General features: G+C 43.3%; 17 protein-coding genes across 33 annotated transcripts in view; 3 read left to right on the top strand and 14 right to left on the bottom strand.

The window, feature by feature from the left end:
• Positions 1 to 1,094, bottom strand: part of LOC102797528 (putative methyltransferase-like protein 24) — a 6,627-nt gene extending 5,533 nt beyond the window's left edge. Inside the window, exon 1 of the mRNA XM_006787735.3 lies at positions 641 to 1,094. Within this exon, the coding sequence (XP_006787798.1) occupies positions 641 to 964 (324 nt within the window). The 5' untranslated portion in view covers positions 965 to 1,094. The remainder of the gene's footprint in view (positions 1 to 640) is intronic.
• Positions 1,095 to 3,176: 2,082 nt separating this feature from the next.
• On the bottom strand, positions 3,177 to 22,812 carry ahdc1 (AT-hook DNA binding motif containing 1). 4 transcript variants are annotated; one of them, XM_006787736.3, is made up of 7 exons: positions 22,257 to 22,812; positions 20,567 to 20,651; positions 10,610 to 10,804; positions 8,991 to 10,308; positions 7,138 to 8,855; positions 4,912 to 6,658; positions 3,177 to 4,014 (listed from the first exon to the last, which is right to left on the bottom strand). In XM_006787736.3, exons 4-6 carry the CDS (start codon positions 10,185 to 10,187, stop codon positions 4,918 to 4,920), a joined length of 4,656 nt encoding a protein of 1,551 aa, XP_006787799.2. In that variant the 5' UTR covers positions 10,188 to 10,308; positions 10,610 to 10,804; positions 20,567 to 20,651; positions 22,257 to 22,812; the 3' UTR covers positions 3,177 to 4,014; positions 4,912 to 4,917. The 4 variants fall into 4 exon arrangements, with proteins under 4 accessions (XP_006787799.2, XP_006787801.2, XP_006787800.2 ...); XM_006787738.3 differs by having other exon boundaries at positions 10,691 to 10,804; XM_006787737.3 differs by lacking the exon at positions 20,567 to 20,651.
• A 1,279-nt stretch (positions 22,813 to 24,091) lies between these two features.
• On the bottom strand, positions 24,092 to 41,240 carry yrk (Yes-related kinase). Of its 4 annotated transcripts, XM_087834753.1 has the most exons (14): positions 40,692 to 41,240; positions 34,273 to 34,316; positions 32,756 to 32,995; positions 32,477 to 32,579; positions 30,891 to 30,989; positions 30,647 to 30,750; positions 30,379 to 30,528; positions 29,311 to 29,475; positions 28,600 to 28,755; positions 27,762 to 27,941; positions 26,846 to 26,922; positions 26,600 to 26,753; positions 26,308 to 26,439; positions 24,092 to 25,362 (listed from the first exon to the last, which is right to left on the bottom strand). In XM_087834753.1, exons 3-14 carry the CDS (start codon positions 32,970 to 32,972, stop codon positions 25,154 to 25,156), a joined length of 1,746 nt encoding a protein of 581 aa, XP_087690879.1. In that variant the 5' UTR covers positions 32,973 to 32,995; positions 34,273 to 34,316; positions 40,692 to 41,240; the 3' UTR covers positions 24,092 to 25,153. The 4 variants fall into 4 exon arrangements, with proteins under 4 accessions (XP_087690879.1, XP_006787803.1, XP_006787802.1 ...); XM_006787740.3 differs by lacking the exon at positions 29,311 to 29,475 and having other exon boundaries at positions 40,692 to 41,239; XM_006787739.3 differs by lacking the exon at positions 28,600 to 28,755 and having other exon boundaries at positions 40,692 to 41,234.
• Positions 41,241 to 41,629: 389 nt separating this feature from the next.
• Positions 41,630 to 51,086, bottom strand: sesn2 (sestrin 2). 3 transcript variants are annotated; one of them, XM_006787742.3, is made up of 11 exons: positions 50,251 to 51,086; positions 49,302 to 49,367; positions 48,501 to 48,689; positions 45,084 to 45,266; positions 44,037 to 44,258; positions 43,722 to 43,860; positions 43,528 to 43,643; positions 43,313 to 43,396; positions 42,717 to 42,823; positions 42,480 to 42,624; positions 41,630 to 42,237 (listed from the first exon to the last, which is right to left on the bottom strand). In XM_006787742.3, exons 1-11 carry the CDS (start codon positions 50,584 to 50,586, stop codon positions 42,151 to 42,153), a joined length of 1,674 nt encoding a protein of 557 aa, XP_006787805.2. In that variant the 5' UTR covers positions 50,587 to 51,086; the 3' UTR covers positions 41,630 to 42,150. The 3 variants fall into 3 exon arrangements, with proteins under 3 accessions (XP_006787805.2, XP_035762407.2, XP_035762408.2); XM_035906514.2 differs by having other exon boundaries at positions 43,528 to 43,860; XM_035906515.2 differs by lacking the exon at positions 50,251 to 51,086 and adding an exon at positions 49,761 to 49,877 and having other exon boundaries at positions 43,528 to 43,860.
• Positions 51,087 to 52,849: 1,763 nt separating this feature from the next.
• matn1 (matrilin 1) lies at positions 52,850 to 57,151 on the bottom strand. Its single transcript, XM_035906517.2, has 9 exons — positions 56,964 to 57,151; positions 55,387 to 55,571; positions 55,131 to 55,295; positions 54,811 to 55,033; positions 53,869 to 54,000; positions 53,589 to 53,761; positions 53,271 to 53,502; positions 53,029 to 53,181; positions 52,850 to 52,947 (listed from the first exon to the last, which is right to left on the bottom strand). Exons 1-9 carry the CDS (start codon positions 57,049 to 57,051, stop codon positions 52,850 to 52,852), a joined length of 1,449 nt encoding a protein of 482 aa, XP_035762410.2. The 5' UTR covers positions 57,052 to 57,151.
• An 8,080-nt stretch (positions 57,152 to 65,231) lies between these two features.
• On the bottom strand, positions 65,232 to 78,782 carry nobox (NOBOX oogenesis homeobox). Its single transcript, XM_006788087.3, has 9 exons — positions 78,719 to 78,782; positions 74,050 to 74,777; positions 70,842 to 71,004; positions 70,632 to 70,738; positions 70,302 to 70,435; positions 68,938 to 69,074; positions 67,607 to 67,868; positions 66,820 to 67,124; positions 65,232 to 66,263 (listed from the first exon to the last, which is right to left on the bottom strand). Exons 1-9 carry the CDS (start codon positions 78,750 to 78,752, stop codon positions 65,809 to 65,811), a joined length of 2,325 nt encoding a protein of 774 aa, XP_006788150.3. The 5' UTR covers positions 78,753 to 78,782; the 3' UTR covers positions 65,232 to 65,808.
• A 5,091-nt stretch (positions 78,783 to 83,873) lies between these two features.
• On the bottom strand, positions 83,874 to 125,170 carry sdc3 (syndecan 3). Its single transcript, XM_006787745.2, has 5 exons — positions 124,606 to 125,170; positions 94,715 to 94,808; positions 90,872 to 91,641; positions 89,793 to 89,979; positions 83,874 to 87,060 (listed from the first exon to the last, which is right to left on the bottom strand). The coding sequence occupies exons 1-5, from the start codon at positions 124,657 to 124,659 to the stop codon at positions 86,894 to 86,896; spliced, it is 1,272 nt and encodes a 423-aa protein (XP_006787808.2). The 5' UTR covers positions 124,660 to 125,170; the 3' UTR covers positions 83,874 to 86,893.
• Positions 125,171 to 127,284: 2,114 nt separating this feature from the next.
• Positions 127,285 to 156,481, bottom strand: pum1 (pumilio RNA-binding family member 1). Of its 4 annotated transcripts, none has more exons than XM_035906433.2 (23): positions 156,377 to 156,481; positions 151,665 to 151,837; positions 146,436 to 146,558; positions 145,684 to 145,752; positions 144,430 to 144,535; positions 142,120 to 142,313; positions 141,741 to 141,913; positions 141,382 to 141,646; positions 141,203 to 141,296; positions 140,681 to 140,779; positions 140,389 to 140,531; positions 140,006 to 140,144; positions 139,783 to 139,917; positions 139,089 to 139,388; positions 136,490 to 136,732; positions 135,467 to 135,761; positions 133,672 to 133,801; positions 133,340 to 133,474; positions 132,538 to 132,675; positions 131,758 to 131,883; positions 131,433 to 131,554; positions 130,781 to 130,973; positions 127,285 to 129,134 (listed from the first exon to the last, which is right to left on the bottom strand). In XM_035906433.2, exons 2-23 carry the CDS (start codon positions 151,824 to 151,826, stop codon positions 129,003 to 129,005), a joined length of 3,516 nt encoding a protein of 1,171 aa, XP_035762326.1. In that variant the 5' UTR covers positions 151,827 to 151,837; positions 156,377 to 156,481; the 3' UTR covers positions 127,285 to 129,002. The 4 variants fall into 4 exon arrangements, with proteins under 4 accessions (XP_035762326.1, XP_006787810.1, XP_035762327.1 ...); XM_006787747.3 differs by having other exon boundaries at positions 135,467 to 135,737; XM_035906434.2 differs by having other exon boundaries at positions 144,430 to 144,532.
• Positions 156,482 to 160,311: 3,830 nt separating this feature from the next.
• Positions 160,312 to 169,039, bottom strand: nkain1 (sodium/potassium transporting ATPase interacting 1). Its single transcript, XM_006787749.3, has 8 exons — positions 168,789 to 169,039; positions 168,067 to 168,461; positions 167,100 to 167,237; positions 166,912 to 166,992; positions 166,169 to 166,366; positions 165,912 to 165,972; positions 162,432 to 162,513; positions 160,312 to 160,764 (listed from the first exon to the last, which is right to left on the bottom strand). Exons 2-8 carry the CDS (start codon positions 168,118 to 168,120, stop codon positions 160,755 to 160,757), a joined length of 624 nt encoding a protein of 207 aa, XP_006787812.1. The 5' UTR covers positions 168,121 to 168,461; positions 168,789 to 169,039; the 3' UTR covers positions 160,312 to 160,754.
• Positions 169,040 to 174,304: 5,265 nt separating this feature from the next.
• On the bottom strand, positions 174,305 to 179,582 carry snrnp40 (small nuclear ribonucleoprotein 40 (U5)). The gene is made up of 10 exons (XM_087835192.1): positions 179,339 to 179,582; positions 177,437 to 177,566; positions 177,242 to 177,335; positions 176,954 to 177,119; positions 176,709 to 176,831; positions 175,737 to 175,857; positions 175,569 to 175,651; positions 175,383 to 175,444; positions 174,900 to 175,003; positions 174,305 to 174,667 (listed from the first exon to the last, which is right to left on the bottom strand). The coding sequence occupies exons 1-10, from the start codon at positions 179,447 to 179,449 to the stop codon at positions 174,618 to 174,620; spliced, it is 1,044 nt and encodes a 347-aa protein (XP_087691318.1). The 5' UTR covers positions 179,450 to 179,582; the 3' UTR covers positions 174,305 to 174,617.
• Positions 179,583 to 179,588: 6 nt separating this feature from the next.
• On the top strand, positions 179,589 to 185,000 carry zcchc17 (zinc finger, CCHC domain containing 17). Its single transcript, XM_087835193.1, has 7 exons — positions 179,589 to 179,718; positions 180,876 to 181,073; positions 183,146 to 183,246; positions 183,472 to 183,563; positions 183,660 to 183,760; positions 183,877 to 184,013; positions 184,285 to 185,000. Exons 2-7 carry the CDS (start codon positions 180,935 to 180,937, stop codon positions 184,456 to 184,458), a joined length of 744 nt encoding a protein of 247 aa, XP_087691319.1. The 5' UTR covers positions 179,589 to 179,718; positions 180,876 to 180,934; the 3' UTR covers positions 184,459 to 185,000.
• A 2,343-nt stretch (positions 185,001 to 187,343) lies between these two features.
• On the bottom strand, positions 187,344 to 190,313 carry fabp3 (fatty acid binding protein 3, muscle and heart). The gene is made up of 4 exons (XM_087834767.1): positions 190,122 to 190,313; positions 188,559 to 188,731; positions 187,795 to 187,896; positions 187,344 to 187,703 (listed from the first exon to the last, which is right to left on the bottom strand). Exons 1-4 carry the CDS (start codon positions 190,192 to 190,194, stop codon positions 187,650 to 187,652), a joined length of 402 nt encoding a protein of 133 aa, XP_087690893.1. The 5' UTR covers positions 190,195 to 190,313; the 3' UTR covers positions 187,344 to 187,649.
• A 10,576-nt stretch (positions 190,314 to 200,889) lies between these two features.
• dclk3 (doublecortin-like kinase 3) lies at positions 200,890 to 208,747 on the top strand. Of its 2 annotated transcripts, none has more exons than XM_006787754.3 (7): positions 200,890 to 201,163; positions 202,310 to 202,521; positions 202,999 to 203,130; positions 204,677 to 205,840; positions 206,916 to 207,048; positions 207,133 to 207,300; positions 207,422 to 208,747. In XM_006787754.3, exons 1-7 carry the CDS (start codon positions 201,097 to 201,099, stop codon positions 208,132 to 208,134), a joined length of 2,589 nt encoding a protein of 862 aa, XP_006787817.2. In that variant the 5' UTR covers positions 200,890 to 201,096; the 3' UTR covers positions 208,135 to 208,747. The 2 variants fall into 2 exon arrangements, with proteins under 2 accessions (XP_006787817.2, XP_006787816.2); XM_006787753.3 differs by having other exon boundaries at positions 204,644 to 205,840.
• Positions 208,748 to 209,569: 822 nt separating this feature from the next.
• On the top strand, positions 209,570 to 217,321 carry zftraf1 (zinc finger TRAF-type and ring finger containing 1). The gene is given in 8 exon segments (XM_006787755.3): positions 209,570 to 210,706; positions 211,747 to 211,841; positions 212,519 to 212,662; positions 213,637 to 213,848; positions 214,011 to 214,189; positions 215,222 to 215,255; positions 215,258 to 215,386; positions 215,389 to 217,321. Coding segments are annotated over 8 exon segments (1,125 nt in total). The 5' UTR covers positions 209,570 to 210,418; the 3' UTR covers positions 215,433 to 217,321.
• Positions 217,322 to 218,478: 1,157 nt separating this feature from the next.
• arpp21 (cAMP regulated phosphoprotein 21) lies at positions 218,479 to 227,921 on the bottom strand. 3 transcript variants are annotated; one of them, XM_087835084.1, is made up of 20 exons: positions 227,703 to 227,919; positions 224,062 to 224,227; positions 223,741 to 223,906; positions 223,607 to 223,645; positions 223,421 to 223,486; positions 223,222 to 223,336; positions 222,897 to 223,035; positions 222,563 to 222,700; positions 222,378 to 222,477; positions 222,176 to 222,271; positions 222,048 to 222,085; positions 221,891 to 221,941; positions 221,456 to 221,646; positions 220,855 to 220,986; positions 220,631 to 220,749; positions 220,418 to 220,492; positions 220,176 to 220,337; positions 219,963 to 220,056; positions 219,104 to 219,210; positions 218,479 to 218,969 (listed from the first exon to the last, which is right to left on the bottom strand). In XM_087835084.1, exons 3-20 carry the CDS (start codon positions 223,900 to 223,902, stop codon positions 218,811 to 218,813), a joined length of 1,983 nt encoding a protein of 660 aa, XP_087691210.1. In that variant the 5' UTR covers positions 223,903 to 223,906; positions 224,062 to 224,227; positions 227,703 to 227,919; the 3' UTR covers positions 218,479 to 218,810. The 3 variants fall into 3 exon arrangements, with proteins under 3 accessions (XP_087691210.1, XP_087691209.1, XP_087691208.1); XM_087835083.1 differs by having other exon boundaries at positions 222,176 to 222,274; positions 227,703 to 227,918; XM_087835082.1 differs by having other exon boundaries at positions 222,048 to 222,271; positions 227,703 to 227,921.
• A 20,250-nt stretch (positions 227,922 to 248,171) lies between these two features.
• Positions 248,172 to 263,655, bottom strand: pdcd6ip (programmed cell death 6 interacting protein). 2 transcript variants are annotated; one of them, XM_006787757.3, is made up of 18 exons: positions 263,340 to 263,655; positions 260,996 to 261,050; positions 260,839 to 260,908; positions 259,559 to 259,686; positions 258,455 to 258,608; positions 257,455 to 257,555; positions 255,325 to 255,456; positions 255,006 to 255,228; positions 254,746 to 254,869; positions 252,899 to 253,076; positions 251,707 to 251,818; positions 251,332 to 251,501; positions 250,732 to 250,980; positions 250,407 to 250,541; positions 250,182 to 250,276; positions 249,942 to 250,077; positions 249,662 to 249,852; positions 248,172 to 249,192 (listed from the first exon to the last, which is right to left on the bottom strand). In XM_006787757.3, the coding sequence occupies exons 1-18, from the start codon at positions 263,543 to 263,545 to the stop codon at positions 249,006 to 249,008; spliced, it is 2,646 nt and encodes an 881-aa protein (XP_006787820.1). In that variant the 5' UTR covers positions 263,546 to 263,655; the 3' UTR covers positions 248,172 to 249,005. The 2 variants fall into 2 exon arrangements, with proteins under 2 accessions (XP_006787820.1, XP_006787821.1); XM_006787758.3 differs by having other exon boundaries at positions 255,325 to 255,441.
• Positions 263,656 to 266,113: 2,458 nt separating this feature from the next.
• Positions 266,114 to 282,361, bottom strand: ubp1 (upstream binding protein 1). 2 transcript variants are annotated; one of them, XM_006787760.3, is made up of 16 exons: positions 282,080 to 282,361; positions 277,602 to 277,753; positions 276,008 to 276,084; positions 275,814 to 275,919; positions 275,596 to 275,702; positions 275,294 to 275,446; positions 275,095 to 275,205; positions 271,952 to 272,059; positions 271,628 to 271,734; positions 271,469 to 271,523; positions 269,893 to 269,986; positions 269,688 to 269,778; positions 269,403 to 269,521; positions 269,162 to 269,304; positions 268,455 to 268,506; positions 266,114 to 268,361 (listed from the first exon to the last, which is right to left on the bottom strand). In XM_006787760.3, the coding sequence occupies exons 1-16, from the start codon at positions 282,148 to 282,150 to the stop codon at positions 268,324 to 268,326; spliced, it is 1,584 nt and encodes a 527-aa protein (XP_006787823.1). In that variant the 5' UTR covers positions 282,151 to 282,361; the 3' UTR covers positions 266,114 to 268,323. The 2 variants fall into 2 exon arrangements, with proteins under 2 accessions (XP_006787823.1, XP_006787822.1); XM_006787759.3 differs by lacking the exon at positions 282,080 to 282,361 and adding an exon at positions 280,759 to 282,046.
• Between the last annotated feature and the right edge of the window lie 1,460 nt (positions 282,362 to 283,821).

Raw genomic sequence — 283,821 nt, 5'->3', positions numbered from 1 at the left:
CTCCACCCCACCTAACTCAGAATGAACCTTTTGGTCACCATGGCAACCTCTGTGGGGAGTGTGTGTGTGTGTGTGTGTGTGTGGGGGGGGGGGGGGGGTAGGTGATGATTCACTAGAATGAGTCAGAGTTTAGCCTTGGGCAGATAAAGAGACAGTGAGAGAAGAGCAGAGTGAAAGCGAGAGGGCGAGAGGAGTGAGAGGTGAAGAGGGGACAGATGCACCTACACACAAACACAGATGGAGGCTGTAGCACTCTGCAGCTGAAGGGCAAAGACAGAAAGACGGGAACAGCTGTCATCTCTCTCTGATGTGGGGTCAGCGCTGAGCTGTGCCCCCTGCCCTCACCTGTCCCATCATGCCTGTAATCATGCAGGGAGTCGTGCACAAACTGGCCCAGCATAATAAATGAACTGGATGAGGACACCACAGCAGCAGGAGCAGGGTGGCAGTCCTGTTGAATCCCAGTGATCCCAGTATCTGTCTCCCACTTAGTTCATTTTTTAAATTATTTATAAACTTCATTCATAAATTTAATATATTGAAAGTTAAAATTAAAAATCCAAGTCATCCCAAAACATTTACACGTGTACTATAATAAAACATTCCACGCATAAACTTATTTCCGTACTTCTTTACGAACCTGGCGCGAGTGCATCTCGTTCTCGTCCTCGTACGCTCGTTCCCCCTCCCCCCTCCTCTGCCCGTCGTCCACCTCTGCCTCCTCCTCAGCCACACCGGGCGTCCCCCGATGCCGTGAGCTCCGCTTCGGTTCAATGCTGATAACGGAAAAGGCGACCCCTCCGTCCCGCTCCTCTAACCCCATCCACACCCGCGCGACTCCAGGTAAAAGTGACCCGACGACGAGAAGCTGGAGCGCGAGGAGAAACGGTGGGATTAAGAGTAGTAGTACTCCCGAGCGGAGGGAGACACCGCAGCGGCCCCTCCACGGCGCACAGGTCCGCATACCTCCACTTCCGCGACGGCTCCGGCGATCATCTCCGGCGCTGTGCCCTGTGATTTAACTTTTTTTTTTTTTTTTTTTTACCCTTTTTTTCGGTTTTCCTGGAGGGCAGAGGAAAGTCCCAGCTGAGAACTCCCCTCCTCCACTTTCCTCCGCGACCTCCTCCTTCTCGTTATCCCCAGGGAAAAGTTGCTGATGACGAAGCGCATTCCTCGGTCAGCGGTGGCCTTATTGACACAGTGACCCCCGCTTTATTTAACCTATAACTAACTAGGTTATAATTAACAGGCATGTAGGATTAAAGAAAAACACCATTTCGTTTTTATATTGGGCAAACAGGCCATCTCTACCGTAAAAATAAATGCTTTATTTATCAAAAAGATGACCAACTACTGATATTCTTCCACCACACTAGTGTGAGTCATATAAATGTATTATTAGGGTATTAAAAAATATTGAATGTGAATAAATAAAACTCCAGGCTGTCATATTTAAGATGCACAGTCACTGCCTGTGCTCTGTACTTTTATTGAAGTTTGGAAAGTTTATACTAGAACTCTAAATGCTCATTTTGCTCCACATTAATGTCCTAGGCTACTTGGCATCAGAAATCTTCATATTCTATACATCTATTTATCACAAACCATACTTATTGGTGTGTTAACCCAGTTTTAAGTAATTTTAGGTTCTTGTATGCTGGAGTATAAATACAAAATGAATGGCATCTGAGTAAAATGATGCAATTATATAAATGTGTTTCCATGATATAGTTTAGGAGGTTTTCATTAATAAACCCCTAAACCCCACAAATATGCTAGATAATACAAATGGATGGCTTCTAGTGTTACCTCTCCTTAACTTGAGAAATTATTGTACTGATAATGACAGATTATTGTTATTAGATTTGCTTCTGATGTGGGATGAAATTGGCTGCGATTTTCCCTAAATTAAACACACACAAAAACGAAGCAGTTGCATGTAAATGAAATTGCAGTGTTTTATAGAAATGCCACACAAAAGAAAAGTCTGAAAGAGAGCTGTCGCTCTGCACCATCCCCCTCTCGGTCTGTCATGTAATGTTGTTGACAGTTCGTGCACCCATCCACCATACAGTGGAATGTCACAGCAAACACATTTCCTCCGGCCATGTCTGAATCTATTTAGTCAGTCTGTTGACAAACTGTACACAATATGCAGCCAGTAAACTTAGCCCATCTGCTTTCTTTCTCTCTAATTCTCTGTCTGGCATGCACATGCATATACACAAGCTGCAGATGTACAGTATTTGCCGTATAGTAGCAAGTTTCCCTGCGAGGGCATGAAATAGGCATGGGTTCCTTTCCTGTCAGCTCTCTCCCGTACCAGCACTCTTTGGTTGCTTGCTTTAAAACATTTCCTTATTTGGATGAATTGTGAAACTACAGTTTTGCGCATTTTTTTGTTTTGTTTTAATGGCTTTAAGAACCAATTCAACACCTTTTTCTGATTTCCTCAGTCTGGTTTCTTTCTTTTCCCTCCAACGTATCCTCCCCTGCTCTCTCCCCACCATCTATTCCTCTCCTCCCCTCCCTTTCACTCCCTGTCGAATTGTGTCCTTGAGTGAACTCGCTCGCTCGCACACTCGCTCACAGTCCCAGACAGCCTGGGCAAAGCCCAATACTCAGGGAGGCTCTAAAACACAGCCACACACAAACACACTCACACCTCCCCCCTTAATCCAGCAAAGAAGCTCAATGCTATAGACGAGATTACCAATGGCAAGAACAGAATGTGTATTTAAATATTTTGCACCTCAGATACATACATGATATGTAACAGACAGATATACAATTTATTTATTTTTTTTCATCACAAAAACCACCAAACAACACAAGACCACAGAAAAAAGAAGGGAGAGAGTGAAAGAAAGAATTAGGCCCCGCCAAGACTTTGGTGTCTGGGAAGCTTCACTCCTTTTGACCCCACAGGCACACACACGCACACGCCCATACACGCACATGTAGGCACACGTACACACAAAAACATGCATGTCACACGAACGCAGCCGCTCCGTCTCAAACTCACACACAGAAAACAAGAGTCTCTTTGGGGCCGTTGTGTAATTTCAATGTCTCTTTCCCTTGTAGTTAAAACAGCAAAACACAGGATGTTAAGTCTCCATGCTGCAGTATCCCCAACCCCCCACCCCTCCCTCCCACCCACCCCACAGAGCAGAGAAACCATGGCAGAACGCAGAGGAGGGCAAGTTGATGATGGGCCTTCACAGCGAAACAGAGGCCCCCTGGCTTGGAGCTGGAGTCATATGTACAGATGCTGGTATTTCAAGAGCAGAAACTGATTGAGTCCACTTTTTCTCTTATGGGACACAACACAAGGAGTGCACAGAGAGGGACATTTGCTAGGCTTATGGCATTTCAGAAGTTCGGGCTCAGATGCAGTTCGAGTTTGGGCACAAGACAGAAATGCAGAGCTGAGAGCAGAACACAGTTGCTGGTTTAGCAGAGGAGGAGAGAAAACAGGGGAAAAAACACAGAGAGAAAGAGCGAGTAGTGTGATCCTAGTTTGCCCACATTGCAGATACAGAGAAAAAATAAAATAAATAACGCAAAGATTTGGTGAGTTAGACTTCTAAGGGAAACAGAGTCCTCCATGTATCACAGCAGGACTCCAAGGGATGAGGAGATAGGTTTGTCTTTGTCCGTCAGCGTCTGGTATTCATCTGTCAGCTCCTCCTGGCCGTTCCCTCATTCCAGCGTGTGAGTGCGCACACGTACGACTTCATGTGGTCATGTTTAGGTAGTGAACAAATCCGCGCATGCGTGTCTCGTGTTTGCACGCGCGTGTGCGTTTGTGTATGTGCATGCTCGAGTACGTGAGTTGATCTTGATTGTCAGTGCTGGAGAATTAAAGCTTTAACTGTCCAAAAGCTGGCAGCTAAATTCTCACCCTTCATTTCGCAGTCCCTCACAAAGAAGTCCCCTTAAAAAAAGGAAAAGTAAGAAAAGAAAAAGAAAAAATGTTTGCAAATCTGTAAAAGCTTGAATTGAATGCACCTGAAAGGAAAACGGAGAGAGGGAGAGACAACAAGAGATCAGAAGAGACAATAAAAGTAATGTGAGACACACTTTCTATTAAAAAAACAAACATTTTTGGGATATTTTAGTCAGAGCGATGTGTCCATTTTGATGAAAATTGCACTTTTGCATTTCAGCCTAAAGATAAATATATGGGGTTTAACAAGCTAGAGAGGTTTTGAAATACAAACTGCAGCAAAACACATTCAAATTCACCTGTAACCTTCATTAAATTGGCAAAAAGAATGTGCAAATGTGGTCCTAGAGAGTGTGCAGAGCAGGGCTCAAACATGCAACTTTGAACCCATGTCTTTAGCATTGTTTGGTTTTACAGGGTGGGTGGAGACCATCCTACACCCTTTTTAAAGTATTTTGTATCTTAGATCTAAAAAAAAAAGAAAAACAATTTTATTATTGATGTCCTTTCCCCCCATTAGCTCAAAAACAGATTAAAGGTAGCGTCTTTTACTGTAAAAGTTTCTTGGCAGAAAATTGCTCATGCACACAGATATAAGCTTCGCACGACAAGGCTTAAATTGTTTTTGATGGGTTATTACTAAAAGGTGACCTGTTCCATTTATCATTGGACAAAAATACTGTTGTTAGTGTTGCTCTGCAAATAAGTGCTATCAGCACACATCGTCTTTTAGGCTGCCTTTACTGTTGGTGTCCTAGATACACTGAAGATATGAATTGGCCTTTTATGATCATGTTTATGGGGTAAGTCTAATAATAACAAAACAGTAATAAAAAATGATTTTGCTTCTACATCCAGTTGAATATTATGTAATATTCATTGCTTAACAGTTTATGGATCTATTTATGCATTTCCACCCTTTTCCATACCTACGTTGTCCTCGACAGTCAAACACTCACCTGCCGTTACAGGCTTGTGACGCTGAAGCTGTCATCACCGGCTGGGTCCAGGAGCTGGCACAGCACCCCGCCACCCTGAGCCGCCTGGGAGGGGTAGCGGTGTCCCATGCCTTGGTAGGATTGCTGGGGCACAGAGTAGCCACTAGTGTCCTCCTGATGGGGCGAAGAGTCCAGGGGAGGTTTGGGGTACGGGGAGTGAGGCAAGGGCCCCTGCCGATGGCCCGTGCTCATGGCGTGGGAGGTCATATCCCGCTTGTGTGGGGTAATGGCGGCGGGAGGGCTGCGCTCCTCATAAAGCATAGGTGTTGCATGGCAATGGAGGCCAGGGCTGGGGTTGGAGTGTGTATGCGAAGGGAGGTGGGTGTTGAGGTTGGTGTGTGCATTGAGGTGGGGTTGATTGTTGGAGTGCGAGAGAGGGCTGCTCTGTAGGTGCGATGTTGGATGCGTGTTTGTGTGTGAGCTCAGGTGGGGCTGTGTGCTGGGATGATGTGCGTCGTGCGGAGTTGGAGTCAGATGTGTGTGCGTGTTTGCATTTGGGCTAGAGAGCGAATTAGCCGGTGTACTCCCATGCGGACTTGCGTGCGGGTTGCTGTGTGCGTGCACAGCTGTATTTGAGTGAGCGTGTGGGCTTGGGCTGCCGCTGTGCGATGTCTGTCCGTACCAGTAGGGGGAGCTGCAGTAGCTCGGCGAGTCGTACTGCGAAAACTGGGGGTCTTTCGGAGGGGGGCGGTGCGAGGGACTGAGTGCAGTGCCGCAGTGGGGTGTTAGCCGTGGTGAGGGGGAGCAAGAGGGAGAGAAGGTCCTGGAGGGGACAAGGTGGTAGGACTGGTGTGGAGGAGGGGTGGGCTTGGGTGGATAAGGGGGAGAGGAAACACTGGGTGAGAGGGAAGAGGAGGATTCTCCAGGGTATAAGGCCGGATATCGCTCCTCAGAGGATGGTGTGGAGGGGTGGGCAGAATAGGGGGAGGGGTACTCACAGGGGTCCTGGAGGTAGCTGGAAGGTGGTGCAGGATTAGGAGTGGCCAAGGGAGAAAGGCTGCTACTGTCTCCACTGTAATAATCCAGCCCTTCCTGAAACAGCCCGGACCCCTCTGGACCTACAGCAGACACCGCTGGTCCCACTGCTGGTCCCACCGCTGACGTAGACGCAGCCTTGCCCCTCCCTTTGGATCCCGCTGGCCTCTCCCTCTGACAGGGAGACAGACCTCCTCTGCCTCCTCTTGACCCCCTGCCCCGTCCTCCGACCCCTCCGCGCTTAGGTCCAGGAGCAGGTGTTGGTGAGGGACTGGATGGGGAATCAGAGTGCAAAGCAGAAACTCCTTCTTTCTCTAAATGTGGCTCAGTCCGTTTCCTGCGACCACGGCCGGGTTTGTTGGTCCCCCCGCCCTGGAAGAGGACGTTCTGGCTCCAGTTATAAGAAGGTCCCGAGGCACTCTCATGCCAGTCCATCATCAGCTTCTCCAGGCTGGACAGACTTGACTGGCCCCCTTCTCCACTAACAGAAACAACCTCATTCTGTTTGTACGTGCCACATGTGGAACTAGGGCCACTATTAGTGGCTGCGGAGCCAAGATGTGAAGAGTCAGAAGAAGATTCTGACAAACTTTCAGGGAAAGGTTGTCGCTTGGCCTTCTGGGGGGTGTAGTTGGAGATATCCAAGATGTCTTTGGACTCATTGGATCCATATTCACTATAGCCATGGTACTGAGGTCCAAAGCTGTCTGTTGACCAGCCACTGTAACCTTGTCTGAAAAAAATAAATAATAAGAATACCAACATATATTATACAATAAATAAAAACACTTACGCAGTATTTGTGCAAAAGAGTTTTCACTGCTCTTTGTTGCAGTTTCACAAATTAGTAACAGGAGAAATCTCAGTGGCAGGCTATGACAATGCACTTGTAAGCTGGGTAAGGATGAGGAATATTTAGCCAAAATTTTAATTTTCACAAGGCGGGCATGGTGATATTGATATTGCATGCTGGAGTGAATCATTCATACTGAGAAATATAATCATCAGACGTGATCGGGTTTTTCAGATATGTAAAAGCCTGATTTGCACTTTTTTTTTTTGTTTATTGTCAAAGAAAATATTTAATTACCTACATTTACATTTAAGTTTCATTAAGACCAAGTCAAATGTTTGTGTGATAATTTAAGATTTACTTCTATTAGTTAATGTAGGATTTCTTTTAATGACACCTGAGTGGTAGAAGTGATTTACCTGAAGTTCCACTGATTGGCGTTGTATTGTTTGTAACCCTCTAGGGAGGAGGAGCTGAAGGGGCTACTTTTGGCCACAGACATGTATCCTCCTCCAGGTGACGTTGGCCCTGTTGAGTCCCCCCGCATTGCAGAGGAATGACTTGCACTTGGATATCCACCGTAGCCCCGCTTGGCTGTGGCTTGATAGCTAGAATAACCCATTGGACCGACAGGGTTGGCCTTGCCAATGTTGTTACCAGACCAGCTGCAGTCTGAGGATCTCTGTGGCACCACAGGAGAGGAGCAGGAGTAGCCAGAAGAGTAGTGGCCATAAGAGGCGGGATGGGGGGAGCTAGGAGAGTGTGAGAGAGATGGAGGAGTGGATTTAGGATAGGTAGAAGTGGTGGGGGATGTTTGGGCCAGGCTGACATAGCTATATGGAGGCCTGCTTGAGGAGCCAGGTGTCTGGCCTGAACCCTCCGCCCCAGAACTTGCACCCTTAGTGCTCCACTTAGAGAATGCGGTAGACCAGCTGTGACTGGTAGCTGGGCTGGATGGCTCGTATCCAGGGGTAGATGAAGCTTTGCGGGGGTCAGACTGTGCAGAGGAGATGTCCAGCAGGTCCGAGGAATCATCAGAGTCGAGCAGTGATCGGAAATAACCAGCGAAGAGGCCTTGTGAGTCCTCCCCAGCTGGCCCAACCCCTCTGCTCCCACCTGGGCTGCTGTAGGCACCTCCCCGTCCAAGCTCACAGGAGGAGAAGCCCCCCCTTGGAGTTCCACAGAGCTGATACCCACCCAAGCCTTTCTGTTTATCCATAGGTCCCTCTTCACCCCAGCCACCTGCCCCATTGGGCCAGTCTTGCCCCATGGACACCCCACTCCCTTTGAATGCACCATTTTTTTTCATACGTCTCCTCCTGACTATTTTCTCACCCCCAGGCACTGTTCCTACTACACCGCCTCCTCTGCCCACCCCACCTCCACCCACACCCTTCCCTCTTTTCCTAGGTAATCCATGCTCAGACAGGGGGCTCAGTTTCCGCTTTTTTCCGATAGATTCAAAGAAGTCACTGAAGGTGCTCTTATTACACTCTCTGCCTCCGATCCCCCCTGCTGCTCCTCCTCCCCGTCCAACACCTCCTCCTCTGCCACCCCGTGGGCGTCTAAACCCAGTGAGCCGGTGGAGCAGGGTGGATATTCCGGGGTTTTCTGAGGGGGTATGAAAACTTTCTGGCTCACTAGGTGTCCAGCAACGAGGGGGGGAGCAGCGGCCAGTGGCAGGAGGCTGGCGGTTTAAAAAGGCCAGTTTGGAGAGAACATCCCCATATTCGGTTTTCACATCATTCGTGTCATTAACATAGGATGGATAAGGATAAGGGAGTTTAGTCCGTCGCCGCCTCCGGGGCTTCTTAGGCTGGTCTCCATTACCACCAGGGTTCCCAGCATTTGGAGGCTCCCCCTGTATTCCTGGCAGGGGCTGTTTAGGCGGTCGTCCCCGCCTGCGTTTGAGGATAACAGGGAGCTCTCCGGGAGGGAACATCACCATCACACTCTTTCCGTTGTTTTTCATTCGGAGGAGTGCAGTTGGCTCTCGGGCTGCCTCTGAGCCCTCCACGTTGCCATCAGTACTCTTTTCCATCCCCGTGATCGTTTCCAGATTAGAAATTTTGTAGCTCTTCTGTCGCCGGCTAAGGCTGACTGGAATGCGTGCCACTTTGACAACAATCCTCCTCACCTGTAAAGCAGACACAAAGGTAAAACAGCTGCGACAGCAAATTGACTCAATGTTCATTAGTGAATAATATGACGTTATATGTAATATCAAAAAGAAGTGGTGATGCAGCGATATGTGACTAAAATATAAACTTACACCAACAAAACGCCCGCGTCTGCCATTACTGGGAGGACATACCCTCAACTCCGCAACGGGTTCCTCCTTCATCGTTAGCAGAGATCCAGGGATTGTGGGCGTGTTCCCAAATGAGAGATCGTGGATAGCCTGGGCTGCCTGACGCTGTTTCATTACGCTTTTAGGGCCTGCTTTATGAACAGGTTTCGTTGAGGGCCTGGACCTGGATTTAGGTCCAGGTCTATAGCCAAGTCTGGGCCCAGGTTTAGGTATAGCTTTAGGAACAGGTTTAGGTACAGTTAGAGCAAGAGCAGTGTCTGTGTGACTGGTAACTGCAGGGAGAACAGCCTCCACAGATGAATGCTCTTCTTTATCACCAACTGCCACCTCCTCCTCTTTTACCCTCCAGATCTTTTCCTCTAATACTTCCTCATCCTCCTCTCCTCCCTTTTCCCTCCCTGCTCTTTTTTCTCCATCCTCAATGCTTCTGCGGAGGCGTGAGGATTTGCGCAGGTGACAGGGAAAGCGGGGACGTCCAGAGCTACGGAGTGCATACTTTTTTTCTGTCTCTATGGGAAGTGGGGAGGAGTCAGTGTTTGAGTTTGGACCAGCAGGGACTGGACAAAATGTTGAGGGCACGTCTGTCTCTGCAGTTCGGACCGGGGCTGCCAGCTGATTGGTGGAGGCAGGATGATTGCCTAGTGCCAAAGACAAGGGCTGCGGTGAGTGTATGGCCTCTGGTGTAAGAGATTTGGAGAGTTCTGGCCCTACAGAAGCTGCGTGTGAGTTCACATCCGTGAGTCCACAGTTCTCCATATTTGCATGAGAAAATGCCTGTGCATGCACATCTGGGTCTATGTGTGTTTGCATGTTGCGAAACGTCTCTGCAAACGTATGTGTCTCAGCAGTCGTGTGAGTCTCTGTCTGCCGCCGCCGGCAACTGCTGTGCCCCAGCCTCCTCTGAAGATGGAGGCCGTTGGCCAGGGCAGACGGAGAGGAGGAGGGAATGTGGTCGGATGTTACCAGCGCCAGTCCATCATGAGAAGGATCCTGGAACCCCCCCTGGAGCGTGAGCTCCCTGGTCCAGAACTCCGCTCCTTCGAGCGCTTCGAGCTCCTCGAGCCCCGGCACACACCCCTTTTCTTCAGCCCGAGCCTCACCACAGCCCACTGGAGCCCCAGTTTGGCCTGAATGCAGGTGATCTGATAAGCTACTCATTCAGGACACAGTTTTGCTGGCACTGAGGCAGGGAAAAGATGGATGTTTTCAGATTTATGTAAATGGGTATTTCTTCTTTGTAGCTGTCGTCCTCTAACAGCTGGCAAGAAGACTCAAAAACCTAAAGACAGATACGAAAACAATATTACCAACTGAAAAGTAAGCCCATAAATATGTTAAAACCTCCTCCTTGAATTTAAGACATTTAATCCAAACCCCATGAGTCTCCCCACCCCCCAAAAATGGCTTTTGCTAAGCATAAATTATGGAACACGTAGAAAAATTTGCAGAGATGTAATTGCGATTGTGAAATAGAATCGTCAACATTTTTGGCAATGGGCCATAAACCTAATCCATGATGCACTCTCCTCTATTAACTGTGCCACCCACACAGCAGCATTACAACATTAGATTACATTTACCATTCATATCCTGTTCAATTTGTTGCTTTTACCAAACGATCATGGCACTGATTCTGATTTTGATTCTGAGTTGAGCCTCACTCTGTCTGCCTGACTGGCTCTGTTCTGCAGGGGATCATTGGGTCATCAATACTGCAGTGGAGAGCTCACATACTTCTCCCTCTCCCCTCTGCTCCTGTCTTTTGCCCATGGTTGCTGGAGTGAGAGAAAGAAAGATAGAGATACAGACAGGGGGAAGGGACAAAGAGTTGAAGAAGGTGGAGGAAAATGCGGAGTGGGGGGAAATGAAAGGAGAAAAAAGAAAGGAGGAGGGTGGAGCAGAAAGAACAAGAGAAAAAGAGATTAGTACATGATGTCACAGCATGCATCAGGCCAGACTAGAATCAGTATTTTGGTGCGGGCTGCACTATCTCATGCAATTATTTTGGAGGATGACTTGCAGTATAAATTTTTAAAGTCTAATTGTAGTTAGTGTTTCATTCTGATGTGTTCCAGCAGAGTGTGGGTACAAGTGTATGCTGGTATAAATACTCAGAGGATCATCAATACGCGACAGTAATGTTTTTGCCGCATGTGCGATATTTGAGTGAGAGGATGTATATGTTGTTGAAAAATGCAAAGAAATTCAACTGTTGAATCCTGTCGCACAGCAGACATGGGTGCGCGCGCCCACACACATACACACACACACTGTCACTGCTCATGCCACGTTTCACCAAAACTATTCCAAATGCATTACAAAGCTCTAGACTCTGAGGGTGCAACAAGAATGAGAATGTGTGAATAATCACATCCACCAGGGGGAAGCAGAGAGGTGGTGAATGGAGAGGTGTTAAGAGGATGGAGAGATGAAGGTGACAGAAAGACAGGAGCGATGGAGGGATTATAGAAACCCAAAGCATGGGGAGAAGTGCAGGCAGAAGTGCTGTGAAATCTCAGCCCCGTGTGGTGTGAGACTCACATGTGACTGCATCCAATCACAAGTAAACGCAACATTTGCAAACTTAATTTATACACACGCACACGGCTGACTCCCAACACTGTACCGCACGGTCTACATTCAACACAATTATGTCCATCGTCAGATCTCCCTGCCTCCTTCTCCAACATATGGCTCTGATTAGGAGGGAGGGTGAAGGACAGGGAGAGAGAGAGAAAGGCGGGGATGGAGAAAGGGGGAGTGTGAGACATGGGAGAATGGGAGAGTGAATGGGTGAGAACATATGAAAAGAGTGAGAGAAAAAAGAAGAAGAACAGGAAGGTGAAAGATATGATTGAGTTGGTAGCGGGGCAGAGACAGGCAGACAGATTTTTGGCAAAATGAGGGAGCAAAAGTTGGTGAAGAGGAGGCGAGAGTAAGACAAAAGAGTAGAGGGAGTAGAGGAGAAGAAGTGGGAGTTTCGCTGTAGCAGAGTTTTGCGGCTGCACACATGGAGCAGAGCAAACCTCGGTGCTCTGCTGCTCTGAGGAATGACACAACTGGGACAGACGAACATGGAGATGAACACAAACACGCTAAACATACTTTCTTTAACCCCCCTCTCACCCACACAGCCCCCCCATTCCCAGCGCTACCTCAGACTCCCCCACCCCCCTCCACCTCTCCCACTTTCATTCTCACTTTCTCTCTCGTCTAATTAACAGCGCTCATTAATTAAGGCTTCATCTGACCAGTTTGTGAGAGAACGAGAAGAGCACATGCTTTAATTAAGCATTGCGTCACATGCGCTCGCTGCGCACACGCACACACATGCGTGCACGCGCTGTCACTCAGAGGCGCACACGCACCAGCGACACATGCCAGCACACAAACGCGCATGCAAAACATGCCCCCACAGCTCCATCCTCCCACACACTCGCACATCGATTTACACATAAAGACAGACATATCACGCACACATGTGAACCCATGCACGATCACACGCCAAACAAAGACAAACATGCAAATATCCCTCTACTGTGCTCTGCGGGGGGTTTTCTGACAGGGTTTTAGATGCCAGCCAATCAAATGCTCCCACTGTGATTCATTGTTTTAAGCAAACACTCCTGGCATCCATCAGCCGCCATTCCAATGTAATCACCGTCATACGTAGCGAATGCGTTTTGGTGCATTTTTTGCTGTGAATGGCTCTGGGGCTTTGGAACACAGAGTTGCGTAGTATTGTCTCTGTGAAAACAGCCGAGGGTGCGCGCTGCTCCCACATGATGATCTGTTGAATCTGTTTCACAAAGAGCAGCTCTCGTATGAATGATACTGTTTGAACAGTTTTCATCTTGCACATTTTCTTTTTTTTTCTCAGAAAACTTTTAGGTCTAATTGTGCACACGCGGGGGAAAAGAAACAGAGGGAGTGACAGAGAGAGAGAGAGACTCGAACCTCTCAATTTCCAGTTTGGGCCACTGGCCTGTTGGTGCGTAGTCTAAGAGGTGCAATGACTCTGTACATGGTAGCTGTAAAGCATATCTATTCTGTTCCCATCTATCTCACTGCCACAAAGGCTTGCAGACTCACAGGCCTGCCAGCAGAAACCCTCAATGAGGAACTAGACCCAGTGTGTATGGTTGTGTTTGTGCGCGCACGCACCAGTGTGCTCGTGTATAAGTGTGTCTTCCTGGGTGTGTTTGTAAAAGCACTCACTGAGCTCTAACGGGTGTGCAGTTGTTGCTAAGAGACAGGCAGCAGCACCGAAACAGCATGGGGGGGTGTAAGGGAGGGGGGGGACATAGAGAAGAGAGTGAGTGAGAGAGAGCGAGAGAGAGAGAGAGAGAGGTGGTGAGGGGAGGAGGGGGCTCCACCGAGAGGTTTAGACAGATAAGAAGAAGAAGGGGGGATGAAACAGAGGGAGCAAGATGGAAAAAGTGTATGTGAGGCCAGCAGAAGCATGAGAGGTGGGGAGGGGGAAGTGGGTCAAGGGGTCCGCAGAGGCTGAGTGACACCGCGCAGCGGCTCGACTACACCGTCGGGCTCTCGTCGCTCCATCACCTCAACCCTGACGCAACCCCAACCTTCGGCTCCAACAAACATACACGCAACAATAAAATCCTTCCACGGAAATCATCGGTGAACGGAAACATGAGAAAAACACAGCAACACTGTGTGTACTTTCTAAAAATGTAGCAGACACGCGTGCAGGCAGCGGTTTTGGGGTATTTACCCCTTTTCCATAGGTGAATGCAAAGCTGATATCGCTCAAATTTGGCTATTCGATCATAATTTTAAGTCTTTATAGATGCGAGGCTTTATTGTTTGCTTGTTTGTGATTGGTTTGATATCCAGAATATAACGTTCGGTTATCCAACATTTCTCAATGAGACACTGTGACCAAGCAACTTGTTGAGTTGTTGACTGGCGCTGTCGCTCCAGCTTCACACATTACACATTACGTAGTGTCAGTACCATATAGTAGCATTACATGATGTTGCACTTTAACACTTTGGCCCATAAATGCAACATTTGACGATCTACCCTGTATGATGAGTTTTGACATCATATCAATGAAGACGAGGTTAGTAAGAAAAGCGAAGTCCACCCTCATTAACTTCAGATCCAGTCATTTTGTTGTGTAAGCAGGCCTGAAATATGACAGAAACTGCTCAGTTCAGAAAAGACCTTCAAGGGTTAGTCCTAGTAGGTTTTCAAGGGTTAAGGAAAGACAATACAGGTAAATCGATATGCCACACTTGATTACTTACATGAAGGTGTTTTTGTACATACTGGAAGTTCTGCTGAGGTTTCAGGTTTACGTATGCAAATAAGGCATTATCTATCTAAATATGAACTAATCTGCCTACTTTTCCAGAAGGGAAAACTGAACTCCAGATAAAGCCAGGATCACGATTCTTGTTACATTATAATATTTATCTGCAGAGTCAAAGGGAATGTTGTTTGGCACTTTATAAATTGGACAATGCTGTTCATAACCAGAAAAGGAAAACATTTTTATGATTAAATCATACTATAAATCAACCTCTGAACAATATAGGGACAAATCTCTCTACAGAATATAGACGGGAATAAAACTGAAGAGTCTGGTGTATGTAAAGTGGAGAGCTCCGGCTCAGAGTGTGAGAGACTCTAAAGCTACGAATTGTAAAAATGTCAACACATTTTTATTGGAAAGTAGTATTTACAGGCAAAAAGTTGGAACATTAGTAGTAAGTCACCGTGAAACTCTTATCAGTCGATTCCTTGTAGCGAGACAATACAAGTTTTATGTTAACTTATGTTAATGAGGTATTATCCTGTTAAATATGCGCTAATTTGCATAAATGCCCAGTAGAGAAAGTCTGGAAGAGTAAAAGTACTAAATGTGAGCAGTTTCTTTCCATTAGTCTGAAGGAAGACTTAACTTTGTTCATTCTGAGCTGCATTACAATACACAAGAATATCCTCATTTAAGCTAAACCTAAACAGAACTTAGACATCAGCTTTAAAATAGCTGTCTGACATTTGGATAATAGGTATTTTTTCCCTTCCAAAAAAAGTTTTCAGTATTGAATCTTTATTAGTTTAGCCAATTTCTCAAAAGTTTTAATTTAACTCAATAAACAAAGAGTAAAACTCAAGTTATAAGGTCCTGTCTCGACTGCAGTGCACTGCAGCCCAACAGGCAAAAACAGTGAGCAGCTAAGCTTTAACCATATGCAAACTCTTCTGATCAGCAGATCTGGGTTGTCTGAGAGCTCGAGGTGCTGGTAAGTGTGCCAAAGCGGTGTTACGTACAGACCGCCGACATGCCCGCACACAAATTACCATCAACATCCCCTCAGAACAACACCGAACCCTGGTGAGCTGCAGCTCCATCCACACACGTCAGTCAAACACAGACAGTCCAAGGAACACCCTTTACATACAGACCCCCCCCCCCAAACACGCATACACCCACCCACCCACACTCTCTTTCACTCTGACCTCTCCTCTCTTTCTCACCCACTCACATCCCACCCGTCCTGCTGCCCCGCCCCCCCCTCTGCAACCACCTTCCCAGCTGCAGGAAATTCCTAATGATCTCCATCATCAGTGCGCGCGCTGTATCTCCTGCCAAGAGTAGGCGTGTGCGCGCACGCACGAACACATGCACGTACACACGCACGTACACACACCAAGGATGCACACAAAGCATATCAATGAGCAGAGACCAACACATAAACCATATGTGCAGACAAACAAAAAGAGGCAGACAGACAGAAACGCATCTAACGTAAACAGACTTCACACAGAGCAGATACAGTGGCAGCTCAGCCAAGGATGCACACAGGGGATTGGAGAAGTAGCTCCAAACACTAGACAACACAAAACCAGGACCCTCCACCACCACCACCACTACCACCAACAACACCCCCCATTTGACTGTCTCACTGTCTGCCTGTCTCTCTCCTGTTGTTTCTGCAGGAACCTACATGCTGTAGTTATTTTAAGACGAGCAGGACCGTATTACCCCTTCCTTCCTTAGCCCCTCCTCACTCCTCTTTCTCACTGTTCCTTCTCTCATCTCCCCAGTACCCCCCACTCTCGCACCACCACCACCACCCACCTCCTGCCCCTAGTTTCTCTCCCACAGCTCCCACTCCCCAACACCCCCTTCCTCATCTTCAACTCAGCCTGACACTCTCTCCTCTCTCTCTCACTCTCCTGCAGGCAGTTTACTGGCGCTGCTGATGGCCGCCCCTCATTCGGGTCATGTGACCAACTGCGCCAGCTGGGAACAGCGAGGAGTGTGCACATGTGCGCACGCATTGAAACACATGAACAAGGACACACATACACAGGGATATGTCTGGAAAAACACACACACACACAAACACATGCAAATACAGGAAGATGAAACCAACCACTTAGGTGCAAATACAGAAACACTCCCACTTACAGTTCACACAGGTGCGCACACACGCAGACACACACGCTGAAGCATGCTACACACTGACACTGATGAAAACCCACACTTAACAGCCACACATACCGGCACACGTGAAAACAGTCACGCACATCCAGCGCACACATCGAGGACACACAAACCAGATGCTTGGACCCCGACACACACTCAGACCTTGAGGCCAGTGTTTTGGAGAGGGGCCTCCGTGCTGCGGCCCTGACTTCCTGACTCCTCCTCCTCCTCCCTCCATACTCCTGTTCCACAGTTGCTGTGGGAGACGCTGCTGCAGCGCCCGTTGCCAAGGAGAAGGCTGCTGGCTGTTTGAACAACAATGGCCGCCTTGTGAACATTCCAACTGTAGGTACTGACAGCTCATCAGCCACAGCCTCAACATACACATTTCTCAGAAAGCGCGCACGCACACACACACACACACACGTGTACGGCTGACACTACACACCAGCGCTACACCACTGTACCTCTCTGTGCTGTGGTTCTTGGCCTCAAGCCTGTGCGAGGTAACACTTTCAGACACAAACACAATGAGGCATGCACACGAAACACACATACACACATCTGTGCACGCTCTAAGAAATTATGACTTCTGCTGAGAGGATAAGAAACCCTTCCGTCCCTCTCTGTCTACCTGCATCTCTTTACCATCGCTCTCTCTCTCTCTCTCACACACACACACACACACACACACACACACACACAATTGGTGCGCAGTGCATTCATCCATCTTCCCCCTTCTCCCCGACTAGTCTCTGTCTTTCTCTCTTATCTCTTTCTCTCTCCTCCCCCCTCCACAGCCTCCTGCTTTCAGTCTCTCACTTGCTCCTCACTTGCTCATCCCCTGCCTCTCTCTCTCTCTCTCTCTCGCTGTCTCCCTTTCCGTCTCAGGAAGTGTGTGTTCTCACTCTCACGCACGCACACACTATCATCCTGGCACGCACATATGTGGAGGACACACATTCACACATAGACACACACACACACACATATATAGAGAGAGAGCCGCTCACAATCTCTTTCTCTCTTGGAAGGTAGCGAATCTTTTCGTCCCTTGGGGGCATACACTTCCTCAGAGAAGGAGGGAAAAGGGAAAGAAGAAAGAGAACTAGAAACAAGGGTGGAACGGGCAAGAGAGAGGAAGATGAGGAGGAGGAGGGAGGAAGACAGACAAGAAGGGTAGAGAAGAAAGGAAGGGAAGAGGGTGAGAACTATACTCACAGTGGGGATTTATAGACAGACCCCTTAGTGCTCTGATTATCTGTTCATATTGATGGGACGACATTGAAGCCACGCTGGTGGAACGTTGAGACGGCGCTGAAGCCAAATTGGGTAGTGGGGGGGTGAGGAGGGGGGTGGGTGGGGGGTGCGTGTTGAGGAGAATCACTAACAAGTCTCTGCTTATCCTCTGACTCACTGTTTTTAAACACACATACCCAGACACATGTATACTCACACACAGCTGTAAAAAAAAAAGAGAGAAACTCTAAGAAACACAAAGCTGCACATGTGCAGATAGGTGTGTGTGTGTGTCTGCGATGATGATGATGCGATCGTGTTGTGAGCCCAGACACGGAGAGATGCTTCTTGTGCGTGCGTGTACGTCTGTGTCTGCGTGTTTTCCCCATCTCTCGCTCCTCTTTAATAATTGAGCTGATTCTGTCCAGCTTGTTAGGGAGGTACACAGCAGCTTCACACTCTGTCTTTCTTTCCTTCTCATCCCTTCTGCGCCGGTCAATCCTTCCCTCCCCATACTTCCATCTTTGCAGCTCTCCCTTCATTTATCACCCTTTCTCCTTCCTGACCCCTCTGTCCTCTCTCTGTCTCATGTGCTCTCCCTCCCTCCGTCCCTTCCCCCAGCTCTCTTCCCTCACAAATCCCTCCTGTTCTTTGACCTCTCTCTCGCCTTCTCCCTCAGCAGCCCCCCCCCCCCCCCCCCACCCAAGCCTCCCCCTCCACCCCACTGCCCTCCATCATCCCTCTCCTCTTGCCTATCCCCACACCCCGCCGCACCTCGCTCCATCCTCCGGAGGTGAGAGGTCGGTGCTTCCTCTCCACTGTCAGACTCAAACCGGCTGCAACCAGACCCGTTGGAGGGGGGGTACGGGAGGTAGGGGTAAGGGGGATGAAGAGAATGAGGACTTGGGATGAGGAAGGACATATAGGAAAGGAAAGGCTGAAGGAGTGAAAAAGACAAGTGAAAGGAGGAAAAAAGAAAGGTGTGTTGGGGGAGGAGGGTGGCACTGACTGGAGGACAGGTGTATGGAGAGCAGTGGGGTTAAAGGAAGGAAGGAGGCGAGAGAAAAAGAGAAGGGTAGATGTCTCCTCTTGAGTCACCGCTTTTGGCGCGGAGGAGCTGTTTTATGAATGTATCGTGTGGGAGGTGACAGAATGGAGCATACAAACACTGCTTACACTAATGCTAAATGGTTGCTGTGTGTGTGGGTGCATCCGTGCGTGCGTGTGTGTGTGTGTGTGTGTGTGAGTGTGTGTGTGTGTGTGGGAGTTGAACCACATTTACCTGCCTGTGGCAAAAGCTATTTCACTTCAGGTAACCATTAGATTAAAAAGAGTCATAAAAGACAGGACCCTTCACCCCAAGGACAAAGTAGTGACTAATTATTATTTTTTGCCAATAGTGGCTTGTTGCAGAGAAAAAGTTTTTAAATATGCCGAAAAATGTCCTTTCACTCTACATTTCATTTAGAGGTCTTTTAGTACATGATGTCAGTTTTTTTCCTCCTTTTTTTCCACCAATGATTTAGAAACAACAGCACAATAAGCATTCATTTTGTTTGTATGGCGATACTCAACAACAAATCAGACCCACCACAGGGTGCCAGCTGGCTAACTCCTTTAATAAAACTGACTGAAGAGGTTCAGGTTGTGTTTGAGTGGTTTACATGTAACCGTTTGGAGCTAAAGCGCAGTGGAACAACTGGATGCAGTATGATATGTTACATAGGTCTTAAAAAAAGGTTGGGTCTTTTTAATGTTTATTTGTTTTATATTAGAAATATTATTGTTTGTTTATTAACTGGCCTCTGGCCTCCTGTCATTGCATAAAGATGGCCTCTGGGCAAAACGAGGTGAAAATCCCAGATTTAGAGAGAACCGCTAACAACTCTGTACGCTATCCAACCAAATTCTGTTGCTTTGAGGACAGTGAATGGCTTATTTGTGGTGTGTTGGTTAATCTGTGCTCTGCAATCAGTTACTTCTGTATTTTGGGAGGCATTTCAAGTACAAAGTATTATTAATTGCTGGACTCATTTAAGATAATGGTTTAAATTCCCTTTTCCCTGAGTGCTGCTGTGAAGGGTTCAGAGTTGAGAGCCACATTGATCTTCAACTGTTGTTTCAAAAAGAAAAAAAACCCTTCACTTTGTTGTATTCAGCCAGTTTTGCACACAGCTAGAAGACAGATGCTTTGCAGAACTAAGGAGAGTCCCTTTTTTTTTGGAGAATAAGCATTTGAACAGATCCAATCTCCTATAGGATATCCTTTCAGATTTAAACTCCACTGTTTGCATGTAAAAATGCACCAATTATGAAGCTATGAGCCAGTGCAGATTTTTATAAAAATTTGCCAGAATGGCGGCATTTTTCTGTTTTTTTTCTCTTTTGTTTTTTGTAGTTATTTATTACACCTTAACAACAAAGAAACGGAAATCTCCAGTATGACAAAAATAACTAAACTGTTTCAAAGTCTTTCGAATCATCCTCACAATATCTTTGAAGGTTTAGCCAGCACAAAATTGGTAAACATTATTTTATGTTAGATATTTGGCCAATATAAAGGTGCATCCCGATTTGTGTGTGCGGCTCAACTTAAGCAGATGATTTGTCACAAGACCACAGAGAGTTTTACTCAATGATCCTGGCTCTGACGTGAAAACCCCTGTGTGCAGAGTTGATGCATCAAAACCTCCATTCAACAGGTTGCACCATCCTGCTTAGCTCAAAACTTCCCAAGACACTGAGAAATCAGTGGAAGTCAGTGGCTATACTGTACCATTCCATGCCCTGTGTGTGTGTGTTTATGTGCGTGTGTGTGTGCGTGCGCTTATACGTGAATATGTGCGTCCATTCTGTCTTCTCCATCTCCATGACGACCTCCATATCAAGGGGACGTCTGACTATGGCAACCTCACATGCTGATAGGCAGAGAGAGAGGAAACAGGTGATTGGTTGAGCTGTCGGCTGTCATATCAGCAGGGTGTATCTTTGCTACACGCACACAGACACACACATTCAAAACACGCACACACACACACTGACTTGTCTGTGCCATCAACCTATACGCCTACAAACTGCAGCAAGGCACAAACAAAAGATACCTCCAAAGCACACACACACTCAGATTTGAGACGAGATGTGGTGTGTTAGGTGCGCTGACCCTGCCAATGAGGACAGGAGGAACATCAACGGAGCTACAAGGCCGTTGCTATGACAACTAGCCCCGCTCACACAGGTAGGAAGCACAATGGGCCTAAGCTGTTATATGTTCACATTCCCTCTGTTTGTCACTCACTCTCTCAAACACACACACACACACACACACACTACCATGCACTCAAGACAAGTCTGACAGACAGCGGCTGAATGCCAAGGTAAGGCCATTTCCTTTTCATTCCAGCATTCAGAGGGTTGAAATTATTCATTATGTCCAAGTGGACCTGCCAAAAAGAGAACTCACTCTTCAACCAGCCACTGAGAGAGTGAGACTGTGAGTGAGAAACAGACAGACAGACAGACAGACAGAGCATCACTCTGCATACTAACAGCACCTGCACTAGGGCAGCCTGTGCACGTCTCTGAGGGGCCCTTAAATAACGAACTGTCACTGCCCAGACACTGACATTGACTTCTCTCATCCCCTCTTCTTCTCCTTTCTTGCACTTCCTCTGCACCCTCTCTCTCTCCTTTTTTTCTTTGCACCCCCTCCCTCCTTTTCTACTAAACCACAGACAAGAGCTGATAATCACCACCATGAGTATGCCTTGTCTCCAACACACTGCCTCTGTTGCCACTGCAGGATGTGCTGCTGCTGCGTCCTGCCTTATTGCCGTGACAGATCTGGGGGGCTGCCGAGAAGGAAACCAGAGGGCTGGATGGATGCTCTGCTTCAGAAAAACATCTGTCCGCCAGCAGGAGTTGTGCTCACAGCTACATCTGTACTACGTGCACACTGATATGTAAATATATAGATATTAGAAAAGTCCAATCAAGCTGACCCACAGGTAAAAATCTGTGCAGACATTAAATGAACAGAAGAGAACATGTGTGTGTGTGTGGGTCTGTGTTTGTGTGTCAGCAGTGTGACAGTACCCGGGGTGCTACTGTACACTGCTGCCCTACCTTCACTGTACATATATATTCAGTGATAATGAGGCTAAGAGGTGAGAATCTTGTAAATAGTGAGGAAAAACAGGTGAGGGTACACTGGGTTCACGCACGAAACTACACTGCGCGCACGGCACGCGCGTGTGTATGTGTGTGTGAGCGCACGCGTGTGTGTCTGAACATCATCATTTAAGGTCTAACCACACACACGCTGCATGCCCACAGTAAAGCCCAGATGACCCAGCAGCACGAGCGGCACGCATGCAGAGCTCCGTCCAGGTGACTGCGCCGATGAGGTTAGTGTAAGAAAAACATTTTTTTTAAAACTCAGAAAGAAAGCCAGAGGTGCGCAGCACAGCTGGCTGAGTGGACGGCGAGCAAAATTTGAATGTTTTGTACATAAGTCGCGCACTCACCAAGGGACACAGAGTCTGGGGGCTCGCGCTGCCCGCTGGAGCTGTCGCGGTGTCAACGCTGGCTAGGGGCTCGCGCAGCTGTCGGCGGCGGCGCTCACTCCTCTTCCCGCCCGGGTCACGGAGCCGTTGCCTTGACGGCTGCAGCCGTCAGCGAGCAGCATTCCCCCTTCATCTCAGCTCCCCGTGTCGGAAGGAGATAGTCCTCCCACATCAATGTAAACGCTGTATTCTCCCGCCGCGCGCCACCGTCTCGAGCGGCTCAACAGAAAAACCGCTCCTCTGGCTCACATCAATATCTGCACCACAAAAGACGGAAAAGCAAAAAAACAGAAAGGGGAGAAAATGTAAAAAATAAGGAGCAGGGGTGCTGCTTCACCGTCCTCTCTCTAATTCAGGTGCTGACACAGCCGCTTGCGAACACTGTGTTTCGGTTTGGGGTGACAGGCGCGGGACTCCCCACTATGCGGGAGGCGAAAATCGACCGTGCGCCCGTGCGTCTCTGCCTCTGCAATTCCAGCTCTCTGTCTCTCGTGCGCTCCGGTCTCGGCTGTGCCTCTCCAACGTGCCTGACTGTCAAAGCCATCCGGGCACCCGTAGCTGCCTTTACTTTACACCTCTGGAACTATGGGAACAGTAGTCTTCTGAAGAAAGAAAGCGAGTCACGGTGACGTTAAAGAAAGCGCAAACAGCAGCTATATATACATTACATTAATATGTTTTAGACTCCAGAAAGATGTCGGGTGGGGGGGCCGGGGGGGTTGGTAACACATTAAAATAAATGACCAAAAATGGATGATTAAAGAAAAATAAAGACCCGATGGCCCGATGGGTCTGTGTGGTAGATAATGCTTCAAGTAATATGAAGTAAAGTAAAGCATCATACTCAGGTGATGCATAAACGTTAGGCACTGGTAAAGGAATCCCAAAGTAAAGAGTAAATAACTAATATTATAATAATCAGTAATGGATTAGTGTGAAATTAAATTGATTTACTGAAACAAATGAAGAAATTAATAAAGATTTACTGATCATAGTGTCTTCCAGATCCACTATACGTTCCTGGATCAAGAGTTATCCATTGAATGACTCATAGCAGGTATCAGGTTTCTTTTTTCATTCCTTCATCACTTTTCTAGAAACTATTCAAACATTTTTGTGTCTCTTGTTGGAAATTGTTAACAATCTTTGGTAAATTTAGGGAAATTGCTGATGAAACAATTACACAGCCGGTGAGGCTGACTGATGGTTGGTATTTTCATTGTCATAGTGATAACATATCACAATGAACACGCTGCAAAAGACTGCCATGCATTTACTCTACATTCATATTAACCTTGCTCAATAAAATGTGCACATTACAAATATTTTGTTTAATACCCATTAAGTCTATAACTATAACTATTTGTTCTAGTCCTGTATTCACATATCAAACAATGGTTTTGCAGATCACATGGATATATTTATTTACACAGTTATGTTTGTGTCTTTCACCTGTGATTGTAGACCTTTACAAAGCAGTTATAAATAAATAAATAATATAAACTGGTAGCCCATTTAGTAAAAACGAAATCTCTCGGCGTGTGTTTAAAATCATAATAAAGTGAAAGGAAAATGTCTCAGTGTAGTGTTTGTTTTTAATTTGAATCTAGAAGTTACCAAATTAATAAAGTTAAATAGTTAAAAGAACTAAATTTGCCTTTCAACTCAATCAGAAGTTTGACAGTAACTCGAAATTTGCTTTTAATCATGTCATTTTATATATGCATATAAAAAAAAGACATAGTGTGACGACATGACGGTGTAAGTGTCCAAGCACACACATAATCAGAGACATGTTCGAAAAAAAGATATCTGATCTTTATTACAACGACATGACAGGGGAATCTCATCATGAAGCTTACATTCATTTCAGACACCATCCTTCCACAGTCCTCTGATATATTTTTTCCCCTGTTATGGATACCATATTGCCCTGCCCTCCCAAAAGGATGAAAATTGTATACATGTTAACTAGATATAGAAATCTTTGTGATGCACAGATATATCCAAGTTAAATTAAAACAAACAAAAGAGACAATCCATACAAAATTGCCATACAAAATATCAGACAAATAAAGCGCATTCCTGACCATCCCTCAAAGTTTCATAGCACAGTTTTAAAGGTACTTATTTGAAAACAGTCATTTGACCAGTTTAAAGGCACACATTGGCGATAGGGTGGAAAGCAGGAAACAGGCATGACTCTGATATCAGTTCAGCAGCTCTTTTTATCAGAAAGAGATAAAAACTGATCTCTGTTCAGTTAACACAGAACCTAGTACACAATGTACATAATCTATTCAGTGACCACATAGGGGCACGAGGTTCATTTTCGACTGCTTTTGGAGACTGTTTAAAGCAATGCGTGATAATCACCTGTTGCACCTGCGGTTCTTTCTCTTACAACATATTTATCTCAGGCGAAAAGTACAATCTAGCTCCTCTCAAAAAGAGAAATCAAAGGACCTGAACGTATATGGCAGCTGAACAGATCATGTATCCACTCGACTCCCCCACCCCACCAACCCCAACACAGCCATCTACATCTTCTTTCAGTTCCTTGTTGTCATGGTTACACAGTGAAGCAACATTACTGCAAGGCCTGACCAGAAGAGCTCCAACTCTTCAACACGCCTAACTGATCTGTCCTGAACAGACTGCAGTGAACAAAGACAGAAGAGGGGAAACTGTCTTTAAACAGTTACAACAAAGTAATAATAATATGAATCTTTTATATGTGTGTGCGCGTGTGTGTCCTGTATGGTACATGCACGTCAAATACCCTGAGAGCATGAGTATGAGTACTACAGCGTGCCCGTCAGTGTATTGCTGTCACGCCTGCCCTACACGTGTGCCGGTCACAGGTTTTCTCCGGGCTGATACTGTGGCTCTGTGGCGGTGAAGTAATCCTCCAGGAAGGACTGGAGGTACTCAAAGGTATGCCTCTCATCAGGCTCCCGCCTCCAGCACTGCAGCATCAGTTCATGGAGCGAGGTGGGGCAGCCCGGAGCACAAGGCATCCGGTAGCCCCGCTCCACCTGCTCCAGCACTTCGCGGTTGTTCATTCCTAAAAAGAGACATAGGCAGAGAGCGGGAATGTTGGCGTTTGAGAGGGAGACAAAAGTGCCATTTAAAAATGGATTTTGAAGAAAATAAAGATCTGACCACTTTCAGTACTGTAATTTATAAATGGTGCATAAACATCTGGAATTCTTTACATAGTAGATGTGAATGGTCTTAAAGTGAAACAGGTCTGTCCATCGGGAGGGGGGGGGGGGGTTTCTGTATACAGCTCTTTAAAAACTGACAATTAAAAATTCAGAAATTAAAATCAAGTATTGTACTTTAATACCATTTGTTTTCGAATCATAAACTCTGTGTATTCTAAACCCCAGTATTTCAGGTCTTTTATAGCCCTCTGAATTTGAACCATGGCACGTGCCAAAACAATCTTTGTGGTCCTTCAGCAACTTCAGCTTTTTCATCAACGCAAAATTCAGTTTAAAGGCACACTGATGGGCATCCAGTGAGCATTACGAACCTGTTATTTCAATCAGGAATGGTTTTAAATCTTTACGAGTGGAGTCACAGAACTTTATGATCCCCTCACATTAGTGCTCTTCAATTAGTCTCAAATTATTCTTTTTGACAGCCCTCTATAAGAGGTTTGTAATCACAGCGAGACGGGCAATAATTTTCTGGTTTCTCTCTTTTTTTTTCTTTCTTTTTTTTTTTTTTAATATAAATGTTTTGTCCGTTTGGTTTTTCCATGTGGTACATACAGTACCAGGGAAGCACATGAGCTGCATGTTAGTTTACACAAGAGGTTAGCAGGTTCTTTAGAGATATTCTCCATTCATCCGCTGCGATTAGGTTTCTTTGAGACTGCTTTTCCAGATGGTTGATAGTGTATAAAAAATTTTAAGAATGTAGATAAAAATAACCCCTGGGAATTTCACTGTGGATAAGGAAAAACCTGTTGCTGCATGTGAATTAAGAAACAGAGCAGTACCTGGATATGGCACACGTCCCTTAGTGATGAGTTCGGTTAGTAGGATGCCAAAGCTCCAGACATCTGACTTGATAGTAAAGCGTCCATATAGCGCAGCTTCTGGAGCCGTCCACTTGATGGGGAACTTCGCCCCTGAAACCATGGCAACACAGTGGAGATGCATAATCATATAATTAGGATAGGTTGTGTATAAAAATATAGACATGGAGGCAGAAGGAAACTGTTAATCACAGCATTGTGCGAGTGTGGCTCTTTTTCTTAGGCGCACACAGTTAATGTGACATCGTGCTACCTTGTCTGGCTGTGTACTCGTTGTCCTCGATGAGTCTAGCCAGGCCGAAGTCGGCGATCTTGCACACCAGGTTGTCTCCAACAAGGATGTTGGCTGCTCGCAGGTCACGATGGATGTAGTTCATCCTTTCGATGTACGCCATTCCAGCTGCAATCTGCACACCCACACAGACGACAGGTGCTCAGACCTGTGGTAGATTATAAGCTGTTTTCTTTCTTTTTTCCAGTGTCCCTGACTATAACTCACCTGTGCAGCCATGTCGACCAGCTGAGGCAGCTTCAGACTCTGCCCCTCTCCATCTTTCAAGAAGTCCAGCAAACTTCCTAAATTAAAAAAGTTACAGGTGACGTACAGGTGGGATCATGACAGACTCTTATACCTACTATGTGCATATTTCCTTTGCATAATGTTTTTAATGTCTTTTCAGCTTTTAGTTAATTCTGAAGCAATATTTAACCTGCCACCTCCACAAGAAAGTCTCAGAACACACCCAGAAAAATAAAGAGAATCTGGTTTTGGTAGGGATTCGGCGTTTTGTTTAGCAGGGAATCAAGGGGGCGGGGGGGGGGGGGGGGGGGGGGGGGCAGGGCTTAACTCTGACCTTCCACTTCACACAGTGCCACCTTAAGTCACCATCCCTTCTGCCAATCCATTATTGTGTGGCGTGAAAGCCTTCGCTGGTGACTGCTTAGGTTTTTTTTCTTGGTAGTTTGTTTGATGCTAAGCAAGCAGGATATCTGAAAAATGTCCTTTTGAAAGATGGATGAAAGTTAGAGTGGCAGCCAATTAAAAATAATTATTAGTGCAGGTCTGGAAGTGTGGTCTACTTATTTATTTATTTATTTACTAGAAAGATTTCATTACTAGATAGGGAGTTTCTGAGAACCAGTTTTAATTTCCCAAGAACTACTGCACTTAATTAAAGAAATCTACCCATTGTTATTTGTTTATACGTTTATCCTGGTAATATTTGTATATTATTTTGCTCTGTAGGTGTATTATGATGACAAATTCAGAGGTTTGTCACCTCATTTAGGGAAGTAAAAGCCAGTCCAATTTATGGGGCGTTCAAATGTTCATTGAGGTTTCTACCTGCTGTAAGGGCAGCATTTCATATCTACAGTGTGTCAACCACACGTGGCGGTTTTACTTTTCCTGATACCTTGGCTCATAAACTCAGTGATAATGTAAATGGGCTCCTCAGACACAACGGCGTAGAGCTGCACCAGCTTGTCATGACGGAGTCTCTTCATGATCTGAGCCTCCTCCAAAAAGGCCTCGGGGGACATGGTTCCTGGCTTCAGAGTCTTCACCGCTACCTTGGTGGTGCCGTTCCACATGCCTGGCATACAGAAAAGCGTGTGTTAGCGCACACCCCAGAACCTGGACGAATGCACCTGTCTTTATGTCAGTGTGACACGGGGATGGGTGCATATACTGTACATCCACTGTACCCAACAAATATGACAACACAAACACCAACACATACAGATGTAGATATCTGCCTGATATAAATATCTGTATGTGTGACAACAGGTACACAACATGCAGGCTATTTTTTGTTGTTGTTTTATTGCATGCATATGACTGTTATTTCACAGAGCATGCATGATGTGTGAGAGAGATGAAGAGGGAGGGAAGGGGGAGGTTCTGGTCTTACGTCAAAACCAGCAGCACTTGAGCTACATGGACAGACACAGAGCTCGGCCGGGCCTCAGGGAGAAACTCTGCACGGCTCAGAAAGCCAAAACGCTGGGATTTGACAGAAATTGTCCGTAAGTGTAAATGCAAAAACATCTTTTTGGCAATGCCAGGTAATTCAACTGGAATACACATACTATCTCACATACACTGGCATAAATGGCCATCAACAGGGCAGACAATGAGTGCTACCAACAATGTTTGCCACAGGACAGCAGCAGACACTACAAAGGACAATGACAGACAGCTTTCCCTCTGTGCCTCTAGAGGGTGTCAGAGGTTGGCGGCGTCGGTCTCACCCATCCACACGTCCCCAAAGCAGCCCTGCCCCAGCTTCTGTTGCAGGGCCAGCGTGTCCCTCGGTACCTCCCAGGCGTCCCGCCCAAGACCCATGGTGAGCGGGGTGGAGTTGGGACAGGCCTTTGTCAGGTAATAACACAGCCCGTCATTAGAGCCTAAGGAAGGAAGGAAGAGGAGGAGGTAGGTGGCAAGAGGGTGGAGATGGGGGGGTGGGGTTAAGAATGGATGAAGAAAAAGGGGGTGAAGTGGTGGGTGGAAAGATGGAAGGAAGAAGGGTGAGGGTGGGGGAGGTGACAAAGAGGTGAAGTGAGATGATGAAACATGCACATGCAGTCACAGGGGACGAGGGGAACAACTTTACACACCTGGATGTAAAACACACTTTTTGAAAATTTTTATTAAGTATTTGCCTCAGAAAATGTAAAAACAGGTGCAGACTACATCTGACAATGATGTGTGCGTTCCTACGTCTGTGTGGTCTGATCCTCAGGTGTATTTGTTGAAGATACAGGAAGAGAGCAAGAAACGCAGATCACAGGGCTTTACCGTGTTTGTTCCTCACACCAGAAATGTTTACTGATGTTCTTCGAACTCAAACGCTTACGTGTTATATGTGACTGCTGCAGTTTTAATGTGTTTTCATTCTGGTGTGCGTCTGTTGTTATCTCGCCTCGTCTCCCCCACACGCATCCCCTCCCCTTTGGCCCTACCCATCCAGACTTCTCCGAACTGGCCGTTGCCCAGTTTCTTAATCAGCTGGAGAGATTCGCGGGGAATCTCCCACATATCCTTGGTCTTCACTGATAAGTCGGCCAGCTTAGGCATGCCCCGCTTACAGCTGCCAATCAAACGGCAGCACAGTCCCGCTGCTCTCTCTGAGAGCGAGAGGGAGAGACAAACAGGCAGGCAAAAAAAAAGGAAACAGGAGGAAAAGAAAACAGCAGGTGCAGAGATAAAGGAAGAACAAGACAGGTTGCTTATGCGCTTATGCAATTGACAAGTTAACCGAAAACTAAAGGCGCAAGGAGAAATTCAGCACAACAGACATAAACAGACACTCTGAACAGCAGCAGCATGTGTAGATACAAAAAGGCAAAACAGGGACACTTGAGTTATGCTGATAAAACTGTCAGGTGGCTTCTGATTATCACAAACTGCAAAAAAAAATTTCAGTAGCAGCCACTAGGGGGCAGATTTATACTGACAGAGGAAGTACAGGGTGTGAGCCCTTCTTGTTACACAAACTCTAAATAAAGGTTAAAAAGTCTGCAGTGATCAGTGGTTAAAGCACTCAGATACATTTAACAAAGTAAATATGATTAACCATGTCTCACAAACACATCATTACAAGTTTCCTAACTGTGAGGCATATCAAAATGTATTTTAAACATACTACGTCATTTTTATATGTTTTTTAAGTTGAGGTTTACCTCAGTTTGATAACTTGATAAGGAAGTTGGTAAAACAATCATATTAAAAGCTTAATATCCATCATTAATTTTTATTCAAAACACAAATCTGCAGAGTGAAGCAACGCAAGATGACACTTAAACACAGCGGGAAAATGGAGGCACCACAGTGCTGCATGTGTGCAGTACTTTGGTTACTGCACCTACTTTCTGTGCCACTCAAATACTCTAATTATGAGCAACATGAACAGAATCAGATTGTAAATGTTGCTGATGCAGGTTTAAAGCCGAAGAGGCAGAAGCAAAAGAATGCTTTCACACTCCGAAGGAAAGGCAGAAAGGAGTGCACATTTCCTGCATTTCTGTTACCTTGGTAGTGCACGACCAACTGCTGCACGGTATCAAACTGTGATCTGGTGGTGATGTAGTAGCCGCCATTGTCTAGCTTACGAATCTTGTAATGCTTCACGTGGTCTCCCTTGTTATCGTCCCAGTCACGGATGGAAAGAGAGTAAGCACCTGCAGAGAGGCGGGAGAAGGGAGAGGATTCAGATCTGTGTGTGTGTGTGTGTTTGTGTGTGTGTGTGTGTGTGTGTTTGTGTGTGTGTGTGTGTGTGTGTGTGTGTAGCCATCTCACCCTTGGTGGTCTCGCTCTCTCGTATGAGGAAAGTTCCCCTTGGGTTGCCGTGACCCAGCAGCTGTCTCTCCGCATCCTTCCTTCCCATCTTCCCAAAATACCACCTGTCACCACGACAACATCACACAGGTCACCGACAGAAAATGGCAAACCCTCGCTTGACCTCTGCCTTCAGACTACATGTCAATCACACAGCATAATCGCTCGCTTCAAACAGAGCATGTGCTACTGCTTGTGAACTCACTCCTCGGCTTGTATGGAGTCCACTGGAGCTACGTAGTTGGAGGGGATGTAACCCGAGTTGCCGGTGTCCAGAGAGCGAGCTTCCCACCAGTCGCCCTCTCTACAAAAGACACACACGCACATGTAAAATTCATTGTTTGCAAAACACCAGTGCTCAAAAGTTTTCGGTTGCTGAGCAATGTCACTGTTTTTGAAAGAAAGATCTGTAGCTTTTATGCAAAATAACATGAAAATAAACAGAAATAAATGGCAGTTAATAAGAAAGCCACTACAGAAACCTTCATTCTAATTATGTTGTGCTGGTGAAAGAACCTATATAACCATGGTAGCTAAGTGTCTAAAACAGCGACCTTTGTGGGTTCAATTCAGTTGCCATATGTATATATAACCCTTAAAAAAAAACTCTCTCAGAGGGCAATGCTGAGAAACAAAGGTGATTCCAAGCAGGAAACACCAAGAATTCAAGTTTTTTATACCCCAGTGTGTACGACTGCCTCTACAGAACACCACAATATGGCTCTTACAGGTACTGTGTAATAATATTGCCAGCCAAGATCATACGAGGCATCGTTTTCTCAAACTAGAGACCCTGACGTACTTTACTTCTTGTTCAGTTATGCGCTGCAGTCTCACATTTCTTTCATTTGTTAACACTCTGGTCAAAGGTAGTTTGCCCTGTTCTTTGAAGGAAGCAGTGTGTTACACATCATTGATTTTTTTTTTCTCTTAGATCAACAATACAGAAATTTGTCAGAAAGAAACTTCCCTTTGTGATACTAATCAAACACACGACCGCGGAAGCGGATTAGCATTTCTAGTTATTTTGGGCTGTGCTAAAAGTACCAAAACAGGCTTTTTAACTCAAGCACAAACACTTGAACACAGAAGTGGTGGTGAAGTAGGTTCAAAAGCAGAAATTAATTTATGAATAGTGACTCTATTAATCATTTATTGTCATTTAAAACATTTTTCATCAATGTTACTTTTGAAAAAAAATGTACGATTCTAAATTACCCCAAACTTTTGAGTTGTAGTGAATGCCTGCTGGGAGCAGCTGTGGTTATGTTTGATGAAGTGAAAAATGCAAATAACCTCTTGAGGGAAGATAAATTAGCCTTTTTTTAGCAAACCAAATGATCTTCATGTAACTAAAAGCAAAACTAAAAGCATAGATCGGAAAGAAGATTAGCAGCTTAGGTGTGAACTTAGGTAAAAGAAAAGTCTGAATGTAAATCATTATATAAATGGGATTCGGGACTTCTGAGCAGGGCAAAGTGTTTTGTTTTTTTTCAAGAACAAAAGCTTGTCAGCATTGCCAGCAGCAGCTGAGACCTCTGGCAGTTCACGGTGTTAATGGGTGGTATTTAATTACAGCCTGTGGTATTTAATGTATGCAAACAAAATTAATTACCTCTCAGAAGTCCTTAGTGATTTAATTTAACGCCTTTAACACAGATCACATTAACATTGTTTCATGAGCTCCTGACACAGATTGTCGTGTTTCTTAATGATGGAGATATATTTATGTGGGTTTTTTTCCGCTTTGTTTTTCATTAAAGCAATGTGTAAAAAAAAATGTATACTCACGTGTTGTTAATAATTTGGAATTTTTCTCCTTTTTGGAAAGTGAGGTCGTCCTCAGTGCGGGCGTCATAGTCGTACAGCGCTATAAAGAGAGTTACTCCACCACCTGCACATGTGTTCAAACAAGAAAGAGAATGATTGGCCGGTATCGCCAAGGTCTTTTGAATATGTCAGTGCAGACATGGACTGAAAAACAGCAGGAGGGCTAATACGATGTTAATTGTTTAGAGGGACTGTAAATTCATCTTTCTCACAAACAAACACACACAGGCTCAGCTCTACCTGTTATGGCTCCTGACCGCTGGTTGATTTTGGTGTTGGGGAATGCGCTGTTGGACAAGAAGCCCTTGTTGAAGTCCGGGATGGTCTGAGTCGGGTCAGGACAGTATCGGCCCTGATTCAAGGCCACGGAGCTCCCACCTACGTTGCTAGGAGACAGATCTGCTATGTCTGCTGCTCCTTTGGCAGACTTCTTCTGCTTGCAACAGGCACACCCCATGATAACCAGCACGGAGACGGCGTCTGTGAAAGCAACGCAGCGTTACAGTAACAAGACAACTTTTTTTCCCTTTTTTTTGAATGTGAGAAGTCAAAATCTTCTTTTTTCATTTTTTTTTCATTATTTTTCATTTCTTTAAAAAAAATCTTGCATTCTTGTGAATATGTGCAAGAAAAAAGGTTTGCTAAGGCTAGACCAGAGATTTTTGCGTTTTGAGGACAGATGCCCTGGGAAGTGGGCATTGCAGACTCTCGCTGCCTTTAGGAGGACTGGGACCTTAACTGTGGTTTTCATGGCCAAAGTGTTTGATCCCCTCAGAATATTAAACATTTTGCTTTTTTTGTTGTTGGTAAAGTTTGCTAAAGCTTGGCTGTTAAAGGATACTGATTTTTATGGAATAAAAAAAAATTCAGATACAGCAGATTATAAAGTCACCTGAATGAGTGCCGAAACATTTTTATCCCACTGAAAATGCCACATCTAGATGAACAGAATCAACTTTCTTGGATTTGCTTTACATAGATGACTGGGCGTGTATCAAGACAGCTTATACTGTTTAAGCAAGCACACCCAAGAGGTGCGATCCTAAATTTCCCAAACAGTGCCCATAAAAAAGCAAAAACTCTACCCGATTTAAAATGTGGCTCATCTCCCCTTCAGAGTCGTCTACTCATGCACCTCTACATGCTCTTATACTCAAAATGCTTGTCCTGACCTCGTTACAATGACGCTATATTAAAAAGGGAAAAACCTGGTGTTATATTTACTGCCTTTGCACTACTTAACACTTTACACTATTTAACTTCATAGCACCATCTTGCTTACGCTGATGCATGCACTGCAGGCAGCGCTAATAACGATGATAACTTTGAAGCTAGCAACGCCATATTGATATATGACGCGTACCACAAGCATCTACTTTCTTGTTGCATTACACGACTGTCAGTGCATGTCGGGTAGATACGCGCGTCTGTGACGATTTTGCACACAAATCCTGTTTATACTTTCAGCAATCTCTAATACCAGCGATACGTTGAAAAGCCTTCAAAGAGACAGACCACATTTAAGTCTGCCTACATAATTTCCACAATCTTTTTATACAAGCTAAGACTTCAAAAAAGTAGAAAGTGAAACCAACACAAATCAGCATACAGGGGGTTAAAAAAAAATATGGAGAACTGTAAAGAGAGAAGTAAAAAAATTTAAATATAAAACTTAACTTCCCTGAACAAGGAAGAGGAGGAAGAAAGCGAAAAAGGGGTGGAGGTAGGGCGGGAAGGAGAAGTTAACTTATTCTCACCTGATGTCTTCCTCTGTCAGATCATCTGTCAATCACCATCGCCGCTGGAAAAAAAAAAGAGGGAAAAGGTGAGTGACAAGGGCTGGAATGAGAGAGTGGGGCAAAGGGAGGATGAGTGGCAGAGAAGCGGAAAAGGAAAAGGTGGAGGAGAATGTGAGCGAAAGCCTCAAGAGCGGTAAAGCATGAATAAAGAGATGTGTGAAGGCAGAAGTGAGGAGGCAGAGAGGTTAGAGAAAGAAGAGTCAGAGACAGCTCGAGATAAGGATAGACAGTGAGAGATGTGAGGTTAGCCACTTCCCTTTTTGCTTGTTTCGAGAGAGGGTATTCAGCCATTCTCTCTGGTCAACCGCTGTGAGTGTGAGTGTATGCATGCGCATTAACACGCCTGCTTTCTCTGTTCGAGCATGTGATGAAATAAGCCCATAAATGTCAGGATTACAGCAGAGTAACTGACACAAAGTGACCGTCTGTAACAGTGCGAAATGCCTTTGTGTTGATTAGCACGAATGTACGCAACCTTGACTTCCAGTTTCCAGCTAACTGTCAGGCATTGCCAAAGCAAAAACATCATAGAAAGGAATGTAAACGTGAAAAATTTGGTTTTTTCCAAGATCATTTCTTCAGGAAAACCTAAATGCACCACTCAACAGTTTATTAGTTTTGCTTAGCTTGGTTCAAAAGTTGGGAAATATGCTTATTCCCTTTTTAGAGAGTAAGCAGAGATTATCGAGAGGTCGTTATTTTTTCCAAATATGAAACCTCTGCCGAATTGAAGCGGTAGCGGAGGTCAATGAACAAAGAACACATTAAATGCCACAAAATAACTAAAAGAAGACAGAAAAACTGTCCCAGATTCAGTTTCCTTTTGGGGTGGCGGCTCAGGACGTAGGACAAGTCACCTCCTAATCAGAGAGGGTTGGTGGTTCCATCCTTGGCTGTTCTAGTCTGCTGGTACTCAACTTTGAGTTTCTCACGATTTCTTGTTCTCAATAAAAGCGCACTAATAAGAGAGTTTTATCTTTGTAATGTCCTATAATGCAAAGTCCCTTCAGATGGCAATTTTCTGTTTGATTTACCCTTCTTGGTTATTATGCGGTGGTCAAAAGATTAAACAGTGGTGCCCAAAGTTGCCTTCAAAAGACTATGAAGACTATAGCTTTCTCTGAGAGCGGTTGTAGACCTCTTCATTAGTTTCAGCTAGGTGTAGCTATCAGACTGATAACTGCGTACACAATGGCCACGGGATCCAAACTGGCAACCTTTGAAGAAAAAAGCTCCAGGCTCCAGCCACCCCACCTACTGAGGAATGTGGGGGAAGTCACACAAAGGGAGAACAATACAAGTTATAGCAGCATCAGCAGAAAAAAAAGGTGATTTACTTTCATTACAGAAAACACACCAGAGGTCCAAGTGAGCAGCGTCAAGTTTGTCCCAGCAAACCTCTCGATCTTTAAAGCAGCAAAAGCTGTTCTAACCTACATCGAGACGACCGCGCTCAAAGCGAAAGCGCGCAAAGCCTCTATGTGTGCACAATCCTGCACGAACACACAAACACTTATTCACTATCAGGCTGGCCATCATGAGAGCTGCAGGAAGTTAGCCCTGTTTGAGTTTCCTGTCCACCCCTGTGATCGCTCCCCCCTTTTCCTGGAAACTGAGGACAGAGTCCACACACACACACACACAAACACCCACCCACCCCCAGTGCACACACCCACACTTTCCTCTGTGTTGCTGCTGTTGTCTACTCCATGGCCACACCCCTCCGACAGCAGTCGTTCATTCTTATTCCCTTCATCCTCCCGTCAGCTTCTCCTTTCTTTGTGACAGTCCACAGAAAGTAGAAGTGGCAGAGGATGCAAAAGGACCCTTCTCCCTTTCATCTTTATCTCCATTTCGCCCTCTCCCTCACCTCATCTTCTTCTGCATGTCTAAGACTGACAGATGACCACAGGTTGAACTGATACAGTAACAGATAGGTTTTCACATACTGGAAGTGTTTGCAGGGCGGCTGCAAAACCCATTGTTCTCAACTAGATAATCACTCTCTCATCCGCCATTTTCTCTGCACGTAGAATAACATCTGATAATTAACAGGACTGTACATCTTTACACCTTAATTTAAAAAACAAAAACAAAAAAAGAATACATGCACACACTTGTGGAGGTCACACAGCACAAAGCACAGCCCAAAGTGAGGTGCAAGGCACACAAGTGTGCACCTACATACAAGTAAGTGACACAGTCAAATACAGATTTAAATGCAAACCCATATGCGAGTGTATTTCCTCCTCGTTGTTGTTTTTTTTGTTTTTGCCTTGTGATAACATTCAGGGTTTTGGTTTCAGTCTACCATTAGGTAGATGACGGTACTAGAGCAGACTATGAGTGTGGGTGTTTGGTGGTATTGGCAATGAGTGGTGAGGTGGGGGTTGCAGAGTCAAACTGATACCCTGCATATATGTTGTGACTTGTGTAAAAAGAAGCAGAAAGTGCGCTAAACACCAGCATGCGTAACGATCCAGCAAACAATCCAGTTCCTCTTTGACACCATAATGAAAATGAGACGGCGGACGCAAGAAACAGCTGTAAAATGAACGGCTTGCAGTTTTTACCAGATGTGTGTCAAGATTATTATCAGTATGTCAGTCATATGTGCAGACACAAAACATTTCACCTTATGCTTAACAAAATGACACACTCTGATATCACATAGCACATCACATTTGACCATCATATAAGTGCACTTACTCTTTGCATCTTCTTTTTAAAAAACGCAGGTGTCAAAACTAAACATCTGACTGGGTGCTGCATGTCAAAGTGGATTTTTTTAATAGCAGCTGACAAACATACAGAAGACACTATAATAAAACTCTGTGAAAGAGAAGCTGCTTCCTCTGGTGGGGAGAAGCGCGGTGTTGGTTTGTGATACGTTTGTCTACAATAGCGGGGCCTTTTACACCATGTGCTAATTGCTGATATCTGTTTCAGATATCGCTGAAAAGGATTTTAATATCGCTGATATTAAAATCCTCGAGTTCTTTTCACTCACTTCATGTGCTACTTCGCCCAAACACCCGCATTTCCCCTCTCGATCATTGGAACGGTACAGTTTCGTTACACACGGTTTTCACTTGATGTCATTGCCGGACACACTTTCATTAAAAAAAAAAAAAGGTTAAAAAAAAAGGTTGACAATAAAAAATTTTTTAAAAACAACAAGAAGAGGAATCCCTGATGACTTTTTAATGCCAGCTCTAACTGCAGTGAGCACTGCTGATTAAATTTCATTCATCTCCATTGTCTCAGACAGGAGACATAAATCTTGGAAACAGACCTGATCAAAACAGATCAAAACCTGCGTACCTGCATTTCTGGGTCTTGCTTTTGTTGTTTTAGCTTAAACTAACCTTCAGGTAAACAGAGTGGGAGAAACCAGACTGTAAAAATACTCCTGCATTCGACATTTTACGATGTAAAAGACGTCAATGGCATCTTTTTAGAAATTCTTGCAAATGTATTCAAATTACAGCTTTCAGTCCTCAGGGTAAGTCTCTCCAGGCTCTTCCTGGGAGACCTCTGCAAGCAGAGTGAGCTGCATCCACAAACCAGCATCTACACCTTTCTCTGCAGCTGTTCAGCGGGTTTAGATCTGAGCTTAGCTCGACCAACCAAGGACAGAGACAGATGCCTGTATTCGCATTCTTTATTGCCACTACTGAGCAGGTATACTCAGCTCTCAACATAATATGGTGTAATAAATCTTCTGAGTTTCTTATTTTATTTTAAGAGGCCTTGTTTAAATCAAATAAAATGCTCTTACTTGTCCATTATATTCCATTCAGCTTCGTGCTAGTCAAAATCTGTGTGGCTCCACAGACCTGCATGCTACACAAACATACATCATGATGCCACAAACTAAAGAAAAAGGGGTATTTCCACTATTTTGTAAGACATACAGATCGTCGCCTTGCTGAAAGGTGTGGCCCAGTCTCATGGTGTTTCTCCACTGACCTCTATGCATTTGGCTACGTTCACTCTTCCCTCAATTCTGTTTCCCTGTTCCTGCCTCTGAAAATAAACCACCGCACTTCACCGATGGGATGAGATCAGCCACGCTATGAGCAATGCATGGTATTTGCCAGAGATGGTGGTTGGAGTTCTTTCCCAAAAGTTACTTTTGCTTTTTTTTTCTCTCTCTGTCTTTTTTTTCTCAGACTACTGAATTTTCTTTGTCTACGTGACAGGCGAGTAAAAGCAAAGATGCGTAGGCATCTAAAAATACATGCAGCAAAATAAATACCAAATGTGACAGACTGAGCACTCTGTAAACTTTATGTGCAAAATGCCTCTTCTTCGAGATTAAGTTACAAATGTTAATCTGAGAATCAGTGGATATAATGTAGTCGAAGTGCAAGCACCTGGAAAAACTAAGTCACACTTCATTGAGTACGGTCACCTTTACTTTTGATAAATGGAGATCTGCTGTGTGTTCACTCGGAACAATTAAAGGAAGCAAATAAAACCACATTCATTGCATTCTTACAGAATCACAATAACATCACCCTCCACCACCATCGTCACTCTCACAAACATCTAAAATCTGAAGGACACACCCTTTCCTGAACAGTGGACTGTAGATAAGCTGCTCCCAGCGGGAAAACTCACTGTAGCAACACACACACACACATACATACACACAGTGTTTCGTATTCTTACACCAATTCTGCACCAATCTTAGACTGCCTCCACCCTTCTTCTCCCTTCTCCCTCATCTCTCCTTGCACTTCACCTTTCTCTCTCCCCCCCCCCGACTCTCTCACCCATGGGCAGGAAACTCCACAGGATGCAGAGTGTGAGTGGGGCAGGAATGATAGGACAATGGGAAACAAGCTGTCACTGAACCCTCACACATACACACACAATAGCACACACACACTCTTAAACACAGGGAGACATAGCTGGAAGGCAGCAGTGGAAAAGTAAGGTGCCTTGGTTATCGGGATGTCCTGTTTCCACATGATGTCATCATATCCTCCAGATACAGAGGCCCCGAGCTGGCTCGGCTGGAGGCATATATGAGCATTTGCGTGTACTGAGGCTGAACACTTTCAGCCTGCTTCTTAAGAAATAGAGCATCACTGTCTGGTCCTTTGGGTTCATCATGAAGACTCTCCCTCGGATGACGGCATGGATGAAAACGTACAGAAACTTGTCAACTCGACCACACCGCCGCAGGGGTGACTATCAGGCTGCAGGCCTCATCTTGTATGAGTATTCACCTGTCGCGGCCCTTCTCCGGTCCTTAAGAAAGCTGTGCGATGTGACTATGTCTTTTTCTAACCTTCTCACTAAAAACCATATCCACGCCCCTTTCCTTCCTGCCTTGCTCCACGGCTAAAGACAGGAACTGACCTGGTAAAGAAACAGGAAGTGATGAAGTCCAGCCTTGGACAGCCTAATCCTGTTTCTCCCTGTCCAGCCCCTAAAAATTTTCTGGCCAACTCCCTTGCTGATATTTCAACGTTTTAATTTATAATCTGTTACCTATCTGTAGCTTCCTGATCAGTGATTGGGGGTGAAAAAAAAGGCATATACCTCCAACAATGAGGCTATGATAAAGCCACAGAAACCTTTTATACCTTTTCCTCAAGGTGGTTTCCTGTAGGCATGTGGCCAATTAGTCACATTTAGTGAAGGAATGTTTAACAGTCTCTTCTGGGTTTAGGCCTAAATGATGAACCCTATCCAGGCACGTTTTACCATAAATCCAGAGCCTGTATGATTTATTAAGCCGTTATTAAAGAAAAAGAAGAAGCTAAAAGGGCAATAACTAAGGTCTTATGCTGGAAATGATCCCATTTGAGAAGACCAACTTCTCTGGTAAATTCCGCTGTTGCAAAAAAAGAAAGAAAAATTGCACTATTAGCAAGTCTGATTTCTAAATATCACCCTCTGTGACATCTGTCTATCATGAAGAGTGGAAGTAGGCTACTGGTAAACCCACACTTGATTAACTTCTCATAGCAAGCAGACAAACTTCCTTTTATTTCAAACAGATACCGACGTTTCTCAAGTTTCACCAGAAGCTCAAAATCAACGACAGCGCCCTGTGGCATTAGAAAAGTGGAAAATATTCTACTTATTTAGGCATTCAGCTCGCATCCTTTTAAGTCGTTACAGCTGAACTTTGTCTCGAGTCAAGCGAATTTACTCACAAATAGAGCTGAAGTTTAAATAGGACGCACAGCCCACCTGTTGAATGACCCCACAGTTTGGTGGTAAAGCACCTGTTTGATTTATTTATTTTCTTTTTTTTTTTTTTTGTTCGCTTTTTGTTTTTTTTAGGCTCAAACACAGTAAGCCAGATGTGTTACACCGCTCTGATATTTACTTTGGAACAGAGAGCAGAAACTTACCTGACAAAAAGAAATCACTCCGGACAATCCTCGAGTCGGGATGCTCGGGGACGGAGGTGGGTGAAGCGAGAGCGCTGTCCGTGGGAGACTCGAAGGGGACACACAGGAGTGAAAGAGCCGCGCGCTGCTGCTGCTGCTGCCTGAGAGCGAGAGGATAAGGCAAGCGCGCGCCTCGGCCGGAAGGCTCGGGGAATGAACTTCACGCGCACAGCGAGGTCCACCCCACATAGGAAGAGAGCGCGTGCAGCGGACAGTTCAACAGTGTCGTTACGCTTAACAGAAACGACACATAGGAGCGTGTTCTCGGTAACTATGGCGTCAGACTGAGCTTACGGTCACGAGCTCAGCTTGGTTAAAACGTTAAAGGAATGCGCGCGCAATTGAGCTCACGATAAAGCAAACCGATAAGAAAGTTTTAAGTTTTTTGTTTTGTAATCTCGAAAGAATGCGATAAAAAAAAAAAAAAGCGATTATAAAACGCTCCGGTTCTTCAACAGTGTATCCTACACACAGCTGGGGGAGTGTTTGCAGTCACTTCGTGCGGACGATGCGCAGATGAGGTGGTGAGCTACACGTTTAGCAAACTCGTGTGAACGACAGGAAGACTGAATAAGATGTGTGACATCCGCGTGCAAGAAGGCAGAAGTGCAGCAGATGCTTTCGGGAGTGCGGCGGCTCACTGTGCCGGCACCTTTCTGTCTGTGATCTGCACATTTCAACAGAAATCGGACAGATGTTATTGGCACATCGTTATAATTAGAGTTGCACAAGAAAAACTTACCTTCAAAAAGTTTTTTTTAAGCCTTTGTCGCCATCTTGCGGTTTGTTAATGTAACTTAATTAGCCCAAACTTCCCATATTTCCCCAGTATAAGATTGAAAGACTCAGAAAAGCAAAACAAAAAAAACAACACTGTTGACTTTGATAACAAAGTAACTTTTATTGTATATAAAAATACAAGCTGTTTGTCTCATCTCAGCCTCAGTGTGCAGCAGACAGAGAGGACTGAGTCATCAGTAGTACTGGTGTGATCAATGGCGTTTGTCTGACAAGCAAACATTCAGCAAGGAAAACAATCTGAATCACCACACTGATTTTGATATGCCAGACCCAATTGCACTACCGCACCTGGCGTCTGTGTGACAGGAACGTTTGCAAGACAGCACCACTTGAGGTTCAAGTGTGAAATTAAAACCTAATGATAGACTTCAGTGCAAAAAAGAAGAAGAAAAGGAACAAAATAAAGACAAAAAATGGTAACGCAATTTAAATACATGACATTCCAGGCGCAAAGCAGCATCAAAACATTAACACTGAAACATACGATATGAATGAGCAAACATTCACTGTAGTGTGTGTGTGTGTGTGTGTGTGTGTGTGTGTATACAAGGATTGGACTGTGGTGTAAATCACAGCTGGCTCAGCATCTGCAAAAATGTGTGCAAGTGAAGCGAGGCTGTCATCTCATGTAGTGTGTAATAGCTCGTAGGATGTAAAGAAGTGCCGCCTGTAGCCGGGCTTCCATCACTATTAGGTTGGCATGAACCTGCACCCAAAAAATAGAAGAAAAAAAAGAAATGAAAAGAAACATGTCATTTCCTTCAGTTCACAAGGTGACACGCTGTAACACTTCCTTCTCTGATGACATTTAAAAAAGGAAGGACGTGCTAAAATGCCAAATGATACATTAGTTGATTCTGAGGGTACCAAAGAGAGATGACGTGTTAAAATGTCAAATGATACGTGACTGAGGAGGCCAGGTTAAGTGCCTGTTTGAACTAGTCATACCTTTTCAGAGTGTCTGAAGTGTCTCCAGAAGGAGTGGTAAATGCGTGCTGTGGTCTGCTCGGGGTGACAGGCCATGGTTTTTACAAACACCTTCAGAGAGCGTTCCAGCAACACGTTCACACTGCCGTAGTCGTAATCATCGTATCTGGACATGCGGAGTGACATAAATGTTAATGCTACAGTAAAGAAATGTTAACGGTGGCTGAACCTTTGCATGGGTGGCACCTTTACACCCACCGTATTCCATAAAGACAGTGGATGTAGTTCCACAGAGCTTTTCTTAGAGTGTGAGTATCCACGCCTTCATGCATGGCCATCCTGTGGTAGGTCAAGTTGCACACAATCTGCAAATTCACATTAGTGTTTGCTCAGTTCACTCATTTGATAACTTTATAGAAGATCACCTCCTGTAGGCCATTATACAGAATACAGATTTAAACACTTCCGAAAGTGGCTTCACTTTTCAGACCTCCATCCTTTATATACAGTCTAACCAAACCGGGTGATGCTTGTAAAATTCGCAAAAGAAAAATGAGCTGGGATTGGTGTCGGTCATTTATTTACCGAATGATCTGGAATAAGTGCAAATAAAATGATTTCTGTGTATTTGCAGTCTACTCTAAGCCAGGAAAACCCTTTTCTACAATACACATGTATTCACCACCCACTTCTTTTTCCTGACACTAAGCAGTTTTATTTCAAGTGTATAAACAAATAAGGAGGTCAACAATATCTCCTCCCATTCTTAGTCTCAGCTAGGTGAAGTAGTGTAACATGCACTTCAACAGATAGACCTTTCATATCACCCACACATCAACCTTTGGTGATGGTACCTGAAATTTTTCATCCAATAGCTGGCCCATGTCTGGCAGGAGCCTGTTAAGCAGAGAGAATCCATGGTCCTCCCATGAATAGTCCTACACATGAGACACAAACATTAACAACGTTACCGTCTACAACACAAGGCACACAAAATCAAGGGGTGTTGCTCACTATAATAAGTTTGACATAGATTTTAAAAAAGGAAAAATATGCCTTAACAAACTACCTGTGCTCGCATGGTGGGTGGTGCCTGCTCTCCTCTGGGAGCAAAGTCCTCATATCTGAATTCTGGTTCCTCCACAAGACGCAACACCAGGTCAGGTGGAGCGCCCCTCACCACCGCTAAACCAACAACAGAGAGGAAGTGGTGAGTCAACAGGTGACTGAGAGTGATGCAAGGGTAAACAGTCAGATCTGTACCCGTAGGTATGCTTTCGCTCCTCTCCCTTTCAAAGCGAGTAACCATCTCCTCCTGTGTGCACTCCTCTTCCTGCTGCTGCTGCTGCAGCTCCACCATCCTCTTCATCAGCACCTCCACCTCCACGGCTCCATCAGCCAGCTGGAGAAGATCAGATAAATGAAGTCGGCGCTTTGTTGTTTCAGTGTGTGTTCACAGTTTTCTTTCCTAAGTGAGTGGGTATCTTTTGGCCGTTACTAAACTTTAAATCAACTACCTCCACCCTCCTGTCATTTTAAGCCTGTTAGGCCTGAGATCAGAACATCTGTTTGACCCACCTCGTGCCTGCCGTCCTCGTGAGCGGGGCTGTGTGCGGGGCTGTGAGGACTGTGAGAAAGTGATGGAGGCTGAAAGCTGTAGCCCCCAATGTGGTCAGGTTCTGGGTTTAAACCACAGCCCCAAACGAACGAGCACAACGAGTGAGCGTGCGCCATGAGCACCACGGCGTGTATCAGTTCAGCCAGTGACCAGCGAGGCTCTGCTCCGGGGCACACCAGTTCCTGCGGGACAGATAGGCAGATGTTGGGCTCATGCAGTTTCAGATTGTGCGTTTGCTGGAAATTAATGCCAGGCTGTTGACCAGTTTGCTGGGGGTGTTACCGGTTTGGCATTTGTTGGTGGTTTGATTTGCCTGTCTGCACTAAAGAGAAGCAGCATTATCTAATTTAGCAATTTCCCTTAACTGCAATTTTATACAGTAGAAAATTCTACTGGAAGCACTTTGATACACTTAAACTTTAAGAAGATATCAGTGTTATGTTTGATCCTGTTAGATTTTAGATGGTTCTCAAGTTAATCTTTTAAAAGCAGTTGCAGATAGATTTTTGTGCATGCCAACAATGTGGTACCTTGTAGAGAGAAACAACACATAAAGAAGGCTTCATTTAGGGTTTGCTCAAACTAGTCACTCAGTGCTTGTCTGACTCAGGTGATCAGCGTGCACAGTTAAGCACACGGTTCAGTTGACCTCCGTTGAGATACACATCTGGGGTGACTGTGCCAAAGAAGGGAAACCCCCCCAAAAAAGATATCACACTAATATTGTCATTGTCAATTCTTTTGACTATGATAATGAAAATCAGATATTTCACTCTCACAGTCCTAGGTATCAGATTTAAAGAGGCGGAACTACACCTGTCTGTGCTGATGCAAAATGATAGTGTCTGAAAAATCAATCTGCTACTCTTTATATGGAAGACAATTAGGTGTTTACCACACAGGGAATAGCGGCTGAGTCATTGAAGGAGTGAGTTTGGATTCACGTCAGAAATTAGAGTTGGAGTAAGACACAGGGAGTGAGTGGGCGAGCGGGAGATGTGTCTGACCTGGATGTGCTGCTGCGTAATGAGCCAGGGTCTGTGTGCCAGCAGCTTGTTGAGTGTTTGCAGGCTGCGGAGTTTGGCGGGAGCGTGCTCCAGGCCGCTTAGCCAGCTCTCCTCCCCTCCGGCCTCCAAGTAGCCTGCACTGTGCTGCTGCACCAGGTATGAGCAGTGGTGCCGAGCTGCAGCCTGCCAGACGCAAAGAACGGTCCAAGTTAACAGCAGGGAAGAGAAACTCTAACCCTGACCACTGAAAACAACGCTTCACACATTACACATCTCTGTTCACATATCTGTGTGTAACAAATGCATAATGCAGAGGAAGTGTCAGAGGTTAAAACAACACAGCTGAACTTGCACAGGTGAGTGCAGTGAGTGGTATTTCTAAAGTGTTACGGGCTGCTAACGTGAAGCAATATTGAAGACGCATAGATCGCATTAGCAGAAAGGCACTAACAGTCTTTGGATGTCCTACTGTTTCGCTATGAAACAATTTCTGAATGTCCCTGAAGGCTTCATTGCCATTACTGTTCAGTGACCATTACCAAAATGTGTGTCATTTGCCAACTGAATGCAGATGTTTAAGCATTAAGAATGTGACCTTCTAAATACTCTATTATACAAATATATGACCACATCTCAAATCTGAGTTCAGTCAGTATAGCAAAAAACTGTATAAACATTTTTCAAATTGAAAAAACACAAGTCCAAGGCACAGCATCATAATATTACAGTATTAACATCTAACTGAAGCTACATTACCAGGTTATACTACAAAATGTCTTAACATTAATTCAAAATTCTATAAACAAGCATCTCCTCTAGCACCAAGCTAAGGCCAGGGGAGCAATCTACCATGACCAGCTGGGACAAAAGTTGGTGAGATTGCATCAGGAGTGAAAAGAGGAGAGTGGGAAATGAAGTCCAGAGCAGCCTGAGCCTACAGCTGCATTAATAAGGAATCTTCGGGGTCATGTAATCCAGCCATAACTATTCATAGTTTTTAGTCAACAACTAGCCAACTCGCTACCCTTGCCATCACAACCAATAAGAGACACTTAGTAGTACTGCAGGACAAAAGTGTTGTTTTTTTCTTCACCTGTCTCAAGCTAAGACCACTTTGATCATCCATCCATGGTGGAAAAACTAAGATATAAAGAGAATTGTGAATTTTGGGGACTTGTGATGCATATTCTGCCTCTGCAGCTTTTTCAAAAAGTCCCTGAAAGTGGTGACGTCTCTCCCAGGGCTCCAGTTTTGTGACATCTACCTATATCTTGTAAAGAATCCCTCAGCTTATACTGCTACCAGGATGAAAGCTTTCAAAGTACGGACTGGAGGACAATGGACCAGAGTTCTGTTTTGCCCTCCAGGTGGCTGTGTCCCAGTAGCTCTGACATCAGGTGAAAACTACAAATAAGTTTTATCAAAAAGAAAGTTTCAGACTAATCTTAAAAGAAGAGAGGGGGTCTGTCTCCAGGATCCAAACTGGGAGCTGGTGTTAGGGATGAGCCCCATATCTTTATTCCAACTTTAGAATTTCTAAAAGTAGAACTAGGAGTCACAAGTAAGCCCGTAGTCTGACAGAACAGTGCTCTGTTGAGATAGCATGACACCAGAAGGGCTTCAAATATGAGGGAGTTTGATTAATCCAGATTTTATGGTGAGGAGAAGAATTTTCAATTCAGTTCTGGCGTTAACATGGAGCCAGTTAGAAGCTAATATGAGAAAAACATATTCACAACATTCTGATCATAGGCAAGACAAGCATCCAAAATACGTAAATACATAACAATGAAAAATGCTGGAAAATACTGGCAACAGCCGGTGCTACCCCTCAGCGTCCTAGCAGACACACCTATGGTATCAATTTCAAATTCCTATGTCGCCTTATTCTCAAGTCGTTTAGTCATTTACAAGATTTTCAGAAAACCTGACCTCTCACCTTAAGGTCAAAGTCACTGAGAGTCAAACTCTTCAGAGATTGTTAGTAGAAGCACGTACGGTATCAACTTCAAAATCCTTGGCGTCTTCCTTCTCAAGTTTTCACATTCACGAGACTTTCAGAAAACCTGAGCTCCGACCTTGACCTCGAGGTGGAGGTCACAGATTCAAACTCTTCAGAGATGTTTAGACACACCTATGGTATCAATTTGAAACTCCTTCGTCACTTCATTCTTAACGTTTACAATCTTGGGTGTCCACATAGCTGCCTGTTCAGTGGGGTGACGACATTACCCCCATCAGCCTTTTATGACTGAGGGGTAAAAAGCAAAAAAGCAGGAATTATGTGATAATCCACTGTAATCTGGTATTTTGACTTAGTTAACGTTCTCATTTGTTTTTGTTTCGCTTTTCTCTACACATTACTACGTGCCACGACAAGAAGCCATGAAGCAGAAATTCTGGAAAGTCAAACATGTGGTGGTTTAGAACTGTTTAGAACGCCTGCAGCATTTAATAACAATGTCAGTATTTAGCACCAGTTTATTGCTCTAGCAGGAGGAAGCAATACAGTTTTTATTGCTGTGTTTATATTTCATTCGATCCCTACTGAAAACGGACCATTAACATCAGTGCTTGCTATTGTAATGCTCTAAGTCAGACTTCTAAGGTCCCGGCGAGAAGACAGAGGACAACAAAGGACCTGAGCCTTCTACCTGCACACACAGGCATTGCCGTCAGACAACACATAAGTGTGTTTCCATAGCATTTGCACTCATCAATGCTCAGAACTCGTACCAAACATCACACATCAAGTCCACCAATATTACCCACTGCTCTGTCTAACTAGTACATCAGGCCAATTAAAGGTTCTGGTGTTTAAAAACTATATATATAACTTTATTACAGCAATACTTAAGACCAGTGACGACAGAAGAATAGACACAAGTACCCCCTTAAATTTAAGCACAAACCCCCAAACTCACCCACAGTCTGTTACTTGAACAGTTGGGATGTTACTCAAATAATATCTACTCTAAGATTTTGTTTGAACAGTAGAAAAGATTAAATGGAGACCAAAGAACTATAATCATTTTGTATCAATAATCGTCTTTGACAAAACGATTTAACCTCAAGTGTCAGAACTACTCCGACGGGAAAAAAAATCTAAAACAACAATCTCGTCTGTTTGAGAGTGAGAATTTACTTTGATGTTCACAATTGTTATTTCTTTATTTGGTTCACCATGCACATGGCTGCAGTACACACTACATATGATTTCTTTTTAAGGAACTACATATACTATTTCACATTTCTCCTACAAAAGACCTTAAAGGAGGCTGAATAGTGTTTTACAAACAGTTCAAATTATGACAAAACCCCATTCGAAGCAATTTGTCAGCTTTCTGCTGAAAGGTAATTAAAGTTGGAGGATACATCAGGATCAGGATGTCACCGGCTAAAAAACATTTTTCTTACCATGACAGCAATATAGTGTCTCCACTGACGGGGCAAGGGGCCGTCCATCTCCAACAAAGCATGCTGGGTCTTTAGGAAGCAGCAGAGGTAGGCTGGGTGCATTGCCATGACCATGGAGATGTGATCCACACGCCCCAGCGAAAGAAAAGACTCAATCAGGACATCCTGGTTTGGCCCTTCTTTTAAAATCTAAAGAGGAAAGAAAACAAAACATAACTGAATCCTGAGTAAACTTAATTAAGGTTTCTTCTTCTTTATGAAAAAGAAAAGAAAAAGAAATCTGAATGAGTCACATTATGAGCTAAGACATTATTAGCCACTAGCTTTGGCAACTCAGCTCGGGTGTTGCATCTGTTGAATGCAACAGGCAGTGTAGTATTGCAGCAGAATAAATAGCATCATTTTAATGAGCATGTCTGTTAAGTCATTACATATGTCCGTTTCTAAAACGGAAAATAATTTAAAAATAAACTTACATAAAAAACCCTGTGGGAAAAAAATGTAGGCCAATGGAGATTCAAATATATTTAAGTTTAGAACATTTCAATTATATTTATATGAAAAGATTAAGTTCAAAGTAACAGCTGTTAGTTCATTATGTTAGCAGCCTGAAACAAGCCCTGTAAAATCACAGGATTAGACATGAAGGCCAGCTGTGTGCCACTCTGACATCAACCTGAGGGGGGAAAAGCAATCTGGCATCTGGACAGGGTGCAAGTCTGACACACAAACAATGGGAATACCAAAAACATACTTTAGTATTCCGGAAACACATTATTTTTTATTAAGTTGCATACACACCTCTTTTGCAGGGATAAAGGCACTTGGACCTGAGGCCAGAGCCCGAGGTACCTGGACTCCTTGCTCCTGGCAACAAAAGAAGACAAAAACAACACGTAATTATCATTCAGTTTGTACTTGATTATTGCTCTGGTTTATCAAAATTTCAGTCAAGATTCCAATCAACCCTAAAGGATTCATCTTGTCTACGGAAATCAACCTCAAACGCAGTTCGTTTCTGTGACTGACACGCGAAAAAATACATTTTCAGACTTTTTCCATGCACAGAAAAAGTTTACCATTTTAAATATTTACATTTATCCAAATCGCTGATATGCTTATATGAAATATGTTCAGCTTAACAACGCCTCAGCCTCATTTAGCTTGCCTAGACCTTCTTTGAACCGTAACAGGACACCCGTTTCGTAACTAGCACGCTTCAAACTTCCACGTTTAACCAAAACACGCGTTAAAACTCACTGACATCGGAAGCTCGGACGCTAAACGTTGCCCTGTTTGTTATTTTCAACACAAACACAAATGAAAGGCGTCTAAAGCAGCCTGCCTTTTTAATTTCTAGAAGCTACACTGGGCCGTGAAAGCAGTCGGGGGTGTGTCTGCTGGTGGTGTGTTTTTCAGGCACCGGGAGGGGGCGTGTCCGGCCCGGTTGTTTGTGCACACCGCTGCAGAGTCTTGCATCACCTACAGTCTGATGAAACCAGCAGCAGTCCGGTAGCAATAAAAATCACCATCAGCTGATGAGAGAGGTAAACCTACCCTTACCTAACCTTATAACGTCATCATGCAAAGCAAAAGCAGTCCTCCTGAAAGTACCTAAAAGTCCTTTAATGGTACAAACGGTGCCTGAGCGCTATTGGAGTAAGATTTTTTCCCCCTATCTGTCAGTTAATGCGGCCTGCAAACCTCACAGAAGAAGGGGAAGCCTGTCGGTGAATTGTGCATGCATTACCTGTGCGGTCCGCAGGAGCTCGACGGCTCTCTCCCGTACTTCCTGCAGCGGACACGACCTGGACAGCCGGAGCAGATGCAGAAGAGTTTGTTTACGCAGTCGCTCCGAGCCGTGCCGGTCCAGGTCTAAACACTGGAGAACCCCCTGGCTTAACTCCTCCAGAGCCGCTCTCCGCTCCCCGTCATCCCTGCTGCACAGTCGCGCTAAGCTCTTCGAAATCGGTCCAGCATCGGATTCAGACTCGGACCGGTGGCCACACGAACGCCGAGCGGCGGGCACTCCTCCCGGCTTGCTGTCTCCATTAGCCTGGCAGGTAGCCGCGGGATTACTGGCCATGTCCTGGAGCACCTTGGTAGAGCTGAGCTGCCTGTCGTTACCGAGCAGCAGTTAGCCTAAAGTATTAACTTAACGCTAACCCTTAACGTTAGCTGAAAACATTTATTCTTCTTCACTGACACAACCTCGAGGTATCTGCCGCCGGTCTTCTTATTTTTTACTGCGCAATCGTCTGCTTCGCAAATCATTAACACCGACGAACCACCTTCAGAGAGCGCCACCTTTTTTTCCCACCCGGCTTCCTGACCGTGAACGCCGGCTGCCGGCGGTTAGCTCGCTACGCTAGCTCACTGCTGTTAGCAGATGCTGCTCTTTCAGCCGCAGCTATGACGATTTCCGGTAATGAAAACAACGCGAGCCGCTGATTTATATTTGGACTGGGCATCGTGGACACAATGCCGAGTTAAACTTAAAACTATCTTGCGTAAGGCACCGGGAATAATGTAGAGTTTTCACACGCTCCTTCCGCTCAGATCTTGGCGAGCTTCCCCGGTGCAACGTCATCGTGACGTATGCGCAACTTTCCTGTGATAAACAGCAGGCGGCTGTTGTCTCTTTAAATGTTACCAACAGTAACAGTGTATCCATAAGTGTCCGTTTTCTCTTTTCTCTACAAAGTGAGCATGTGTTCGTTTCAGGCGGGTTTTTTTTTTTTTTAAATTTTATTCCTAATGCCTTTGCTCGTACTGATAAACAGGTTGTAGTCAAGATGATACATGAAGGGATATAAATAAAATAAAGAAATAACCTGTTTCGAAAGTATTCTTATAACTCTGCTTTATTGTACCCACTCTGTGTTCTACACTGTAATCACTCCAGTCTTTTTTTGGACACATAGTATATCTGTAGAACTATTATATTATACTTTTCTGCAATTTCTGCTGCCTTCTTGGCTAGTTCTCTTTTGAAAAAGACATTATTGATCCCAATTAGTCTTTTTACCTGGATAGTATTTTGTGTTTAGTAATTATGCAAGCTGTAAACTTACACATTTCCCATCAATTACCAAAGCCTTGAGCAAGGTCATAAAATTACTGATATTACAAAAATGAAAAAGCTTAAGTTTAATATTTAATGTGAAACAGACACCAGTCAGTGTTAATATGCATGATGATGATATAATTACTTTTATCATTTAGTCAAAATCACTGAAATTAGATAGTAGATTAACTGATGTCATTCTGTTACCTTCACAACTGCAGCAATCCTTTAATTATACAAGAACCCAGCACTTTACCGCAAACAGCTCGGACTTTGTATTGGACATTGCCACCTGGGAAGTACCTAAAATGTCTGTGTGCTGAATCAGGTCGCTGAGCTAATGTGTGGCAGACCTGCTGGAAATATCAACCCAGTCATTCTGGTCCTCTGGAAACCATGTTGTGGAACCTCTGGGTTTTTCCACATGTGCATGTGTAATTCTAGAGTGGGATATAATGGTTTCACAATTTTCTGTTTACTTCCTGAATCACCTTTATTTAGGAAAATAAAAAGAAATCAATGATGTGTCCTTAGTATCAGACATATCTTATATTAATTTACCTGTATATATCATATACAATGCAAGATAACTTTTGTGAGGATGATAGGAGAAAAAAAATGAAGAAGATGAAGGAATAGGGAAATATGACAGTGACATATAAACAGACAAACAAGTGAAGGTGATGTGCTGCTTCGTTTGACATGACAAGACACACACTCTCTGGGGTTTCAGGAACGTCAACACTGTGGCAGCAACAAAGAAAAACCCTTCAGCGTTCCATCACCGTTTCCCTATGAGGGAAGACTTTTATTAGCAAACACACAGGCTGGCTTTGGAGGATGACCTTCAGGGCACATACACACACAAACACACACACAAACACACACACAGAGGCATGTTCATGTGGTAACCAACGTTTGTGTCCCAAGGGTAGAAGAGACAAGAGCAGAAGTGTAGAAAAACAAGAGGTGGTTTGGAGGGGTAGGAGAGAGCCAAGGTCTGGATTATCACACGCACACACATTGATATGGAGAGGGGTGTGTCTTCAATATTTTACAGGAAGTAAATTTTGTGTGTGTGTGTTTGTATTTGTACATGGGTGCATGTGAGTAATGGGATACGAGTCCTTAGACGATTTTGTTCTCCAGCAAAGCGATCCTCTTCGACATGCTCTCTAGTAAGATTCTGTCAAGGAGAGAAACTGTGAAGGCAGTCAATAAATCACACAGTGCGAAAACAACTTTAACACACTCCCTCCCAAAATAATATCCTCAGACAGTGTCACCTGTCATAAAGGATATGTTTTTTTGTTAGTGCCTGTAGGGCAGCTTCAACTTTCTTTTGGAACTTTACAAGGGAGTCGCATTCACAAGGGTCATCTGTGGAGCCGAGAACACACACAGGTTAAAGATTTGTGTGATTTGTGAAGTATAACAACACATTTGTTTTAAACTTCTCACCATCACAGACGTTAATCTGTAGCTTCTTGGCAATCTGGCTCATGGCCTTGAAATCGGCGGTGTAGAAGTAGTGCTCTCCGGTTGGCTCAGAGGCAATCTCTTTCAGCTCGTCCTCAACTGCATTGCCCACTCCGACAGCATACATCTTAAAGCCTGCAATGAACGCGCTCGTTCCTTCATCTGATTCACATAAGTATATATTTTTAGTCTGCTTTAGACGTAACCTTCCCACTCCCTCTAACCGTTTTCCTTGGCCTTCTTGGCAGCCTCTCCAATGTAGTCCTGACTACGCCCATCGGTGAAGACGATGCCCACCTTTGTGACTCCAGGCCGGGCACCCTGACCAAAGCTGAAACTGTTTTCTACCAGATAACGGAGAGCCTGGCCTGTCATGGTTCCCCTCTCCAGGTAGTCCATCTTTTTCACAGCTTCTTTGAGGTCCTTCTTGTTGTTGTAGCGGCCCAAGGGAAACTCCTGCGGTGGAGCAGAATTAGGATGATGATGAGGGTGGAAGTGAAAATGCTTACTCTAATATAAAAAAAGAAAAAACTGACTCATACCGGTTTGACTGTGCTGGAGTACTGCACCAGTCCCACATGAGCCTTGGTTTCACTGACGTCCAGTTTGTCGATGATCTGGTTGATCCATTTCTTGACCAGCTCAAAGTTCTCGGGACGCACGCTCTTAGAGCCATCGATCAGAAACACAACGTCTGTTGCGGAGTTGCTGCAAGCTGGTGAAAAACAAAACATACACACACGGACACACACGGGGCATGTTAATGTCAGAGGATATTTATCATAATTGGACACATACCTTCAGAGACAAACACCCACTCACCACTGCAGCTACGACCATTGTCCATGAGGGTAAAACCTTCTCTGCAGGCACACTTGTATGATCCTGGGGTGCTGATGCATACCTGCTCACAGTCATGATCCCCAGTGGCACACAGGTCAGACACTAGGTCTTCTTACATGCACAACACACACACACACACATAAGAGGGGGCAGGCAGGTAGGGTTAGAGGGAGAAATAAAACTATGTCAGTTTGAAAATGGGAAATTCTAGCATTGATTTTTTTAATGATCCACTGTGACCTGCAGTTGACCTGAACAGGTTTGAATATATGTAGATGATGCAAAAATCCAGTGGAGCCTTAAAGCAAAAGGAGGAAAAGATCGGAGCAGCCTTAAGCTAATAAAATCCAGTTTTCTGGAGGATTTTTCAACGTGATGCACAGGCTCCCCCTCAACACTATGATAATGCTGCTCTCATCATCTGCACGTGCAGCGATGCTGGCTGCCGCAAAGCGAGAAGCAAACAGCAGTCGAAGCTGCCGCAGACTGGGAGCGCCGAAGGGCATCACTAATTAGAGGCTTAATGATTGGCACTAATGGATTGGTAATTACAGATAGATCAGTCTCGCCTCTCGGTTATGTGAGAGTTGACTGAAGAACAGGACTAAATCTCATTCCAAAAGGTTGTTTCTACCCTAATGCCCTCGTGCTGTGGGGAATTTTAAATGAGTTTGAAGGACTGAATGAATACATTGTAATCTTGTCGAGGACGAGCAGAGGACAAAAGGGAGAGAAGAATAAATTGGAATGAAAAGGATGACAGTCCAGACACCTTACCCTCAGTACAGGGGAGCAGCAGACAGCTCTCTCCACAGGAATGAAGGTGTGCATATAATGAATCCCTCTTTCTTGCTGCTGTATCTATACCTCCTACAGTACATCTCTAATCCTTCTCTCATCTCTTTCTTCTCCCCCTCTTACCACAAAAGGCCTCCTGGAACTTCTTGGTGAGCTTCTCGATAACGCTGTAGCTCTCCACATAGTCCACATGGTCATCCAGAGGATCGCTGGCCATCTGCCTCAGAGTGTTCATGTCCACGCGTCCCACACCGATGGCAAAGATCTCAATGCCGGCGTCTCGTGCACGTTGAGCTATATCCTTTACATTGTCCTGGGGACGCCCGTCTGTCACAATAATGGCAACCTGTGACAGTGAGGGTTCAAAATAGATTATAAAGCTACCATTGCGGTTATGGAAGAGGTGAATTTCACGTGCAAATGCATCTAAACGTGTGGCAGACCTTGCCGACGTCAGAAGATTTTGCACGAGCGCCCTCGGCCTCACTGAAGGCAACATTCATTGCAAACTGGATGGCCAGGCCAGTCATGGTTCCGGTGGACAGCGGCTCAATTTTGGTCACAGCCTTGATCAGCCCGGCTTTGGTGCGGTGGGTCTTCAGAGACACCTACAGTTCCACAACAGCGCAGTGAGTGAGATCGAAATGAGAGAAAACAAATCAGAAATGTCGGAAATCGTTTTTTGAACTTTATCCAAACCTCATTCTTAACGCGGCTGGCATAGTTGACAACTCCCACACGAGTGGCGCTGGGTCCAACATTCAGCCCCTCGATGACTTTTGCCAGGAAGACTTTAACTTGCTCAAACTCTGAGGGGCGAACACTGCGACTGCTGTCGATGATGAACACGAGGTCGGTGGGACGGGCTTTGCACAAACCTGCCGCTACATGTGAAGAGAAAAGCAACTCAGATGTCACCGTAATCTCATATTCATTTTATAAAGTTATAAATTATTCCTCATTCCATAATTCCACATGATGATGGATGGAGATCATGAAAGTCAGAGGAGATGTGGGTGGAGCATGGAGAGAAGGGCTGTTGAGAGGAAAAGGGGAGGGCAGAGGTGATGGAGAGTGGTGAGATGTATATGAGAGGAAGGGCTGGAAACAGGACGCACAGAGGCAGCAAGGGTGGAGAGAGGGAAAGGTGAAAGTACTGCGATGGAGAGAAGACACAAAAAGAGCCACTGACCCGCTTTGAGTATTTTCAGAAACCTTGTTGGGTATCTCTTGCATGAATATATCAATAATTATTCCATAATTAGATTCCACCAAGAAAAGGCGTGAGATGTTGTTACATTTTCACAAAAAAAACGTGGACTTTGACAGATTTTTTTTAGAAAAGGTGTGATGAAATTAAGCTTTGCTACAGTGATACAGCTGGTGGCCCGTAGCATTTTCAGTGTAAACGCGGGCATTTTGGCATCATTAAGCAAACTGCAGCCAGCGTCTACTGCATATCACTGATCTCCCTCCTCGCCCTTCACCTCTCTCCCTCCCTCCTCCCCCTTCTCCTTCTGTACACCTCCTCTCAATCTTTGACATGCAAGAAACAGCAACGGCCACACTCCATCCTAAACAAAACAATCATCCAAAATGTGCTTATGCAATTTAACAACTCGAAAGAACATCATAACCCCTTTTTTTTTAGGTGGCAGAGAACATCATCCACTAATCAGGAGGTAGAGCAGGTCATCTTCTACTTGTGAGGTTGGTCTTTTGATCTTAGGCTGCTCCAGTCTGCATGCCAAATGTCCTTGGGCACAATACCAACCCCAAGTTGCTCTGATGTATCCATCAGAGTGTGAATGTGTGTGAATGTTGAATTGGAAGCATGCAAAAAAAGAAGTGCTATAAGAACCAGTCCATTTACCTTTTCTCCCAGTCCCTTACTTATCATTCTTAAATGGCTATGATATATACAGAAAGTTAGTGTCCACAAAGAAAATATGAATCTTTTTCCCTTTTTCCCCCAAAAATATATGATGGTACAGCATCTCATCCAGCCTATTCATACACAACACACAAAAAGATTCTTGCCACTCAAAGATAAAAAGTTATGTCCTTCACCTAAAAGGCAAACTGATGATCAGAGCAATATTTCTCACCTGTTGAGACCAGACTAATGCTCGCTTTTTAAAAGCTGTGTGAGGTTTTTCTGCTCTATGAGTTCACTTTTATGATGATAAAAGGCAAACGGGTGTTAGAAGCAAAGCATCACACAATCAACAGGAGTTAAGACTCAGGCTTTAGGGGTTAAAGGTCATTATTCTTACCCATGGCGGCGGCTGTGCGAAGGTCTAAGTTAGCTTGGGCTCCTATTAGGCCAAGCAACAGCAGGAACAACGGCTGGATGGGCGTCATGGTGACAAAGGCGGGGGGTCCGAGCGCGGCCGCAGACGGTCCTAGAGTTGGGAAGCAGAAAAGAAAGCGAAGCGCAGCTCCAAGCGATGGGCACGGCCACAAAGTGAGACCAAGCGACTCTGAGCTGCAGGTTATCAATGCACGAGCTTCACACACTCAGCCCACAGACAACCCCCCTCTAAAGCTGCAGTGTGTGCACGGATGAGTGTGCGTCTGTGGGAAAGAGAAGGAAATACCTGCTCTGGGAGGACCTAAAACGGTGGGCAGGGAAAGACAAACACACCTTGATATGGTTAGGATGGACAGGTAAGTGTGTATGTGAAGGTGGTAAATTTTTGTTGTGTGTGCGCACCGGTCCCCCAGTGGGTTACAGTATGTACGTGTCTGGCTGGGGGTACAGGAGCGGCTGGGGTTTGGTGCAGAGCTCGCGCCAGTGCTGCTGCCCCAGGTTGGATTTGGCCAAAGCTCAAATAAACACCGACATGAATTCCCCTTTTCTATCCGTGTTCCCTCGTATAGCAAACACACATTTATGGTGCGGAAGTGAAGCAGAGCCGCCATACACAGCCTACAGTGTTCCTGCTGCTCTACACGTTGAGCTGCGTGTGTGTGCGCATTTGTCTATAAATTTTAAATTGTAGGTATACAATCCATTTCCTGGTTTCTGAGTTTCAGTATTCAGTGTCATTCTCAATCTCCTTGCTTCACATTTTAAAAAAACCTTCTGAAGCTTTTTTACCTTAAAATCAGTTTTATAATAAGACAGATCAAACACAAACACACAATGAAAGTAAAGGTAAATCAGATTTCCTTTTTTCATCATCTTCTCCTGAACTTCTCTGGTATATACTCTCCACTGTATGACAGGCAGCAGGGCCCCATTGGAGTAAACACAGAAGCAAAACACACTTTCATCAATAAGTTCACGTACACATCTTTAATCTTGCTATAGAGTCCACACAAACACACTCAACAGAGACCCCTCTTTTCCCCACACACAAGCAGACATTCCTCTGAACCCCCACCCACCCCCTTCCTCCTCCACACAAACTCACTGAACAAGCCGCAATTGAGGAGGCAGTCTGTGAGGGGAAGAGGAGTCGGGGCTCTGGCTGTACAGTAACCAGTTAGTCAGATTTCCAAGTGAACATGCTGCAAAACCAACTGAACAGGGTGTGTGTGTGTGTGTAATGGTGGTGAAACGTTAGAGATTAAAAAGAGATGTTATTCCTGGACAGTGTGTCATCTCTGGAAATGGTCAGTTTGGCTCATAAGAGAAGATACATCACACATGCACAGCATTATGTACTAACACACACACACACACACACACACACACACACACACAGGTTATGTAACACTGTCTACCGGCAGGCTGGGCAAACATAAGCAGGTAGCTGAAAGAACCGGAGCTGCATTTGAGAACTACTCTGCTCAAAAACATTACAGGAATATTTGTTCATCGCAGTAAAACACAAAGTCAGCGAAACTTCAGGGATATCAGTCTGTTCATTTAAGGAAGTGAAAACCACTGTGAATCTATTTCGCTTGTTTTGGTGCAAATTAAAGTGCTAACAGGGGTAAGAATAAGACAGATAGAGGAGAAGAAATGGACAGGGAGGGTAGAAGGATATAAACCCAGCAGTAGCACCAGTGTCTGCTCCTTTGAGCAATAAACTGGAGGAGCACTGAAAGAAACAGAGTCCATGAAGGTGTCACAAGGGCACAACGATTATGTTGCTCGCATCCCAGCACTGTGCAATTGAACTGGCAGGTCCACCACTGGCACCCTGTTCTCTTCACAGGTTTACACTGAGCACCTGTGACAGGTGTGAACAAATCTGCAACATCATGACCAGTTTGGGAGTGGCTCAGTGATCATCTGAGGAGACATATCCCACAGACGTTCTACAGAGAGGCCAGTCAAAGTTAACCTGACTAGGTTAGCTTAGGTTTGGTCAGAGACATGGACGGGTACCCTGCTGGAGGTCATTTTGTAGGGCTCAGGCAGTGCTTCTCCTCCTGTTCCTCCGCAAACAAAGGAGCAGATAGTAGTCCTGCTGCTGGGTTGATGTCCTTCAACAGCGCTGTTCAGTTCTCTTTGTGTAACCCTTATCATCCTGTGTTGACGCACGGCTTTAGTCACACAGATATCGAGCAGAACAGCTCAAATACGGAAAATTGATTTAAAAGACTGCAGAGCAGATCTTACTTAATGACAGTAGACTAGGACTGTGAATACCAGTTAACTAGGTTACTTTTTCCCTGATCTTTGGCTAATCATTAGTTTAGAAAAATTTTAAGTGCTACCTTTAAAAAGGTGGTTTTGCTTGACTGAGAAAAAAGTCGTTCAACAACAATTTAGGATAAATATTTTAATCCAATTTTATATCCAGGGCAAATTTGTTGTGGTCTCCTGTGCCTTTAGGTGTTGGCCTGATTTCTGTCTGTTCTCCGCCCTTTGGTCTAGCTTCTCTTTATCGTGTGGGTGTGTGATTGTTTCACTAACTGTGCTTCCTCCTCCTGGCTCTTCTCTGCACTTGTCATCAGATTGTTAACATACTGTGGTAGAAGTAATATAGTGTGGTAGAGGTGCTTCGGTGTTACCAATCCTTGCATCTATACTCACCTGCCTTCTCCTTCTTTATCCTAGAAAACTTACCTGCCTGTGTCATTCGCTGCTGGCCTACTGGAGGAAAACACCCCAGCAAAAGATTGAGACTGAGCTGAGTTACAGTAGGGCAAAAAAAGTATTTAGTCAGCCACCGATTGTGCAAGTTCCCCCACTTAAAATGATGACAGAGGTCAGTAATTTGCACCAGAGGTACACTTCAACTGTGAGAGACAGAATGTGAAAAAAAAAAAAAATCCATGAATTCACATGGTAGGATTTGTAAAGAATTTATTTGTAAATCAGGGTGGAAAATAAGTATTTGGTCAATAACAAAAATACAACTCAATACTTTGTAACATAACCTTTGTTGGCAATAACAGAGGTCAAATGTTTACTATAGGTCTTTACCAGGTTTGCACACACAGTAGCTGGTATTTTGGCCCATTCCTCCATGCAGATCTTCTCAAGAGCAGTGATGTTTTGGGGCTGTCGCCGAGCAACACGGACTTTCAACTCCCGCCACAGATTTTCTATGGGGTTGAGGTCTGGAGACTGGCTAGGCCACTCCAGGACTTTCAAATGCTTCTTACGGAGCCACTCCTTTGTTGCCCGGGCGGTGTGTTTTGGATCATTGTCATGTTGGAAGACCCAGCCCCGTTTCATCTTCAAAGTTCTCACTGATGGAAGGAGGTTTTGGCTCAAAATCTCACGATACTTGGCCCCATTCATTCTGTCCTTAACACGGATCAGTCGTCCTGTCCCCTTGGCAGAAAAACAGCCCCATAGCATGATGTTTCCACCCCCATGCTTCACAGTAGGTATGGTGTTCTTGGGATGCAACTCAGTATTCTTCTTCCTCCAAACACGACGAGTTGAGTTTATACCAAAAAGTTCTACTTTGGTTTCATCTGACCACATGACATTCTCCCAATCCTCTGCTGTATCATCCATGTGCTCTCTGGCAAACTTCAGACGGGCCTGGACATGCACTGGCTTCAGCAGCGGAACACGTCTGGCACTGCGGGATTTGATTCCCTGCCGTTGTAGTGTGTTACTGATGGTGACCTTTGTTACTTTGGTCCCAGCTCTCTGCAGGTCATTCACCAGGTCCCCCCGTGTGGTTCTGGGATCTTTGCTCACCGTTCTCATGATCATTTTGACCCCACGGGATGAGATCTTGCGTGGAGCCCCAGATCGAGGGAGATTATCAGTGGTCTTGTATGTCTTCCATTTTCTGATGATTGCTCCCACAGTTGATTTTTTCACACCAAGCTGCTTGCCTATTGTAGATTCACTCTTCCCAGTCTGGTGCAGGTCTACAATTCTTTTCCTGGTGTCCTTCGAAAGCTCTTTGGTCTTGGCCATGGCGGAGTTTGGAGTCTGACTGGTTGAGGCTGTGGACAGGTGTCTTTTATACAGATGATGAGGTCAAACAGGTGCCATTCATACAGGTAACGAGTGGGGGACAGAAAAGCTTCTTACAGAAGACGTTACAGGTCTGTGAGAGCCAGGGATTTTCCTTGTTTGAGGTGACCAAATACTTATTTTCCACCCTGATTTACGAATAAATTCTTTACAAATCCTACCATGTGAATTCATGGATTTTTTTTTCACATTCTGTCTCTCACAGTTGAAGTGTACCTCTGATGCAAATTACTGACCTCTGTCATCATTTTAAGTGGGGGAACTTGCACAATCGGTGGCTGACTAAATACTTTTTTGCCCCACTGTATCAGTTGTTGTTGTTTTTAATCACACACCTTTTTTGGTTTAGAGCTGAGCACTCTACCTGTGGGTCCTTCTTATTAAGCAACAACACAGTTAATCTGGTTTATCAAGTGAATCAGAGTGTTTTGAGGTCAGGAGTCTTAATTGAGTGTACAGATGTACTCCCTGAGGTGTGAATCAGGGAGTGAACGGCAAAATTTTTTAACACATCCGGTGTATAGAGGCCTTTAGATCTTATTGAATTAGAGAGAATGGAGGGGTTTGAAGCATGTGTAGTAGTTGCTATGCATTTAAACACTGTACTTTCCACTTTAGTACAATTACAGAAGATCCAGTCAGCAGTGAGCATCTATGCCAGATACCTGCAATTAGGCCATTAACCATCATTAGAACTGGAAATTATGGTACAGCTCCACCAGCACATTTAATTTCATTGGCTGCTGGATTGTTCAGTGTTATTTAATGACCTGTGTACAAAACACAAGGACTGCCTGATTATTTAGTAGGTTTATCATCTAAAATGCAGAGGGTGGGGAAAATCTGTCACCATCATACTGTGAACACTGAAACCTGAAGTTACACTGGTCATAATGGATTGACAAACCAGCTCGTTGCCCTGTTACAGTCAGTATTGCCAGGACTCAATACTACACCTACACCTCAGCCTTAGCTCTCAACCAACCCTAAAGTCATTAATTATGGTAAAAATGCCATCAAAGGGGGACACAAGCAAACCAATACTGGGAAAGTGTGTGTGTGTGACATGTGACCTTGAGCTTCATTTGGGTGAAGACCCATTGGTCAATCATTGTTGGTAAGTTTGATTCTGACCAATACTGCAGGAAAAACTGCAGAAAGACAGATGGATGTCTGATGCCTCACCATGGCATGAGCTCATCAGTCCTTCAGCCGAATGAGCCCTGGAGTCCTGGAGTTATTGCCTGGTATTTATGGTAAACAGCCTGGTTTTGTTGGCATTACAGAGGCATTCGGGTTCAGTGTCTTGCACAAGGACATTTCGGGATGTGGACAGGAAAAGCCGGGATCAACCACTCACCTTCCGATTAGTAGAAGTTCCCCTTTACCACCCAAGTCAAAGCTGCTCTATGAGATTATGAAACCTTTGGAAAAATAGTCTTTTTAAGCACTAATCCATTAAAAAAAATAAAAATAAAATAAGGATCAGTATTCATTCATTGGACACCCACAATCAGCTCAAACTACACAGTTATATAAGGTTTTCCTTTTTCCAACCCATCCGTTTACCTTCTTGTAGCAAAATAGAAATCTAATATTAAGACACGATGTATTTGCTTTTTTTCCAAAAAGGGAAACGTTCCTGTAAGTTTATTTTTTCTCTGCCAACCATTTCAAGGTCCTCGGTTTAGAAAACTATCATCACAATAGTACTGCCAGACCCGGGGAGTGCATGGAAAGAAGTGTAAAACAAACACATTCCTCCGTCTCAGCCTCACTGCGTGCCATTAAGCGTTTTCATAAGGCAGCATACAAATAATGCCACTTTTAGTGGAAATATTTACCATCAACAAGGTTAGCTGAGATATTTTATCGCTGTCAAATCTGGACCTTCCACTGTTTGTCCTAGTTTTTAAAGCCACGCTTGAACACACAAATCTATTTATTTTATCCAATAGGGTGTTGTTTTCCTGAGCAACTCTCCCTCGTGTCCCATCTTCTTCCAATCCCAACAAAGTCTGTTTGTCATATCTTCTAAAAACAAACGAAAAAATCAACAGTTTAATGCTATTTGAACCAGGCGACTGGAGGAACTCCAAACTGTGTCTCGGTTTTGTTCTACAACCAACATCATTACTTTCAATCTGTTATATCAATAAACTTTATCCACCAATATCAATAAACTCCATTACTTGATCTGACCAAGCAGTGTGGGGTTTTCTTTTACTTTTTAACCGTCAGTCGGTGCGTGTGCACGCATACTGTCACGGCTTTTGGAAAGAGTGGGAGGATTTAATGTTTGACCACATCCATAAATATTGAAACAAGTTGCCTTTCTTCAAATCTCAGAATACTGAGTAAATATTGACACGGTGGGATCGGGCTGGAGAGAAGCATCCCAAACCTGTGCTCACACACGTATGCACATATCTGCACACGCACACACACACACACAGTCGTGCCTCTCCAGCTGTGCTCTGAGCGCTCTCTGTTCACACGAGGGAAGTCCTGGAAAAAATAACTACAGAGTAACCCGACATGAAGCGCTCCTCAGTCACATGTGTAAGCTCAGTGATACATGAAGGACTCTGAAATTATGTAAATAGCACGAGTACTACACAAAAAAAGAGCCAATCAGTATCAGACTTCAGCCAGAGTAAAAAAATTTCTTCCGTGAGTTTGAAGAGAGCCCTCACTTCTTCACAAAATAAAGTTCTGTGCGTGCCTTCTTATGCAAGAAATTTCTGCACTGCAAATGAAGTTTTTGTGTATGTGCGCGAGTGCGTGTGTGTTTATGCTGCTCGTCTCCTGCCAACAGTAACAGCTCAGTAGCCAGTGAGCAGGAAGAGAGAGGTTCATTAAAAACCAAATACAGAGCTTACATAACCAACAGTTCTGTTCATCCCAGAACCCCCTCCCCGTGCTACAAACACACTTCTCCTTCATCCCCATCTTCTTTCCCTCCCACGCCTACTGGCAGAGCCCACCCATCATCCTCTTCTCCTCCCATAGCAACAGCTCATCTCAGCTCTCCTCCCTTGTTCCCAGACCAGCAGATTGCCTCAGTCCCTCCATCTCCCCCGTCCTTTATCTGCTCCCTCAGTCCCTGCCACCTCCTCTTTGCTCTCATCATATCTCCTTCTCTTACTCCCACACCATTCCAAGCTGTACTTCAAACTTTACAAACAGCAGGAGTACGAACCAGGAATATTAACTAGAGTTAAAACAGGAAACCTTTGATTTTACAGAGAACAAGAAAATGTCACATTGCTCCCAAACGTCTTTTTTAGTCTTAGGAAAAAGCCTTCAGCTCTTTCAGAGGTGTGATTTCATATAGGGATTTGGTTTCCACAAGCCTCGGTTACTCACTTGCATACTAAAGATAAACGGTGTGCGAGTGCAGTAAGTGTGAGAACACAGCAGATGGCAACACAGATTAAGGCTTTGGGCTGTATTAGTAATTGTCTGGAGTAACTCTGCTCTAAAATCCACTGTCGTGATCTTCCTCCATCAGATTACAGACTGTCAGTCAAATCCACTCTCCTCCCCAGCAGAGGAACATTTGAAAAACTGCATCTTTAATGCTACAGATACTGGCACATGGTTGTCTCACACTAAAAACCACCAACATAGGATTAAATCAAGCATGAATCAAACCGGACAAAAACCCCTCATTTAAATTAGAGGATCCCAAAACAAGGGATGTGAACTACCTGGACCACACAAACAGAATCTGCTTTCACCACCAGTCCTCTTCTGATATGAAACTTTAGATCAAAATCTCAGTTTCGACACAGTGGATAAAATCCAGCGTGCAAAGCAGGATTGATCTAAAATTAGAAGCATCACTGGGAACAGTTTAGAAGTGCACGGGGAGAAAACCTTAAAGGGGAGATCCACCAGTCTTTAAAAAAAATAAATAAAATATGACCATGACCTTCATCTTGATGGCCAGAGTTGTGGACCATTATGATCACACCTCATATTATCAGTTTATAAATCAGCTTCTACTTATGGGTGACCACAGCAGGACTGACAAATGTTAACAAATTCTTTATCCAGTTTAACCGAATCACAGAGACATTGGAACCAGAAACATTTTAAAGCCCTAACATTCAAAAACAAAAAAGCAACAGGACTACATATATATTTATAACGTCTTTATAACTCTAAGGATATTATAGTATATTTGTGTCTTTATTGAACAGCGTGGTGGGGGGGTTGTTCCTCTGAAATGTAGCAGGTTACATTTGTGCAACATTTCTATCACCATATTTTAGCAGAACATGTGACTGAAGCCAGACTTGAATGTCCCTGATTAATTCTTTAGCCAATTTAAAAAATACAGACTCAGTGATGTTATTTTTCAGTGTAGTGTTTCTTCACATCTCGTTCTGATTTCTAAACTGGTACCAAGATATCTTTTCTGAGGTACCTGAAATAAGCTACAATTTGAGCAAAAACAAACTGTCCTAAGACAAAAACAAAATATGCTTCAATTGTTGTTTTATGTTATAAAAGCAAGTTAAAGGCAGAAATAAAGGATTAACAGCGCAATGAGCATTTATTGCAGCCAGCAAACTAAAGCCTTGTGGCTTTCACATTTCAGCTGAGAACATCCTAATAGTAAGAAAAACAGGAAATTTAGAAATTCACACATATTATATTTACATAGACAGTTGAAACACGCTTGCACACACGCTCACACACACTTAAAGTCAAAAATGTATGGGAGAAAAGTCGCAGTGGAAGTGGCTGTGGATCTCTCTAGGACTGTCATACTCAAGTTTGACACAAGAGGGCACTGCAGGGCTTTCTGGAGAGGCCGTGTTGACCTGCGAGGGCATTAGCAATGACTCCCTGGCTGGAGTATCCTCCACCCTGAGGCAAGAGTGCCGCAGCGTTGACACAGGTGGCAGGACGGTGGTGGTGCTGGTGGTGCTGCTTGTGAAAGTCTGGTTGAGTGAAGGATTCTGGGAATTTGCATGCAACGACTCCTGGTCCTCCCCAGGGAAGAACGAAGGAAGAGGGAGGGTGGTGGAAGAGGTAGGCTGGTGCTCTCGACCGGGTCCCAAGCTGCCAGGGTAAGCAGGAGGGCACTGAGTACGCTGGTGCATGGCTGGCTGACTGTACATGTTGCCCCATGGGTAAGACTGGTACGCTGTAATCCCAGCTGGATGGAAAACACACACAGATCCAAACAGACTGAAAATTCAGCTTCAGTGGCAGTAATTGAAACCTCAAACACTTCACCCGTCATAAGACTAAGAATGCCAAGAGTATCTGCATACCATTTAATTCTAATGTTTTTCCTGTGCCCTCAACATGACTCCCTTTTGTCTTATTAATCAATGCTGACCTATACATTTCCTTATTAAATCACCATGTAATTTAAACATCCAACTACAAAGCTTCTGATCTTTCTAATTTGCACCACTGACTGAATGGTGACTAAAGCTGATGATATGACAGTGATGAGAGCAATGTATAATACAAGATTAAAAATAATTATTGAAAATCTGAATCCTTGTTCAATGATGGTGCAAACATCTGTTTACATAGAAAGCACCAAGTCAAACTTTCTTTTGACTTCTGGGTTAGTTTACACTGATGTAGGGTGTATAGTTTTTACTTTCCATTTGATCCTATAGGATCTTTTGTCAGAGTAAAATTTCATATTTTTTCCAATACATAAATTAATGCAATCTCATTTTACCCCAGTGACTCACCGTGGTGACCAGATGACTGCAGTAGGATTTGACCTGCACTCTGGGACTGAAAGTAGGCATGACCCGTGGTGGAATAGGTCACCACTCCTGTCGAGTTTCCTCCAGGGCCAAAAGTCAGGTAGGAAGTAGGATTAGACTCTGGAGGGTTAGGGGTGAGGTAGGGGGATGGTGTGAGGTAGGTCATGCGGGGCAGAGATGCTTGAGGTTGGAGCTGAGGCTGGCTGGTGGGGTAGGAGGTCTGGAGCTGGTAAGACAGAGTGTTGCTCTGCTGGCTAGATGTCAGGTAGTCCAAGTCAAAGAGCAAACTGAGGACAACACAAACAAGAATTTAGTGACAAACATGAACATCTTTGATTATTAGTCCTCTGTAGGTTGTGGTTGCACTTATGATTACTTCTAGTGATATCGAGCCAGACAGACACAATCAGAGTTTTATTCTCAGGTGTCACATTATTTATGAGGTTTCTGCCACTATCTCTATGCAGTGCATCTGCGTTACTGAACATGCACAGATACTGCCAACCGTATCTACAAAGTAGAAGTTTTAGTGCTGTCACACATCTATAGTCATACAACCATAATTGTATAAGAACAAAGTGACTAAGTGCAATCTCGCACAGCATATTTTAGCTAAAACTGACTCCCTGCTACTACAGACGCTGTGTGAGCCATCACTGCATCAGTATTTCACAGATTCCCTCTCTGCCCTGCTGTCAGCTCTTATACTCATCCATATTTGAAGCATCCTCTAGTATTCATGTCACAGTTTGCTGTGAGTGGAGCTGACCTGGTGTCAGTCGGCAGAGACTGGGTCTCACGGTGGGCCAAGGTAGAGCCACCCTCCAGAGCATCCAGGAAGAGGGGTGGGGTGTGGGCTGGTGTGTTGAGGAGAGGGGGAGTGGGGTTTGCAGAGTTAAAGGTCGAGGTGAAAAGAGGAAGGCTGGCTCGCCGCAGAGGGGGAGGGCTCTGCATGGGACGGGGGGGATACTCCACCAAACCCTCCTGAGATGAAAGCTGTTGCTGGCCTGTATCCCTCACTCTGCTTTCACCTAACAGATAAAAACCAAGCAATTACAAAGTAAGATTAGACAGAGATACTGTAGTTTGGTTTCTGTGTAATTTTACTATCTCACCCTGCAGTGTGAAGGTTCGCTGAGCTGAACAAAGATGTCATTCTTCTATAAACACTTCCTCATATGTAGGAAAATCCGTTAAAAAGCTATGTTTGTAATGCCATAAAAGCCACAAATTTTATCGAGGTCAAATTTGCTGCTACTTTACATAACCGACCCTACAACTGAAAGAGTTTTGGTGGACAAGCTTTGTCCGCCTCTCTTCCAGTAAAAATAACTAATGTTAACAGAGGGTCCTAAGCAAATGTAACAAAATTTTTCAGCCATGGTGGAGGTGGGGTGACTGCATCGCTGCTTGATCATCCAGACATCAAAGAATTTAAGCTGGTCCGGTTTGAGATCATTTCCTTTGGGATTAATAAAGTATTCTGATTGTAATCATTCATCAGCACCTCACAAACGAATGATAATTCAGGTTGAAGGGAAACTTAGTCCCAAATCCAAGTTTATAAATTTTCCTCTGACCTTTAGACTTATGTATCCATCTAGATTGTTTTGTTGTGATGTTTCCCTTTTCATCAATGGAACGAGATGGTCTTCACATTGCAAAAAAAAACTTAACAGCTTTGTCTGTTTAATCAAACAAAACTAAAGTAAAAATTCAAAAACCTTGTTATGAGCAGTTTTATGTAGGACCTATTTTCTTTCCAATGCTACTTTCAGCTGTTCACTTATACACAAGGGCTCGCCACAGTGGGAAGGTCTGCATGTTTGATTTCTTTTTAATGATTATGTATATTTATTTTTGCACTGGATGTCGCTTATTAGGCAAATGTGTAATGTGCAAAACAAAAGGGCACAGAGCTTGCTAACATCACAGCTCAGCTGAAGGGTGATGCGATCTTTAACACCTTTGTATGCAATTTGGGTTGAGTTGTTTATTTTAATAAGATGAACAGAATTCCTCACAGACAGACTGAATGCTCATCAAGCTAATGCATTAAAAGCAGAGTGTCGTAAAATGTGCATGTGTGGATTTTCACACCTGGGCTGCTGAGGCTGGACAACAGGCTGCTGTGGGAGGGTGGGCTCTGAGTGGTTATGGTGGGGAATGAAGGTGGCACAGGGGCAAGCTGGGGTAGCTTGGGAGCATAATAACGAGACAAAGAAGCGGCTCCCTTACTAAAACAAAGACAAAGAACAAAAATGCACTTAAGCATGAATCAAATCAAAGTACAGAGATAAAAAAAAATCTAGAGAGGTGTGTGTGTAGGTGTGTGTGTGTGTGTGTGTGGGGGGGGGGGGGGTCAACTGGACTTCTTTAGGTTTGTGAAGATTTCTTGATGCATGCTCAATCATCCAGGTAAGTAAATCTCCAAAAGTTGATTCTGTTCATCTGGACGTAGCGTTTTGTGAAGATAATTCACCTCTTATCCAAGAGGCTTCTTCAGTTCTAAAAACAAAAGACGGAGAGTCCCAGGTATTTAACGCCTAGTGAGGGGCTTTGGAAGTGGTCCTGAGGGTCATTGACCCATTATTAACCCAGAGCTTCTTCACATGAGCCAAGGTGTGAGAAGAAAAAAAAAAAAAAAAAAGACTGTATTACTATCACCGGGGGGTTAAGGGTAAAGTCACTGTGAGGGCTTGCCCAACCTCATCATGTGACCTTAATAGCTCAGTTAAGGCAGGGTTTGAATCAGCACTAAAGTACCAGACTACACTGAGTAAAGACACTGCAATAACACTTTCAGTACCTACTTGGCTCCGGTTCGAAGTGATCTAGCCTATCCAAAAATGTGATTTCAACAGACGTAACTCAGTCATGAGAGCGACTTAATCACAAAAAACAAAACTACCATTTCTAAGAGCCGACAACGAGGGAAATTCCCCGCCCCCCCCCCTTAAAAAAAAAAAAAAAGCCACACAGAGCAGCAGGTACACCATTGCCTCGACGTTCTCCATTGTTGTGTCGCATACAAATGACATCAACGATGGTCGTTCACAGTGGATGTGGATTCAATTCTGGTTTATTTATATAGTGCCAAATCACAGCAGTTGCCTCGAGGCACTTTGCATTGTAAGGTAAAGGTCCTAAAATAATGCAGAGAAAGCAATCAGATGACACCCTAGGAGTGAGAAACAGCAAGAAGGAAAAAAAACTCCCTTTTAACCGAAGAAACCTTCGCAAGAACAAATGACCTCCTTTACTTCTCTCTCAAACCATCTTGTCTTCTTAGTCCAAATTGTGAGCACTGGCATCCTCAAAAGAGTGCCCTTTATTCTTTAAGTGTACAGCCTTCAAACCTAAAGAAGTCCATCTACCTTATTTTCTTCAGTCTCTCTAGACTACCATGACCTGGATGACTGCAAACCCACACAGACACACAGAAATAAAAGAAACAGAAATACCTGTTGTGAGCCAGTGTGGGCATGGGATTGATTTGGTGATGTGGACTGTATTCGGCTCTACTCTGTCCATGTTCCACCTTTGCTGTAACAGCACGTACTTTCCTCCACTTTGCCCTCCGGTTCTGAAACCAGACCTGGGACCCAGAAACATTCAGGGGGAAACAAATAAAAGACTGAGGCGGCCAACAAAATGTAGAAACTGCTTTACAGAGGATGAGATGGGATTTTCAGGAACACAAAGAAAAAAATGCCAGTAGCACATCTTCATAAGGAAAACATCACAAGTCTTCAGTAAAATTTCACAGAAGATGAACAGAGTAAGAGTCTAACCATAATTCTCTGAGGTGTGACGCCGACTGAAGCAGCAATCACTTTCCTTTTTTCCGCATCCGGATAGTGATCCTCTTGGAAAAGGGCCTCTAGATGCTCTAACTGATCTGTACGCAAGAGTACGTTAGTGTACACACACACACACAAATTACAGGGCAATAATTTGCACAGCAGTCAAATGTGAGCACACACAGAGACGTTTCCCCTCACCTGTGCTGTAGAGCGTCCGTGTTTTCTTCTTCGGTGCAGGTGGCAGCAGGCAGCTGTCCACAGACTCTATCCCTGGCAGCAGTGGGAAGCTGAGGGCTCGACCTCGGCCCCTGGTGCTGTAGCGGATGGAGCGTCGGGTGGAGTATACCTGCGTTATCTCCATCTGCCATGAAGAAACACTACCTCAGCACAGATGTTTTCAGTCAAATTCTGTAAAATGTCCCAATGTTTTTTTTCCCCTTTAAAACAAGGATTTTAAATAGTCAGGTATCAATTATCACATTTTAAAAGCTTTTAAGGGGGGGCGGGGGCTTTGAGTGCAGTGCAGAGTTGAGTGTTTCAGCCCACACAAAGCAATGCAGCAATCATTTCCCAAAAATAAAAGTTCATTTAGGACTTCCAGGACCAAGTAATTAATTTCCATTGTTCTTTCCCATATGTGATATTAACACGTCTGTTCCAGGGCTGCAGCCAGCAGGTAATGATTATTCTCATTTTCTGTTAATTGCTTGGTTCATTAAATCTAGTGAATATAAAAATGCCCACCGCAGTTATCCAGGACCTGATGTAATGTCTTCAAACTGCTTACTTTTTCTGATGACAGACAATAACCAAACATATCAAAACTGCCCAGAGACAAGAACAAGTAAAGTAGTCTTAAAGATTGATCAGTTATGAAAATAAACAGTTCTTCTCCTGCCAAACTGGTAAGTGGCTGTTCCAGCTCTACCAAACTCACATTTCAGTTGTCAGTCTCTGTAAAAATTTGTCTTCAGGTTAGCGTAGTTCAAAAACAAACAATCATTTCTGATTTGATCTGGTCTGAAACGTCTTGCTGTTGTAGAACCCGTGACATTATCTAAGATCTACGTCTGAGTGGTAAACATCAAAGTACCGATTACTAGCACAGTGCATGCTGTGGGTCCAAGAGTGTCATCCTAGCAAATAACAGTAAAGAACAACTAATTTACTGTTATCACCTTACATAGCTGTAAGTGAGATGAGATCTTTCTCCACACGCTGAATGAGCTTGTTAATGGCTTCAAAGAATCTGTCACCTACGGATATCACACTACATTACACACTGAGCCAAACATTCAAATCCAGGATGCCATTTTCACAGCTGCATCATTAATAATTCAGAGGACTGTAGGTGTGCATATTTCATACACATTAGACTGTAATTACACACTGAATGAGCCATTATTAGAAACCTGTTGAGATTTACTAGAAAATGCAAAACTGTTGGGTTAAAGGTTAAACTTCATGATCAGCAGCCAAGTATAATGTGTTTATTTTTGTCTTTTCACACACTGTAACCCTGAAATTCTCTCGACACAAATGTCCAAATCATTCAGATAAACTGTCTTTGCGCTGCTTAATACAGAATCATTTCCACCTGAACCCATATGAGGATGCTACGTGTAATTATCGAGAGTATTCACAACAAGTGAGTGGGCGTCATGTATCCTGCATCCTCCATGTTTTACTCAGACAGCATCTGGCAAGTTTGTTGGGAGAAATTTCTCCAAGCAGAACACCCCAGTGCACTTCAGACACAGCAACACCCTCGCAAAAAACTACCACATCAAAATACTCTGACACATGCTAAAGAACGCATAGTTCACCATGCAATGCAGTGAGGAGTGCTCGGACCTTTACATAGGAGAGCAGAGATCTTCGATCAAGGATACAGACAGAGGCCATCTATAGGCACTGTGAACAACCACCACTGAGTGGAGGTAGTGACGCTAACTATCAGCCACCTATAATGCAGTCCTGAAATCCTCTTCCCAACCCCCACAGCTTGACCCATGTGACCTTAATAGCTCACAACAATATGGCAGGGCAATGTCTCACAGAGGAGTCACATCTTGACTCATATGACCCTTAAAGACTGACTATGCTTCAGCAAGAAATCTATGCTGTAGCTATTAGTGTGTACCTGAATAAATAGAATAAGTGTTTTTAAACTGTACTGCCACTGTTGTGTATTTTTGACTCGCTAAATAAGCTATACACAGAGCACTGGTCAGGTTCCATCCATGAATGTGTTTTTATCGCTAATAACCAAAACAAATCCAGTTTTTCCTCACTGTTTCTGGAACGCACCAACTTCCAACGTGTCTGCAAATGTTTATATAAATATAAACATATACATATAGGTCTTAACCTCAAACCCCTCTGAAAACCTATGGGGAAACCTCTTGTGCATCACCCTAGCAATGTGACTACATGTTAGCTCAACGTAGCCCGCGATAGTTGTGATTGGCCATTTCAGCACCATCGATTGCAGTTTTGTGCTTCTTTTTTTCTTCCCCACCTTTTTCACTGCAGTTTTAAAATTCATCAGTGAAAGTAACGATCATCTCTTCAATATAAGGAACGTAGTATCAATATAAGTACTCACAAATGTCAGCAAATTTCTGGAGGGAGACTGTGTAAACTATTGGAATGGATGTAAGGGAATGTATAAACAAGTGAAAAATCTTGAGGGGCAGATTTCAATCCCTAGTCCCAAAATTTTATTTTTTTTCTATTGGCTGGCACTACATATAAAAGACCAGGACATTAGCACATTGTAATTAACACAATGCACCATAAATGCCAGCAATGACATTGACCATTTACATAGGTTACATTGCAGGCACTACAAAGATTCCCAGCAGAAGTCTAAATCGGACAGAACAGGCTTGTCCACATCTTTTAGGACCACATTTAAAGTGACAACCCCATCAGAGGTTAAATACCTGGGCCTTAAGACATTTAAGAAGTAAAGAAGCTTCTTGGGTGAGTGGAGACACACCTTTATAAACCCCAAAAAAATGTAAGTCCAGTTACCTTCAGTTCAAGTAATTAGGGCTATTTTGACGTGGGTAGGCGAGAACCTTTCAAGGACACTCAGAGAGCATCCTTGACAAAACCCAGCAAAATATTAGTGGTGAGAATGCATCCAAAGTTCTTACATGTGAAAATGAACCACTCGAGGGAATGTACTGACATTATTTCCTAACATTGTTGGGGTTCATGTGTGAAACTGGCTTAAGTTTGAGAAATACAGCAGCATACAAACAGAGTTTGGTGTGAATGTGTCACTCAGGTTCAGCGTGCAATGAATCTTGAGCACTCAAGAAGAAATGAAAGGGAAAATACATTTCAAGTAGTTCACAAATCATCAGGTATGAGCACATGAATGGTCTCCTCTCACCTCAAGTGGTTGTGGGCCCTGCTGGGGGACACTGTGAGGCAGAAGGGGGCTATGAGGTCTTTTGTTACTCTGTGGCTGAGGACATGTGGGCTGGATGGAGACAGGAGGCTGCGAGGAGTACAGCAGGGGGATGGGAACTGGGGGACAACACAGCCCTGTCCCCCCAAACCCCAAGTAGAGTGGGTCAGAGAGGTCACAGCTGTTCGTCAGAGCCGAGGTCTCCTCTGAGCTCATCGCTGGCACCTCCTGTGTCGCACTTTTCTTCTCCTCCTCAGACCTCTCACCAACATCCTTTACTCCTCTCTTACTTCTCACCTGCTCACTTTGCTTCCTCCCTCGCTTCTTCTTACTCTTCTTCTGCTCATCTTTTTGTGCCAAGCGCTTTGTCACTGTACTCTCTTGTTCATCAGCAATTGTTTCCTTGGCCTTCTCAATCTTGTCGTCTTCCATCTGCACCTCCTGTGCCGCCCCCGCTTTCAGCCCACTCTCAGGCTTCACCTGCTCCTCCTCTTCTTCCTCTGTCACAACTTTCTCTTCTTTTCCCCCCTCCCCCTCCTTCTCTTCTCGCCATGTCTCCTCTACTGCCTCTTCATCCTCCCACTGACTAAACACTTCCTCCTCCATTTCCCTCCTCTTCCTCCTCCTCCTCCTTCTCCTCCTGCTCATGTTCCCTCGGTTGCTGTTTTTTGACAAATCCTCCAGTTCCTCACACAGAAGGCTTGGACAGTCTGCAACACAGTAAAGCAAGAATTTGTTTTTTAACTTAAAAACTTAGACTAAAAATCACTCATCTGGTTTTACTTCAGCATCCTACCTTCTAGTAATATAGTACTCTGGACATTAATGAGTTCATAATTATCATCAACATATTACATCTTGACTTCTACAAGAATACAATAATAACAGAAATACATTTTTGGATCAGGCCAGTCTGAAAAATGATTACAAGCTCAAGAACTTCAAAGCCAGAAATCATTTTGTGGCAGTTAGGAGAAGTCTTTGATCTTCAAGTTCCAGCCTACTGCACTATGTTTTCATTATGGATCATTTTACCCAGTTTATTTGGTCAGATATTGCAAAAATATGCCCAAATATGCATGTGTATCCTAACAAGCTCCTGAAAACTGAAGGTTTCTCACCTCAAGTCATTATAAGCTGGAGCTAAGTATTATAAAGCGAGTTCAACATACCCAGGTTGTCTTTGTGTTATCTGGATTCCCTTATCCGAACATATTTAGTCAGGAACACATCAAGCTTTTATCAACTCACTAAGTTAACCTAGATTTTAACCTGCACATTCACATTAAATTGGGTGGCATCTGTGTCATTATCAACAGAAAACAGATGTTAGTAACAGAGCAGTTGATTGTTCAAAAGATGAATCTATAATATTAGAAAACCATGAATTGGTTGAACACATAATACAGACTGAGAGAAACACAGCTGCTGCAGACAAAGCAGCGGTGGTGAAGGAAAAGCACTGCACAGTAGATAAATACTGAAAGCACTGAGTGAATGCATGGACACTCAGTGCTTTGTAAGACAGGAAAAGAGAGGGTAATAAAGTTTAGCCTATTTAAAGCCAGGAGAGAAAGACAGCAAAAATGCCCACTGTTTATCAGAATCTCATGGATTATAATGAGTAAATGACTAAATTAATGTTTAGAAAGCAATGTTAGTTCTCATTCTTTCAGCTGCAGCTTCGCTGTTGGTTGATGATCTGAGAGCAAGTGAAGAGTAAATGCAACAAACAGAATTCAAAGACAGGCTTAGTCTATGTGCAAATTAAATACAAACCAGCCAACAGTGGAAGGGAAAAAATGAGGGAAAAAAAATGTTTATCTAAAAATATCTCTCTCTTATTGATCATCTGGGAAGTGTGAAGACACTAGACTCTCCTACTATCCACACAGGAAGTCAGAGGAATCTTCCAGAAATGGTGTCATCATTTCCCCGAGAACTGACAGGTCAGTAGACGCTGATTTCAGACCTAATGATCTCTAATCTAGGGAACAAGTTATCATGGTGAAGCACCCTGGTAAGAAGTGAACCATCTTAATAGCACAGAAAAACCCTGATAACCAAACAAGATGAAATCCCACTCCGTCATCAGGCCTCTGCAGTGTTGGGAAAAGTGAACTAACACCTTTTTTTGTGTGTTAACTAGTAAAACTACAAATGCTTCCTTCACCAAAAGGAAAGTTGTTGTTCAATGTCATTCTTTTTATTTCCCAACCGGTTCCCAGGTTGAGCACTCTGCAGACAAAGTTAGAGCAGGAAGGCTGAGACGGTTTGGACATCTGTAGGGGAAGTAGTGGATATACTGGACAAAGGATGTTGAAGATGGGAGGGAAAAAAGGAAGACCTTAAAGAGAAAGGTGAGATGCAACCTTTCTGCATATGCGGGTGATTCCTGCCATTTATTAGCTCAAAAAAGGTGAGGAGGGATTCTTTAGCAGTTACCTGGCCGTCCTGCGTGGTAGTGAACCTGCAAATTCCTGTATCGATACCATACCAAGTAAACACAGGGCCAGTATTACTGATACCAAAACCAATAGTGATACTTTTAACTTATAAAGGCAGCTTATGTGGGGGAGATCAGCGTTTCATGACTTATCAGATGAATCATCACCAATCTGCAAAATCTGAACACATTTTAATAGGGTTAACATATCGATCCTATTGTGCTAGTATCAATCCGATACCAATACCAGTGATGGTATCAGTACTATGGATAATTGAGTCGTTAGTGGCTCACAGCCTAGCTCCACTGCTTGGCATCTGACCAGACAGGTGACGCATTCCCTATATTTTATTTATTGTTGTTGGCTTTTGAGTTTACGCTTTTAATATAAACTTAACTGAGTGGCACTTTTGCTGGGTTGACTTAATTTCTTATGACACTGTGCAATAATTTCATTACATGTCCACTGTCAAGTGGGTCATTGGTTAACTACAGCAATTTTAAAACCTAGCAAACTATATTTCTGCCTTTGGTAATAGGGAATAGGAATCGAGAACCAGTTCTTGTGTGGAATCGGTTCCCAGTAGTCCAATTCCTTGTTGTTAGTCAGCCTGCCTAGCATCCTGCTTCTGTTTCAGTTGCACTTGTGGTCTCGTGTTAAAACAGTGGCAGTCTGCAGCGTGGATATGGATGTTACTCTTATTTCACAAAAGGACGAGCACGGGATGATAAAGTGGAAACTACATCCAGCTCAGAAACCACTACATTATGCTGCTAACACTACTTTGACTCTTCACACACACAGCATGCTAAAACCAAGCTAGCCAAGAACTCAGAGCGAAAGCTGAGTGAATGAGGGGCCCCAGCCCAGCAGCCAGACCCTGAACTTTAACAGGTAACAAACATAAGCAGTTGGGTTGCAGCCTCCATTTCTACCCCTTAATGTTTCTAAAGTAGAATCGCTTTTAAGTGTTTTCGTGCTGGTTTTCATCTTTACTTTGTGTTCACAACTAAATACTAAGAGAAAGATCATTTGTGTCACCCTCGTTAGGATAGGGATTTGTGCTGTGTGTAAGACTAACCTCAGGTTTATATTGTTAAATGGTAGTTTTGAGACAATACGTTTCAGCTATTTTATAGAGTAACATGAAAGTAGTGCAATGAGCAGTGTAACAAATTACTTAATTACTCCAAAGAGAAAGTAACACACACTGATCACAAAAAAAGAGGGAAAATACCTCCAACATACACAAACATTTGACCACACAACATGCAATTAATTTGCATGAATGTAATGTCTTCGGGAGTTTTTCCTTCCCACTGTCGCCAAAGTGCTTGCTCATAGAGGTCATATAATTGTTGGATTTTTGTGTGTAGGTATTATTGTAGGGTCTACCTTACAATATCAAGTGCCTTGAGGCGACTGTTATTGTGATTTGGCGCTGTATAAAGAGAACTGGATTGAATGTGATATACTGCTTAGTCATGGTGGTGATAAGGAATCAAATCAATCACCTATTGATCAATATTGGAATCACTAAACTCATCAATTTCCATCTTTATTTGGGTAATTTTGATTCAGTCCAGCTTCTTTTCTTTTCTCTTTTTAAGTTATTCAAACTGAAGCAACCCATATTAATGAAAAGCACATCAGGTGTGTATGCATTCATGGTGTACTCTCACGCCGCTCAGCTACATTGGTGCATTTTCCTCTCACAGCCACTCACAGAGCTGGAGTCAGATAAGGTACCAGTATTTGGAGAAATAACCCGATGATGTTTGAAGATTTCTTTCACATCTCCGGGGTCACGTGGTGACCCGCAGGTCAAATAAAACGCGCCTCGGTCTCGGGAGGAGCAGCAGCCTGCGGTGGCTTAATTAGTGTCCCAGCCGTGCGCCGCCTCGTGCCACCACCTCACCTGACCGTTAATTAACTCTGAGCGGCTAGGTGCTGCTAAACTAGCCAAGCTGTCCCCATCTCCAAACACCGGGTCGTGAATGTTAATAACCGTGTTTTAAGTCGTCTCCGCGGAGCAGAGCTGCACTGGGAGCTTCACTCACAGGGGGAAAAAAAATAAAAGCTTTAAATAAGACGTCTTTCAAAAGTTTGTTAAAAAATGGCGTTAAAAGTTTGTCCGCGTGCATCAATTGAAAAGGCTAAAACAAGCCAATAAAACAATTAAAGGGCAGCCTGAGTATCCTTACCCAAGTCTTCACCTGCGTCACCGTCTTCGTCCATGAACGCCACCGTCAAAACCAATAAACTTGTGCTAATAATCAATTAAGTCGCGCAGACAACGAAGCGAATGTCTTCATGACCGCAGGTTAATGGGCTTGATTGATTGATTACCTCTCTCTGCTGTGTGACGGAGAATTATCACGTGAAGGGTGAAACAGAAGCAGCCAATCACAGAACAGAACAGATGCACCATAACTCTGCTTTTACAAAGAAAAAAGGTGTCTCAAAACCAGGTAACAACTTCCTGTTCAAACAAGAAGCCTGAGTTTTATCCTTATCTAGTCTCGCTCATCGCAAACAGCTAAAAAAAAAATGCTTAAATAAAAATGGCCTCTGAGGGCTCAGGTCTGAGAAGGTTAAGATATTGCCACCTATCAATTTTATCCCATTTATTCATTTCTTTCTGGGACAAGTTTTATGTTTATACTTTTTTATTTTACAGTACAGGGAATTTACTTGTGAATCATTCAAGCATAAAAAAGGCATCTAACTCAAGGCATGTGCCATTGAACTTAGTGAATAACCAATTTAGGCACTTTGTTACAGCAGCCTGTCGCTAAAACAAATCGTTTGGTCCCATTTCTTTATTTTAATATATGAAAAATGTCAAAGATAACACGGTTTGACAGGTAAAACATTCTGTTTCTGCATCATCAAGATGATCCCGAAGAGCTGCTCATGGAAAACCTGGCATATGTCAGCATCGGGTGCAGCGTATACTTAAAGAAATTTAAGAAAACTGGAAAAGTGGAGGACAAAAGAAGAAGTGACATATCTAAAGCAACTATACAAAAAATGAACAGTATCTGAAAGTCAAGTTCTCAAGAAATCAGAAATCAGGACCTTCTTGCTGGCGCAACAGCGCTAACCAGCTCCGTTGTGCTACTCTAACGATGAATGTTGAATCAGGCGAGTGGTGTAGGAGCTCTTTTCAAAAATAATGTAATTATGAACACAGAAAAGTGCTGTCAGAATTTGATCCACCGTGCAATACCATCTGAAAAGCATCTGAACGGCAGCAGCTTCATTTTTCAGCGTGACAATGATGCCAAACACACTGTCAATGCTGTAAAACCAAACCTGGATAGAAAAACACACAATGCAACACTATCAGGAATTCAGGTTGTGTTGAAGAATGATAGCGGTCTGAGCAAATACCGACTTTCAAGCTCATTAGTATTGTACAAACTCTGTTTTCCCCTTATATACTGTATTGCATCTAAATAAATCACTGCACCTTAAGCAGCTTGAGGTTACTGCACAGCTAACAGCTGTACAATGTTTTTCCCATTTTCTTTTTTATGAACCTAATTCCTCAGATCACAAACTATGCCTTTATTGTTGGTTTCTAACTTGCTCCTATGTGTTTAAATGACTTTTTTATATTTAAAACAAAACTGTTTGTTAGAAAAAAAGAATGAGAACATTTAAAATGACCCTCAATATGAAATAGGTAATTATTATTATTATATGTATAGTATGTTGATAAAAGTGGATTCTGGGATTACTTGAAGCATTTTTGCTGTAGTAGGTGAGATGGGACGTCTAAAACAAAATCATTCTGTGAATCATGTAGCTTATTTAAACTAGATCATAAAGACAAAATGAATGTTTTAATATAATCACCAAGGCGCTGTAGTTTAGATGCAGATTTGTTACATCTCTTAACATACTAAACTCTAAATGCAGGAAAACTAAAGCCGTGGCTCTGCGGGGGAACTACATGTAGTTTTTAGTTTGAGATCCCGTGAAATAAAGACACGTTTCGCTGCTACACATTGTCGGCATTTGCAAATGTATCTGAAAGATGTTTTATTTTCTTTCAGCTTAAATTAATAATCATGTAATCCGTGAAATCTACGCTGGGACTCCTCATGGTTAACCCAACCCTACAGACTGTCAGCTGAGGATAAACAGCGCTGATCCCTTGAGCTTCTTATTCCACAAAGGTCTAAAAAAAATAAGCCGTTGTAAAATCAGACACAAACGCACCACAGCCTGCTATCTGTATTTTTGTAGTGTGCAAAATTACAGCTGAAAATAACCAGGTTAAAACTGGGTAGTAAATCAGGTTGTCTCTGCCACGGTTGTTCCTCTGTTACCCAGCAGATGGGGTACTGGTTGGACCTCAGGCCTGCTTCATTCTACCCCAACTCTACTGTGCAGCTTTGGCTCGGCTGTTCCACCCCTCCCACAGGAGGCTCACACACAAGGAGCACTCAGCCTCTGTGCAGAGGCATATTTCCTCATCAGCAGCCCGCTCTCCAAGGCCAGGACAGCTTGTTAGCTTTGCTGGATGATGGCCAGCTGCAAACCCACTACTCGGGTGACCTTGGTCTCATCTGGTCTCATGCTTGAAGAGCAGGAATAATCTCCTTTCCTGTGTGTCTGTGTTTGTACTCACAAATCCCCACAGACAGTTTATCTAACTTTCAGTGAGGAGGGAAGAGGGAAAAAAAGATATTTTTATGTGTTGACTTAAGAAAAATAACATTTCTGTCTGTTTCTCCCTCGAGGGCCACAGAGTTAAACAAGTGTAAATGAGGTGCTAAGAAGCTGTGATCACGCAAATACAAATACAGCATCTCTCTTAGATGAAGCACAGAAGAGAGGAGAGCTGCCACTAGTGTCAGCGGGTCGAACAGAATGGCACGCAGGCCGAGCTAATGCTGGTTGGTGTGTGAGAACATGGAGGCAGACTTTGTGTCTGCACGCAAGCGCCTTTAAATGCATGTTACTGAAATGTATTCATCTCCTGTTTCAAGTGCTTCGCTGCTGAGTCATGAGTGGACCCAAGAATAAAGCCTGGACCTCAAGTTTGAACAATCTTCCGCCGCCAAGGGAGCTGAGTCACATTTAAGACATATTAAAGGAAAAGTTCACCCACATTACAACACTGCATGTGATCACAATAAACTCATTTAAGCTTCCCGGTTTGAGGGGATTATTTGGGATTTTTATGCATCTCCTGCAGCAAAACGGATACAAATGGAACTTCATGTGCCCTGCCCACAATGTAGAAAAGAATTACATCTAAATAATTCAACGGTAGCCTGTCTTTCGAGCAACATTGTCTTGGTGGGTAATCCACAGACTACAGTGACAGTGTTCACTGTAACCAGAAGAAAAGGCAGTTTATAACCGCTGTGAGCGCTACAAGCTGCAGACTGCATTAAGATGGAAGTGAAGGGTTGAGAAATCTATAAACCTAGACAAAAAGAAAGAAAAAAAATGGTCTGCATAGCAACATCAGGTTTTTGTAGTCTGAGTGAAGTCCTGTTTATCCTTGAAGAAATTTTACAAACTGCAGCTTTGATTAGGAGGAGGAGAGGGCACTAATAATGAGGTCAAAACACTTAAACATTACTCTGGTAGAATCAAAATTAGCTGCGCTGAAGAGTTAAAGGTTATAATTACATCTTCTGAAAGACTTTTCCAAGTAGCAGGTACATTTGATGGCACCCCTTCATCCAGCCTGTCCTAGCCTACAATGAGCGAGAGGCGTGGCACACCCATCAACAAACCTGCGGCCACTTTTACAGGTGGTGAAAGAAAACTGGACAAACGGAGGGAAGCCATACAGTCACAAACTGCCCCAAAGTGTCACAAACGCCTCACTGGAAGAGCCGATTCAACCCTGAACCTTTTTACTGTGATGTGCATTTAAAATACTTCATTAACTGAAAGCAGACTTGCTGACTGTAGAATGTGCAGTGTTTGCTTATGAGGGAAGATGCATTATTACATATAAAACCAAGCCTGGATTACCTTGACCCCGAGGGACTCGGAAATTCCCTGGTTCATTGAATGTTAATTAGTTTGGGTGATTTGATTAATGGTGCATTTGTTAGCAAATTAGCACAGCTAAAGTACAATACCTAAGAAAGTGGGGGGTGGTATTTTTTTGTGAGTGTTTCGGGCCTTTTAAGCAGGGAAGTATGCATCAAACTAATATCTGGGGGGTAGGTAATAATTTGCAGAATATACGACGGTGATGGTGTCTGGTGAAATAATGAGACAGTGCTGTGTGCTTTGGTATGTATGTATTAAAGAAATATTGGTTTCTTGCAATACAGTCAAGAAGTTTGGTCTAAAGATAAGAAAGCTCACCTACCTGGACCTTTAAAACTAACAAACCTGACCAAGAAGAGTACCCCTGAAACTACTACTGGTTGTTTTTACACTCTGTAACTTGTATGTTTAATACATATACACAATGTAATAGTTTGTGAACTTTACAGGTGCTGGTGTGCAAACATTAAGGCTAGCTGTTTCACCATTTCCAGTCACATGTTAAGCTAAGCAGTGGCCTATAGTTTCCTATTTACTGTATGAGAGCGATCTCAATCTTCTCCACTAACTGACGTGGTTTCTTCCTAATCTTAAATTGACCCTCATGCATATTTTAATAAGATCTGAAGGCAGGGGGTCAAGGACGTAAACAACATGAAAGCACGAATCCATCCTGCCTTGTATTAGTGGTTCAGGTTGTTGTTGGTGTAATGGGGTGGGGGATGTTTTCTTGGAACATTTTGGACCTCTTCAGTACTAAATGAGCATTGGATAACCTATAACCTACATTTATCTACAGTAAAGAGCAACAATACAGCAACACCATGTTCTTTATAACGTTATAACCACGGTGTACCATCTGCTTCCAGCAGGATAACACACCATGTCACAAATCTTAGATTATCTCAAATTGGTTTCATGACTTTGTAGAATCTATGTCACAAAGACTTCAAGCATCTCTGAAGGCAGAAGGAGGTCCAACCTGGTACTAGCAAGATGTACCTCATGAATCAATCAGTGAGTGTATACATGTAGTAGTTTTGTCCCATCTGCATTTTTTACTATTACAGCATAGTTTTATCCATTTATAGCAAGCAATTATTAATAGCAATTATTTTTGTGTCTCTTGACTATGGGTCATTGACCTTAATTAAACCTCAGGTTGAGAACCACTGCTGTTGTGAGATTATAGATCATTAGCCACCAAAAAGACAGCAAAGGAATAATTGTACAATTTTAATGTCACACAGTTATGTAGTTCCTTTGTTTGTGTCATTAGTCACAAATTCTTGAGAGGAAAAGAGAGTTTTTTTAATCTATTTCAGTCTAAAAGAAGACAGGAGAGGACAGATTTACCCAATCAGGTTTTTTATTTGGAACAGAGTGGCAGATTAGTGACAGGGCGGTGGCGTGGAGGATCCGCCTCCTTTCGCTCACTCAGCCAATGACAGAAACTCAGCCTTAAAAAATGCAAATGTATAAAAACAGGAATGGGAACAGCAAACATAGAGTAGTGTAGCCTCCACTGGGCTTCACACACACTCACACGCACACACACACACACACACTCAAACATGCACACTAACACTCACACACACACATACAAATTTACCCTCTTTCTCTCAGACACGCACACACGTCTTATTTGGCTACGCAGGCTTAAATGGCTACAAACGCACACGTTTACACTTTGACAGTCACTTTTAGAAAAGACAGTACGTGTTTATATCATTCCTGCCTGTGAGAAAGTGGCGTGTTGTCTGTCCATCTGTCCTGCGGCAGACAGACAGGTAGACAAGTCAGACAGACAGTGAAAAGACACGGTCAGTGTGTGTGATAGCCACTGAGGGACGAGCCGCCCCACATTCAGCAGTGAACAGACTAAACACACCCTCACGCACGCAGAAACACACGCGCACGCACACACACACACGCGTCGACAGGCTAGTCAGTGTACACAAGAGTCTGCTGTGAAATATCAAGGTGAAGCACTCATGCGTACGCAAACACACAGGTAGCAGGTTTAGATGAGGTGCAGACACAGGCGCGCACGGGTATTCTTGGACTGGCGACGGGAAGGAGGGAGGGAGGGAGGGATGGAAGGAGAGGGCCCAGGTAACTACACACACAGGAGTGGAAGAGTTGTGTTACCTGCATGTGGAAGAGCGTGAGAACTGCTGGAGTAGGTAAACAAACACTCGACCACAGTACATTCCAGCTTTAACTCGCCCCTCTCTTCTTTTAAAGACGCACACTTGGACAGAAAAAAATGCACACACACACTCACACACACACACAGACAGAGCCATCCGCACACACCCAGACGAGTATAGTTTTGACTCCCATGCATTTTTGTTCTACAGTACTGAGTATAATAGAAGCTACTAGCCCAGTCGCACTGGTGTGTTTATTGTTACAATCTCTTAGATAGAAGCACAGCCCGCCTGTCTCCTCACGTTGTCCCCTCCCCTCCCCCAAAATGCTCCCACGGCAGGTTAACGTTGACCTCATAAACACTAATTCATTTTCCTCTCATAACCAAAGCTCTAACGGCAAATGTTATGACTGAATTAGTGCACGTGGGAGCAACTTTTTTTTTAAAAAAAATTTAATTAAAGCCCCTCACACTTCCAAGAGGCCCCTCCCATCCCCAAACAGAGACACAATGATGGAAGAAAGAAAAAAAAAATCATAAGGTGAGGCATGCAAAAGGGTGTGTGCGTTTATGGCTGTGTGTGTGTGAGTGTGTGAGAGGGGTGGGTTGGGGTGGAGGGCGTTTATCGGACGATGGCCGGACGTGGAGTTGTGCTTTTACACAAACAGACCAAACTCTAAACCAACCGGCAACTGATCGATAACAAACCAATAACATTGAAACCACCTGATCTTGCTGGAAATCACAAGTGATGACTATCACTATGACGACGATGATGATGGCGATGGCGACGACGGTGACGAGGGGTTCGATATGCGCTCGTGTGATATGATTTACAGTCTACTTAACGTCGGCGCGGTGTGTTTCAGTGCGCTGCGAGTTTTATTTCAGCTGTTGTGTGTTTGGTGTGTGTGTGCGCGTGCGTGTGTGACAAGAGCACAGCTCATCTAAAGGAATGACGTGATGTGATGGATAAAAACTCTTCATGGTCATGCAGATGGTTAGTGACGCCAGAAAGGATACGCTGATATTTACATATAAATTTTTTCTTTTTTTAAACTGCTAAATACACATCCTCCTGTTTATTATTATTATTACGGCATTATTATCATCATCATCATCATTATTATTATTGTTCACCATCCAGCCCAAGAACATTGATATATTATTGATTATTATTACTATCCATAACTAGTCTTTATACAGCTTAGAGGAGCAGAGGGAGGGGGGCCTGCAGGTGTCTCCACAGCGGCTCCTTGACGTTGTGAAACACGCCGAGCGCTGAGCACCGTTTTCTGGTTGGCCGAGCACAGAGCGAGAGGTCAGCGCCACCTTCGAGCAGATACGAGTGTGTGAGTGCGCGCGTATGTGTGTGTGTTAGCGTGTGTTTACGCGTGGCTTTGTGGACGTGCGTTTGTGTGTCTTTGAGCACCAGAATGATGGAAGGCACACAAAAGAGACCTTTCCTCTCACCTTTGACCCCGGGCTCTGTGCGGCCAACCAGACGCTCTGTATGGTTTGTTTTGCTTTTGTTTGTTTTTTTTAAGTGTATGTGTAGAGTGGGGGTGGTGGTGGTGAGAGGCAGAGTAGAGCCCGGTCTAATAGTTAGTCTGTCCATAGGCTCACTCCACCCGTCTCCACCCCTCTCCTCTCCCCTTTCAGGCCTTTTTTTTTTCAGATTTGCTCCGTTAAAAACAGAAGAGGATTTCTCTCTCTCTCTCTCTCTCTCGCTCTTTTTTGTGTGTGTGTGCTGGAAAACACAGGTTGCAAGAGCATGTGTTTTGTTTTGTTTGTTTTCTTACAAAATAATCATATCATTACATACAGAACAAGAGAATCTGTAGAATATTAATAACAACATTTACTTTAAAAACATCTCGCGTGTACGTGTTATTTTTTTTTCTGAATATATTTGGATTTTTTTTCCTTTTTTTTTTGTCCTCTTTTTTTCTCGTTTTCTTTGAAAAGAAGGTTCCAAGTCCGCAGAGAGAAAGGCGCTCTCAAGTATGGGGACGAGAGGAGAGAGGGATGAGGAGACCCGAGCAGATAAGGAGGGTGGGGGGAGAAGAAGAGGAGTAGGAAGGATGGAGGAGGAGGAGAAGGAAGGGCAGGACTTATAGAGTATCTTTCGCTCTTCTCTTGCTCGCTCTTTCTCCCTTCCCGGTGTGCGGCGTGTCTCTCTGGCGTGTCAGTGTTATGCATAAAACTCCTCCTGCTTGTCCGGTTTCTGGTAGGTGACGGTGGCCTGTTTGGGTTCCTCCAGCGTGTAGCTGCCCTCGTCCTTCTTCTTCATCCTGTACACCAGCAGCATCACCAGGAAGGCAGCGAACAGGGCGCCCACCACGCCTCCCACTATCACCGCTGCAGCGAGATGGAAACAAGAGTTAGTCGTGTCAAATTTGCAGCAGATTAGAAGCTACAAACACTCAAACACACGCAGAGACAAACACTAAAATGCCATTAGAGCCGCTGGCACGTCTGCGGCCGACTATGAAACAACACGGAGCTGCTTTAGAAACACTTCTAGCAAATCTACCACAGCATCACTACCACCTTCCTGCTAAGTGAAGACGGATGAGCCCCAATGTGCCAAAATACATTCTGTGCTGCCAACCGCTTTGTGTTAAAACTGCAGCCCTGCAGTGCCACATAGCAGTTTAACCCTGTGGGGGCTGCCGGGGCCAATCAGCAGCAGCTGCTTTGTTTCCCACCGTCCTTTGCTTCCTCTGCTTATCTTGTCGAAATGGTTAAAAACGCCCTCATTACAGTGACTGGCATCCACGCCAAAAGCTGGAAACAAGCGCTTTGTTTCCATTCTTTGCGTCGGGAGAGTTTACTTTGTTTATCTCCGTTTCTGCTGAAGGGATTTAATTAATGCAGTTTTTCCACCGCGTACTTTCACCGCAATACGTATTCCCCTCGTCTGCCTCGTCGCACCGTTTTACGTAATTAAATCTTCTGTAGGATTTCAGTCGGTTTTATCTTCTTCTGCCCAATCATGCAGTGCGTAACTACAGTCTGTGTGTTTCACCGTGTCTCTTTATCTCACCGTCTCTGATTTTGTTTATACTCAGACTTAAGGAATGTTCACTGCGCCATTTCAAGTTGCTGTCAAGATGAACCACTTGTCCGCGAATTCATAATATCAAGTCATCATTAAGACGAATGACTAAATCAAGGATTTTAGTCATACTGGTGGGGCTGGGCCATGGATGGCATTGTCATTCAGCCCATCTGTCCACCGCTTTTATCCAAAATTAAATTGGACAGAATGGCCTGAAATTTGGCGAGGATACTGATGTTCCCCTCAGGATGAATTGTATCAACTTTACTGAGCTCGCTGCATTTCTGAAAGCAAAGAAATTATAATTTTATTCCAAAACATTTTGTTTGAGTTTTGTTTGAGTTTAGTTCTGAATAACAAGTGGTACCCAGCTGATGTGCAAGACAGCAATAATATATTTAGCATGTTCGCAGTAAAGAGGACCTATTATGTTCTTATCCTTCTCCTTTTTTCTTCCATATACAGTCATGCAAAAAATAATGCTTTCATACCGCTCGAAGCTGAAAATACCTCATGATTCACTAGATTGTAGATTCACCTTTAGCAGGAATGAGTGGAAGTAATTGTTTCCTGTATTATTGTATAAGTCTCTCTCATCATTGTGGAGGAATTTTGGTCCACTCTACTTTACAGTGTTGTTTTAGTGCATTGAGGTTTGCAGGTTTATGCCTGTCATTTTCATGCTGGCCATTGAAGCACCTTGATTATTTTCTTTTTGAGCCATTCTGTTGTAGGCTTGCTTTGTGCTTGGGTTCATTGTCCTGTTAAATTGAACTTTAGCTGTTAGACAAATGTTCTCACATTTGATTCTAGAATAATCTGTCATACAGACAAATTCATGCTTTCCAGAGGTCTTGTGTAACCTTTCCAAACAAGCCATACTTTTTCAGTCTTTATTTAATTGTACTGTGATGAACTTTAACATTTAACACACTAACTTAAGCATGTAGAGTCTGAGATGTAGCTCGTAGGTTGTTTTTTGTTTTTTTTTGCAGTTTCTCTGAGCATTGCACGGCAGTATGCTTGCATACCTGAATGCTCCAGATCAGGAAAATGCCCAAACTTATGCTCTCACTTGCTGATGATCAATTTATGCATTATGCATTTGATTAGGAGCAGCTGGCTGCTATTGACCTTCTTAACTCTTATTAAAGCAGTGAGAGTGTTCTTAGTTTTTTACATGACTGTATATGTTGTTAGAATAGTGGATGCTCGTATTACTTATAGCCAGAGTTTAATAATAATAAAGTCAGTGTGCATACCGATAATCAATTTGAGTGAAAAGCTCAGACTTCAGCCAGGCTTTTTGTACTGCTATCTCTTTATAACATCAAACCAAACCAAACCTCTGTTTACAAGTGGCAGCCAATCAGAAGAAAGCTGGCTTAAAGGGAGAGGAAGCTAAAACACCCTTTTTTACAGATTTTGGTGCTAAAAGGGCTCTGTCAATGAAAAGCTGCACTACACTAATACACGTCTACTGTCTAGTCTAAAATATGTTGCCTCCTGCTCTTTACCGATGAACAGGAAATCAGCGAAAACCACAGCCAGAAGTCCACCAATCAGAACGGCTGAAGGAGAAACAGAGAGCCAGTCAGGTCAGGCAAATTGGCTGCTCCTTTCTTTTCAACAACAGCTCTTTGGGATGAGGAATAGGGGGCACTTGAAAAGGAACTGGATTTAGCCAAAGGGGAAAAGGATGAGAAAAAATAGGGGGGGAAAGGAGGGGTTGGATAACCCGAGAAGAGGATCTCTTGTTCTCAATGGGTCAAACGGGGCTAAGCAGGACATTCTCTTATGGTGATGAATCTGCACTACGTGAATGCGAGGTGATGCCAGATTGTCAGAGCAGCTTCCTGAAAGCAGGGAAAGAACACAGGAGGCAACTGGGAAATGTGTTCTGCCAGCATTAGACGCACAGGACCAGGAAGACATGCTCAGAGACAGACAGGTGGATGAAAAGGGCTCGAATTCAGACACGACACACATGGAAGCCATTTGCATGATCTTTAGTGATGGATAATCGTACCTATCAAGACCTCTTTTCTCTCCAGGATGTTCTTCTGCGGTAGCTGGGCCGCGGAGCTGCCTCCGTCCACAGAGTTGCCGATAAGATCAGGTCCTCCTGCCATTTCGCTGCCAAGATTATTGCGGCGTCCATCCATGATTTCATAATCTCCACTTGGTCCTGCAGCACCCACTTCGTTGGTACCCTCCTGAGATGGGGAACGGAAAGTGAGACCAATGAGGAAACTTACATTTGATGTAATCCCATTTCCTCCACAGAGCCGCTGCACTGAAACGCATCCAAACCAACACAGAACTTTCCATGGCACATGTTCGCCTTTAAAACAATGAGCCTCTGTATATTAGCATGGGAGAGAGCTGCAGATTGTCCAACCCATCCAGTATACGCACAAAATCTGGCAGCTTAATTATATGTGGAAAACCAGAAAAATCTAAATGGATCATGGTTTAATGCAGAGTTTCTTTGATTAACCAAAAGCACATGTGTCAGAGAAATGCCTCTGGTCTCGAATAATGAAGAGGCAGTCAGAAGAAGAGCCGTTACGGTTTACTGGACCATAAACTGTATTTAAAAGATGGAAGAGCAGTAACCGCATGATGCCACATGATGTTTTGAAGCCTCAAGTTGAGCATTTTGGTCTTTACCGTCTTGATTTTAGGAAACTGAATGTGACAGTCTGAATGAGGGAGATGACACCTCTTCCTTTCTGACTCTAAAACTGAACCATATTTTAGAAAATTGGAATTACATTTAACAAGATATTCAACCAGCAATTGAGGCGATAAACTCATCAGTAAAGTGTTTATTGAGCTCACAGATCAAGTAAGCATCTCCCTGATGTTGTTGATGCTGTTCTTGTTTTTTGAGTCTGAGATGAGGACACTAAGACTACTGTTTGTTAGATTTGGCAGCTTGAGCCCAGAAGTGATCGGCCTAACTTTGCATAAAGAGTGGAAACAGCAGGAACCAGCGAGGGTAACTCTATACAGGTGTAAATAAATATCACGAGTCCCAAAGTTCACAAATAAACATTTTTCATCTCGTTTGCCTAATACTGCCTGACATGAGCTGAGTCCTACCTGTGTTGTTGTGGGCTGCTGTGGGCGGGTCGTTCTCTCTGTTGGCACCGCCTGAGTCGTTGTCGTCATGGGAACCCTGGGCCTGAAGGGGGTCCTGGTCTTGACAGTGGTAGCAGTGGTTGTTGCAGCTGTGGTGGGCTCAGGGGTTGACTCTGGTGTGATGGACATGTCTTCTTCTGTAGTGGTTTCGTCAGTGAATCCTGGGTAAAGCAAGCTGGGCTCTGGCGAAAGGTAGATGTCTTCCTCTTCTTCTGTGGCGCTCAGGTCATCTGAACCAGCAGAGGGCGCTGCACTTTCAGCAGGACTGGCTGCAGGATTGGTGGTGACCATAGGAGCGGCAGCAGGGGACCGGGGCGCGGCAGTGGTCTTGGCGGCGGCCCGGATTCTCTCCAGCTCTCTCTCACGTTCCCTCTCTCTCTCCCTCTCCCTCTCTCGCTCTCTCTCCCTCTCTCTCTCCCTCTCCTTCTCTCGCTCCATCTCTCGGACACGCTCCCTTTCCCTCTCCCTTTCTCTCTCCCTCTCCTTTTCCAGCTCCAGCTCCCGCTCCAGCTCCCTCTCCCTCTCCAGGTCCCTATCCAAGAACACGCCGCTCTCTCCCTCAGCCTCAGTGAGAAGAGGGGTGGTCGTTGGGTCCTCTGGGTTGGGGCTAGGCTCTGCTGCAGGCGGTGCAGAGGGAGCGAGGTCGGTTGCTTGGGTGGTGGAGAGAAGTAGGGGTTCCTCTGTGGTGAACGTGACAGCTACTGATGTTGGCCTCATGCCGATCTCAGGAACTGAAGAGGAGAGAATTAGAACAAAAAAGGAAATAAGACAAGAAGAAGAGTCAAATTTGACACAGTCACTACATCACACAGTTTTGTAAGCCACCACCCACCCACCCACACACACAGATAACAGTAGATCAGAAACTGAGACTATTGCTGGCTCATTCACTTCACACTCAGTAGTTTACTCTCTAGTGACACTTCTGACACTTAATCTGATTAGTCTTACTCAGCCAGCAGATTGCATCGTCCCTAACAGGTGTCCCCGGTGTATATCCCTAATACCTAAAGTTCCCCTGATGGCTTACTTGATGGGCTGCAGTAGAAAATAAGAAGAGATGTGCAATAGAAGAAAGAGAGGCGCATACAAGGTCTGATACAGCTGTGCTGTTCTTCATGCAGCATCATTAATCCTGTCATGCCTAAGAATGGCGAAGCATGTCATCACATCTGAAAATCACTGAAAATCAATGCTTAAATGCTGTATGCCTCATCACTGCAGGATCCACTATGATCACAGAAGTTGCACCGAGCAGAATGATGTCTTTAACTATCTGTTATATCTGAAGCTGCAGCCGCACAGGTTTAATGCTGCTCGAAGGCAAGAGGTGTCGGGATCGATCCAAATATCCATAGTATCAATATCAAATATGCATCAGTACTGGACTGGATTGATACTTTGTTTCTATCGTCTAAGTTTAGTATGTAGCTCAAAGAACTTTATGTTTAATAAACTATCTTCTTGGAAGAGAACGGAAGATAAACCGAAATGCTTTAGAGGCGGGCACAATTAAACTCCTGATGTCCAAAAAAGTTTTAAAATCACAGTGGTTTACTCATCTTTAAAACCTGTTCAAAATTTGAAAATTGCTGCTAATTCATCTCATAAATCAGTCAACACTCCTCTCTCCTACTTGAGCTGCCTTTATAGGTGAAAAGTATTGCTATCGGCAATACCGGCCCTGTATTTAATTGGTATCGGATCGATACCAAGGTTTGCAGTATGTGCAGCAGTACCGAGGACCGTCACCAAAACAGACAGCGTTCACATTGTTGTATTTTTATAGCTTTTAATAAGAGAATGTGGCAAAATTTGCCTTCAGAGTTTTCTGAAAGGCATCCTAGCAGGTGGGTAACATAGCAAAAAGGGCTTACTTTAACCTAAACTATCATTTTGACCAAATCTAAACATGAGTTCTTTTGCCTAAATTAAACCAAACTGCAAGCGAAAACTGAAAATAAATAAATGAATAACCCAGCTAAGTCTGCACTGGCAACTCACATGGGAGATGAGCCCCAGTCTCCTGGATGAATCACACACACTAATCAACCTACAGCCATCCCCATAATTTACAGTCAACAGCAACCGTGATCCTAGAGCAACATTTATTATGACGTTGCAGGAACAAGTCAACATGGTGACATCGTGTCTAAACTTGTAAGGCTTCCACATGAAGCTGGAACTAAGCTCCTCAACCAAAGGCTTCCCATAATGCAGCACGTTAATATGTTTTATTAAGATACACCTTCCCTGGTAAACTGCCCACCTTTCAAACTCCAAGGCCAACCATTTGAGGTTTGAGGAAATCCAAGCTTGGGCAACCATCATGACATCATCCCCAGCTCTTAAGCAGCAATTAATTTGTCCTTGACTACACATGCAGCTATCTGCTTTATTCATCGATAATCCCTTCGGTTTTAAACACTAAGGAAAGATTTTCTGCAGAACTACAAAAAGCATCGTTCAGCTTTTTTTTTCACAGCCAGCAAACAAACAAACTAACAAACTGGGATTTATGAGTACAAGTGTCTCCGCCTCCATCTTTCCTTTAAATGTCAGCAACACAAAGCACACACAGAGAGTGCTTAACTATGTTTGGTTGCTTTTTTTAAATTGCCTATAAAATAGTGAATGTAATGACGACTTAGCACCCCAATTAAATCGCCATTTTCTGCTCATTTAGCTGTCTGACAGCAGAAACTTAACAATGTGTACATGAGAACGACTGCTGCAAATTATGAGTTCAGCTGTTTTAAAAACCTGGAGAAGAGAAGAGAAGAGAAGAGAAGAGAAGAGAAGAGAAGAGAAGAGAAGAGAAGAGAAGAGAAGAGAAGAGTGATTCATTTTCTTTTTAAATCTCATAATGCTATTACTCCACCCCACCTTTCATTCTGTTATAGCAGTGAAGCTCTTTGGGTTGAAAGAGAAACAAATTGAATTTACAGGCACAAAAACACGAAGGTGGAGAGGATATCGAAATATGGACTCCAACAATGCAGCTTCTGTTAAACACATCAGACACCACAACAAGAAAGAAAGAAAGAAAGAAAGAAACTGGATGGCTCTGAAGCAGCTGTGACACAAAATGAACATCTGCCTGTTAAAAACGAGGCCTTTCTTTGGGCTCTGTAGTGTGGTTTGAGCTTAAGCAATTTGCCAGGCTGCTGTTTCAGCCACAGGGGGTGCCTCTGCTACACTCTCCTGCTTTGAATTGTAATTTATTTTGAGCGTGCTTGCCGCTAGCGCAGCGCCCGAACTGAGGGCAGCCCTCAATGAGTCATGCTTAATAAGGAGCCCCGTGCTCAAGCTTCGACAGCAAGATCAGAAAATCAACCTGAATTACAGCAATGTGATTTACATTAAGTAGGTAATTCCTACAGTCCGGCTCGAACACGGGCCGCACGCTCGCACATAGGTGCCCGCGACCGCTGGTGTGCGTGTGATCGTCTAATCTGCATGGACTGTAATCTGATTAGAGTAAATAAGATCTCGGGGAACTGAGCTTCAGTTACTTCTTGTTTGTAAGGGGTGTGTCTGAGGAATTTTCTTAATAAATCTGTTCCCGAACTTCTCAGTCGAGCCACACGGCATGTTTATGGGGTGTGACTTTGGGTGTGTGTGTGCGTGCATGGCCTCCACGCATGTGTGTCTGGTGAATAGAGGAGGGACTGTGGGGGTCTTCGGGGTCAGCAGATTGAAACCCGACAGCTGTTGAGTCTGAAAGAACCAGGGCATGAGTGTGTAACCTCACACACACACATATATATATATATATATATATATATATATATATACACTTACAGCCAGAGCCAGAGCCCGAGTAGAGATCCTCATCGTCGTAAAATTCATCTCTCGCCGACCCTTCGTCATCGATAGGCAGCGACCACTTCTGTCCCTGTTAGACAGAGAGATTACAGATGAGTGAGAAGTTTGTCATTTCATTTGAAAGAGAAACCACTTTTGCAGATTACACACACACACACACACACACACACACACACACACACACACACACACAGAGTTGTCTGGTGCAGCTGCATTATGTTGGACAGGGGAACATCTGTCTGTCTGTGGCTCTATGGAGGAGCATAGTTAATGAGTTGATCTAAAGCTGGGATTTTGGCAGTGGAACATCAAAGCTTTTAAGGAGAGAAGAAGGGGGTGGGCGGGTGGTGGTGGTGGGGGTTTCCATTTTGTCTCTGCTTATGTGTCAATTGCAAGTGATGCTCGGCCCGTAAAGCAGCAAAGCAAAGGAAAGCAATTAACTTCTGAACTTCGTTCCATTACGGATTAATAGGGTAATATTTTTCAATATGAAGTGTTCGGTATTTGAAATGATAGGAAGTACTCATTTTCACACTCACAAAGCAAACGTGATATCTTTAAATTGCTTGTTTTGTCTGAGCGGCAGTCCAAATACGACAGTTTGAAAATTACTCAGAACGGAGGCCAGCAGCAGCAGGCACATTTCAAGCAACCAGAGCAGGAAAATGACACCAATGCTTCCTGCCTGCTGTGACACAGAGCGCAGCTATAGAGCCTCGAGTTGGCAGAAGCATCTGACCGATTAAAAATCACGAAAGTTTCTAAAGTTTATTCCTACAGACTCGTGAATGTCTGCACCAAATTTTAATGGAAATCAATCAGACACTGTTGAGATACGTCAGCAGTCTAAAACCCAAAAATCTATTCAGTCTACAAAAATGTAAAACGGGAGACGTTTAGTTTGATGAATGGCCCGAGAGGATCACAACTGTCCGCAGATCACTTATCGCCATCTCAAAATAATTATGTGGCTCGGAGGTGAAAAATATCACCACCTCTTCTGAGTTTTAGCACCCTGAAGGCCCCAATCTCTCTCCCCCCTCTCACACACCCTATCTGAAATATGCTCATAACTGTTTTGCGGATCATTTCACAGCATCCTCCCTTCTCATCACTCCAGCTTAATCCAAGCCTCCTCCACGTCAGCCCGCGAGGAGGAAGCACAAGCACGCCGACCCCCACCGGGGTCAGGTAGGGGAGATTAGTGAGGGATCATTCAGGGGTTGAATCTCTGAAGTGAACGACCTCAGCCTCCGTTCACTTTGAGGCTGATCCCTCCTCCTCTTCTCTCTCTTCCTTCATCCCTTTCTCTCGACCTGAATCCCACATCCGTGCGATGTTTAAACGCACACTTTAGCACTCAGAGATTTTTCCCATCACGCAGGGTCAACTAATGCTGCTATCGAGTGCATGCACTTAAGAGATGCCGCACGCGCTGCAGTGCAAAGATAGATTCAACCTACAGAGGTGTTTATGCACGGTCAGGAACGTCCAGTCAAATATTTACAGACCGCCTTTCTGTACTGACTTTTATTCATATGCTGTTTTTTTCAATGATTAAATAGATGGATCGTTCACATCGAAGCCGAGTCCCTTTCATTTTGACAAAAACTGTTTTTATCCTAAATATCTTAAAGTGTTTACTTAAAACCATCTTCCAACGATTTAAACACGTACTGCATTGTGTATGTTTGTGAAAAGATGTAATTCTCTGTTACGGAGATTCTGCTACTTGGGGGCAGCTGAACAAGAGGCCAATGCAACCGAGATTTTATCTGCTTCTCAAGTCGATGTGTTCACACTGCTGGCAAACATTTGCTTATTTGCATATCAAGCAGGCGTAAAGGACCATTAGCGTGAGGAGTTGTGCTTCTGGCCATGATGAAGTCCAATAAAGACTCCACTTACAGCTTTGTAAATTGAATTATTTGGATCTTTAACTGCCAAATGCTCCAATCAGTCACTACCACAGTTTTACAGCATTTTGGATTTTTAGTAGAGCCTGAACAATAAACCATTTAAGAACCGATAGTGATATTAGATGATTTTAGAATCTAATATTTTAGACACATGAAACATAAACAGATCCTCCCAACATTTGCTATGTGCTGATCGGCAAATAGCTGATATCGGCTGATGATATCAGCCCGCCAATATATTAGTCGGGCTCTAATTTTTAAGATTCATCTGAGTGAATGAATGAAACTGATGAGAGCAGCTATGTGAGTGAATTAAAACAGCAAAATTGTTGGCCATAAACGCAAAATGACATCCTGTTCTCACTCCCAGCTGGTGGCAGCAGAGCCTGGTTCTGCCAGAGGTTTCTTCCTGTTAAAAGGGAGTTTTTCCTTCCCACTGTCACCAAGTACTAGCTCATAGTTGGCCATATGAATGTTGTGGTTTTCACCCCATCATTGTAGCATCTTTAACTTAGAACAAAAAGCCCCTTGAGGTGACTGCTGTTATGATTTGGTGATTTGCTTGTGATAAACATTTCTCAAGTGATTCTTCGGCAATAATTTTCAACTTGCAGAGAAGAGTTCAACATCTGAAGATTCCCTTCTGAGATGGGTTTCATATCGTCAAAAAGGGTATTTAACCCCCCTAAAAAATGTTTTTCCTAAACATAACCAAACAGTTTTTTTGTGCATAAACCAAACGGTGACCAAAGACTGAAGTCCAAAATGAAAGTAAAGTATCTCGGGAAATAAGGCAAATAAGGAAGCAGCCCCCTTGTGTTAAAATATGATGAAAAGATGCTTTCTGGGGGATCAATATTGGACAAGTTGGGAGTGAGAAAGTGTTGAATGAATGTAAAAATGGCAATATTTGCCATGCCTTAAAGTCTTTACACTACAACCTTTACACTAGTTTTTTATTATAGCACACAAACACAAATCAGGCCCAATTTTGAGGTCTGGCATCTTTCCCAAAGACCTGGATGCGCTGAGGGTCAACCCACCAAATTTCAGATAAGTGGATGATCTGCTCTCAGCGCCAAACCAGAGCAGACCAGAAACGCTGATGTATACTGATGTTATACTGTAGAGTCAATCAGTGCATTGCCGACATAAAAAAGATCATAAATGTGCTTAAGAGGATGTTTTCTTAAATACTTCAGAACTGTTGCTACGCTTATTGGAGTAACAGAGCGTAAAGCTTTTTAACGCTTCCTCCAACGTGTATACGTCGTGTATATTTTGAGCCCAGACCGAGCTCAGTAGCAAACAGTAAGTAGTGCAATAATCCAATGACTAAAAAGGGTTTAGTTTTTGCTCCAGGTATTGGAAAACAGTCTTCTGCTGAAAATCTGACCAAAGCAAACTTATCTCTTCAGCAATCTTAAGCCTATCCCCAGGGCCTGCAGAGCTGTTTTTCTTTCCCTTTTTTTCCAGCCAGTGTGATGCTAATTGTGCACACACAGAGGAGCACAGGCTCCTCCCCGGCTCCAGACAGAGGAAACCTGATGCCTTTAAAAGCCAATAAAAGCATAATGGAATCTAGAGACCCGAGTATCTCAGTCCATCACATCACAGCATGAGGTGGAGCTGAAACGCTATATGTACCTCCTGAAAATAAAATTGACTTAAAGCTGTTTGGAGGCCGGACACACTGAGGAGATTGGTCTGAGAAGTGTGTGTGTGTGTGTGTGTGTGTGTGAAGGCCTGGAGATGTCAAACCCGGACAGTACTGAAAATACCAAAAAAAGACACACCAGTGTGAGCAGGGTGCAAATGTCTTTCTCGTATCTGTGTGTGTGCTATATTCCAAGGATCACTTTTACAATGAAGGCCGTTGCTATGGGCAACCTTTGCCTTTCACAGAAATTCCCATCTCCCAGTGAGAAGCTACCAGACACACACACACACGTATGAGAGCTCTAACTACATAAGCAAAGGTGTTATGTAACGTCAAAAAAACAACCTTATAAAAAAGAAGCTCCACCATCAGTCTCCTCCTCAGGCTCTCCCCCTCTATCGGTTCCCCCCTTTCTGCCTCCCTTCACCTCCCCTTGAATCCACAAACTCCGTGCCAGTGTCTCCCTGTCCTCGCCCCACTTTCCTTTCATCTTAAACTCCATTCCTTATCTCGAGGCTAGCCCCCTAAATTCAGCATGACTGCCAAATAACAAACACACACACAGATACTTAAATAAACACACCCCGCCCCTGAGGGCGGCACCAGAGCCCACCCCAGGGGCCCCATTTACAGGTCCACACATACACACACACGCGCGCAATCAACAACCTCCAGGACTCTAGAGTACAGCTGTGGAGCCCCTGTTTGTTTAGTTGTGTATCATCTACATTTATCCCAACATTTAGGAGCAATATAAAATCCACCTCGGTGCCTCGACATGCTTAAATTGTGAGTCAATATGTGCGAATTCACAGCGTGGCGGGCAGCCGTGCGTCACTGCATGTAATTACACTGAGTGTGCGTCTGGACCAGTGTAATCACAGGTTTTGTCTGTGGTGTGGTGCGCACGTACATGCAGACATAAATGCTCCTCGGACCTCTAGTGTGGGTGTGTGTGTCTTTACAGGATTTTTTTTTTTTTTTTTTTTTGGAAGAGGGGGGCAGCTCTGCATTTCGCCTGTGTTTCGGGGGAGCTATAAACAGCTGTACTTTCAGCCTGCACCACATAGCTAACCAACCACAGCGAGACGCAACGAGCTCCCCATCCACCGCACGCATAACCTAAGGCCAAAATCATCTGTGTGCCCTTAATTTCCCTCCACCGCTGCATTTTGTTCCCAGTCGTTATAAAAGGAAACTGTAAGATGACAGCTATATATTCAGCTGGATCTGCGGGGTGAATGCAATCCTGGTTTTTGGCAATGCATGAAGCAATGCCATTATGAGGCATGCGGTGCCAGATGGAGTCATTTTTAAAACAATCTCGTCAGGAATATATCATTTTATACATTATACATACATTATATGTATAATGTATGTATACATTATACATACATATATATATATATATATATATATATATATATATATATATATATATATATATATATATATATATATATATATATATATATATATATATATATATGTAATGTATATGCACTCGTGTAAAAAAGAACAGGAGAAAAAATGACATTAAGGGGCTGTAAAGTCATGTTTTCACAAGGCCAACCCTACTGCGTCCTTTGAGGGGTGTTGCAACATTTGCAGTTAGTCAGGCAGAAACATGATCTGAAGTCGGCATCAGGTTTAGCACCATAAATGTGATCCTATAGCTTGTCTATGCATGTGTGCAGAGCTACAGAGTCTGGATTTTATGCCTAAGCCAACAATACTGTGGTTTCACAAATATTAATACAGAAAATCCACAGGAGCCAATCTGCTCCACTTTTTTTAAATTTAGGTATGGAGTAAAGTATTAAAGCAGCAGCCAGTAGGTACCAGAATTAGATCAGGAGAAAAAGACCAGGTGTGTGTGTGTGCGTGTTTTCACTGTAGGAACAATGGGTCTATAGCTCTCAGCTAATTCTAAGATTCAGGAAGTCAGATAACAATGGGAGGCTGAGGTGGTCCTGCACATAAATCAATTAACACACACAAACATCCAGTAGATTTTCTGCCAGATGTGCACGACCCAAAGATGATTTTGTGGTTGTTGTTTTTTTTTCCCCCCCGACTGGTCGAGATCACTTCAGCTCGGAGATCCCCTTCAGGCTAGCTCTGCAGATAGAAAGCTTCATTGTGATTGACTTCAAATGCATTCCTCAGTAACCCGAGAGGCTGCTGCTGCTGCACAATGCCTCGCACAAACACGCGCACATCCACACGAGCATTTTAAGCTACTGATACAACACACCAGCCCTGCTCTGCTTTGGAGAAATAATCATTAATTGTGCCTTTTAATATGTGAGATTTTATCGGAGCGAATGTTCCCGACTGCCGCAGCATCTCTGAGCTCTCAAACTGTGAAAAATAATTTGAATACTCCCTCTGCTTTCTGGCACCAACTCAGTCCCACAGACTCGATCTGTCCCTCTATTTACTGCATCCATGGTGCGGAAGAAGAAGAGGGCTGAAATACAATGGATGCTACAAGCTGGTCAGATTTGGTCCTCCCCCCTCCACACACTGTTCATTTAGGATTAAGCGAACCTTCCAAAGGGAAGCCATCCATCGAAATTGTGTTCAGGATTCAAATACTGTGCTAATGTGACAGACAGCACAGGAAGCTTTAGATGGTAGCCGTCTGGTTGGCTTGACCTTTGCTAAAGTTTGAGTCACTGAACTGAAGCTCTCATCTGCATTTGTTTGTCTGCATTTCAGCTGAAATATCTGACTAATAATGTGTCCAGTGGAAGTGTGCACCACAGTTTGTGCTTTAGTTTCATTGAGTGAAACTACAGTTTCTTAATAGTCTGCTACTTAGTATTTGAAGGTATCCATGTATGTTCATTACATTCATAGAGTTTAGGGATACATCTGGCTTCCTAGCATTAGCTGATAGCTGATGACACAAATGACTTTCCACCGTCATGCCCAAATACAGCCACTTGTGGCTAAGAAAAAAGAAGAGAAGCAAAAACACTAATGTTAATGTTAGTAAAAGTTTTTGCCCAGAAATGTCAATAGATTCTGTTTTTCTACCCCTCCCAATTCAAGTCCATAATCTTAGCTACAGTGTAGGACAAACATGTTTTAGTTAGCCAAAATAGATCAAAACATTCAATTTAGACTGTAACCCAAAATGTAAGCGGTCAGCCGATGTGTTTCTATGACTGTTTGGATTGGCTCTATATCTGCCTTATCTGAGTTTTTCCCTATTTGGTGGAAAGTGCAGTAAGAAAAGTTATTTTCTCTGAAAGAGGTTGTAAAACTTTGTAAAAAGAGTCAGGTGAGCAAGTCAGCCTCTGTTAGCTGTTGCTAGCCTCTGTTAGCTCCTGTTAGCTTCTGTTAGCCTCTTTTAGCTCGTGTTTACCTCTGTTAACTACTGTTAGCCTTTGTTAGCTACTGTTCAGCGGCATTACACTTCAGTTCAGGAGATGAGTTTGAAGGTGAGGAGGAAGCGCAAGTTATTTTATTAAGATTATATATTATACATTATATATATACATATTTCAGATTATAGTCATTTTTTATATTAAATAACCACAAATTACTTACTGTACCTTTAAAGGTTTAAAATTAATTCACAAACTACTAGGTGACGTCACTGTGGCTACACCCATCTTCTATATACAGCCTATTGCTGCAGTGGGAAGTTGGAAATTCTCGAGTTCCCAGTGGAAATTGGAACACTACCTCAAGTTGGACTTTCCACTCAGAAAGTCAGAAATCCCACACCAACCCCCAACTCTGTAATTCAAGATGGCAGCAATAGCAAGTGTGACCAGCAGTAAAACTATCGAACTTGTAATCTGAACTAAAATAAACTTGCTAAGTCGTGCTAAGCTGTGAGCAAAGCACTGATCAGACTCAATTCGTAAAGAAGCCACAAGTGCTTTAAAAAACAAACAAACAATCCAGGTGTGTTGTAATCCAGGTGCAGCTTTCCATTTCTATTGCTGGTATGATGTCACTCCTAGCTTCACCATTTATTTTACTTTTTTCTTTTTCTGCCTTTATTAATTGGATAGTGTAGAAGGCGGGGAAGTGAGGAGAGACACGCAAGAAACGTTTCTGGTCAGATTAGAATCCACAGCCCTGCAACAGCCTTTCAGCATACGGGTCACCTGATGAACCAAGCGTGCGGCAGAGGCACCCGAGACCTGACTTCTGAGGTAAAAGGATCGCATTACATGGGCTTGACTAACACATCCCAGTTGTAGCAGAAAATCCTGTGTTGGATGATTATGTATGTGCCACTCTGTAATTAAACATTTGCTTCTAACTCTGCCCACATATCAGGATTCACTGGCAAATATGTCAGCTTACTGAAGCAAAACATGCTCTAACTTCTATTCCTCTGTGACCCTGATACTTGTTAGTGATCAGTAAATTAATACAAACTGCCAGGAAGTTCACATTTTTTTAAAGCTTTTCTGATGCATTAGTGTTGCAACTCATCATATTTACACAGTTGGGGCGCAGTCTGAAATCACGGTGCCTTCATGTAATCATATGTTGAGTACACTGCCAAATCGTTTATGCTGATGAGATCTCTCTAACACTAGGTGGTCTAAATAAACATACGGCTCTGTATCCCACAGCTACGCCGCTGCCTCCACCTCCTGAGTCTGCCTCCTGTGTTAGCAATTAGCTGTATGTGAACTGTGGATGTTTGTGTTCAATAATGGCGTGCATTTCAGGGTCCACTTACAGTCGAGGTTGCTCATATTCGCACCAGAGAAGCGCCACGTCGCAAAACTGAAAGGGTGTTATTGTTGCGCTGAATGCTTTTACCTCTATGTGGGTGTCCTAACTGAACCAAAGTGCCACATGACCAACAATAATCATCTGGCAGACATTTGAGATGCAGATCAGCCCTAAAATCAAGTGTAAAGTGATTTCAGTGAGCCATATTTCAACTCTCCCTGCAGTTTAATAGATAGATAGATGCAGAGCTTCGTGAAGCAGGTGCTGATTCACAGCCATGTCTGTGTCTGCTCCTCTGCAGAAGCCCGTCGGTTGGAGCTGGAGGGTCAGAGCCAAGCTGTTCGCCGGCAGAAGACGAGCATCACTCTGCCTGGAAGGGGTCAGACTGCTTGGTACATGCCCTCCGGCTACATGCGTCCTTACAGGAAAAACTGCAGCCTGTTTACCGTTTGTATGATTCCACACCCATCTTTCCTTTCCGGAGTGGATCCCCGACCCTGTCAATAGTGACCTCTAATCTCTCCTCCAGCTCTTGCTTTTCTGCCTCGTCTCATTCTCCACCCTTCTCTTCCTCTTCTTCCAGCTGGGCAGGCAGCCAACCTGGACTCTAACACACTTACAGTCAGATCTAAGAGAGATAGAGGGCAGTCTGTGCGTGTGAGTGAGTGTGAGTGTGTGTGTGAGTAGGTTACCAGGTGATGGCCTGGTTAAGACACCTGCCACCTTCAGCAGAGATTAGCACAGACGCCTCTGCACAGTCATGCTGCTCACACATTCTGTGATACCTCATAACACACACACACACACACATGCATGCACACACACACAGACAGACTCACACAGACAGGCAGACTGTCGAATGTCGAGACAGTATCTTGTAGCACTGACGTCAGGTGCGCTCACACGGTCCAACACCTGCACGCCACGGCCAAGAGGGTCAAAGAAATCCTGTCTCAGTCCAGGAAGCTGATATAAAAAAGGTTAAATATACTCCCTGATTCACAGATACACAATGAGACAATGGGGCCCCTGGGCACAGGCACAGACACAATAAAGTGACCTCTTTCTCACAAGAGTACCCCTGCATGTCATTAGCAGTTGTTCTGTATATTTCTCTGTAGTACCCTGGAGGTTTTTAACTCTGAAGTTTTATTTACAGAGTCCCTGTAGAGCAAACAACGCCATAATGGGTAATGGCGTTGTTTGCTTTCTACTTGTGCTCTAGAGAGTCCGCATCGCTCTGACATCACAAGTTAAACCGAGCTGATCGCGCTGGACTCCGAGCTTGTAAATATTAAACAACAATTACGCAGCAAACACAGCTGAAAGTCTGACGTCATCTCTCGCCGTACGACAATTGAGGTCACACACGAATCTAGATCAGATTATTGCAATTATTTTATTTTTATTTTTTTACCTTCTTTGGAATAAACAGTTTTTATTTGATTTCATTCTTGCTTTAATTGATAAAGTGATAGCAGGAAATTAAACAGAAACAGCATTTTTCTCTTGCTAGAAAGTCGAACGAGGACCTCCAGGCGACATTTAAGAAGTACCTCATACTGCCGTTTTTCCTTCGTGGAGAAAAATACAGCCAGCTGACGTTTATTCAGCGTGGGTACTTTTACTGAAAAGCACAAAAGAGAGAAGACTGCAGAGCGGATTGAGTCTATATCTGGGTTGTCTGGTATGAGGTATGACAATGAAAGCAACCTAAATACAACTAGAGTCTATCGCATTTTGTTTAAAGGAGGCATTATCCTTGTGCAATACAACAGCCCATGTTTGTACGGCTTATTAGTACTGAGTGGCTCTATCACAATTGTTGCATCCTGAGCAGTCGCACACGTACTTCTTCATTTCCGTAAATAAAGCTTAAAATAACACTAAAGTGACACTTCCTGCCACCAAAGAAACTTTGAGAGCGCTGCTTCTGTTTTCAAACCTTTCTGTCAGCAGATCTGCATCAACGTTTCATCCCAATGTAGCAACAGAATATCTCGAAAAATGCAATTTAAAGTGCATTTTTATTCATTACTTTTATGTTAATGTCAGCCAGCACGCACAGAGGGTGAGCGCCAATTATGGCACCTTCATGCCACGCTGTCATATTGTAATTACAGGTTTTCTACTTGTAAATAAATTCATGTCAGTGCACAAGTCATCCCCGATTTAGTAAAGAAAGTGTAACTGACGGAAACAAGTGAATAAAACTATAATGAAACAATCGGATCAGTCTGGGTACCAATAGATGCTCCATACAAATGGGCAGTGCTACTTTTGACTGAGCTTTTGGCCCCATGACCATTGAATGCATCGATTTTGGGGTATTTACCTACAAATACTTTCTAGGTACATTGGAAAAATTAGGTTACAAGTCAGGCTTACAATGTAAGTAAATGTAAGTAGTCTGTAAAAAAATATTTAAGTAATATTAGGTAGTGCATGTATTTTACAGGACAAAAATAAATAATGCAAAATGTCTTTGTAATTTTACAGAAAAACAAACATTTCCCCATCTGCTGTTGTAAGTACGCTGTGCAGTTTGTGGCTTATTATGGAGCGGTCACATAGGCCTGCAGATTTGGATGGTATTATTGTTTGTTGTAAGCTGGTAAGGGAGAACAGTCCACATCACATTTATGTTGGTAAAATAAAAGGACAGTTGAATAATAGAATATTCACCATGCATATCAACACAATGAATATTTAATACAAATGTAAAAAAATAGACTTAAAAAGGCAAGATTAATCGACTCCATAACAGTGGAGTGCAGCGTATTTATGATGTAAGATGGGAAATATTGTTATGAAGAAGTTGCACACAACTTAAAATTTCACAGATTTACTTATAGTATAATTATTTCTCTGTTTCCTGTGAAAATCTGACTGTTACCTCCTTATTCTAGCAGGCCTACCTTTAAGTATTTGTGGGTGTAAATATAATTACATTGTAATTTCAAATGAAATACCTTGAAATTCCACATTACAGGGGATTACACCTTAGTCGTAGGCGTGTTATAGTGTATTTTTTTAATATATAGAGCATTGTTGTGGCTGTGATTGTTACTGACATGGTATCAGGATGTGATACCTGATCGTCTAAACCAGGGTAGGGGAACTGCAGGTTTTAGATATGTCCTTGATCCAACACAACTGATTTAAGGTAAATTACATTACCTGTCATTTAGCCAAATGACAGGTAATGAACTAATCGTTTGATTCAGGTACGCTGACCCAGGCTGAGATCTAAAACCTGCAGGACACTGGCCCTTGAGGCCTGGAGTTCCCCACACCTGGTCTAAGCCATTCAGCAGATATTTGGATGATTTCTTAACTATGGTGCTAATACAAAATGTATTTACTGCTATTGCTTTAGTTTCTCCTTCAAAATAATCACCCGTTCTCATCCCCGGGGCCTTTTTTGTGCTGTAAGCCAAGACAGAGAGAGAAAAAAAAGGAGATGATGCTTTTAAATTTAAAGTCAAATTATTATTTGGCATCAAGAGATTCTTTACAGTTACGGCTGAAGCGCAGGCAACACTTTTTTGTTTCAAAGAGGAAACCCGCTGAGCAATTTTACTCTTATGAGCCGTTTAAAGAGATGGGAAGCAGCTCCCAGTGTCTCGGATAAAGTCAGACTTAATGGGGATTATTACAGAAATGTGTTCTGTTAGTCGTTAGACCAATGGAAGCTGTGAAACAAAAACGGGCTCTGACATTTATAGCTGTCAGCCTTATTTTGAATATGCGACTGTTATTTAAAGGGATCCTCTCGGTAACGATGCTGTAAGTAGCTCTGAGTGGGAAGGTGGAAACAGGAGCGCGTTTGCCAAACACATTTCTGATCTTTTTCCTGCGTGTTTGTCTCAGTTTTTCACACGCGGGTGCTCGCTGTGACCAATGAACGTGAACCATCAAGCAAAAACTATAAACACGCTCACGTCTAACAGCCAGGAAATGAGTGAAAACCTTTTCCTCTCTCCGATATTTATATTCCTTTCCACTGATCAGATTCTTGATAGCACTGCCGTGGCAGGTCCATGTCGCAGCCGCGCCGGCCGTATTCATTCCCCACACAAAACCTGTGGGAGGATGGCATTACACCGGCTCTAGTTTGTTATTCCAGCTTGCTTGGACCCTAAAGCTGTCTCAGCGCAGCACCAAAACCACAGCTGAAAAGCATCCAAGCACTAATATTATCTCCTTCTCCACCGAGTTGCAGGGACAAAGATGATTTACGTGAAGAAGAAAGTTGTGCATTTGCTAAATACGGTATATGGTACAGTGAGCGGCTGGGGCAGAGAGCTGCAGGGACAGAACAGGTGTACTGTGGAGGGAAATCATGAGTCTGGATCACTGAATTTAAAAGCATTTCATGCACAGACTTTCAGCATTCAGCTTCTGCATCTATCACAGAGCAAAAGACTCCGAATCAATGTATGGAGATGCTCAGTATACCTCAGTTATCATTCATTTGCTTTCATTATTAACCAAACAATTAATCCTCATTAGGTGGAAGGCTGCCTGGGGGATCACGTTAAATGATAAAAAATATGTAACACAATCTGGTTTTCTGCATTAATCTCACAACTTCAGCACTAACGTCGATCACAGCAAACCCTGTGGTGCTACGCTCGTCTTGCATTTACCTCTCATCTCTTTACAGTAGTTTCTATTGTTGAGGTGTGTCATCCCTGCACAGCATTCAGATGGTCCGCCTACGCACCAGGGATTCACAGGAAACGATGCATGCAAGTAATCCCAATTTTATGGCACGATATCAGCTTCACTGTTTGCTGTTTACTCTTCCATATTATATTACTGCCAGTGGAAAAACCGCCATTAAAAAAACACGTTCAATTTAGAAGACACTGGGTGGGTTTTGATGTGAAATAGTCAGAAGAAACAATTTATTTGTAAGAGAGGGGCGCGCTAACCATAACCGTGGGAAAACTGCTCCATTCAGTTCCTATTATAACAGCTTGTGTTTGTTTGGCTGCACTGTAAGCTGATACACCAGTCGCTCTTCTCTTGTGTTTTTGATAAAGTAGCTCTTCAGTTCTTTTTCTTTTGCTATGACATTAAACAGACTTGCTACCAACCATCAATATTAACCAGACAAAGACTGAAATCTTAGAGAATCTTTATGTTTGCGATCAGCTGATCGAGGCTAAAAGAGCAGCGGCCCTTGGAGACGGAGTGTGTGTTTAACCTTTAAAGCGTCTTGACAACGCAAACAGCTGACACCGAAGCTCGCCACAGACTGAGGTCAAAGTCACGTGACTGTGATAGTGACACATCCGCTGGGCTGAAACCTTGTAATGGACGGGGGCTGTGAGGCTGTCTCGCACTCACACACGAATCCTAACGCACAGATCCGCCGGGGTGATGGGTAAGCGGTGTGATGGGAGGAGGGGTGACACACTGTGGGATGGAGATGTATATCTGTATGTAGGACCCAGCTGTTACACTAATCTGACAATCCAACAGGATTAAAGACCATCTAAAGGCTGGCACACGCTCTGTGTGGAAATCTCCTCCATTATATATGACCTTATGAAACATGCATCTCTGAGAGTGTGTGTGTGTGTGTGTCACTGTCCTGCTGCCAGAAATGCCTTGAGACTCTGACACAACTGCTGCTCCCACACTCCACAATACACCACAGTGTACTTGTTGTTGTGTTTACGTGGGGTGTGTATTAGAAGTTTTGGGAGCCGGCGAGTGTGTGTTTGTTGGTGAGTGTATCGAGTGTATTGATGCTAGGTTGGAGAAGTGTTGTGAGTGAATGCTGCTGGATGGCTGCTGGGTCAATGGCGGTGTTTTTTGTGGGGCGCTTTATGCGAAGTGCTGGTGGAGAGAGGCAGAAGAGAAGGAGGAAGGCTGAATGCAGATTTATAAGTGTGTGTGTCTGTGTGTGCGATTATAGCCCAGCTCAATGGGCCCATTTCTGCAGGGCCAGTGGGAGGGCGTGGCGCCTGTGGCTGAAACTTTTCTCGTGTTTCTAAGGAACTTTTCAAAAGGGCTCAGAAATGCGGCTGCGTGTGAGAGAGAGCGCCCCGCGGACCATGATGCCTTTGTGTAGCACAGGGTGAGAGGGGGCACTCGGAGTACACACAGAAACGGTAATCAATGGTCTCTTCTCAGCCCCGAATCGAAGCTCGCACACACAAACGTAAGCCGGCGACGATGATGAGAATCAGGTTTCTGCCGATATTCAGCGATGGGAATCACAAGGCAACATCTGTGTGTGTTCGTATAATTGCAGCTTGTGTAATCAGGCTAATGACTGTCACGCAACTGTACGAAGCCCAAAGGGGCGAACGGCAAGGAGAACAAAAATCGATACATAAAAGGCAGAGAGAAATGGAGATTACTTGCGAAGAGGAAAAAAAAAGAACAGGACTGAGGAATGATGGGATGGATGGACCCTGAAGCAGGGGGTGGAGAACAAAGACAGGAGTGTTTTTGTCTTTGATGCAGGGCAGAAAAATCCAATCAGCCCTGTGTAATTCAATCTGGAATGGAAAGCTGCACCTTCGCGAGTGTGTGAGCAGAGGGCATGATGAGTATTATTATCATGGCCATGCCTATCGTTTTCTCTGAAACACACACACACAGGGGGAGGTAAACAAATCGCTGTTTGCAGGGAATGGCAAGCAGGTGACCTTGCTGCTCTCTCTTGGTTCCCCCCCATTGGTTGACCGACTTTGGCGAGTAGACAGCCGGTCCCGTGCCTCGCAGCCAGTGCCTGCAGGCCAAGTGCCTGTCAGCACAGCCGGACAGGCGATTGATTCTCCGTGTATCATAAGACCTCTCGATATCGAATACTAATTACGCAGGTTGCGATATCTGGCGGCGGAGTGAACTCGAGATAAGGAAAGAGTGGCACGTGGTCTCTGCCTTAAAGGGGCCACACACACTGAAAGCTCGTGACCTAATCAGATAATTATCATGAGCTCCTGATTAGCTCTGACAAATCAGTGTCAGAAGACTTCAAGAAACGAGTAAACAGAAAAATTAAACATTTGGCTTGTCCTGATTTTTTTCAGTGAATGGAGACTGTGTTGTCTCGGCAGATGTTTACATATGTTTTCCTTCAGGTGATATATTGAGTTTAGCAGATAATACATGGCAGCGGGTTAGCCCCGGGATGGACTGGTGACATGTCCAGAGAAGTACCACACCCCACGCCCAGGCTCACCTCTGACGACAAGCTGGATAAGTGGTTAAATTAAAGAGTGGAGGATGGAAGTACAGTGTATAATCCAAAAACATTGTCTGTATAATCCCGTCAAGCTTTAAAGTCAATATTTGGTGCCGTGTACGTCAGCGCTTCTTAGTACCAGGGCACACCTAAAGGGTCATAAAATGACACAGGTTCGCACTCCCAAGGACATCCTGTTTTCAAGGTTGTATAGTTTAATATGTTATAGTTTGATTATTTTATAGGCCTGACTCTATCCTTTGTATCTTTGAGGGTTTTCGGACGTTCCAACTGCAAAGAAAAAAACTTTGGGGCATGTTTTTCTGAGCATATTTAGACATTTTAGAGATTTTCTACACTCAGCTAAAAGCAGTAAGTCAGGAGTAGGAAACCGAAATCAGACTCTTATTGACAGTTACATTAACCAGTTGAAGCCAAGAGTAAAATCCATCAATACACATATGTCTTCCTCAAGTTACTTTTACTGGATCAGCTCTGCACTGTTCTGTTAAAATCAAATAATTTGTCTGTAACTTCGGTACATCTCTAAACCGCAAGATATCAGCTTTACTTTACAAGCGCAAGTTACAGATATACAAGATATACTATATAATGTAAGTGTGGCAGAGCCTGCCTCCAGGCTTCATGCTACTTTCTGTCATCAGCTTTAAAAGTGAGTCAATCACTGTAGACTTGCATGATAAAACACCCAGTTCTATAGCAGAAATATACAAGCTTAGAGCCTGATCTAAAAACATTTTCATCTCTACAGCTAATTTCCCCTTTTATTCAATTTTATTTTATTTATAGCGCACCAAATCACAACAACAGTCGCCTCAAGGTGCTCTAAATTTTAAGTTAAAGACTGTAAAACCCTGATAATAAGACAATCCCCTATTAGCAAGGACTTGGCGACAGTGGCAACGAAAAACTCCCTTTTTAACAAGAAGAAACCTCCGGCAGAGCCAGGCTCAGGTACATGCAGCCATCTGCTATGACTTGGTTTTGGATGACATGAGATTTTTGTTTACATCAAGGCTTAAAGGTATGCTTTAATGGGTCACTTTGGATTGTGTCTGTGGTTCCTATCTGGTCATTTTTAAGGTTGGACAACATAGGGCTACATAAGGGTACTTGTAATTTTTTTAATATTTTAGTTCTGATAAATGGGTGCCCTTATTTGTGTGATGCTCTCACACACAGTCAGTATGTTTACTTTGCCAGCTAAGCTAGCTAGCTTTAGCCAATAGTGGCTGTGTCCTCCTTTTACATACAGTCTTTGGTCTCAACACAGAAGACAAAGTTAAGCTTTAGAAAGAAACCAGCAATTGTGTTTCCTAAATCCCAAACCATTCCTTTAAACAGCCAAAACAGTAGGAAACCACTGCTGCACGGTATATCTAACAAAATTAACGCATGCGTGCAGCAGGTAGCTGTAAATAAGCGTCTAACCAGGGTTAACAGGCCAGATATGAGCGCAGCCTTTAATGTTATTCAGGTAGGGAAGCTTCATTGCCAACCAGACAGTGTTATCTCCCTTCAGCCTCTGTTGAATCAAATATCATCACAAGCTCCAAGTGAGAGCATGCTCATTCATTTCTGAGTGTTCTTTACAGCTAAAGATAGCTTTATCTCTCAGTGGGCAACATTACTCACTGACTAATTAATTAAGAGGTGTATTTAAGTAACTAATAGCTTGAGAATGATTGTCTAACGCACAGATTAGCTACACACTGCTTAGTATAACAATTGGTGATCAGTAACCGCCTGGTACTGTGGGCTCCGACTTAATTAAAGTGTGATTGTGGAGTCTGAAAGTAGCGAGGTGGTCAGCATCCGTGTAAACTAGCGGAGATGTGTTAGTGGAGGACAGGGAAATGTATGGGTTATGATACCATCTTGCTCTTACAGCCCTCCTGTCTCTCGTCTCTGTGTAATCCTGTCCAGGTTGTTCTTTCCATTCAATCTGTATCAGCCGCTATAAGCTCTTTACAGGCGTGTGTTAACCACCAGGCTACCCCTGTCTCTCTCTCTCTCTCTCTGTTTCTTTACAGCTAGCACGGCTCCAATTTCAATTTCTCATTTTTCTCCCTCGTCAGCGCCTCTGCTCTTTCATCATTTCACTCTACATAAAGTCGGTCCCTCCCCATTCTTCCTCTATTTTCTGATGAGCTCCTCTTACCACTTTTACATATTAACAAATTCGATTCTCTGCCTGGTCACCCCCGTCACCCCCCCCACACTTCCCACATCAGCTGCGTTTTGTTCTCCTCTCCAATCTGCTTCTGGCTTGCACTTTGGCCAGCACAAAGTCTTCTCGTACAACTTTAGTCTGTGATTGCCTCTGACCTCATTCCCCTTTCATTTTCTTCAAATCTTCTCTCCCTCCACCTCTGCACCACGCCTAATCACATCTGTCGCCACACCTTGGTGCCTTGTTCAGTTTTTGGGAGACTACGCAACCACTAATATCTGTCTTTCCGTGTATGAAGGTGGCCCTGCGACAGATTGGCGACCTGTCCGGGGTCTCCCGTGAGACCCTAATTTGGATAAGCATAAAAAAATGGATGGATGAATTATTTCCAAGTGCGCTGAGCCACGTTTCATGTCGCAATTAGTGTTTTGTTTGGCACAAATGTATTTCTTCCTCTTGTTTTTCTACCTTGTCAATCATCTTACATCTGTATTTTTATAGAGCAAACCATCCCAATCTCTTTCTCATCTCCAAAATCCTGTGAATTGATTTTTATGCGATGGACTTGGGAAAGATTTCCTGCAATAATCCGGAGGACGCAGCATTGTAGCGACAACAATGAGCAAATTAGCAAATGTTAGCTCAGAAACGGTGTCCACTAATCACTAACATCCACAAACAACTGGCTCCGAGGGTAATATTAGCCACCACTAGCTATCTTGCTAATGAAGACAGATTTCTGCCTGTCTAATGTAGCCAAATGGATATCTCGAGTGGATCTTATTCATCCAAACTGCCTGTGATAGTTAATCTGCTCAATTAGCTTGCTGTTTTCAATTTGCTTTATTATCTAACATTACAATTCAACCACAGTCAGATCAAAGACAGTAAACTACAGTCTACAAGATGGATGTTGCCACTGTGACCGCACCCACTGGTTAGTGAAGCCTCGAGCTCTTGGACATTGCCATTTTGGTGTTTTGAGACTGGATGTGACAGGCGAGGGGTGGATCTTTCTGTAAAAACCACACGCTTACTGGCATTTGTTCCCTACAGACTTTTACACAACCAGGAGTCTTTGTGTAACCAACAAAGCCAGTACGAAAGATGGACATAGCTTTTAGGTCTGAAAAGTGATAGCTGGAAGTCACTTTGGAAAGTGGCTGGCGAGCGTTTGTAGGCCATTTGGTGTCTTCTGTGCAGGTAAACAGAACAATCGCAATGTCGGGGAATATGCATTGGTCACCGCATGCTCATGAAGCAGTCTCTAGGCCTGTGTGACTGTGTGGCCCTTATTCACCTGACCCTACAGTGCCACCATGATTACACCACATCCAAAATGGGGGATAAGACAAAAACGACCACGTGTCTGCGAAACCTCAGACGTTTTAGGGGCTCAGTCACTCATTTCAGGTCATATTGGATAAAAGAAGTTATAAATCTTGGTAACACTGTATTCCAGAAGTGAGGATTAACTAGTGAATGCTCATTGGCTAATCACCTGGGATTGACATGTTGTTAGCCAATCGGTGTGCGGTCTGTCTCATCACATCCAAGTTCAAAACACCAGAGATGCTGAGGATGAAAATGTTCACTGCGAGGCATCAAAAAACAGTGGATGACATCACACTAGCTAGGTACATCTTTGATGGTGTCTACAGTAACCACGGAGGTCATTTTTAGCCACAAATGTAACACTGCTGGTTGCCGACTGCAGTTTAGTTTAGTTTAGTTAAATTATGCAGAGAAACAATAACACATGTTGTTTGTATGCTAACCAAAGAACCTTTAAATTTGAACCAAAGTAAATAAAGGCACAGCTCACAGCAGAGGCTAACTGGGCTCATTTTAAAATGTCAACCAGAGAAAAAGGAAGAAATCATCACCGTGAAGACGAAACGCCTCTCCTCTATAAATACCTCCTCTCTCTCGTCCTCATGCTGGGTATAATGTTTCAGTGTTGTGCGACCTGTCGCTCTGTCTATTGTATCTACCTCCATCATGTCGTGTCCTGTCACACAGTCACCGCGCTTGATCGGACAAGGGAAACAATTATCATGTCATACACACGGCTAAATAAACAATACGCTCACAGACGTGTTCGTGGGCACAATCCTGGTGTCAGTCAGTCTTTCAGACCCGAGTCTCTGCCGGCTGAGATTAGGGCTAATCCACAACTGTTGGAATGAAAGATTAAGAATGAATCACCTGCCGCAGGAAAACCAAGTGTGTGTATGAGTGTGTGTGAGTGTGTGCACCTGCATGTGGAAGGGTTTATAAGACAGGCCCCTCTGGGGAAAGAAGCCTGCTGCAATCACCAAGCAATATTACACAACCTCTATCCTCCTGCACACACACACACACGCACACACACGCACACACACGCACACACACACACACAGCTCATTAGCTTCAGTGGCTCGCTCAAAATCTCAAAATGCAAACGCCTTTGAAAGAGCCCTTTAAAGAACCAGGGTTCAAAGGTTTACTTCAGAAGGTCCATGCACACAAACAGAAACACTCTCTCACACACACACACAAACACACACACACACAGAGCATGTTTCAGTGTCCGTATTTAATTGGATCGATGTTCTTCCCTCATGGCCTGCTGATAATTGAGGGGACGCGAGTAACATGTGGGAAGCCTTTTGTTACTAACTTCCTGTTTATAAAGACAGGAAGAATAGACGAGGAGCTCTGCAGCGATGGAGGAGAAAGAGCAGGAGGGCTGGTGGGTGGAGGGTGTAAAGATGGATGGATAGAGAGAGGAAAAACGTTGCAGCAATGAGCTCCTGACCTCGTTCGCTCCTCTGTCGGGACGTTGGGCTAAATAATTCAAACACACACACACAGAGTCACATGCCTTTAGCACACAGTATTTCTCGTCGGCATGAGCGGCCTCCCCGTGCTCCGTCATTGCTTCTTCTGCCTCCATATTCACATGTAAACACATAAATGCATCACTCAGGAAGCTCGAAGAGCAGATCTATAAATGCTCTCTCACTGTAGCCGTGCTGCTATCCCAAGGCCACAAACACACTTACAGGTCGTGCATTTCCGTATGCAAACAGGCGGATCCTTGATGAATCGCATAGTGCCAAAAGAAGGGAAAAGAAATTGATATTTTAGCTTAAAACTAATGAACTGTCTTTATTCTTAAAGGAAATGGAGACTGAAAGCAAAAAGAAGAAAAAGAAGAGGAAAAATCTGCGGAAGAGACGTGTGTACGAACCCACGTGTGTTTTCATGTACTTTTCTCATCCAAGTGCCAATCTGAGCCCATTCTGACACCGCTTAAGACATGAAAGACATTAGACAGGGAAAAAAAACTTCCACAAACTAGAATCCATTTAAACTTTCATGCATGTAAAATCCCTCGTGTTTCAATTCGATCTGACGTTGTTCCCGTTTTTCTTTATCTTTATCTCCTCCTGTGAAACCTTAAAGATGTTCCCCTGAGAACATACCCTCTCTGTTTTACTCCTACATCTCCATTTGTGTGGTACTCCACCGCTATTCAGTACAAATAACCTTACACGGTTTTGACTGCCTATAGTGGCTATTTTGAAACAGAGGAAGAGGGGTAGTATTTCCAGTCAGGGCAAGTCAAACATCGGGCCTCTGCAAACAAGATGCAAACAAAGAAACTGGTTCTTTGAAACAGAGCATGGATGGAAGAAGAGTTTGGGATTCAGCGGTAGTTAAGCTGAGAAAAGCTTTGTTGTTTTAACTTCATTATAGTTTATTTTTATGGGCAAATCAATACATCTATCAAATGTCTGTGGAAGACAACGTCTTCCCAGAATGCAAAGTGACTTTTTGTCTCACTAAACCTCCCAAAGAAACTGTATTTGCACAGATATGCACTCCCTAGGAACTTTATTAGCAGCTAGTAAAAAACTGGACCTCGTTTTCCCTTCAGACGTGCATTATTTCTTCACTGCACTGATTCATCAAGGTGCTGGAAACACATGATCATCAACATCACACAGTTGATGCAAATTGGTCAGTTGCGCATCCATCACCACATGCCAAAGATGTTGACTGGATTGAGATCTGCTAACTGTGGAGGCCATTTGAATGCAGTTAACTCATTGTCGAGTTCAAGAAACAAGACTGAGGTGATTTAAGCTTTGTGGCCTGGTGCGTTATCCTACAGGAAGCAGACACCAGAGGATGGATACACTGTGGCCATAAAGACTTGCCATCAATACACAGGGAGGGTAAGAAAACTGTCAGGGCAAAATATACCAAGAAAATATCCCCCACACATTACACCACCAACAGCAGCGTGAACCATCAATACAAGTATTTTCGCCCAGAGAACTGCCGCTCACTGGACACCAACACCACGCCGCTTAAATCACCTTTCTTCCCCATTCTTATACTCAGTTTTCACTTGTCTACATGTCTCGTTTGGCTGATTAGATACGAGCGTTAACAAGTAGTTGAACAGGTGTGCCTAATAAAGTGGCTGCAAGTGTAACTCCAAAGAAAAATGTTAAAATGGTCGTGTTTTGTTTTTATATGCATAAGGACACAGCAGAGAGATGACAGGAAATAATGGACAACAGAAAAAAAAAGCTCCCAGTTGTGACTGCTGGTGGTAAATGTAAAAGTAAATGATAGCACTGCGGGTTATTATAGCCTCCGGCAGCAACTAATGGTTAACTACATAATAAGTCCTGGAGATGAGTTCTTCCTAACTAATGATATAGTCTATAAAACCGTAAAAAGCAAAACAAACAAATTATAATTTTTTTTAACAGTTAAATACTGAAATATATTGAATTCAGTTTAATTTCTAGCGTTTTAGAGTACCAAGGGGATGTAAGATCAAAAGCACTGGAACATTTAACTGTGCCAACGAATCCGCCTCCACGACAGGTTAGCAACAAGCTAATGAAGGCCATGTGATCATGTTGAAGAGGAAGATAATAATGGGAATACCATCAAACTACTATTTTGGGGGATACAGTGAGCCAGCTTAGGTTTGGTGCCGGCTGCCATGCTGCTCGAGGAGAGTGGGGAGTGTATATGTGTTCTACAATAAAGAAATATTTTATTCACGGCTTCTCCTCCAAGATTACTTCTGCACAAGGGCAAACCTGACACGCTCGTGATTTCCATAACGCTATCACCAAGATAAAGAGTGAACCTCCGGGATTTTTGCTTCTTATTTAAAGGTAGAAACTGCTCAGGCCGGCAGATGGAGAGGGGGGTGGAGGGTCAGGTGGAGGCCTCCAAGAGGCGAGGCTTAGGGTCCTGTTGGGAGTGTAAAGTCGGGGCTTATCGTGGCTTTACCCCACTCTTATCAGCCGCATGCCAGGAAGTACACATTCCAGCATCTCCACTGGACAGCTCCGAGTGACCCCACCCATCCGGCCCTTTGTTAATGTAATTATTGTGTTGATACAGAAACGGGAGAGGGAAGAGAGTGGTACTAAAAAGACACACACACACACGAGTGATAGTGAGTGAAAAATGATAGCATCATCTCAGCGTATAGTTAATATGCTGCTAGAAGGCATCTACGATTCTCACTCAGCCAAACACACACACACAGACACACACACAAGGGTTTGTTAGTGGGAAGGAGGCGCCCTGTTTCTGGGGGTTTTATTTATAGCGAAAGCTCTAACACACAGAGATCCCAGAATGCTTTGTGGGTTTGGGAGACGGTGCCGCGTTTACGCTCTCTAATTTTGAGTCCTGTAATAGCACACGCGCACACACTCACACATCCGCACACACACACACACACACCGCTACTGTAAAGGTGAAAGACAACTGCCATCTTTTCATCTGGATGTTTTTTTCCCCCACTCGCTGTGCTTGAACGAGAGAAGGAGGGAGAGGAGGAGGGAGAGGAGGCCGGGATGAGACGTGAATGAAGCAAGCGACGAGAGGGGAGAGAGGAAAACGAGACGGAGCGAAGGAGATGGGGGGGAAAGAGAGAGGGAACGAGGGATGGGAGGGGACGGAGAGGAGAGCGGGGTGATAAAGCTGTGACAGCGGCAGCCATGGTGGTTGTCATGGCGACGGCCGCGGAGAGCAGGTAGAGCACAGTCTCCTGGGAATGAGCAGTGCATGCCTCCCTCCCCCACCCTGACTCTCTCTCTCGAAATCCCTCCATCTCCATCGCTCTGGCCTCGCTCCATCCCTTTGCTGCCATCCCAATCATCCAGTCCTCATTTTGCCCAATATGGCCCATCTCCTTCCTTTCTCTCCCTCCATCACTCTCCCACGGTCCTTTTACTTCCCTCGCTCTGGTTTTTTAGGTTCCTTTTTTTATCCCCTTTTAATCGCCCACCATTCCTCCCCGTCTTTCCTCGCTGCCCCCGTCTTTTCCCTTGATCCCCGTCTTGCCATTAACTCTTTTTCTTTTTCTCCGCGCTTTCTCCATTTCATGCCCTCCCCTCCATCCATCGCTTTCCCTCATTATCTTCTCTTTCCATTCCTCTCCCTCCCTTCCTCTTGTCTCTATATTCATCTAACCCCCCACTCCAGAGAATATGTATGTGAGTATGTCTGCGCAGTGCTGCCCAATTACTGCAAGGGAGTCTGTGTGTGTGTTTGAGAGTGTGTGTATGTGTGTGTGTGTGTGTGTGTTTAATGTCTACACAAGCTGTGTTCCTAGCCTGTTTTGACCTACCTAAAACACCTCCAGCATTCTCCGTCTCCCTCTGACTCACTGAATCAACAAAACTGCTGCTGCACACCACAGCTATTCACAGGAGCTGCACGCATATGTGTGTGTGTGTGTGTGTGTGAGCGCAGAGTTTGTGAGATTATTAGGGGCACAATGCTAAAGTGCGTCAGCGCACACATGTGAGCAGGCATGTCTGCACTTGCGTGGGGGGAACTGGTCGTGGAGAGAGCAGGCAAAGTTTCCACGGCACACGGGGCTCCTTCCATCAGGACATGTTAGCGTGGCTCGGCGTGGGACTAAATGATAACTTTCTACCCTGCGAGTCTGGAGTGTAAGCAGATATTAGATGACACATCTGTCAATTAAAGCAAATAACATTGCCATTTAAAGCAAAATATGTAAGGATTTAGGGATTTGGCACATTTATTGTTTAAAACATAACTGTGCACATCTCCAGAAGCACTGTTTGTTTTGTTAATTACAATTTAAAGTCAGAAATGCTGATACTTCTCAGCATGAGAGATGCTTTTTTGTGCTTGCTTTTCATTTGTACTGACAGCCTGTGTGTGACTGATGTTTATGTGGAAAGCTTAATGAAACTGTGGTGCTAAGTCGCTTCCAGCCAAATCCCGACTGTTGAATGATTGTTGTCAGCAGTTATCAGAGCCACACAAAAGCACCTGTTGGGCAACATGTCCAAAATCTCCAACCGGATAACCGTCGGTCTAACATCGACCGACTGCTGATAAATTTCTGCAGAAACAGAACTTTCCTCCAAAAACTACTTAACTAACAGGAAAAGGATTTAGCCTATTGGCTGACCCTAATCACCAGCAGGCGCCCTGGTACTAATCAATATGCTGTGTTTAGAAGGCACAGCTGACCAGTAGGGTATTGCATCATGCGTCACTGCACTTCTATCTGCTTTTCTGGGAAGACTGATGTCAGGCTAAAAGCAACAGGCTACACTGTAGGATATACAGCTACTCTACAAATTTATTTTAATACTGTGTATCAAGTCTAAAACTAACCAAGTGTCAACATTTTGGTGTTTATAGCTAAGCAAACCGTGCAAAAATTAATGTAAACAGGAAGTAAAAACAAAAACAAAAGAAGCAAAGCAGTTAAGTCCAAAAGTTGGGCCCCAAAGCTTACAACTCCCCTAATGAAGAACTGTGTTTTAATCTGGAAACACGCCTTTGCTGCAGTTCTTTGAGGCAGCCTGTGAATCAGGTCTGCCTTAGATCTACATCTACAGCGAGCTACTCTTAATTGTGTTGCTGCTGCTTCATCGCCCAGCCGAGGAGGGGAGTGATATTACAAAACAAAAAGAGCAGAAGTGAGACTTCTAGTTAAAAACTAGAAGAAGAGTGAAGACTGCGCACTGCAGCTACCGTCTGTCCAGTTCTGGCCAAGCTCTCAACCAATCAGCATGGTTTGATTGGTGGTTTGATCCCAGTCCGCCTGTCAGAATATCCTTGGGAAAGATGCCAACCCCGAGTTGCTCTTTGATGCATCCACAGAGTGTGAAAGTGCTCAGGTGTAGAAAAAGCAAATAGACGAATGCACAGATTCCACCATTACTTCAGCTCATCGGGGCAGAACAACCCCCACTGAATCAGGTAGTCACAGGAGCCAACCTGCACACCAGCTGATAACATTACAGCTTTTATTATCCATGGGTATAAATGGAGACAAATATGCCTTTCGTTATAACAGGTAAACTATTCCAGGTTATCAGACTAAAGCTCTGTTCTTCTTCATGTTAATCTGAGCTCTGAGAACAAGTCTTCTCAACCACACTGGCTTCATTTAGTCTTTGTTAAAGATGAGCTGCAGCATTCTGAAGCATCTGCAGGCTGAGTAAAGAGTATAATAAATTACAATGATATGGCCATGAGGACAAAAAAGAAGGCTGGGTCTTCTTCTCAGCACTTTTATACTCAAATGAAAAAAATGGTGTTAAAAGAGAACGAACTTTGCTCCACTCTGACAGAACCCCCCCCCCCTTCCCCCCCCCCCCCCCCCCCCCCCCAAAATGCACGCATATAATCGCTCGATAAAACAAACTCTATCTATCTTTTTTTCCCTCGTGGTTGCAGACACTATCTTTGTGTTCTGGGTAAACAGTCACATGCTCTTCACTGGAAGAAGAATATTCACAAACAAGGGTCACATGAGATGAGACGTCTAAATTATTAGTATGCAGTTTGACATCAGCGGGTAAAGGTCCCGCAGATTGCTGCGATCTTTCTGGGCTTACTCGGGGCCAATAATGACAGGCTCTGATTTATTGTCAGCTTTTTGCACACAGCTTTTATTTTGGAGGTCAAACTCCACGCACAGCTGCAGATTCTCAGCACCCATTGTTCTCTCAGATCAGACGAGGCCATATCGGCAGGCCGTGCAGGCAGGGCTCCCCGTCCCTCCCACCGCCGTTATCGCCTTAATGGTAAATGTGAAATTTCGATTCCCATTTGGCTGAATGGAGCGCTAAAACTCCCTCCACGAGAAAGAAAAACTAATTTCACTCAAATGCAGCACATCTGCTGTCCCATGTGATAAGAAATTGCTTTCAGATATGAACAGACACACAAACACCCGGGCCGGTGTTAGGGAGGCTGAAGCCTATCTTTATTCTCTCACTGTGTCCATGAATGCCGCTCCGGATATGAACCATGATCCTTTTCATTTCCTCTCTCCAGTGAAAGGTGGATACCATGCCCTCACCCATCCCTTAATACACACACACACACCTGAAATACTTCCTCCACCCTGTCTGTGTTTTCTACCTGCCACCTTGTGTGTGTGTGTGTGTGTGTTTGCGTGAGGGGGACTTTGTCCTCCAGGAGAGCGAGAAGGACCCACTTCCTGTGTCAGATTGCCTCTCACATTCCACACTCTCCCTCAATCCGCCGGCTTGGGCTATTTTTCCCCTCCTCCTTGATCCTTCTCTCTTTCTTCCTCTCTATGGGGGGCTTTGTCTGCTATCGGAGGCACAAAACACTGATTCATTCCACGAGTTGAACATGATCCTCAAGAACACGACGCCTTTCCGCCAAACACACACAAATACACCCGCACCATAAAACGCACTTGTTCAAGGAGAGAGAGGGCTGGCGAGAACAAGTTGTTGGCAGTGGAGATTCACTATTTTTGAGCCCACACACAGACAGATGGACAGTCAGGGCTCTCATGAAGGCAAATGGATGCACGCACACGCACACACACAGGCTATCCGTGGGACACAACAGATGTCTGTGGGAAAATCAGTCTCCCATGTAAAATAAAGACGGCCGGATATGATGTCACAGCTTTGACAACAGGAAATACCCACAGAGACAAAACACAGAGGAATCACTCAGAACACACACACACACACACACACACACACAGTCTCCTGGCTTCAAGCCAAGAAGCATCTGAGAAAAGAGCTCATCAGCGGATGCAGGCGACCACGGGTCATGCGCGCGTGCATTCAAAGCCCGGGGTTGCTTGAGGTTGAGTCTGTAATTATGACCCTCGACGGCAGCTGATCTATCAGTGCGCTCCTCACCACGGCGTATATTTACGTGTATGTGTGTCACACACCTGTCTCCATCTGCACACTTAAAGACAGATTAGGTCAGCTGGAGGCCAAGGATCTTTGGCAAGGACTGCAACCGACTGACCTACTAATCAGTGTTTATATCTGTGAGTGTGTGGTGTTGAAAACAGCTGCCAGAACTGGTGCAGCTTCACCGCAGAAACAGCAAAAGATGGTCCAAGCAAAGCAAGGGTGAATTAGACAAGAAAATGCATTAAGCAGCAACATTTGGGCCTTTTGTACAACAACATGGAAATAAAAACTGTGACTATGTATAAAAGTGGCTTAAAGCTGATGGATCTCTCTGAAGTAGAACTGGTTTCTCTGGTCTTCGTGGGCTGTTTAATTAATTGCCTGTGAGACAGCAGGTAGACCTGACACGCAGGTGCTGGTATGTGCATCAGATCGATACTAGTGCAATGGGACCGATACTATTTCTACCTCTATGTAGCCTGCTGAATTGTGTTAAATTGTTATTATTATTTCATTAGAAAACGTATTAAATATATGTGTTTAGTTATGCTAACTAATTATCATGGAAATTAAAACTCTGTGATTTAGTGATCATTAAAATGTGTTCCTATATCATTTTCTAAGTTGAAAGTGTCAATATCGGTATTGGTATCGGCAATACTGGCCCCGCATTTACTTGGTATCAGATCGATATCAGCATTTGCAGTATGGCACTAGTGAGAACAGCTCGGGACCTTTAACAGGAAGTAGCCATAAATTAAGGTATAAAACTGAAAGTGCAGATGAGCTAAAAATAAAACAGCAGGGGAGACGTGTTAAAGACCTCCAGCTTCTGAGTCTTGAAACTCAAAAGTAGATCTGCCTCTTGATTTGTGTTTTTGGCGCTATCCTCGTTTTCTCTCAATGATTCAGCGAGCTTCCTCCCTCTTCCTCCACCCCCTCCTGCTGCTTATGGGATAAATCTGGATTAATCGGTAACGGAAAGTGTGGGCGTGTTACGGGGGGCGCGTGAAGCTCGGCGTGGATAGTTCCGGAGAGGAGATAGGTGTGTGAGTGTGTGTGTGCGCGCGCACGCGTGTGTGCAGAGGAGGAGGGGGGAGGCTCGCGCATTCCCTAAACAGCTTGCCTCCTCGCGATTCCCGATGACATCATTCCATCCGAGCACTCGTTCGCGGACCGCATCGCCGTTAACTTTCCCGTTACCCCACCCACTTTGTGCCACAACCACATACCGCCGCGGGCTGTCTCTGTCACACACACACACACTTCTGCTTATAACCGGAGAATGCCCCCCAGTTGGATTCTGGCATCCGCACAATGAGGGCGCTGATATCTGGGAAGTAATGGAGCACCCCTGGACATCCAGTCACACACACACCTTCTCTGACTCTTCACACACACACACATCGTCCTGCAGCGCGAGTACCCGGTAATAAAGTCGTTAAAGCCGCAGTATGACTGGAGCCCCCAAATTAAGGGTAGGATGTTGAGCTGGTGACACAGACACCACAGAACGAGGCACCGCACTAACACCAGTAATCAAGCCCAATTAGAGATAACCCGCTAATTACCCCCCCCCCCCCCCCCCCCCTCCACACATGCACGCACACGCACCTCCTGACTCCAGGGGACACACAGGCCACAATAAATCCCGACATTGAGACACAAAGGCTGGTGTGTGTGTGTGTGTGTGTGTGTGTGTGAGCGTAAAGCAAAGGGAGAGGTGGGGAGGGGTGTGCAAGGGGGTAGCCGCCCCCCCTCCTTAAGAGGAGTCTGGGACGGCCAATACGGATCCTGGGTCGAGTGTAGGATTTCCTACCGATCACCGACGCGCCGCCACTGTCTCATTAACGATAGCGCACTCACTCACACACACATACACGTGTGCGCGCACCCCGACTCCCGTGTGCGCAACGAGAGCTCCCCGTTTAACAAAGGATGTAAGGCTCGTGCTTACCGTGGTGGCGTGAGCAAGCAGCGCCGTGAGCGCCAGCAGCCAAGGCAGCTCCATGGTCGGGGTGCGCGGGCACAGCCTCCCGGTGCCGCCGCCGATGCTGCTGCCTTTACCGGTGTAAAGGGGTGGGGGGTTCTGGGAGGTGGAGAGACCCCCAAAAAAAGAAAAAAAAAAGCTGCTGCTGGCTGTGCTGTCGCCGGCTCCTTGCTCTCGGTGCCTCGGTAGTCTGTCCAACTTCAGAGCGAGCCGCCCGTCTGTGCGACCATCCGTCCTTGTAGTCGGGCTTTTTAATCCAAGGCTTCACGCGCTCCTGCTGCTGGTTCCGGTCACCGCTGAAGCAGATTTCCACGATGCCTCCCGATCTGTCTGTTTCTGCGAGTTTTTGCGCTCGAAATCTGATAATTTACTACCAGAAGAAGCCAGACCTCGTCTCTCTCGCTCTCTTAATACACGCACGAGCTCTCTCTACCTCTCTCTCTCTCTCTCTGAACACACACACACTCTCAGGCTCTCTCTCTCTCTCTCCTCCCCCTCTCCGTTGAGGGCAGGATGTTCCGTATGGCGACGCTGGCCCGGGAGTTTGGCAGGAGGAGGGGTGTGTATATGTGTGCGTTAAAAGGAAGTGTAGGGGTTGGGGGGTGGATCTCCGCGTGCAAGGGCGAGGATGCCCCCTGCAGCTCGGTTAAGCACCCGCAGCCCCCCTAAAATAAAACAATAAGCAGCCTGTAAATTCACAAGCAGCGGACCGCGGTGTTGGTTTGGTTAACCGCTCACACACCTTTAACGGTCAACCGCGCTCCTGCGCCGTGATTGGCTCAGTCACACCTGCGCCTGTACGTAAGGGGGTTGATATCGCGCGATAACCCCCCCCCCTTCCCTCTCGGCTCTTGCAGTATGGTTAGCTGTTATTGCACCGCAGCAACCGGAGTGGAAACATTTAATGACCTGTCATATGCTCAAAGTTGTGTTCGCCACTTTTACAACCACCAGCGACGTCTGAAGGTGAACTTGAGCGTGCCTCCGTTTGGTTTCTTAGCTCCACCTGCCACTGCAGACCACGTGTTCCCTCCTTATCCCGAAATTAGCCTTGGGAAAATGTTGAATTGCATCTGATTGATTGCGAAAGACTATTAAGTAGGTTTTACCTACCTGTGATTAGTGGGATCAGAATGCTTTGTTAGGCGTATAAAATATGACTTTTTTTTTTTTAAAGAAAGCACTAATCTGATGTAGATTCTAGTAGTCTTGGGTGTGTTCTCCCACCATGTTCACAGTGAATACATGTTTAACATATTGTTAAAAGTATTCACTCATCTGCCTTAAGGCAGGGTAGGGTTTAATATGACATCGGCCCACCTTTTCCAGCTATAAGAGCTTCTGTTCTGGGAAGATTTTCCACAGGTTTTAGGAGTGTGTTAATGGGAATGTTGACCTTCTTCTAGATGTGTATTTGTGAGGTCAGACACTGATGTTGGACGAGAAGGCCCGGCTCATAGACTCCGCTCTAATTGGTGTTTTATCAGGTTGAGGTGAAGACTCAGTGCAGGCCAGTCAAGTTTTTCCACACTAAACGTGCTTATTCACGTCTTTATGGTCCTTGCTTTGTGCACCGGTCATGTTGGAACAGGAAGGGGCCATCCCCAAACTGTTCCTACAAAGTTGGGAGAATTAAATAGCTTGGTATGCTGAAGCATTAAGAGTTCCTTTCACTGGAACTAAGGGGCCAAGCCCAACTCCTGAAAAACTACTACATGTATGATAATGTAATTAACAGCCATTGTTACAGGTTTATAATGTATTTTTCTAATCTCATTTTATATGTATATTAATCATGTTTCTGAGTGTTTCTGAGTGTTCACCTAGAAACTTTACACTTGGCAACCGCCAAACCCTGATTCATCCGTCAGATTGTGAGACGGAGAAGGGTGATTCAGAGAATACATCTCCAGTCCTCTACAGTCCAGTCATGGCGTGCTTTACACCACTGTAATATTGTGCTTAGTGATGTAGCTGCTCAATCGTGGAAACCTATTCTGTGAAGCTCTCCAACCACCGTTTGGAGCTCCTAAGAGCGACCCATTCTTTCACAAATGTTTATAGAGCCAGTCTTCATGCCCAGGTGCTTGATTTTATACACCTGAATCCTACGATTTGAATGGGTGACTGAATACTCTTGACAATATATTGCAGTCTGTTTGAATGACAGCACTGGAGAACCACAAGATGGAGGTGTTCTTACTGAGGCCTGTTCAACACTGCAGTGCAGGCTGATTATCAGTAAATTAGGACTTCTTCTCCACTGACCGTAGGACGGTTTTCACTCATGCTCTTCCCATTGCGATCACACAATGAGCATAAACAGAGCAGGGAGTCAAAAATAATAGAGGCGGTTTTTGGTACACATTACTTAAATTGTTCCCGACTTCTTCCCATTCAGCACCGTTGGTTTGTCAGTCCTTGCGACGCCCTATTAAGGTGCCAGCCTCATTAATCAGCCACATTTATGGGAGAAAGTGGAGCATCAGGACCAAGCGCCCTGCTCCCCTCTCTTGACTCTTGCTGTGTAACTGCAGCTGTATCCATTCGGAAGACATCGAACACACACTATGGCACAGAGGATCCAGTTTCTCGATTCAACAAAACGAGAGTACCAGACACAGAATGAAGCACAGCGGAGGCGGGTAAATTTTCAAAGTTTTTTTTTTTTTGTTCAGTTTGGTTTCAAAATAAAGATCACACAATTGTTTAGAGACAATCTACAACAGGAGTTACAAAAAATAGTTGCCCAGGCAATAAGCATACACAGGTTCTGTTAACTATACACATATGGTTACAGGTGTGCTCGTAGTAAATATACACAAGGCTGCTCCAAATGTACACCGCGCTGTGGCGGGCGGCCTCTCTCTCACCCAAAAGGACATGGACAGTATGATACAGCACTTACAGCACTAGAGAAAATGCCAAAAAACACAAGAGTCTCCTCTGTACAATCCACGCGTTTACCCCTGAAAACAGTCATGGGTAACTGAGGAGTTTGGGGGGAGAAGGGGAAGGGGGGTTTAAATGAGTAAAAGTTATTTCCCCCACCCAGCCAGCGTACTCAAAACACATGACACATTTCATGGGGTAAAGCATTCCTATAAAAAGATCTTAAAAAAGGTCAAAAAGTCCCCCCCCTCCCCACCAAAACAACAAACAAACAAAAAACAAACCAGAAGACACCACTAATCTATCCGAACGTGTCCAATTGGGAGTCGGCGGGAGATCGACGTCTTTAAGTTAAGCAGTGACGAGATAAAGATAAAACCAAGCGTGGCGAATCTTTGTACAAGTACAACGCTGTATAGAAAGGGCTTTTCAAAACAAAATTTGATATTACAATTTACAATATACAACAACTCATATGTCACAACCAAGGAGGTGAGAATATACACTGAAATGCACAGTTTTTTTTTTCCTTTTTTTTCGTCCCCCAGAGTGAGATTTTTTTTCTTTTTTTTTCTTCTTCTCATACCAAAAAAGGGTGGTAAAGCACTTTTACATTACAAGGGTTTACAAATGTACAATTATACAGTCAGAAGTATGTGGTCACTACTAGGATACATTATAGATACAGATTCAACATCAAAAACCAGAAAAACTACAAAGTTTTATATATATATTTATATATATATGCAAAGGTCTACACCAAGTATACACGTTATATTTATAGAAGCAAGACCAGAAAACGAATCTCCCATGCTAAATGATCTGTCTGCTGGTTAGCTGATGGTGGCGCGCGCGCATGTGTGTGTCTGTGTGTGTGTCTGTCTATGATTCGGGGGACGTCAGACAAATTAAATACTCGTTCCATCTCATAGTGGTAAATAGCTAGAATGAGAGGAGGAGGAGGGGGCTCTAGGATTGTGTATGCAGCAGTAGCAAAAAGTGAAAGATTTATTTATCTTTTGAGTTTATCAGAAGCAAAAAAGGGAAAAAAAGAAGAAAAGGAGGAGTGGGGTGAGTAGAGTGGGTCTCACCTCTCCGTGTTCACCCCCACCCCCTCCTGCCACCGTCGCTGCCTTCCACTGCACCCAGTTTACAGACTGGAGTCCAGTGGGGGGAGGGGTGCCAAAAATCCAACCATAAAAAAAAAGAAAAAAACAAAACCCAACCCACCAACTAAGGCTGCCTGTAGCAACAGGCTCCTCCCGAAGGGTTGTCATGGAAACAGTGGTGGGAGGGGTACACGATGTCCTCTATGAGGATTCGGTGGGGTGAAGTGGGCATGATGCTTTCTGAAGGGTCAGACGAGGGGGTGGGTGGGGTAGACATGAAGGCATGAGGAAGGTGAGCTGAAGGGTGGGGAGGTGGTAGACATGATTTTGGGGTGGGGGAGGAGGAGGGGGAGGGGGTTCAGTTTACATGATGCCATTAGGAGGGCCGCAGAGAGGACCCAGGTCGACGCCGTTCTTCATGTAGTACTTCTCGAGCTTGGCGAGGATGTGTTTTCCATACGTGTACTTCCTCAGCGTGGAAATGTGAGGCCGGATCTGTGCACACACGCGCACACACACACACACGCGCACACACACACGCGCACACACACACGCGCGCACACACACACACACACACACACTTTAGTCAAAAATTGATACAAATCTGCTCCCATTACATGCATGCAGACCTCACATCAGTGACGAGGCTGACATTAACTGAGGTTGATAGATGCCATCTATCAACCGACTGAGCAAACATTACTAGAAGAGTTAATAAATAAAGGAATAAATAAAAGCCAGCTCTCTAAATTCGCCCTCTGATTTGCACTCACTTGACACTTTGTTAGACACATCTGTTCAAGTGCCAATCGCAAGGCTGAATAGATTTAGTCATGTAGACACAGCCAAGGCGAGCTGCTAAAGTTCAAAGTGAGCATCTAAATGGAGAATAAAAGTGATGTAAATGTTTGCTGGTGTTAGAAACTCATCTGCTGGCATCTCTAAAGTTTACAGAGAAATTATCCAGTGAGCAGCAGCTCTCTGCTGAAAGTGCTTTGTTGATGTCAGAGGTCAGAGGAGAATGGCCAGGCTGCTTTAAGCTGACAGGAAGGCAACAGTCACTCAAATAACCTCTTGTTACAACCAGGTATGCAGTAGAGCGCACTGTGTCAGTCCTGTCAAGTAAGAACGGGAAACTGAGGCTAGAGTTTGTACAAGCACATCAAAACTGGACAACAGAAGACTGGAAAAATGCCGCCTGGTCTGATGAGTCTCGATTTCATTCGAATGGTTGGGTCAGAATCTGGTGTAAACAACATGAAAGCACCAGCACTTGTTTATTCTACGCCACGAAGAATTAATGCAGCCCTGAAGGGGAAAAGGGGCCTAATATGGCACTCGTGAGATGTACCTAATGAAGTGTCCGGTGAGTGTACGCATTAATGCAAACTTCACTGAAATGTTCTTTCCCATTATGGATGGAGGTCAAGTTAACAGACATATTTGTACCTTAATAGCTTTAGAGGTAGTTGCTACTTGGACACAACAACAGAGTGCATTAGCTGGATGAGCTCTCATCAATCCAACCCGCCTGCACAGTTTTGCATTAGTGACGGCTGGTTTCATTATAGTTTTGTTCACATTAGTAATCCAATTTGCTTAAAAAAAAAATTCACACTGCTGAATTTAAGACTTTTTTTTTTTTAAGGATCCACTGAAAAGCTTCCCCAGGGTTTGACATCTCGAGCTGAAACAAATAGTCTCGGGTTTATAGGTTTTATAGCCGAGAACAGCTTCAATTTATTCACCTCTTATTCCTGTTCATGAGCTGAATTAAACCATCTTAAATCACTTTGAGCTTTGGGCTGTTTGGGGAATAAATGAATGTGCTGAACTTTACACCAACACCATAATAAAAATGACTATTTCCAACCTTTAAATCACAGATACTGCATTTGATTGCTCTAAAATTGAAATGTTCAATGATTATCCTTCAACTGTAACACAGACCAGCGCTCTAAACACCCGAAAACACCTCCTCATCCAGAAAATGTCAAAGCTATACAACAACAACAACAACATGCACACGACTTCCCCATAAGTGACTGCAGTAAACACTGAACAAAAGAGGATTACAATCACATCTTTTATCCCAACATTTAGACGGGACGCACGATGACCCCTCTGGCCCCTTTACCAACCTTATGCATTACGATTTTGCGCTGCGTTGGCTCAGCCACATCGATCATCTTCTGCACCACATAGTTGGCGTACTGGTCCTTCATCATGGTGTATAAGGCACTGTGGGGGCCCTCAGTCAGGCTGCACACTTCATCTATCAGTACGGCCCGTTCTGCCCGTGACGCATGGGTCACACACTTCTCAACCACATTGCTGGAGAAAGGAGGAGGAGGAAGGGGGGACAGTGTTAATAAAAGCCACAAGAATAGAGGAGTGAGAACACAAGCAAATGTTTTCCCACACCAACAAGCCTGTCTCTGCATATGAAGTACCTGTAACCCAATTTGATCATTTCTGGCCTGAATTTTAAACAACAGCAGGTGACTTAAAGCTTAAAGAAGCTCCAAAATCACATTAGATTATCTACTCTGTAATGTGTGCCTATGGTGTAAATATAAAGGCTGTACCATGTTTGGTTCATGATCAAAGTGTCTGAGTAACAGATGTTATCATAAATATCGTAACGTCCCCCAGGCACAGAAAAAGTTCCTTATCTGATTGCAGGTGTGAAGAAACCAAAGGAAAACCTCTCAAACAAAGATGGAGCTGACAACGTGCGCACGTGTGTGTGTGTGTGTGTGTGTGTGTGCGCGTGCGTGCGTTGGTGTTTACCTGGCAAACTTGTGCTGGCTGAGTCCCAGTACATTGCCTCTGATCTCAGCCACGATCTTACTCTTATCCTCGGCTCTGCCGTGCTCCAAAACGTGCTGGATCACGTAGTTGCCATATTGGTCCTAAATAAAACAAACCGCAGACACATTAACTAAAAACGTGAGAAGGACAGCTGGTGCCTCTGACGTCACATCAAACACAGCCAACTTCAGAAATCTGGAGGCTCCGAGAGGAGCTTTTTTCCCCTCTTTGAGCTAACTTGAAGTGTCGTTATCCTGAAAAATATAAAGTTGCAGTCAAAGACTGACAGCGCTGAGTGCCTCACCTGCACTAGCTGCTCTGTGTGCTGATGGAGCTCCTCCAATATGGGCAGCGTCTGCTCGGGGAGGCAGTGTTCGAGAATGCGCTGGATCACTCGGCAGCCGTAAGGGTGAGTGGAGAGGGCGAAGACCTGAGAGACGCGTGTAGTTGCACATTTTTAGTCATTCCGCTCACAATCGCATATCAATTCAAGCTCAGTGAGGTGAGATGAACTCAAACTGTTTTCACTTATGGTGTACAAAGCACCTGGAATTATCAGAGGCATACTTTCGCATACCCGGCCCACCCCTGCAGGGAAGGTGAAACACAGATTCCTGACATGCTTTCAGCTACACAAACAAATCTGAGCCACCGCGTACGAGACGTGCCGTTACACAACATGCAAATGCTCGAGAAGCAAAACACTCACACGGTGGTAACATTTACTGTCAGAGCGCCGAGTCGAGTCTCAAAACCGAGACCTTTCATGTGTAGACAACAAAAGGATGATGCACGAACACACACACAATCTTTATTTTAACACTTTATGCTAATGTAACATTTAGCTTGTAGGTAGGTAGAAGATGGCTGTCGCCACTGGGCTGAGGTTTCTGTTGCCAAGGCAACATACCCTGTCCCTGAGAAGAAAAAACAAAAAAAGGCCTGAGCATGTGTGTCTATGTGCTTTGGCGGCGACAATATGCTCGCTGCCTTCAGGCAGCAGCAGTGAGTGTGTGTGGATGTCAGCCATGCGCTGGCGTGCTACAGTGACTGAATGTGGAAATATTTTTTTGTGCAGACCGACCTGTCCCTTAAAGGCTTCGATGATGAAGTGCAGCGCGTGAGGCTGGACACATTCGATACACTTCTGCACCACATGGTTACCGTTCTGGTCCTTTACGCACTTCAGCACGTGGCCGTCCAGCTCCCGCACCATCTCGCTCTGCAGAGACGAAGAAGAAGAAGAGAGGGACAGAGGGGAGGCGGAGTGAGGAGAGGGACAGTAATTGTTTGTGAGAAATCAAATATTGCCTGATGGCATTTTTCAGCCTCTCCTTCATTTTTCATTGCGGCTCACAGCCAGACAAATAACACTGCGCTTTTAACAGATGCCCTGCAGGAATCTATTGGGGTCTATTAAGCAAAGATGGATAACTTACTTCCTCACATACACACAGAGAGACCCTATCCTAAAACACTGACTTCAAACTAAATTATTTCCTGTTGATATTCCTCTAGCTTTATCTGAATAGCACCAGTTTACATTTGCATATAAACTGTGGCATCTTTAGCTTCATTCAACGCTGATGATAGAGTGCATGCATACAAGGAGCCTGCTGTTTCACAAGAGAGCGCCAACATAAAAGCCCAGCGTACCTCTTCATCGATGCTGCATTCTGCTGTATAAATAGAAATGTGTTATCTATGAGCAATGTGCTCTCACTCACAGCTGAATTATCAGCACGTGGATAATAGATGTGCTAACAAATTGGGACACTAGGATATTTCCCCCTTTCCCCCCCCTTCAGCAGAAATCCAAGCGCAGCAGAGTTGTGACAGGATAGATTTATTTAGGGTCATGTTTACACGCTCACAAGTGTACTTACAATAACCTGCTGATCCGAGGGGATGAACTCCAGAGCTTTCTGAATGACCCTGCAGCCGTACATCTGCAGGGCCAGAGACAGCACGTGACCTCGGATTCTCTCAGCGAGAGCCAGCTTCTGGTCCAGGCTGCCAAACTGAAACGCACAAACAAAATGAGCCTCTAATCCTTTTGACAATATAGAACACCACACATGTAAGCAAAATCAGACAGGCTACAAAAGCTATTAAAGCTAGGCGTGGTTCTGAAGAATAATCGACTGAGACTTTCCCATAAATTTAACGTTGGCATTTCAAAGGCACACGCAGCACAGCATCAACTGCACACACACACCTCAAAGAACTTCTGGATGACGTAATTCCCAAAAACATCCACCATGAGCTGGTAGGCCGCCTGCAGGATCTCGCTGAAGACGAGCTGGCGCTCTGCTGAACTGGCTCGCTCCAATTTCAACTGGATAAACCTTTAAAAGAGAACGAGGATGAATAAAAGTATATCTTTTAAATTAAGTTCAACAAACATCTTTTGTTCTGTTTCCCCCCCCTTTTTCTTTTTCCTGTCTGCAATGTATACAAGCCTCATGAGAAAATACACAGACTCTTCTCATAAAATCAGCCAAGTGCATAAAGGGGATTTACAAAGTTTAGATGAAACTGGAGATGAAAACAAACACGTCAGAGCAATAAAGCGAGACAGATGTCCTGAGACAGAGAATTGAGAGAGAAGTGCTCCAGTTTCTTTAACCTGAGGGACAGTCGGAGTGGAGACGGTCCAAAGAGGGAGCTGAAGGAAGCGAGCAGCCTGTGAGGTGAAGAGATGGATGCCCGGCGAGGAGAGAGATAAAACAGACTGAGATGGTGGAAAGAAATTGTCTGGGACGTGCAGATCGGGCATGTTGATATGTTCACAGATGACTTCGGCAGAAAAGTCTGCACATGTCTGGACTGCGTCACAGTGTCGGGCAGGGATGGTTCAGTGACAACACTTTTCTGTCAGTATCAATGTTTAATATAGAGGTTACTGCATGCAATTAAAGAGCTTAATCGCAAACCTGTCCAGATTTGCAAAGTTATTTCATTTCGCCTTGATTATTGTAATTCATGATTTCTTTGTATGAGCAAATCATCCCTGGATCGCCTACAAATGAATGCTGCTATGAGATATCTCACAGGGTCCTCTAAAAAGGCCCAATTTTGTCTTCCTTACACTGGCTCCTCATAAAGTTTAGGATTCAATTTAAAAATCTGGTGATCACTTCATAGCACAACACGTTCAAATGTCTCCATACATCAGTGAACCACTACAATCATGTTGGCTGTACATAGATCCAGTGACCTAAGTTGACACGGTTAATACCTTTACTTTAAAAGAAGCTTAGGATGCCGTTTCAGACGTGGCTTTATTTATTTTAATCGATTTATACCATTTTAATTCTAAATACTTTGTATTGAAAAGCACTTTGTAAATTTTGCTCTTGAAAAGGACTCTTCAGTCACACATCAACTGTCAGTGATCAATATGTGAGAAATAAACCTGCCATGCAAGTACAATTATCGATGAGCACTGCTACAGCTCATCTGGCTGAGAAGGTGACCTCCCCCTGTGCTAAACCCACAACCTCGCCCCGATTCTCTCTCCACTCTTCATTGTCCTGTCTACTAGAAATTCTCTGTATAAGTTAATGTGTCTAAAGACAAACAGACTCAATGGCCTGATAAATTTGCAAGTTATTACTTGAAATTCAAGCACAAGCGATGATTTGGTGTGTTTAAACTGCTGGTAATACAAAATGAACAGTCTGGAGGCTTCAGAGTCTACAAACACCCACTGCGAACGATTAATTGCTAAAGCGGCTGGTATATTAATCGTGCAGCACATCATTAGTCGCAGCCACAGACACACTTTACTTGTTTCTACTTTTTCATTATAACTTAACTGGCACTAGTGGTACGCCTAAAAGTTGACGTTTCACAGTAGCACACCCTGTCACATACTTGTCGTGCACAGTGTGGTATCCTATTAACCTGCAGTTATTGGGGCCTCCAACTGACTGCCATTACTCATGGGACAGACTTTCAGGGTACTTCAAAGGTGTTATTTTATCCTGGAGGTAACTGCCCACACGTACCTGCTGCCGTGCTGATCCTGGCTGAACTCCATGATGTGGCCGGCGATGTCTCGGAGCTGCAGGTTGGGATAGCGGTTGTTCCTGAAGTCCTCGAGCAGGCGGCTCCGGCCTGATGGCATCACGTCCGACATGCCGTAACGTAGCCGTGATGATGGGAAGAGCTGGCTGCTGGGGGAAAAGAGGGAGGAGCCCGAGCTGGCGGCGTTGCGGTACTTGGCCTCGGCTCCTGGAGCTGCGGAGATGAAACGCCCACTGCCATTGGTCAGGCCTCCTGAGGCGTCAGAGAGAAAGGGGACTGTCACAAAGTCAAATTAAGAGAATATGACACACAAATAAGTAGAAATAGGTACTGCAACAGTAAAAGCAAGTTATACAATGAACATCATTCAGCCTGTCTGACACAGAATTAGCTGAAAATATATGGAATTAATCCTTAAAGTTGAGTAGTAGAGGATATTACTACTCAAAAACCTGTGTTCTTAGATAAACTCGTGTCTAGCTGAGCATGTCAGTGCACGCTCAAGTTTCCTTCCTTTGAAAAAAACAAAAAAGTCCTTTCTGATTGGTTGAATCTGTACAGAATGACAAATCTGATGCATGTGAATGAATATGCCACAGCTAGGTAATCCATCCGAGCCATAATGAAGCCTCGCCCTGGCTGTCAGTTTGTTTAATTATCATTTCATCAACACTGATTTGCATTAAAATTCACTCTGCCAACTGTCAATCACGCAAAACAAAACACTGCAACACAATTTATAATTAGTTCCTCAAAACATGCTGCCGTACAAATCTTCAGCTCCATTTGTTAGTTTGGAAAACTGAACGACAGCCGCTTCTCAATTAAGCCAGACACATCTTTTACTAGAATAAACTCTAAATGATGCATATTTGTTTACATTATTGTAAAGCTTTAAAAAAAAAGTTCTGGTAAGTTAAGTAAAGAAACCATCAACTGATAAAACATCATTATAAAAGGGCAGCACTCCTAATTAACCCAACATCCAGAGAAAAGATGCTTACCAAGATTGAGGTTGGATGAGGAGCTGTGATTGGACAGGGAGGGTGGAGGTGTGAGGGAATGGGAAGGCCCCTGGTTGGGTAAAGGCATGCCCACAGGGCCAGGGGATGGACTGAAGCCCAGGGTGCCGTTGTAAAATCCTCCATGACCAATCGGGGTGAGGCTGGAAGGTGTGCGTTTATACAAATCGCTGTTGCCTGTCAATGAGTCCCGTCTTGAGCCACTGCCACCACTCGAGTTGGCCACTAGAGGGAGACAAAGATATGAATTTAATCGGGTTATCTGTTTGTATTTATCAGTAACTGTTATTCAGTTTAACTACTCACAGCTACATTATACATTGGCAACAATGTTCCCTCTAATTTTTCATGTGTCTGAGCAAACACACAAACTCCCTGAGCGGTCCCTTGGACCACTGTGAGCAACAGCAGACGTGTGCACTGTGGTCATGCCAGCATCGAATCCATCCAAAGTTACATGGTTTATTAAAATAATCAAATTACAGCATTTACATTTATGTTAGATAGAGGTGGGAATCACCATACATCCCACGATACGATATTATTGCAGTTTTTAAAAATATTTTGCGATATTCCGATTCTGTACATAAAGGTAAACTTTATCAATATTCATTTTATCTAATATCAAAGTCTCACACTCAGTCTTTCTCTCACTGCAGTCAGTTTTATTGTTGACAAACTGAACGGTTTGTATTGCAGTCTAGTCCAACTTAACTGAATGCAACCATCTGGTACAATTATAGCTATTCTAAACTATGAAATTTATAAAAACTATGCAGCCCATTCAGCAACTGAAGAATTTGAAAGTAAATTAAAACAAAATATAATTTTACATTAAATAAAAAAGTTTTAAACTTAATTAAAATAAAACATGTCTTAAATTAAAATAAGTAAACTGTCATGTTTATTGCTGCCAAAAAAAAGTTAAACACATTTGGACAGTGAAGGAATGTCAGGATTCTTGCTCAGAAAAAGGATCAACATGCTCTGAAGTCAGAGCACAAAAACTTTTTTTGTAACAAAATATCGATTTCTGCTGTCCCTGTATCGATACATTATTAGCAAACAAAATATCACAATACTACACAGTATCGATTTTTTCCCCCACCCCTAAGGTTAGACTACTTTTAAATAACTGCTTTAGCCCACTTACAATGAAAATATAAAAAATCTTGTTCATGACCTGTTAACTAGTGTTCCAATAGTGTTAACACATGTTAACACTATTGGAAGTAAAAATAACTTGAACTCCAATTTTGAAAACAAAACTTTCTCTCTCTCTCTCCCTTTTTTTTTTTTTAAAATAAAGCTCTGACTTGTATTATGAGTATGAGTCTGCGGTCTGGGAGAGCGTCCTGTAACTCTCTGTCTGCAAAATACAGTCTATAATGACCAGTGTTGGGCAATTAATTATATAGTTACTTCTTTAAAAAAGTAACTGAGTTACGCAAACAACAACGTTTTTTGCAGCTGTTTACCTAAAAATGCAGCCAAGGCGTTTTTTAAATAAACATTTCAAACTATTTAGAGAACAATCAGCTGTTCTGCATCAAATTTGATGCCACACAAATTATTTGTGCCACTCCAAAAAATAATTTCTGTCCACTATAAAGGAGAACAACAGCCTGATACCTGCAGGCCTGACAACAGGAGATGTATCACTCCTGTAACACCTGTAACATTCAGCAGTCGCCTCATTGTTCTGACACACACAACAAAACTATTGACTACACTACACACTAACTACACAAGACAACACACTAACTTTAGACTCCAAACACGCTAAACGTCGCAAATCTCTCACATCTCAAAACACCGCTGTCACTCCTAAAACCCCCCCCCCCAAACAACTAAATTCCATGTTGCCATATTGTTCTTTGATTAATCGACATGCTACATTTTTCCACCAATAGGAAAGGGTGGGTTTTTTTTGGTTTTGTTTTTGCTCACAGGCTTTCGAACATTTTCCTTATGAAACACAGTTTTTACCGTTTCTTCCCACAGTAAGTATAAACAATGATAGTATTCAGGAAGAAAACCAAACATTGCATATATTTTTATCATATCTCTGGTTTTACGTGGCCTATCAACATAATTTAAACACTGGTATAAAGGCCACACTTTTTCCGTCAATTGTTCGTCTGTCCTGCTGACATCTCCAATGGTTGTACACGTTGTCATTAACGTGGCTTCATTCCACATCAGCCATGCCGCTTTGCTAGCTAAAACACCGGTGTCGGCACATAAGGACGCTGTCATAGCCTGTCAACAACGTTGATTAGCTGCGTATATACGAATGTGAATCGCATCATTGGCTGGACTATGGGATAAGGTGGCATCGTTCTAATCCCATACAGGAGCAGCCAGTCAATTACTGACTAACACTGCAAAACAGAATTGTTAAAAGTATTCATTTTAATTTCAATTCAGGTTAGATTTTTTTTCTATGCGCAACGCAGATTTTCTGTGCAATTGCGCACGCGCACAGCTTGGAGGGAACATTGATTGGTAAGTCACTTAGATTTATTTTAAAAGACCCCAAAAGAACCAAAGATATCGTGTGGAGAGAGTGCATTCCCACCTGCAGTGCCAAACCCTCCCAGCGTGGCCCCCAGAGTGGCACCGAGAGAGGATGAGGCTGGCTGGCTGAAGCCCAAGGAGGCAGACCCTGGTCCAGGCTGGGCAGAGCCTTGTGAGAACAGAGAGGAGCTCTGGGAAGAGGAGCTGAGGGACGAGGATCCGTAGAAGGAACTTCCTCCCAGAGCGCCACCGGGGCCACCCTGCTGCTGAGGCTGCTGGGATGTCATGGCACGGAAAGGACCGTTAGCCCCGCCACCAAGACCGCCATTGGCACCACCAGCAGAGGCTGCTGCAGCAGCAACTGGAGACGGGAAACAATCCAAGTCAATCATCTCATAAAGCAACAAAAAATGTATATTGTGTTAAGTAAACGCATCGTTGAAGATAATCGTAAGATTGATTTCTTTTACTTCCCTAACAATGCTTTCAATCACCTCCATCAGTGACGTAAACCTTGGTTTTTAAAACTCAGTAACCCTCCCTCATGGGAACTCCTTGTGCAAATCTAAGTCCAGACTTGAAAGTACATAGTCACAATCCCATAATTGCGTGCTCTGGTTAGATGGGACATTTGGAACATGCTGTTAAAGGCCACAATCTGTAATCTGCTGTTTTGTGTGCATGACAGTCTCGTTTATTGCAACAGAGGCAGGCCAGGCTTCTGACCACACGCACCAAGTGAGCTGCTAGTTTACCTGCTTGTGCTGCAGAAGGCGATATGATGACGGAGGCGGGGGCCATGAGGCGGACGGGGCCACTCCTGGCTCCCGTGTTGACCACCAGGGCCCCTGTCTGATCATAGTAGGCTGCGGGCGCCAATACTGGATACCCTGAGAAAGAAGATTTTGACATGTGTCTTTCATGTAGATGACAGGCGGCAGTAACGCATAACTGAGCTGTTTATAGTTTTGCACTCACCGGGTACTCCTGCTGCTAACCCCTGCCCGAAGGCGAGGGCTGAGTTGACTGCTGCTGCTGCCACCAGCTGGTCATTCTGCTGACCCTGTTGCCCTTGGCTAGGGGTCAAAGGTCGCTGACTTCCTCCAGCACGCATCACCTTTAGAAAGTAAGAAAAGCAAAATTCTGAATTTGATCTGTGTAGAATAAGAAACAAAGCTCAACAGCACAAATGGGAGAAGAACAAGTAGCAGTTCCCTGATTCGCTAATAATCATTTAATAATCAATGAAGAGGTCTTTGTCTAAATGCACTTTTTAACTGGAGTGAGAGACGAGCGCTCACAGAAATATTTTGAGCCGGTGGGAGCCCGTGTGTCAGTTTTTTGTCGGGCAGCCAACTGACCTGCTGTTGGTTCTGCTGGCCCTGGCCTGCTGCTTGCTGATTGGCTGAATTGTTGGCTGCAGCAGCCTGCTGCTGGAAAAGGTTGGCTGGATAGACACCCCAGGGGGTCACACCGTAGTACTGGGGGGGCATCACTGCTGGACCTAGACACAAACAGATACACAAAGTAGCTTTGAGATATGGCAACAGTGTCCATATTTATGGGTCAACATGGGAAAATTACATTTTTGTTTTGCATTTAACAGAAATCTAAATGGAGGTGACAGCGCGTCTAAAAAGAAGAACGTCTCACCAAGTGTAGCTGCTGCTGCTAGGCCCGCTGCGTATGGGTCTGTCCCTGGCGGCGCAGCACTGATGATGTAAGGATTGGGCACAAATGCTGGAGCCAGACCTGGAAAACACAAGGAGGGTAAAGGTGGACCAGGGCAAAAGGGCTTTAAATAATACATGAAGGAAAATCACAGGACTTGTTGTGAAGCTATGGCATAACGACTTAAGAGACTCGCAAGGATGTCATATTTACTAATCAAATCTCAATCTTTAAGGCATTATTTTATTTTAAACTGAAAGACAAACAATAAAAACAGCCAGTCTATACACCGAGCCAGGGGGTCAAGCTTTGCAAACATTAGTGGAAACCCTGTGCTACGAATACAAATATACAAGAAGAAGCAGCTGGCCAATCATCATGAAATGCACGTGACTGTTTGTTTTTGGGTAGTTCGGGAGCATCTGCAACACCGACACCATCAAAGATAATGTGTGCATGAAGCCATACAACCATCTGACATGCAGTTTAGACAGACACACTTACCAATGTGAGGCTGCTGTGCGGCTGCCAGTGCGTACTGCTGTTGCTGGGCTGCTGTTAACTGCTGCACTGCTAGGGCATTGTTTCTCTGAAACAGCTGCAAACAGCACGAAGAAAGGTGAACCATAGGTGAGCTGAGCGCTGTTAACACACTAAATAACTCCTCTGCCTGGTGAGCTTACCTGCTGCTGGTTAGTGTAATCAAATAAGCCCACAGTGGGTGCAGAGTCCATGGGCATCTGAGAATTGTAGTCAAACTGAAGCGGCTCCATCACCGACTCCATGGGGTCCATGGTAACACCACCTTGTTCCACGCCAGAAAAGTCCTCAGGAGGTTTGGGACCTCCACCACCTCCCAGGGGTGTCAAACCCTCAGGCCCTACGCCCCCGGGACCGCCCAGCAGATCACCCTCTGGGCCGGGAGCCGGCATGTTGCCCGGGGGGCGACTGCATGGAGCAGAGGTTCGGTTAATATCTAAAGGGTACCAATCATTTCTCTAAGGTGTGGGTGTGTGTCCTCTTGTGTCACGCAGATTCTTACCCAAACTCTTTGACGTCCACGTCGAGGCCGTTCTGTACAGGCAGCCCATTCGGGTTGATGACATCGCTGATCACGTCAGATTCACCTTCCGTTAGCTCTTTTAGTTTCTCTCCCTCAAACGTCGTCTTTGGCTTCTCCCTCTTTTCCTCCTCCACCTCTCCATCCCTCTGACCCTGTGTGACGGAGAGAAAATGATACAATGAGACCAGATGTACAGTGTTGCTCCTCTGCTCTACACACAGAGGAAGGCGCAGGAAGGACAAAGTGACACTGACAAAAACTACACGTTGTCAGTGGGAGAAAATGACACAATGGGCGTGTGTGGCAGTTACAGTTAGCATGATCAAGGAAACAGAAGTGTTTGAGTAATGACACTTACATAGGGTCCTTTTCGAAGACAGGAATCCAGTTTGTCAGCCGGTGAGGAGGACAGAACGTACTCTACCATGCTAACCCCGAGCCCTCCGCTCTCGGACCGTGGAGACATCACAGAGCCCACCCCGACTTCACCACCGCCATGGAAACCTTGCCCTGGCCGACGGGACACCATGATTGGCTGAGACACCGAGTGATCTGCCGTGAGAGGAACAGAGAACGACACGTTTACTCAGCAAACTGTGCAAGCAAAAAGTAACAGCTTTCAAAACAGATTGCTTGAAGATTTTTCAATAGAAATGATCATCCGGAGCAGTAACAACATGTTCAGCTGTTACAGATGTGCTGGGCAGAATAACAAAGCTCCTGATGTATTTGATAGCATTTCATAAGAAATTAGGATATCAGCAATATCAAATAATCTTAATCCACTTACACACAGTGCACAAAATCTGAGTAACTTAAACTCAACGTTGGGCCTGTGTAGGCACTATGGCTGATTTCAGTAACTTAATCAGTGCTGTTGGCAGCTTCTCACACACATACAGCAGAGCGCATGTAACCACATGCTGAAACAAGCACTGGCAAAGGGGAAGGTTCCAGTTTCATTACATACTGCACATCACTTTTATTTACCGTATTTTTCATTTTATTTATGTTCTGAGGAAGTTTTGGTGTTGCTAATAAATCTGATACAGCCATTCCCACACGTGCACCAGAACATTCCAAGACCTCTCGTAACAGAAATGTACGGGGAAAATGTTCTGATGCTGTCACATCGGACATTAGCCGGCTCATCCAACAGCTACTAGCTCCCTAAAACAAAGCCTGCATGACATCCATGCTGGATTGAGTAGATGTGTGAATAGCATGGCTAACAGTGAAGTACATTCACTGGTATAGCGTGCATAAATTCTGCCATGTGACATGTGAGAAAAATATCTGTAGAAATATTCCTGAGCTGATTCTACAGAAACTGAAGTGCATATGAGGAAACAGCTCAAAGTTTTAACTAATTCATCTCATTTCATTTACTCATCAGCTTTATCAAAAACATCAAATCAATGTGTTACAACTCAATTATTCATTGGATATTGTCTGAAAGCCTTTTCAGTTTTCACAGGACTCTACGCAGCCCTGTAAAAAGCTAAGCACACTATGATTAACAAGGTTGTAGCAGAAATAGCCCAAAGTCTCTCACACCGTTGTGGGAGGGGGGGTTTCACCCACACTTCAGTTCATTGAGGTTTGTGGGCATTTGTTTGTACCGCTCTCCTGAGGTCCTGTCACAGCATTTCAATCAGGCTGAGGTCTGAACTTTGGGCCATTGCAACGCCTTCATTCCTTTCCCCCACCTCACTCATTCTGTTGTAGAGTTACCTTTGTGGTTGGGATTACGGTCCTGTTGTTGCATTTTGTTTTTGCTGAACAGGCACTGTGCATTACAGCCAAACATCTACACTTTGATCCAGAAGTCTTGTGGTTTGTTCAGATGCAAATTTGCAAAGCTTTAGAGAGACTTTCTCCTGGCAGCCCTTCCAAATCATGCCAAACTTGTTCAGTCTTTTTCTGCTAACGTGACATGCTAACTGAGGCCTGCAAACCAAAATGTAGCGCTTGTTTGGGGTTTTTTTTAACTTTCTTTGAGCATTGTTGTGGTGGTGGTGGTAAGTGGGGGTGGGGAATTTGCTAGGATTGTGCAAACACACACGTGAATCCTCCAGACAAGCAAACTGCCAAAACTTGTTACTGATCTGTTAAGTGCATTTGAACAGCAGCACCCAGCTGTTCCTGACACACTTAATTCTCATGGAAGGTCTGTTTAGTTTTGTTTTTTTTTTCACAAGACTGCAAAGAGTAATGTGAAAAGCATTTTTACATGACTGTAATTCATAAAAAATTAGAATACAAAAGGATTTTTTCCCTTTTTTTCATGAACCAGTGAGTATTTAACACTCTAGAAATGAGCTAACACGCGTCAGCATTTTTTCCCGGTGCAGACATGATGTACGAGCGGCGCCAGATGACTTGTAAAAAGCCGGGATATTTCTTTCGTCATCCCGTCTACAGAAATAACCACACTGTGTTAATTTGATACAACAGGAATCTCAGATCTCGACATGATCTGGGAGAACACAAGAGATCTCACTCTGACGTCAACCTTTGAGTCTGGCAGGAAACTAAATATATATTTTCCAAACACCTGACAGTGATTGTTTTGGTCGTTTTTGTGCTTAAGTGGGGGGGAAAAATGCATTCACTCCAACCTTCTCCCTACAGCCATGGCACAAACAGATCCCAGGATGGCAAATACCTGAAGCCCCCCATGCACTGTCCCTCCACTGGTCCAGGAAGATCCCCTTTGGTCCATCCTTCCCAGAGTCATCTGTTTCCCAGAACTTCTTACCAGTTAGCAGCTGCTGCAGAGACACAAGACAATGAAGAAATGAAACAGGTGGCAAAAGAAATGATGAGGTTAAACAGATATTGCTGGCAGATGGGAGAACAGGCAAACTAAAACTCAATCCATACAGAACAGGAAGTTTGTACAAGCAGAGCTCTGAGTAGATGGCAAAGACTACAAATGGGCGAACTTTTTTTTTCTTTTTGTTGTTGCTGCAAACAGTCCGTTCTTGTGTTTCCAGCAACATCTGTACTTCGACCCTTGACTGAACCCCCCCCCCCCCCCGAAAAAACAAACAAGAACAGGTCATTCTAACTGGATGAGTCAATCAAAAAAAATAAACTGTTTCTGCAGCAACAAAAACTAGCGTAGAGGAACAAACAGGAGCTCGATGTTCCTGCTGGGAACAGCTTCATGCTTGGATTCAAAAGAAATTCTTGCACCTTATCAGCAGTTCAGTTGTTTATCTTCATCTCTCCTCGGTTTTTATTACACCCAGTGATAGTTTTCTTTTTTTCACAGTAAAAAAAACTTTTAAAGCTAATCTGATGTGTATCTTCTGGCTAGAGGGGGCAAAAAAAATCCATTTATAGTTAAAAAACAAAGATTACAGAGTCATTTTTGTAAGCTTTTAATAGTCACTCTCACTACTGATATATTACAGTGTATAGCAACAAAACAGTAATCAAGCAAGCCAAAACTAACTGCAGGCACTGGCCCAACATTAACAGACTTACTGAGAGCAAAATACAAAACAAATAACAGCCGGTCCAACGAGCTCGAATTAATAAGCATCTCTGCTCAATCTCTTCTCGGCTTTCAGAGCTTTTCAGTCTCGAAAAATACAACCCAACACCGCTTTTAGCTCATAAGCAACTGATCCATTTCTATTTTTTTTCCTCTTGGATTTCCTGCTATTCAAGTTTGACTCACTCCCGGTAATCCATCATGTTTCTATTCAGCCAAATGCCCAAGCTACAAAATACAGGGCAGGCGGTTTAATGTCGCAGTGTTGATCCACGGCGTCTGCCCTCGTCAGAAGCACTCATTTTAACCTAAATTTAGAAGTGCAAACATGAGCAACCAGACTCAATGCTCCATTATTGGCTGAGGTCATCATCTTCTTCACAATAGGTGACCCTGATTCATCAACTCTTGTCTCACCTCTCCCATAGCGCGTCCCTCAAGAGCGAGAGCCTGGAAGTCATGGTTCAGTTCGTCCATGGAGCGCACCTGCAAACACAAAGCAAATGAGACTGTCCATTCAGCTAACACTTATCAAGGAGTATCAGGACCATGTTAAGAAAATAGATATATATTAGTGATCATTTTGAGAAAACTGGAGATTAAATCTGTCATTTCAACTCAAAGAACTGCCACGGCTGCTAAACCCTCAACAAAACCCCATCGTGTAGATGAGTTAGTTACTTTGGAGTTTTAGTTACAAGGAAATTATTTTCCTTTTAGCACATACACTTATCACCACACCGTGTTTAAGGACGCTGAAGAGATGGTGCAGAGAGATGCATCGGTGAAATGAAAAAAACGCCCCGAAACTTTCACAAACGTGGAAGAGTTGGACGGATTTGTGGGAAAAAAGAAATAGCTGGCAATGGACAGATGCAAGGATACCGATGGTTACGCCACCATGTAATAAAGATGATGTATGTTGCATCACAAGACAACATGACAGTTGATCAGGTTGTGTCACTAACTCATCTACACAAAGGCATTTTGTAGAGGTTATAGCAGCCGTGGCAGCTCTTTAACTTTGGCAGTGTTACCAGGTCACTAACAAAAGTCTTTTGCTGACTGAAAATTTGATTCCTGTAATGTCTCTGCTGTATGTTGCCACTTGTGCAATATTAACACACACACACACACACACACACACACACACACACACACACACACACCTGGCTGTCATGGATGTTGTCTCCAGTGGGCCAGCGATGTTTGCCGGGCTGTTCGCCATGCTGCCGCTGGAAGAAGTAGTCTACCATGGCATCGTCCTGGGAACGTCCAGCGCCCGCCACACCCTGAGAGACACAAGTACACACATGCACATTACCCTGGAATTACTGGTAACAGCAACCAGAACACAGTGCCTGAGAAAGACTGCAAACGCTATTCACCAGAGCTGAACATGCTGAAAATATACACCGAAACCAGAGTTCTTATTGTTTTGGGGGGGTTTCCTAATTAGTTATTTTATGTTTTATTTTGACTTTTTGTTTTTAATTTAGTTCAGTTTCACTTTTCAGAGTGAATTTACTTCTTTCAGTTTAGTTTTTATTAGTTTCAGTTTTGGTTTTAGTCTTTTTAATTATTACTGCATGGAGGGCATGTTTCAGAGGTAAAAAGAAAATCAGTATTACAATATAAACACATCTTTAAAAGCTGAAGTTTTTCCCAGTTAAATATCATCTTCTCTCAGGATGTGTCATTTGGATTTTTTCAGAAATCAGCAGCATCACTCAAACACGACAACAGGCTGAGGTATTTAAGGCCACATCCTCTCAGGTCCAAGTAAGAGGCAATACTTCTGTTTAACAGAAAAGCTTCCAGTCACTTCCTCCCTCCCTTACTTTGAGGGAAAACTCAAAATTCCCCCACAAGACACCACCGCAAAGAATCCACGGTTACCATGTACTGGAAACAGCTGGGCTTACTGTTTGCTGTACACGCAAAGCACAAGACAGCCAGTCAGACCAAATTGTTGCTTATCAGAAAACATTCTTCTCCCCCAAGGATTACTCATGAAAACACTAACCTTGTTATCATGAACTAACATTTTCTACCCCTTCAGACTACCTTGGGGCCTTAAAATGTTTCTTTTGCTGTGGAACAAATACAATTTACACAGTGCTGAAGACAGTATATCATTCAGACCTGTCACAGCAGCATCATCGTATTAACAGATTTGGGGGCCACATTTCAGACTACCAAACAACATTTCAGTTAAGCAGCAGAGGACACTACAGATGAGCTTCAGGAACATTTTTGGCTGTAAAACGAGTACAGCAGGAAATCCAGTAGCGAGGAGGACATAAGGATAGACGGTGTGTCCAAACCAAAGACATGTGACACTTACTGGTTTTTGACCATTGTCTAGCTTCAACATCACTGTTTTAAAATTTTTAAAATGTCAGAAGTGACCTTATATGGATAAGAGGCTAGTGTGCTAAGGGCCAAGTTAACAGCTAATGCAATAGGTCTAGGCTGATAGGGGCTTCCCATGATGCACTGAGGGTTTCATCTTCACTCATCTCTTTCTGGTAGGGCCGCACGATTTTGCATAAAATGAGAATCACGATTTTTTTGCTTAGAATTGAGATCACGATTCTCTCACGATTTTCTTTTCCAGTATAAATATTTATTGCGCTTATTAACTGCACATCAACTTCGTAACAGTTGAGACTGAACAGAAAAACAATAAATAAACATAAAAACAACAAATGTCTCACATTTTGTCATTGGCGCAAAATGTTGTACTGCTTGAAATTCCGTCTCCACCGTTGCTCGACACTGCGTGTATAGAGCAGGTAGTGCAACAATAAAAAAATAGTTGCGGGACGGCACTGTGTAGCGTTTGTCTAGCGTGTTGATCATTTTCCTAAACCCCTCGTTTTGCACAGTGTTGATGGGAGCCATATCTTTGGTCAGGTGATAAGTAATAGCCTCCGTAATTTCTTTGTGCCTGCGGGAGTTCAACAGGTATAGGGAAGCGCTGTATAAGGTTCCCCTAACCCTATGTTTGGGTGGTTGACCGGGACGGATTTTCTCCAGTCACTTTCTCGTCATCCCTGACGTGCTCTCCGTTGTTTTTTCCCTGCCAATTTTAGCAGCCAGCTTCTGTATCACGTGGTATAAGGCTCCGCCCTTGTCATTTGTTTAGCAGGAAGAGTGAGCGCTTGTTTTCATGCAGATTACGTCCCGGATCAAATTGCGGCACAATCGTCGCCGTCTTTTTTTTTTTTTTTAATCGTTGTCATTTGGAAATGAGATCGCACATAAGTATGAATTGAGATTGCGATTTTCTAACGATTAATCGTGCAGCCCTACATTCTGGTATGTGTTTATCCAACACTTTGCATTTAATCATCACCTATTATTAATCTCAAGCTCTTTTCCACACTGTGTCTTTTACCCCGTCTTCCTCCCATCACCCCTAACCAATCACAGCAGATGGCCGCCCCTCCCCGAGCCTGCTTCTGCTGGAGGTTTCATCCTGTTAAAAAGGGAGGTTTTCCTTCCCACTCACGCCAAGTGCTTGCTCAAAGGAGGACCATCTCATTGTGGGGGAATTTTCTAATACTTTACAGTCTTTTACATCAACTACAAAGTCCCTTTAGGCGACTGTTGGGATTTGGCACTATATAAATAAAAGTTAATTAACCTTATTGTATACTGGCTAAAATTAGTAGCAAAGCAACAGACCATCAGACATACCAGAACTTCACTCACCAAAACTGAAGTCTAAACATCTTGGATGGTCTGTACTGCACAAAAAAATCTAAATATTTGTCACATAACCCATAAAAAATGCTCAAAAAGGCTATAACAACACATACAATGTGAAGTCGCTCAGTCACTGGCTCAAAGTGGTGAATGATGTATAGGAGACTAAACTGAAAAGTTTCAGGAGGAGTTGATTGCCACTATAGAAGCATAGTATACCATCATGCATTGCACCGAAAGAAAAGGTAGTAGCGCATCACTTAAAACTCCCACAAGATGAAGCTACTTTCTGCTCCTTCTTTACTCACAAACAGATCACCACAGTGAGTAGCTCCAGGTTTGATTTGGCAGATTTTTAAGACGGACCTTCCTGACACAAACCAAAGAGATTTGGGATCATTTGCTACAAACTGCCGCAAAGTATATATATTCCTTAATTCAAGAATATATGTTTGGTTTATTATGTATTCATCACAGTAATTCAGCCCATGTTGGTTTGTTACATTTTACCCTCGTTAATCTGCAAAATCCTCACATCCAAAAAGGTGACAAAAAGTTCAGTAATTTTTCTATATAAATACCTACAAAGAATCAATTATCACAGCAGCCACGAGTTTGTTTTTTTTTATACAAAAATGAGCTGACAACACTGAATTGACTCTTCATGATATAAAACTGACTCCCTAGAAAGCCCAAACATGTGAATTGTATGTGTAACACAAAAAAACCAAAACAATAACCCATTAGAGGCAGCGCTCTAATGATTGTAGCCACCTTCATGCTACAACATGTCAGCTTCATTTCCAGAAAATAGCTCTGCTCATGGACACCCGATGTAGCAGAAATAACAACAATAATAACTTTTACGCAGTGGTTTAAAACAAACAACTGAGTCAGATGAAGATCAAGTTTATGCGCTTCAACCTTATAAGCGTGGTCACCTGTGGACTTAAAATAAGAGCGTGGAACAGTTAAAAGACCCTGATCAGATGGTCAGAGGCTAACTCCTAAAATAAGGTTTTCACTACATCTGAGCTTCAAAAGCCAGTGAAGGGTGTTACCGCTTCACTTGAAAACCATAATCCTTCCAAACTAGTGATCTAACAATGAGGAAGGTCCCCTTTGCTGCATTTATCAAGCGTGATGCCAGCCGTTTAAGCAGAGCTCCTTTAACTACCATTGTTTATTCAGCTAATAACAGCCGAGGCAATACAAAAGCCTTAAAGCTAGTAAGATAAGACTGCAATTATTTGGTTCATTAGCTCTTGAGTCAAATGCACATGTTCCAGAAAGCTTGAAATGAGTGCCATCAAGCTTTAATGGCTGTGTTGCAATGTCTCATTTTCTGGTGCTCTAATCACGGTTTGTAACCAAGTACTGGAGATTACAGTCATATGGGTATTTTTATGATATTGCTTAAAGTAAAACAGTGGGTGTAAGATCAGTGACCTTTACCCTCATTTGCCTAGACAGATGCACCCAGATATGACCAGTTAAAATTGCCTAACAGAGTTAGCTAGCTAGCCAAACACCAACCAGAATACATCATTTGAGAAATTCAGTGATAATGTCAAAGAGAAAATGTGAAAAAACCCAAAAACGTAGACAATGCCTGGCTACATCTGACAGCTACACCTGCTAACACCTATTAATAAGTAACACTGAAGCTGCATGCCCACTTTTAATGATGCATAGCGACATGGCAACAAGAAACGGTTATGGAGGGCTGCAAAAATGTGCGATAGAAGCTCATTGGTGCGGTCCTCCACAACAGTCCCAGTTTCTCATATGGCCACTTGGGAAAATTAATTGCCCATTCCCTGCTTTAGAGGGTTACCTAGACAACCAGAGCTTGGAATGCTGCAAACAACAAGCCATCACTTCACTGCAAAGTGCAATGAGTGAATGGTTTCCAGTGTATATAAATAGGAACTGAAAGATTACAAAACTGTGACAAACTAATCATTGGTTGTTTATGTGTTAGTCAGGCAGGAGCACCTTCTATTGGTAGATTATGAGGACAAGAACCTTCAAAACAAGACAGACATGCTCAGATTAAGGTAGGTTAGTGTGGTCGGCCAATTTGCGGTAAAATATTGCATGATGAATACTGATAAGGGAAGGAATATATGACTTGCATCATTGTGAACAACACTATAATAGCTGTAGTATTAAAACAACAACAGGTACTACATTGTTAAGAATGAGACGTCTGTTAGCGCTTGTTGGCGCCCCCCCACCAAATTACAACAAACTGTGACACCAGATAAGCTGTTGACCAGTTGACCAGCTTTCAGTACTTTTGTAGTTTATACCCAAATATCTGCTGTTTACAGTTCAGTTTCCTGTCTTACACATGAGCCTCGTCTTACTGGACTGACCAGTTTTTAGTTGTTTTTGTTAAGTTAGTGCTGGGGTAAACTAAACAACTAAACATTTCCTGCTGTTAACAGCATCACACTTTAAAAGTTTCATTATTAAACCAGCAGGACACTTTTATCGTCTGCATGTCAGAGGAATTACAATGTGTTTATCACAGAGAGAGGCGAGCTATAATAGCCATCCAGGTAGACTGCTTTACCTTTTGTATGCGCTGTAGTAGAAAGTCATCACGCCAGTTTAATTCAATGGAAAAAGACATGAATGAATGAAAACAGCAAATGTATCAGAGAGGTGGTTTTTACCTGCTGGCTGGGGGGTGTGGCCTGAGGGGTCTGCCCAGTTGGAGGGGCATGTCCTCCGCTGCTCAGCACCACGGGCATGCTGGGAGAAGTACTTCTATGGTGGGGGCTGAATGAATCCTGCCAGAGCACTGCTTTCCTCTTCAACACACACACACTGCTCATTCCACCACAGCCTGTCCAGAGTGAGTGAAATGCATCAGTCACAGAAAACATAACAGTTCAACATAGTAAAAGTTTGGCGCACTCTGACCAATTTAACACCGAATCTTATGATGAACGGTGAAGATCCAACAGCCACGAAGCACAAGTGTCAAATTATGAATAAAAACGCTGCAGTCCAATAACCAACTTATAACAATAAAATAATTATTGAGATTTGATGTTTATTCATTTGTGGGCTGTAAATTAAAAGCTCATCTGCTCCTAAATGAGAAGAAAGGGAAAAAACACACTACAACACAATGCAGCATAATTAATCAGCACAACAATGTAAAGCATGAATCCATGCATCTCTACAAAAACAACAACAAAAAAGCTGACTTTTGCCAGGGTGGATGTACTGCAGGGTTGTATAATACATGCTCAGACAACAAAACAACTCAGAATAATAAAGCTGATATCCCACTACATTATCTTCATGCCAAATTAGTTCACAGCGATTAAACTACTGTGAACAATGACCCCTACTCAGAAACGAGGTGGCTGGAAGCATATGAAGCAAAATGAACCAAATCATTTGTCTGTAATATTACGGTTCCCCCAGAGTTGTGGTCAAAGGTCAGGCTCAGTGCCACTATCTTGTAAACCAATTAATATAGATAACAAACTGCACTTTATATTCTGACTACACTCCAGTGTACTGTAGTACTTTCTTTATGTTATTTATTTTCTGTGCTTATTATTTTGTATTTTAATTTTGTTTTTACTTGTGTGAAGGGAACCTGCAAAGTCAGAATTTCATTGTTCAGTGTAACCACTTTGTTTTGCAGTATTAATGACAATAAACTTCTTGATTAAGGCACAAATGAGAAAACAAAGGAAATTGAGCCAAAATTCATTCCTTTTCCAGTAGGACAGCCCTCACACGTTTGACAACAAACCAGAGATGCAAAAATATTTAAACAAATATTGTTTACTTTCTGCACCGGGTGAAAGTTAACACTGTTTTATGCAACTGCAATACAATAACAAAAACTAGCTTCACGCAAGCTAAAAGCAAACTTTAAACTTTAAATCTATCAGTGTGCACAGGTTATATATTAGAATCACGATTCAAAAGCACTACAACGTACTTAAAAATAAAATTTTAACCTAACTAAAACAGTCAAACCTTCAAACCATCTTTGGACTTTATTCTTTGTGAAGAAAGGCCAAAGAATATCACACACAATGCTGCAATACTGCTTACCAGACTGTTGGTATAACACTCTTAGGACAAAATGGTGAACTGTTATTAAAGCTGCCTAACTGCTGAGGATCAGCACAAGAGCACTGGGATCAACAGATACAGAAGTAAACCAGAGAACATTTTACAAGCCAGCCCAGGGCAGCAGCTGATTTAACTGCCAACCTGCCTATCGGCAGCAGAATGTAAACTTTACTGCACCCTCTGTATCTGGCTGATGCAAACACGCTGCTATGAACTCCAGTGACAAAGGTTCACTTGGCAGGAATGTTGTGAAACTTCTACAAATTACTCACCCCTAAAAAGGTATTTAGACACACACACACAGTGACCTGCATATTCTGCAGAGTCACTGATGAGTTACTTCCTGTCTAGTTCAAGGTGTTTCACAGCAGTATGGCTTCCAAGGAGCCACACTTAAAGTCTTAAAGTTGTTTTTAACTGGTCTTTATCAAAGTTCTGCAGGTTGTCTTAAGTTTTCTTTGGACACTGGCTTTTTCACTCATTTTCTGTCCTTGCACCTGGCCATTTTCAGAGGAACACTTTTTTTTTTCTTTGTTCGTTAAGCCCCTTAACACTGACCTATGAATCATTCAACCAGAAAAAAAATACCTAACTCAAGGGATGAACCAGTGTTGTGTTTATGCATAACAGACAACTTATCAAAGAACCAACTTTAAATGCAACATTAGGCACTGTTACTAGCAGCCTGTCGCAAAACACATCTTTTGTTCACATTACTTGAATCTGTATTTTAAATTTTTTTTTTTTAAAAAAAAGCTAAAGTTTGACAGACATACTACAGTTTGATAACAATAAAATTGTGTTTCTCTGATTCACAAAGAGCTAATACCTAAAAACTCTCCATAATGTGCAGTGTGTCGTTAAAAATTTGGAGGAACCTGGATAAAAGGAGGAAAAATTATGATCTATCCAGATCAACATGTGTCCGAAAGTCATGTTCTTAAGAAATGGAGCAACCTGAGAGATGCATCTGGACCTTGAGTTGATCCATCTACCGTTCACCAAATCTTCATCAGAAATGGTCTCAGTGGAAGGGTGCCAGTCAAGAAGCCCTTCTTAAAGAAGGTAAACATGGAGAAAAGGCTTAAGTGTATCAAATTACACAAGGACTGGACTGATGGATAAATGAATCCAAATTTGAAACTTTTTGTTCAAATCATCATCAGCATGTACGGAGGACATCAGGAGAGGGGTACAACAGTGATTGTCTACAGCCATCTGTATAGCACGGTGGAGGCTCTGTCATGGTTTGGGGTTGCATTTCAGCCAGTGTTGGGGACCTTTTTAAAATTGATGGAATTATTTATGCAGAAAAAAAGCATCAGATTTTGATTCACCATGCAAGGCATCTGATTGGCAGCGGCTTCATTTTTCTGCATGACAGTGATCCCAAACACAGTAACACACAACGGAGCACTATCAGTCATAGACTGACCTCCTTGGAACCCCAGGCAGTGTGGGATCAGCTTTACAGAAAATGGAACAAGGCAGCCAACATCCAAAGAAAAGCTTTGAATGTCATTCAAGAAGCATTCCTGAAGACTACGGCATATATTTCTCATTTTCCTAGTTAAGCATAAAGAAATAAGGAGGGGCTTAAAACTTTTGCACAGTACTGCACGTGCAGAACTGTTTGTTCACAGGCATGGCTATCAGCGGGTAAATCAGTCCTGCAATACATCCCCCATTTATGAATATCATAATGTTTAGTTTTTTGATGAAAATGTTAGCTGGTATCTAATCATTCAACAGTTTCCATGACAGTATAGATCAGATGTATTATAAACTACAGAATTAATGGCCATAAAGTTTGATCCGAGGCTCTCTGTAACAATATCCCTGTTATTGTATTAGAATGCACAAGTCTTTGCTAGATTTACCTCTCAAACCTGCAGTGCATTTAGTGCATTGTGTAAAAGGAACAATTTAAAATAGTAACTATGCACATTGGTGTGAGAATTAGGGGATTTATTTAGCCATGTAACAGAGACAAAGATGTGGTGCTTATTTTTTAAGAAGTTGTTTTGTTAACCCAGGTAAAGAGTGAAGGGCAGATTATCTTTAAAATGTGCGGTGTGGACCTAAAGGCCAAACCTTTGGTGGTCAACAATTTTGCACAACAGCCCCTGATCTCCAGCAATGAGAGAAGGGAGTAATTTGTATTTGACTCTTACCTCTAATCTCTGTTAAAATGAGCAGCTTCCCATTAATGTCCCCACAGGCTAGGAAGAAATTACAAGCACTTCTTTTTACACTGAGCCATATACGGTAATTACCTTTGCAAGAGATTGGCAGACACTATGAATCAAACACATGCAAGCTACCAATGTCTGCTGTAACCACTGTGCAACACACCCCCTCTACAAAGACAAAACCACGAGCTGACCGGATGAAGACCCCCCTCCAATAATAAGATAAAAACAAATCGACCGACTGATCATCCCTCCTCCACTCTTGGAACGGCCACAAGGAAATGTTAGCTCTTTATCCCTCTGCTACTGCTCCGAAATCAGCCAGAGAAACACCCGGAAATCCAGCACAGTGCGGCCATTCCCCGCCGAGAAGCGCACACGGCTCGGTCTGCCACAAGTTTGATGCGAGGACCCGGAAACATGCGGCGGTGTTCACGGTCTAACTGGGTTAATCATTCAATACCGGGGGATCAATCCACCGCATACCGGGCACAGACAGGGGTGTGACAATACGAGAGGGGCAACATGCAAGCTAGCGAGGGGGGATAACGCTGGAGCAACATTTCTCTCCCGGCAGACATGACACATCAAAACGAAACCGAGTATGGGGATGCTTCGTGAAATAATTCACGGCAGCTACCTTTATGCATCCGCGTCCCGTCACGCCAGCCCCGGAGCTGCCGTGGGGGGGTTCACTGTGTGTCTACCAACAATAACACGGCCTCCAGACACAAGCTCAGCCCGGGCGAACCGGTGGACAAACGCGCAGTGTTTTTAACCGCTCCCCCGGCTCCCTACCACCGTAGTGTGGTTATTAATAAATAACCAGAGGACTACACCTGTCCGCCGAGCCTGCAGCACCACGGGTCCCGGTGACGCGGATGCTAACAAAGGCCCGAGAGCTGTCTGGAGCGGAAGACCGACACAACGGGAGGAAGGAGGCAGGCAGCAGAAAGGGAGGCAGCCGCTTCAGCCTCGCAAAATATTCTCGTTTAGCGCCCTCTCAGAGCCGCAGTAACGACAATACCCGCACCGAAGCGTGCATAAACACCCCCCTGAGCAACCGCGACCGCTAACGACTCGATACTCACCGGCGGAGAGGGTGGATGGTCGCGGATTTCAGCCCCAGTTTCTCTCTAACACCCCAGGCTTTCACTCCGACAACATGGCGGCTCGACGGAGGAGCAGGCAAGAGCGCTGCATGACGGGAAGGGATGAGAGAGAGCGTACGGTTCACTGCGCCAACCGGGAGGGGAGGGAAGGAGGGTCACACCGGACCGGTCCCTTTGTTATGCATGTTTGTAGTCTGCTTGCACTGCGGGGCGTGTTTATTATTGTTTTACCTGCACCTCATTCACCTGTCTGTTAGCTAAAGGCGAAAAAAGTAAATGCTTTAACAGACGGCAGCTTCTCTGTTCCTCTTGTATCTCAAATAGAATACGTCGCTAATTAAATGTAATTAAATTATATTGCAATGTTACAATAAAAACTTTATATGTGTGTTTAAATTTAAAAAAGATGTAAACATTTTTCAATATATATTTATGGTGCTGTCTTCCGCTGCTACAGCCTTCCTTTACTGTGGGCTATACAATGCGCCGGGGTCTCCACGGTAACGGGGTGCGCCACAAGGCCAGCCAGTGCGTGGCTCCCGGACGCTCCGTTACACCTCCGGAATGTGGGCAGACGGCGTGAAAAGGGGGCAGTGAGTGGCCCACATTACAAAAATAACCCAGTGGGCCTTTGGAAATGTGCCAGTGGCGACACCGTGACTGCAGACCGGAGAGAACGCATGGGTATGACGTCATGGGTACAGTAGATAATGGCTACCCTTATAGAAAATGTATTGGGGATCATATGGGGCATTCGTAGGACTCATCCGGCCCAGTAATCCCGGATTAAATAGCCATAAGTATAATTAGCGCCACGTGTTATTTTTAGACGAACAAAGTTAAAATAAGATTACCCCCTCTCTGTCATTTACAATGTTTGAAATAATACCTCTAAGTCTCTATCATACGAGTTCCACTCAGGAACATGGTCAAGTTGTTCTGTATTATCTTCTTTTTTAATATACTAAAAAGTAATCATGATAATTAAATCACAATATAGTAATACACACTTACAGACACAGCTGCTAATCTTTCTATGAAATTGCTGTTATTCTATTTTGAAATTCAACTTAATTACTTGAAATACACTAAACAGCCATTTTATTAGATACACTTAGCCACCACAAGGTTGAACCCCCTTTATGCCCACAGAGCTTTCTACATTTTTCTTGGTACGGTATACATTCAACCAGCTGCTGGAAACGTTCCTCAGAAATTTTGCTCCATATTGACATGGCAGCATTGTGTACTAGGAATCTCCTGTTCTACCACATCCCAAAGGTTCTCTTTTGGATTGAGATCTGGTGACACTGGAGGTCATTTGAGTACAATTAACTTATTGTCTTGATCAAAAAAAGTCTGAAATGATTTGAGTTTTGGACATGCCATCAGAAGATGGATACACTGTTATTATAAAGATCAGCAACAATACTTAGATAGGCTCTGGCATTTGAACAAAGTCAGTATTATGGGGCTCAAAGTGTGCCAAAAAATGTTCCCCACACCCCAACAGCCTGAACCGTCAACACACGGATGGGTCCATGCTTTCATGTTGCTTACACCAAATCCTACCCCTACCATTCAAATGCTGCAGCAGAAATGGACCCATCAGACCAGACCATATTTTTCCAGTCTTCTGTTGTCCAGTTCTGGTGAACTCATGCAAATTGCACACAGGGTTTCCTGTTCTTAGCTGACAGGACCTGGTGTGGTCTTCTGCTTCTGTAGCCCATCTGCTTCAGAGATGCTCTTCTGCATACCTGTTGTAACGACTGTTTATTTGAGTTTCTGTAGCACTCTGGCCATTCTCCTCTGACAGTTGACATCAACAGGGCATTTTCACCCAGAGAACTGCGGCTCACTGTGGATTTTCTCTTTTCCAGACCATTCTCTGTAAACCGTGGAGGTGGTGGTGGAGTGGATCAACAGTTTCTGAAATACTTCAACAACCATGCCTCGTTCAAAGTCACTAAAGTTATCTTTCTTCCCCATTCGTTTAAATATCAGCACTTAATCTTTAATCTATCTACATGCTTAAATTCACTGGGTTGCTGCCATGTGATTGGGTGACTAGACTAGTATTCTGTTGTCCAGACATGTGACTAGATAACAAACTTTTGAAAAGGTGTACCTAATAAAGTATGAAGTAAAAAAATTCTAATACATGAAATGTGAGTAATACACATTTTTAGAGGTTTAAAAAATATCTAAGTAATGAAAATTTACGGTGACTGTATTTTCAGATTTAACTGTCTGTTTAGAGTTCATGTTTTAAAAAAATGAAATTAAAGTGATTTTATTTTGAAATTCACACATCAGCTTCATTAATGGATCCCAGTTCAGCAGCGGAGGCATAAAATAAGTCAACCCACATGTACCGTTACTATTATAATGTCACACTCTTGTTTTGAGACAATGTTTTGACAGTCAAATCCTCGCTGCAGAACATCAGCCCAGCTGGGTGCATCATTTGGATAACGCTCCTAACTAATCCTCCAAACAATTCAGCGCCTTATAATCCCAATATTATTACAATGTAATCAAAGGATGGAAAGCACTCAATTTATTAAACCCTCCTGGGTGAGACAAATGAGTCTGCACACACACACACAAACACACACGCAGAGATAACAAGAGCCACATTTCATGTAGAAAGTGTAGTTTTATTATTTCAAACTTCTCCTTAACACCCGAGAAGGTTTTCACCTCATACCTGTCTCCCTCCTTCCCTTTTCCTTTCTCCAGTTACATCTACAAAAACTACTCATCACTGTGTATGGTACATTTTCCTCCTCAGTCGCCATGCTCTGGAAATCAGCGAATGAGCTGCAGGAGTGAGCTCGCGAGATGACGATGGTGGGGAATATTAGCTGCAGATGGGCTTAAAAGAAGGCAGCGTGAGGATGTAAGCAAAACGAGAGGACGAGGGAAACGGGTACTAAGAAAACAAGTCTGGACGTGTAACCCTCTCCTCCCACCGAGTCCCACCCACCTGCCCCCACCCCTTTTTGTTTGTTTTTTCTTTCCCTAAATGGAACCAACAATAACAATCATTGGCTGGTTATTTACATGCACAGTGTCCCCCCCCCCCGTTACCACCCCATAGACACACTAATGCCTGATCCCAAAGCCATCTGCTGATCAACAGTGTCACATGTTACAATATGTTGAATAGATTTTCCTGACAATCACTTTTACTTGATTTCAGAAGCAAGCCAAATCTATAATTTAAAAAAGACAAGGCTGGTGATAAAACAAAAACAGCAACGAAATCAGCCTTTTGATAAATATTTTCCATGTTGTGAAAGCGCTCTTGTACAAAACTATTGGAAACCCCATCAGTCAGCCACGCCGTTGCACCGAATTGCACCCCTTTGTCACAACAAAGCTGGGCACTGTAGTTCATTTTAAACACGCACCTCTCCCTCACTGTAAATACTACCTGGACATAAAAATAGTTTCCACAAACGTGCTCTTTATTGCTAAAGAAACTACAGCGTGCAGCTGTTGTAGGAAAGTACAGTAAAACAAATCAGTGCTGGGCGCTACAGGGAAGCTACTGAAAGATGGATGTTTTTTGGTCTTTTCATATTTTGCCTTGTATTTACCGTAATAAACAAGTGAAATATCACCTGCCTTATCTTTTAAGGAATTTACGCTTTTCTGTGCGTCCTGGGACCTCAGCAGTGGCTTCGGCTGGAAGGTGAAAGCAGGGAAGGAGGAAGGGGGAGATGGCTTTGGGAGCGGGAATCGTAATCGACTGCTCTACACATCACCACGTTCTAAAAACAACAACAGGTACGAGCCGTGCCTCTTTTTTATTAGGTGACCCCCCCCCCCCCCCACCCCACCCCACCAACCCACCCACCCACATCGACGAGCCCAACCCCACCCACCCCCCAAACAAAACAAAACAAAAAAAAAAAAAAAAAAAATCACAGGGGCACCAAGTGGTAAGAGTCCAGGGTGCAACTGCAAAGCACCAGCTAGTCCTGTGGAATTACACAATCACACACACACACAGACACACAGCAGTGGGAGTGTTGAGAGCTGGCAGTTTAGTGAACTGTCCCCTCGGTGAGGCCAGCTCTTGTTCTATGAATCTCTTCTCCCCTCGCCTTCCTCCCGCGTCGCCTTCCTCTCGTCACGCCGCCCGGCATGCTGGTTCTTCCCTGAGCTCTGTACATTCTTTTCAGGGCCATATTTCACTTTCTCAGACACACACACAGACACACACACACACACACGCCTCTCCGTCTGGGTGGGGTTAAGTCCATTTCTCAGGTAAACTGTGACAGAGTGAGTCCATCCACAGTGACACCATCAGGGTTTGGCCTGAAGGGGGTGCTACCAACAGTTAACCAGCCCTGCAGGGGTGCAGAGAGGATGACATAAGTTAAAGTTACAATATGCTGCACTTTGACATAACTGCATGAAAAAAGGCACTTCACTGATTTTACTCATGAAGTTGAACTTCGTGTCATTAAACTGCTCTGCCAAAAAAACAGTCCTGTAATTTTCAAAGGCAGGTTTTCATGCTTTAACGCAAAAACTGTTATGGTTATGAAATGTCTAACATTTTTTGAGATTGATACAAACGTATGGAGTTAAATTAGCCTCAAAAGGATTAAAAAATTAATACTTACAAGCATGTACAAGGATCCTAAAAAAATACTGATCATTCCTGCACAAATGTTTACATTCAAGGACACAAATCTGATCATTTTTACTTTCAAAAAGCTGCTACTTTCAGCTGCTCCCTTATTCACAAGGGGTCGCCACAGTGAGCAGCTCTGCATGTTTGATTTGGCAGATTTTAATTTTTTTTTGCACCAGATTAACACATTCACTTGGCAAGCGAAAGGTCACTGGTTCGCTTCCAGGTGGAGCCACAAATCCCCTTTGGGTTTGTGTCAGGAAGGTCATCCGGTGTAAAACTCTACCAGCCTTGGCGAGTAGCCCAAAGACGGCCTTCTTGACACAACCCCAATGGGACAGTATCCTCCCGGGATCAAACCGGGGATCTTTCCCTCATTAGGCAACAATGAAAACCTTCTTTTAGCTCACTTAAGAGCTTTGCCTGATACGGAGAGATCTCGTGATGTGTGCACTTGTTTTTTTGGAGCATTTTTCACATTTGCAGCTTTGAACGGTTTCTCAAGCTGCGTCAAGTGCTAGTGAAAAATTGGACACCGGAGGCCTGTAACTGAAGAAGGATTTTGTCTCATGCAGGTAGCTTGAGGGTTAAACCTGGGGTTTCAGTACCACGAAGATGTTTCTCTTCTTAGCGGCGCTCCAGAGCAGGTTAAGTTCTAGATTAGAGATCAGAGGGTATGAAATCACCACCTACTGACCAATCAGGTCTCCAGCAAATTATATCATCATTCCCAGAAGGTCCCATGGACCTCTGTGCGTGGACGGCATGAAAGTTTTTTTAATAGTGTCTAAAGTCTTTGCATTTCCCTGATAATTAGCAATAAATATAGATTCTTATATTATATTTTAAATATAGATTTTAATCACCATTTAATATCTCTGGAGTAGGTGACACTCGCAGGGATCATTTTCTGTGAAAGAAAACTCATATGATCCCATATGATTGCAGAGATACCCTGGGGATACTGAACTTGCTTTGTAGTCCAGGGCCCTGGCCTTCCCTTGGATTCTAAGAAAAACTAAAAAAAGTTTTTAAAGCTACAGGTCTGGATATATATGCAGTTGTAAAGGAGATTTATATTTGTTCAAATTGCTTTGTATTTGTGTGTGGATTGGAGCATGCATTTTGTGAGTACCCAAAAGTACTCACAAAAACGTTGTACACATTTTCATCATCCCTTTGAGACTAACTTAACTCCATACAAATTAAGGACTAAAAACAGATACTCACTCAGCTTGACTGCACTACATTTATCCAACACCATTACACAATAGCAGTGCTACAATGCTGGAATAGCGCTTGAAAGATTAACAATGAAAGTAACAAAAACAAAGATATTAAAATAGGAGACATTTGGAGAAGATGGCTGTAACTCACGTGTAAAGAGGCTGCAGCTGCAGATGAGAGGACTTCTGAGGAGGCTGGTAGCCATAAGAATCGAACCCACCAATGAAATCAACTTCATGAGGGGAGAAAGAACAAGAATGACATCATTCCACTTTCCCTTAAACTGTGTGTGTGTGTGTGTGTGTGTGTGTGTGTGTGTGTGTGTGTGTGTGTGTGTGTGTGTGTGTGTGTGTGTGTGTGTGTGTGTGTGTGTGTGTGTGTGTGCGCGCGGAGGGTTATATACAAGGTGTTGTATTTCAAGATAACTCTCTCACAGCATCAGATTGTATCATCTCATGCGTTTGGCATGCTTTTATAGACTGCAAACTGTGACATCAGAATGAGCAGAGATACAATACCAATACATCAACCTCCCTACTGCCTTTGTGTCACTGATACATAGTTCTAATCTTTCTCAGTTGATTAAAGGAACAGAGTCATGTGGTGTCGAGTGAAGTAAGACTGATTAGCTGCATCAGTGGGGCTATAAAAAAACAAAACAAACATCAAGTTCTGGATCTGTTTTCTCTACAGCTAGAACTGAACAGCTCCATCATTTTAAAGTAAGAATGTTGTAATGCTTTCTTTTTACAATGAAGCACAAACGTGGTTTAAAAAAAGGCATTTAGTTATTTATTGATGTGTACACACTTATAGAGCTTTCAATAACATGAAGTGTAAGACAGATTCATTAACTGCCACATGCTAGGGAAAATGTGTATTCCCAGACTGGTTGCCGACTGATTACTGGAGGTTGCTGGCTGTCACTAAGTAAAAAAAACCTTGTGGTTGCTTTGGTTGCTAGCAGATTGCAGCAGTTTCCTGTAATTTGCCTGGAAGATGCCTACTTTTCAGTTTGCGTAATGCTTTATTCAACTTTAACTACACTCGAAGAGTAAATGGCGAGTATTTGCAGGCAAATTGCTTCAGCTAACTCTAGCAACCAACCAGTGACAGAATGCACACTTTTACATGTTTTCCGCACGTGACTGGTAGTTTCTAGATGAATTGTGTGACATTAGTGTATAACAGATATATTAATATGTGGTGAGTATATCAGCTGATTTAAAACAAGAAATGTGTCACCATTATATTAGGTAAAGTAACACATTTGTCTTGAATATATCACTCAAATCTTTTTTTCAAAAGGCAAAAGCAAACAAAAACAATAAAAATGCACAAGACTGCAGTTCCTTGAGTGGCCACTTGAGGCTCACTTCAAAAGTCAGTGTGTCCCCACAGACTCCAATAGAGATTGAAAATGTGACGTCATTCCGGTAAAACCGCAAAGGATTGTGGGTACGAGTGGCAAGTGGTACTAGCACAGGCAGGCTTTCACATGAAAACAGTCACACAGCGATAAAAAGAAACAAAAAATGGCAAGAAGCTGTTGTATAATTAACTGCAATAGCCGATCGCATGACAGCCACAGGAAGCCAACGGGTAAAGAGATTGTTTTTATCGGATTACGTCGTGGAAGAGAAATTGTTCAAGCTGTGTTTCCGATTAAACAAAAGCTGACGGATGGCCTGGATTGCAGCCATTCGAAGACCAAATATAATGTCGCAGAACACTCCAGCTCACATGTTAGTGCTCCAAGCATTTCCACAAAGGTAAGTCTTCTGTTGTAGTTATTACGTAATTTATCATAACATAATTGTTGATGTAGGTTACAAATAAGTCTTATATTGATTTGAATTGAATTCGTTGTGCTATGCTGCTTTGTTCACTGTGGCTTTGCGGGCTAATGTTTGTTGTGTTTTGTAGGAAAACCAGCCTACAAAATGCTGGAATGCGATCCAGACTGGGCACCCTCTATCAACCTGGGTCATACCGAGTTTAAAGCTGCTACCACAGCAAGATTTGATCGGTTAAGAGAGAGAGTGAACGTCCCGCATATATGTGCCCAAGTGTTGTATTGAAGCAATCAAGTGATGAATAACTGTTTTCCAGTATGTTGTTTTGCAATGTTTTTTTTTTTTGCATTGTTGATTTGTTTTTTACCGACGCAGCTAATAAAGCATAATGGAATGCAATTTTGCCTCTTTCTTGTAAAATTCTATAATAGAATGAAACAATAATGCCAGTTATAAATAAAGACAATAAATTGAATGAATTACGAAACACTCATTTTATGTCTATTAGATCTGAAAATGTTGTGTAATACTACAACCTGAAACGACAAATAAATTGCGTTTGCCTGTACAGGAGATAAAGGAAAAAAATTAACAACAGCTGTGAAATGGAATAGTCCAAATCACCAAAGTAAACTGGACCTGGGTTTGTTGCAGGGATCTGAAGTTAATAAACATCTTGTGAGTGTATGCACTCATACTTAGGACCATATAATAATAAATATGTCCGTGATGAAAGTTGGGCAGCACGCTATCGTCCTTACATCCACTCTGTATGCTCGTAGGGGTCTGACCCTGTCACTCCTTTGGTTTTTTCCTCGTCCTTTTTTTTTTTTTTGCCTTTTCGTCGAGTCTGTCTTTGTACGGACCTACCGTGTTCTCCGTCGTTTTGTACATAACTGTTTTTGGGGCAAATAAAATGCAAGTAGGGATTAAAACCGCAGAATTAATGATTACCGGTGCTGGAAATACTAGCGCTTGATGCAGTATTTTGATTTTGTTGCCACGGGTACCCGCAAAGCAATACGCGAAAGTCACGTGGTCTGTCAATCTCTATATTAAAAAACCTGAATTTTTGCAAAAAAGAAACAAATCTATTACAAAATCTGATTTAGTCTCTATATTATAAAAACAAAAAAACAACGTGGCAATGGAGCTAAAGCTAAAATTTAGACCGGCTGATGTCAAACACTCGCTATATCCATCTTTTATATACAGTCTATAGTCCATCTATTTTATGAGTGTGAGTGGTACCTTGTTTTAAAATAATACATAGCTGAGAAACCTGATTTTGGTTTTATGGATTTTAAACAAATCGTGTAGATGTTGCGTGTTACTGTTAGAACATCACTGACACTATGCCATGACAGGCATATAATTGCAACACAGCATGCTATTAAGATGTTAGAGACACAGCACTCGCCCACTTCCTCTTACAGAAAATCAAACTTATAACATTGATATGGGACTTCATTTCTTCCACTGAGTGAGTGTAAAACACTCACAAGAGGCACATCACGGGAACAATCAGTCAGACACGCAGATGGCACACTCACGCCGACAGACAAGCACTAGCCAGCTGACAGACGGACACTCTCATGGTGGGAATGCATCCTAATACTCCCCACAGATGGAGGGCTCAGATCACCCAGAGGGAATCCTCTGCAGTGATATCGCTAAGCATGACTCACACAGGAGAAACCAATGAGACGACAGCACTCGCACTCAGAGTCATGGATCTCTCACATAAGAGCCCTCGAAAATAGTACGACAAGCACACCTAATCAACTGAACAAGGTGCTGGAAGAGCTTTTAGTGAGAAGAGAAAGATACTCACAGCTGTCCTCGTCATCCTGGAAGACTTTGCTTACGTAGCAGGCGTATACAAAGCCAAAGAGCTGTTGGAGAGGAGACGATCAGAAATAAATACAAGGGTTGTTCTGTTAGCTGAGTCACTGCTGACTTGTCCAATATTTCTCGGAAAATGTTTTAGCACAATATTGAGGGTCAGCAAAGTGATACAAAACCAAAAAATAAACGTACAAGAACGTGTGTGTGTGTAAGTGTGAGTGTGTGTGTGTGTTTGATACGTACAGCCAAGAGGATCTGAATGGCTGAGCTCAACACCTCGATGTACTGGTAGTCGAGCAGACACCCGGACACAGTGATGACATGGTGGTCATCGGGGGCCATGCGGGAGTCTAATACTGGTGTTACCAGGCAACCAGGACCGTGCTCCATCCACCACGAACGATGGAGGGATGTGTTGAACGTCATGAGAAAGTCTCTATCCTAAACACACACGCATACAGTAGACACAGAGCTAATTGTCATTCTCTTACTGCATCTTAAAGCTTCTTTTAATTGTTATTAATACGGTGATGCTTTTCTTCTGTCTTCTGCCATATCTACACTGTTATGTTAAACATAACCGGTTATTAATGAGGTCAGTAGAAGTAATACAGATCAAACTTGAGATTTTTTGCTTGGTTTTGCAAAAAGGGAAGACAATCAGAAAAAAGTTGGCTTAAAAGCAGAGGAGCAAGTGAATGAACACAGTGGCTGAACTGAGATGAATACGGATTATTTTAAACTTTAAATCACTCAAGGCTAATTTACTAGGATCGAAAAAGAAAAATACGGATGTAAAAAGAAGAGCAGCAGCTCTGCCTTAATCGTTAAGTCTAAAAAATACTTATGAAAATAGCGACATAGAGCCAGAGAACTGCTAATATTTGGTAGTTGATGCAAAGTCAAATGATCTATAAAAATGTACTTAAATATAACAACAAAACCATACAAGTCAGAACAGGGGTCGCACACAAAACACAACTTACCTGAGAGAGGTTTCCAACCTCCAGGTAGAAACAAATAATGAAGGAGTTCCATCCCACCCAGACGACCAGCCATACTGCATACTGCCAAACAGAGACACAGGGATCGGTGTTTGGGGACAGTAAGCTACACACACAGTTAGTGCAGGAACTGGGACTCCGGTGCAAGATGATGGATATACACTACTCACAAAGATGAGGTATCTGAAGCGAAACTGCACAGTGCCAAACATGCCCAGGATGACGGCCATAATGTGCAGGAAGTTGGCCAGAATGGGAGCCCACTGGTAGCCCAGGAAATCAAACACCTGCCTCTGAAGGGCTGCCACCTAGGAAGGGGTGGGTCACACACACACAGACACACACACACGTATATATGCATATTAGGAAAGAAACAAGCACACATGCAAATATAAAGGACAGAAAAACACAACACACACACACAAGTAGTGAAGGCTACACACACACATACAGTGACAGGAAGACACATACACAGGTCTGCCGCAGTTGTTTCCATGGTAACTGCCTGGAGCACCAGCCAGTCCAGTGACTGTAAAAAAGAAAAAAGAAAAAAAAAAAAAGAGGAGCACCCCCAAAAAGCTCCGCCAAACTAATGAGAATCTATGGGCCAAATCCCTGTGCCGCACAACAACTCATCAGCCGGGCAAACAATAGCCTCAATAACTGCTCCTCACACTGCTGCTGTCCACGCCTGCATCACACTCACTGCGGGGAGATGTTACAGTCACTCTTATAACACAGTCATCACCCTTGAGAGTGTCAGTCCTGAGCTGTTTCAGAGGAAAACAAACATCCAACTTTCACTCTACAGTAGAGACCAGGTGGTGAGAAGAGCATTTTTGTTCTTTACATTCAGATGATTTTTTCTATATGGAGCTATCAAGCCTCTCGTTATAAACATAGACGACCCTGACACTAAAGACCCCCCTACCCTGTACCCTTCTGCTTTATACACACACCCTAGCCTGTAATGTGGCATGGCACCCCAGCAGCTGCAGCCCAAAGCTTTTTCCTTGTGTGACTGCATGGAGAGGCCAGACAAACATGTCTGATTACAATGTTCGGGTCTGTAGCACGCTGCTCTAATTATATCTTCATGGTGAGTGAGTAGAAACACACACACACACACACACTTACCAGCTGCAGTGAACATATCACCAGCAGCGTGCATCTCCCGTCGCACTTCCCCATTTTGGAGGGCTCAGGACGCGGCTTGGAGCCGCGGAGGCTCCGGGGGAAAGATGGGTCCCCGGTCAGATCCAGACTGCCTGGTCGCCTCAGCTCACAACATTCCCGGCTGAATAGACGTGCCTAAGGCCGCCGCCTCCTCCAGCAGCGCTGGTCCGGCTCTTCCACTCACAGTGGATGACCCATCTTGGCCTCTGCTTTTTTTGTTTTTGTTTTTTGTAAATAACAGTCGCGGGTGGGTTTCAGGAAGGAGAGAGGTGAGGAGGAGGTGAAGAGGGTCCAGTTCACGCCTGCTGCGGTCTGACCGCCACAGAATCACCTCGGCCACACCTTCCGAAGAGGGGCTACACAAAGACACAAAGAGAGACGGAAAGCTGTCATAATCCGCTCCGGGCTACAGGCAGAAATGAGCATCATATGATACCGGATCACACGGGGGTGGTGGCGGTGAGGAGGAGGAGACCGACCCCGCAGTGGTGGTACTACAGCTAACGTTTGGCTACATACACTACGGACACAAAGCAGCCCGTTGTGACTCACGGTTTTCTAGGAGCGGAAGAGTATCGCCCCCCCTCCCCACCTCCTCCTCTCCCAACCTCCGTCGTCTGGATCGTCTTCTCCTCGAGCTGCTCGCGGGGGAAGAAGTCAAGTTAGCGGGCGGTTTTTCTTACCGATACCGGGCTCCTTTGCTCCGTCTCGCAGCGCCTTTTGTCAACAATCGGTGCCGGGGCAGGAGCAGGAGGAGCCGGGGGGAGAAAGAGAGAGGGAGAATGAGAGAGTGAGAGAGAGAGATAGAGGGGGTGGAGGCTCTCAGTCACCGCGACCCCTCGAGGAGGAGCTGCATGGATTCTGCGGATCCGCGTGCGCGAGGGAGTCAGCGAGTGAGCGCGAGCGAGCAGCCCCGCGAGGCTTTTGAAAGGATCACAAAAGAAATGGGGGCCCGCGGTGGGTGAGGGGGTTCAGACTTGTGGAGGAGGAGGAATAAAATCGCCTCCTCCCTCCAGCACCACCATCCAGACCGAGGAGAGGGAGAGAGGGGAGGCTGGCCCCCGGAGGTGCTGCCCTTTTCCTCAGCTTGTGGTTATTCGGAGCGGAAATAAACACAATTAACAGCCTTGTTTAATCTTAGCTACTTACCACGAGCAGCGCGACAGCACAATACAGTGAGCTGCACACAAGCTATATCAGAGGAGGCAGATGATGAGGCGGCTATTGCAAAGGGCCACGCAGGAATCAATGAGCAAGACAAATGTTTTATTTGGACTTGTAATTCACCATGTTTTTGTGTCAAATCTTTGCAAATAAAGAATTCTGAATTGTCCTGTTTTGATAAATTAAAGCACAGACTCCTTTGGGCTCTACTGAAGTAGATATGCAGTCAAATATAATCCTCATCTACAGTGCGGTACAAAAGTATTTGCCCCCCAGTCTTAACCACTTTTTAAGTGGTTCAGTTCAGTTCCACTAACCACACCCAGACCTGATTACTGCCAGACCTGATGAATCAAGAACTCACTTAAACAGAACCTGTTGGACAAAGTGAAGTAGACTAAAAGATCTAAAAAAATAAAAAAACAAACAAAAAAACAACAACACAACATGCCATGATCTAAAGGAACTCAAGAACAGCTGAGAAACAAACTGACATCTATCAGTCCTGAAAGGGTTATAAAGCCATTTCTGAGACTTTGGGACTCCAGTGAACCACAGTAAGAGTCATTATCCACAAATGGAGAGAACCTGGAACATTGCAGAATCTTCCCAGGAGTGGTCCACCTGCCAAAGTTACTCCAAGAGCGCATCAACGACTCATCCAGGAGGTTACAAAAGAGCCCAGAATAAAATCTGAACTGCAGGCCTCAGCTGTGTCACTTAAGGTCAGAGTTTGTGATTCAACAAGACTGGGCAGAAATGGTATCCATGGGAGAGTAAGAAGAAAGCCGCTGCTAACCACAAAGAACATGACAGCTTGTCTCACATCTGCCAAAAACATCGTGATGATCACCAGGACTTGTGGGAAAATATTCTGAAGACAAAAGTTGAATTTTTTGGAAGGTGTGAGTCCTGTTACATCTGGTGTAAAACTTACACAGCGGTCTGGTGCTTCAGGTTTTGGAGTGACTGAGTCAAAGTCTGGACTTAAATCAGATTGAAATGCTTTGGCATGATCTTAAACAGGCTTTTCATGTTCAAAAATCCTCGAGTGTGACTGAATTAAAGCAAATCTGCAAAGAAGAGTGGGCCAAAATTCCTCCACAGCAATGTGACAGACTCATTGCTAGTTATCACACACGGATGATTGCAGTTCTTACTGCCAAGGGTGGCACAACCAGTTATTAGGTTTAGGGAGCAATTCATTTTTCACATAGAGCCTGGTAGATCTGGATAATTCTTTTTTCCACTAATAAATTAAATAATTTTTTTAAAACTGCATTTTTTTATTCAGTCAGGTTATGTTTGTCAAATTGGCTTGATGATCTAAAACACGTAAGCTAAAACCTAAGAAATCAGGAACGAAGCACATACTTCTGTTGTGCCTTAGGGCAGCCCCTCACTTCATCCACTCTGTGAAATAAGCTTTTCAAGCCAATCTCTCTCTTTGAGACAACTTTCTTCTGATTGGCTGCCTCCTTCAAGCAGAAGCTTTTAGCAGCAGTTGGGTGGGGTTGCTGTGTCTGTGATGACCATATAAGGGTGTCATCTTTCGTTGATGTCATAGAGATCTAAGAGTAGAAAAAAGTGCCGGACACAGAATGTTTAGAGCAGCCTGAAGTTTGAGTTTTGCGTCACAGAGATTTTATTTTATTTTATTTTTACATAAGATGACATCACTATTTCAAATTTTGGGCATGTTTAACTCACAAATTCACCCTTGTTACCAGAACCAGACCTGGGCATAAGCTGGCAGAGCCCCCCCCCCCCCCCCCCCCTCCCACACACACACACACACACACACACACACACACACACCAACAGGGGGGTCCCCCAAGAGAACACGAAATGTCACTCAAGAAAGGTTGCTACACATATTTTTGTTTTATGTGATATAACAGTGTTAATTACATAAAACAAAAATGAAACATTCATGCACACTGTAACCATTTGAAACCAATCATTTCAGAAACATCGGGAAAACTGACGTTCATTGCAGGGATCAAGCAGGACTCATGATCTTCACCAGCAGCTCCTCAGAGGGAAATCTTCTTCTCCGCCATAGGGCCATCCCAGAAGATGAACAGAGGTCTAAAGGTCATGTGCTTTAGAAATAGGAAACTAAATCCAGCAAGGACCTGAGAGATGTATTTGGTCATTCAGCTCATCCACTGTTCACAAAAGCCTCAACAGAAATGGTATCAGTGGAAGGGTGGCTGTCAAGAGGCCATCATGAATTACCATCTGGAAAGAGTCACACAGTGGGACACTATCAGTCATGGACTGGTCTCCCCAGAGCCCAGATCCTAACATTATTGAAGCAGTGTGGGATCTTCTTCACAGAGTACAGAACAAAAAGCAACCATCATCCAAAGAAGGGCCTTGAATGTTCATCAAGCCCAGAGAACTATTCCTAAAGACTACTTAAAGAAAGAAAGCTGCCTGTGAGAGTTCAGGCTGTGCTGAAGAATAAAGGTGGTCATGCTATATATTCAGTACTCTATTCAGATTCTTTGGAGTACCCAGAGTGAGACCGAATTGAAGTCATGTACTACAGACAGTTAGAAAATTAAATTCTTTTAAATAAATTATGCTGAGGTATTAATAGCTAAAATGCACTGTCTACAAGTAGTACTGGTCTTACTCATCTGTGAAAAAATGAGTTCATTTCAGGTCTTTGAAAACACACACACACACAAATGCACACGCAGTTACACAATAGGGCTTTATAAAATATGTAAAGTACACTTTCTCTTAAGAATGGTAAAACCTTTATTAGGAAAACTGCAGCCAATAAGAAAATGCACAGGATAACATAAAAAACAAAGCTGTGTGGGGAGCTAGCAGCCAGTTTATGGTGTTTTCGAACTGCACACATAATGAATCCCAAACAACTTGGAGTGGATTGTAAAACTGCACCATAAACCTCCAAACCACACATTTAACTTGTACCATTGTACGACTGCATAAATGATTTGTGAACCCTTTACTGAGATTTCTGCTCTGACGTCTTGTAAAATTATAGACAGTCACAACGGGACCAAACTAATAGCACATTTTTCATGTCTTTATGAAGCCCTGAGATAGACTGGCAACCTGAATACGCTGTTAAGAAAATGGATGGATGTCTTTATTAAACACATTAAGTTACAAGCTGCAAGTCCAAGCTGGAAAGAGTAAGTCAGCATCTATACCTCAGTAATGATTTCTCCAAAAGATACTCCGAATGAGACAAGTTAACAAGATAGAATAACAAAGATATTTATCCCTTCAAATCCTTGTAAGATAAATGCATGCAAAGTCACAAAGTTAAACCGCAAGTTTCCGAAAAAACATTACAGAGACGAACAAAGCTGGAGACTACAAAACCAAAGATGTTTCTGTTCATCAGTCCACAGTAAGAAAACTTTCTACAAACAGCTGAAATTCAGACCTGTTTCTATGCTAAAAGTGCAATCTTCACATTTAGTTTGGGGTTAGTTTTAGTCTTGTTTTCATTACAATAATAGGCATGATATTTGTCAGGGGAATATTTATTTAAGAAGTTCAGAATTGATATTAAAATATGAAACAGAACACTCTGTAAAGACAGTGGAGTCAGATTGATGTAAACATGGTAAGTGCCAATAAACACATCCACAAAATCCTCTTCAGAGAGATCCTTTTGGTATCCATCAATAGGCTTTGTGCATAATTCTGGTTGGATATTTGACCAATCTTTTTTAGCAGAATTGGCAGAGTTCATTTAGTTGGTTGGTTTCATGGATTGGACCCAACTTTTAAGATTAATTCACAAATTTTCATGGATTACTTTATGGATCTGAAAACCAGTTTTGATGTATTTGGGATCATTTTCCTGTTGGTACTTCCAAGTCTAAACTGTCTCCCTGTTGATTTGAGGTGAAGTTGAAGAATTTGCTGGGAGTCCTGTCACTGTGGCCAAAAACGCTTAATTTTCGTCTCATATGACCCATCAACCTTGTCTCCAGATGGCATTTGGTTTGTCCGCTTCTTTCTTTGTAAGCATGTTATTAGTCCATGTGATGGCAGTTTCCAGTTCTTTGCAGGCTCGAGTTTTTGTGGTTCCTGGGTTATTCCTGAACATTCTAACCAACTTCCTGTCACTGAGGGTGACAGTTTGGGTCTTGTCCAGACCTTCACAAAGTGGTAACACATCAGAATTACTTGTACTCACTGATTAACTTGGAACCTGCAGTTGTTTAGAAATGGCTCCAAGAGACCATTCCAACCTGTGTAACTCGACAGTTCTCTTTCCTACATCTTCACTGACTTCCTTGGACTTTTCCATTGTTCTGAATATTAGTCAGTCCAATGAGTGATGTCACACAAATCCTTTTTATGATGGCAAAGAGAAACTACCAGTTGTAGTCAAGCACGATCACTAACAAGTTGATAGAATTTGGCCTTGTCACATTAAAAGACATTGTGTAACCTTTAGCAGAGCTTATTAGAAGATTTGGGTGAGTATGTGTGGAGGAGTATGCATACTTTTGGCTCTGTGTGGATTAGAGAAAATAGCAATAGCAATATTATTTCACCCTGAAAAAAAGAACAGTGTAAAATCCCAGAATTACCATATAATTTGTGCCCATCATGAGTGAATGTGAACTTCAGATCTGAACCTGAACTGCCCTCACTGAGAGCTGTGGCATGATTAGCAGAGGGTTGCTCAGTGCTAATAATAGAAATCTCCTGGAATTGCAACAGTTTTGTTAGAGGAATGTCAACATGTTCCCAGGTTACATAAGTTAAATAAGAAGGCATCTGATCGAGCTTACTGCTGCTGAAGAAAGTTTTCCCAAGAGACGTTATTCACTAACTTTTCTAGATCCTGATTGCTCACTCCCTGTTTATGGTATAAGTTTAACCTGATTGTGTTTATAGTGGTAATTAAATGAAGATTAGATCATTTTTCTGGTTAATCAGTTTAGAAATACTTGTAAAGGCTCCACAAACACAACAAAGCATTTCAGTCAGAAAATAATTTGACAGCTTTTCTTTTTCTTTTTTCAGAATATTGAAGTTTATTATAAAGCAGTACATCAGAATAAAAAAGAAGTCGCTGTGGAGGTTCTTGTGCCTGAGCCTAATAATCTTCAAACGCATCCTGAGGTTCTTTTGAAACAGGCTGAAATTACAGAGAGTCCTAGACCACTGTCGAACACCACCCATCCACGTCCAAGGCAGAACACACACACACACACACACACACACACACACACACACACACACACACACACACACACACACACACACACACACACACACACACACACACACACACACACACACACACACACACACACACACACACACACGCGCAGCCCCTACTGAATTTCTCCCATGTACAGACGTTTATCACTGGCACCAGACAGCACTGTGTAGAGAGACAAAGGAGAAAAAAAAAAAAGGATTCGACTTTGATTTTTGTTTAATGTTTCATAACAAAGCTTAAAGCGACCTAAGCGCCTAACTTAACATAACTCTGGCATACTGACATCCACCTATCCCAATGTGCCTTCAAGTTATCTTAATTAATTCTTGTGTTAATTAAAAAAGTGTTTTTTAGGCCTGAAATACACCTTAACCGATGCAGTTAGTTCACTCACCTATAGGCTCCTCTGGGTGGAAGACTACTTCGTTGACCGAGCCTGCGTGGCCCGGCAGTTTGTACAGGATCCTGCGTGATGTGGTGTCCCAAATATACACAAACCTGTAAAACATGATGCAGAAAAAAAAAGGTGTTTACATTTGAAATCGCCATATCGTTAAAAACTATATATGTCATACAGTCACTCACCACTTCATTAGGTATACCTGGTCATCTGCTCGTTAATATAAACATCTAATCTGATCTTATTTTTACTGTTAACAAGTCAGCTGGTTAAGAAATCACATTTTCATCACTGCATCTTTCTTAATTATGTCCTTTGCAGGATGCAACGGGACAGAGTTTCCTTTCAGAAATACAGATTCAATGGTGCACTCAGAGTAAAGCAGCTAACCTGAAGGTGACTTGAGCCCTTTGTCCTTTGTGTTTGTGTGCGAGCTCATATTCATGTACAGTATAAGTCGGTGTGTTTGCTTCTCACCTGTCGGCCGAGCCTGCAGCTATCTTACTGCCATCAGTAGACCAGGAGCACCTCAGCAGGTTCTGGATGACAGGAAAAGATGAATTAGAAACAAAGCATTACATGTGTGAGCTGCTGAGGTGAAAGACGAAAACGCTTGCAGGACTCCAGCTGTTTGTCACTTCAATGAAGAGGGATATAACTTACCTTTTCAAAGTTGTGAACGTTGCCCTGGAAAATCTTCACACATCTTTCCTTGGGAGCAAATGGTCGAACATCCCAAATACGCACTACACAGAGACACAGATAGACTTCAAGAACAGGATTCACCCATACAGCCAACCACGTTTATGAGCCAAACATGTCTGATAGTACCTGTGTTATCCATGGAGTTTGAGAGAAGGTATGACCCCTCGGAGCTCAGGCTGAGCCCAGTCACTGAGTCACCGTGTCCGTGCATGTTATAGATCAGCTTATTCTGCCTCAGATCCCACACCTGCAACAACACAATCAATAACTTTGGGCAGGGTTCCTGCAGAAAAGTCATGCAAAGTCATTCTCGAACATTTTATAAGAGGTGCAAAAGTAAAAAATGATTCACTGCTTTATGGTCTTTGCAGTACCTCAGGGAAACAGCGTCCCAACAGTGGCTAAACACAGAGTAGAAACAACTTTTTCACTTGTATTTAAATGAAAAATAACCAGCGCTGAGCTACACGTTAGCATCAAACCGCTCCAAACTAAGATAAAACCAAAAATATTCACGCAATCCTTTGTTCATGTTGTTCCAGAATTTAAGAGCCACAACCACTGGGAAATTATTTAAAAAAACCAAATTATAGTAATTTGTCCTGGATACATTCTAAACTGTGCATGGACTACATGTAAAACCTTAGTTTCACATTTCAGTCTTGTGTTCTTAAACATGACTAGAGGCTCCCTCTCTTCCAAAACGACACAGTGCTCTCAGGAATAATTGAAAATAGTTATGTATGAAAACCTATTACAGCTTTATTTACCCGTCAAGCATGTAACACTTTGATAGGTGGCAACGATAAACAGCCCACTCTGGCAAGCTGTGCTGAGTCCATAGGTCCTGCTCGCTTCTGCTAATCAAATTCCATCTTTTTGCCTTCTTTGGCCACAGGCGTCCAAAATAATTATTTGAAATTAAAGCGGCGCCATGAAGTGAAAAATTGGCCCTGCCGAAATTTAATTTCACTAATACACTATGTATGCTGTGTTAATAAAATCCACAGCATAAACAATCTAGTTTTTCAGGATTTCCTCGAAAGAACATGGACAAGAAGTTCCATCAGCAGTAACGTGTTTCCAGCGTCATTCTACCTTGATGTCATTGTCGATGCCTCCTGACAGGATCTGATCGCTGGTGTCGTTGAAAGTCACAGCCAGCACCTGGTAGGTGTTCTGGAAAGTGTGGATGGCTCCTTTTTTACGGATGTCCCAGAGCTACAGAGCAGACAGTGACATCAAACAGAAAGCACAATCAGACCTTCGTGTTTAATTCTGTGGGCCAAAAATGTGGCATCCAAACCTAAAGATGTGGATAAAAATAAAGCTGGAAAACTCACCTTCACTGTCCCGTCGTCACTGCCGGTGCAGATGAGTTGGGGTCCACGGCGAGCTGGGTAGCATGTATTAACGAAGGAAGTGTGGCCCTTCAAGCGCTTGATCCTCTCGCCCGTTTCACTATCCCAAACACCTACAGTTTTGTCTGTGCTGGCTGAGAACAGCATGCTGAAATTACATAGCAGGAAATAACAGTTAGTTAACCCTTTATAAAGAGCACAGGGTTATTAAGCCCTTAATAGGAAGTACTGATTGCATGTGTCCTTTGCTAAAGATCTACACCTACTTACCTGCCATCTGTGTTGTAGTGCAGCTCCATCACTGCTCCACTGTGTCCCTTCAGCGTGGCGTAATTTTCACAATCTCCATACACGTTCCAGAGCACTGCAGCAAAAAAACCCAAAACACCGGTACACACCAAGTTATTCACAGTGAAGAAGTTGTTGCCTCACTGCAGAGATTTATTGGGAGTTTAACTAACTTACATATGAGTCTGTCAAATCCTGAAGAGGCAAGGGTGGCTCCATTGGGGTGAAACTTGCAGCAGTACACCTCACCCTCGTGGCCAGACATTAGCATGATGGGAGCCTGGAGGCTGGAGGTCCGTGGGGGGCCCTATGGGAGACATATACGTGGTTAATACAGAGGTTGAGGTTAAGGAGGGAATTTCAGAAAAAATGTACTGATGTGAGGCTATGACAAGAGGACCTTGCAGTACTGTCAGTGGCATGGGTTTTAACTTTAAACAATAACTAATACAATGTTTCCCCATTATCAATTCTTTCTTGATTCCTGATCAGTTTTCTTTGTGGGAACAAAAGCCGAATCAAAGGCAGCTGTTGGTATAGAAACGTGTCCTGGCAGGTGACCTGGGAGGGTAGAACCATTGGACAAAGAACTGATACATCTGGAGGCAGACGATTAAAGGTTTGAGTATCTTGTTTATAAATATTCATGTAACTTATCCAGTTTAATCATACTGGATATTTTTAGCTTGTATTTATAATTTACTATAAAATCAGATATGGACTGTGAAAGTGGGTCAAAGTGTTGTTTTGTTTTTTTATATAATAGTCTCAAAAACAAATGTCAAGGTCATATTTAATGAAATGCTGGTGTTTTAATGCGAATAAAGACAATCTGCAAAGATCATCTACCTCCATCTCAAGCATCCTCCTCTCTCACACCAACCCTCTGCATGACATCCTTCACTACATCAAAGGATCTTCTGTGAGGTCCTCCTCATTTCCTCCATCTTCAACATCCCATCCACTATCCCTCCTCTCCACATGTCCAAACCATCTCAGTCCTCTCTCTAACTGCTCAATCTGCAATGTCCCTCTGATGAAACTTTGCATGCATCTTTAGTATTGTCCATTCGGGTCCTTCCCAATGTAAATCTGAATGTTTTCAATTTGTCAGAGCCATGATACACCATCCAAACCATACATACAGCAGGTCTCATTACCATCTTCCCTTTCACTCCTGTAGCTGCTCTTCCACAATCCATGGACTGCATCCTGGCTGTACTCTCTTCTTCCCTTATCTAATGCCCCGTCCGTTGCTTTGGATGTTTGAACCCATTTATGTTAACTCATATACCCTCCACCTCACCAGGCTCTCTTCCCCCTGCTCCCTCCTCTCACTACAGATCGGCTGCAGACATCATAGTCTACCAGCACTTTTGCCTGGCCTCATCTTTCAGCCTCTCCATCAAGACTGCAAACAAGAAGGGGGCACAGAGCCGAACCCTGACATAATCCTACCCCCACCTTGAATAGTCGAAATGTCAGAGTTAACAGCCAAAGGAATAAAAGACTTTAAGTATCTATTTGTTCTACACTGAGATACAAAGTAGGGGTTACCTGGGAGTAACTTCCTGAATTCAGAATAGAAATGGTGGTCAAGATAGTTGATAATGTCTTTTACTTTCTTTATCACCCGAGTTTCTCAGTGTGAACACAAATCTCTTTGCCCGACCCCCGTTATTTTGGAGCTGGTATTATCAATGGTGCTGAGAGTTTCTATCCTTAAAAGATAAAACATTAAACCAGAACACAAAAAAACATTTTTGTGATCGCTTTAAAAACTCTTTTTAAACAACAATCGTTTACCCAAATCCAGATGGGTGTAGGAGACATTGTAAAAAGCATCAAAGTGAGAGCTAATGCTGTGCTAATTTTATTTTCATGTTTATCTGTCTCGCTGGCAGCCCAGATAATGAACCTAAAATCACCACAAAGGGAAAATGTGACTTTTTTTCCCAGGCGGCTTTATATATAATTAATCACAAAGCGTACACAGTATAGTGTGGTTACTTGTTCTAAGTGTTTGAGTCTACTTCAGTAGCCACCCCTCCCGGTTGTAGTAACAGCTACCCTCCGTACCGTGGCCACGAGTTGCTGAGACTGCGCCGCCGCTATCAGCTCCGTCCGGGGCCGCTTCACGGCGGAAGGAACCACCGCCATGTCTGCCGCTCTCTTCATAGGCTCAATCATCTTTACAGGACAAAAATCCGCAAAAATTTAAAGCTTTAACGCTACAATTTACAAAAAATGAATGGACGTGTTTCATACGAGACGTCGGAGGAAGTAGCACCAACGTATCAACACAGAAGAAGTACTTCCTGTGAGCGCGAGGAATACTATTGGTCGAGGTTTGCAACAGCTAAGATGGTTGGCTGATTGTGAGCAGCAGATTAGCCGCTTCGCTTGTTGTTGAAACGTTTTGAACCGGATGTAAAATAACCACCGTATCAATCCGAAAGGTAACGCTGATATCATTTTTAAATTATTTTCTCTGAAATATTGCTGCATGAGGTTATGTTTATTTTTTATTATAAACTAGAACGTTAAGCAGGCGCGGGCCCATTTTCTTGTTCATATTTTATTTATTCAATATCTGTTTATTCATTTATTATAGCTCTTTAGTGTGGCTAACATTAGCCGAGGAGCTGCTGTTCCATTCAGCTTTTGTGTTTGAGATAAAAAGTGAGTCTAATAGGTTTTTATTGCTATCCAAGAGATCCAACACACAGCTGTGAAGCTCATAAAAATCAGTTTCGGGTACAAAAATATGACACGGCTGAATAGCAAGTCAGTATGCGAGTGGGGGTAAAATAATCAGTGAACATAATAAATTAAATCAATCTCTTTTTAGATTTAGCTTTTGTATACTGTTAGGATCAAATGAACTGTGTTGACATTTAACTTCAGTAAAAAATGTCTTTGTTTTAGCATGAAATTTCATGACTTTTCCTAAAGTGACCCAAAATACACGAAAATGAAAATGTTTAAAAATTCATAGTGTTTGTACAATGAGGCTGTTCTAGGTCGTATTTATTCAGATGGATTTTAGATTCATCGGTGTGGTTCAAATAACAGAAAATGTTGGTTTTAGGGAATTTTAAAATGGTACATCCCATGCATGGAATAATAAATTGGCATAGAAGTATTTATATATTGAGGTCATACAGAGGTCAGAGGGTGCCTTGGCACAGACACAAGATCTGAAATAGGATGCCATGATCATGGGGTAGTTAGAACCGTTGCCTTACACCAGGAAAGTTCCTGTGTCAGAACCTGTCAGTGGCCTTTTGGTGTGAAGTTTCCTCTAGGTACATGGGCTTCTGGCCACACTCCAAAGACATACATGCTATGTGATTCTAAATTGGCTGTGGATGTTAGGTGAATAAAGTGCTTAAAAGTGCTGCATGCGTGTATAGTTAAAATGTGCTTGTAGTCTAAAGTGGTCATAAAGACTAGAAAACTGATGTATAAATTCAAAAACAATGCAAAAGTACCCACCATGTAAGAATGTGACCTATAAATAAACAAATTAGAATTAGTTTATTCTGAGCTAACAGAGTTTAAACTCACTAAGATTAAAACAGAGAGCATAAATGCATCTGATCTGCCATTTCAGGGATTGTGGGAATCCAAGTGCAAGATTCAGTTATTGGTAACCGTGGCTGTTTTGAGACGATGTCCGACCGTGACCGCCGACCATCAGAGCCGGCTGGGCTGGATGGTTTGCCACCACTGTACAGCATTGCCAAAGGAGAGGTGGTTTCAGTACAAACTTATGGAGCATTTGTTCGACTGCCGGGATACAGGAAGGAAGGTCAGTGAAAAGATTTGATTATTCAGATGAAAAATAAAGAAAAATAGGTTGAAGAAGAAAAAAAACAAAGTGTTGTTTTGTCTGGAGATCTCTTCCTGTTAAAGGGGAGTTCTTCCTTCCTACTTTTACCATGTGCTTGCTCATAGGGGACAGTCATATTATTGGAGTTTTTCCCTTAAAATTGCAGGTACCTTACAGTACAAAGTGTCTTGAGTCAAACAAAACACTTTATACTGTTATACTATACTTGTTGTTGTGAATTGGTACTATGTAAATAAACCTGAAAACAACAAAACCCTTCAAAAAGGACATACATGTAAGTATAGTAGGTAAGTCTGCCCTAATTATTGTAGCGTCTTTACTTTACAATGGGTGACTGTAGCTCACAGGTCATCTACTGATCGGAAGGTTGGTGGTTCGATCCCTGGCTCCTCCAGTTTGCATGCCAAGTATCCTTGGGCAAGATACTAACCCCAAGCTGCTCTCCAATGCATCCATCGGCATGTGAATGTTGTTATAAAAGCACTCAGTTTAGAGTCAGTGCTTGGGAGAATGGGTGTGATTGGCTGAATGTGGCATGTTGTATACAGCGCTTTGAGTACTCCTGGAGAGTAGAAAAGCGCTATATAAGAATCAGTCCATTTACCATTTACAATACAAAGTACCTTGAGGTGACTGCTGGTATGATTTGGTGCTATATAAATAAAATTGAATTGAATTGAATTAGTGTACTGTCTCACTGTGCGTAAGAAGACAAGGCTGAAAGACTTCAAAGACACAGGTCAAAGTAAGATATTTCACATTCTTGTTATGTTTAAAAAAAATCTTTTTGGCTTATTAGCACAATCATAGTTTCTTCTATTATAATTCATTTGTGTAATCTTCATAGCAACAGAAATTGAAGATGTGTGTACAGACAGGAGGTGTGGGAGGATGGTTGGGCGGGGTTGATAAGAAGTGGGACACGCTGATGAAGTGGGATGACTCGTATCTATATTTACACTTGGGTTACCTCTTTGATAATGAAGTATGATTTATTGTGGCTTGGCCTTGACCTACATGTCCAGTTAAACAGCAGCTGTTCATTTTCACCACCGGAGGGTGAACCGCACAACTTGTGCTCACACATTCATAACCTGTAGCCTAAAAAATGTTTTGGAGAGAACTTGTATGCTTTATTTAAAGTCAGTTAAAGTGGTTTGAAGTAGATGTAATGATTAAGCCAAAGTTATATGATTTAGTTGGTCAAATGTTATTGAAGCTTGATAACAGTCGGAAATAAGTTTGATTCTTAATTTAGTATTTGGGTTTTCATTTGTCATCCAACACGTATTCATGTGTCAACCTTTTCTGTAGGTCATGAATGCTCACCATGAAGTGCTGTATAAAAGTCTTGAGCCACTCCTTATTTCTTTATATTTTGCTGGGAAAGAGGAAAATGGGTGCAGTGATTTATTCAAACCTGTGCAAACATGAATGGAAATACAGAGTTTGTACAATTCTAATGAGCTCAAAAGTTAATATTTCTTATAACAACATTTATATTTCACAACATGGTCTTAACTCTGTTACCTAACTTTCTTGTAATTTCTTTAGGTAGTCTTCAGGAATAGTTCTCCAGGCTTTTTCTGACATTCAAAGCTCCTCTTTGGATGTTGGCTGCTGTTTGTTCCATTTTCTGTAAAGATGTTCCCACACTGTTTCAATAATGCTGAAATCTGAGCTCATGGGAGGCTAATCCATGACTGGTATAATGGTGTTGCATTATAAGTTTTTCTATCTAGGTATGCTTTTGCTGCATATTGATAACGATATGAACAAAAAATAATAATAATTTTGGATTCATAACTCAATAAGACCTGTTGCAACTGATTTTCAATCCACTTCTTGTGTAATGTGGCATTTGGCCTTCAGAAAGGGCTGAAGAATTGTTGCTCAAGACCGTTTTAAAAATTATGAAAGAAAGTCTGGTTCCAAATATAAAGACATGAGGGTTTGCTTAAGACTTTTGAAAGTATTAATGTATTTTAGGTGATATCTAAGTAAATAATATTTGTCCTTTGGTTTCACAGGTCTGGTACATGTGAGTGAGATGTCAGCTTCCCGGGTGGAGAACGCTTCAGAAATTGTGGATGTGGGAGAACATGTGTGGATTAAAGTCATAGGGAGAGAGGTAACAATATCACACGTGTTTTGGACAACATTCGTTAAATGAAGGTATTCTTCAACTCCAAACCCCAGAAAGGCTGCATTAAAAGCCCTCCTTTACCCTTAAACCTGAAAAGGTGTCAGAAACTGCCACTCCAGTGGGCTCAAACTCAACCTGGTTCTCATAAAGATAGTCACAGAAGTGCACACACAGAGCAGAAAGTTTACAGCTTCTTCCTCTGCTCATCAGATTCAGGGTGACAAGGTGAAGCTGTCTTTCTCCATGAAAGCTGTCAATCAGGGAACAGGGCGGGACTTGGACCCCAACAATGTTATGGCAGAGTAAGTCCTTACGGATTCATTGTGTGTGTTTGCATGTGTCTGCACAGGTGTGTGTGTGTGTTGTTAACATCTGTGTGTGTGTGTGTGTGTTTATAGGCAGGATTCAAGGCGGCGTAAGCAGTTTAGAGACCAAACCAGCAACAGGATCACGCTGGAGGCTGTGCTCAACACAACGTGTTCAAAGTGCGGCTGCAAGGGTGAGGTGACATCATAAGTCATGTGATGTGTCAAAGAGACTGTGCTTGTTTCACACAGATGGCTGATTTGTTTGAATTCACACTGCAGTTGTTAAATAAATTATTACTCTCTTCAGGTCACTTTACAAAGGACTGTTTCTCTGCTCCTGGCCTGCAGTACGCTCTCTTGCCTGAAGAGGACGATGAAGAGCCACAGCAGCAACCATCTACAGCCGCACAACATCAAGATTCAGACAAAAAGAAGAAAAAGAAGGTGACGATGTGACCTTTAAAGCCCTGCGCAGCTCTCGCTTCCTTTTCCGTTCTACCTTTCCTTTGCTGATTCTCTCTTTCTCTCTTTCATCTGATGCAACAACCCCCACATGTCTCTCTGCATGACATGCGGTTCTGACCACATTGGGAGTCTGTTGCCTGGAAAAATGATTTTGTGCTGATTTAAGAGGAACATACTTCAGTGTTTGGGTTTTGAGGTATTGAAACTGCTTTTTTATGCAACTTCTTTGTTTTTAACGCCTATTCTCCAGGAAAAGAAAGCAAAGAAGAAGAGTAAGAAAAGGGAGAGGAAGGAGTCTGAGAGCGACAGCAGCAGCAGCAGCAGTGAATGTAAATCCAAGAGGAGGCGGCAAGAACACGAGCGTGACAGAGACGACAAGAAGAAGAAGAAACACAAAAAGCACAAATCGCACAAACACAGCTGAGACAAACACAGGGTGAACGTGGTTGGCAGCAGACTGAGAGAAAGACTTCCAGCTGTAATATCTAAACCTTCATTCACTGTCTGTCAAGTTCAAAACTTGAAGGGAAGCGCTGTAAATACAAACATGTGATAATCTCCACTTGTCCTGAAGTTACCCCTCCATAAAGGGAGGAGTCTGCCACATTGTGTAATCAGATAGGTGCAATCGATATGGCGGCAAGTGGCTATCCCTTTCCAAAACCCCGATATTGTTTACAGCTGTTTAGGATCTGGGAAATCCATTAAACACAATCGAGAGGGTAAAAAAAAGAGAAGGGAGACACACACGCGCACGCACGCACATACACAAGAAATAGTTAAGACATAAACAGGAAGTGTAAGGCACCACAAATGAGCTTAAGAGTAGTGTAATAACATGATAGCCTGAGGTTGTCTGCTGGTTTTGTTTTGTTTTGTTTGTCTTTTTGTGTGTGTTTGTGTGTCTCACCTCGAGGAGACGCTTTAAAGTACACCCAGCCGTCTTCCTGCATGTCCACTGTTTGCTCCATTAAAACTATTTTTATCTGTAAAGGTAACAAAATGTCTCATGATCTCTTTGTTCAAGGACCTTGAACTCCTAATGTTGCTGTCCTTGGAGGACCAAAACACATGTACACGCACATGCAGTGGAATTTTTCAATCTCTGGTCCACCCATAACCAGTTAATGTTTTAAAGCCTAGACAGGCGCCCCTACACAGCATAGAGCCCAGGTTATGTCACACAACTTTTTGTTTTTTATCAGGGTTAGAGGCCCAACATCTTGTTTCTTCTTCTCTGCTGCTTTGACCCAATTTCAAGCTTCTGCTTGTGAGGCTGCGGAGAGAGATCGCTTCCAGCTGCGGTGGTTTGAAACGGTTCCAGTGCAATCCACCGTCAGCGGGTTTAGTTTACCGCTTAATCTCAAAAATGTTCTCTATTTCTTTTCCTTTCTCTGCTCTGACAGTTGTATGAGACACTCGGCATGACTGCACACCCAGAAGTGTTGCATTAATACACATACCTGGATTACAACTGCAGTAAACTGTGGATTCTGCATTCATTTACAATGAACTGCAGGCTTTAATTTTAACCTTGGGTTGATCTTATGTTGCTTTTTTTCTGTGCAGAGTGTTCCTGGAATAGGTGACACATTATGTTTTAAGATGTTAAATGATTTGGAAAAAGATTGTTTAAAGGCAGCTAGAGGAAACTTTTTTTTATAAATAAAAACCTTGTGTTTTAGAGTTATTATCGCATTTTCATTAGTTCTTATTCTTGATTTTCAATCCAGTGTAGTTCTGAAGTAATTAGCAGACACTTTGATGTCTGATCCTGATTGCACAGGGTATCTGTCGACGGCTGTTCCTCTTGGGAGTTCCCTCCCTGTTTTACAGCACGGAGTTGTTATCTGTAAATTTGTCTGAGAACACATTTGAGCTCCAGATGTCAGTTTTCAAGCTAGCCATGAAAAGATTTTCAAGCATGAGCCGTTATCGTTTGCTCAAATTGGAATTACTAGTATGATCCAGGTACTGTATCAGCCTTGTGATGTTTCAAATCCACAAAGCACTGAGCACTATGACTGTATAGTTTATACAGTGTGCACAAGCACTGTACATACCTATATATGATATATGTGTTTGGGTTAATATCATAAAATGAAAAACAGCCCCGTGAGTGAGCATAATAAAAAAGCTGTTCTGCAGAAATGTAGTAAAAATCCAAAGTTTGAAAATGTAAATGTATAGTTATTTATTTAAGGGCTCCAGCGTGATCACAGTTTTGCATGAGCTTTGCATAAAATCAACTGTGCTCTGTTCAGGAGCTGTGAAGCTACATCAACATGGTGTCATGGCGACGTGAAGAAAATTCAGACCAGGTTTACCCTGCAAGTGGACCTCTCACACCTGTATGTTACTGGCTCAAACTGCGTCACTTAGTGCTCAGAGCTGCCTTAATTCTTCTTGGCGGAGATTCAACAAGGTCCCAGAAACAGCTTTTCTGCTCATTTGCTTTGTTTGTGTTGCAAAACAAAGCAAAATTTTCAACACACTGCAGGTACAGTGTGCAAAAACAGCCGCATCCATAATCTCTACCCTTACTCCATTCATTCGTTCCTCAACCATTTGAGCTCCGGGTAACTTTAGGAGGCAGTCGCAGCAGGAGGTGGCCCGGGTTCCTCCTCCACCCGTTCACCCTGCATTTAGTTGGCAGTGCGTCACTAGCACATGACACCAGTGTACCCCAGGAGGGAATGATATGAATTTAGACAGCACATGCACAGGCCTAATTCAAGTACAGGCCATAACATTATCCACACAAGTACGAAAACTTTCCTTTAACCTCACCAGGGCAAAGGCAAGATCCACAATCATCTGTGCACACACACAGGAGCTGTTATGAGGCTATAATTAACCTTCATGTGAGTCCCTCTAAAGCCCACTGTGATGGAAAATGTGGTCACACATCTTGAGTCTATAGTTGTGTTGGACTACTGAACTCTTCCACCCTCCTGTTTAAAAGTACAGCTCAGACTGGAACAATTTCACGCTCAATACGCCTCAAATTCAGCCCTGAATGCACGAGATCAACCTCGCAATCAGCCTCCCCGAATAAAGCTTTAAATTGATCATTTAAATCCCAGATCACTTTTTACTGAGCAACGTTTCTTGTACCTCTGGGCAACGGACCGTCATTAAAACAAAGAAAAACACATCCAGGGAGCATTTTTTTCCCTCCAGTCTGTCCATCAGTGTAGACACTTTTATTTGAAACGTTTCAGAACTCCACAGGAAAACTTTTCAAACACTTTTCCAGGCAACATGTTCTTCCAGGCCACATTCTTAAAAAAAGAAGAAATGCAGACCTGGAGTCTTACAGAGAAACAAACATCAAAAAAATGGATGGAATTTATTCAGTGTTTCTTACAGTAGAATGAACAACGTATAAAGGAGGTGGGGAGGAAGAAAAGGAGGCGGAGGTCACAGTCAATACTAAATTAATTAATACTAAATTAATACTAAAAGGGACAATGACGGGGGTCGATAGCAGCCATATGAGGAGGTGGGTTTTTTTTTCTTTTTGGCCTGTTTTGAAGAAGTGTTAAGGAGTCTGGGATGCGGGATTTTAGTTGATGCAGGTAGCTGCTGAAATGTTGTGGGATTTCTTTTTCTTTACTCTGCCTTCTCGTAGCGACGCTCGCAAACAACATCTCCGAGTTTGAGTGTCTGTTTGAAGAGAGAAGAGAAGTTACATACACATACATACAGAAGTTACATTTGAAATATCAATTTTTTGGGGGGGGGTGAGGTTACTGACCAGCAAGAGAACGTTGCCGTTGACTTGCCTGACCAGGCTGGTCTCCTTTTCGTCCCACCGCTGAATGTGCACCAGCTTCCCGTCCTCTATCTTGACAATAGACTGGCAGGGAGCAGAAACGAGAGTCAGACACACATCCAGCGAGCGAGTGAGGATCATTTAAATCAGTGGTTCGGCTTTCTGTTATTTCATCCGTGCGCTTCACCTTTGCGCAGACATCTTTATAGGCAGCTACTGCACTTTTCCCATCTCATGGCAAGCTTGTAAAAAATATAATAATAATAATAAGTAAAAGTTACATATTAAAGAATGCAACGCAAAGGAACTGTGCAATCAGAGAGGACGACAACGACTTGTTGGGTAATTCATGTGCTCGTGCAACAGCCCACAGAGACATCAGTCTGAATGTGAGCTCGCAATAGCCACAGCTTCTTGCCATCAGCAAACACTCTGTGGTGTATATGTAGTTAAAGTTTATGCTCCTTGCTCCTTTCCCCCGTAACGTTCCCTTTAAACGCTACCGTGCACTCAACTTTATCTCTTTCCCAAAGCTTTATGTCATCCCATCACGACTGTTTCCACGGCGATCCATCAGCCTGTGCACTTTAATTATCACACCATATTTCTGTATGGTTACTTCTCCAGTGTGCAGGGAGGTTCCAGCAGACTTCTGCTTACCTCATACGAAGCCTGCTTAAAACCTCTTTCATAAAAGTCTAAATGCAAGGTTTTGCATTGTACAAATTGGACCTTTGACCTCTCACCTTGACCTTCCTGTCGTCGGCGGTTGTCTCGTCGAACTCCACTCCCAGCTTGAAGCTGAGCTCTGTGTTTTTCATGGTACTCTGGGTCTTCAGCGTCACCGTGTCGCCGTCCACTGAGATGATGGTGGTGGGCTTGGTGAGGTTGGCCACTTTCCGTGTAGCAAAGCCCACGCCTGTGTAACAACACAAATTTAAAACAACCAGGTAAGTCAGGTGAGGTGTGCTGAGGGTGGATTATCCCCGTGGGAAATAAACAAGTCTAAAGGTGAGGCAGAGACTCAACCTGTTTCTCTGCCGCTGGCACTGATCCTCTCACATAGGGGCAAAGGTTGTACCAGTGTATCAAGCAGATGTTGAGATATTCTAACCCGACTTAAAGGAAACGTCCTGGGAGTGTTTACAGATACCGAAAGGAATATGTTGTTGCACATCCAGAGCTTTGCCCCCCGGCTGCCCTTCATCTGACATGCCCTCTAATCTCTCCTTTATCAGCCACTTAAGCGTGCTGCACGTTCTTCAAACACTGCAGAGTCCCTCTGACCTGGGTGAGTGCCTGTTTGGACATGTGTGTGCGCGCAAATTATTACCTGCTTTCGTAGTGTGCGTTTGTGTGTGAATGAGGGATTGAGTGAATTTGTTTCTCTGGGTAAACGTGATTCACACCATTTCTTTTACTGAAGGTAAAAAAAATCTGTTTCTGTTTGAAGTTAACGACCCAATTCATTTACAGCAGCGACATTCCTATAGCACGTGTGTGTAGATGCCTCGTCGATTAAAAGGACTGGGGTTAGAGGTTAAAGGGCGTCTGCTTGTCACCGTGACCAGAGGAAATACGTCGATGGTGATGTGGCTCTACACAGCTGTAAAACAAACTCCATCCACCTGCCTCCATCCCACGCTCCACAGCCATGTGTGCGCGAGGAGCCAAACTATATCTCCATGTTCCCGTCCCATCAGCTCCTCCTTCCAGCTTGATATTTAGCTCCTCCCATGACCTCACACAATGAACAGCTTTCAGCGAAGGTCACCCACATTATACTACACTGTGTGTGTCTGTGTGTATGAATGCCATTCAGAGATTCCCACAGTGGGGCTGATTTTTTTTTCTTCACTCAAAAAAGAAAAAGGGGGGGGGGGGGGGGGGGTGTCCTCCCTCCTTTCCAGCACTTGGCCCATGTGGTCGGCCATGATTCCTCTTTTTCCTCCCTCTGGTTCCCATCTTCTCCTGCTTTCTTTCTGTTCCCAACCTACGCCTCGCTCCACCCTTTACTCTACAGCCTATCCCTTTATTTCTCCATTTGAAGCCTCCCTTATTTGCTCCCACGATTGATCATTTTTCCCACACCCTGTATCAACAAGCTACTTAAAACAGTTTACATATGAAACACACCTTATACCATTTAGCTCGCCTCAAACCCGTCTCTACATGCGCTCGCTTGCAGCACTGGCACTACTGCTGCGTCCTCTGCTGTTTCACGCGCATGCGCGCACACTCCCCTGCGCAATGTGCACGCATTAAAAAAAACAGAAGAAGAAAGAAATAGAAATACACGGAACACTTACCCAGCTCTTTCATGTATTCGTCAAATTTATCGCTCTCCTTGAGGAGCCATGTGCCAACGAAAGCATCGACCATGTCTGCAGCGGTGCGGAGGAATGAGGGCGAGAGAGAGAGACGGTGTGTGTGTGTGTGTGAGGGAGAGAGAGAGGCGGCAAAGCAGGGGAGCGTCAGAATGAGAGACGAGAGAAAGAGACAGGGGGAGTAATGTAAGCACCACCAGCTTTGCTGTGATCTTACTGGCTGAATGTACCGGCTGTTCGTGATGTCATCAGTCTGTGTCACCCACAGACTGCCGGGCGGGGGATGGGGAGGAGAGGGGGGAGCAAAAAGAGAACATGTGATAGCCTTGGTTTTGTCAAAGTGATCGCCATGCAAATAAATTGTGTTTGAATTGCTTGAAAGGTTTGTTTGCATCTGCTTTCTGTGCGTATTATCAGCCTTAATAAAGAGAAGGATCAGAGAGGGCTTTAGTAGAGAAATCAAAGAAGAAAGGGCAGAGTGGAGAGGTTAATGGGGAGGAGGTGGAGGACTACGAGGAGGTGAGCCTGAGGGAAAAGAGGCCCACCATTGAGTCTTTTTTTTTTTTTTTTTTTTGAAGCTGTTGGTTGTAAATGTCTGTTTTCTCTGCCCTTCTTTTACTCCCCAGTTGTTCTCGTCATCTCTGGTCTCTCCACCTGGGGGCTTTCCATCCACCTGCACTGTGTGGTTTGCCGGTTATTTTGATGACCTAAATGTGGCTCACCAAAGTGTGAAAAGTGTAACCAAATGTGTATGTGTGTTTGTGAGAGTGCTTGTAAACACAGATACAGGTCCGAGTATGCTGGCAGACGTGTGTTGCAGTTATGACTGTGACGATAAGAGTGCTGGTGTTTTACTATAGTGCTTGTTTTCTAGACACAAATACAAAACGTGTTCACCTCCAACCGGTCAGAGATTGCTGCCCCTTCCTGGTTCTGTTAAAAGATAGTTTTTCCTCCCCGCTGTTGACAAAGTGCTTGTTCATAGGGTTGTTTGATTACAGTTTCAAACGACTTGCAATACAAAGCACCTTCAGGTGATTGTTGCTGTGATTTGTTGCTATTGAATTGATCTGTATTAACCCTAGAACACTATCGCTGGGTGATTTTCACCCGAGCAAATACATTTACATGATTTCTCTCTCCTGCAGCTGTTAGTGTGTCGAGCAGACTGTGCCTTCACCAGGGAAGTCTCAAATGTCCCAGGAATGAGTGGATCAAAGACCAGCCTTCCAGTGTCATTATTTATTCTTTTTTTTTTTTTTTTTTTTAGGAATTTTCCTTTTGTTAAATTCCAGATTTTTCTGTAATTGGGAGCATTATTTTAGGGTCCCCCCCCATGACACTTTTTTCATTTTGTTAGACGTGGCACAGGTGAAAGTAAAAGCAGACCACTCTGATTCAGATCCCTATCAGATCCCTGCTACAAAGTCCACGTAATATCTGGGTAGGCCTCTTGGAGGACAGAGCAGGTCCTTGTCTGCAGACTTCACAGCAAGTTAGTGGGTGTCATGAGTCATTTCTCTTTCAGCTCTACCAAGCTAAATGAGTATTTCTGGCTTTTGCAACAATACATCTGACAAAGTGGATTGCCTTAGTTTGCTGCATGTGCGAAAGGGAAACTTTGCAGAGTCCGGACAATCAGATCCAGATGTTATAGCATAATAACTGCATTGTAAGACTCAATAAATACACCTTGTTGTTATGTTTGGAGTCAGACATCTTCCTGGTGCAGAAGTCCTTCCTGACAGAAAAGGTACCATCCATCCATCCATTTCTGAAACACTTTTTGGGAACACATTTGGGAGATTAAAAACAGGAACACAGAGGGCAAGACTTCACTGATGGAAGCACATTATTCCTCGGTCTTTTCATTGCTCTCGTAGTTCCTGATCATACAGCAGAAACAAGCTAAATAGGAATAGAGCAGCATTTTAGGAAATATGCAGAGAGATCCAGGCAGTAAAATATTAGCTTAGCACAGAACCTAGAGTAACTATTTAGACAAGGCATCTGTCCAAAGATAAGTTCAGACAGCTGCAGATGCCAAGCACAAGCAGTCATTCTAGTTATACTTTTACAAGTCCACTGGAGTCTGCTTGATGGACACATGCATAGTTGGAGCATTTATGCTGTAGTCACAATAAAACTGGAGATAATGGAGTTAGAAAAGTACACCAGGGATCACATATAAACCTCTCTAGTTAACATAGTTATAAATATTTTTCTTTTTCCAGAAAAGAAAAAAACTTAAATGAATAACTTTTAGCTGTAGCTTGTGCTGGACTAGGTTGAATGGAATATTTCCTAAGGTTTGCCATTACAGCTGCGTTTTTTCTCCTCCTTTTTAAAAAAATATTACTCATGTGTTTTTTTATAGTACTCAGGTCTGTATTATTAAGCTTTTGAGTTACAGATGGTTGATGTTTCAGTTTTACTCAAAGAACGCAGTTTTGGGTAGATTAGTCTCATTTAATACCATTGTGAAGTATCTAGGCTAACCAAGCTAGCTAACTAGTGTTAGGCTGTGTCCCCACAGAAAGCAGGAAGCATATTGCTTTGAAGCTGACAGTTGGTCCCTAGTGGATGTTCCAGGCCCCAGTTGCTGGCAACTCTCCTGGTGTTGTCCAAATATTGTCACAAAACACAAACCATACATCAAATAATTGCTTCAAAGCTAATTCTTTAGCGTTCTGTGGTCTACATGGATGCAAGCAGAGCCCCTGAATAAGTCAGAGTCCCATGAGCGGGCGTTCAGAAATCAAAGTCGTCATGTGGTTCATGTAGCTTTCAAATAGTTCCTGCAAAGGCTTAGCAGCCAGTTGAAATGTGTGGTGATAACATACAGACTTGTTTGGGTTTTTTTGTTTTTTTAACTTCCAACCTTTCAAAAATGTATCTCACACTTCTGTGCTGCTATATTTGTCAGCTAGCATATGTTGGAAACCTTCAGAAATATTGCGAGGGTTGTGATGAGCCACCATTGCTGCAACTGAAAATGGTCCATTGGAGAGATTGAAGACGGTGCAGCATTTCTCACCATTTCAAAATCTTTTCAAACTAATTCTAACTTTAACACTAACATCCAGTCCTGAAAACGTCACTCTGAGATGTGTATACAGGTCAAGTGTAATTTCCTGCCTAAAACTTAAAAAAAAAAAAAAAAAAAAAATTCAAATCACTCCTCACAAGTACAGATGTAAAAAAAAAAAAGACCCGTTTTTGTCCTCACTGTGACATAAGTCCCTATGGGTTGGTGTGCAGTCAGGTTCAAGTCCCCAAAAGGCATCATAAACTAGCCTCCATGCAGAAGCACAAATGTCCACTTATTATCTATCTGTCTCTCTCAGTGTGACGAAATTCTCCCCTATCTGCTAATGCATGGTCAGATCTGTGGACGTTGTGTAATAGCAAACATGCATTAAAATTACCACACTGTCAAACCACACACAGACACACACGGGCAGACAGAGTGGGCAACAAAAGTCAATAGTGAATACTTATCGAACCATGTTACACACTCTGTCCTACTGCCCTTGTCCTCCACCGGCCTCCCTTTGCTGGTGTCAAGTAGTGTGTCTAAACTGGCACATGTGTGCGCGCTGGAACGAATCAGTTGTGCGCACGGGTCTGACACTTGACATGAACAGGTGTGAGAGGGACACATGGAAAAAAGAGAGGAGGAGAGGACAGAGAGAGAGGAGGTGAAAGGTTAAAATCGTTTAGTTCCAGCTTTTCCTCTTACCCTCTTTGCCTACATTGGATTTTATTATTTAAACAGTTACATAGGTGGTAACTGCGCAGATGAACATGTCACTCAAATATATGTTTATATGTATGCATATATGGTTTAAAATACAAAGATTATTTTATTTGTTTGGGGGGGGTTCTTCTGCCTATAAAGGCTAGAATCTAAAATTAAAAAGGAACACGTCAGTCCTGTCAATGTCTGTGGAAATATCTTTCCAAATGTGTGTGGGTGTGTGTTTGATCTTATGCAATCCTGTGATATAGTGCTCTGGGATGCCACTATGGTCATAACTCACATAGAGTTTTTTCTGGGAGTCTGAGGCGTAAAATCCCCTCTTCATAAAGACTTACATATGTGTGCTGGAAACTTTAGCTGCGCTGGGTAAAACCATAAATTCAAGTGCAGTATAAACACTATTAAGCGTAAGTAAACAGAGATAGCATACCAACATTTGCACTAGCAGGTACATGAGCAGTGTCTTTATTTTAATCTTGGTTAATATAATTATCACCTCTAAGCTTCTTTTGGGTTCAGCCTGTTCAATTTGAATACAGAGCAAAATCAGTTTTCTAGGCTAGACTGCTGTTTGCATTGTCAACTGCAGATAAAGCCTCTATAGCTATCTAGGAGAAGCCTGCACAGAGTGTTTGTCCTCAAAACACAGCACAAGCAGGGATGTGTGCTGGAGTTCATGTGTGAACATACATGTACGCTGACCTCACATAACTACAAGGCTAAAACCAATTTCACAAGCATAGAAGGGTGTTTTGGGGTTTTTGTATAGAACTTTATTTGAGTGTGGGAATAATACAACTAAATAAACATCTGGAAATTGCCACTCCCTTCTGTAGTGTGTTCATTCAATCATATGTCGGCTTCTCTCTCGGCAAAGCTTATATAATTTTATTCACACTGATTTGTCTATGCGGCGCTCAGGATAGAAAATTACAGGGTGATTATGAACATCATAAATCAGCATGACTCAGATTGCAGAATGAGCGACAGACTTTTAAACGTGTTATTTATTGTGCACCCACCTTTCAGCATGGCATGTTTTATGAGATTCAAGAAGTTTGTCATTGTTCAATTTTTTCAACCAAGGTATGCAGAACTCTGAACATGCAAAACCTTTAAGCAGATGGACAGCAGCAGAAGACGGCACTGGGTATCACTCCAGTGAGCTAAGAACAGGAAACTGAGGCTGCAATTTATATGGGCTCACCAAAAGTAGACAACAGAAGATTGGAAAGACATTTCCTAGTGTGACGAGTCTTGATTTCTGCTGCAACAACAACATGAAAGCATGGATCCATCCTGCCTTGAATCAATGGTTCAGGCTGCTGATGGGGATATGATGGTATGGGGGATAATTTTGGGAACACTTTGGGCCACAGCGTACCTGATTATTGTTGCTCACCATTCCATCCCTTTATGATCAGACTGTACCTTTTAAAGTTTGATTGCAGGAGGATAACACACAATATAACAAAGCTCAAATAGTCTCAAAATGGTTTGCTGAAAACGACAACAAGTTCTATATACTCAAATAAACTCCACATTGACCAGATCACAATCCAATAGAGCACCTTTGGGATGAGGCGGAACGGGAAATTCCATCTCGGATGTGCAGCCGACAAATCTGCAGCAGCTGTGTGATGCTATCATGTAAAAATGGATCAAAATCTCGGAGGATTTTCCAGCACCTGGTTGAATTGTTGAGACAACGCCGGTCTCTGCGATTCTTTTGGTCCTGGTAGAGATCACGCTGAGATGTTTCCATGTTTTACACAATCCTTTTATTACCCATTATTCTTACAGATGGATCTGGAGATCAGCACACTGCATTTCTATGCAGTCCTATGCTAAAGGCTGATCTAAAGAACTCCACACAACAGTTACAGTTATAACCTCTGGTCTCCTCCCCCCTACAGTAAACACCCGCACAATGGAAATACACTAGTACACTGGCCAAGGGTGGTGACACCCTGACCCCCACCTCCTTTTAAGGTAGTGTCTGCTTGCCCTTTGTTTGCTCCTCAGCCTCAGTAACTCTTGCTTCATGCCCTGGGGGTGGGGGTTGATTGTCCTCCTGCCTGTACCTCAGTTCTTTGTTCCCATCCCAGGCCTTTTTTCTATTTTGTATCCTTACACCCATTACCACAATATTATAATGTTGCAAGCAATCACAACTATATTCTCTTTAACTTTGATGTACATTAAGGAATCTATTCTCAACAGAATCTACCATGAATGAAGGCAGTTCTGAAGGGAAAAGGGGTCCAACGCAGTGCTACAAAAGGGTACCTAATAAAGTGTCGATAGAAAGGGAGAGAGACAGACTGTAATGACCCGACTGTCACTTGTGTTTTGTGTCTAAGTTTGAGGCATGGAAATGTATGTGGCATCACATGACTAGTCAGCCACGGACATGTGGCTTCATGTGACCATTCTGTGATCATTTCCAGTCTTTGGCAAAAGCCAGATGAATATGAACGTGGTAATGACAATTTTTTCTTTCGTTTTTGCACAGGACTTATTCTCCAGCTTTCAATTGGTAAATAGAATTTTGTGGGTCACCCCATACACTTATGACCTGGTGCCTGTGTAGCAGATTTTAAACGGTTGACTGCGTTGTGACGACAGACACAGACTGGCTGGAAACTGGATTTATTTCTAAAAGACAAAGTGCAGCAGCAAAATCAGTGTCACACAGCAATAGCAGGCCTCTCCTCATCCCAGTGTGGAGTCCATGCAGCTCTGCTTACAATATATAAAAGAAAATACAATCTATCAAAACAATGGTGTGGTTTCTCTCAACAGCCACTTTAAAATCAAATGTTATAGTGGGGTAAAACACAGACAAATATGAAGCCACTAATAATAACTTGTAATATTTAAATCCCCACTAAGATGGATCAATTACACAATACATATTTAAACAACTTTAACTTTTCCCAACATGGCTGAAAATACTATTCAGTGTGCAGCCTCAGGTCATGAACTCATTATACACATAAAACAAAACCTATACATTTACACATACCTAAAAGACAAAGTGCAGCAGCAAAATCAGTGTCACACAGCAATAGCAGGCCTCTCCTCATCCCTGTTTAGCACAAGTAAGGAACACATAAACGGATGGTGTAACAGATAAAAGGCAGTTCCAATTACTATTTTCCTCATTCAAAGCAATCAAAAACACTTTGGGAGCTTTTAGCCATAAGAACTAATACTTAGCAAAGAAAAATACACCAAATTTAAATGTATAATTTAGTACAAGGAGAGGAGCTACAGAAAGTGTGCCTCACCAGTGTGGAGACCATGCAGCTCTGGCTGGGAAACCCCACACATGCAACATGTTTACATGTGGCGTCACACTGATTAATGCCCCACTTCAACAGTGACACGTGGAACCTTAGTTTTACAAAAATTAAATTTACACAATAAAAAAAACCCCAACTATATACAATACAGTTTTGAGAATGTTCACACTCCGTATATTATATCTCAGCTACACCTGACTCTTGTAGTTTTGAGGAACTTTTAGTAGCGGTGGTTAACATAGATGCGTGTACACAAATGGCTCATCTGGAGTCCTGCTGTGGATGTCACTGTAGAAAATAAAGAATTTAACAGTATGTTGCTTCCTCCACCAACACTATTGACTCACTGCTCTTCCTGATTAGCTGAAGGCTGTTTTTTAAATGTTTCTATTTTCAAAGCTGTTACGCTTTTATATTTTTTTTTTATTTGTAGAGTACGTTTACTCTGATTCATCTGCACAAACACTGGTAGGGTTCAAAGTGGCCTGCGTGGCTTTATAGCTACTCCATTTTCAAAATAGGCCTAAACATGCTAATGGGTTGTTTTCCCTCAACTTCATAATTGTTCTGTTATGTTGATAATAAAAAAAAAATAATGGAAAAACAACTGTTGTTGATTTGGTTCTATAATTTAATAATCGGCACAAAACATGTTGTTTCTGTAATGCAACTTTGCAGCTGCAGAGTAGTCACACATGGCAAAAAGATAATTGTAAGAAAATATTTACACATATAATACGGATAGGTTAGTATATACTTAACCTAAATATGATTATGGGGTTCATACAGATGAAAAATGGCTCCTTTGACAGTAACGTTTGCATATGCCTGGGTTAGTCAAAAGATGCCTGACTTTGACTGTGTCAGAGCTTTTAAATGTCATGGATGTTTGGATGAGTGGAGCCCAAACAGATGGCGTCCAGGGTGTGTGGTGCCTGTTATGACATGCGCAACAGCAGCTTCTCGTTAATGGTTACTAACCAGTAACACTAATAAAGTGCAACTCTTTTAGACACTGGGTTCAGAGAGTCCATGCAGAGAAGCATCCTGGCTAATTTAAAAGTAAGTTAAAAAGATAAAGAAAGCATAATTAAAATAAGATTTCTTAAAGCGTGCCAACCCAAACGTTCGTCTCTGAAAGGCTTTTAGCTTATTAGAAAGCACCAGCACTGACATGATTTGTTTACCGTATCTGATACGCCTAAGCTCAAATTCCTAGATTTGCTCTGCATATCCTCCAGTGCCTACAACAAGCTTTAAAGAGGAAAAACAGACTGAGTCACTCAAGGACAGAGTGCTGAGTCAACCTGTCGTCTTCTTTGGAATTTGTATGTTTTGCAAAAAGCAGTCAGAGAGATACACAGCACCGCACCGCACCGCAGCATTTTACAGCTGATTCAGGTTTCTGTAGCTGGATGGCTCTTCCAAGGAATCGCTTAGCCCTTTTCAAGAAAACCACATGGAACCAAGTCCTCTCTGCAGGCAGGAAGATATAGTGAGTACAGGAGCCACATCTGCTGGTCAGAAACATGAAGTGCAATTATGCGAACACGTAAATCAAAAATTACCACCTCTGAGATATTTACCCTGATTTAAACTTGTTAAAATATTATCTGGCCAAGGATTTGATCCAAAAGACTGAATCAGTGTGAATGTGACTGCATCAGTGGAAGTGTTGTGCTGCAAAACCTCATGAAGAAAGTGAAGCACTGGATATTCTTTTGCCTGTGACCCACATTTCTAACAAAGTTTCACGAAAATTAGCAACAAATGGCAGAGAAATTATCCACATTAACCCTCCAGGGTCTCCACTTCTTTCTCCCTTAATAGAAAAAATTGGTTCAGCTCCAGGTACGGCTCTTCTGAGCTCCCTGCTGAAGTACTCTGAAGTTAAAGTGTATAAAATAACAATAAATATTAAAAAAGATGGTATTCCTCCTGATATAAAGACAAAATAAATAATAAATATAGTCCTAGCAGTCATCTGAGCTTTTGTCCTCTCTTTGAGAAAACACATGCACTGTTACGTTTCAGTGGTGCGTCCAGGATCAGGAGCCGGAACAGAAGTTGATGCTTCCTGATCCAATATCAACGGTATCCTGGGAGACAGAGCTGTGTGTGGGGGGTGGGGGTGTGGGCAGCGTATCAAAAGATCAACTACAAACTGTGTGTTTCATTGTGTATGTGTGTTAAATTCCATCTGTGAAACTATGGTAACCCCCTTCAGACTGGCAGCTCCTCTCCCCCTCCGTCAGTGTGAATTGTCACCATATCTCTACTCCAGTCTTTGTGATATAAAAGGCTTTGTTTGGGGATTCATTTTTCACCCTCATTCTGTGGCTGAAACATAAAGTGATTTCACAAGGACAGTAGCTGGCTTTAAGCACAGACGAGTCAGTTCATGTTCTCTCTTTTCTGAGAATTTTAAAGATGAATGGAGGACGAAACTGGCATAGACATTCAAGCATAGCTCCTCGATATTAAAAAACATGGCTCTTCTCTTACATGTTCACTGTTTTAAACCTCTAAGCCATGAAGTCATCATCTTCTAGGACTGACAATCCAAATATACAAAGAGTAAAGTAAGAAAACAAGGGCAAAAGAGAGCGCAATGGCATACAGTGAATGCCGCTGATGTGGATTTAAACCAGCAATAAAGCCCATGCTGTGTTTTTAACCACTAGATCAACCAAATCCTATCTATCCATCCATTTTCTTCCACTTATCCAGTTCAAGGTCATGGCTGAAGCTGGAGCCTATCCCAGCTGTCATAGGGCAAGAGGTGGTACATTCTGCACAGGTTGCCAATCTATCACAGGGTTAACGCAGAGATTCACACTCTGGCCAATTTAGAATCACCATTTAACCTTAATCAAATTAAACATGAAAGTCTCTGGACTGTGGGAAATATTGCGAAATAAATAAAATAGCGACAATCACTTACAGGTAGACTTTTTAAGAGAAAATATAGGCCTGAATCTAAGGTTAAAATATGAATCTGAAAAAAGATTAACTATTTTGTTGGCCTGTCAGAAATGTGTCTGGGTTTCAACCCTTGATGATCCCAAACTCACCCCTGAGGTTAGGTGCAAGTTGCTAAGGCACACACACACACACACACACACACACACACACACACACACACACACACACACACACACACACACACACACACACACACACACACACACACACACACACACACACAAATACATGTGGAGGTTTATGTATATATTTGAGCCTGTGTGGATTAGAGAAATTCCAAAATAAATTCAAACCCGTGAACCCAATTCTTGCTTTTCAAAGTCATCAAAGATGTATGCTGTAGAATCAGTCTACTCTGTTCAAAGAAATCAATAATACTCGGTGTCAAGTCTTGAAGACAAAACTGGATACTTCCGGTAAAAATGCTCAAAATAAAGCCACGCGCCCGCTACAATCGTTAGCCATCTCGAGCTATTAGTTTGTTTAAAGTATGTCAGTAGAGTAATTAATTGCCGTGATAAATATGTGTGGATTTTTTTTAAGTATCAAGTTCGGGAGACACACACATCTAGATACAACACAATGTTCACTGATTCAAAGTATTTTATTTTGACGTCAAACTCGCTGAGCTTCCGGTGTTTTTCCCTCTCCATCCGTTCAACTTTACCTGTATCCATAGCAACCACAGTAGCTACAGGGCCCGCTCTCAGAGCATCCCGTTACTTTACGTGAAAGCTAAGAGGCGGTATGACAGCAGTAGCTCATGGAGGAAATATAACCGCGCAAGAAATAAGAGTCGCTGGTTTTTGAATATATTTTTATCATTTGTGTTTTAATTTAATTCGCTGTGTTCTTTGTTTTGTTTTTTGTTAAATTATAATTAGTTATTGTTTCGAAAGACATGACTCCCTCACAGAAAGCACGGTATGGATGCGAAGAGGGGCGTAACGCTAAATTAAGATTGTCAGGTGAGTCTTTGGTCGGGCTGAATCGAGTTTACGTGCAGCTAAAATCATTTAAAACTGAGTGTCTCAGCTAAAATTTTGAACTACAAAAGTAGGTGGGAAACATTCGCGTTTAGCTACTAAAAGAATACAAATAATATTTAACTAAAATCTTAAAGACCCTTTTCATAGAAACCATTCTGACACGAGGTAAGCTTTAGAAAATGTTTTTATGTTAATTGTGATATTAATGGTCTCTGATATTCATATCCTCATATATTTGGGGCTTAATTAATGAGATTAGTAACACTTGTGTTATAATGTCATGCTAAAATGGCTCTTTTGAAAAAGGCTAGCCCGCAAAGGACATGAAAAATAGTTAACCTCACAATATATATGGCCTAACCTCAAAACACACACAAACACACACACGCACACACACACACACACACACACACACACACACACAGAAAAAAGGCTGATTCAGTCTTTGACTGGTCACAGCTGGCTCTTTATGGGATGTTTGAGCTGAAGGACATGAGTGTTTTTCTGTGTCCACTCTGAAAAGCTTTTGTGTGTGAATGTGAGTGTGTGTGTTTGCTCACATTAAGGGGGGGGGGGGGGGCTGCTCACGTTGAAGGTAAGGTCTTGTGTTTTTGTCCGTTGTGCTTTGTCTGGAGACAAAACATAAAACCCACAGCCCTGCCGAGTGAATGGATAACATCTCTCTGTCTCACCGCAGTGCCAGAAAGTGAAATGTCAAAGATGCTGTGTGGGTCTCTAATGATTCATTAATCATGCAGATTTTGCTGAGCCCTAAATAGGTCACACAAGCTTTTGTTGGTGTGGGCGTGTGTATATCTGTAACGGCTTTTCATGACTTAAGGAAGCCTAAATAATTCAGCCGACGGGCAAGGTGCTTGAGGAATCTCAAATGGCCTTTGGACTCTGTAGGATGGAAAACACTCAAATCTGATCAGCCGGATTTGCTTTCACACTCACACAGGCTCACAGGATGAGGAGCGGGTGTTGTGTTACTTATGAGTTTCTATTGTATACAAGTCTAGAAGAGATCTACCAGCCATGTCAACTTCACTCAGCGTTATAGCACACATTCATAAATCCAACTTGGTTTCCGTGTTTGTTCCTCTACCCCTCCCTTTGCTTCAGGTCCTTCTGTACCCATGTCGAAACGTCCAGTTGGGGTCCCCCAGCCCTGGCCCATTCACCCTCATCCTGCAGCACATGCTCGCAGGTCCCACTTTCTTCCTCCACCTCCTCCTCTCCTCCCCCTATTCCACACCCGGCATGCAGAGGAGAGCGCTGAGCGGCCTCATCTGGTCACCATTGTCCGCCCATGTAGCCAAAACACACTACGGAAGGTGAGCTAAATGTTGACTGTTTGTGGTAGCTCTTTAAAATAAGGCACAATCTTACTAGTGCCTCACAGACTACTTATGAGACATGTTATTACAACCATTTTTGGATTAAAACGATATCAAAAAATCCCCTGTGGTGACTTTAATGCTTTCTATTTGATAATAATGCAACACAATGATGGCTTGATTCATGGCAACTCTTCATCAGAAGTGCTCATACAGTCCACTGGAGATGTTTATCTAATGAAGAGAAGACCCAATAAGATAAAGTGTTAGTAGAAGAAAAGAAGGGACACTCTAAAAGTGATTCTTATTAATAGCTTAGAATCAACCTGATTTATTAACCACTTTAAAGACAGTATTGATAATTTATAAATCCCTTCTAAAAGTGATGATTTGATGTTTTCAATTTCTAAGAATACAATTTAGATGGGATGAATTTCCTAACCTAACAGTGATTTTTGTCTCTGGGCTTGCAAGGTAACAGTATTGTTGAACCGCAGGGGTGTGGTGTCCTTTGAGCAACTGCTGTTGGATATCTCAGAGGCACTGGGATTTCCTCGCTGGCATAGAGCCAGAGTCACACGTCTTTACACAACTCATGCACGAGAGGTGAGGCCCAACCATGACCAGATTAACTTGAAAAAGGAGCAGGCAAAAATGTGCAGAAGGCCCCTATAAACCTCCTGCACCCCACACATTCAGTATACAGTTCAATGTAGAGAGTTGTGGTCATTTACTCCAACCTCAATTCGGAAAAAGCTGGGAAACTGTGTAAAATGTAAATAAAAACAGAATGGAACGACTTGCATATTTTATAAACCGAACATTTATTTACAGTAGAGCATTGAAAATATATAAAATGTTTTAACTCAGAAAATGTACCATTTTTTAAGATCAAAGACATCCAACACTGATTTTTTTTTTTTTTTGCCTTGCCTCTTGCACACAGAGATTTTTCCAGAATTTCTCTCTGAATTTTTTGACGATGTTATGCACTGTAGATGTTTGGATATTCAAAGTTATAGTTTATATTTTTAGGCTAATTTTTACTATTTGATAATGATGTGTTTTTACATTGTTCTGAAATTCTTCTGTAATTTGTTAATACTTTTTGTTACAGATGGGTGAGCCTCTGCCCATCTTCACTTCTGAGAAACTCCGCCTCTCTACGATGCTCTTATTATACCCAATCATGTTACTGACCAGATCACAATTAACCTAAAGTTCTAAATTATTCCTCTGGCTGTTCCTTTTTAGTACCACTTAGTTTTCCAACTTTTGAGATGCGTTGCTGCTATCAAATTTAAAAAAAGATCTGTTAATAAAATACTGTATAAGGCTCTGAGATTTGCAAATCATCTCATATGAATTTTATTTATATTTAGCACATATTTTGGACTTCCAGACTGAGGGGGAAATGTGCAACTATAAAACCCCATTTAGAACCTGTGCAAGGTGCACAGTTGTTGTTTTTTTTCTTTTGTGTTCAAAAATGTTTTAAATGCTCTGATTTGGACACAGAGAAAACATATTTGGACATAAAGCAGTATGGTGTGTATGTACCCTGGTATTTTAGGGTAATGCAAATATTTTATTTTAATTTGAATGGGTAGAAAACAGTGACAAAGACTGGGACTAGGGGTTCCAGGTCTTCAAGACCATGTTAGGCTTTGCTGTACTCCACAACTGACTGACAAATGAACCAATATAAACTTAGCTAAGAATAAAAGATATTCAATGTTTTCTTTTCACAATAAGTTGCACATTTTTCACAGGTTTAATCTTAGAAGCATCCCTCACAGTTTGCTCTGTACAATGTTGAGCAAAATAATGCACCTTGATAATATATTTGAGGAGAAGAATGGCTTTCTCAGACAAATAAATCATTGCACAAAATCGATTTACTTTGCTTTTATAATTAGCGAGAGCATTTTAATATAGGTTGCTACAGCCACATAATCACAGTACATGAAATTAAAAGAGGTGGAAAAGATCAAAAAGAAAAACATGATTTTATATTAAATATAAACATTTTAGCAGCATTATGAAATTGATATAATTTTTGCTGCAGATCTGATGTCTGTGAGTGTGTTTTTTTCACCACTGTCTCTGTCTATCACAGGTTAAGGGTGTGTGTGATTTTTTCCGAGGGGAGGTCGCCTTCCTGGCTGTTGGTAAGGCTCGTCCTGAGTTGAGCAGTGTGCAGGAAGCTTTGGAGGAATTATTTCCAGAACATTCACATTACCGATCAAGTGCGCTGCGGGCCTGGGAGAAGAGACTAAGGCCACCGCCAGATAAAGCAGCCAAGGCTGACAGTGGGTACAGCGAAGGGACCGACAGCAGTGGGACTAACCAAGAGACACGCCAAGACACAAATACACATGCCAAGCCTTATACTAATACTCACACATCTCAACATACAGACACACATGAGGCAGACAAATATAATTCTGAGACACAGAAGTTTCATAAAAAGAATTCATGCAGAAAATCTGTTCACCTTCCCAACCACCTGCAGAGGCTAAATGTGAGGGGAGGAGTCAGAGTGCATCAGCCTTCTCTGATTGATCCTTTTAAACATGAAGAGGTTCCAAGAAATGCAGACATACCATCTCCTACACTTTGTGAAAACTGCTTAGTGAGAAGACTTAAACATCAGAGTCCTCAACCGATCAGTGTGCTATCAGCGAGGGTCCCACTTCCTCCTGTGTCAAAGAGGCAAAAAGAGCAGGAGGCAAAAAAGCCGGATATTTATAATAACCCTTCATCTCCTCGACCAATCAGCAGAGATGAGGAGAAGAGCCATATTCAAATACGGCTTTTAAGTGCAGCTCCAGATATTGGTGAAGCTCTTAAAGAATCACAGAATAAAGAAACCTCTGACCCCCCCACCGATGGCAGAGACGTCACCCTGACAGACATCGAGCAATGCTACGAATTTGGACGTGTGGTTGGAGACGGGAACTTTGCGGTGGTGCGAGAGTGCCGCCGTCGTGACAATGGTCAAACCCTCGCCATCAAAATAGTAGAGCGGACCAAACTGATTGGTCGAGAGCACATGATGCAGAATGAGCTGAGTCTCCTGGGGAGTCTGCGTCACCCTCGCATAGTGAGGCTGTTCGCTCACCACCACACAAACACTCACTCCTATCTGGTGATGGAGCTGGTGAGTGGAGGGGATCTGTTTGAGGCCATCAGTGACCAGGGAAAGTTTTCAGAGGCAGAGGCAGGACTGATGGTGTCAGATGTGAGTGAAGCTCTGAATTATATCCACTGCAAGAGCATCGTCCACAGAGACCTCAAGCCAGAGAACCTCCTGGTGGGTTTCAGGGTAGATTAGTGAGAATGATTGTTGGGTTCTCAAGTTCTTGTGTGTAAAAAATGATAATCAAGCTTCTTTTTTCATTTTAACATAATACTATTCACGGTTTTCCCTGGCTTAAAAAGGGTCCTTTTGCAGGGTGACAACAAACATTAACACAATTGGACCCCCTGGCAAAAACACTTTGTTAACTTAGTTAACAGACGTCTGCCTTCTCATGTTATTTATGTTTCACAACTACACCAATGAGACACCCACGCCATAAAACCTAACATAAGTCAATATCAGTGGTTTAAAGCAGTGCATAGTTGAGTTGGCAAGTGTGTGACACAATACATGCGTGCTAAAACAAAATGAAAATAACTCAAATGAAAGGATACTTCTGCAACAAAACACATGCATGCACACAGCAAAACATAACATCAAATAAAAGTACAAAGTATATTTTTGATTAAATAAAAACAGTTCGGTCGTAGTTTTGTTGCATGCCCATCATGTTAAGTAACATTTGTTAAACTAATACCTTTCTAGATTTGTGGTTAGAATACAATTTTTTTTAAAAAACCCAAAGCAAATAGATACAGTTTAATAATAATGAATAAACAGAGATAAATATAAATTTAAAAAAAAAACACTGCTAAAAGCAGATGGTAGTTGAGATCCTTTATGTGTCTAGTAATCTTAAGTCTAGCAGATAAGACTGAGCCTAGAACTGAACTTTGAAGTACGCTACACAAACTGAGGTTAGAAGGAAAACTGCCACAAAATGACTTTAGATTATAGCAGCTATTCTTCAAATTTTTCTCCCACCAACACTCGAGTTTGACACACTCTCTGACTTCATAAACCAAAACAGCCACATCAACACAACTGTGCTGTCAGATCATCATACAAGTATTATATATAATGTCTGTGGAGTAAGAAAGTGCAGTTATTTTTTAAACTCCAAGATGCACAAAAATGTCAACGGGATAAATATTTTGATGACCTCAAAGACTCAAAAAATTCAAACCCAACTTTGCCTCCATGGCTCACTCTGTCTGTGTTTTATTTCACCTACTTCCTTTCTCAGATAGAGCAAGTCGCTGCTGGCATCTGCCGGCTGAAGCTGGGAGACTTTGGTCTTGCCATGGTTGTAACTGAGCCAGTCTTCACCATATGTGGCACACCCACATATGTAGCCCCAGAGATCCTCTGTGAGACAGGTGAGGACTTTATGTGACTCCTCTGTCTGAATTTGGGTTGCGTTTTGTTATTCTGAAAAGTTGTACTTGTTTTTTGCCTGTCAGGTTATGGTGTAGCAGTGGATGTTTGGGCTCTGGGTGTGATTCTCTATATCCTGGTGTGTGGCTTCCCCCCATTTCGCAGTCGTGATCGTGACCAGGTAGAGCTGTTCCAGCTAATAAAGCAGGCACAGCTTAATTTTCCATCCCCCTACTGGGACCCCATATCAGAGGGTGAGTTAAGTATAAGTGTACAAGTAAAAGTAAAAGTACTCGTGTAAAAGTGTAAAAGCAAACATGTGTATATACACACATATTTACTGCGTGTTTTTTCTCTGTGTGCACTCGTGTGTAGAAGCGAGAGGCCTCATCCGAGCTCTCCTTCAGCCGGACCCCACCGTGAGGCTGACAGCAGAGCAGACCCTCCTGCATCCCTGGGTGAAAGCAATGGCTTCAACTTGCAAGCAGAGGGCGCTCACAGACAAAACTCCAAGAGACATAGAAGCCACTGAAGGAAAACCAGAAACAGTCCAGAAACCACCTAAAACAAACACAGCAGAATCACTGACAGACAAAACAAGAAAACGCGCCATCAATGAGGAGAACGCACTGAAGGAGCTGGGCAGACAGGATGAGAGACAAACAGCAATAAGCAGTGGAAGAGGACAGGATAAGAACAAACCAGCAGAGCAACATCTAGTGGAGGCAAGCCACGTATCCCCACAGGACAGAGAGCACACACCCTCAGAGGCCTCGACTGGTCAACATAAACCAGAGGCTGCCTCTACAGATAGACGAGAAACACAGTGTCCAAGTCCAAAGCTGCTGAACTCTAAATTCAATCACCCTGATTCCCCCACAGCAGCTGAAACTGAACTTCTACCACAGATTAAGACACAAGCAAAACAGACCAGAATGCAGACACCTACAGGTTCTACACCTCCAACCAACCCATCCTCCACCCCTGCTTCCTCTCTGCATCAACAGAACTTAACTTCTGCACCGCAAAACCATAACAAACCAGACACACATGCCACCACCATCGCCCACCCTCCAACTCTGTCCTGATGTTACTGTCAATCTCCCATTTGTGTGATGAGATCAGGGTCATTAATTTCATTTCAATACTGTTGATTTCTTGGCAGCTGAATCCTTCAATGGCCTGCAGATGAAGCGATTTTTACTCTCCTGGGGATGAATATCGTCGGATTAATGAGGCTGGATACATCTCATAAATGTATGTAATCCATTTATCCTGCAATCAGAAACTAATCACCGTGTTGTGTAATGACCGAGTAATGACCAAGGCACTGTCTGTGCAATACTGTGAGAGAAGGATGGAAAGGAAAATAGTGAAGCGCGGTTTCTGATTTTTTTACATGCTGGTGCATTAAAAATGCATTTTTTAGTAAATTTTTGGTATTTTTTCTTTTTCTTATGTAAATTATGGTTAACTTTGAGAGTAAAAGGTCATGTATGCCACTGGTTTTAGTAGTTATTTTTAGCTGTAAGCTGAAGCTGATCCAGCCTCCTTTTATACTCGATATACTTTTATACTAGATGTTCTTTCCTAGAAATCTGTCTTGGCATTATTTATCTAGCAACATTAGTTTGTTATCTGCTCATGAAATAAAAATATACATACATTTATATATTATTTGTCCAAATAAATTCTGTTGGCAATACAGTGTGTTAGGTGTAACCAGCTTCTGTAAATTTGAGTTTATGTTACTGATCCTGTGTGATGACAGACAGCCATCTGTGGCAAATGGGTATGTGGTAAGCTCAAGTAGCTAGTAATGAAGATTGCCCAACACTGCGGACAGGGTGAGCACATAGGGCTACTGGGTAAAGTGTGTGTACATAGCTGAGTGGGGCTGCAGGCCATTCCACACAGACCAAATAAGGCAGATCTGTGTGTCCAGTGGGAGTGGTTAGATCTGTCCCTCCTGACTGCAAACAGCTGACCTTCTGACATCCTGCCCACCCCACCCAAAGCAGCCAAAGCACAGGCATAAGACCCCCATCCTTTACATATGAAACCCTCCCAGCCCTTGGTGCTCCTCAAACAAATATCTAGGACATGCAAACACTTATAAATGCTTATGGCCTCGTAGTAGTAGTTATTCGAGCACTACATGTTTAGGGCTGAATAATTAATGTATCGTTAATAAGCAACATCAGATGAACCCGGTTTGATAGATTGCAGCAGGGATATAAACATCGAGTCGGCGTACCAGAGTACCGGAAACGAGGTGATTTTAGTCAAAAAGTTTTGATAAAAGTTATATTTATTTGTTTGTTACACAGCGGTCTTATTAGTAAATATGTTATCACGGTATTATAATATATACAGTTTAAATTATATAGCGCATATGTGCTTTGGTGTAGTACCCTAATTTCGTCGCATATCAGGTTTTAGTCACCTTTCAAGCCCTGCCATACGCTGACCCACAGGTGCACACTACGCATGCGCCTTTAAAAACTCTTTAAATACCCCAAGTCATCTGCCACAACAAAACATTCCGCTGTCAGCCCATTCACGGCTGTGCTATAGTAGTTACTGGCGCATAAGAGGCCCTGGCAGAGACAGACAAATATTTACTTTCATATCTGCGTCTCTGCTAGTAATCTCAATCGAGAACCTGTCTGAGTATTAACGAAATTGACCTGGAGTCGTAAAAGGCTGTGTGGGGTGAAGTCGGGGGGAGACGGACAGGAGAAAAAAACCAAAAAAACAAAGATGGCTGTGTAGCTAGAGAGACAAGTCCCAACGGAACTGTCTCCAGCAGCAGCTTTAATCACCGACACGTCCCGTGAGTCCCGCGGACAGTCAGCCGGTACCGGAGCAGGGACGCAGGGAGCAGCCGAGCCGGGCCCGCTGGTGTTGTAAGCCGCTGTCATTGCGAGTAACGGCGTCGAGAGAGGGCACCAACAGCTGAGAGAGCCCGGGTTGTTTTTGTTCTGCCTGGGCAGAGGGAGAGGACTGCTGTGTTTTTGTCAACGTAGCTAGCCGCATAGTCTGCTAGCCTCACTGTAAGTCACCCCCTCCCCCCAAAAAAGTCGACATTTAATTTATCAGATAGTCGTGATTACATTGTGCACATGCTCTCGTTATTATTCATTAATTGGCGTGTTAAGATACAAGTTTGTGAATGTAGGGTCGCGTTAACAATAAGTTAGCCCGCATTCCTTCCTGACTGCCGAAGCGCTAGCATAGCTCACGTTAGCTTGCTGTCAGCTGACCGTTAGCTTGACAGGTGGTAAGCTAACCCCGAGCTAACCTGCAGGTATTTCGGGCTCAGCCTGGTCGCGGCAGGTACATAACAGGCTTTTCAAGAAAGCCACCGTCATGTCTTCACTGGAAGAGCGAGACGTAGGCGTTGCGGCCGCCCCTGGCTCCTCCTCGGCCGGCCTAGGGGTCGGGGCCGTGGGGGTAGCTGTGGAGGCTGTCGCTGGGGTCGCAGCCATGCAAGAGGAGGTCGCGATACGTCGAGAAGGGCCCGAGCCAGACCCAGACGAGCCACCCAAGAAGAGGGTGAAATTACCCGAGGGAGAGGCAGGGAAGCTGGAGGAGAGACTGTACTCAGTGCTGTGCTGCACCGTGTGCCTAGACTTGCCCAAGGCGTCTGTATATCAGGTAAACATGTTGTCAATCACAAATCTGGCCCCCTCCACCCACCCCAAAACCCCAAACAAACATCAGCACACCAGCTCAACCTCATAATAGAAGTTGCCCATGTGTCCCCAACCCTCAATCCCCACTGTCAACCTGTTGAATGTGTTGGCCAGCTCCATTTATTTTTAGTGATACTGGATCCGACAAAGGCCCCAAGTGTCAACAGCAGATTGAGCCATGAGGCCAAGAGACCAGACACAACCAGGCCAGGTGGTCAGCTGTACTGGCGCAAGTTTATAACATAATACTACCCATAATACTATAATACCCCTCATAAGACTCCCAAAACCTAAATCTGAATAATCTTTTGTCCTTTCCTTGATCTTTACCCCAGCTTTCTACATAATGACCCCAAACTGCTCTTGTCAATGTCAAAGGAGCACATTTGCTAAGTCAATCATTGTCCAGGTAGTCATCTGCATTTACATGCATGCCTGACTACACAGTGTTAATCTTTAACATTTATTGGTAATATAAACACAACCCTATGTTCTTTCAATACATAATATTCTGCACATGCATCCAGATATATTGTGTTAGGTTTGTTAAGCCCAGTTTCACACAGAAAATGACATCATTTATGTAAAAAAAAAGAAAAGGTTTTCTGTATAGTTTCTTCTTTGAGTTATAATCTGTCAGATATTTCACAGAAAGAGGCAGACAGCCTGTTCAGCAGATATAGCCAATTCAGTATTACAACTTAACCAAAATTATAAATAACCAAACATTTAAGCAAACGTGTTGAATGGTTTTACACTAAATTATTTGTTGTAATATGAATATAAATTAAACTGGCCACTCTTTCATATTTATAAGTTGTTCCAGTTTATTATTTAAATAAACCCATGTAACATATGATCTGTTATTTCATTAATATTTGACACATTTAAGTCAATATTTATTCTCTAGGTTTCTTCCTGTTTAACAACATCCCTAGATAATTTATCGCTTTCCTCAGACCTTCTGATTGACCCGTCAGCATCCTGTTTTTGTCCTACTAGTGTACCAATGGACACCTGATGTGCGCTGGCTGTTTTATCCACCTTCTGGCTGATTCCCGTCTGAAGGAGGAACAGGCCACATGTCCCAACTGCAGGTAAACCAGCAAATAAAATGCCAGTGTATCCCGATTTTGGTGACCAGTAAGTTAAGATTAAGGGTGACATAAATTAAACGTGACATGTGAAAGAAACGCAAAGGGGTATGTAACGTCGCATTCGCAGGGAGATGATCAAACAAACATATAATATATATAAGGATCAAAAGAATTTGGATTTATAATATTTAAAAAAAGAAAACATATAGATGTTAATAATCGCTGTATGTGTGACAATGTTCATACAAAGTTTAGTGCCACCTGTGTACCCAGCTATTATGGAGCTACAATCATTATAGTGAGAAGAAGCTGCTGGAGTAGATCCAAATGTTTAGAAAACATGCTAAACAAAACTATAACCAGCGACATTTGCTGCTTAATATTTTATATTTCATCTTTTGCTTGTTAGTACTGGGCCTCTTGTAAGAGAAACATTCTCACGGTTGAATTTTTAATTAGGTTTATTGAAGCATGTTTGTCTGACATCTGAATTTTTTGCACAAACACAAAAACACCTTAATTAGTTTTACTCAGCCTTATAGTACGCTTGGCAACAAAAGACATAGTACCCAGTGGCTCTTGGCTTTACTTTGCGTCAGTATATTCTACATTCCTCAAATCTTAAATATACCCCTGCCCTGAGGTGTGATTTATGCGTTTTCTCCCTGGTTGTGTAGGTGTGAGATCAGCAAGAACCTGTGCTGCAGGAACCTCGCGGTGGAGAAGGCTGTCAGTGAGCTGCCGACAGAATGTACCTTCTGCCTAAAACAGTTCCCCCGCTCCAGCTTAGAGAGACACCAGAAAGAGGAGTGCCAAGACAGGTACACACACACACACACAATGACAGTTTTTCCAAGTTTTGCAGCACTTGTAGCCAGAGAAAGTGAGAAATGAGTTCCAGGCACTTTTCTTACAAAAGGCCCCAAAAGCATCAAATGAAGTGGGCTCAGGAGAGTAAACATACGGACATGTGACAGTAGCATGATAGTGTGTGTGTGTGTGTTGACGCGCTGCAGGATCACACGGGGTTAATGTGGTGAAGCAGCTACTCCAGAGGAGAAAAACCACTAACATGATTACAGACTGCGCATTATCTTGTATGTGATACTCATGGCTCCTCATGATGTCCTATGGGGTTGTTGCTATAGCGATAGGTGACCCTGCTTAGAATACTGGTATCTGTGCGAGTGTTGCTATGACGACTGCCGTTTCGCCAGGTGTTATTTTTCGTTGTTTTTTTTCTTTCCCCTGGTCGGGTCACACAGAAAATGACGGCGGTCTCCCGCGAGGAGGCGCTGACGTTGGCTCGTACTCTCGGGGCCGTTTGCTCATTAAGATATGAGGTTTAATACGGCATAATTACAGTGCATGATTACAGGTGTTTTTGTTGGGAATCCTTTTTAAATGTCCGCGTAGGCCAAAACTTTCCAGTCAGAAGGTTGACTTATGTAAGCATGGCTTCAATTAGCCGTGCCTCGCTGCAGAGACTAACTAGTACCTTTCACATTACTAATAGCACGCGTCAACATGTTCTCGCTGAAAAGCACCGCTATAAAGGATGTAGCTAATATGAATACATGCATTTATTCCTTGTGGTTGGGTCTCATCTTTAGTGCAGCATTAATTTTCTTTAGTTCCCAGCGCACATTAATTAATACCTTTGGTGACTGTAACATCCAATCACTACACGTGTCACGCATTTATCACAAAGGACCTGTGGAAAGGATGTCGTTTATGTACACCCACGCCTTTGCTTCCTTTGCGCTCAGCTCTTTCCCCACCATTATCTTGCCAGGGTGACACAGTGTAAGTACAAGAGGATCGGCTGCCCGTGGCAGGGTCCTTTTCATGAGCTACCAGCACACGAGAGTGAGTGCTCGCACCCCACGAAGACTGGAACAGAACTCATGGGAATACTGGGAGAGATGGACCAGAGCCACCGCAGAGACATGCAGCTGTACAACAGCATCTTCAGCCTGCTGTGTTACGAGAAGATTGGGTTTACAGGTAAACCCCCCCCCCCCCCCCCCCCCCCAAATAAATAAATAAATAAAAATAAAAAAGAGGATAAAATTGTTTGGTGATATCTGTGCCTGTAATTCAGTCTTTGTCCTCATCACAGCCTTTCTCCTCCTTTCTAATTCATGCTGCATTTGTGTATCCACCCAGAGGTGCAGTTCAGGCCGTACCGCACTGATGACTTCATCACTCGTCTGTACTATGAAACGCCGCGCTTCACTGTCCTCAACCAGACGTGGGTGCTGAAGGCCCGCGTGAACGACTCCGAGCGCAACCCCAACCTCTCCTGCAAGCGTACCCTCTCCTTCCAGCTCATCCTTAAGAGCAAGGTACACTCGCTACCCACTTACTTTATTTTTAGGTTTCTTCACGCTTGCTGGATTTCACTCTCCGCCTGATGTGGTTTGAATGGAGAGGTTTGGAGACACTTAAGGTCCTGGAACTGACTTTACAGACAGATAATCAACTCTGTTACCATGACTCTAACGGGACTCTTTTACCATTTGTGCAAGAGACAAATTTCAAACAGGTTTGGAAAGAAGAGAAGAAGAGCTTAAGGGGATATTTGGTTTATCATGGTAGATTAAAGTATTCTCAAGGTACTTCTGTTTGAACACAGACGTTACCATGTGTGCTTTACATTACTGAAACTCGTCAACCATTTTGGGCTATATAGAAAATTCAAATGGTTTCTGAAAGATGAGAGCCAAGAAAAGAGCGTTACGGGTTTAGGCGGATTGGTTGTACACACAATGATCTCGTTATTTAAAACTTTAAGGGAAGTCTACATTTATTTAGTTTTAAAAGACTTTTGGTTAGAAGAGACTAACCAAAAGGTTAGAACCAAGGCAGGTTAACAACCCCAAGACCCCTGTCTGAATGCACAGAGAAGCTGCGGTAACTTCAGTGTCAGCGGTCACTGGGATTGCATGTATACAGTCTCATAAAATAAGGCTTAAAAAATGGCTTTTTTTCTCCCCACACATGTGCACATTTTCACAGCATTATGGCTGCCTTTACAGTTACAGTGAGACATGCCTGAACAGACCAAGAGTGTTTTTATGTGTCATTTTTTTATATTTTCTCTGTTTTGTGAAAAAAGCAGCAATATCTAAAATTACCACCAGTTATTGCATTATGAGGGCGAGGAATTCAGTTATGGAGAAGAAAATTCGAGGTAATAGAAGAGCCCATGGGCATTTCTGATGATAAATGTATATGTCAGCGATACTTTGAAGTTGCTTATTCTCGCCAACTGACTGTTGGCGAGAATAAGCAACTTTTCAGATGAGTTTTCACTGTAAAATTTGAGCTCACGAGCTGGAGCCGGCCCCTGCTTTAACCTGGATGTGTCTCCACAGGTAAACTCGGTCCTGGAGTGCTCCTTCCTGCTATTGAAGGGCCCTACGACGATGTGTGGATCAAGCCGGTTATCCACCACCACTCCTTCAGCAACGACACCAACGAGACCGACTACGTCCCGTTGCCCATCTCCGACTCGGTGGAGTGCAACAAACTGCTGGCCGCCAAAACATCAACCTGCGCCTGTTCATCTTCCAAGTCCAAAAATAAAGAGGAGCGAGAGAAGGAGGAGGAAGATGGAGCAGGGGGTGGGGTGGGGGTGAGGGGTCAGAGAGAGGATGTGATGATTAAAGAGAGACACCGCAGAACCATTGATACCTCTTAACACAAAAACAAATACATGAACACACATCTTCACACAGGGTACACGCTTCTACACACACACACACACACACACACACACACACACACACACACACCACTAATTACACATACCTCCTTTTGCTTTTAAAAGATAGTGAGACCCCTTGCCCGGGAAAGCTGTGAGTTGCTATAGAGATGGGTGGGCATTGATATGAGATTGTGATGGCGAGGGTGGAGCCTGCGAAGGCACGGGTGGGAATGTCGGCAGTAGTGGAGGAGCGGGAGGGGGCGGGGGAAAATTCCCAAATGGTTGGTGTGTACCTGTGGTTCGTGAATGACCTTTCAGTTCCTGACACCCACAGCCAAAGGTAGCACACACACCAACCGAAACAGGTGTAGCTGTTGTGTGCGCATGTGTGTGTGTGTGTGTGTGCCTGGGTGAGAGGGAAACAGAGTTGTGTGGCGGGGACCCCGGAGCGCAGCCGCAACTCTGCTCACCTGTTCAGGTGTCCCAAAGACGCGTGATAATGTGAAAACAGAGCGACCGACTCTGCTGAGCTGGAGCACGTGAAGGAGTGTGTGTGTTAATCTGTGTTGTCTTTTCTCCTCCCTCTACACACTGTACGCCTGAGTTTCCCCGTGAAGCTCATCATCCCACCTCCACCACCCCCCGGTCTGCATTTCATCAAGAGGAGAGAAGGCCTGGCTGCGTGCATGTGTTTTAGTTCTTCGACTTATTCCTGCAGCTGGGGGTTATATTTAACCTTCAACACTAATACCATTTTAATTTTCTCTTAACCCCGAGTATTTAAGTACCCCTGAATTTTTTCTTTCTTTAGTTGGGTTTTAGCGTGTGAACGGCCACCTGTGTAGTGCATACATGAGTGAGTGAGTGTAGACAGATCCAAACTGTGAGATTCTTTGCAAACGTGTCTCCAGGTGAGCAGTATAAGCTTAGAGGACATTGCTAGCAAGGCAGGACTACCACAAGACCTTCAAAGCCCCCCCCCCCCCTCCAAAAAAAAAGAAAAAAAAAAGTCCCCTAGGGGTTCACATTGTGTCAGTTAATTTTTGGTCAATTATCGTCTTTATTTGTTATTTGCATCTCTAAAATGAAATGTCATCTAGCAGATGGATTATCACAGGATCAGTGTAGTTCTCATTGCACATTTCTGGAGATTTTTTTGTGTTAAGTTAACTCGTTGTTTTTGTTATTTTTGTGTGTTTGTGTTATAAATCAGGTGAGCCTTTGCGTTTTAACTAGATCACACTGGGTTTAAATAAATTACCACAAACTGACTGACACACAGGAACTTCTAGGGACAGTGTATAAGTGTGTGCTGGGATTCAGCAGGAGCATGAGTGAGTTCCTGTTGTCTCTACACCCAATCCCCCCCTCGCACCCCAAATCTGTGCAGCAGGGTTAGCCTCAGAGAGTCTCAGGGCGATCAGGATTTCTTCATTCATCTGCTCAGAGATCAGCAGCCGTCTCAAGAGGCTTTTTCTGAAGGTCAGACTTCAGGTGGTGATGGATGGTGTGCGTATGTGTGCGTGTCTGTGTGTGTGGAGAGAGGTGGTGTTTTACTTAACAATGGTGACATATTAGTGTTAGACTTACTTGAAGGAAAACGAAGCAACGTTACTTAAGTAGATTCTACTGTAAAGCAGATAGATCTCTCTCCTCCTGACCTCTACTTCCTGTATTTCTGTGTTTTAATGCTTTGTCTCTATGCCAGTGGACTCACTCATCTCACTATGGCTGTACATGTGCCTTTTATTAAAGATCATGGAACCTGCTTCTGCGTGTCTGAATGTTGGGGGCAAAAAAATAGGCCCGGCTCGGCGAAGGCGTCAGCCCGTATAAATTATGCATTCAGCACCGCAGAGATGAAAGCTAAATTTAATTTTAAGGCCCGGTGTGGATGATGGATATGTTTCATTGAATTTGAAAGGGGGGGGGGGGGGGGAAATATGAATAACTTTGAGTACAAAATGGCTTGTTCAGCTCCTGAACAATAACACATTGGTAGTTATTGCCTGCATGAAAGTGGCTACATCACAGTGAGATGTCAGCTGTCTGAAGGCTTAAAAAGAGGAGTGCTGTGTGTCTGTGAAAACTAGTTTGATTTCTGGGCTGTAATTAGTTGGGTTCTGATTTGTTTATTTGACTTGATGCTGCAGGAAAAGCACCGGTGTAAAAATAATAAACGACAGCTGAATCCCATTTAGCTGCTTCACATTCAGGGCACTGCTGCTGTGCCACTGATTTACTGGGACACTTGAATAGAGTGGAGCGGCTCTTGCTGCGATTATTTACAAAGCTGAAATAAGTAGTTGTCCGTTTTATTACTTAATTAACAATGTTTTTGATAATTTTGCTGTTTTCCCACATTATGAAATGATAACATTTGTCTTCTGTGATTAAGGTAAAAACAAACACTATTCTCTTTTTTATTGCACAGGTTTCTAAGAGTAAGAGTCAGCTGTTGTAAGGCCTGAATAGACAGAATTTACTGTTGAAGATGTGTAATGAGGGTATTTAAACAGGAGGGGGCGCCTAAGTCTTACGCTGGGAATCCTTCATTTGCTTAATAGCGTGTGAAAAATGGTATAATTTGCGCCCTGTAAGCTGCTCTTCTGTTACTGCATGATCATTTTAGTCTCCTAGCCCTTTTGATCTAAAAGCCAATATCCTGATTGATCATACCAATCAATATGCTTTATGTAAATCCTTTACTTGCTTGCCATCAGTCTCTTATTTCTAAACTCTGGACTTTTCCACAGCGCACTGATCAAGACTGTTTATGTCTGGGTGTGTGGTACGTTTGGCTGTCCTCCTACACTGAGCTTTATTTCCTGGTGTCTCGTCTCATCTCAGCTCTATCTAATGCCATTAGCATGATCATCATCATCATCATCATCATCATCGAGTTCAGAGGAAACAGAGTCAGGATGATATAGAAATGTGACCTCATCAGTCCAGCCACAGCACTTTATTCTCTTCACACAGTGCATTTGCTTAAAACACAATATATATAATTTAATATCAATATAAAACTCCATTTGTGTATATAAATTATGCATTCAATACAGCAGCTCTTATATATACTTTTAAGCTTTGGTACAGTGGAACATTTATCTCTGTGAGTGCATGTGTGCATACAGCATATCCAGGGGGCATTAGCAGGAAAGGGGAGCAGGAGGTTGTGTGAAAAAAGGTGTTTATGTGTTAACCATGTGTGCGTGCGAGCGAGTTCACGCATTGACTAATGTATCAGTGCTCGATCAGTACTGTGCACTCCAGGCAGGCGTGCTGAGGTTAGCGCAGGTAGAAGGTTGGCAGCCGCTGAGGTGGGAGGGCTGGGGCACCACGCAGCAGTAACCAGTCTCCCCACCTACCCCGGTCACAGCTTTACTTTGGGGAAACGACACCGGAACACCTCCCTGCAGAGAGACAGGGAGAGAAAGAAGCAAAGTTGGTGCTGGGAACAGCTACAAGAAGCATTTAGTGAGAGGGTTTCTTCTCTGGGCTCAAGCAGCTTCAGACTGATGCCCAATGAGACCTTTCTGGTGTTTACCTGAACCATGCTACACTGATGGGAGGCAACCGGTGAGTAGGTGCCCAGTACAGCCTGGGGCTGGGTGTGGGAAGACTGCTGCACCCTCACAGCAGGGGCATAACCTCCTAGAGACACACACACATATATAAAAAAGAACATTATTAATGATATGATACTGGGATTAATGAAAGAAATTAACCATATTAGACCATTATAAATATTTAAGAACACGTCAGAGGAGATACAAGATCTGGTTTGAGGCTTCGATACTGCTTTAAGAAACCATAAAAATACACATAGAACATAATTAGTCTTGAATGTGTAGATCAGTGGTTCTCAGAATGTGGTCATTATAAAGAAATTAAGCTGATTGAATATGACTTTCATGGAAAACAAGAGTTTTATTATAGTGAGTGGAGCTATATCCTCTATTTGACACTCATTCATTATTCTGTTTTCTCTTTCTGAGAAGAGCAAATTAAAAATAATATCTAATTTGTTCCTCAGTTTTATCTGTGGTAAATTTGGTGGGATGCAGTTTATTCCACTTGGCGCTGCTTGGGAAATTACACTTGCATGTTCTCCATCCTTCACTCAGTCCGGCTGATGGAGTCATTTAAATTTCCTGCCAACTTTATACAATAATTTATTTCGTAAATTGCCGCAGATGACGGGACTGAATTGTGTCTTCTCGCTCTTTCTCACTGTGATGAATAGAAGCAGCAGGAAAAGAGACCGGTTCACTGTGAGACCCTCAGACTACATCTCTGACAGTGTAACGGCCCCCTCCTCTACTGCCACAGCTTGTTTTCTCTCTCTCTCTCGCTCTCTCTCACACTCACACACACACACACGCACGTACACAGGAAGAATGTACCTGTTGGCTGAACAGCTTGGCTGTGGACTTGCTGAGTGGGTGAGGCAGGCCTGCATCCATGCTGAGCTGAGGTAGGGTAATAATACACAGGCACCTATAGGACATTTATAAGAGTAGCTTTATTCAGTGTATGATTGTCTGTAATTATTCCTTTAAAATGTCCGTATTTAACTAAGAAGAGACCTGAGATATAAAGCGCTGGTGTATCCTTACCTGAGGTGAGGGCTGGCAGTAGTTGGCAGGGTTGGGAGGAGGGGGAGGAGGATGAAGGGGAGGCGCTGCATAGATGTAACCCTGACTGGAAGGGTAGAGGGGCGGGGCTTCACCCGCTGACTGACAGCTCACATGAGCAAACTGTGAGGAGAGCTCTTCAATCTGTAGGTCAAAAGAAAGGAGGTCAATGTGCACAATACTTCAAACGCACAGCAGTGGAGGTGCCGCGCTGCGATACATACTGTAGAGTATGGCTGTGGGGGGGTGACAGGTAACATCTGTGGAGCTGTGTAAGAGACAGACGAGTACTGAAGCACCTGAGAGAGACACACATATGGAGACAGAGATAAAGGCACAAACAGTGGCATGTGCTTGAGTGTCAGCTAGACCGTATCTTGCATGTAAAACACATCTTGCTGTGCGTGTGTGCATGTTTGTGTGTGTATGTATGCTACCTGCTGCTGCGGCTGCTGAGGGGGGGAGCCCTGCAGCTGAGTCTGGCTCCTGATTGGCTGTTGATTCTCTGGAGGGTTGTACACAACCGGGGTTCCATCAGGGTTGAGGAAAGGCTGCCCTGAGAGGTCAAAGGTTGGGTATGAAAACGTGCTTGTCTTCTTTAAAATAAGATCTGTGTGTGTGTGTGTGTGTGTGTGTGTGAGCCTGCGTTTGTGTCAATTACCAGTATGTGGGTTCACTAAAATGCTTCCCGGCGGGATCCCATTCTCAATAATGTAGCTGGGTGCCTGCTCCTCCATGATGGGAGGAGAAGAGTGAGGACAAGTGGATGGCAGTCTGTACAGAGAGATGGAGCCTGGGAGCGTTCGAAAGAAGAGAGGAGGGAGTTTTATTATAACACCACTTAACAGATACCACATTTCCACACCCCACCTGTCTGTGCTACAGACATAGCGCGCGGCCCCTCGGCGCAGTCTCAGTGACGTTTTGTTCTTCCTGAAGATGTGAAGAAGGCTGGAGGTGTTGTGTGAAAATTTACAGCTATGGTGTGCGAGCGCTCATGGACCGAGTTAAAAATGTTCACACCACAACTTCCACCGCTTTTTGCTAATTAGATGCAACCACTAATTTATAAACAGTGATTTTTCCCAAGTGCGGCGATGGCGCCGATGTCTGCGCATGCAAACGCGAGCGCTCAGGTGCGGATGAACCGACACGTCTCACCCTTTGATGAGTGAATTTACACCTTGAACGTGTGACACAGGAAGTGTCACAAAGTCATTAAATGTTACGCTGAGACGAAGTACAAAAAAAAAAAGACCCACCTGCACCTCGTGCGTCCCAGACGTTGTTAGCAGGTTGGCGGGTCTTCTGGGGGGCACTTGTCCATTGGTAGGAGGAATCTGACTCTGTGCTGCTCCAAGGTCGGGGGTCGTTGCTATAGTGACAGTCAGTCTCTGTGCTGCTCTGCCTGCTGCTGCCTGTCCAGCTGGAGCCTGAGCTGTCACGGCTCCCCCTGTGAGGCACATCCAGAATTATCCTACCGTCTTATTACCGCATGAGAGGTGCACCACTAAAAAGCCACTAAAATTATCTCTAAAACCTTTCGTTTGTGCCAAGATTCCTAAACCCTGATTCCCACAAACTCATGAAAATAAAATCTGGGTCTTATTCCTGTTTCTGCTGAAAAGCTGTGTGCCAGCCAGGCTGACCAAATTAAAATGATAAATGACTGTGCATCTGTGCCGACGAAGCTCTACCTGAAGAGTCTCCTCCGGGCCTCAGCATCTGGATAGTACTCGTCCACATGCCTGCACACACACACACACACATACACACAGACATATATAAATGTTCTCATCTAAATATAAAAGCTGAAAGGCTGAAATGGAAAAATTGCACTGCAGGCAAGGTTACCTGGTTTCTGCATGGGCGCTCTCTGGGGTGCAGAACGGCTGTAAAAGTATGGCAGAGAAATTAGTGAAAATCCTTTCTGTGCCCGTGCCGCTGTGTCGGTTTTGTCCTCCTTGCTCTCTTTCTCTCACCTCTTTGTTGAAAATGCGCTCCCGTGCTCTTTGGTACTCTTCCTCTCTCTCCTCCACCGACTTGCTTTGCCTCTCTTGGAAAGGGTGGAGACGTCTCTGCTGTGAGGAAGCAAAGAGAGGCCAGGTGAAATCATCAATGGGATCAAAGTCACTTAGGATGGAAATTTCCCAAATGAGCTGCAATATAGGAGGTCAGACAGACCTGGTCATCTGAGCTGTTGTCTCTCTTTAGGATGATTTTCCACTGCTGGATCTCCTCTGTCTTGTCTTTATGCACCTTGTCCACAAAACGCTCCTCGGGTCTTTAACAAAAGAAATTAGGACTGCTGTTAAGTTTGCACTGAAAAGTAGCGCACTACAGGAGAAATGCACATTGTGCTTGCTTACATGCGTGTGCTGCTGGTCCGGTTGATGATGACAGATTTGCCTGTCTGGTCTACATTGTGCTCCATGCCAAAGTAGGCCGCCACCCGATGGACCAGCATGCGGTGGTAGGATGACATGTGAGGGAATTTTTTAAAGGGACTGAGAGAGGGGAAAAACAAAAGGAGAGATACGGGAGTAAGAGAGGAAGAGGGAAAGCGAGTGGGAAGGTGAAAGAGAAAAGAATAGACTTTAACACTCCAGCACTATCATAACATATTCACTTAATCTTTAAAACGTGAGTTGTTGTTTTTTTTTAAAGCTCAGTGAAGGTGTCCTTTCACAGACACACACACACCTATTGCTGGTGATGAAGTCAATCATGTCCTGCTCCAGTTTAAGCAGCATCATGCGGTCCCTGGGGTTGCTGTTGAGGGTGTCGACGATAAACTGGTGCAGGTCTATGCCGGTGGAGTCGGTGTACTCCACACTGGACTCTGAGAGCGACACGGGCACAGGCAGGATGTGTTATAAGACAACAAACACAATCCAAAATTACACCGCAATATTAAACACCCCAGGAGAGCCACATGTAAATAGCGGCACAGAGTCCAATTTTATTACATTTTATTTGCTTCCTTCTTTTCTTTCTTTTATGAGATATTTCGAAAACACACACATACCTTTGGACAGTGAAGGTTTCTTTGGATCTGTGCTGCTCTTCTCCTGCTCTTCCTCTTTACAGGAAGTTCTTCTGTTGTCATGGCAGCTCGATGAGATGTTTGCGTCTGGAGGTGCCTGAAAAAGAAAGAAAGAATAAGTTGAGTGTGGTGGTGATGGTGATGAGGAGAAGGTGGATTATTATGTGTGTACGTGTGTTACCTGGGTTTCTTCAAATGGTGGGCAGTCCTCACAGACAGCTTCAGCACGCACTAACTTTGGTCTAGCCTGAAACACACACACAGACACACACACACACACACAAGCAATATTATGAATTCATAGAGTCCAATGCAATCAATATTTTAGAAAGAATGAATAATGTGAGGCAGAATTATTTTAGCTTACCTTGACTTTTTTCTTTGGTTGAACCTGGCTGCACTGTTTCTGCAAGTAAGGATACAATTTATTATAACAGCGTGAACGGGCATCGGTGGAGGGAATACATAATTTTCAGTGGATCCACACTTAGTGTTGCTTACCTGCTGCTCGAGCTTCTTAAAGTCACTCTGACACTCCACGCCCTCCTTCTGATTGCACGGGGACAAGCGTGACGTAGGGAAGGGGCAGCTGACGACGTCACATGACGTGACAACGGAGGGCTTTAGGAGGACATCTGTACTTGCTACAACTGCTTCAGTCATCCTTCTAAAACAGAAAAAAACCAACAACTTCCACTCTGAGCCTGTTTACCAAGTGGGTGTCTGCATTTGTATATTTTACTGCTATTTAAAGATATTTTGCCTGCATTTGCATGAGTCTCTGTTTGTGTGTCTGTGTGTGTGGGGGCACATTTTTCCTACCTATGTGGAGTTGTTTACTGTTGAGCCTCACAGGTGAATGATGAGGTCATATATCCCATGTTCCCACAGGGCAGCCAGAAACACAATTATCGTCTCCGCCTCTGCTCGCCTCCTCTACTGTTCTTCTCTCTCTCTGCCGGCACTTTACTGGAGAGGGGGAAATAGCCTAAAGAGTTCAAATAACACAGGAGGGGAGGAGAAAAAAAAACTGTTAGTGGTCATTTAACAGCAGAAACTGCACTACACAGTTTGACGAACACACTCGGAGCATAAAGCTGCTGGAAATGACATCAAGAAGATCAAGTAGCTGAGCTTGTGTGTCTCTGTTTCCAAAATGTTCTCCTGGCGTCACAGTTAATCACTGCCTAACACCAGCGAGCGTTTTACAGTAAACACGCTCGTGTATCGGTGACGGTAACGCGCAGCCCAGTGCTCAGATGCTGCATTCGCTGTGTGTATTTACGTGTGTGCGCGTGTCTGCGTTCGAGCGTGTCCGCGAGCTTTTCTTAGAAGCAGCAGCTGTGGAGAGTATCACCCGATCCGGCCCGCTCTGATATTCCTAGAATACCAAGCTGAGTCTCTGATCCCAGTGGTGAGAACATAGCTGAGACCAAAGAGATAGACAGACGGGCACGACGCAGTGGCATTCCTCCATCATTTCCCAACAGGGCCGAATTCTGCTGTAAGACACAGCTCAAGGGGACACTTACTCCTGTAACACCCGGGACAGAATAACGAGCTCAGAGGATGCAGAGTCCCACAGCATGCTTATTTAACACCCGACTGGAGATGATGGCAGCCTTTTTTTGTTAAAAAGAAAAAAAGAAAAATCGTCTGTCAGTCCATGTGCAACCAAAATGGTGTTTATGCTCCAGTGAAATGAAACACTGTACATGACAGCAAAAGAAAGGGAATTATTCTCAGTATGGCACACAGGAGACTAAACATGTGTGTGTTGGTCTAACATTTTACGTACTACTTAAAGAAGGTGAATCATAATGTACTGATGTGTAGTATTGATTATAGTTCCAAACATAATGACCATCTGCTGATATTAGTTTTGATGTCTTAACACAAAGCTGGAAAAAAGCCGCTTCTCTGTCTTGGCGTTGTGATCCTAAGAAGAGACACACACACTCTCGGACATCATTTTGGAGACTCCCCAGCGTGATGTTGGCCAGTTGCTGCTGAACTGTCCTTCAGCCAAAACAGACCAGTTTCATGAGCGCTGCCTGAGGCCGACCCTGACCTTGCACCTCGGAGAGGGGAGGGGCGGCGAGCAGTAAACGACATACAATCAAAGACAAACTGAGTATTAAATGAGAGGGAGCAAGCTGCTGTTGAGCTGCGTTATACCTCAACCATTGAGAGGAGAAATGGAAAGACGGAGCGGGACTGGGGAAGGATATGCACTACAAGGAAAACAAGACGAATGGGAGGTGCGGGAAGCAGGGGATGAAGAGAGATGAGGAAGCAGTCTGTGGAGACTTTAAAGGTGAAGAGGGGTGATGGGAGGCGATGGAGAGCGAGCGAGAAGAGTGAAGAATTAACGAGGGAGAGGCTCGCCGTGCAGTCTGTCTCCGGGCTTTTCAGCCGACGGCCGTGAAGAGGGGATTTGAGTGGAGCTACCAGGTTTTTTTGCGCTGAGCACTGCAGAAAGTGGCCGGCCGCCCGGGGAGAAGGTGTGACACGATCATTAGCGTGTGACGGATGGCAGCGGGAGGCAGGGAGCGCCAGTACCCGCTACATCATCATCCATCTGCTGCTCTCCCCGAAGCCTCCAACCTCGGAGCCACTTACTCACCAGGACACCTTTCTTCTCCAGCCAAAAGCTGCCTGGCTTATACACACTGAGACACCGGCGGACCAGGGGGAAAATGTCCAGAAACTACTTTAGATGGCCACTGTCAGCTAAAGCGGGTTATATTAAGTCCTCAAGCCTGCTGCAGCCATGTTTGTAATTAAGGCCAATGGAGAGAAAGAGAGAAAGAGAGAAAAGAAATCTGCCTTTGAATAGCAGGGCTATAATTACCATGCATCATTTAACACAGAGATCCACATCATTGCTTGTGTGCTCTTTACACTTGTAGACATTTATCTTTACATTTTACCACCTCCAAGGAATTCATTCGCATCCTTCCATCTCAAGAAAACCTACAAAAACTAAAATAAAAAATAAAAATCCTCGCTGCCTCTGGCCACAGGAGCTGCTGCTGCTGTTTGTGTTTTGTCTCTAAAGGCTGCAGCTGAATCTAAAACAAGATTTCATATGTTTTCTCCCTCAGCCCGGGAGCTCATTAGGAAATGGCTCAGTGACAGACTGAAAATGAGAGAGCAAGTCTCTCTGGTGTTAAAACAATAACTGAGAAATTTTGAGGCAAACTCGCCGCTTTGTTCATCCATAATGTGTACAGCCTCTGCCCCCACAAGCTCCTAATTGGGCTGTTTTTGTTTCCCCTCTTGCATAATATAATGGTGCCTCTTTTTTTTGGTTTAGACATACAGTATATATTCATTCCATCTTGCTAGCAGGCTTTTACTTCATCTCCTTGCTGCTGCACCCTCCACTTTAAGACAGTGAGAGATGCATAGGAAACTAGGCTACACATGTGAGATTTAGGTTACAGCACCTGGGCGGCCACAGCAGTCTTATCACTTAAGTGTCTTGCGGGTACGACAGCTGCACTGGTCTGCAGCTGAAGTCGAAGGAAAGGCGAGGAAAACACCTACTGTGCATACATGCAGATACAAACAAACATACATGCAGCTCATCAGGGAGGAAAGGGCTGGCGATAGTGGGTTAAAACAAACACACACACATTTTTTTTTTTTTAAGTAGGCTGCAAGAAACAGGTGGCATCTTCATGCACAACTTCGAAGCATCCTGTTGACCCACATAGCGGGACGGGCCGGTGTTTGATAGGGCATGTGCGGTCTACTTTCGGGTTGCGGCTCGCTCTCTCTCTCTCTCGGTCCTGGAAGCTAGAAAGCCGGTGGGAGCGTGTGTCGCATTAAGCTGACACACCGGGGCTATTTTTACACCAGGGGCAGGGAGTGGACCTCCTGCTCCGGGACTTCACCGTGCTGTCAGCGTGAATCGGAAGGATGGCGGATGTAAAGCAGGAGGAATAATGTGGATGTTATAGAGGAGGGGCAACTTAAACTGACATTTGTACACTTAAAAACACACACGAGGAAATAAGAAATATTAATAAAGTGGCGGAAATTCCTTTGTTAGAGCATAACGGACCTCTTTACTAAAGTAATAATACGCATATTGAGTTGACTATAAGAGGCTTTTATCGGCGGTTATCAATCCGCGGTGTCGCTAACATTTCCCCCTGTCGCTACAGGGGGAAATGCGGCTGATAGGTGCGCCCCGGGGCGCAGTTAGCTTGTCAGATTACCGGTGTTAGCCGCTGTCAAAAAGGAGAGCCAAATTACAAAACAATGTTCAACCCAAGTCGATGAGTCGGTGTGATTTAAAAAAAAAAGTAAGTGATACAAAGAGGAAACGGAGGTGACATAACAGCATCAAAAGAGAGAGGGGAGCGTCACTGTCTGCCGGCGGAGTGACCGTTAATCGAGCTAACCGCGGAGATGTACAATTGTTGCCGCGGTGACGGCGTCAGTTAGCTTACCGTGAGCAGGCTGATGTCTTCACTCCCTCCGCGGTGCTTCTGCCAGAGCAGCTTACAGACCGACGGTCCGCCGTACACCCTGCCTCTGCTGATTGTGAGCTCCGTTGCTCCTCCTCCGCCTTTTGCCTGTCTCTGTCGGAGCAGAGGAGCAGGGAGGGATGAAGGGAGGGAGGGAGAGAGAGAGAGAGAGAGAGAGGAGGAGGGCCGACAGCTCTGAACCCTGAGCCACGCGCCCACACACACGCGCAAGGAATGCACGAGAGCCGGCCCTCCAGCAGCCCACTCATCTCCATCTCGGTCCCTGCGTCTCCCTCGCTGCAGGAGCGGCTGTTTCTCTTTTCAACTCGGCTCAGCCTCCTTTACAACTACCGCAATAATCACTAACTACACTTGAATTCTCTTCTATCGGAGCTAAAAATATGCCTCATGTACCCTGTTACCTCATGTAGCCTACTTTAGTTGAGTATTAGCCAGCGTTTTGGGCCAAGCTGCTCCATCACAGCAAGGAAAAAAAGATATTGTGCTTTTCATATAATTTATTTATAGTTAAGATAACTTACTTCCATTAAAGCTCGTGTAGTCTTAATAATATTATGCTAACAGTACATTTCCAAATAATAGCCATTACTGTGCAAAACTTTTGAGACACCCCTCATTTCTTTTTATTTTGCCAGGGAAATTGGAAACAGGTTCAGGAACTTACTGAAATATGCAAACATACATATAAATACATTATATAAACCAAACAGAGTTTGTACAATCCTAACAAGCTTGAAATGCAATATTTGGTGTGACCATCTTTGCTTTTCAACACACGCTAAACTCACTTAAGCAGCTTTCTTGTAATTTCTTTAAGTAGTCATCAGGAATAGTTCTCCAGGCTTCTTAAAGGACATTCAAAGATCTTCTTTGGATGTTTGCTGCCTTTTGTTCTGTTCTCTAGCAAGATGATCCCACACTGCAGGCACAGTCCAGTCCAGTCCAATCCAGTCCAGGCACTGGATTTGATTTGTGATTTGTGACAAAGTGCCTAAAGATTCCATTTAAATGTTGGTCTTTGCTAAGCTTTCTGTCATGTGTAAACACAACACCGCTTCTGATTCATGGTTCAGCATTAGTTAGCTTAATAAACAAGGAAAAAAATGTTTGAAAATGGTCAGGTAGAAGCCCTGGACTCAGTTTCCGTAAAAAATCAGCAAATGTCCAATGAAAAACTCTGGGAGACATTAAGAAATCCTGCAGAACTATTGCTCAAGACCAGTTAAAAAATACAAGAAAGTCTGGCTTTTTGAAACCAAAATATAAAGAACATACAGTGCTGTAATTAAAATAAAATAACTGCACTCTGCACGCTGTTACAGTTATGGGTGCTCGTATTAAATATCTAAATATCTATGTATGACAACTCTAAAAACTCAGTTTTAGGCAGTTTTTTTCTGCTCTTGAATCTGTAGGGAAAAAAATTATTTTTTAAAGAAAGGGGAAATTCGTAAATGATCATTTAGACCCTCTGTTTGCAACTGACAGCCAATTGGAAGAAAGTTGGCCTGGGCGGACGGAAAATAGAGGTAAGACATCTTGGTTCATACAGAGGACTAACTGAGGCCCAGTGTAAGATGAATAAGGACTACTATGAATAATGCAAAGCTACCATACTGGGGTCTACTGATACAAATGTGGGGCTGGAAATGAGCATAATGGGTCCAGTTTAAGAGAACATTTTAACTGCAGACTCTAAATACGTACTGGATATGCACTGAAAGGAAGTTCACACTGGCAAATGATTTCTTAATAAATGACCCAACATCTCCAAGCATGAGTACAGAACAGATTTGCATAGCAGATCTGGTAGCGTCTCATCTGTCACTTGGAGACTGGCGTTAATGTGAGGAATGGGGGGGATCTGTTTTTAAATTTGAACTGTGTTACTTGTGCTCTTTATTAAGAAGAAAGTATGAATGTCACTTTCACTTCAGCTTCCAATCTGTTTAGATTTTTTTTTTAGCAGTTACATTTAAATATAATTTCATTAATTACAAGCATTAAAACAATTGTGGTATATTATTCAGACTGTATGTTTTAGCTCCTGCAATAACGAGCGTTTACAGTATGTAGGGCAATTTAAATATTCTACACGTACGGTATATGGCCTATGAATTGTGCAGTTAATTAAAAATCTGCCACGGTACAATGTTAGACCATTCAAAACCGCATTTAATTACAGAGACAAGAGCTGCGTGTGCACAGCCTATTGTGTGAGAATAATTAGACAGCCTGTTATATCACACGTTGGTTAGTTTACCTTGATGAATAGCAAATAAATCGCTGCCTCCTTTTTGTTTTCTGTTCAGGAGCCGAAGACTGGAGTATCCTTTACCCAACCACGTCTGTTGGGACTAACCATTAGTGCTACTCATGGCATTTACTCAAGTAAAAATGTCAAAAAGTGGGTTGTTGCGCGAGCTGGATGAAATCATATGTTTCCATTCATACAAAATCTTCATTTCATAAAACTAATGGTGTATTTAAAAAAAATGGTTATTACTTGAGTTTTACAGAGGAGAGCTACACTAACTAGCCACTTAATTAGCTAAACCTGTTAGACTGTTTGTTAACACAAAAAAACTAATCAGCCACTCACATCATAGAAACTCATAGTTTCGAACTGGTCATCTACTGGGATTTTCTCACACAACCATCTCTACAATGGTCTGAAAAAGGGAAAATATCCAGTGAACGGCAGTTCTCAGGGTGAACATGCCTTGTTGATATCAGAGGTCAGAGCTGCTTCAAGCTGATAGGAAGGAACAAGAAGTCAAAATAACCCAAATAACCACTTGGTACAACCGAGGTATCCATCTGCAACATTAAGATGGGAGGGTCAGAATTGGCAGTAAGCACCATGAAAGCATTGATCCATCCATTTCCATCAATAGTTCAAGCTGCTGGCGATCATGTGGAGGATATTTTCTTGGCACACCTTGGACCCCTTGTGCCATCTGAGTGTAATTTAAATGCCACAGCCTACCTGAGTATTGTTGCAGACTTTATCCATCCCTTTATGACCGCAGTGTACCCGTCGTCTGATGGCCGCTTGCAGCAGGTTAACAAACCATGTCACAAAGCTCAGATCATCTCAAACTGTTTTTTTGAACCAGTGAGTTCATTGTACTCAAATGGCCTCCAGAGTCACCAGATCTCAATCTAATAGAGATTCTGCAGACACGTGACATTAACTTGTCTGACTGTTGCACTTTTAGACGTATAACAATCCTGACATGTCAAGTGAGTGAAAAACCTAATAAACATGATGTAGATGAGATAAACTATGGCAACTACAAGTAAACAAACATTTCACATTATTATTTATGCATTTAAAAGTTCACCTGTGTTTAGTGTAAGTGTTTTAAAACCACCTTTGCACTTTTCCCCAGGTATGTCTGTTTTGTCAACTGCAAATTACAATAAATTTGAATATAACATATCCAAATGAGCTGAACCTGCCGCTGAAAACCAACCCCTAGTTATATTTGTGTATTTATAATAAAACGGTTTGGCCATCACAGCAGATATGACCTTAGAGGCCTTAGCTGCAGGAGGCTTGTATACTTTATCAACATGTCAGTGTGCGCTAACCACAGAGGACCTTTCAGGCTGACTCATCTCCTTCTAAGGTTTCACCACAAGATACGCAAGTTAAAAGGTATCTTTTTACGTGGATGACATCGAGCTTTATATCACACCCAGGTCTGTTTTAGTGATACTGAGGTCATCTTTGCAAACATAATGAACTGAGGGGATGACCCCGCCTGCTAGTTTCCCAGGACAAAAAAAGAGTCCCTGAGTTCCCCTGTCAAACACCCTGTATTTTTCGTGCTGCGTGAACCGATTGATCGGTTGTAGAGCTCATGACTGAAAATTCATTAGGAAATTACAATCTGTAAACTCACAAAGGACTGAAATGAAAAGCTCTTCAAATTAGACTGAGGAGTTTTGGTCTTAAAGGTATTTTCCCACCTTATAAGATTGAAAATAACTACAGTACACCCCGTGATTCAGCATATTTAATCACCTTTAGCAGCGACAACTTGAAGTAATCATTTTCTGCATGGCTTGATGCATGCTCAATCATCCAGGAAAGGTTGATTCTGTTCATCTGGACGTAGCGTTTTCAGTGCGAGAAACATTTCGTCACTCACCCAAGTAACTTCTTCAGTCTGAGCTGACTGCAGGTTTCCCCAACCTTTAAATAAGTACATTGCACAATGACTGAAACTAGCGCCACTGAATAAACAATGGGCTGTGAAGTCAGCTCCTTGATCATTAATATGCAAATTCTCATGACCATTGATAAACAACTACTGATCAAAGCCCATGTTATCAATAGCTTCAGTTCATTGAGGTCTGTGTGCATTGATTTATCCACAGCTATCTTAAAATCCTGCCACATCATTTCATTTGAGCCACTGCAATCTCTTGATTCTTATCTTTTTCTGTCATTCTGTTGCAGACGAGTAGCCGTGCAGCTTGTGTGCAAAGATCATTGTTCTGTTGCGTTACTCACTTGGGGTCAAGCGTCAGCTGTCAAACAGATTCAAGCTGCCCAAGTGCAGTGGCTGCAAATCAAGCCATCACCATCAGCCCTCCACCACCGTGCTAGCCTTAGACATGAAGTGTTTCTCCATTATGGCCAGACTTCTCCACTTCTCCATCCAAACGACATTGTTCCAGAGGTCTTGCGGTTTTTTCAGATGCAACTTTGCAAACCTAAGCTGTGCTACTACTTTCTTTTTAGAGAGAAAAGAATTTCTCCTGGCAACTCTCCAAGCCATACTGTACTGGCATGACCTTTAACATTTAACACGCTAACTAAGGCCTGTAAAGCACGAGATGTAGCTCTTGGGACTTTTTTGAGTCTGAGCTTGGGGGAATTTACGGGGATGTCCACTCCTGGGAAGAGTGTGGCAATGTGGTAACACACACCTGAATGCTCCAGACCAGCAAACTGCCACAACATGAGCTTTTATAGAGGCGCTCACACTCTCTGATGATCACTTAATCAAGTGGATTTAATTAGCAGCACCTGGCTGATAGTTCCCCTGCCTTCTTACGGAAGTATTTAATGTCTCACCGCAAAAAATCCTTCAAAATCTTTCTTTTAACATGAGTGTAGATGTGTTTTTGTTTGGGACTAGACTCAATAAGATAACCATCTGCACTAACACCCTGTTATAATGTGGTTGACCACCTCTTCATGCTACTATAAATGTTTTGACCCTTGTGGTCTTGCTGATGCATTCTAGATTCTTGATGCATTCCTCATCATTAGAAATTATTCTGTGGTAATGGTGTTAACATACACAGCTCTACACTTCTCTATGGTCTCCCAGCAGTGAATATGAACTGAACTGGTGCATATGGTCGATATCACTTATGAACCTTTTTTTCCTCCTTTGCCCTGCTGGAAGAGAAATGTGGACTTCCTGCACACTGGAATAACATGTTCATCTTCCTGCAGATGCAGATCTATGTGCACATCCATGCAGCTAATTTTAGAAAGAGATTCATCTTCCGGGGTTTTTTTTTTTGTTGTTGTTGTTTTTTATGCATCTTATCTCACAGGTCCTGTTGAGAAAGCAATCAGGACCAAACACAGATCCGTGCGAAGATGGGATTATGGAGTCCTGAGTCTGCTCGTTCGCTTTCCATTAATTCTAGTCTCTTTCAGTTCAAAGTCATTCACAGACTCCATTATTCAAAGAGAAAATTACACAAGTAGATTCCTCGGTCCGATATGTGATAAATGTAGCTCGGAGGATAAAAAAAAATACTTCACAGCTTTGTCCTGAAATAGAAAATTACTGGTCTGAACTTTTTAAACGCATTATCTGAAGCCATCGCTGCTGAGCCGATCTCTATGTTCTTATTTGGGAGAGTCTCTGAGCTGAATTAAACAGCAAGTTCCCTCTTAACACATAATCACAGGTAAGGAGAGTATTCAGAACAAAGAGGAGGTTCCCACAAATGATGGCGCTGTTAATTAATAAGAATTAACTTTGATACTATTAATCCATCACTGGTGGGAAGAGAATTTAAGTGGAATTTTTATTCTTTTGATTTTTATTAATAATCAGAATAATGTGCCACTTCAAAAATATATATAACCATGCCCACCTCTAATTAACAAAAAGTAGTGTATTTACTTTGTTTGATGTCTAGATTCAGTATGGCCTCTGTGATGTTTTGATACAGTACAGATGATAGACTACACTTAGTGAAGCACTGTGGGGGCAAAAGAGAAGTTTAGACTCACAGTTACAACCACAAGCTACAGAAATGACTGTGCAAGAGCCTCAGGATGTGCGTCATATGAAAGCTAGCAGGCATTCAAACACTCTTACACATCTATACAGGTCTGTCATATTTGCATGTCACTTTTATGACAGAGAGGATGACTTTACATTAGAATTTAACGTCAGTTTTTTTGTCCACTTCAATATTTCATCCACAGACAGCTGGTGTGTGTATCATCTAAAATTTGCTTTGTAAACAAGCCTGGCAGGCGCGTGCACACACACACACACACACACACATATAGAGCCACACACCTGCTGCTTACTGGTATGCCTGGCAGTGTGGCTGGCATGTGCGCACACAGGACAGAGACTGAGCGGCGCTCGTTTCCCGTCGTGCATGCATGGAAATACCTCAGTTGTGTTTTGTTATATAAACTCATTAGAAAATGCACAGCTGACTGTGCGTGTCAGGCAGTGAGATCAGTTCCTGTGTTTTCACTGAGGTGAAAAAGTGTCATTAGGGCCTTACTGGAAACGGGGTAAGAGTGTGGATGGCCCTGACCAGAGGGAGAGCGTGGAAGGCACACACGTGAAGCAAGTTACTCATAATAACAATTCATCACATAAAAAATATATATAAATAAAATTAGATTAAAAAAAACATGCACCTTTACAGTGTGCCTTGTAAATTAACAGTGATTCCATAATTAAAGAGAAAATACCCCCGAAAATTAAGTTTACTTGAATACTTTGGTGTAAGTTGCCCAGATAGAAGATAAAGAGATGTCTCTTAACATAATGGAAACACACATCACTTGCCTTTACTCAAAGACATCTTTGAAGAGAGACACTGCTGTGGTTACTCAAAATAAAGCACAAAGAAAGTGTGCTGCGTGCAGTTTAATGTAGAAAACTATTTTCTTTCTGCTGAACTACAGCTGCCAGCCAAGGAAGCGTGCAGCTAACTAACATTAGAGCTCAGCCGAGCAGGACGCCATTAATATGTACACCCTGATATGCTGTCACAAGCATGAGCCTCTCTAAGACGCTTTCATCTGCAGAGTGACGCGGTTGGATGATGTTAGTCAGCCAGCAGATGTACCGCAATGACTGGAAATAAACAGAAGAAATTAGCTAGATTGTTTCAGTAGTCACATGCAGTGCATGCAGGCCCCTTAAAATCTGCTAAGTAACAAATTACATATTACACAAAGTCTTTTTATTTCATGGACCACATAAACCCCTACTTTGATCTGAAGCGGGCTGGATGAGTAAAAGTATTACCTCATACCCCACAAAACCATATGCAAATTTGTCTTTCTTTTAGCGTAGAGGAGTTTAAATCCACTTCTTCTTCTTTTTTAATTTTTAGCTTTTATTGTAACAGGATAGTGGAGAAAAGACAGAAAACCTGGGAGAAAGAGCAGGTGGAAGGCACCGTAAATGGCCTTTGCACAAGCCCTACGGTGTATAGGTGCCCTACTCAACCCAGAGAGTCAAACTGGAGTCCAGCTACACATTTAATAAATGTCTATTTATAAAACTGATGACAAGTCTCAGTTGGTCCAGTTGATAAAGAAACACTCCTGCAGTACATCAAAGAAATCCATCAACACAACTTGTTGTGCTTACACGTCAGGAAACAAGTAAATAAAATTACAGAAACTGTGCTGACAGATCATTTTCTGAACTTTGTCTAGTTATTAAAAAACGGTAAATTCCTGTTAATTCACTAAAAGTGTCCAATTTTTTTGTTTTTTACTCAGTACATGCCGTGAAAACAGATAATTATATTGTGAATACAGCAAAAACAGGAAATGTTTTGCCTTTTGGGGGCAGATTTATTCAGATTCAGATAACTTTCATTGATACACTGCGAACTGGGTTTTGGCATAAAAAAAGATACAAAGAGAGCACAGTAACAAGACTACATGTAAGAAGTGGGAGTTCCCTTCTCCAGCAGCAAACTATAGGGAGGAGAATATTTAAATCAAACGCGCACACCAATTAACAAATATTTGTGACACGCAACTTACTGCTAACTGCAGGTAAAGGTACGCCTTATTTTTTGAGCTTGCTATTGAAATGAACCGACAGCACCCGTTTTCAGAAAACAGCGCAATCATCATCAAGGAAAGGTTGTGAGCACAACAACCAGTTTTTTTAAAAAGTCGTATTTTCTGTGACTGAATGGTTTGTATTACACTTTGGTGTTTGTTGTTGGTTTTCATGATTCTTTTGTCAGCATGATGATTGTAAAACAATTAAAGCTCTGACATTTTTTGCTCTCCGTTCAAATTTTCATATTTCCCAAAGCCTTCTATCTGCTGTAAGGGACCAGATTTAAATATTTGGCGGACCGGCTCTGGTCCCCACTCCATATGTTTGCCAGCCCTGCCACAGAACAGAAACTATATATATAAATAGAAAACCATCCTACATGTTGCAGGGTTGGTGTTTGAACTTTTCTTCCTAAATCTCAGCTTTTTGCCTATTGCACAATATACGTGTTAAGCAGTGAATTGTTGCTTTTACACTTCTGTTTTCGTACTGATTTCATGATTAATTTAAACAGTGTTAATTAGTGATTCTCAGAAGTGCTGCTAGGTAGATATCTGCAGGTTTAGACACAGCCAGTTTCCCATCTTAAAGCCTCACTGAGCTCTAACTTTATAAGAGTTCACATTTATTGCCCAGAAAGTCGAGCTCTTCTTGTTACCTAGTAAGCAGAGTTTTATAAAGCTTTGGCTACTATAAATAGGAGGTCATGGCTTCTTCTTTTTTTTTTTTAACCATTGCGTCACATGATAAGAGCAACCAGTGCTTATGAATGTACCCATGTAGATAAAGTCATATCCTTTGATTGTCGGTGTGCGTAAATGTCTGTGTGTGCATGTGTGTACAAGAGATCGAGTGACACCTCAACAAGTGAAGCTCATAAATATTAATAGGGGCCTCATGAATATTCAGCTGGCAGCCTATGAATATTTAAACTATGATGGAGCATGTGGCCGTGCGACTAGACATCCACAGACAAGAAACAGAAAAATAGACCTCCTCTCCTTTTGCTTCCCAACCTCAGTGAGATGCGGCTTTTCTTTAAGGGCTCATTCATTCTAATCAAGACAACATAATTTTCATGATTTCGTTTTCATGTGAACTATGGCTCAGGGTAAGAGTAATGATCATCAGGATGCTTTGCAGCACACCACCAGCTCCTGTTTCCAAATGAGGCAAACCTGCTGAGTGGAGGCTTACCGATTCAAACCCTGCAAACTGTCCGCATTATAAAGATGAGATAAAAACAAAGATACATTCTGCAGATTAATAATGATAGCATGCATTACAGCAAAATAAACTATATTTACTACATTTAGATTGAATAAATGTCTTCTTACCATGTACATATTCTGTGCTTTCTGTTTTTCCAGTATTTGAATAATCAGCACAATAATTGCAGTAAAAGTATTTTCCATGATTGCGGAAAATTCAATCATGTTTTTGTAGCTTTTACATACACATAGACTGTATGCAAAGGATGGACATAGCCACCATGATGTCACGCATTAGTTTAGAAAGTCCCTCAGTCCTGCCATCACACTGGTGGATCCGGCTGAGAAACTGAGAAACAATGCATACTTATAAAGTGATGCATCAGTCACTGCGTAGATGAGCCTAAAGCAAATCCTGATTTGTTGTCCCACTGGACACTAACAAAATAAACATTATTATGTATGCAGTAAGACTTGAAACTGATGACTGGAGCACAAAAACTCCAAAGTGTTTGCTGAGAGCAAGAGTCAAGAGGGTCATTTGACCATAGTCTTTAACAACAGATCTCTTTGAAAGCAGAGAGCTCGTCCCTTGCTGGTCATCAGAATGAATGCAGTTCTGCACAGACTTCGCTTTTCATTCGTACACTCTATGAGCGATCACAAAGGTGTGGTTTTTGCAAAGAGAACTGCTATCTGCTTGTTAAGTCTGACATCATTAGCGTTTCTAATGCTAATCGTTCCTTCACTTCTCAAAAGTAACAAAAACTGAGGCAATGCTGAAAGTTAAAAATGGTCCACATTCTTTAAACTCCGGTAAAATGATCAGTCTGGCTATTTTAAAGAGGTTTAAACATCCAGGCATCTGTGAAAATGAGCATTTACAAGGTTTAGCTGAGTTCGATGTTAGCTTGAAGTTAGCTAGCTAGTTTCTATCTAAAGATGATAAACCATGTGCTGATTGCACTATGTTTAAAAAACTACAGCTCTGCTGTAACTTTGAATGTAAACAACTAAACAGTAGTGATGTGTGGAGGGTTGGTTGACCTATAAAGATCTGCTAACTGCTGGCTAGCTACAGAGCTATTGTTAAGCTAATGTAAACGCCTTAGAAAGGGAAAATGTTGGACAAGGTTTAAATTGTTCAAGTACAAGTTTCTAGTTGAGGGTCACTGACGGGCAGACACAGACGCTGTCACATGAGGGCATGTGAAGGACACTGAAAATGGAGATGCGATGATCCACCAAAACCACCGGGTTTGCCATTAGTTTGTTGCTTGCTATGATCTTAGACGTAATGTCAACACTGAATTCTCAGTCATCCTGAGAGTGTTTCTCTTCTGACGTGTCCAAATATTTTGTGTCTGGGACACTGCGAGCCCCGGGGCTCTACTTATACCGTAAAAAAACATACAAAAAACGTTGCTTAAAGACGTGCTGCACATAAACAGCGCTAATAGAAAAGACGGAGAGGCCGAGAATGGCCACTGATGCTCTTTGAGGTGTTGAGGTCAACACAGTAGACGCCTGGAAACAGGGATCCTATGTTATCACTTAATAAGCAGATAAGGACTCTCAGAATGTGTGTGCGATGTTGGAGAATAGGCAGAGTGTGGGTAGCAGCTTTCCTGAGAGCAAGTGAGTAATAGAAGACATTTGTCACAAGAAAATCAATTCAAGGTTCAGATCATCAGGCTGAGAATCTAAGACTTTTTTTTAAACACTTAATTGAAGGTCGGATTTAGAGTTAAACTTAAATATAGGTTCAGTTTGTGGTTCTGAGGGTTTGAGATGTTATCTTGGTGGTTAAACCTTTTGATTACGAGGTTTGTTGGGAGGTTTCAGAGAACGTCTACACATAACAAGCCTCAGTGTATGAGGTCTGTGTCAGAAAACTGTGTCAGAAAACAACCTCAGGCTAAAAACAAATCTGAGGCCTGCTCATCCAAACCAACTCAAACTTCAGCAGTGTACTCACTCAGGTACCCAGTACCACACCTGTCCAGTTCAAAGTGGACAGGATGAATGGCTGCTGAGATGGATAGACAGATCTCTTAAATTATGGATAAGACATCACATGAAACCTGGAAGTTTTTGTGTTGCAGAGAAAGTGACCCAACATAGCTGTGCATATGTAAACATTCTAACTATAACAACCAATGCATGCCTACATAGATCATTTTCTCATCTCAAATGGTAAAAAAAAAAAAAAAAAAAAAAAAAAAGGTGACAAGAGGTCCTCTGAAAAGGTTGCATTTTTTTAAATAGCAAGACTCACTATTCTGCATCACAACAGGGTTCACATTAGTAACACAGATATGGCTATTCTCATTGGTAGGACGCCTGACGTGCATCATAAGCGGAGACTGCAAATATATCCGAGCATATGGATTACAGGTTTGGAGGTTTCAGGGGTGCGATTCGCCGATTTCACAATGATCGAGTATTCTAATTAGAGATATCACATGCTGCTTTTTATCGCCCACACACAACAGAGAAGAAGAACATTAACCTTATTTAAAGAGAGCTCCTGTGTTCGCTTTGTTATGTAATATCCTCTGGTCTAAACTGTACCTATTTCTGAGGGTATTTGAGGTAAAAATAAATAAATAAAAAAAAATAATAAAAAAAATAATAAAAAAAAAAAGCAAACCCAAAAAACACTTAAAAGTGCTGAAATCAATGCTGTAACACCTTTGGGTAAGTGGGTGATGAATTTAGATGCGGTGCGTCAGCAGTCAGAATTATAAAACTGTGAGCACGGCGAGGAACAATGAGGGTTCAAACGTGGGTTGGGCAGAGAGGGAGAGGAGAAGGAGCTCGGGAAAAGAATCCACCCGGCTGTTTTTTTTATTATTATTTTCTGATCAATGAGCGTGACTCACTGTGGATCACCGCTTACACGGAAATCATCCAGGATGGGCTGAGCTCAGTGAACGAAGCTCAAACTTGCGTAAATGTGGCCACCTACACACGCACACCTTTACACACACACACGGACGCAAATGCGTATATATTGTATCATAAGACGATGTGTGAGGGTGAAGAAGGTGCACCTGTTAAGTGATAGACCTCAGCAGCACAATGGCTGTGTGGGTTTGCGGTCTATAACGGATGTTTGACAGGCTGATGAGCTATGGCACTCACACACACTCACACTGCTGCTTCCTCCACACATTCACCCCCCTCCCCTCCTCTTCTGCCTGTCTTCTCATCTCTTCAGGCGGTGGGCGTAAACTCCCTCCTTTTTTCTTCCTAAATGCCGTCTTTCCATCGCCACTCTCGTTCCCTCCTCTGCTCCTCCGGTCCTTCCATACGCGTTGTTGTGTTTTCTTCTTCTTTCTTTCTTTTTCCTTCTTCTTCCGCCGAGTGCGAGTTTGACAGGCCTTCAGAGAGAGAAACACAGAGGGGAGAGGAATCAAACAATCCCCTCAATTAGACGGCCCACACAAACGTGCGTCTGAACTCTGTACCATCTTCATCAGCTGTCGCAGTTTTCATCTTTCAGTCGCAGACACCTTTGTTCCCGAGTTGAAAACACACTGTTCACAACAAAAGGCATAGGAAAAACCATTTAGCTTTGAAGAACAGGAAGCCGCGACGAGCTTTTAAGGTTTATTTGCATCTTAGAGGAGGGAGTCTCTTTCTCTCTCTCTCTCTCTCTCTGCTTCTCCTGCCTTAATTGACCCATCAGTTTGCTTGAAATTTGCTAAATTTACTCAAGCGGTGCGATGGCATTCACCATGCAGATGGATCTCTGCTGATTTTTGCCGCAAGATTTAATATAATCTAGCACATTTTGAAAAGGTTTGAAAGCAATTAAGCATGAGACGGCAGATATGTGGAGGGCGTGGGATGGGATGCACTTACAGTGCAATAATTATGATTACAAACAAGGGGGGAAAAACACAGTTGGATATCTGATGTGGACGAATAATGAGCGGGTGGATTTTACACAGGTCAGGGACGCAGAGGAACCACATCCGCTTTGGTCTCATGCCACTAAGCAGACTTTCAGCTGCTAACTGAGGCTTGATGACAAAACACAATGGATATACACTTAAATGTGAGGCTCACACACACACATGCACACACACACACACACACACACACACACACATGCTTTCTGCACGCATGCATGCAGACAGCATGAGACCGCAGACTGCAAAAGAAGCGAAAGAGAAAGTAAAACACAGGAAGTGAGAAGCATGAAGTCCACGCAGAGAATCTCCGGACGTTCAGGGATGAGTCAATACTGTAGTAACACTGCGGCGCACTGCAGCATACCTGGAGGGGCTCAGACCTGTTGATGCAATCTGTGCTAGGACGTCTCCACTTTTCACTTTGCTGCCATCAGTCTCCTCGACTCTCGGCTGTCAACCTCTCTCCCACTCCCAACTTTTCCTCCCACGACTCCCACCTCCTCCCCTCCTCCGTCGCTCATGTGTTGCTGAGAAGAGAAGAAGAAAAAAAGTCCCTCACACCGTCTCATTATGCTATTTTAGTCACGCTTTCTTTTGCACTTTGTATCTGGATTGTCTTGTACTTTTATTTAAATCCAAAGTTCACTGGATGTGAATGCAGATTTTACTTATTTGGCTTTTTTTTTTTTTTTAAAGTTTCCTGAGGATAGAAACAAGCAAACAGGTTGACCTTTGGGAGATTTTCCTCAGATGCTCCTGACAAACTTGCTTTCTGTCTCCATTTTTTTACGCATCTGTCTTCTTCCCTTCCACCTCCTCCTCCTCCCTTTCTTTGCCTCCCACCATGAGGCACCCAATCTATTCTCTCCCCTTTATGAACCATCTTCCTTCCTTCTAATTCTCTGAATTACTCCCTTTATCCATCTCTCTGTCTTCCACTTAACTCTCCTGCCTGCATTGCTGACCCGGGAGCCTCAGAGCCTGTTCTTTCAACCGTGGCCATCATGACCATAAGCTGAGTCGCAAGGCTATTTATATTTGTTCCTAATGAGGTGAGATTTCTCTCCGCCATAGCAACGGTCTCTATGGATACCCTGCACTTGGATACCAGATCCCATCCTGTTTTAAATGTCTTATTATGGGCTGCACCCCCACCCACCCCCCTTCCTCTTGTGTGTCATAGCCTAATTAATTCTGAATTATTCGCCTTCGTGTCAACGCTGCAGAAAAATCGGCTCAAATTTGCCACCGAGCTGACAGCATCAGCACGAGTTTACATCAGTTCAGCCGGTCAGTTCAGTGCAATGGATCCGCACAAAAGCACAACCTGATGCACAGCTCACTTTTTCCAAATCATCAACTTCTCCAGAGGAGAGGAGAGACCTCTACAGGTGCTCTCATTATTTGAAATGCGCACACACATATTTGCAGGAATACCTGTCTGATGTGTGCACGAGTGTGAGACGCTGATGGGTGCGCCACTGATCAGGTCTGAGCCCGTGAGCCGGTGAGGAAGCGGTTGCAGTGCAAGACCCAGGCAGCTGAGCTCAGATCATTAGAGGAGCTCTCTGTGGATGGGTGGGTGGGGGTGGGGGGGTCACACAGGTGCTGAGTGAGAGCCGCCGTCTCATTTCCTGCCACAAAGTGAGACAGCCAATCAATAGGGCGACAGAGCAACTTCTGGAGAAAGCCACAGCGGTGAGAACACACACGCACGCAGACACACACACAAACACACATACAAGCACAGACAGGGCAGAGTGTCTTTGTATTTACAGTAGCACTTGGAAATGTTCCCTGCCTTCTCCTGATGACAGACGCTCTGAGACAGCAGCATGCACATGTACTCACACACACACACACACACACACACACACACACATGCACTGACAGGTGCTGCATTGTTATGGCATGTCCAACTCTGGCAGCTTGTTTTCCTCAGACCTCTCACCCTGTGTGATGACTCAGAGACGGGGAGATGAAAGGAGAGGCAGGGACAGGGGGCTGGGGGAGGGAGGGTGAAGACAGGGGGGGGGGGGGGGGGCAAGTGGGTGGAGGTGGTTGGATGTGGGGGTTAAGTAAATCATATCATTAATGCTATGTTAAGAGATTGGTTTGACCTCTGCTTGGCTGTCTGCATATGCAAATGTGTGTGTATGCGTCTGGCCTTTGTCCCACAGAAGCAGGTGGTAGCAATGACGTCCGTCTTCTTCCCAGCAGTGCGCGCACACACACACACACACACACACACCTACTTTCTCTGTGCACTCTCCGTTGGCAGTTCCACTAGATCCTATCATGCTTGAAATTCACTCATCATATCGGGTGGCCTCACTGTGCCGCTCGCTGACACAAATTGCGTGCACGCATGCAAACAGACCCACCGACACACACACACACACACACACATATATACCGCATGCAGGAACACAGAACACGCTGGACTGACTTGATTATACAAGCAGAGCGGCTCAACCTGACAGAGGAACAGGCACCGAAAAGGAAACACGAAAAGAATATAAAAGGCTTATTTGCCCGTGTTGTATAAGCATGTTTCATCTTCCCACTCTCGCCTACCCTCACCCACACAGGTTAGATCCAATAGCTGGTGCCAGGCCTCTATCTTGCAACACAAACATCTCCATGTGAAGGAAATATTGCAGTGGAGTTCATCTTCTTTTTTTTTTCATAATCTCTTCCCTCTACACCCACACATGCACATAGTGGAGGGGGGAGGGTGGTGAGAGGAAGATTGGGGAGGGGGGGCGGGGGGTAAAAAAGGAGAGGTGGTAAAAGAAAATGAAAAGAGAAGAGGTGAGGGGGGAGGGATGATGGCGGTGGTGGTTGAGAGGAAGAGAAGTGCTCATGAGAGCCAGGAGGTAGTTGTTATAGTAACTGTGTCTCTATACCTGTCAATCAGAGCTATTTCAGGCATCTCGCTTCTATGGGAAAAAAAATATCGCACATAGCAGGGCCAGAGAGCTGCTTTAGTAGAGGCAAAATTATCAGGCAATGTACAGGCACTGATACTGGCAACTTGTGAGCTGACAGATAGCTGATCAAATTAACACCATAAATGAGATTTTAGCACTATGCCTTTTCCTTTTAGAGCTTCTCGCACTCTCCTCAAAGAAAGTGAGCCGAAGGAGGAACGCTGAATGATAGCCAGGGTGTGTGCACACTAAAGCGGGGCCGTCACAGCAAAACTTATTCAATTACAATCACAATACAAGACCGCATACCTACACTGCATTTTTAGTCTGTGGTGCTTTCTTGGGAAGACAAAAGTCCGCTATTGTCCATTTTTCCCCGATCACACAGCGAGTAAAGGATTAATAATAATAAAAAAGTCCTCCATGAAAACCTTTGGAATCACTCTAACAAACAGACAACCTGAACCAATCACAGGCAGAGGTTGTTCACACAGGTAGACCCTCATTAACAAAACACCTGAGAACATCAGTCCTGTTTAAACTACAAGGAGGGTTCATCCATGTATGTTTTAATCTCTATTAACTTTATAGAGCAAAGCTCCCAATTTTCCAGTGGATCTATGTACTTACTCTCACCTATGATCGGGAGCTCTGGGTAGTGACAGAAAGAACAAGATTGCCTCTCGCTTAGAGTAGAGCCACTATTCCTCCACATCAAAAGGAGCCAGTTAAGGTGCATCTGACAAGGATGCCTCCTGGGCGAGGTGTTCTGGCCAAGTCCCTATGGTGAGATTATATCTCTCGGCTGGCCTGGGAACACCTCGGGGTTCCCCCAGATAAGCAAGGGGAGGTGGCAAGGTCTGGACTTCTCTGCTTAGGCTACTGCCCCCACAACCCGACCCTGCATAAGCAGAAGAAAATGGATGAATGGAAGTTTTTGTTACATTTTTTAAACATTTTACAACAAATGGTTCAACACAACACAATACCTAGTCTCTGAATATAGAGCACATAGAACACAGCACACAGGCAGTGACAGATATGGCCAGTATTGACCATATTGTAGACAGGCAGCAAAGGCGATCAATCATTGATGAGATTTGAGAGCGCCGAAGTGACTGAAGAGTCCCATCCTGATAAACTTTTCCCATGAGGAACTGAGCAAGCAGGTCAAAAATTCCAAAGGAAAGTGTTGCCGGAAGAATTCTGTGTGTTATTTTGCCATTTATCCAAGACATAAAAATGTTTTTCCTTGCAGCATGTGCAGGCAAACCAGTTAAAAGGAAAAGGACCGTTGTGTCAACATTCCTGCTGCTAAATTTAGAAGCATCTAAAAAAAATGTGCTGCAGGAAGCATGCAGGTGTTTTTACTGAGAAACCCCTGCTGCTGATTTTGTATATTGTGATGAATGCCTAAAGCTTGCGTGTGGTTGTAACGTCAGTCCGGTCTAATTTGTGTAGATCTTTATCTCAGTGGAACTTCCAAGCAAACATCCAATTTTGTTACATTTTTGGGATTTTTTCCATGTTGTACAGTTTTTAGAGCTTGACACAGTCACTGTGAACTCACACTCATTAGGCAGGTGAGGAAAAAATGCTGTAAACAAACAATGCTTTCCAAAATGGAAGTGTTAATCATTTATTTTCACCAATCAACAAAATGCAGTGAATGAACAAAAGAGAAATGTAAGTCAAGTCAATATTTGGTGTGACCACCCTTTGCCTTCAAAATAGCATCAATTCTTCTAGGTACACTTGCACACTGTTTTTAAAAGGAATCGGTTGGTAGGTTGTTCCAAACATCTTGAAGAACTAACCACAGATCTTCGGTGGATGTAGCATCCTTCTGTCTCTTCATCTAATCCAAGACACACGCGATGATGTTGAGATCAGGGCTCTGTGGGGCCATACCATCACTTCCAGTACTTCTTGTTCTTCTTTACGCTGAAGATAGTTCCTAATGACTTTGGCTGTGTGTTTGAGTTTATTGTCCTGCTGCAGAATATTTTTATTTGGGGCCAATAAACAATCATTTATATTTCTGAAAGCGTTCTTTGTTTACAGCATTTTTCCCCACACATGCCTAAAACTTTTGCACAGTACTGTATATATTTCTATCTCTAGATATGGTTGATAGAAAAGTTCCTGATTTTTCACTGTTATTTAAATGTTTATCTGGTAATTATTTGGTGTAGTATAAAATAAGGCTGGTCTTTATCATGTTTTTTATATGATAATTATGCCACCCTTAACATTTTTCAAAGCAGTCCATTGAGGCAGGTTGGAGTCCTTGCTGAGCCTATTTTGGCATGTTTGACACCCTTTCCATAAACCCTAGAGATCCTTGTGTGGCAAAATCCCAGTATATCCACGTTCAGAGTCACTTAATCCCTTTTCCTTCCTCATTCTGAAGCTCGGTTTGAACTCCAGCAGGTCGTCGTGTCCATGCCTTCGTGCCTAAACGCTCCGAGCTTCTGCCGAGTTAAATAAGTATGCCTGGTAAGTGGCTGGTTAGTGTACGAGCTTCAGCTCTATATTCCATTATTTTATTAAACGAGCGACTGAAACACTCTTTACATAAACCCTAGGACAAATGAAAAATTGCCCCAAATCCCCCGTTTGGGTATCTCTGCGCAGCAATTCCTCTAATCGAGTATTTCTTTGTAATTATCAACATCATAGCCAAAGAAAAGCCTCGGTTCGGCCTTATTACCGACAAACACATGGTGAGGAGGAGAGCAAAGCGATGAGAGAAAGAGAGAGAGAAGAGTGGGGGAGTAAGAATAGTGTGAACACCAATATGGCTGAGTGCGGAGTTTGGGAGCCATTAGGCAGAAGGTAATTAATACCTGTCACTGCAGTGCTCTGTTCGCTGCCTTTATTCTGTTTCAGACCAATTAAAATATGACACTCCTCCGGTGGAGAACGCCTTGTTAAAATTAAACGGCAGAGACGCACAGACACCTTTGATAAACACATCCAGAGCTACAATTGGCTTTGGCAGCAGCGGCGGCAGAGCCATGCTGTATAGATATACACAGAGGGAGAAACATGGCAGTGTGTGTGTGTTGTGTCACTTCCAGTAGGAGATGCGAGCTGTTAGATCTGATTAAAACTGTGTTTCCTTGTGAGTCTCACTCCAAAGCGCGAGCGCGCACACTGACGTAATCTTATGAGACGTTTATGAGCCAGGAGATACTGACCGGTGTAGATAACTCACTGCCAGCGATTCGCAGCTCGGACAGCAAGGACAGACGAATGGTAAGCAAAAACAGATGAGCCAGGGGAGCGAGGAAATGCCAGGTGGTGTACAAAAATAATAATTATTTAGAAAAAGAGAAAACGCTTAAGAGCAAAGCAAAAAATCTGATGATAAGAAGGAAAACAAAGGATGGGAAGAGCACAGAGAGAAACTTAAGTGAAATATGGTGAGTTGTTTTTTTTTTTTTTAAAAGAGTTGTGGTGGTAGGAACCCGAGAAGACAGATTAGACAGAAGAGAGGAGAAAATGGAGAGAGAGGTGGAGTGATGGATGTAGGCAGGGGACCAGCAGCTCTCTGCCAACATCTCCATGCATCCTTCCAGACATCACACTGCGCTGCCATCTGCCTCCCTGCCACACACACAAACGCGCGCGCGCACACACGGGGAGGAGATATGCGAAATCATTAGCGTCTCCTGACACTGAATAAATATCTCGGGATGAAATCTGTCTATGGAGAAATCACCTGCGGGGAAATATGATTGGATGAGATCACGACCTCACTGGAACGTAATTTGCATGTCATCTAAATGGGATCTGCCCCCAGTGCTCGGGGGTCAAAAAGCATCCGATTAGTTGGATGGGACAAGTCAATCTCTGATTGGCTGACAGAAACAACAACGGCAGGTAGTGCTGCTTCACACCCCCTCCTCCCCCTCCCCTGTGAACTGCAGGACTGCCCTCTTCTGGCTGCTTTACAAACCTCCACAGTTTAAGGAGAGGAAAAAATAAATAAATCAATAAATAAAAGACATTCAAAACACATAAAGACAGACAAATGGCGTCTGGCTGCTGTTGTTTTTAATCTCAAAGGTGATGGATAAAAACAAAAACACAAAGAGCAGGAGTGGCGCACACAGAGTGTCTCGGTTAATCACATACAGAGTCTTATTTATACATATATTTATATAGCAGAGCCATTTCTCCCACTTGTACAGCCTCTTGATTGTAACACGGAAATAAACCCACATTCCCGGGGTGAGAGAGCAAGAGGAAAGAGTGAAAGAGAAACAAAAACAGTCATCTACATTAGAAAACCTACCGGCCATTCGTTTTTCTGTTGTTGTTTTTTTTATAGATTTATACATCAGAGAAGCATCAGTATTCATTACAAAAATAGTAATATAGTTAATATAGATGCGCTGGGAGATTTGATTGAGTCGACACAGATGCACAGTCTCCAGCGAGGAAATGAAGAGCCACTCTGTGCGCCTCGATGAGTGTTGTTACAGCAGTCCACCTCAGTCAAAGAGTCAGTTATCATCGGAAAGAGGTTAAGGGTTTAATTTAATCAACAAAACTTTTAGAAAATGAGTACATAAAAAAAAATAAAGAGGAGGAGGAGGAGGAGGAGGTGTTAGTGCACTGATGAAAGCTGAAACAGTTTCAGGGAAAAGTGCTGCCAGGATCCAGAAAAACATGCGCTTAACAAAAAGAAAGATGAGTTACAGAAAAGTGTTAAAGGCTTTTCAGCAGCTCCACCTTCACACAGCTGCTGTCAGGAGGAGAAAAAGTGTAAGACGAGTGGAGGAGCCCATGGGATTGAAGTGTTATTGCTGGGGATGTTTGTTTTAAATTTGGTGTTAACATGTGAGGAATACGGGGATGAAGAGGGGAGTTATTGCTGAGGGTAGTAGGGCTGTTGCTGAGGGGGTTGTTGGGGGTAGCCTGGGTAAGGCTGTCCTGCTGGAGCAGTTCCTGGGTATCCTCCCTGACCCGGAGTCTGGTAGGGCATGTAGGGCATGTTGGGCATGTTGTACTGGCCGTAAGCATAAGGATTGTAGCCCATAGGCATCTGGTAGTACCTGCAGGGAAAAGACAACAGACGAGACAAACTTCAAACATTGTATAATCAAAACACTTCAGAGTCAAAGGTTGCAGACTTCATTTAAAAGTTATCATGAAGCAAGTAACGCCCTCTTCTAGCATCAGTATACAGAGCTAGAATTGAGTTTGGGTTTAATGGCATTTGCAGCTGGTAAAATTAAAGACCATCTATAGATTTTTAATTGCTCCATGTTTACTGAGAAGATATTTCATGCACTTTATCTTCAACCTGTAGCTGCAGATTTTCATCTTTATTTTTTTTTTCTCAAATTATTTGCTTCACTGAAGCCAGAAATCTGTTCCTGTCACATTTTCTTCTTATAAAAAGTAGCAGCAGAGACTCTCCGACCAATGAGAATGCAAGCCGGTCAACCTGCAGCAGTTTTTTGTCACTTTAAGGACCAAATGAGGTGCTCAGATCTGAGAAATCCACTGAAAAAAACTGACCCAGGGTAGCCTTGGTAGGTGGGGTAAGGTGGTCCCTGGGCCTGGGGTGCCATGGGTGGTGGGTTGTTAGTGGGAGCGGCAGCAGGTTGTGAGCTGGCGGGTGTGGTGGAGGCTGCCTGAGGGATCACGCTTGGTGGAGGTGGCCTGGCTGGGGGCTGGGGCTTTGACTCGGGTTGTTGAGGCTGCACAGGCTGGAAGACGTAAAGGGAGAGAACAGAAAGATGAGCACACGACTGACGGATGTTGATAATATTCAATGTTGGGCTGAGTATCCGCTTACAAAAACGGTTCTGGGTGCAGGGGTCGGTCCGGGAGCGAGGGCGGCGGGGCCGGAGGGGACAGCGGGAGTGCTCTGATAGGCGGGAACGTTGAAGGCTGGAGCGCTGGGCTCTCGAGCGATGCTCTGCTGCAGGTCCCTGAGAGTAAAAATCGAACATCACAAACAGCAAATAAAACAGAACCCAACTGCAAAAACAGTCTTCCTTCTTGGCCAGCTTGGAATGACCGTGTGGGTACGTACTTGAGGAGTTCATCGCGCTCCGTCTTACGGGCGAAAACGATGTCGCTGCATTTGTTCTGGAACTTGAGCAGGATTTCTGTCAGGTCGTTGTAGAACTGAGTGGGGAGAAACAAACGGGGACAAAAATAACTAACCCGGTTTGGGACGCACAAAAGTAGAGCACATCTGACAAAAGATATGCATCGCTGCGGCACGGCTGGTCCCGCTGTTCTGCTGAGCACGTACCTTGGTGCCCTCACGCAGGTTGTTGCTGATCTCCATGTAGCTGTCGTGGGCCGAGGCCAGCTTCTTGAGGACCTCCTCCCTCTGGTTAGAGTCTGCGTTGGACTGCTTCAGGCTGCTGAACTCCTGGTGGGACGTCTGGAAGCAGATCGCAGGTCGAGAGGACGGTTAACCTCCGACTCCTTTTATTATGTATGCACTTTATGTCCATCTATACATTCTTTTAATCCGATACAGTTAAAGCGTCATTCCCGTGAGGGAATTCTGACCCAATTTAAGGAATAAACACACATAAAAGCCGCACACTTCCCACCAAAGCCGCCTGTACCTGAACTTTCCCCAGCACCTCTTCCTGTGTGCGGAGGCTGGCCTGCACTCGCTGGTTGTAGCTGCCGTACAGCTGGTCGAGCTGGCCCAGCGACAGCTGCTCCTCATTGATTGCTCCATCCTGAGCCAGCGCCGTCAGGAAGGTGGTGGACATGTCAAAGGTCACGGCCTTGATCTCTCCCTCCATAGTCTCCCTCTCTTTCTTTACCTCCTCCAGCTGAGCGAGCAGAGAGCGCAGCACGTTCACTACCTACAGGGGAAGGTAGACAGATGACTTTTCCACAGTCCGACATTAACCTCCGACCTCTCACCCTCGTTACAGTGAGTCCAGCAGCTGGAGAGAGGTGCAATTCTTTCAGTTCTGCTTGCTTAGTTATTTGAGCTCCCCAGTGAAACACAACACAGTATCAGCAAAAAAAAAAAAAAGAAAAGAAAAAGGGAGGCAGTGAGGGGAGGAGGTAAAGGGCCATAAGGAACACAATGTCCACCGGGGGTTTCTGTGCAGCAGGAGTTGACGTTTATGGGACACACACATTAAAAAAAAAAAGCACATTCCCAATATTTAAGCTCACAAACAAAGATGTAAAGATGTCAGACAGACCTCGCTGCCCTGTAGTGTCTTGGTCGGGTTGGCAGAGGGGATGGCAGCGTTGAGCTCGTTCTCTGGTTTACACAGCAGGGCGATCATGTCACAGTGGGTGTTGTAGCGGTCCCTCACCACCTGGTCGGCCTGCACCGCCTTGTCCAAGATGTTGCGGAAGTTAGCGCCCTCTGTGTAAGGAGAGGATTAGAGGGACTAAGAGAGGGCTTTTTACAGCGCATAAACTTGCACGACAAGTTTGTGTCCAATAAATTAGGAATTTGCTGTTGTTCTTTTGCAGCGCGCTCAGTGTGTAATGGCCCCAATAAATAAATTAAAAAAAAAAAAAAGCCCAACACCAACAACAAATGAGAGCAACAATCTTCCGTGGCATACCGGCTCGAAGGGGCTTGTAGAGGTCTCCAGAGGGAGTTCTGCTCCAGCGCTGGCTGAACTTGGTCCTCAGCTCGTTGTCGGTCGTCTCTTCATTGTCCAGCATCTTCAGAGACTAAAGGACGAGAACACAAAGACGCTGAGAGGACAAAAACACCACTGATACACATCGATTAGCACAAAAGTGCTGTGCATCTAAAATAATCAGAGGACATAACACCAGCATAAGATAACAGAGTTTAAAGACACATAAAATGAGGAAACCAGAGTAAGAACCGATTCTGAAGGTGGGTTTTCAAACAGGTTTGAATATATATCACTTTGGGGAGGTCCTGATGACACATAAGGAATCTGTTAGACTATTTGGATATTCTTATTATTGTTATTATAATGTCAGGATACAGAAAAATAGCTTATACAGCTGGTGAGATCCTGTCATTGTGGCACGTATTTTCAGAAACTGCCACACTTGAGACACACGAAGCAGCGATTATTACATCAGTGATTATAAACTTTGCTCGTCCACATTTGTCTGCCTCGTGTACTTTTTAATGATCACTCAACATGCATGTTAAATTAAAAAAAACTGAAACTGCAGTTTAATTAAAAATAAAAACTCAATATATAAAAAATTAAAATCTCAAATAATAGTCATTTTTTGGCGAGCTCAATTGTATTTTCGTTTTTTTTTTTTTTTTTTTTTACCTCCTTTTAGTCTCATTAATGACTACTTTTTAGGAAAATTAGGGCATTTCAGTTTGGACTTTTCAACTCTGCCAACAAACTTGGAGGCAGATTGTGCTTTATGTTTTCCCTCCCATCTGTTTATTTGTTTGTCAGCATGATGTTTAAAAAATGGGTTGGCTGAAACCGGTGGACAGACAGTCCTTGGCCCAACGATCAGTGGATTAGATTCCTGTGATGATGCGGATCTGGGATTTCCGCCATTAGGAACGATTAAGAGTTTTTTTAGCATTAATACGCTCTTCTGGTAATAATGATGGTAGAAAACTCCAACATTCGCGGCGTCCAAGCCAGGATTCATATGCTACGTTTTGAAGAAAGCAAAGCCATATGACGAACAAGCTGTTTGCAGCCTGTTGTTCTAAAAGCGGCTTCTTTGCTTTGTTAAACAGATTTTGGGGTCGCTGCAAGCAGGGAGGTCAGAGGGCACGTGTCTGCTCGCGTCACCGACCTCATCCAGGATCTCTCTGTTACGGGTCAACAGCTCGGGCAGGTCTTTGATGAGCTGCTCGATGCTCTGCAGTCCTCCGTGCTGCACGACGTTCCTGGCCTTCTCAGCAATGGATTGTGGGATGGAGTCTCCTGACAGATCCTCCAGAGCAGCTGGCAGGTTTAGAGACGCCAACACCCTGATGGAGAAACGCATCATCTGTCAGTTATTACGGCTGCTTGAACATTAGTTTGTAGCTCGTCAGCACGGAGCTCATTAAAAACAGCTTTTACAAAGTTTACTTGGAGAAAATGAGTTAAAATAAATATTTTCATTTTACTGCTTTAATTTAATGACAATGCACTCATGTTGACGTCGTTGGCTCAAATTTCTAATAAAGATCTTCAAACGATGTGCTGAGAGCGCCGCACTGACGACACGAGTGCTTTTATCGACACTTTAATGGTACCTGATGCTCCCTCATGTTATGAATTATTAAATTTATTTACAGAAGCACTTACTGACATGTTAACAGGAAGACACAGAGTGGTTTACACAAACAGCAACTCGTATGAGAGTTTCCACATAAACTCGGATGGTGAAGTCGTTCTTTTTACGTTACACAGAGCAGGACATCTTCCAAGAAATACTCCTGCATCAGGACACACGATCGCCACTGCTTCTCCAAAATACTGCTCTATTCTCACACGGGCCTGATGTGATGTCATGCAAACTTTGTACCAGAGAGACACGACAGGCAGAATCCCGAATAGAAATCTTTGAATCTTCACCATCTTTAACACACGAGCCAATCGTGTCGTCACACTCTCATTCATAGTAGGTTGTAGACCGCCTTCTTTCAGCTGCTCCCTTTAGTTGTCGTCCCCATCTCACCCATTCCCAGCATCCTCCTCTGTTCTCCTTCACTACATCCATGAACCTTCTCTGTGGTCTTCCTCTTCTCCTTCTGCCTGACTTTGACTTTGTCTCCAGATCTTGCTCACTCTCAGCATCTTCAGCTCAGCCTCCTGTCTTTTTGTTAGCAGCACCCTATCTAAACCGTACATTGTGTACTATCCTAGACGTTTCCTTTCGCTGTGTGTAGTAAAGATGTAGGTAAGTGTACTTTTTACACACCCATAACATGAATTAGGATTTCTTATGGTGCTCTGGTGGATAGGGGAAAGGCAAGTATGGTGGTGTTGCCTCACAGGAAGAAGATCCAGGGTCCTCTTGCCCTACGGTAGCTGAGATAGGCTCCAGCAACCCTGACTTGGATAAGCGGAAGAAATTGAATGGCTGGCTCTGATTGGAGAAGCCACGTTGATCACGTTGCAGAAGCCATAATGGATGTGTTTTTTCTTATTTTGTTTGTTTTGTGTGCGCAGTAAAAGTTACTTATGGGGAAAAAAGACCAGGGTCACCTGTGAGTCTATATATGCAGTTTTCAATGAAAACCAGAACATCAACATAATAGCTCATCCTGTGATCCATCACAGTTCACAGGTTCTTGTATTAAAGTCAGAAAGAAAGTGCACAAACTAATAAGAATTCAAATCCACTGAGCAGTCACCGAGGCTCACAGTCAGTCATATCTAGGACAAACTCAATCTCATTCACTCGAATCTCACCGATACTCCAGGAGGAGCAGGAACTCTCATATTTCATTTAGATGGAGGCTTTAAAATTACTGCCACAATCATTGCCCCAAAGTGACGAGGCTTTCTTTAATATCATAAACCTTGTTTGCAGTAGCAAACTGGCTGATAATTAAGGTTCTCGCATAAAGCTCCACATGTGATGGCGGAGAATCGCTCAGAGCTGGAGCTCATGTGAGCATATAGCTTTACAGACACAGCACAGCATACCCGTTGCAGAGATTAGTCGCCTCCCTCATGGTTCCCACCAGTCTGTTAACAGTCTCGGCCTTCCTCTGGCTGTAAATGCTCATGGACTGCTGCACGGCCATGGGAACCATCTTCTCAAACAAGTCTGAAGTGAAAAGATCAAGACAGGCAAATGGTTTGAAACAAAAAAAAGAGTCAGCTGAGCATCATTCTCAACAGTTTCTTTTAGTTTTATCAGATTATTTCATATCTCAGTATGGAGGTGTGTCCGCGGTTTGTACCTGAAAATTTCTGACTGAGTGGGGGTGTGATGGCGGTTGGTTTGACCAGCGCTGCTTTGCCGATTTGCTCGAGGTCTTTGACTTCAGGCACCCGGTCGTGGTAGATAAAGTCGTTGTCTTTCTTAGCTGCTGTGAGGGATCGGTTGATCTTGTCTGTCAGATCCTTAACGCTCACGTACTCGTCGTAACGAGACGCCACAGTCTTAACCAGCTCTGCTGCGTGCTGGATTGATCAAATAAGGGAGGAAAAGTTGTGGAGACAACATTTTTTGTTTTTTGTTTTTCTAAAGGGCTATAAAGCGAGGGGAAATCTGTGTACCTGCAGACGGGCAATCTCCTCCCCGAACCTCTTCTTCTGCTTGGCCAGGACGCTCTGATGCAGCTCGGCGTTGGCTTGCATGATGCAGTGCTTAGCCGCAAGCACCGGAAGCACTTCCTGAAAATAAAAATACTGACGAGGGAGCGGCAACCACAGAGCAACACGCAGGCATGCAGACATATATAAAAACACACGCACATACACGCACAGTGGCAACGCAAACCATAAGATGGCAGGCGCACATCAGCGAGGTAAAAAAAAAAAAAAAATCAAATTAAATAAATACAAAAATAAATTAAAAAAAAAAAAAAAAAAAAAAAAAATCACAGAAGCCAGTGACAGACAGGGGTGACAGAGAGGCGTGCAAACACAACACAAGCGCGCGCGCACAGACACAACCAGGGCAAACGCCAGCACCACGGCGAGGGATGCAGAAAGAAAGGAAGACAACGAGAGAGAAAAACAGAACAGGCCATGAGTGTTTTAACCTTCCAGAAAAAGCTGCTTCATCAAACATCCCAAAACCAGGTGTGTGTGTGTCTGTGTAAGGTGGTGTGAAAGCACAATGATTTTAAAACGTTTTTTTATTATTACCTGGTAAGTTTTCATACTTTTAGGTTTGACTTTGTTTGTTTACATCTGCAATACAGCTCCTACTACTAATATATCCTGAGGCAACTGAGGGAAAGAGTTAAGTCAACTTCCTCCTGATTGGCTGCCCCTTGCAAACAGAAGGTTTTATCAGCAGGCGAGTGGGACAGCTGTGCTCACATATTAAGCACGACTGAGCTGTCTGAATCCTGAATCATGTCCTCATTTTTCAAATCTCTGGCCATGTTTAATATGAGTGTTACGGCTCAGCGGGGTCTGGAGTGATTTTCGTCCAGTAGGTGTTTTCTCCTCTGGCGTACTTTAGGTACTGACCTTGGCAGCTGGCCACAGTCAGCAATTAGGACAGGTAGGTCAGGGAGGGGAGCACAGTTGTCCTTGCAGTGCAGTGACTTTGTGTTTTAGCTCAGAGGGAGAGGAGGGTTTAACTTACTCTGTTTTGTTATGTTCCTTCTTTTGATGGTGATCCTGACTCGTCTGTCTCTTAGTTTAATTAATAATAATAATAATAAAAAAAAATCTTTATTCTGCTCCTTTTTTCCCCAACCCAGAAACTTTACGTCCCCATATCCTCTGGACTTTTAGGTGAACGTAACGATGAAGACAAACTGCTGTAACAGCATATATGAAGCTACTTTCTCGTCACACTTTATTTCCTCGTCACACTTTATTTCCTCGTCACAAGGGCACGGCATAATTAGTGACTTTTAAATAGTCCCAGATTTGTCCTATCAGAGACATCAAAAGATTTTTATTTATCAACAATAAAATATGGAGAGAAAAAAATCTCAGTAGAAGCTGAAAGCAAGTCTCGTTTTATACAATTAACTAACAAAATATTAACCGATTATGTTTTTTGTTGGCTGACAAATTGATTGATAAATCCTTTCAGCTTTAAGGTATGCAGATGGAGAATTTTGCGTTTTTATTGTAAGAAAAAATATTTTTCAATGAACTATAATTTACATTTGTACAGTTCATATCAAACATCATCATTTCTAACACATCACAGCTGTTAAATTTAGACATGTGGAAATTCCCACATTTAAATACTTCAGTTATAACTTAGAACAGCTGCCTTTTTCTCTGTTTCGATCTGCTTAACTCCAAAATATTAAATGTGCAGCGTGGACCTTTGTTAGTGTGTGTGTGTCTATGTGTGGTTGCATCATTTAAATTGTTAGTAACTACTTTAAGATGTCTTTGATTAAACGGAGAGAAACCAATCAGAAAGAACACAGGTCAATATGTAGTTGCGTATTAATCAACCAGTCGCAGTGAAAACAGGATGGAAACAGAAAAATGAGAACAGAATGGGTGTGAATGGGACAGTCCCACAACCCGAGTATATTTCCCACATAAACACAAAACAATACACACAACCAGACACACTCTAAAGCATTAAGAGTCCACGCTCTGCATGTCTGCACCCCACCGAGCACATGGCTGACCGTGGATGTGTGGCTTTCCATCTCGTGGTTAATGTGTAACTTTGTGTGTGTGCGTGTGTTCTTCATATACCTTGGGGAGGTTGTCCTTATACTGGCACTGCTTGAAGGCATCTCCGTAGAAGTCTGCCGCCTGATTGGCCAGCTTAGCGATGACAGCGTCTTTCATCTTATCTATATGGTGAACAAGAGCCTTTTAAAAGGATGCACAGGGCAAAGAAACACGTGAAAAGACTCCAGATAAGAAGCTGCTTTACTCAAAATCACACATTAACCCTCGAACACTAACGCCGGGTAGTCTGACAGTCCCAGGAAAGGATGGACCAAAGAACAAATTCCCACTTCCATTATTTATTTATTTTTAAGATTTTTTTTTTTAAATTATCACCAAATTCTTCTCCAATTTTAGAAACTTGGAGTGCACTTGTGATGCTTTTTTCCATTTTATGAGATTTACTTTAACATAATTTGATGGGAAGTATTTTTTCTCGGTATATCCAGTAAAATAGACCCAACGTTATTGATAACGATGCTGGTTGGTTGCTTTGGTCAAACTCTAAAGTGGTTCTCTGAGTGGTTTTCAGAGCTGACTGCTTCCACTGCATTAAAACATCACAGCAATACATGTTAGAAAAGTAATCTACAACAAAATTACACAACTTCTCAGCAGATGAGTTTTTGTTTTTTTATATAAGAACCTATCTTTAAAACTCCAACACACAAACTGTGCAGACAGAATGGGGACAGAAGCTGAGTGTAACTGGGACCTAAACTGCTCCCATCAGCACTGGAAATTAATCTTGAGACCAAAAAAAACCTGCTTAAGTGGGTAATTAAAGATGATATATAATTAATTAAAGTACAATACTTCATTTTATTTGTAACATAAGCTTCTGTGAAAATGTTAACTTGCAAGATGGCCCACGGAGTAAAACTCTTAAGCAGTAGTAGAAGCGTCATGCACTTTTTAAAAGTATTCAAAGGGGTTTAAAATAGAGTCTGTGTTTTAAATAAATGATCATCAAAATGCACTGAAAGGCTTAGTCATGTCTTCATGGTCAGGGCTTTGGTACCTGAAGTGGCTTTAAGAAAGAAGACCTCCTGGGCCTGGGCCAGCATGATGAGGCTCAGGGTGCCTACAGTCTCAGGGGAGATGTCCATGGTGGGCTCCCTGTTCAGAGCAGACAGCACCGTGTCCTTGATGTGGCCAAACGCCCCGCTGGCCAGCTAAAGGAAGACACCAAGAGGAAAAAATGAATCCAATCCAAAACTAAAATATGATTTTTCCCCAAAACACAGCTAACTGTGGCTTTCAGCCAGCTCCACGGGCCTCAAATGCATCATCAATGTGCAGGAGATCACACAGATCATAAATAGCAGCACCATCAGGTCACATGTTTGATAAGAGCGTCACATGTTAGAAAAGAAATAAAAATACAAATTTGCAAGTCCCGCCTGTTTCTGTCACACTCGGGTCTCGAGCCTGGAGTGAAACATGTCAGATTTGCATTTTGTTTGTTTGTCTGGTTAAACACTCTGCAGGCCTACTCTTTCTGAAGCTTTTCATCCTTCTGGGGAAGCAGATCAATGCAAATATTTACTATCATCAGTGAAAAAGTCAGACTGATGCATTTCACTTCAAATCCTCGAAACCTTAGAAAGATGGGGCTAAACCTTATGAAGTTCATCCTGATAAATTTCTGACAAAGAGGACAAAAATAGACGTACAGCAGAGTAAACCCAAAACAGCTGTAACAGGATGGATCATAAAGGTGCTACAAAGAGCTTTGAACATTTCCTGGCTTCAAACACACAGGCACCCGAAACAGAGGAGAGAAACACTCGGTGGATTTACTCTCTGGAGAACATTTGCACAAACATTTGAATCCTGGAAATTTTACCCCTTTTCTAAATTTCAGAAACAAGAAGAATCGACTCAGTTAAAACAAACAAACAAACAAAAACAAAAAACAACAGAAAAACAAACACAAAAGTTGAATATTTCTCCATATTTTTGTAAAAGACAGCTTGAGTGAACTGTTTTATGAGATTCAAAGATATAAATTATCTTTTTTTTGGTGGGCGCCGGGTTTAGGTTTTGTTTAAGGATAACTAAATATCATCTAAGTTTTAACAGTGATAGTATACTGTATGTTACTGTGTGGTAGTACACCCACCTGATAGTATTTGGCAGAGGTCTTCAGTCCCTCGTCATTATCCAGATTCTGCTCTGAGGCGATCTGACTGGCCAGAGCTGCCACGTTGAACAACACACACGTCTTCTCATAGCCCAAACTGGCCAGAGCTGCAACACAAAAGCACAAGAGGGCTCACTCTCAGTTCCACAACATAATTGAGATTTTCCACTAACCAAATGTGACGCAGCATACAAAAACACGGCCAAAATTTTCCTTTATTACTATGTAAAATGTTACTTTTCCTAAAATCTCAAAAGTTCTAGATCAGCATGCTTTTATTTGATTTATTTCTATAAATTTTTATCTCCAACATGTCAAACCGTGTTTGTTCTTTGAATTATTGTGGTTTAGTCACAGTGCAAATAGATAAATAGTCATTTACAGTAAGTTTGTAAATTACTAAACTTCTGATAAAAACAAACTGTTGATTGATCACAGTCACATGACGTTATTGCCACAAGCTTTAAGTGGCCAGCATCACAAAGAGGGAAAATATCATTGGTCAGGTCGCACCCCTAGGTGTGTGTAGCTGCACTGAGCTGGGGATTTCCCATCCCAGCTGAGAGGTTTGCTCATTACACAGTTCTGAGAGATATTTAGAGACCGCGAAGTTGAGATAACAAGCACTGACTGATTTTTGTGACTACGTCACTGCTTTTGTTTTTGTTAGGATTCCCTGTCTCTTCTTGAGAAAACTCACAGAGAGGACAAAGTGACATCAGTTTTTTTCCCCACCGAATATTGTTTCAGGTTCCTGAAACAGCTGTTTGCATGGATTTACACAAACAAGCATTTCAACCTCTTAACATCAACATTTTCATTCCTCCAAATGAACAGAAACAATCCAATGGTTGAGGACTCCAGCTGATCAATATGAGATTTGAGTAACTGTGTGTGCATGTGATTTCCCCTTGCTCTGTTACATAAGAAACATGTCAGCACCACATACTTCTTTATGAAATCTTTCTAACTCCATATGACATCTTGTTGGGCCTGTTTCGTATGTGCATTGAATTAAAAAGAATTGTTTCTCACTGGGTGTGTTTCATGTCTGTGTATGTGAAAGAAAGAGATGAAAACGCAAAGAGACAGGAGGAATAAAAGACAGAACAACAATTACGTACCTGAGGGGCGGAGTTTTAAATTTACCGGAACTATTGTGATATCATTTCCTCCTTTTACAGCCAACTGTCATACACACAATGACATGCACATGTTCTTAAGGAGGTAAAAATACGTGTTGAAAAAGCCAAACTTACCGAGCTTGACGGAGCCGCCAAACAGCGATCCTTTATCAAAGGCATCCTTCCATGTGAAGGTTAAGCAGAGCTGCAGAAACAGGAAGAGGCTTTGTGTTTAAGTGCTTCGGCTCAGTAACTAACACACGGTCATGTGTGCTGCAGCTCAATCATTTACCTGGTTTTCAGAAAAGGGGAACTTGGGCTCGACAGCACACAGCTGATCATAATATCTGCGGACAGAGACGAAACACCACAGATTGAAACTTTGATTTTGTTTATATCTAAATCGAGAAATAACATTTCTCTAAAAATTACTCAAAGGGACTTCAACTCATGGTAAGTTAGGAAAAAAGTAATGAAGAGACTTTGAAACATAATTGAAATGAACCAGCTGTATAGAGGTAGAGAATGTTATGACATCTGTGGTGTGAGGAAGCTCAGCCATTTCAGAGTCATCTGACAATGACTCAGGAAACAACATCACACACACACGCACGCACATACACACACACCTCGGCTCTCTGTCCTATCAGTATCAGCGCCTGTGATGTGTGAGCAGTCTATTCTGAGGTATGACATCAGGGAATCCCTTTTACCGATCCTTCAACATGTCTCTCCTGAACTCAAAACACATCAGTAAACACACACTGGCGTTTAAAACAGAACAAACTGCATACAAAGTTTGTTTCCTATTCTCTCTCTCACTCACACACACACGCACACACTTGAGCAGCGGAAAGGTGAGCCGAGGCGTGCCACCTGGTTAGCTCGAGAGAGAAAGAAAGGTTCCTATGCAAACAATGGTCACCATAGTGACACAATGCTAACATTCAGTGATGGCGGCTTAATCAGTTTTGGCATGCTTCTGATCGGTCCTGAGCAGACTGCTACTAACCCACAGGTCCCACATCACACACAAAAGTCTGTAAGTTAGTATAACCAACAGATTATTATATTAATCTTTTTCAGACAGATTTTTTTTTTTTTTTTTTTTAAAATTGGCTTCTATCAATATTTCCCTCAGAAAACCCAAGAAAACAAAAGAGCATAAACTAGCGCTCACACGGTAAGGAAATTTGTTCACATGTTTTTAGAGAGACAAGACAGAAAAAAATAACTGGGCTGACTTTTGATCAATTATTCCCAGTCAGTTATTTAAAATCAAAATCTTAAAATAAACAAACACAAACTTCAATGTACCTACACAACAACAAAAGGTTGGGATCACGAATTTGCATACCTGGACACTTACTAAGGTAATGTGAGCAGACTCTATGCATTAAATAAATCACGAGTCACATTAAAAAGGACAAAGTCCGTACCTGTATGTCACCCAGGAATAAGAAACAGGCCTGTTCAAGATATATTCATTGCAGAAGAAAGGCTACACTGAAACTAACCCACTAATATACTTTTGTGCCCTTATATTGGAAGTTAACTTTAATCTCAGCGGTCATAACAACACATAGGCTGCAGGTATATAATAACCCATCAAGTTTAAGAAAAGTCACAAATATTAAGCTGATTTTCTCCCCCAAATTGAAGTTTATAAACACATTTATCCCTCTCCCTGGAAAATCTAATCTCCCTCTCCCCCCCTCCCCCACCACAGCCTGGTGTTCAGGATTATTTGAGTGCCACATCTCTCTCATCCCTCATTAGTGCCATGCCTCATTTAACAATTATAAGTAAGTGTAGTTACACGGGAGGAAAGTCACCAGTTAACAACATAGAGGTGACAAGGACACAGAGGGACTTTGTTTCACAAAAATATATCACATCTATCCTACCAACTTCCTCTATGCAAAGCACTTAACACAGTGACACCATTTATGCTCAGCTTTATGGAGATCTCAGTGACATCAGCAACTTCTGGCTGACAGGAAAAAGCACGGTCTGGACTCTCTCCCTTTTGTTTTTGCATCTGTAGATGAGCAGACACATACTGAGGCTTTTCTCACCAACACAGCCTCTGTTAGTGCTGACAAACGCGTCAAAACTGCCAGTTAGACGTGATTAAGCTGCATTTTGCTATTGCTAACACTCACACTGAAGGCTTCCTTCTCTAGGCATTTGCGACAGGTGTTTGTTTCTTACAACTCGGGTTCTTTTCTCACATTGAGAAAGTTCAAATTCAGTGTTTACGCTAAATCTACACAAGGTATAGTTTTCTTTAAGCCACTTTAGCCTAAAGGCCATAGCTATAAGTGTGAACAAGGTCGGCTTTCCATGCCCAGTTTACCCTCACAAGCAACTGACAGTTCGGTTAAACCAGCCAGCACATCCCGCCTGTATTCCCCCCGCAGGGAAACTTGGCACGAGTAACAAATGACTCAGTTATTTCCCCGAGAACGTCCTCCTAGCATCTTAGCTCTGTGTTAGCAGCTCAAAGCTAACCCCGCTGGGTGCGGCGATGGCCGAGCTAAATCAGCGCCCCAGGTGAGACAGCCGTCCGAACAGTTGGCGTTAGTTACACAGCAGGCGGTTCACGTGTTATGAAACAGTGTTTTGTTTTTTACCTGAGTAAAATCTCCAGGGAGCTCTCGTGTTTGTCTAGCGGCCTTCCCAGCGCGCTCTTGCGGAGCTTGTTGAGCTCCTCCACGGCGCGGAGATACTCTCCCTGATCCTCGCTTGCCGGGTAAGTAGACGTTACGAATTTCGACAGCGGTTTCACCAGATCCACTTCGGACGATTTTTTCAACGGGACTGAAATAAACGTCGCCATTTCGGCCCGTGAAAGCGCTTTATTAAATCAGAAAAAACAGATGGGACCAGCGAGCCAGGGACACAAACAAGAACGATCTAACCACTTCCTGGATTCTGACAAGCGACGTCAATTACGTAATGGGAAGCGCCGAGGCGCACCGCGCAGACTCAGTGCCGTTTTACTGAGAAATGAGCAAATGGAAAGAAGGAGCTTTGATCTTATGTTTTTTTCCGTGATTGAACTCCGCCAAAACCTGGAGTTTAATCTGCTGTAAATTGCTGACCTATATACTGCCAAATATATCTGAAACTTGAAAGCTATCACGTCACTGTCACGAGGTAGAAACTGCAATCAGTTTTTTGTTTTGTTTATGTTTTTGCCAGTTTCCCTTATATGTATCTTTATATATACAGATATTATAAAGTCTTATTTGGCAAAAAGAAAAAAATTCAAACGAGATCTGGCCAAGAAAACAACAGAAACTGAAACAATTATAACATAACAGTTCTAAAAATATATCATAAGCGGCCAAAGAACATTAGATTCATACACAGAGTATGTACAATGAAGCAGAGTCATAAGAATATTTCCAAAACAGGTCATTTCTTTATTTTATATATTCCTCCACTGCAAATCCAAATACAGCTTATTTAGCAAAATAAGCAAGGATATTGGAAATTTAACAAATAGTATACAAACAGCTGGTTGTTCAGTTTGCCTTGCACAAGGAAGCTGAACAACACCAAAGGACCTAGAAGACCGAAGAAGAATGCAAAATTGGATGATGGCAGAATACTTTCTTTGGTTAAGATAAACAACTTCACAGCATCTGTGTCAAGAGCGACATCTCATTATCAGAAAAAAGCTTCTGAATGTGAAAACAGGTGTTTACAAGAAGGTGTAAACCACAGGGTACAATCAAGAACAGGAAGGCCAGATCACACTTAACTGGAATACACCTAAGAGAGCCTGCACAGTCCTAGAAATAAATTTAATAAAACGAGCATGAACTTGAACCACAACGATGAGGAGAGATAATATAGAGAAGGAAAGGATCCGAATCACCTGATCTCAACCCCAAAACCTTTGGGTTACTAAAGATAAAACCGAAAGCAGAGAAATCCACAAACCGCAGCAGCTAAAAGGTGTCATCCAAGGCACATTTGGATGTTTTCACAAACTGTACAGTGAGACTTTATAAAAGCACTGAATATTTTACACATTATAAATTCTATTTTCTATAATTTCATGTATCCTTTCTTTTGTTTCTTCATTTTCTACGTTGTCACCAAAATGGCAAAACAATTATGTGCAAACACTTGTCAGTAAAGATGATTATTAAGGAGAGGCATATCCCCCAGAATGTAGACACACTGATGTGGGTTTTTGTCTGGTTTGGTCATTAATTTGCACCTGCTATATTCACTCCTCAGCCCAGGTGTGATACAGCCTCTGATAAGAGAAAACCAGAGTTTGCATGATTTTGGGTCCTAAACATCTGCTTTGGGGGCTCACAGGCAGGTGTTTTGTACTCACAATCTGCTTGATAAATTATGAGTCAATGCAGCGCCTCATTTAATTGTCCTGCAATAAAATGCACACCACAATTCTGTGTTGACGACCTTTAACACACTCAAAGATATATTTTCACTGTCTCCACGGCAGGTGCTTCCTGTTGATCATCTTCTTCGCGCTTATCTCTGGAACATCAGGAGCACATTCTGCAAAAACTGTTGCTTACCTCTAACCTAGAAAGGAGTCTATATGATGTCTGTGTTTGCAAGTGTGCATGCCTTGGCCTCACTGATGATGTTAGAGGTGATTATTGACAGAAGGATATCAGCAGGGGTCAAAGGGAAGTTTTAAAAGATGGTAGTGAGACCTGACGTGACGTATGGTTGGAGATGGTGACACTGATAAAGAGAGAGGAGGCTGAGCTGAAGATGTTGAGACTTTAATCTGGGAGTGAGCAGAACAGACAAGATTAGAGATGAGCACATCAGAGGGACCATCAAGTTGAGTCATCTGTGGACAAAGTCAGAGACACAAGGGTGAAGATGGTTTGGACATGTGCAGAGGAGGGATAGTGGATATACTGGACAAAGGATGTTAAATATGGAGCTGCCAGGCAGCAGTTAAAGAGGGAGACCACAGAGGTGGTTCATGGATAGTGAAGGAGGACATTGCAGAGGGTTGTTGTGACAGGATGCTGCTTTGGATAAGATGAGATGGAGGCAGATGGTTCACAGTGGTCACCCCTAAAGGAAGCAGCTCAAATTTGCAAATCTATGAAGTCTAAGTTATAAATCATTGACCATCATTTTAATCTTTCTAATGCCTGAACAACATCATAATTGCCAGAATACTCAATTTAAAATAAAGGTGTTTGTCAAACCTAAAGAGAAATAAAAATATATAAATAAAACAAATTAACCCACTACTTTTAATCATCCATCCAATTCATCCATTATTTTCATTTTGCAAGTTTAGTTTTTGGGTGAAAAAGACAAAAAAAAAAAAGATAAAGGGATGATGTAGGTCTCAAAAACAGCATTACAGTTGTAATAATAAAGCAGGACACCAGGCAAAGTTATGAAATCATTTATTCCCAGCACGTGGTTGTGTACATCTCCAGCATATGATACTGTGTACATAAGCATCATCATCATCAGACATTGTACTGTACATCAACAGTGGTCACCTCTCGAGCTCGCACTCCCTTACACACAGTCACACAGACAGTCACGCGGTCAGGCCTTCAGCGGACCAAAACTGCTAATCAAGAGTTCGCCGGACTCGCTCTATTAATGTCTGAGCTGATGACCACAGCTTTACTGCGCTGCGGCGCTCACGTCCTCCTAAAACACCACAAGAGCTACAGTCCTGGCTCTGGCGTGTGGGGAGACAAAAACTTTTTTTTTTTAGTCTCGACATTCTGTTTTATTTATTTTTTGTTCTCCTTCTCGGTTAAGAAGAGGGTAGGGGCAGTAGGACTACTGACTACACATCAAGCTTGAATTTTGTGAATTTCTTCAGTGCAGGCTTGGTCTCTAACGTCTGGAAAAAGACAGAGGGGTTACAGTCACTGACAAAAATTACCATTTCCTACCTTTCCCCATCTTCCACATGCTCTTTACTACATTAGCAAGCTAAAACACGGTTTCATTATACCAACAGGAAAAAAGTTTTTTGTTGTTTTTTTTTTTTTAAACTGACATAATGAAGTCTTTGCAAGAAAAGAAAAATGATACGAGTGCACACTTAGACACACACACACACACACACTCAGACACTGACACGCTCAAGTGTACGCACTTCAAAAATGCTGAAACACTGTGTACCAAAAATCATTACGTCGACTTAACTGACCCCCCAGGAGCAGTGAGAGGCTTCCCGTCACTTTTTCAAAGATAAGGGCACTCGAAAGACAACTTCCTGCGTTCAGCTACGTAAAAATACAAGGTGGATGTGGTGCTGTGAAGGTTTTCTACTCTCCAGAAATAAGACTATTGAAACCATGAGATATCGGGTGGTTGGTGTTTTTTCTTTGCAAAGCAGATCCTGGAACAGAGGGTTTATTACTTTTGCACACAAGCAATGCTGCTAAATTTGACTTAATCGTCTCTTAATGCTTCTAAGGTGTCCAGAGTCAGGCAGAAAGAAAGAAAAAAAGCCTATGAATCTAAAAGCCTGTTTGGTCCCCGTGATAGGAGGTTTTAGGATAGGCTGACTGTTTTCTTAAGAGGTTTCGTCCTTTTGTTTTGTTTTTCCTTCTTGCACACAAACGGCCGAGAATCACATGTCTCTGAACGAGTGTTTCAAAGTCAGTACACAAAGCAGAGGAGTCAAATATGAAGTGTATGCGCTGTGTGTGTGTGTGTAAATGTGAGTTAAAGATCGCTCCATTAAAAAAAAAAAGCCAGTATGGCACCAGAAACATGTAAATTCAATGAAAAAAAACGGCTGATCCATAAATAAAGCACGAAGTAAAATGAGTAAAAGCTCAGAATAAACAGGACGTGCATCGGGAAAGCTGGGCGTGACGTCGCGTCAGCACAGAGATATGGCTGTAAATCACTGAGGACGACTTCGCGAGACGAGAGTTAATGAAAGCAGTCAGTCTGACAAAGTCAAAGAAAAACAAAAAACATTTACAAAACGCCCGTTTCTTTCCGGGGTTACCAAGCTTGGCTGATCAATACGTGGTTGGTTAATTAATGGTTTATTAAGACAAACCCATCGAGAATGTTAAACAAGCAGGGCACGGTGGGATTCTCCTTTAAGCGAGTTAGTATGAGATCGCATGCTGTTCAGCAGTACAGGTTACCAAATACTGGCCTAGTGCTGGTTGTGTGCGTTGTGAAGGAAGGGCAACGAGCAATAAGGAAACGCTTTCCTTCTCCTGCCGACCCCCACTCCTCTCCCGGAGCCGCCACCCTCCGATCTCCACACAAAAACCATACAAAAGACAGAAAAATAAAATAAAAAAATAAAATAAAAATACATAGAACATTGCTAACTTTCCCCCCTTTATCCCACATCCCACCGGTCTCTCTTCTTTGAACTAAATCTCCTTCGTTAATAATGTTTTCAATATGAAACAGTGGACACACCCATGTCAGATTCTAACATTTACATGGCTTTAGCGCAGTCTGTCTGCTTCCCGTCGAGCTATCGCTTAGAGAGACAGGGAGGAAGAAGAGGGAAAGAGTAGAGGCAGGCAGAGGGATGGACAGAGGGAGGCTTCAGCTCCAAAACAGAGGGTGGAGAATTAGTGATGCCATCTGTCCTCCTCACTACTTCAAGATTAGATGGAGTCCTTCGCCCGACTCATCTGCAGAGAGGGGGAAAGTGAAGGGAGACATTACATCCTCGTCAAACAGCGATCTAGGTTGTGGCTTTCTATCTGTTAGCATAGACTGCTGACCTTTGACAGTGCTGATTAAAAAACAGCTCTCGTCAGGGAAGTTGTAAACCATCTGTGGGAGAGAAGTAAAAAAAACAAAACAGGGTGAAGCGCTGGAGCTCATGAAACATTCTCAGCAGGTTAAAGGTTTGTTTCGGTAGCACACAGGTCCGACTCTGAAGAGCAACACAGTGTGTGTGACACACAAAGAGCCCCATAAACAACATGCAAATAAGAGATGCAAACGATGATGGCACCAGGTTATTCCTCTGTAAGCTGTGAGTGTTTGTAGCTCAGGAGGCAGAGCAGATCATCGATAACTGAAGGGTTGGTGGTCCACTCCTCGGCTCAACACGGGTATTTTTCACTTGTTAGGCAAATGTGTAAACCACTACACAAAACCAGATCTCAAACCCACAACTTCCATGCTGCCCTATTTCTGAGCACGGTGTTTGTGGAGGTATTGTACATCCTGAAAGTCACCATGTCCACTAAAGCACACAGTGAGGCATTCTCCTGTTTATGGGTGGACTGTGGCTTGGGAGGTAGAGTGGGTCTTCTTTGAGTATACTTGAACCCCAAATTTTCCCTGAAGCATCAGTCAGTGTGTGTGTGGAATAAATACCATTTATTCCACTGTTTTTTAATTAAAGACTTCCACTTCATGAGTCTTTCAGGGCCATGAATGTGACACTCAAAATATAAAGAGTGTGTGTGTGTGTATGTACCTGGTCGCTTAGCAAGATGTGTATGCCTGTAGGACCCTGTCGGTACACTTGGTTGATCGTTCCCAGTGGAATGCTGCACACGCACGCCATCTTGCGGATGAGTTCTGCAGCTGTGAGCTCCTCTAGATACAGAGCATGGTACACTGCACAGAAACACACCAGACCGGTTTCACGGTCATGATAATAATCACAGACGGCATTTGGTCCCTGATTAATATCAGCAGCATCTGTTCGTCTTTACCGTGTAAACCAGAGGAGAGACAGTGTTCTCCATTTTCGTTAGTGCTGTGTCTGTCCAGCAGGGGGCTCTCTTCAAGGGACTCCTTACAGACATATACTGTCAGCCTGGGACGCACTGACCTGCATACACAGAAAACAGCGTGGGTGGTGTATCACAGAGCCTGGAGCTGGCATGATGGGAGATAACTCGCTGTGTTTTTGTTGTGGGTGACATCATGTTATGTCTCTCTTTAACTTGTTTTTTTGCTTTGTATTTACCAGAAGCAGCCACTCATGTGTGACCTACCTGGATTTGAGTGCATTGAAGAGCCTGATCCCATCTGCTGGCCCACAAATCTGGACTAGATCGTCCCGGGTTAGCTTTAACAAATCAGAACCTTAAAACAAATAAAAAGGGAGGACATCCGGTCACTTCTAATACACGCGCACGTCTTTCAACATCATGACCATGCCTGACCACGCTGTGTGTCTGACAACCTGCCTGTGCATACCTGAGAAGTTAGAGAAGAGCCGTGTGTAGGAGCTGAAGCGATTTTTCAGCAGCCACTTTTGTGTGTCCTGTATGGAGGCAGTGGGGCTCAACTGCTGTAAAGAGGAGCAAACAGGGGGTCAAAACATTAACACAACTCAGCCCTACTGAGGGCACTAAAGCCTCTTTTCCACTAGAACCTACTCAGCTCGACTCGACTTTTAGAGTTTTCAGGGCTCGCAAAATCGCAAATTGTGAACTACCACTGGCAACATTTAGCAGTCTTTGCAAAATTCAAAAAGCAAATGTCCTAGATCTTGGTTCCACTTGCCTCTTACCCGTGACTTCAGTGGAAATTTCAAATTCTGGATCTGACACAGACTGATTCATGTTCTACACAGTTCTTACAAGTTCATAGAAATTTCTGTTCAATTAGAACCAAATATTTGAGTTGATGATTGTAATTTGTTGTTGTAATTTGTGTTTTAAATATTTTTAGATTGATGTTTTGTTTCCTTTACAATATTATACATTAATGTATAATATTGTAACGAATACAAAACATCAATCAAAAAATTGTCCTCCTTTTTTTTAATTTTTTTTATTCGGGCTACTTAAATTTATTTTGGGCTACCAAAAACTGAAGAGTGCCTGCCCCAAGGGCTACCAGGGATTTTGAAATTTTGCAAGCCCTGGTAATATATTAGGTGGTAGTACCTGGTACCAAAAATATGACGCCAACAGACTGCATGACACTGATTGGCACAGGAGTGACGACACTGGATGACTCATGAGTGATGCCATTTTTGAAAGCCAGAAACGGGGGAAATGGCGACACATGAAGCGGTGCAGACATTTAACATCAGTTTAGCAACATGTATACCAACGCCTCAATGTCCTCCATTGTTTTTTAGCATTTGTGTCGCAGGAGTTAAGAACCACCTCGCTATAACAACCCCACCCACATTGAGCTTTACTGATTTGCAATAGAAAATGACCAAAACTGAGTAAAATTGAATCGAGCAGGCGCTAGTGGAAAAGAAACTTCAGACAATTTCAAATAAAACAAAGAGTGGAAAAAAGTCATGGATCCAAACTCAACTGAAGAGTGGAGGTGAGACATTCGTCAGTCACCTACACCAAATATGCTTTGAATGTTCGAATGCAGCTCAAATTCATGGAGAGAATTCAAATGAAAGGTAATAACAGCAGAAAAAGTTATCTAAATATCTGCTGGAATAAATGTTGCTGCTCATCAGAAACAAACATGGATTTAACCACAGCAGCAGTCAGTACTGTGATTGTGTCACTTACTGAAACTCAATAAAATCTTAACCCCGTGTCATTAAGGGAGGAAAACGTATCATGTGACACGGCAGCAGGTGTTCGTCACAGCAGACGTTTTCATTTGCGATTTCAAGAACAGAACAAATGTTACTAAAACCATTAACAGCGCCTCTGCACTGTTCAGCCGAGTCGTTACAGCCTGACAGTGACTCAGCACACACGCGGCAAAGCAATCAATTACGTCATCATCTACACCCGAGTCTCTCTTACACCTCTGTTCTGTTCGTGCAGGTGTGTCACTTTTCACTAACCTCCGAGTTGCCATGGCTGCCAGGGTCTGCCTGGTGATTGGGTGAGGACGAGTCACTGGAAAACAGAGACGTTGATTTAGGACCAGCATACACTTTACCTAAAAAACAGAAAGCTCTCTCACTCACACACGCACACACACACACACACTTTCAAGGTACCTGTCCAGTACTGAGGAGGTCGTGTAGGTCGACAGTGGGGTGGAGGCGAAGGAGAGAGTAGCTGCCTGGTTGGTGCTGGTGTAGGCGTTGTCTGGCCAAGGAGAGCACTGTGGAAAGCGCACTTATTGATACAAGCAGCTCAAACTACACAGAAACAACAGGTGAAGGAAATTTAGCTCCATCTAGCCTAAAGTCAAGTTCAGTACAACATCCCCTAAACAGCAACTGACGGCCTCACTAATCAACAATAGGTCCTAAAAAAGGTGGCAGACAGTGTGTGGAGTGATTAAGAGGAGGAAGAGGAGAGCAGAGCAGGATGCTTACACTGCCTCTTTTGGCCAAGGAGTCGCCACAATCAGCGGGAAGTGTCCGCTTGCTGGACTTTTTCAGCTCATGGTCGCCCGCATCCTCTATGATGGGCTCAAGCCTCGTCTACATACAGACACACAGCAGAGATTAACCAGCCAGCGGTTATCACACAAACAACTAAAACCTCCAACTCGATATGTGGGGAACAGATACAGAGGTGTAGTTATCACCGTAATTATAGTCCAATAACATTTGAGCGCATTTTAAAACAGTCTGAGGAGAGTTTCACCCTCACCCGCCAAACACAGAAAAGTCACAGAGACACTATTTCACAAAATAAATGCAATATATTTGATAAAAGGCAATTCTTTAGACTTGACTAACTGATTTTAATACAAGCTGCAAAAGATTCAAAGTGGGGTTTTTTTCCTTTTTATGCAACAAATTGCAAACCGTTTAACCGTTCTCGTTCTAAGCGAGAAGTTATGTCACTGCAGCAACGGTGAAAATGAATTAAAAGCTGGGTCTCTGATAAAAGGTGCAGAGCATGATTGATGCTAATAAATAAAGGCTGGCCAGCCCTTACTGGAAGAAACAGACCTGTCTGGCTGTTGGGGAAGCTGACGAATGTCGGCTAAAATGTTACGCATGTTCTGATATAAACCTTCCGACAAACCGGCGATCTTTGGGGAGAACCACCACCTCGCCCACAATGTCAGCTGGGAAGGACTCCAGACCCCAAAACCCTGAACTGGATGAGGTGTTAAGAAAACTGATGTTCTGACATAAGTGGTTTTATGTTTGTTATATTTACAGTTTGTCCATGTTATGCTTTATGACTCAGTCACACTACAGTAAAAATAGAACGACATCCTCTTTTTCACTGGGAAAACTTTCATCAATCAGCCGGTGATTCTTTTGCTGCAAGTAGTTGCAGCTACCAACTAAGGCCGACTGTCTGACATCCTTGACCTCTGGGTGACTTTTTGTTTGCAAAGTGATTGAATGGGAGGTAAGCTGTCTCCAAACAATCACAGTCTGACTCAAGACTGACTGTCATAGACTGTGGTCTAATTTATAGGCACACCTGTCTGTGATGCATCTCTTTGCAACACTGGCTGTATTCTGGTTATTCTTGTTTAAAAGCAAAGTTGCCGAGCTCCTGTACTGCTGTCAAATTGCTGTCTCGCAGCAACTACGTCATCACTTGTGAAGGAATCTCTGTTTCAGCTGCATGAAATTCTGACTGGACTGTGAATAAAAGAAATTAATGTGAACGTCTATGGAGGTAGATGACCATTTAATCACCAACAGATTGTGCATAATTTACAACTTAACCTGGGTCCATCTTAAACTGAAAACAAAGTTGCTTTGAAGACAGCAACTGGTTGCACAGCTTGTACCAGTCTTCAAAGCAACTATTTTAAAGGCAACGAGGTCACAAGCTTAGTGCAGTTGCAGTAATTTTGGTTGTGCTGCGTTCTCGGACCCGTTTTCTCTAGTGTTACTGTAGCATTATTTAGCAAAGCTGTGACACCAAAAGTGCAGTTTGTAGCTGGTTTGATGACCATCTGTGTGAGTGATGTTTAAGGGGGATGTAGATATGAGAAGACCCTGAACAATCTCACTTATATAATCAGCTAGAACAAATTAAAATAAATCCCTTTTGTCACATTAACACAACTATTTAGTCGAGACCAGCTATTCCCAAACTTCAACCCCTGCAGCTTCATTTGAAACATAAACATTTTCAGTGGCACGCCCAAACCTTCAGTAAAAACGCCCAACTGATGGTCACACATACCTAACAAAGCATTTCCTTTGTGCTTTCATTTATTCATGCTCCAGTGATGAAATTGTTGAATCTGATCTTCTATCAGCAGCTTTAGTTTCAATATTAAAATCTTTACAATTAGTGACAAGAAAAAGTTCAGGAGCAAAAAAAGCCCCAAAATTAAGAATAACAATAAATAATGGCAATTTTAAAATTAATTACAAAAACAAGATTCTAATATAGAAACACTTTTGATTTTAAAATAACCCTAAAAAGATGTAATCCTACAGAATCCAATAAGAAATAAGTGGTTATAAAACATAAGTAAAATAGAAATATGTTTCTCATCCTGTAGGATTTAGTCATATAAACGCTCCACAGATTAAAATGATACGGTCCCATCCATTTACATTTCTAATATAGAAGAATTAAGAATATCAGTTAACTTAATTTTCACTGGGAGCGAGCAGGAGGGAGTACATCAAAGGAACAGCTCAGGCTGACCGGTGTAGAGACAATGGTAGAGAGGCAAGACCGCCTGAACGTGTGCAGGAGGGATACTGGGCACACTGGACCTGCAGTGGCCCATTCAGACCCCACAGGGGGTTGCAGCCCACACATTGGGAATCATTGGTCTAGACAAACAGTTGAGCTGACAATAAAAGTCTGTTCAGTATCTGAGAAAATATGGTAAAACCACACAAAGTGACACAAAATCCACTTCAGTTGTGTGCTGCATGTCGACTAGCTGATAGCTGGGCACAGAAATACTAACCAGTTATCCGGCTGTTGTTTCACAGCAGCAGCGTGCCTCTGATTTGGTGAACTTGGTATAAACAAATGAGGCGGAAAGAAGGAAAGATGGCAGCCGTGTGAACAAACACGGCTCTCCTAACATTAAACACACCTGGCAAACTAATGTGACATCAAATCTGTGCCACTGCACAGCGCAAAGTGCCAAACATTTCTGTGATTTTTTTTACATTTTAAAAAAAAAAAAAAAAAGACCACCTCCCCCCAAATAAATCAAAGGAGGGTTTTTATTTTTGGGCACAACGCGATCGTCGTATTTTTGATGATCTGAGGTTTAAACACGCAGTAACTGTTTCAGAGTCACTGACATTTATACACTTGAATGTGAGAAACAGTGAGAAACCACGGCCAACGAATTAAGAGGATTATATGACTTCAGCAGCTTTCTGAATAAAGTTATTGCTGTTCGTTAGTTCTTAAATCCAAAGCATTGTAATTTTCAGACTGGTTGGCAATGATGGAGTCTTTTGTATTATGAACAAGAACTGAACCTGGAAGCTTGTTAGTATTATAAGCTAGTTAGTGTTAAAGTCACATAAAGCCTAGGAGTTCACAGCAGCCCTGTACCGACCTCTGACAGGATAGTGGTATCGTAAGAAGGCTGGTACTTTTCCTTCTCTTGAGCTGTGCGTTTCTCCATCTTCTCCCTGTCAGTCTTTTGCTTGCGATCTGCCCCCTTTGGCTAAACAGGAAGCAGAGAAGAAGAAGAGATGTAACTGGTGAGTGCTGGCACAGTTTCAAACGTGCCCTGTTTAAGATCGAGTGAGCACCTTGAAGACTTTAATTTGGCAGGAGGCAGAGTGGAGGTGCTCCGTGTAGTCTCCGCCGTCTCCGAGGGCGAACGTGTCGATCTGGATCCTGAAGGGGACGCCCTTCTCTCCACCGTGCTTCCTGGGAGTGAACTCTGTGCTAATGCAGTGCACCTGCAGACGGCGGGTAGACACGATGAAGTCAAAACGTGTTTGATGTGGAAATTCAGCAGCACGCTGAGCAGGTGGCTCAAAGAGAGAGGATGTATTTGTGTGTGTCTCTCTGTGGTTTGAATGAGTGTCAGAGGATGTCTGAGTGTTACCTGCACAAACACAGAAGTTCTTTTGTTCAAGTCCCACAGAAACTCTGCAGCATTCAGCTGGGAGGGGTGAGTCTTTGGCTCCACAATGCCCACTGACATGGGGATATCTGATACACAGACACAGACACACACACACACACACACAGATATATTTGAGTTACAAATCACACACATGACCGGGACAGTCTAAGCAAACATTTCTCGGCAGGAATCTTTACCGATGTCAAGGAGACGGTCGCCAGGACGGTTCCACTTCCATCCCTCCAGCTGCTGGTGCTCTGTGTACTGCAGCCGACGGTCGTGAAACACCACTCGCACTATGCTCTACACACACAGACACACACATTAGATATAAAGTGTCCCGTCTACAGACAGATGCATGATTGTCCTCGAGCTGTGAGGATCCTCTCACCTTCACCATTTTGTTGTTGAGCTCCGGTAACTCCCCCGGCTTCCTGTTGTCCAACATACGCACCTCATAAGACTGGCCTGAGTGAGAGTAGATGAACATTAAAAAAAACAAACAAAACAAAACACAACAACAACAAAAAAAGGAAAGATTTAACAAGGAACAATGAGTGTATACATATATTTGAATTTAACACACTCAATAAAAACGCAAATTTATTCATTAAATTTATGAATGACACTGCAGGAATGGTTCCTCTGATGAAACACTCAATACTGGGATTTAATGGCACTAAAACTAATTTTTGGATTACTTATTACAACTTCTGATTATTTTACTGTGAGCATTATATATTGATGTTATCACATTTAAGGTCCTTTTAAAAAAACAAACAAAAAAGCCCCAACGTTCTTTTAGTAATTTATTGTTATAGTTTAACTTCCGACTCCTGCCTGTTTAGTCACACATGACTGTGTTTTATTGCACTTTGTGTAAAGAACTTTGAAATGCTAGTTGTGATAAGTGCTATGCAAACAAAACCCTTATGATAAATCCTGGACTCTCTCACTGGTCTGCCTATCGACTCTGTAGTTACAGAGTTTAACCATATCAAACTTCCAGGAACAAAGACCAAAAACACAAAAAAGTAGATACAGAATCCTCTGAGTGCTGCTGTGGAGACAGCTTGCATTTTATACTCTTTAAATTATCACACCTGAAGGAAAATTTGCCTTTTAATTCTTGATTGACGTTTTGTAAAATCACCCCAGTGTGGTATAAAGTTGTGTAACTGCTGCAGTGGTTTATGTTTCAGTTTGTCTGAAACGGACAAAAACACATGCATGCCCAAGTAAACCGTCTTTCCTAAAAAATTAGCACAAATGCTCACACTGCACAGGCTGACCTGTGAAGACACCGCTCAGGTATTTTGTTTATTCATGCTCACTCCAGTTTAATTACATGCAATTTAATCCAGCTTTATTTATATAACATGACTTCACACCAACAGTCACTTTCTTACTTTGCTGGTTTTGTTTTCATACAAAACAATTCTAATAAAAAAGTAAGTTAACTTGTAAAAAAAACAACAAGCAAATAAAACACTGAGTTGGACAGATAATCATTATTAATGCACTGAGAAAGTAACAGTCAGTGGGGGTAATGGAGTGTTTGGAGGGCAGTACAGTGTTACACAAAACAAAACAACTTTTTCCAAGAAAAACCACAAAATCTCGCCTGTATGACCAAACCACCGTAAAACAAGGCCCCTGAGCTGTGTTTAAATAAATAAAAACTGTGTGTATTGATATATTAAATAACCTGGAATCATAACGTCTTGTTATGCATTCAACGTGCATTACAATACATTTCAGTAATAGGCAGATCTTAGTGTGTCACGTCGAGGGCACACAAGGCTGGCATTCACATCAGTAAGAGTTTCATTTTACATTGATCCCACTGAAATGCATTAAATTAATGCGCTCATTATTTATTGACGTTGGATTGTTGACAGGCAGCCATGCAACACAAACTGGGTCGTGTAAAACCGGGTCAACAACCCCCCTCCCAAAATCACCTGCCTTTCTTTAGGTCTCACCTTGGTTTAGGTATGTGAGCGTTTCGTCATGCAGCTTGACAGCGGGCGAGGTGGCGGTGCACAGCACATACTGGAATGGGGGATTTTTGGTCTCATTTTCAGGAGGGAGGCTGGAGTCCTCCTGCTTAAAGATTGGCAGAGCCAGCACATCACTAGGAGGGGCGAGATAGAGACAAACAAGTCAGCGAGGGAAAAACAAAAAAACAACAATACAAGAACAGTTGTGAGCGACAAGTTTTCCCTGTTAGGAGCTGATTTGGCGTATTTTCCTTGGCACTGGCCTCAATATTTTTCAACTAGCTTTTGTCTCAAAGTTAGTTTGAATCTCCAGCACCATGTGAGCTCCATCCTGATGACAACATAATCACTGTGACCCTCCTGAAGGCAAAGGAAATTGTGTATTTATTCATCAGTACTGGACGACCTTCTCTCAAATGTTTGTGTGATTTAAACTCTCTCACTTCACTCTTGATATGTCACTTTCAGTTGGGCAATATTTCCCTGTCACAGTGTGGAATAATTCAATGGATCACCTTTTTTTAGAATAAGTGACGAAGACTATCCATCGATCAAACTGTCTCTCTAATTATGTATGCATGAGTCCGCAGGAGGATAAATGAACAGAAACACCCAGAGATAGCCTGAGCTGCTGACATATACCATCTCTCACGCTTGGCAGCCACTCTAGACAACGTTCCCGTACTTGGCTCACCCTGACAAATGCTGTGGGAGTGTCAATGAGGGCACAGAGAAGCGTGAGGAGTGTGTGCATGTGCAAAAAAAGAAGTCCTATCTGTGCAAAGATATGTAGATCAGGGCATCTCATTACCTGGAAAACTAATCTGGAGCCAAACTAAAACCACCTTACCAAATTTTAAATAATTCCTGCAGCACCTTCCTCAAAACAACAAAGTCTTTCAAACAGCTGCCTGCTAGATTTATCCTGCCCCGTATCGCTTTCTCTCAATCACTCGCCGGTGTGTTTTCTCTGCAGAGCGAGCGAGCCCAGGCAGCACCAACATGGGTGCCACAGCCCAGCTGAACCATGCTGCCCACGAAAACTGCATCTGCTTCCTGAAATCTGAGGAGCTCGTTCCACTGAATAACACCGAGACATTCTGTTCCCATCGGCTGCTGACTCCAAACACACCCACGACCCACCCCTGCACCACAGACAGACAGCAGTATGTCTGAAGCACAAACTAATACTGTCAATACATACCATCCCCTGAATACCAGTAATCTTGCTTACACACATAAGCGACAGGCACACACCTACGTCATGCTCAGATAAACACACGCTAAAAGCAGACGGATGCAGATAAAGCACATGTATGCCCTCGGCGGGCTTACCTTCATCATGCAAATATCACGACCTCCCATTAACCTGTTACATAACAGTGCATGCATACTAAGAATTACTAATTGAACAGGTGGTTTATAACAAAGTTACTCAGCTCAGTCTTTCCACACATATTGACTTCAAGATATATTTGGTGACTCTTTTAAACATTAGGAATTTATTTATTTACCCCCCCCCCCCCCCCCCCAAAATGGAAAATCCAATGACTAATGACCAGCAAGTCTCAACCTTTCCTGTACTGGTATTGTGACAGTTCACACCATCATTCAGCTGCTTCCCCAGAGAGGTTCTCGTCCCCTTGTCGGATGTACTATGACAGCACAGTTGCAGGAAATGCACATGCATCCTCTGCAGACAGATTATTCTCAAGTAGTGCTGCCCAGCCAGTGTAAATATGCACCATCAGCATAAATGCTGGAATAACCTGACTAACCAGAAACCAGGGACAAACTGGCTTGTTATTATATTAAAACCAGAACTATGAAGATAAAATTTGTTACTAGACTGCATGTTTATTGGCCTCTGCGTGTACAGGCAGGTGAGATATTTTGGCAAAAACCAACACAATGTGTTTAAATAAGGGGTTGGGCCAGTAACACCTGAAAACCTCCACATGCTGGCATTCATCTTACAGCTCTCTGGAAATCTGCTGCAGGGATGAATGCCAATATTCCAAAAGACACTCCCTTATTTGGTCTGTTGATGGTGGTCTTTGGTACAAGAGGGCACAGACATTTAAACTGGACTAAGATCAGATGAGTGTAAAGGTTATAGCATAGGACTGCTATAAGCTGTGGGTCATTGTCATTGAAAAACTAACTCTGCATTGATCTGAAGAGACATGTTCCTCTAATAAAATAAATGGGTCCAACATCTCAGAGTCACCAGACTCCCAACAGTTCAATCTAAGTTTGCTGCTTGTGAAACACCACTAAAAAAGATGTAGTATGCTTATGGACTGCCTGTGTGGTGAAACAGTTTTAGGATAAATATAACCATGCAATGAGAAATAAATACATAAATAAATTTTTGATTTCCAATACTATTGGAGTCACACGCACCCCCAAAAACAAATGGGCCAAACATGATGGTGTGCTAGTGATACATTAAAAGATACATTAAACTAAGTGTATTTACAGTGACTAAATTGCTGCTACATTTTCTGAGGAAAATCATTCGGGAGGAAAGCAAGAGTTTCAAAAATGTCAAACAGAGTTAAAATATTCAGACTAAAAACATTTGATCATGGATCACTGCTTAGAGAGGTCAAGAGCAGGTAAACAATTTCATTTATAACATAGAACAGCTCCATTAAAAAGAGTCTAAATTCAGTCCCATCCGCCTAGACATGTGCAGCCACTTGTTTTCACATAACCCTGATTATGAGAAACAAAGCCACAGACCTGTTCTTAAAACCAGAACAGTGTCTTCCTGACTTCCTGGATGTAACAAAAACTTTACCCATGTCCTGACAGCATGCGTGCATTGAGAAACAGTGCAGACTGATAAAAAAAAAACAAAACAAAAACAAAACAAAACATCTTTGTCCCTGGCAGTATGACACGTGTCCCCTTCCCTGCCTTTGTGTGTGTTTAGAGAAATTAATCTTCATCCCTGATCGTGGCACCCCGCAGTGACTGCTCGACTCCAAATCCCAAAACAAAGAGAAACCATAACACCCAGCACAAAGGGAGTAACACACCCAGGGGGGCTGTAATGTTAACACTCAGAGAGCTGTTCTTGCCAACGACCCACTGAAGCTGGGACTGGCATGTTGTCTTCAGTCTCTCTAACCTCATGCTGTAGGCTCCAGCGCCCAGCTCCTGCCCGATGCCGGACAGGCTGGCGTCGAAGTCGTGAACCAGCCCCGACTCGATGGTGGCGTCGTCCATCTTCAGCACCCAGGCCATCGGCCCCAGCTCCTTGTCCTCGGCTTCTACTCGGATGGCCGCCAGCTTGCTTCAGGTACGAGAGGTCGGCTTATAGAGGAAGTGAGCTCTGCAGCTTCTGAATGACACCCGTGAGAGGAAAGTTATGCTGCTAGCCCGCTAGCCGCTCCCTGGCAAGCTGGGCAGGCGAACCGGTAGCTTTCCACAGAGACTGGATGCATTGCCATATCTCCACTCGAGTTCTGAGAGTTTATTTTCGCACAAAGGGATGCTCCAAGACAGGCAGACTGCCTGAAAGTAACCTAGAACCCACTCAGCGAGTAAATAGTTAGTCGTGACTGAAGATCCGAGCTGACTGTCAGCATGCTAATGTTAGCTAACAGCTAGCTTTGAAAAGGAAGCTTAAGCAAGCTAGCCTGAATTCAGCAGCGCCTTTGTTGTTTCAAGTATCGAGTCTTCATACAGTCCGACTGACGTTTGTTCAGCAGAACGACACAAGCAGAGGGAGGAAAAATATCGTTTTAATCCACACACCGCATCCCACGCAGCGCCCCGCACCAGCTGTTGCTACCGCGCTATGAAGCTAACTAGCATCAACTTCACTTGCTTTCAACTACGTCCGGTGACCTAAGAGCGGCTCTCCTCTGGCGCTCCCTCTACCATCCCACTCCGCGCTCCTCTTCTCATCGCGGGGCTGGAATCACCGCCGGGGCTCCTTATTTTTAACACGCAGTCCGTTAACCATCCAAAATGAAGCGTTTGACACAAAACCGAGCATCAACATGGCTCCCTCAGCACACAGACTGTCGGTCTCTGAAGCCCGCAGGGCTGCCACCACCAGCCTCGGGAAGGATGCCAAAGACTGAGTCCAGCCAATCAGAGGCCGCCCTCTGTGCCCAGCGCAGAATTATTAGCCAATCAGCAACCTTCGAGCTTCCGTCATTGTGTCCAACTATAGTTGCGCTCTGCCTCCCCGAAACTATAACACATATCTACAAAAAGTCGTTACTGTCAACAAATATGAACCCTGTGGGCATGCAAACACCCCTCAGTGTCACATAAAAATAATGTTATATCTCTGATGCAAATACAGCGACAGGGCGCTGACCTTTTCACCGAGAGAGATTTATTAACAGGTATTGTTGTTGTTGTTGCTCCAAACACCCACACTGTGAGGATATAAACTAAACCAAACATTTACATTTGAGGTGTACATGAGCGGATACCTCGTATAGCCGCTGTTCTGTCTCTGTAGGGGGGCTCGGAAGTTTTCAGTGTACGGCTGCCAGAACAACATCGCGTCTCATCAGCCCTCTCCTCACTTCTCCTGCACATAAACACCACTCGGCCCGGTTCCGACGACGAGGTCCAAACGGGAGATCAGTGTTTCATTCATGTCAGTGTCGAGCAAGAAGAAGAGTCCAGTCCACAGAAGATGGCTGCAGACCTTTTGCACTCTCTGGTCAATAATTACGCACCGCTCGGACCCTGGACGTGGCGCACTGTCAAGTCTGTTTTTCTGAGTGGGGCACACACGCTATTTTGGCCCTGATAGGGAGGGGGAGGTGGAGGGGAGGCCCGCCTCATGACTTAAAGTCCTTCTGTCTGACTCAGGAAATTCAGAATATGGACATAAACACACGACAGTCAACACCAAATATGCAAACATCAAAAAACACAAGGGAGTAACTTTACTTGTCTAGCATTGACAGAACTAAAATTCATGTTACATAAGTGTTGGATAACACTTGTTCATTTTAAATTAAGGATTTGCAATGGACAGCTTGTAAAAAAAATCGAATAAAAAAAATCCCCCCTTCAGTTTAAAAATATATGAATACAGTAATTACTACAATAAAAAAATCAATTCTTGTACATTTGAATAATGTAATAAATAATGTTTTAAAATTCAGTATGTATATAGGTGTACAGAGGCCGTTTTAGCAGTCATCACTCATGTGTTCCACATTTAGTGTCAACAAAAGCAAATTTATCATGTAACTCTAGTTACATAAATGCACAACTGAAAACTGCTGTGTTGGTTAAAGAAGCAATGATCAGGCAAGTCAAGACTGAAGCTATTTGGTCACAATGACACCAGGTGCATTTGGTTGAATAAAGGTGAGGCTTTTACGCCTAAGAACACTACCACGTGTAAAGCATCGTGGTGGTAGCATCGTGCTCTGGGGCTGTTTTGTTGCCAGTAGTACACTAGACAAATTACCTAGAACTTTACCTCAAATCAACATCTAGATGGTTGAAACTTGAAGACAGTTAGGTGTTCCAACAGGAGGATGATCCCAAACACACACGACAACTGGCTTTGTAATAGATAAAGTAGGGTGACATTACATTGCTGGAGTAGGCTTTCCTATAGCCTCAACCCAACCCTATTGAACATTTGTGAAAGAGCCCTAAAAGCCAGATCCTTACCAAGAAACCAACTGATTTAAATGAACGCTATACCAGACACCAGAAGCTTGTTGATGCCTACCAAGAGAGTGTAGTTGAGGTGCGACTCACTAAAGGACATTCACCAAATATTAGTGACACATCACCTTATATGGTTTACAGAATATCCCAAATAAACTTAAACCTGTGCATTTCTTTGTAACTAAAGTCCTTAAAGATGTATGCTGAACAATCATTTCACCCTGCAAAAAGAACCGTTACAGTAAATACACTGATTCTCATTTAGCACGTGTCTACTCCACCTGCTCAAGTGCTTTCTATCCAACATTCCAACACATTCATACTCCGACAGATGGATTGGAGTTAGATAACTTGGGGTTAGTACCTTGCCCAAGAGCTACATGCACCCCAGTTCAGGGAAATCATGGAAAGTCTAAAAACAAACCTTCCTTTCTGACCAATAACACCCACTTTTCATAACAAGGTCTTCTTGTTCTAGGAAATTAAGGCCAATTTATGCAGAAAACTGTCAAAAAGTCAAGATTTCCAAGCCAGG

This window comes from Neolamprologus brichardi, chromosome 22 (assembly GCF_056152115.1).
Source record: "Neolamprologus brichardi isolate AB-2024 chromosome 22, ASM5615211v1, whole genome shotgun sequence".
NCBI lineage: Eukaryota > Metazoa > Chordata > Actinopteri > Cichliformes > Cichlidae > Neolamprologus > Neolamprologus brichardi.
Note: the sequence above shows the minus strand (reverse complement) of the source record. Positions and strands in the feature narration are given on the sequence as shown.

What these genes read in the sequence shown, in the direction of transcription:
- ahdc1 (XM_006787736.3), bottom strand. Translation starts at nt 10,187, where the DNA reads ATGAGTAGCTTATCAGATCACCTGCATTCAGGCCAAACTGGGGCTCCA. An exon ending in GACGCGGGCGTTTTGTTGGT is followed by an intron (nt 8,856 to 8,990) that starts GTAAGTTTATAT and finishes TCTGCTTTACAG; the next exon opens with GTGAGGAGGATTGTTGTCAA. An exon ending in GCCAATCAGTGGAACTTCAG is followed by an intron (nt 6,659 to 7,137) that starts GTAAATCACTTC and finishes TATTTTTTTCAG; the next exon opens with ACAAGGTTACAGTGGCTGGT.
- yrk (XM_087834753.1), bottom strand. Translation starts at nt 32,972, where the DNA reads ATGGGGTGTGCCTGTTGCAAGCAGAAGAAGTCTGCCAAAGGAGCAGCA. An exon ending in GCGGTCAGGAGCCATAACAG is followed by an intron (nt 32,580 to 32,755) that starts GTAGAGCTGAGC and finishes ACACATGTGCAG; the next exon opens with GTGGTGGAGTAACTCTCTTT. An exon ending in GTTGGTCGTGCACTACCAAG is followed by an intron (nt 29,476 to 30,378) that starts GTAACAGAAATG and finishes TCTCGCTCTCAG; the next exon opens with AGAGAGCAGCGGGACTGTGC.
- sesn2 (XM_035906514.2), bottom strand. Translation starts at nt 50,586, where the DNA reads ATGGCCAGTAATCCCGCGGCTACCTGCCAGGCTAATGGAGACAGCAAG. An exon ending in ACGAGGACGGCAGGCACGAG is followed by an intron (nt 43,861 to 44,036) that starts GTGGGTCAAACA and finishes GATCTTCTCCAG; the next exon opens with CTGGCTGATGGAGCCGTGGA. An exon ending in CACCCACCATGCGAGCACAG is followed by an intron (nt 43,397 to 43,527) that starts GTAGTTTGTTAA and finishes TCTCATGTGTAG; the next exon opens with GACTATTCATGGGAGGACCA.
- matn1 (XM_035906517.2), bottom strand. Translation starts at nt 57,051, where the DNA reads ATGACGCCCATCCAGCCGTTGTTCCTGCTGTTGCTTGGCCTAATAGGA. An exon ending in TCGCACAGCCGCCGCCATGG is followed by an intron (nt 55,572 to 56,963) that starts GTAAGAATAATG and finishes CTTCACATGTAG; the next exon opens with CGGCAGGTTTGTGCAAAGCC. An exon ending in GTTCCAGGAGGCCTTTTGTG is followed by an intron (nt 54,001 to 54,810) that starts GTAAGAGGGGGA and finishes TGTGCATGTAAG; the next exon opens with AAGACCTAGTGTCTGACCTG.
- nobox (XM_006788087.3), bottom strand. Translation starts at nt 78,752, where the DNA reads ATGGACGAAGACGGTGACGCAGGTGAAGACTTGG. An exon ending in TCACACCTCAGAGAATTATG is followed by an intron (nt 70,436 to 70,631) that starts GTTAGACTCTTA and finishes TCTGGGTCCCAG; the next exon opens with GTCTGGTTTCAGAACCGGAG. An exon ending in GTCCAGCCTCAGCAGCCCAG is followed by an intron (nt 67,869 to 68,937) that starts GTGTGAAAATCC and finishes TTTATCTGTTAG; the next exon opens with GTGAAAGCAGAGTGAGGGAT.
- sdc3 (XM_006787745.2), bottom strand. Translation starts at nt 124,659, where the DNA reads ATGGAGCTGCCTTGGCTGCTGGCGCTCACGGCGCTGCTTGCTCACGCC. An exon ending in CTCGGGCTCTGGCTCTGGCT is followed by an intron (nt 91,642 to 94,714) that starts GTAAGTGTATAT and finishes TCTCCTCTTCAG; the next exon opens with TTCCTGAGATCGGCATGAGG. An exon ending in GAGAAAAGAGGTCTTGATAG is followed by an intron (nt 87,061 to 89,792) that starts GTACGATTATCC and finishes ATCTCGCTGCAG; the next exon opens with CGGTGATAGTGGGAGGCGTG.
- pum1 (XM_035906433.2), bottom strand. Translation starts at nt 151,826, where the DNA reads ATGAGCAGTGTGTGTGTGTTGAAGAGGAAAGCAGTGCTCTGGCAGGAT. An exon ending in CCACACCCCCCAGCCAGCAG is followed by an intron (nt 146,559 to 151,664) that starts GTAAAAACCACC and finishes TGTGTCTCTCAG; the next exon opens with GGTGTGGCGGGCGCTGGACG. An exon ending in ACAACATCCATGACAGCCAG is followed by an intron (nt 145,753 to 146,435) that starts GTGTGTGTGTGT and finishes TTGTGTTTGCAG; the next exon opens with GTGCGCTCCATGGACGAACT.
- nkain1 (XM_006787749.3), bottom strand. Translation starts at nt 168,120, where the DNA reads ATGGGGAAGTGCGACGGGAGATGCACGCTGCTGGTGATATGTTCACTG. An exon ending in CCATTCAGATCCTCTTGGCT is followed by an intron (nt 165,973 to 166,168) that starts GTACGTATCAAA and finishes CCTCTCCAACAG; the next exon opens with CTCTTTGGCTTTGTATACGC. An exon ending in CCAGGATGACGAGGACAGCT is followed by an intron (nt 162,514 to 165,911) that starts GTGAGTATCTTT and finishes CCCCTCATGAAG; the next exon opens with TTGATTTCATTGGTGGGTTC.
- snrnp40 (XM_087835192.1), bottom strand. Translation starts at nt 179,449, where the DNA reads ATGATTGAGCCTATGAAGAGAGCGGCAGACATGGCGGTGGTTCCTTCC. An exon ending in GCATCGACAATGACATCAAG is followed by an intron (nt 175,858 to 176,708) that starts GTAGAATGACGC and finishes GTGTTGTTGCAG; the next exon opens with GTGTGGGATCTGAGGCAGAA. An exon ending in GCTGCAGGCTCGGCCGACAG is followed by an intron (nt 175,004 to 175,382) that starts GTGAGAAGCAAA and finishes CATGTTTTACAG; the next exon opens with GTTTGTGTATATTTGGGACA.
- zcchc17 (XM_087835193.1), top strand. Translation starts at nt 180,935, where the DNA reads ATGTCCGACCGTGACCGCCGACCATCAGAGCCGGCTGGGCTGGATGGT. An exon ending in CCCAACAATGTTATGGCAGA is followed by an intron (nt 183,564 to 183,659) that starts GTAAGTCCTTAC and finishes GTGTGTTTATAG; the next exon opens with GCAGGATTCAAGGCGGCGTA. An exon ending in ACAAAAAGAAGAAAAAGAAG is followed by an intron (nt 184,014 to 184,284) that starts GTGACGATGTGA and finishes CCTATTCTCCAG; the next exon opens with GAAAAGAAAGCAAAGAAGAA.
- fabp3 (XM_087834767.1), bottom strand. Translation starts at nt 190,194, where the DNA reads ATGGTCGATGCTTTCGTTGGCACATGGCTCCTCAAGGAGAGCGATAAA. An exon ending in CGAATACATGAAAGAGCTGG is followed by an intron (nt 188,732 to 190,121) that starts GTAAGTGTTCCG and finishes GTTGTTACACAG; the next exon opens with GCGTGGGCTTTGCTACACGG. An exon ending in ACGGCAACGTTCTCTTGCTG is followed by an intron (nt 187,704 to 187,794) that starts GTCAGTAACCTC and finishes CTCTTCAAACAG; the next exon opens with ACACTCAAACTCGGAGATGT.
- dclk3 (XM_006787753.3), top strand. Translation starts at nt 201,097, where the DNA reads ATGACTCCCTCACAGAAAGCACGGTATGGATGCGAAGAGGGGCGTAAC. An exon ending in ACACAACTCATGCACGAGAG is followed by an intron (nt 203,131 to 204,643) that starts GTGAGGCCCAAC and finishes TGTCTATCACAG; the next exon opens with GTTAAGGGTGTGTGTGATTT. An exon ending in CTGGGACCCCATATCAGAGG is followed by an intron (nt 207,301 to 207,421) that starts GTGAGTTAAGTA and finishes ACTCGTGTGTAG; the next exon opens with AAGCGAGAGGCCTCATCCGA.
- arpp21 (XM_087835082.1), bottom strand. Translation starts at nt 223,902, where the DNA reads ATGACTGAAGCAGTTGTAGCAAGTACAGATGTCCTCCTAAAGCCCTCC. An exon ending in CACCATTTGAAGAAACCCAG is followed by an intron (nt 223,337 to 223,420) that starts GTAACACACGTA and finishes TTTCTTTTTCAG; the next exon opens with GCACCTCCAGACGCAAACAT. An exon ending in GAAACCTTCACTGTCCAAAG is followed by an intron (nt 223,036 to 223,221) that starts GTATGTGTGTGT and finishes TGTCGCTCTCAG; the next exon opens with AGTCCAGTGTGGAGTACACC.
- pdcd6ip (XM_006787757.3), bottom strand. Translation starts at nt 263,545, where the DNA reads ATGGCGACGTTTATTTCAGTCCCGTTGAAAAAATCGTCCGAAGTGGAT. An exon ending in CTTTCTTAAAGCCACTTCAG is followed by an intron (nt 257,556 to 258,454) that starts GTACCAAAGCCC and finishes TTCACCATATAG; the next exon opens with ATAAGATGAAAGACGCTGTC. An exon ending in AGGAGATTGCCCGTCTGCAG is followed by an intron (nt 255,229 to 255,324) that starts GTACACAGATTT and finishes TGATCAATCCAG; the next exon opens with CACGCAGCAGAGCTGGTTAA.
- ubp1 (XM_006787759.3), bottom strand. Translation starts at nt 280,874, where the DNA reads ATGGCCTGGGTGCTGAAGATGGACGACGCCACCATCGAGTCGGGGCTG. An exon ending in GAACTTCTGTGTTTGTGCAG is followed by an intron (nt 275,447 to 275,595) that starts GTAACACTCAGA and finishes CGCCGTCTGCAG; the next exon opens with GTGCACTGCATTAGCACAGA. An exon ending in ACATCTTGCTAAGCGACCAG is followed by an intron (nt 268,507 to 269,161) that starts GTACATACACAC and finishes TCTCTCCCACAG; the next exon opens with ATGGTTTACAACTTCCCTGA.